The sequence below is a fragment of the Sus scrofa genome, chromosome 17 (genome assembly GCF_000003025.6).
Source record: "Sus scrofa isolate TJ Tabasco breed Duroc chromosome 17, Sscrofa11.1, whole genome shotgun sequence".
Classification (NCBI taxonomy): Eukaryota; Metazoa; Chordata; class Mammalia; order Artiodactyla; family Suidae; genus Sus; species Sus scrofa.
This window is the reverse complement of record NC_010459.5, coordinates 56,188,462-56,476,819: the sequence shown is the minus strand read 5'-3', so window position 1 is coordinate 56,476,819 and position 288,358 is coordinate 56,188,462.

Sequence of the window (288,358 nt, the reverse complement as noted above, 5' to 3'; positions counted from 1 at the left end):
GAGCTTATTCCCTTCCCCCATGCACTACTATCACATATCACACAATTCAAATTAATGAATGAACAAAATTATAAATTACCAAATATGGCGAACATATGATAGGTATTTCAGGCCACTGTGAAAGAGATGATTTAAAGTGCTGTGATTTCTGCAGTATCTGTGCAAGATGGGTCTAGGTAATATATTGCTTAACTTTTCTAAATTGTTTTAATCACCTAGAACCATCTTGTGAACAGGTATCACACTTACGTTGACACTGCATGTTTTAATGAGTATTAGGAAAAAATACCACGAGCATACGAAACCTGTGATTTTTTTTCCAGGTGCTCTTGATTAGAATAAAGCTAAAGTAGGTCTAAGGTTTTAGAAAATGAGTCAATTTAAAGAAAAAATACTATAGTCACTGATAGCATACGTAATAAGCAGCAAAACCTCTAAAGGGCTATGTGCATAAGAAGGTTGGGGAACTCTTGAGTTGATTTTCTGTCTCCCATTTCAAATAGGAAGTGGTTAGACTCGTGGTTCTTAAACTTGACTATGCATTGGAATTCTTTGGGGGAGGTTTTACCAATACCCGTGCCATCTCCATCCTGGACCCATTAAGCAAGAATCTCTGGAAGTAGGGTATGAGTGTCAGTAAATTGCTTAAACTCTCAGGTGACTCCAGTGTGGGTTGAAGCTCTGTTGGGTTCAGGTACCATCCTAATTCTGCTGTTGCTGTGAGTTCATTTCATTCTTCCATCTGCTTCTTGATCTTTCTCTGATCTGACCTGTCTACTTCTGCCCCAGGCCAGTCCACCCAGCCCCCATTGTTCAACCATCTCCTCAAGACAGAACTGAAAGGGTAGCTGCAGGAAATCCTGGATCTTCCTGTTCAAACAGCCCAAGTTCCAACACTTATGCCAGTTTCTTGCCTCAGTTCCACTGATTTTATACTTGACCTTTTACTGGTCTAGCTGTTTGTGTCCTCTGCACTCCTGTGCAAATCCCATGCAAAATTGGACTTTTAACTTTGCTCTAGTGCTAAAGAACTCTGCAACAAAATTCTCTAAAATACTTGAGGATACTTTCTATAAGATGTCTTCTCAACAAGTTTTCAACAGCTACGGTCACCAATTTATTTTGTACATCTCCTTTGTTGTAGACTATGAGGATGACTTTTCTGGACTAAGGTAGAGGGTGTTTGTTTACCCTCTTATTTAAAAATTTCAAAAATTCTGTTCCCTACTCTCCCTTTAGACTCTGCCCAGACTCCCACTCTCAAACCTCTCAGCTAGAGCAAATGAGATTGACAATGACCTACTTGTATAAAAATGAGTTGTTTTATTTTTTTGTTCTATAAATAATTACCAAGTGCCCATTGAATGCAGACAACATGTGCAAGTCACATAGGCAAAAATAGATTTTGTCTGATATATCTGGCCTTCACCCTCAAACGCTTTAGTTCATGATTCTGAGACTGAGACAGAATATCAACCCTTCAAACTATAGGAAGTCAAAAGAGAAAGTTATTTTCTGCCTCAACATTGACCTATTTATCCGCTTACACCTGCAACTAATTTGTTCTTTTTTAAATGCACGCACATGTTAAATGTGATTTGGGTCTTCTCTTTGGATTCATCCAGATTTTTAACTAGCATCATATCTGTAGTTCTTTCCCCATGAATCTTTCTTTGCCTACTTTCTACTCCTGCCTTTACTAACTTCTTACTTTTGTGAACCTCCAAGTCGGCCGATGAGTCTTAGGACCCACAAGGGATCCATTATAAGATTTTGTGAACTTCTGGGCTTGAGAACATCTCTGTAGGGGGTACTGGCAAGATGTTTTCATAAAAGGCCCGATGGAGAATATTTTCAGCTTTGTGGATCATACAGTGTTTGCTGCAACTGTGCTACCCTGCCACTGTAACAGCTACAGAAAATATGGATTGGATCTAGTAAAGGAATGGATGTGAATGGATATGACTGTGTTCCAATAAAATTGTATTGACAAGAAAATCAGAGGAGGGCCAGATTTAGTTTGTTAACCCTGCTATACAGCATACAAATTTCCCCCCACGGCAGAGTAAAGCTGAGAAATCTTAGCAACTTCTTCATACACTTACGATTCTCTAAAGACCAAAATCACTTATAAAACTGTTAAAGCTAATCCTGCCCTTAAGTCGGTTTCTGTACCCTTGCCCATTATAGTGGTGTAATTTTAATAGTGGTCATGCAGGCCCCTGAGTCTGGGCCGTTTTATCCTTTCCCTAGGCTTGTTGCATAAAGGAAGCAGAGAACGATGCAGCTGTGCTGAGTTGCAGAGGCCAGACCCAGCACTTGGTCAAAGGATTCACTTCCACACACCAGTCTTTTAAAAGGGCCATGCCTTTGACTGTCTGCCTCCATTATGAAGAGCAAAAACTGCGAAACTTAAATCTGTGCGTGCTCAGCCTCCTGTGGGGAGGGGCACTGTGTCACTAAATTATATACACATCCCTAAATCCTTCCATGTTCTGTTCTGTTCATATGAACCTGTTATGTCTACCCAACCAGATTACCAGCTCCCACTTGTCTACTCTGCCACAACATTTACTAGAGGGCAAAACACAGTCAATAAATGACTAGCTTTTTTAAAATTGAAGCATAGTTAGTTTACAATATTGTGTTTCAAGTGTACAGCAAAGTGATTCAGTTTTATATATATTTAATGTATATTAATATAGACATTATAAATATTATCTATCTATCTATATATATATACTTTTTCAGATTCCTTTCCATTGTAAGTTTTTACCAGATATTGACTATAGTTCCCTGTGTTGTATAGTAGGTCCTTGTTGTTTATCTATTTTATATATAGTGTCTCTGTTAATCTCAGCTCCTAATTTATCTTTCCCTCCCATTCCCCTACTTTCCCCCGTGGTAACCGTGCATTTGTTTTCTATGCCTGTGAGTCTATTTCTGTTTAATAAATAAGTTCATTCGTATTATTTTTTTGGATTTTGTATATAAGTGGTATCATAAGATATTTGTCTTTCTCTGTCTGACATTTCATTTGCTATGAGAATCTCTAGGTCTGTCATGTTACTGCAAATGGCATTATTTCTAAATGAATAGATTTTGATTATACAACCCGCTGGATTAAGACATTGTCCTAGTGCAGGCGTTGCCTCTGATTCTAAATACATTTGTAAATGAATGCATTTTGATTACACGAGTGAGTAATATAGGCCAGTTCTATGTGAACGAGGCTAAAGTGATGGGACCATCTTATAGAGCAGGTCCCTGTATTTGCATGACATGATGGTTATTGGAAATCTTGCCCTGATTCTCAAATTGCATCACCAATCTTGGGACTATCTGGAAGTCCAAATTATTCACATAGTATTTGTGTATATAGCAATCCTTTCCCAAGGTAGTGGCATATACTATATACAGCACTCTGTGCCAAAGGTTGGATCACCAGAAAACCAAGCATGATCTTTGCTATGGGGGAGCTCTAGCAAGTGGGAACGTCGGGGGACTCCAGCAGTCAATGGTACTCCATTCTGCTGTAAGAACAGTACAGGGCACTGCTAGAGGGAGAGAAGGGCACCTGGCCATGTGGCAGGTCTAGGATGGCTTTCTGGAGGGAGAGGCATTTGAGCTAAAACTAAACAATGGATGAGTAGGGGTGAGCCTGGGTGAAGATCAAGGCTGAAGGTGAAAGGTGAGGTTTCTAGATGAGGAAATTGCTTTACAAGGCCCAGAGCACAGTCACAGGATCCCAGCATCTGTAGAAAAGGATGCTCCATCACCCAGCCAGCCTAGGATACATGCCTTTTTTGGAGGTGTGCCTGGACCCTCCAGCAGCCTGAGAGAGGTGGGGAATCTGGGTCACTGTGTTGATTGATGGAGCAAATGCCAACAGGTACTGGAAGCATTGGAGCAAACGCGTTAGGCGTAATCGCCCCAATGAAGTTAAAACTGGGAGTCGATTGTGAGGGGAATTTGCAGCGTCTGCTGCTTTTGATGCCTGTTAGGACATGATAGATTGTAACGGGCTTTGGAGGGTTTGCAACTACATAATTCTCACTTTGTCATCAGAGTCAGCCTCGTTGTATCATAGAAACAAGGCGACTGTCAAAACGCCGTTTATCCTCAGCTTATACTTCACCTCCAGATGCACACCAAGTGTCTCCTGGTCGACCAATGTCTTCTCTCCCCCACGCATCCCTCCCCACTCTGATTCTCCCCTTCTCTGCGTGCGTTCGTGATAGCTGTTATAGTGCCGACTTGTTACAAAGGGCTTTCACTTTCTGGATTTTCTTCCAGACAGCCTGTCCTTTGTCTGTACACATACAGGGCTGCGTACACACATACACACAGGCACACGCACACACCACATGCATTCATTTTCCTATAGCTTTGAATTAAAAAGTAGGTTGTTCAGACAAGTATGAAGAAAATGGTAGCGTCGGTGGTACCTGGGTATTTTGGTAACCGTAGATGACTGACATTTGGGAAATATTGTGGTAAATGGAACATGCAGTTTTGCAGTCTTACCATCATTTGAATCTCAGATTTAATAGTGACAATATGAGAAAGTTAATTCATCTCACTGAAGCTCAGTTTTTAAAACTATGAAATGGATCGATGAAGCCGGCAGCATCAATTTGTGGTTTGGGCACCTCTAATTTAGGACTTAACAGAAAACGCTGAGCAGAGTGTCTAGGATACGGCACACAGGGTAAACATCTTTCCTACCAAGTGTGGATGGTGTTCTTTTTGAGTGAGACGTGGATCAAATCTTTCCTCTGTACCTGCCATCAGCCAGCACGTTGTTTTTGCCTGAATTTACACCAGGCCTTTTTCTTCATTCCAGCTCCCAGCTTTTCATGTTTCAGAATTATCCAGCACAAAAGACACATTACTTTGTCTTTTAGGACTGTCTCTGGGTGTGCAGTCACTGTTCCGACAAAAGGGACCACTGCCTCATGTTTCCGTTTTTCAATTGCCGTGTTTACTGCGATAGTGTTAGATATTTTTATTACAGCCTTGGTGTGAAAATAAAGCAGGCAGAATAAAACTTACTGGCAGAGTGGGATGTGACTCATGCCTCATACCCCCAGAAGTTTTGCTTTTGGTTAATAGCAAAAGCACCCTTTCCTACTGATAAACCCATTTTTAACAAAATTCTAAAATCCAAGCTTTATTTGGATTTCACCACTTTTTTTTTTCATTTCTGTCCTCTCTTTATTCTAAGATCTAATGCAGGCACTGCCTTGTGATTAGTTATGTCTTCTCTGTTCTCTGTGGTCTGTGGCAATTTTTCAGTCTTTATTTTTCATGACTGGGAGTGCCTTGAGGAGTATGGACCCCATATCTTGCAGAATGTCCCTCAGTCTGCCTACATCACAGCCACAGCAACGTAAGGATCCTTAACCCACCAAGCGAGGCCCGGGGTCAAACCCGCGAGTTGGGTTCGTTCCTGCTAAGCCACAGCAGGAACTCCTGTGTAATATTTTTCTTACGATTAGACTGAAGTCATGATTTGGAGGAAGAAACGCAAAAGATGAAGCATCCCTCTTGGCACATCATATGAGCTTTGCCCATGATGCCCACAAGACATCTCTGGTGATGTGGACCTTCGTCACTAAGTAAAGGGGGCATCTGCCACGTTTCTCTGCTGTGCTTCCTGGTTTTTGCCTTCCACGCTGCATGCTCTATGCTTTGGAAATAGTCACCAAGTCTAGCATACTCGCAACGGGGGTGGGGGGTTGTGTAAAAATTCAGTTGTCTAGAGGTGGAAATAATTATAGCTGTTAATGCAATGCTTCCAAAAATGTATAAGTTCATTTAAAAAAAAAAAATCTACCCGCTTTGGATGGTTTTGCTCTACAGATCAACCCCCATGCAATATAACAAAATCCACACCTAATGTCCCCTTGATATTCCCTCTGGTCCTTGTGATATGAAGTATTTATACAACGAAGTACCACTGAAATGTATTCCTGATTTTCATCTGTAAAGCAGAAACGCTAGCCTCAAATATTAGTCTTTCTGTTTTCTTTTGAAATAAAACCTTCCCATATTAAATGTTGGAAGACACACGATCCCACAGGGTTTGCAGCCAAAAGAACCAAAGACGGATTGCTGGCAAGTCTAGAAAGCATCTTTGACTGATTTTCTTGGGACATTTTCAGAGTGCAGACTTCGCTTATCTAGAGTAATTTCTTCAGTGCTATTTGCTCATCAGCCATGGAAGTTTGCACCTCCTGCTCCCCTGATACAAGAGGATGGACAGTTATTCTAGAGAGAATCTCTCCACTGGTAACACTTGCCTTCCGCAGAGGCAGAACTGGTTTAAATCACTGCACAGCATTAGTCAATCAGAAAAGAAAAACTTCCTGAACACTTAGAGTGGGATAAGCCTGGAGAGACACGGAAAAATGTGCTTATCGTTGGGAATAGACGCCAGTAGCTCATGGCTCCAAAAAGGATTCTTTCCAAAGAGCAGATTGAAAAGATGTATGACTTTTCAACATTGTTACTGGCTTTCTCCTCTTTGCTTAGGGAAATCGCCATGACGAAAGCTCTGTGGCCGAATGTAATCTGGTGGTTCCTTTAAGAGGCCCAGTTGTTCTCTGAGCGCTTCAGTGGGAACCACATCACAGCTGAAAAGACAGTGGGCTCCCTTTGCCAGAGCCTGGAGATGCGCCCGTCAGTGTTCTCAGGGCTAATGCAGTACCAGCTACGGGAAAGCAGAGTGACAGTTAATTGAGAATACTAACCTTTGTGTAAGAAAGGGAGAAGAACCCAGTACATTCCCATTATCCTGAAAATGTGGAAAACATATTTTAAAAAAGTACAGCACTGCAACATTTAGGCAGATAATAACTCATAAATTTTGATCACAAATTATCAGTGTAGGAGTCATAGTTGAGGTCCAGTGCCCCCTAAAGACATAATAAAATTAGTCAATACAGTTAACAAAGGACATTATCACTGAAAACTTTAGAGATGCTTTCCTTCCCAACTCCTCATCATAAAACTAATACCAATTTTTTAAAAATTCTATTCAGTTATTAATTATAAAACAATCCATTTAAGAAGTATGTTTATTTTGCAGGAGAAAAAAATACAACAGAATCACATGATAAACCATCAATACATCACATGTAACTTAATTTGGAAAAGGTTGTAAAATTTAAATATCGAAGATAATGGTTAAAAATATATATATATATATGACCAAGAATAAAATCACTGAAAGAGGCTGGCTATGTGCTCAGTGCTTTCCTGGGCCCTCGCTGCATCCTCCAGAAAATCCTAGGTGACAAAGGACCATTTCTATCCTTGTACAAACTGAGCAAGCGGAGGTCCCTTGCAGCTGGGCAGCTAAGACAAATCTGGAAAGGGTTACATGAATTAAGCTTCCCCTACCAGCTCGCAGGAAAGTCATCAGGAGAGAGAGAAATCAATTCACATTCCCTTTGTCTCAACGCAGAATTTTGCAAACTATCTGCCTCCTAGCAAGTCACTGCCCAGGCAAACAAACAGTTTCCCAAAGAAATGAACCTGAAAAGAAAAAAGAAAATGGCCAACTAGCTATTCCTTATCCTTCAATACACTTCTGCTCACACTAAAGTTCTGAGGGCTATGTTTTTGGTCTGCCAAATTAAATGTCTTTGTGAAATGTCAATCAGAACCGTTCATCTTTTCATAGCCCCACCTGCTACAAAGCTTCTCCATCAGTTAATAATGTCTCTGGGATGGGGAGTAAATGAGGATGTTTCATTTGTACAGTTTTGCTGTATTTTAAAATACCAGTGGTTTTATGCTATTTAGGTGGAGGGAAAAATAAAAGCAAATATTTGGAATAAAAAAAAAATATGGTAGAGTTGTGTGTGGGCACAGAGAGAGAGACAGAGACAGACAGAGAATAGAAGTAAGTAAAAAAGGTAAGATGAGGGGGACATATTTTTGTTGTGTGTTTATTTATTTGTTTTGTTTTTAAATATAGCCTCCAGTAGAAAGCCTTGACTTAAGGCTGGGGGAAAAAATGTTTGTGCACTTATTTAGAATATGCAAAAGATAAAACTCCACTAATGATTGCATTTAAATACATTCAGAGCATACAAAATAAGCATGATGAGCCTTGCTTTGCCTATGGTGCAGTTCAAATGAAGCAGGGCAGGAGAAATGTTTTTTCAACTGTAAAGGGCCATCCAGACGTAAGGGATTATCTTCATGATGGTTATCAATTTCTACCCCAGCGGCCAGAACAAGTCTGGTATGCATTTCAATGAAATGCTGTGTATCATCGAGAATATGTATTCTTACAGCACTGAAAATAGCTGCTGACAAGGCTTGGCGAGCTGCATCACTCAGCTTTTGTTATTTCATGTCTCTGTCTCTAAATCTTCTTGCAAGAGGTATCCTCCGCTTTAGATATTACCTCTCAGGTTCCCCAAGTGTGATTCTAGTTGTCAGAGAAGACACTGACAAACACCTGGATCAGTAGGAAATAGCCTTTGGAAGTTTTATTGCTCTTTGTCCTTGTGGTACTCATAGTTAATACAGGCAATGACAAAGTAAGAGTCCAAAGCCGAGTCATGGAATCCCCATTAGATTCTGAGCATGAGCCTTTCTTCCCTATGGAACCCAGAACATACTTTCTAGACACCCTGTAAACATCGGCACCACGAAAGAGCAAATACATATGGAGAAGCTTCCATGATCCAAACCCTTCATCAAAGGCAGCCTTTAAAAGAAGACAGCTTGGCTCTGGATTGAGGACATGGGTTAATGGATTCAAATTCTGACACAGAATTGGTGTATGTACCCTGGGAGAGGTGTGGTCTTTGCTTCGCTCCTTTCCCCTCTTAATCATACTTACAAACTTTGTATTAGTCATATTCTCTGGTGGATGGCATATCACTATCAGTGGTCCTTACCAGGCTTTTCTTTTGTTGTTCAACCACCTGTTTATTCATTTGTCATTTCACCTCCATGATTCCCTTCCACTCAGTTGTTCAACTCCTAGGCTGCCATTCAAATATGTTTAATTTTAATCTTTTGGTTTACATATGTCCTTGCAAAACTAGCATTGTTGAGCATGCATGCATTTTTATTCAATGTAGACAAATTGCGACTCATCTATCTCTCTATCTAGTATAGGTGGCCAATGCATAATAAGACAGGTGGATCAATGTGATTCTTTTTTTCTGAATTAACCTTTGTTCCTTTCAGGGTAGCGATGTACACACCATCTATGCTGCTTTCGTGTTCTCACATTTTACCTTTTATCTCTCCCAGGGATGGACCCTCAGATCGATTCTTAACCTCTTGCAATGAAAATTAATATACACGTACCCTCTGGCCCTGTGTGAGAATTTATGCGATCGTACTCCCAGGAGCTAAATTGCTAGTAAATCACTAGGCACATGGCAAGTGATCTGAAGCCAATCAGGGTATGGCACAGGCCCTCCCACCTTGGTCTCCCTCAGCCAGGTAGCAGCCTATAGATGACAGTGCTCTGTGGCTACTCTGAGATGGGCAGAGGTACAGCCTCTTGTGCCCAAACTTTCCTGAACATCGAGAACATCTAAGGGGACTTTTAAAGAGACACCCAAGGGGATTTTTCTAAGGGGGGACCCTAAGCCCAGAGTTTCTCATTCAGTGTGAGAGGGAACCTGAAAATGTGCATTTCCAGTGAGGCAGGTGCAGCAGCTGCTGCTGGTTCTGGGTCCATAGAAGTTTAAGCGCTTCTCTTGTAGGCTGGGCTCGGGGGAGAGATGTGCTTGAGGCATCAGGATGGCCCCTGTACTCACAGGTGGTGATGACCATTCAGGGCTGATCAGTGGCAAGGGCAGCACATCTCTGAGGTATCAACAAAATGAGCAGAACAAAGTGGAGAGCATTTTGAGGATTAGATATTGGAAACTTGCAGAGATCGCCTCTCACAGTGGTCTAGAGGAAGCCAATGCTTGGTTTTCCTTTGCTCACTTTTATGCAGTCTCCCTTTTTCCTTTCCTCCCTCCTTTCTTTCTTATCCTGAGGACTTTTTTCTTCAGTATTTGCCATGGCACCTGCGCTTACTCATCTGATAGTGAGTGGAAAACTTTTACAACAATGCCGTTTGGCTCAGAAACATATCAAAGCCTCAAAGGGATTGATGGTGGCCATGGACAATCACCGTTTTTCCCATAGCATTTATCAATCAGTCCATCTGTATGTATGGATCATGTTCGGATTGCTTGATCTTGTGTCTGTTAACTAGACAAGCCACATATTTCAGCATCACCCCTAACTCTCAGGCAGTTGCAAATGTGACTGTTAGGCATCTGTTGGGCATTATTTCTAAGACGGAGTTTAAGAATGGGGAACTTGCAGCTTGATCTGTTTTAAATCAGAGGTTTTCTGGTAATTTGGCAGGATGCCCCACTTGATTGAGAATTTCTTGGTTATTGTTGCTCTTTCAACTTATAAATCTGGACATTTTCTGGAATAGCCATGTCTCAACCACCCACTGCTGATCCTCCCGCTTTTCCTTCCTGCATGTATTAGCTCATAAAACAATGATGAGTTGGGGACGGCAGGTATATTTTCTTTTTCTTCTATGTACTTTATAGTATCTTCAGAGTGCTAGGCCCGGGATTCCTGGAGTCCTGGGATAATTATGTTCTTAGAGTCTCAGCATACTGTCTGACACATAGTGGGGCTCAATCAGTGCTTATTGAATGAAGAACTAGACAGGTGAATAGATGGATAAATAAGGACTAATTCTTCCTGACTGGTTAAGTCTTATATTAGAGCATTACTGTTAAAACAAAATTTTTCTTTTATAATTTGTAATTGAAATGGTCACCTATTGTTTCCTAGCTGAGGACTTGAGGAAGTAGCATATTGCAGGCAAATTTTGTGCCTGAGAGATTTTTTTCCACTTAAGCTTTTAGCTAAAATTAAGGGATGGTGCCTGGAAATAAACCCAACTCTAATGAATTCCCAATTAAATGCCTGAAATCTCTTTGATAGGTGGCAGATAAACAAATGCTTATAAAAAGAATTCTAATTATCTACAATGGTTAAAAATGAGATACTCTGTTTTGAGTTAGTTTTCTCATTGTTCCAATGTTATTATTAACTTACTTTTCTCATTAATAGAGAGTTTTATGTTCCATGTAGTATTTTGGAGTTTTCCCTTCCTAATTCTTATTTTTGGCTGTGATTATAAAAGCAATCAAAGCCCATTGTAAAAGATACTGGGAAAAAAAGAAAAGAAACATACCTACACTACCCAGGTAAAACAGCCGTTAATTTCTTAGTAAACTTTCTGTAATACGTAAGTAAATTCAAAATTCTTTCTGCATGTATATAACATTGTATTATTGAGATTACAATGCATTTTGAGCTCTGGTCTTATTTTGTTCAGCCTTGGGTTAGAATTATTTCCCCAGGCCGGTGATATTATTTGAAGACATTTTTATTTGCATGGTGGCATATCATGAGATCTCATATATTCATTAACATTTATTTAAGCATTCCCCCTTTCACGGACATATCCTTGCACATACGTGTGCCTTTGTTTTCCTCGCTCACAGTTTAATAGGAATAGATTCTCACATGTGGAGTAAGTGGTTGAAGGTTGAGACTGTCTTAGGGCGTTTGATCTACATGAACCTATTTTTCAGAAAGTCCTGCCAACTTGCACCAGCTCTGTCAGTTTATGAGAGTTCTCACTGTATTATTTTTTTGTCAGTGCTAAATATCACTATCTTATTAAAAAGATGAGTAATTTGATAGATTAATGTTATCAGCTTCAAGTGCTTTAGAACAGAATGCCTCCTAAAATAATGCCAATCATAAAGCTTGTTCCATTTTTAGAAATCTGAAAGTCATATATTTTATTGTAGAAGACAGTGGATAGAGACATTATGAGACTGTTAAAGGACAGGATTCTTGCTGCATGATAACATGTCAACTTTTTTTTTCATATTAATGATCCCTCTTTCTCAATTTTTAACCTTTCAGAAAATAGGGACTAGAATACCTCTCTGTTGATAGGGTCTCCCCCCTCCCACCCCACCGTTCATCTCATCCCGAATAATCTACCTTCCATAGAAATAAGTTGAAGATTTTTTTTTCTCTTAAAATTTGCATGATAGACCCATGTCTGCTCAAAACATAGAAACCAGGTCATCTGGGTATTATTATGGATTTGTGGCATCTAGTAAAAACTTAGCATCAGTATTTTAGAATCACTTCTACATTATTTATCAAGAAAGGAGGATTATTTTCCAAATTAATTATTAAAGTGTGATTCCCTGAGATAAGGACCCAGAATGGTTTTGTTCATTATTATGTGCCCTTGCTCATGGAAGCTCCTCAAAATACACCTGATGTACAGAGAGAAACCCACCTTCTTTCTGCCCAGATGACAGAACACCATGAGGGCTTCAATTGCACATGGAAATTCTCTCCATTTAGAGGCTGTATTGCAAATAAGGGGTAATGAATAAAGTTCATGAGAGAGATTCAACTTTCAGTTCTGCTTAAAGGAAATAATTTCTAACAACAGAATTGATATGCCCCCACATTCCCCCACTCTCCAGCCCATCTTAGTTTCCTTTTAAGCATAGAATAGGAAAAATAAATGAAATCCAGCTGTCCACTGATGACTAACCATTGGTGTTTGTGGACCTGTGTTCCATTCTTAGTCTCATGGGGCCATCATGATTGGGCACAGGCTCTTGTGAATCTCTGGCTGTTACAGACGCTGCTGTGTAACTCACATCAGTACAAATACTTTGACTTAATTTCTTTCTTGTCCTGGAGCAAGTGGGGAGCCAGATATGATCATTTCAGTATGAGGTATTCACCTCTAAAAACATAGAAAAGATGTATTGTCACCATGGTCATTTTCTCTCTCCATGCCTGTTCTATTTTTCTTAATCTGTGTGTGGACTTGAACATCACTTTATATGTAAATGACTTACCAGCAATTGATTGGATGTCACTGAGTAATTTTATTTATTCCATGCCTTTGACACTTCAGTTTGTAAGCACCTTCTTACATGTAAGGTACCAGAACAAATCCACCCCAGTTCTCTACTGGGGGTTACACATTAGTAAAATCCTCACTCAAATGTAAATGCAATTGCTACTGCTTTAAATGCTCAGATGGAGCTGGTCACAGTGCTGTGAGATTATTTAATAGGACTGTTTGCCTCAGTAGAAAAAAGAAGATAGACAGGATCTAGCAGAAGGAAGACTATGCAAAGGCCCTGAGACATTGGGGAATGGAAAGTCTTTGCAAATGAAGCACAGAGAGAAGGAAGGTGGGGTGTATCGAGGCTGGAGGCATAAGTGAGGGCTAGATTATTAAAAACCTTGTAGGTTTTATTAGGATTTGAGTCTTTTGTCCTAAGAGGAATGAAAAGTCACTGAAATATTTTAAAAACAGGATGACATGATTTGATTTTTAAAAATACTATTATGGAAAATTTCAAACATATTCAAACAAGTAGAAAAATATACGGCAGCCTTGTGCACCCATCAACGAATATTTTTCAGGTCATGGTCAATTGCGTGTTATCTATAACCCAACCCATATTCCTCTGCTTCCCATCACATTTACTTTGAAGTCAACCCCAGACCGCCTATCATTCCATCACTAATCATATCTCTAAAAGTCAAGGCCTCTTTGTCCCAAAATAACCACACATACCTAAAAAACACCAATAATTTGTATTCCATAGTATCATCCAGTATCCAGTCAGTGTTCAAAGGTTCTCAATTACATGCATAGCGTGTATGTGTGTGTGCGTGTGTGTGTGTGTGCGTGCGTGTCTGCACAGTTTCTTCAAATCAAGGTCCAAATAGGATTTATACATTGCAATTACTAGGTCTCTTGTAATCTATACATTCTTCTACCATCTCTGTTTTTATCCCTTTCGATGTCTTTTTAAGGAATTCACGTTATTTACGCTGCTGCGTTCCCACCTGTCTTAGTGTTGTTTAGTGCCTCTTCATGGCAGCTTTATCATGTTTCTCTGCCCTCGGTATGTCTTGGAAATTGGTACTTAGATCTCTAGAGGTTTGTTCCTTTTTTTTTTTTTTTTTTTTTTGTCTTTTTGCTTTTTCTAGGGCCGCTCCCGCTGCATATGGAAGTTCCCAGGCTAGGGGTCCAATCAGAGCTGTAGCCACTGGCCTATGCCACAGCCACAGCAATGTAGGGATCCGAGCCACGTCTGCAACCTACACCACAGCTCACGGCAACACCAGATCCTTAACCCACTGAGCAAGTCCAGGGATCGAACCTGCAACCTCATGATTCCTAGTTGGATTCGTTAACCACTGAGCCATGGTGGGAACTCCTCTAGAGGCTTGTTCCTTTGTAGATTCAGTTTTGACAAACTGACTTCAAAGGTGATGTTCTGACCTTCAGAAGGTGCATAATTGTCTGTTTTTCCCCTCTTTTCATGATATCAGCCGCCATTGATCATCATGTCAACTTCATCAGTTTATTGGAGTTTTGAAAAGAGTGATGTATGAAATCTATTATCCTTTCCGCTTTGAGTAGGTGGACTATTCTATAAGTAGAAATTTCCTCATCAACCTTTTGGTTGCCCTGAGGCCCAGACTATGCAAGAGAGGCAGAATAAATGCTTTCTTCTTTCCCTTTTCTTAACATTCTTAAAATAATGAATTGGTCCCTTAAATGCCTGCAAAGGAAAACAATGAAGATTTTTGTTTGATTTTTGTCTTTAGAATCAGTATAAATGCATGGATTTAAACTTATTTTGTTATTTTACTTCATCATCATTATCCTTATGGATTTTGTAGACCAAAAGAGCCCTCTGCACGAGCCTTAGAACTTGAGTAGTCTCGCTTCAGTCCTCAGTGGAGGGGGGCAGGTAGGGTATAGATTATCAGGATGTTGGAGAAGGGGGTGTGAAGGATGCCTGAAACCTTTGGTTTTCTGGTTTTCTCTGTTAATTTGTGTCCTGAAATAACCATATCATCCCAGTCTAAGAATGGTCTGGCCCGGAGAGTGGAGGGCATCTGTGTGGAAAGATCACAGAATAAGGTTACGATGTATAACTTACTGGTAACTTAGTGGCTTCAAAGAAAATCTAATTTTAAATTCAGTTTCCATGAGTCGGGAGTCTGAATACCTTCGCGGGACCATCCGATCCCATCCTTCTTAAGCTGAAATCAAAGTGTTGACTGTGGCTGCCTTCTCCTCTCCAAGCCCACTGGTTGGTGGAAGAGGGAAGTTCCTCAGGGTTGTAGGACTGAAGCCTGCAGCTCCCAGAGGCTGTCCACTGTTCCTGTCTCGTGCCTTCTCCCCGGCATGGACGTTTTCGGCTCTAAGTCTGACAAGGGAGAGCTATGGCTTTGAGTCTTTGAACCCTATACCCTCTCTGAGAAAGCTTACAAGCCCATCCAGGATAATCTTCCTTTTGATTAGCTGAAAGTCAACCGGTTAGAGTTTTTAATTATATCTACAATATCCTTTCACTTTTGCCAGAAAGCAGGGGAATGATATCATATCATATTCACAGAGGAGAGGAATGGGCCAGAACGTGACTCATTGGGAATCGTCTCAGACTTCCACTTAGATACTTGAAGATTTACTTACTGGGTCCAAGGGACATCCCATCTCTGGGCCTCAAGGAAAGAGGAAAGGAACTGGACAAGGAAAGAAGCTAGATTATTCCCAAGGCTCTCCCAGCACTGACATTCAAAGACCTCACTAATCTTTGATTTAATGAATGTTGGCTTCCTTGCTTGACATGAACCCTTTTCCACAAAGTAAAGAAGGGAAACAAGTCCCCAGATCAGCTTCTATAAATAAACAGACTTGTAAATAATTACATAAGCTCTATGGCTTTGATGGGTAGTTTTTGCAGAGATCATATGTCAATCATTGAGTTTAAAAGACTTGATTGTTTTAATCTAGATTTATAGAATCCATAAATTTGCCTTCTCAAGATAAAACCCTTGTTTTATTTATTTAATTTTAATTTTAATTTTTGTCTTTTTAGGGCCACACCTGTGGCATATGGAGGTTCCCAGGCTAGGGGTCGAATCAGAGCCTCAGCTGCCGGCCTACACCACAGCCACAGCAATGCCAGATTCAAGCCGTGTCTGCGACCTATACCACAGCTCACAGCAACACCAAATCCTTAACCCATTGAACAAAGGCAGGGATTGAACCTGCATCCTCATGGATACTAGTCAGATTTGTTTCCACGGAGCCACGACAGGAACTCTGGAAAATCCCTGTTTTAATAGCACACATTCATGTTTCCCTTCATCCCACAGTCCATTCTAAAAATAAAAACACACGAACATTCCTTTTCATTGTTTTACAGAAATCAGAACAGATGCTATAGTGAGTAATTTTTAATAAGAGCGACAGCATAATTAGTAGGAACCCCAGTTGATAAAATATCTGTTTAATTTAAGCAATGGGTATGGTATGTTTAAAATAATCAGATTAAAGTTAAATACAGTACTTGGAATTATTTTTATGTGTAATTTAGGGCTCTATAAAATAAGAAGATATAGTATTCAAACATTTACAATAGAATTCTGAGATTACCCAAATCTAGTAACTACATAATGGGATGGGATATCAACTGCTGAGTTTTTCCCCTTTCTGCTTTTAGCCATTTGAAAAAAAATGACAGTGTAAGACAGAGCAGGGTGTGGTCCAAGAGGGTAAAGGATTAATTTTCAGTAGGTTATACAGATTGACCTAAGCCAGTTTGGACAATTTTTTTTAAAGGTCTTTGTTGGAGCTCCGTTGTGGTTCAGTGGTAACGAACCTGACTAGCATCCATGAGTATGTGGGTTTGATTCCTGGCCTCGCTCAGTGGGTTAGGGATCCAGTGTGGCCATGAGCTGCAGGTATAGATCACAAGTCATGGCTAAGATCTCTCATTGCTGTGGCTGTGGTGTAGGCCAGTGGCTACAGCTCCAATTCAGTCCCTAGCCTGGGAACTTCCATATGCTGTGCATGCGGTCCTAAAAAAAAGACACACACACACACACAAAAAAAACCATGGTATTTCTCTATAGTTTTCAATAATTGGTAGAAAATCGCTTTAAGTCTTTCGCATACCTTTGCTACAAGTGGTACATTAAAAAGAAAGCTATTTTGGTCTGAATACATGTAAATATTAGCAGTAAAGCCAAAAACAAGCCTATAATCTGTCCTATATATTCTGCAAAGTCCCAGCGCTCTTTGCCTAGACCAGGGTTTCTCATCCTCGGCACGACTGGTGTCGTGGCCTGGACCAGTCTTTGCTGGGGGCCCGTGCTGTGCTCTGGTGGAGGTTCTAACCCTCCCTGAATGTTAGAACCCTAACTGGTTGCCATCCCTCTGCTCCAACTCCACCCCCGGCCCAAGTCATGACAACCAAAACTTATTCTAGATAGTAAGAAGTCAGTGGGTAATAGCAGGAGGAATAAACCACTTTGGAAGGATGGAAGGATCAGCTGGGCATGGAAAGGAAATTGGGTGTGGACAGTTCTACGATATTGTGATTTTTTAACACACACACACACACATTTGTTCATTCAAAAGACCAAACTGTATCTCTCATAGATTCAGTCTTTGTCCGCAGTTCATGGCTCACATCTCCCAAGACCATTAGAACTTCCTGAGCGAAAAGAGCAATGGAGCGTCTTTTGTTGTAGTAGTCAGACCTCTGTATCAGTAGTTCTGCATCTGCAGGTTTTGCATCTTCTGATTCAATCAAACTTTCACCAGCGGTTGGCTGCATCTGAGGTTGTGAAACTCTCAACTGACTGTATTCATGGTGCTATGACTTTCTGTATAAGAGACTTGAGCATTTGTGGATTAGGGTATTTGGGGGGCTCCTGAAATCAATACCTCCGGGTACACAGGGATGACTGTGAATGTTCTCTTTTTTTAAAAAAAATGATTTTTATTTTTTCCATTATACTTGGTTTACAGGATTCTGTCAATTTTCTACTGTACAGCAAAGTGACCCAGTCACACATACGTATATATATATTTTTTTCTTACATTATCCTCTATTATGCTCCTTCATGAGTGACTAGATATAGTTCTCTGTGCTATACAGTAGGATCTCATTGCTTATCCATTCCAAAGGCAATAGTTTGCATCTATTAACCCCAAATTCCCAGTCCATCCCACTCACTCTCCCTTGGCAACCACAAGTCTGTTCTCCAAGTCTTGTGGGAAGGTTCATTTGTGCCTTATATTAGATTCCAGATATAGGTGATATAATATGGTATTTGTCCTTTTCTTTCTGACTTAACTTCACTCGGTATGAGATTCTCTAGTTCCATCCATGTTGCTGCAAATGGTATTATTTTGTTCTTTTTTTATGGCTGAGTAGTATTCCACTGTGTATATATACCACATCTTCCTAATCTAATCGTCTGTTGATGGACATTTGGGTTGTTTCCATGTCTTGGGTATTGTGAATAGAGCTGTAATGAACATGTGGGTGCATGCGTCTTTTTCAAGGAAAGTTTTGTCCGGATATATGCCCAAGAATGGGATTGCTGGGTCATGTGGTAGTTCTATGTATAGATTTCTAAAGTATTTCCATACTATTTTCCATAGTGGTTATACCAGCTTATATTCCCACCAACAGTGCAGGAAGGTTCCCTTTTCTCCACACCCCCTCCAGCATTTGTTATTTGTGGACTTATCAATGATGGCCATTCTGACTGGTGTGTGGTGGTACCTCATAGTAGCTTTGATTTGCATTTCTCTAATAATCAGGGATGTTGAGTATTTTTTCATATGCTTATTGGCCATCTGTACCTCTTCCTTGGAAAAATGTCTATTCAGGTCTTTTGCCCATTTTTCTTTCTTTTTTTTTAGGATATTCTCAATCAATTTTATTTTATTTAAAAAATTTTTTTTCCCACCATACAGCATGGGGACTAAGTCAAACATACATGTATACATACATTTTCCTCCCATTGCTGTGTTGTGATGTAAGTATCTAGACATAGTTCTCAGTGCTACACAGCAGGATCTCATTGTAAGTCCATTCCAAGAGCAATAGTTTGCATCCGTTAACCCCAAGCTCCCCATCCCTCCCACTCCCTCCTTCTCCCCCCGGGCAGCCACAAGTCTATTCTTCAAGTCTATGATTTTCTTTTCTGTGGAAATATTCATTTGTGCTGTATATTAGATTTCAGTTATAAGTGATATAATATGCTATTTGTCTTTCTCTTTCTTACTTATTTCACTCAGTATGAGAGTCTCTAGTTTGCCCATTTTTCCATTGGGTGGTTGGCTTATTTGCTGTGGGTTGTGTAAGTTGCTTGTATTTTCTAGAGATTAAGCTCTTGTCAATCGCCTCATTTGAAACTATTTTCTCCCATTCTGTAAGCTGTCTTTTTGTTTTCTTTTTGGTTTCCTTTGCTGTGCAAAAGCTTCTCAGTTTGATTAGGTCCCATTGGTTTATTTGTGCTCTTATTTCTGTTGCTTTGGGGGACTGACCTGAGAAAATATTCATAAGGTTGATGTCAGAGAATGTTTTGCCCATGTTCTCTTCCAGGAGTTTGATGATGTCTTATATTTAAGTCTTAAAGCCATTTTGAGTTTATTTTTGTGCATGGTGTGAGAGGGTGTTTTCCAGTCCCATTGATTTATACGTGGCTATCCAGGTTTCCCAGCAATGCTTGCTGAGAGGAATGTCCTTTTCCCATTTTATATTCTTGCCTCCTTTGTCAAACATTAATTGACCACAGGTGTCTAGGTTTATTTCTGGGTTCTCTCTTCTGTTCCATTGGTCTGTTTTGGTACCACTACCACACTGTCTTGATTACTGTGGCTTTGTAATATTGCCTGAAGTCTGGGAGAGTTTTGCCTCCTGCTTGGTTTTTGTTCCTCAGGATTGCTTTTGCAATCCTGGGTCTTTTGTGGTTCCATATAAATTTTTGGATTGTTTGTTCTATTCTGGGATAAATGTCATGGGTGATTTGATAGGGATTGTATTGAATCTGTAGATTGCTTTGGGTAGTATGGCCATTTTAATGATATTAATTCTTTCAACCCAGGAGCATGGACTATCTTTCCATTTCTTGGAATCCTCTTTAATTTCCTTGATTAATGTTTTATAGTTCTCAGCATATAGGTCTTTCACCTCCTTGGTCAGGTTTATTCCCAGGTATTTGATTTTTTGCGCTGCAATTTTAAAAGTTATTGTATTTTTGTATTCTTTTTCTAATATTTCATGTTAGTATACAGAAATGCAACTGATTTCTGAATGTCAATATTGTATCCTGCTGCTTGAATTTGTTGATCAATTCGAGTAGTTTTTGTGTGATGTCCTTAGGGTTTTCTATATATAGCATCATTCACCTGCATAGTGACAATTTTACCTCTTCTCTTCCAATTTGGATACCTTTTATTTCTTTTGTTTTTCTGATTGCTGTGACCAGGACTTCCAATAATATGTGAATAAAAGTGGTGAGAGTGAGTATTCTTGTCTTATTCCAGATTTTAGTGGGAAGGCTTTCAGCTTTTCTTCATTGAGTAATTTGCTATGGGTTTCTCATAATGGCTTTTATTATGTTAAAGTATGTTCCCTCTATATCCACTTTGGTAAGAGTTTTGATCATGAATGGATGTTGGATTTTGTCAAATGCTTTTCCTGCATCTACTGAGGTGATCATGTGGTTTCTGACTTTTCTTTTGCAAGTGTAGTGTATGACGTTGATTGATTTGCGTATATTGAACCATCCTTGCGCACCTGGGATGAATCCCACTTGGTCATGGTGTATGATCTTTTTCATTGTATTTGGTCCCTTGTCTTCAGTTCCTAAAGCACTTCAGAGCCCTTAGGGTGAAGTGGTTGTCTTGTTATTCATAACAAGTCCCTTTCTACCATACTTGGGCTTATGTTAATTAAGATGACTTTTGTAAAGCACCCAAGGATAGGAGCTGCTTGCCAGGGGACCCAGCTCTGAATAGAGCGTTCGAGACTTCACTCTTCCTGATTTCTGCAGAGGGGGAGGGGCTGGAGATTGACTCAATCACCAATGGCCAATGAGTTCATCAATCATTCCTATCTAATGAGGTCTCCATAAAAGCCAAAAAGAGGGGTTAGGAGAGCTTCCCTGTTGGGGAATCAGAATGCTTCTGTCCATGCCAGGTCCATGCTCCACGATGGCTGAAGCTCCTTTGCTCAGAACCTTGCCCTGTCTTTCTTCATCTGGCTGTTGATTAGTATCTTTTAATATCTTTTGTAATAAATTGGTAATTTAGTGAGTATATGGATTTCCTGAGTTCTGTGAGCACTTCTAGCAGATGCATTGAACCCAAGGATGGAGTTATGGGAAGCTCAGATTTATAACCAGTCAGTCAGATGCACAGATAACAACTGGGGCTTGCAGTTGGACTGAGCATTTTACCTCTGGGATCTGAAGCTGTTTCTGGATAGACAGTGTCAGAATTGAGTTGAATTCTCAGACACACAAGAATTTCTTGTTGGCATGGGGAAGCCTGTATGCACACGTACACACACACACACTCACACACACACACACACACACACACACTCAGTTTGGGTCCAGGAACCTAAAAGATGGTCTAAGATAAAGGATCTACATGCATGACTGGGAGACCCAAAAGCTGCGAGATGGTGCTAGAGGATGACTTGCCAAGACACACATGAGTGTTCCTGTGTTGTGAGATTGTGTCCACGGCATTCAGGGGCTCGAGCAGAGCAGATGCCCGTTCTGAGCTCCCACGTTGGGATTCCAAAGGCTCTTTATTTCTCTAGTCTTCATACTGTGGTAGTTCATATGGAAATAAGGGTTTCCAAAGGGACTCAGATCTTAAACTCACTCTCTATGAAAAATCCTATAGAAAATGATTTCCTAGTGTGCCTAGAGTGTTCTGAGTATTTTGCCAAGTTCTTTTGCAAATTAGTGCAGGGTCTGTGTGTGTGTACTCTGGGCCGCACCTGAAGACAACCTGTTGTTCACACTTTAAAAAAAATTAATTAAAAAAAATTAGACTTGTGGTTGCCAAGGGGAAGGGGGAGGGAGTGGGATGAATGGGGAGCTTGGGGTTAATAGATGCAGATTCTTGCCTTTGGACTGGATTAACAATGCGATCCTGCTGTATAGCACTGGGAACTATGTCTAGTCACTTATGATGGAGCATGATAATGTGAGAAAAAAGAATGTATACATGTATGTGTTACTGAGTCACCATGCTGTACAGTAGGAAAAAAAAATAATGTATTGGGGACATAATAAAAATAAAATGAAAAAATATATACAATCTAGGTGTATAATATTGTCTTTACCCTCCTTCATAGGATAAATGAATTTCTAGTATTTGTCTTTCTTGAAATCCAAGGAATTAACAAGTTAAGTAGATTGATATGGTCAAGACCATACACTAAAGTGAACTGACAGGTACTTATTCCAGGTGTGAATCCTCAAGGAGCTTTAATATATTTCAATTGAAATCAGCAAATATGTACTTCATGGTACTTGCCAAAATTCTTCACCACCGTTACTTGAAATTACTGGAAAATAAACTTGAACCCAGGAGAGCACAGTTCTGGAGGCAGCAGAAGCTGCCAGGAGAATGTCTGAAACCACCATGAACACTCTTTTTAAAAACTGAAGTAGAATTGATTTACAATGTTGCATTAATGTCTGCTGTACAGCCAAGTGACGCAGTTATATTTATATATATATAGATATCCTTTAAAAGATTATTTTCCATTATGATTTATCGCAGGTTATTGGATATAGTTCCCTGTGCCATACAGTAGGACCATGTTGTTTTTCCATTCTGTATATTGTAGTTTGCATCTGCTAACCCCAAACTCCCAATTCATCCCTCCTCCCCTCCCCCCTCCCCCCTTGGCCATCACAGTTCTGTTCCCTATGCTTGTGAGTCTGTTCCTGTTTCATAGGTAGTGATCCCTCTTGTTTTATCTTCAGCATGTCCAGAGATTTTACTTTATTCTGGAAAGGTTTCATGCATTGATAGTAGTGAAGATGTTTACTCCTCCCCCAAGGTATTAAGTTATTTTGACATTTCAGGAATAGTTCACATGTTGGTACAGTTTGAAAATCCCCGTGTCTAACATTCACACCCCTGCTACTTAGATCCTGTGTTAGACGCACAGGGCACAGGGATAGGAGCTGAGAGCAACAAACGGAAGGAAGCACAGTCTTTAACTTCGAGGTGCTTACATCTGGTCTTGATACTTATAGCTAATTATGATTGAATACCTAGGTCCTCAGATCAGGGCTTTTACTTGCATCATCTCATTTATTTAATCTTCACAATAATTCTTCGAGGTGTTTATGAACAATAATTATTGATATTTTGATAGTTGATATTATTTGATATTTGATCACTGATATTATTATTGATAGTGATAATTTTTGAATGAAAGGGCATCAAACCTAGAATGCTTAGGCTACTTTGTTCAAAGTCACAAAGCTAGAAGGTGGTAAAAACCAAGATTTGGACCCAGAAATTCTGATTGCAGAGGTCACCCCTAAACAGTGGTCCCAAACCCCAGTGAAAATGACAGAGTTCACTTCGATATGAGGAAAAGAACACTGGAACTTGTACTGATTTTCTACAAATACTACACCTTATTTTAAACATCAAAGGATAACACCATCATTGTGAAATGCACGAATTTTAAGTGTACCTTTTAATGAATTTGGGGAAGTTCATGCACCCAAGTCATCTGTAATCTACTACATAAAGGCCATTGTCATCATCCCTAGAAAGTTTCTCTCCTGCAGGATTCGTCCCGTGACCTCAACACCCAGTGAGGCCACTGCTGTTCTGATTTCCTCCTTCTTTTTTTGGCGGGGGGGGGCTGCACCTGTGGCATATGGAAATTTCCATGCTAGGGGTGGATTCAGAGCTACCAGATTGAGCTGCATCTGAGAACTACACTGCAGCTTATAGCAATGCTGGATCCTTAACCCACTGAGTGAGGCCAGGGATCAAACCTGCATCTTCACGGATACTAGTCAGATTCTTAACCTGCTGAGCCACAACGGGAACTGCTGTTCTGATTTCTGTGACAACATGTTTATCTGGCTTGTTCAAGGTCTTTATAAATGGACCCAAACACTTTGCACTGTCTTGGATCTGCCTGCTTTCGCTCAGTGTAATGTTTCTGAGATTCGTTCCTCCATGTTGTTTTGTGCGTTAATAATAGTTCATTCATTTTTATTAGCATGTTCATACTCTCCTCCTCTCTTTCTTAACAAATGAGGAGTTTTTAATTTGTGGGTTTTAAAGCCCCAACAGAAAGGAGTCCTTAAGTCTTCAAGGTCTGCCGTGTTACAGGTGTCTTTTCCTGGCCTGATCTGGTCAGTTCCTGCACACATCCCTGTGGGTTCTGCTCTCCCAGCCCAGTCATTTGGCGGCAACCCCTGGTGGGTGAAGGATGGATACACAAGCTAAGGATTTGTGTTAGGACCCAAGAGAAGTTAACTGGCCCTGAGGTTCCTTGATATTATGTTGTGTCAAATAAAGTTTTATAATTTATGGTGAACAACTGAATCCATTCCATCTTCGCTTGTGGAAAATGCACCCTAAGAAGCACTCCCCTGGAGCTGTGCTTCGGTCTGATGATGCTGGTTCTCTAGGGCCCCAAGCGACCGTGCGCTTGGCTGTCTCACTCTCCCTTATATTCCAGCCATGGTTCTCTAAAATCGAGAGGAACAGAGATGCGCAGATTGGAGGGGGGTGCTGAAGGCTTTGGGGACAGTGTGGGAGGGTGTGCGCATGAGCGGTGGCTCAGGGCTGGGAAGTTGCCTGAGTTTTCAGGGCACAATAATGCCGCGGTCATCATTAAACGAAAGATCATGTCCTGGAGTAGTGGGCAATGACATTGGGCAGATAAGTTGAGCTCAAATTAGAGCATTCTTGAAAGCTAGAGGGAGGAGTTCAGACTTAATTTCATAGGCACTGGGGAGTCATTTTGAGCCCAGGAGTGTTAGCCGAACAGCCCTTGAGGACAGAGAATGGCAGAAAACTCTGTGTAGTGAGGAGGGAAGGAAGCAGGTGCTGTGTTAAAAATCAGAGCTGCAGCAGCACAGACTTTAGAAGGAAGGTGTGATTTCACTTCTCATTGGAAGAATTTCTTTGGTTCTTTTTCCTCATGGTGTGTGTGTGTGTGTGTGTGTGTGTGTGTGTGTGTGTGTGTATAATGGACCTAAAACTAGCTGCTTTGCAAGTTTTTAAGCATAATTAACCTCACTGTGTTCAGACCTTTAAGTGCATTATATTTTAGACCTTAAGCCAAGGCACCAAAAAAAAAACCCAATTAGGCTAGTAATAGCTTTGGATTAAATTATATTAACTATTAAAAGAACATAATTTATATGTAGTCAGCATGTGTAATTCTTGTTGTAGAGAAACCCCCAAACACTAATTCAATATTAAAACCTGTGAGAAAACAAAATCTGTGTAATGCGATCAAATGGCTTCTACGTGGAGTTTGGGAAAGGTTGCAGGTAGTGGAATTATTATAGAAACAAAATGTGTCAAGGACATTTCAAATCAGCACATGAGAAGCAGGGAAAAATCAGTTTCTTCATTTGGAGGCAACAGGCATGTTTTATAATAAACTGTAGTTGAAGTAAGAAACTAAGGTACATCTACTTTTGTCTCTCTGAGAGATGCAAGAAGGGTATGGGAAAACTAAAAGCAGGTAGGTCACATGCAGGATAATTATGTTACAAGAAGAGCGAGTGAAATTTTAAGGAAAAAAAAAAAGAACCGAAAATGTTTTCCACATTTACTTATTTTTTCATAGTCTTAACTTTGTCCTAAATCTGCCTCTAGAGTGATAGGAACTTGAAATAGAATGTCAGCTGTATCTGTTATCATCCTCATTATTGCTATTATCATATGTGTTTGAGTGTTTTTCTCATGTTCTTTGTTGTAGGCGTTTCAATGAAATGTCGGGTGGATGGCTCAAATATAAATATAAATATAGACATGGAAAAATCACTAATAATACAAGACTGCCTCGTATAAATATTAAAGGTCTTCTATAGATGCCACGTGCACTTCCAAAAAGATGGACGAGGTCTTGCCTCTGCAGGATCCCACAGAAATGGAGACCACAGGGCATAGGAAACAATATCCTCTCTAGAGGTCAAAACTCAGCAGGTTTTAATAAAACATCCAGCTCTGATGTATGAGGGTTATTCAAGATCTAAGTTAAGAAGCTTAATTAGTGCTTTTGATAATAGACCATTTTTCTTTTGGGTCAGGAGATGGGGCAGAGTGTTGCTTTGATGTTAAGCTCATGTTTTGCATGAGTCCTGGCATAACCCTCAGCAAGTTGCTTCATCTTTCTGGACACTGGCTTCCTCATCTGTAACCGCAGGAATAATGATGGTACCCATACAGGTCTGCCTTATGGATTTTCGTGGTACACAAATGAGATAGTGACACTACAGCCTCACTCATAGTAAGCACTCTGTAATTATGTATCATCATCGCCACAAGACTGTGTTAGTGTTAAACCTTGTCAGGTGGCAAAAGTGTAGAGAGAGCTTTCATCTACATAGAGTGATGTCCACTTAGACAGGACATATTTGGGCTCAGATATAACTTGTTCATAGGTATATAGACTTGTCATGGTTTTTTACAATGACAAATAATGACATACTGAATATCCTTGTAAATATTTTAAGGCATCCAAAGTCTATTTCTGTAGGATAGTTGTATGACATCAAAATTTGGGGGCCCTAATATTTATCAATACTTTATTAGTCATTTTTTAAGGGCCATACATGTGGCATATGGTCATTCCTGGGCTAGGGGTCAAATCAGAGCTGTAGCTGCTGGCTTATGCCACAGCCACAGCAAAGCCCAATCCGACTTACACTGCAGCTCAAGGCAATGCCAGACCTTTAGTCACTGGGTGAGGTCAGGGACGGAACTCACATCCTTACAGACACTATGTTGGGTCCTTAACCTGCTGAACCACAAACAGAACTCCAAGAAACTTTTTAAACTAGCTTAAATTAAAATATTTATATATATATATCCTGCATCAGTTATCGCACTGTTAAACTACTGGGGATTTTATATAGTATGTGTTGATTCTAGAAAGGTAAGTTCTTTTTCTTTATCGAAATAATTTTTCAGCTTCTCTTATAATTTTTCTTTCAGATGAACTTTAGAAACATATCATGGGGGGCTTCAGGGAAATTTTCTTGAATTTATATTGGTAAAATTAATTATTAATTTTGGAGGAATGGACAGATCTGCAATATTGAATTTTTTTTCTCTTAAGCTTTCCTCAGTAAAGCTTTATGGCTGCTTCTTATGTAGCCTTGGATTTTTAAAATTGTCTTTATTCCTAGGTATGTGATATGCAACTATAATCTTCTCCATAAGAAAATTTAATTAATTAAAAAGAGTATATAGGGAAGATATTGATTTTTTTAATATCATTAACTTTTAAGTCCAAACAATATAAAATAATAAAATACCAAGCAATCAAATGAAATTTGCAATATCTGAGAATACTATAATCAATATCTCATTTACTCTTCACAGATATTTGGTCACATATAATTAGTTGTAATTTCATACTTTACCAATAAAAAGATGTGAAGCTTAAAGACGTTATCAAATGCCTAGTCACATAGCCAGTGGCTGGGATGTGAACCATACTTTTAATATCTGGTCTATATAATCTCCTTTTATTTAGGACATAAAGATCATTTCCAAGAAATCCAAGTAGAGTAGCATCCATTAACTGATATTTTCTAACAAACTGATAGTTTATTCTTCCACGTGATTAATGCTATCAATTTTGTGAGTTTCCACTTTTTCACTCTTGAGAAAAGCTTGTTACCATTGTCTTGGGGAGTGGGCAGGACCCAACACATTCTTTTCAACCACAGGTTAAATGAGGATTACCAGACACTATTTTGGCAGTCATTTTGAAATTCTCTTAAATTAAAAAACATCTCTTTTCCTAAACCCATAGTCCCTACAGGAAGTGTTGGTTATAGTCAAAGTCAAAAAAAAAAAAAAAGTTTCTATGCAGAAATGTTCCCACAACTGGTTGAAGTTTATAAAGGAGAATATGTTAAGTCAGCAGAGTGCTTGTAGCTGTGTGTAGAATTTTAAAGGAAGCAAGGCAGAGTGCTCAGAAAACACTTCATCTCTAGAGAGGATGAGTTACAGCAGCTCCATGAAACAAACGAGATACACACCTGCTCAGGCTGATGCAGTTTTCAGAGATGCTCTGTATGATCCAAGGTATCACATTTCATCCAGAGTGACTGGACCTATTTGAACCATCAGGTGTTTCCCTGAATTCTGCTCAGAGTTTTCAAAGGCTCTCAAGTCCCATCTCAGATCCGGACCCAGGATCTCTGGGAAATGACTCCCAGTATCATGCTTAAAACTCACTGGCTTTAGGGAGTTCCCGTTGTAGCTCAGTGGTTAACGAATCTGACTAAGAACCATGAGGTTGCAGGTTCGATCCCTGGCCTTGCTCAGTGGGTTAAGGATCTGGCGTTGCCGTGAGCTGTGGTGTAGGTTGCAGACGCGGCTCAGATCCCGCGTTGCTGTAGCTCTGGTGTAGACCAGTGGCTAAAACTCCGATTCAACCCCTAGCCTGGGAACCTCCATATGCCATGGGTGCGGCCCTAGAAAAGACAAAAAAAAAAAAAAAAAAAAAAAAACTCACTGGCTTTTGAATTTAGCTCAACCTAGATTAGGAAGCCACGTGGCACTTAACTGGCACTTCTAGCAGAGAGTTCTCAACTTCTCTTTATGATGTTTAATTAAAGAGCTTTTTTCCCCTAAAAAATGTCCTACCTCTTAGTCAACTTTATAAAAATTTATTAGGCATGGATTAAGGTACAAGGTTCCAGAACTGGAGCGACTTCTACCACCTGAGAAACAGAATGTAGAGCTTTAGCTTGTCTTGTAACAGATAACGCCTTGGCTTTCCTGCTGTAAGTCCGAATACCCTGCCTTCCGTGCCTTTACCGTGAACACTTCTGCAGAGTTAAGCCCCGGCATCCAGGGCAAAAGGGCTTTGTTTCCATGGTCCTGAGATGAATAATCGTGGACACCAAATGTGTTTTCTGGTCTTAGTTAGTCAATGGCTTTACAACTCAGGAGAAACGGGCTGGGAAGTGGCTGCATCGTAATCACTTCCTAAAGGTGGCCAGTAAGATTCGTAGCAACAGGCCCACGGTGGCAAAACCCCACAGGGCTTGTGCATTTTCATCCCCCACGCAGTTCCCTAGCGGGGGCTCTGATCTGCTTTGATTTACACATTTAATAGGCAGGAGTTTAAATCCCCCCAGCATTTCTCAGATCCGTTCAGTTCTGTCTCAACTGCCAGCATCTCTCATCTGACCAGGCCATGAGCTTCCAACGAATGTCGCTTCCGTGCGGCACCATTTGTCCTCCACCCACTCTGGAACCAGCCCCCAAACGGCAGTCAGGATGATCTTCTCAAAAGACCGTCTTTTTCACTGGTCTACACATGAAAGAAACAACAAGGTCCCACTGTACAGCACAGGGAGCTCTATTCAATATCTTGGAATAACCTCTAATGGAAGAGAATCTGAAAAAGAATGGATTAAATATATGTACATGTATAACTGATTCACTTTGCGGTATACCTGAAACATTGTAAATCAACTATGCTTCAGTCTTTTAAAAAAGAGTCTTTATTTTTGGTGAACTATGTTTTTTAAATCAAAGTATAGTTGCTCTACCGTAATTATGTAAGTTACAGGTGTACAATATAAACTCATGATTTTAAAGGTTATACTCCATTTATAGTTATTATAAAACATTGGCTGTGTTCCCCATGTGGTGCAGTATATCCTTGTAGCTAATTTTATACCTAATAGGACAACTTAGGACAACTCATTGTGTGGTCTGTCCATTCAACAGCTTTTGCAGTATTCATACCCCATCTCCCGACATCCCCTCTGTCTCTCGCTCCCTCCCCTGGTTCACTTGTAGTCAGTCTTCTGATCTTCACCTAAAAATCACTGTCTTGGGGAGGCCTGAGACAGAAGTCAAACTCTCTTGTGCTGTGTGCTAATTTTTTTTTTTTTTTTTTACAGTGCCTTTCTTCAGCTTGTATGTAAACACTTTCTTCAGTATTTAAACAGTTACTCATGTGACCGTTCTTACTAATAGCTGTCTTTCATGCTACACTATAAATCAGTATCATTAAAAAAATGTTGTATTCTGGCACCTAGCCATGTAAGCCCCTCAATACATACAGGATATATAAATAAATAGATCTTATACCCAAAGAAAACTATCTTATTTTTCTCCTAAAAAACCACTTTCTGAAGTTCGCACTGTGGTGCAACAGGAATCGAACCCCAGCCTGGCAGGGTAGGTTAAAGGATCTGGCGTAGCCACAGCTGAGGCTCAGATCTGATCCCTGGCCCAGGAACTCCATATGCTGTGTGGGGCAGCCAAAAAAGATTTTTTTTTTTTAAAAAATCACTTTCTTAGGGGAAAAAAGTCTGCTTCAGTTGAATTTCAATTTATCTGGACTTTTTAGGTTAATTTCCACATATAAAATATCTTTCATCATATTTCCTTGCAAAGATAAAACTAGATTCAGGTAATTTTACCTTCAAAGTGCTGACCTGGCCACTCGTTTTCTGTCTTCCTTGGTGGCAAAGGTAATGGTATTTCTAACTAACAGTGTGCAGTGTACATCCTTGCAATTTAAAAATTCAAAACAGTTAATGGACCCCTAATGTTTTCCTGCTCACACTTGTTTTTCTCTTTCTTGGAGGTAAAATGCTGCCTGTCCCATTACTTAACGGGAGGACTCACTGCAAGCTAATATTGAATAAATATTTTACTCAGTCACTTGCGATCCCTGGCATGTTTCTGATGTGCTCTTAGATGCCCCACGTGGCCAGAATACAAATCCTGAGACGGGCTCCCTGGCAGAGCAGATCTGTGACTGTCAGTGACAACTCAAGATCTTTCATCCGTTGCCTGCCTCGGGACATCCAGAGCAGAGGCAAAGGAAAGCTGTTGCATGGCCCTTGGCACATCTGTTAGTGACGGCCACAGACAACCTGGCCTGGGGGATTTCTGTGGGATAAAATGCAGTCAGAGCATTGAGAACGGTTCTTACCCGATGATATTTCTGCGCCATCTGTTTGCTCTACGGAGCGCAGACTCAGGCATGGGAGAGCATGCCCAGGGTATGTTTCCTGCACAGACCCCAAGATCTGGGGCTTGGTCCCCAGCCTGCAAATGAATGACGACCCTGTAATTCACTGTTGTCATTTGAAACATGGAATAGAGATTTTTTGCTGCTGAGGTTTGTTTGTTTGTTTGTTTGTTTGTTTAGTGTTTTTAGGGCTGTTCCCACAGCGTGTGGACGTTCCCAGGCTAGGGGTTAAATCAGAGCTGCAGCCACCAGTCTACGCCACAGCCACAGCAACTTGGGATCCAAGCCATGTCTGTGGCCTACACCACAGCTCATGGCAATGCAGAATCTTTAACTCACTGAGCAAGGCCAGGGATCGAACATATGTCTTCATGGATATCAGTCAGGTTTGTTACTGCTGAGCCACAATGGGAACACTTTGTGCTGAGGATTTAAATTTTTTTTTTTTTTTCAGGAGTTCCCATTAATGGGGTGGGAACCTGACCTAGTGTCCATGAGGATGCGGGTTCCATCCCTGGCCTCATTCAGTGGGTTAAGGATCAAGTTAAGCTGGAGTGAAGGTCACAGATGTGGCTTGGACCGGGTGTTGCTGTGGCTATGGCATAGGCCTGCAGCTGCAGCTCAGATGTGACCCCTGGTCCAGGAACTTCCATATGCTGCAGGTGTGGCTTTAAAAAAAATTTTTTTTTTTCCAACTTCCTTCTTCCCTCCCTTGTCAAAGAGAGATTGTACCGGACTGAGTTAAAGAAGTAACAACGACTTACAACCGTCATGAGAGGGGAGAGAGATTGAACTCAACTCCATTGAAACTAAAGGCAGAGAGGGTTTAGGGGCTGGTCTGAACTTGATGGGCACAGGGGTGCCACCTGTGTTTGCCAGTTGGTCCTTCTCTAAGTTAGGCTTCTTTTTCCCACAGACCCTGGGAGATGGGGCGCCATCTTTTTTTTTTTTTTCCTTCCTTCTTCTTCTCTTTTAGGGAAAAAAAAAATTCTGGTAAGAACACAATGTGAGATTTCTTTACAAAATCTGAAGTGCACAATACATTGTTTTTAACCCTAGGCACAGCCGTGTTGTACAACTATGACAGCTCTCTAGAATATATTCATCTTGGGGACCGAAACTTTATACCTGTTGAAGAGCAATGCCCGCCCACCCCACCCCTGCCCTGACCATGAGCCCTGGCAACCTCTACTCTCGGTCTGTTTCCCTGCATTTGACCGCCCTAGACTCCCCCACTAAGTGGGACCATGCAGTGTTTGTCCTCCTGCCACTGGCGTATCCCACTCAGCCAAGATCACCCTTCAAAGAAATGGCTCCCTCATCATCCTTGGGAAAGTCACTCCTGAGCTGGAAACTGGCCCGAGGCCGGGAGGGCGCTGACGTCACCAAGAGGCAGAGAAAGAGTGACAGTGGCAAGTTTTCTGAAATAAATGCTCGAAGACAAGGGAGGTTTAGGGGGTAAGAGGGACACTTCAGTCACAAAGACATGCTAACGTTTGGTCAAGCGGAGGGGGCATGAAGGGGTTGTCTTGGCCCCACCGCCTTCCCTCCCTCCCTCCCTCCCTTCTTTCCATTTTTAATCCCAGTAGTATTGGTTACAAGAGAATTAGATCTAGTGAAAGGAGATGTTTACTTTATTTATGTATTTTTATTGAGACATAATTAACATGTAGGTGTTCCCATCATGGCTCCATGGAAATGAGCCCAACTAGGATCCATGAGGTTGGGGGTTCAATCCCTGGCCTCCCTGGATTAGGATCCAGTGTTGCTGTGAGCTGTGGTGTAGGTCACAGATGCAGTTCCCAACGGACGTTGCTGTGGCTGTGATGTAGGCCGGCAGCTACAGCTCAGATTCCAACCCCCAGCCTGGGAACCTCCATGTGTCCTGGGTGCAGCCCTAAAAGACAACAACAAAAAATTAGCATGTAACATGGCATAAGCGTAAGGTACGCAACACAGTGATTTGGGATCTGTATATACTGTGAAATGATCACCACAATAAGTTTAGCGAATATCCGTCACCTTCCATACATTTTATTTTTTCTTGTGACAAGAACTTTGATGATCTACTACTCTCTTATCAACTTTTACATGTACTATGTGGTCTTTTTATCTTCTTCTTCTTTGTTTCTTTTTTCTTTTTTTTGGTCACATCCACAACATGTGGAAGTTTCTAGGCCAGAGACTGAACCCACGCCCCAGCAGGAACCCGAGCCACGCAATGACACACCCAGATCCTTAACCCCATAACCTACCGTGCCACAGGAGAACTCCTTAAACACACGCTGTGACCTTGTTGGGGTTTTGTTTTGTTTTGTCTTGTCTTTTTAGGGTCACACGCACGGCACATGGAAGTTCCCAGGCTAGGGGTCTAATTGGAGCTATAGTCGCCGGCCTGCACCATAGCCACAGCAATGCCAGATTTGAGCCGTGTCTGCACTCTACACCACAGCACACGGCAACACCGGATCCTTAACCCACTGAGCGAGGCCAGGGATTGAACCTGTGTCCTCGTGGATACTAGTTGGGTTTGTTAACCGCTAAGCCACAATGGGAACTCCAATGTGGTCTTGTTAACTGTAGTCACCAGGCCATACATTATAACCCCAGATCTTCTTTTATAACTAGAAGCCTGTGCTTTTTGGCCACTTTCACCCATGTCCTTCAGCCTCCTAACCTCCACCTCTGGCAGCCTGTTCTCTATTTCTCTGAGTTCATTTTTAAAAGGATCCATCTTAAAGGATAATTTAAAAAACGTAAAAAGTACGATCTTCATACAGGTATAAAAAGACGTGTTTTTTAAAAAAAAAAATAATTGAGCTCGGTAATTAAATGAGGGAGCCAGGCAGATGTTAAGATGGATTCAAAGGAAAATAGAAATACCAGCCATTTATAGGTGCAGATGGAGGTAACAGTAGGTATTTCTGCAGTGAGAGAGGCAGGTCTGTTGGACCACTGCTGAACAGAATTTTCACGTCTATATTTAATAATTAGTTTGCTTTGCTAGTTGTTATCTCCAAGTTACAAAGTTGTAAATAATTCCCGCAGTTCAGGTAACCCAGATGGGTTTGTTCTAGACATGACATTGTTTTCTACTGCAGCACTTTTTTTTCTATAGCTCTTTACTATTGTGATATTATTTCTCTTCATTCCTCTGACACAACCTTTCGCACTCACGTATTGAGTACCCATTATGGGTCAGGTATACCGAGAAGGGGGCAGACCCACGGTACAGGTCTTCTGCCTTCAAGGTGCTTGGCCAAGTTCAGGTATATGTCAACCCCCAGGAAGGCTATAATGCCTGATATTACGTAGAACGTAATGAAAAACTCTCGGATCTTCGTAGAGTGGTTTCTTACCTGTGGGACTAATCCAGAGGGATTACCAAAGGAGGGGCAGCTTGTCCATGGCTGGCTCCTCAAGTATTACCAGTACAATATATTGAGAAAACAAAACTGAGGGAGTTCCCATCATGGCTCAGCAGAAACGAATCCGACTGGCATCCATGAGGGCGCAGGTTCGATCCCTGGCCTCAATCAGTGGGTTAAGGATCTGGCATTGCCAGGAGCTGTGGTGTAGGTTGCAGATGCAGCTTGGATCCCTGTGTTGCTGTGGCTCTGGCATAGGCTGGGAGCTGCAGATCCAATTTAACCCCTAGCCTGGGAACCTCCCCATGCTGAGGATACAGCCCTAAATAAACAAAAAACTGCAATAATTGCTTACTCTGGTCAGAAAGAACCTCATCTCCCAAACTTTGTCAGTGTCCCAGGGAGGGGAGTTTAAGGGCAGAATTCCTTATGCCCTGCTATTGCCGTCTTGAAAGTCTTCATGATTTTGAACAAGGGGCCTCCTAGTTTCGTTTTGCACCAGGTCTTATCAGCACTGTAGCCTGTCCTAACTGTGACCTCATGCTGTATTCCTGACGTGGCTGAAGTGCTATGCGATTACCAGTGAGGGAGATACTCAGTTTTTCTGGGAGGCAAAGGGTGTTAGAGATGGTTAGGCAGATGAATCAGAGCTCAGTTTGCAGAGTGAGTACAAGAGAAAAGGAGTCGCCTGGTGGAAGGCACGACCTGGTGGAGGAGACGCAAAAGTCACCCATGCAGTTTGGAAACGATAGGTCCTTTGTCTGACTTTCGTGTACCTGTTGCCGAAATTCAGCCTCTGCCAAATTGAAACGCAGAGTCAGAGTTTTGGGTAAAGGAGAGAAAAAAGCTTTATTGCTTTGCTAGGTAAAGGAGGGTCACAGCGGGGCTGATGCCCTAAAGACTGTTCCCCCCCCCCGCCCCCCCCGCCGGGCCATTGGAAAGAATTGCGAGGAGTTTTATAGTAAAAGGAGAAATAGAGGTTTTCCAATAGGAATCAGGATTGGGAGAAACATGCATCCTTCTTCCTTTGGAGGGATCTTGGTCATCAAAGCTGGAGTCAGGAGACCTCGGTATGATGCTGGTGGTGGTCCTCTGGGTCATTGCCTAGAAATAACAGGACTTGTGAAAAGGGCATATTGATCAAAGATTAGAACACACTAGGAAAGTTCCTGAAAAACGTCATGTGCCGATAATCTTTAACCCATAGGCAGTTGTGCTCAGGGTGCCTAATCTTTAGCTGACGGGTGATTGTGTTTAGGGTGCCATTAAGCCAGGGAGAAGGACAAGGAAGGACTTCCCACTGTTCAGTTGTAAAGTCTCCACTTCCAAAAGAAGCATAAGGAATATAACTTTTCTTTTGGGCATATACGATGCCTGCATTAGTATATTTACCCCTTGAGAGGGAACCAGGATCCTACCGCAAGGCTGTGCCATTGTTCCCTGACTGTTCCCCCTTGTCCCCTGACTGTTCCCCCTTGTCTCAGCATTTCTCCCCCCGCCCCCGCCCCGATCAGTGACTGTCTGAACCTGTCCCTAGAAACTCCAGGAAGGTCATGGTAGCTGAACGAGGCCCATTTCCTAAGAACAAGAAATGGGACACAGAAAGGCTTTTGTGCCAAGGAGCCCCACAGGGTCCTGCTTGGCTGCATCCTCCAGGAATGGAGTAAGCCGGATGCCAAAGGACTTTGAATGCGTCAAAATAAGTGGTTGGGAACTTCCTCTTTGGGCAGTGGGGGGGGAGCCTGGAACGGCATTTGAGAGGCGTATTGACAGGCACAGAAGCAGATTTTGGACAGCCCCTCAAAGTTGCTTGAATTGAGATTTTGAAGGGTAATATTTTAGTTCAAGCATAACAGATGAAGGTGTATGCAAATTATATTCAGTCCTGTCATTTTTATGCAAAAAGAACACAAATGGTCTTCACAGTGCCTCTCTGGGGACAACGCTAATGTGGGCCACCCAGGGAGGAAGTCACTGACTTGCTGAGAGCCCCGTGTTCAAGAGTTTGAAGCGTAAGAATTAGCCGCAAGAGCCAGCAAGGAAAATCCAGAAGTAAATAGGTAGAATTCAAATGTCAAGTTCAAAGCCATATCCTATAGATGCCACAGTCATCCCCAAACTATATGTGGGACTGGAGAGAGGAGAGAAGCAGGTGTGACAAGATAGTTTATCGAGCTATTAACTCGTGTCTTTCCTCCCTTTATTCCCCTCTTTCTGGTGATTTGTTTCAAGCAGGCAACCAGGTGTTAAAGGATAATTTTCAAAAAAAGCTAAAATCATGACTTCCATACAGATATAAAATGAACACCTGCCAAAGATTTTGCTTAACTCACTAATGAGAGAACCAGTATGGTTTTACAACTGCTTCAAAGGAGAATTCAAGGTATGATACTTTTATAGATTAGGAATGCAGAAATAAATTTACAAATAGGTGAAAACTAGATTTTTTTCTATGGTGGGGAGGGGAATTTTCCCCTGTTCTGCTTTTGCATGTGTGTGGACAAGCAATATTTGCATTACTACCAATTTTCTACAAGTTAGCTTCTATTTCTACAATTATAAGATAACCTAGTCAAAAAAAAAAAAAAAAAAAAAAAAAAAGGCTCACACTTCCATAAAATAAAATAATCCCTGGAGAGGCCCCAGCCTTCCTCTGAAAGGACATCTGGTTATTCCTTTTACACCTTTCAAGGTCATTGTTTTTTTTTCCATACAGAGGCCTTTTTGTGCCCCTTTGCTCAGTGGAAGCTTAGGTTTCACAGGATCAAAAACATCAGCCAGGAATTCCCTGGTGATGCAGTAGGTTAAGGATCTGGGTTTGTCACTACTGTGCCTTGAGTCCCTGCTATGGCTCAAGTTCAATCCCTGGCCTGGGAATTTGGCCAAACAAAAAACAAGTAAAAAACAAAACAAAACAAAAACAAAAACAGAAAGCAAACAAAACAAAAACACCTCACTAGCCATAGGCCATTTTTTTTTTTCTTTTCTTCCCTGTATTAAAATATTAACCCTTGGGGGAGGTTAGATGGGAAGACCAGGGAAAGCAGAGAAGGAATTCTGTAAAGCAGTCAGAAAAGCAAAGCCCCTTAGAACTTGGGGGCAGAGTCGTGTGTGGGTATTGAGGGCTCTGGGAAAATGGCTTTCCCTGGGGTGGGGCTCAGGAGTGGCTGAAGCTCCAGGCGGGGGCGGGGGGGGGGCATGGAGCCATAAAATCTGTATCAGTTGACAACCAGGATGACCATGAAATTTGTCATCCAAACTAGGACATGTTTGGAGACAAAAGGGAACAGTGCACCAGCACACTGGGTATAAACCCAGACAATACTTTGTCACCGGGAATGGTCCCAGGGACATCTGCATGTCTCTGAAACAGGAAGGTCATATCCAAGTTGATTTTCAGGGACAGTAGTAAACAATCCTCATTATAAAGGGAATTTCATTTTAACTTCCCACAGGTGCTGCTTTCAAACCATTAGCATGCCTGACGGTCATAAATAAAATTGTTTTGCAGAGATGTTTGGGTCGTGTACTGACAGAATGTAAATATTTAGGAATAATGCATTAAAGGAATTCTGAAAGAGCGGTTTTTTAGAGATGATGTCATAGTCACAGAAGAAGTAGCCTCCATCCCTTGAAAAGGGTGTGAAAAATTTTAAATAACTGAAGCATTAGAGTTGTCTTGGTTGAAAGACTGTACAATTGAAACTGGTTCTCTCTGACACCAGTGACATCTGCCTTTATTTTTTTTTCTTTCTTTTTGACACCTGCCTTTTTTTTTTTTTTTTTTTTTTTTTTTTTTTGTCTTTTTGCCTTTTCTAGGGCCACTCCCGCGGCACATCGAGTTTCCAGGCGGGGGGTCCAATGGGAGCCTAAGCCACAGGCACAGCAACGAGGGGATCCGAGCTGCGTCTACAACCTACACCACAGCTCATGGCAACGCTGGATCCTTAACCCACGGAGCAGGGCCAGGGATCAAACCCACAACCTCATGGTTCCTAGTCAGATTCATTAACCACTGCGCCACCACGGGAACTCCAACACCTGCCTTTCTGATGAAAGACTTTGGGTACCACAAGGAAGGGGCGGCCATCGCACTGGACATGGCCAGTTCCCTCCAGGATAAATCAGTTTGCTTTCTTTGAAGAGATGTTTCTTTGACTTCCCTAAGTTAGTTGGAGGTCAGGCCATTTCTCTAGACCTCAGAATATGAGAAACCTAAATAACTTCCCTGTCACTGTCACCCTCCACACCCACAGCATGTTTTGAAATTGAGGGTGGTTTAAAATGAGTCTTGTGTACTTGGAATGATATCAGCAGCTGTTGCACCTCCGTGTTTCCTACCTCCGTTACATGAGGGCAACTCCTCGCCAGGGGCTGGGGTGGGTGGGGTGAGAGGGGCTCATGAAACTCCCTCTGCGGATTCAGACTGCAGCCAAGCCCAACTCAGATTCAAAGAGAACGAGGAAGTGGGAGAATTCTTGTCTATGTGTATCATGGACTGGAAACTGTGCCTAAGTGACAATGTGGGGCCCTATTGCCCACTATAGGCACAGAGAGCCAGGCTCTTACCAAGATGTGTTCCCTGGACCGCTTGGTGGACTGGAGAAGTCTCAGAATAAGGGCTTTAAGCGCGTACCCTGAATACATCAGGTTCCCAATGAAAATCAGTCATACAAAACAGTTATCGAAATCTTTAACCCGCCATATGCATTCTATGGAGATATATTTATTGTATTAATTCCTGAAAAACAAGACCTGGTAGCAGGTCTAACAACTATTAGAAAAATAGTGATGAGCGTGAAAGACAGATGGAGGTATCTGCCAGAACTGCGTTGTGATGGGAACACAGCAGTGGTTTCCATGGGCGATAGAGTCAGAGGTGCCTTTATTCCACTGGGGTTTGTTGCCCACATTGCCACCCGCAAAGAATGATAAATTGAAGTCAGAGATAATGGAAAAAAAAAAGGCTGTGGGGTTGGTTTTCTGCGTCTGCGTACAGATTTCCTGAATTCTATCTCTGAACTCCTTCTGAGGTCTATAGCCCTGCAATGGAGGACCCCCCCACACCCCCCACACCCCCGCCATGGGGCCACCGTTCTCCATCTCTCTCCGTCCTCACAGGCTGTTAGCCACCGTCTGTGGATCGACTTATCCACACTAACCGCCAGCATCCGGCAGCGGTTGATAATCCCGTTTCCAAATCCACTTTAGCTTGTGAGTAAATTCTGCCTGCGGCATTTATTCCCAGCACCGGGGAAATTGCTCTCCCTGGGCCCCCTCGCCCTGTAATCTTTCTCTCCCTTTCCTTCACCCTTTGCTCTCAGGCTCCTCCTGGGAATTTGAAGCCTTTCATTCCCATTTCTCTTAAGGCACAGTGCCTTGGAATATGTAATGTTAACATTGCTGCTGCTATTGGACTCTTTTTACTGGTCTTTAAATCAGTGTAGGGTTGTGAAATCCACTGTGGTCTTGATATTCAATCCAAGAGACACCCAGGCTGGCAGAGGCTGGAGAAGCACAGGTGCCCAGGAGAACTTTGAAACAAGGCAGCAACAGCACCCAGTCCTATGCGAAATTGTTTTCTTTTTTGAGAGACCCTTGGCTGGATCTTTTGAGGGAATAGATATGGGGCTTCTCAGTATGTTCTGAGGCCTAGTATGCACGTACCTTGTGAGCTGCCTCCCATAGCGCTTAGAATAAAATCCAGTCTCTCCACCCTGGCCTGTGACTGAGTGAATTCATCTCTCAGGGTTTTTGTTTGTTTTGTTTTGTTTTGCTTTGGTGCAATTTTTAGGGCTGCACCTGCGGCATATGGAAGGTCCCAGGCTGGGGGTCAAATTGGAGCTGCAGCTGCTGGCCTACACCCCAGCCACAGCAACGCCAGATCCTTAACCCACTGAGCGGGGCCAGGGATCGAATCTGTGTCCTCATGGATATTAGTCGGGTTCATTACTGCTGAGCCACAATGGGAACTCCCCATTTCTCAGTTTATCTAGGACACCCTGGACAAATGCCTGTTTCCCCTTCGTTGTTACGAATAAGAACCCTTTCTACTTTGAAAACGATCCCAGTTTGAGGGATACATTGTGTGGGCATTGAAGTGGTGGCGGCTTTGTCCCTCAGATCCCTCTTCCACGGCTAAGATGTTCGTTTCCTCAGAGGCCAGGAGTGTCAGGGGCCCGTGGCTTTCAGCTGATCGTATCTCAGCTGGTCTTAGCTGGAAATTGCCTTCAGTTGAAGAGAAGCGCTTTGCACATGTTCATGACCCTGCCTGTGCCAGGGGTAGCTGGCCAAATGCCAAAGAAGGAGGGCGGCGCAGGCGTGACCAAAGCCGGGCCACGGAGGAGGAGGCACCTGGAGGAGCCTCTGCTGGCACCTGGAGGAGCAGTGCAGCACAGGGATCAGCTGGGGGCTTTGTTTCAGCCACATTGTAGCTCAGCTTCATGCCCTGCTCCAGGCTGCTTCCTACGCGTCTCCCCCGGGTGTGGCCCTCAGGGACGAGTCTGCTTCTCCACACTCTTGACCTGCCAGTCATTTCCCCTTTGCAGCTCTGTCAGTTCTGGTTCCTGGTCTTCACTTTGACCTTATCTGGCCTTTTGGCCTTTTCTGAAATATCCCAAGAGCCTTACCTCCCCTGGCCATTCCATTGGCTGTTCCTTCTCTGATTCTGTCCCCAGATGGTCACATGTTAAGCTCCTTCTTGCCCTTCTCCAATCTCATCCCCTCCAGGAGGTTTTTCTTCCCTGAATCTGACCACATAGTCAGGTTCCCCAAAGCCTTTCTCTGCGGCCTTCTTTGCACTAGCCTCCACAGCCCCATCACTAACAGAAATGCCCTTATTAATTTATTTACTTTTTTTTTTTTGCCTTTTTTTTAGGGCCACACTCGTGGCATCTGGAGGTTCCCAGGCTACGGGTCGAATCAGAGCTACAGCTGCTGGCCTACACCACAGCCATAGCCATGCGGAATCCAAGCTGCGTCTGTGAACTACACCACAGCTCATGGCAACACTGGATCCTTAACCCACTGAGCGAGGCCAGGGTTCGAACCTGCAACCTCATGATTCCTAGACAGACTCATTTTGGCTGCGCCAAGACAGGAATTCCTAATTTATTTCCTTTCTTATTGACCTTCTCCTTCTCTAAATGTAACTTCCTTCTGAGATGAAATCTTATTTATCTTGTTCACCCTGAATCTCCAATGCCCAGAAAAGACTCTGGCATACAGTAAGCACTCAATAAGACTTGTTGAAGTAATGAATATGGAAAAAGGGAAAGAAACCAAAAAATGTAGTACAGTTTCATTTATAAAATTCTGCCTTCTCTCTCCAAATATTGGTTTAGTGATTTGCTTCGCATGCAATTTTTGCTCCCGTCTCTAGGGAATATCCTTGCCATTTCCTGCCTAATTTCTCATCCCCCACTTTTCTACAGCTTCCATTTTGAGAGTCTTAGGAATATATTATTGGGTGTGTTCCCATCGTGGCTCAGTGGTAACAAACCCGGCTAGTAACCATGAGGTTGCGGGTTCGAACCCTGGCCTCGCTCAGTGGGTTAAGGATCTGGCATTGCCGTGAGCTGTGGTGTAGTCACATACGTGGCTCAGATCCTGAGTTGCTCTGGCTGTGGTGTGTAGGCCTGCAGCTGCAGCTCCAATTTTAACCCCCAGCCTGGGAACCTCCATATGCTGCAGGTGTGGCCCTAAAAAAAAGCAATAAATAAATAAATAAATGAGAAAGATGGTATTATCCACAAATATTATTAAAATTAACTGTAATCATAGTAATTAGCATTTATTGAATTTATCTGGCAGACACTTCAATAATCGCTGTATATATGTTAGCATACTTAAATCTTATCAACCCTGTGACATAGTTATTATTAATTATTATTATTCCTCTTTTATACATGACGAAATTGAAGTTGAGAGAAGTTCAAGGTCTTGTTCAAGGTCAGATAGATAAGAAATGGCAGCACCAAAAGAGGCACTCAACTTTTCAAATAATCTTTTTATGTGGTTTCCAGGTTGATGCAGTAAAAAGCACACATCATGTTTAGAGCCAGAGAGCCCTGAAATCTTATCTGCTACTCTTAGGCTATGTCATGTTGGACTGAGCTTCTTACTCCCCAATGTGGCTTAATAAAAAAAAAAAAAAAATGTGGCTAGAGTCCCCATTGTGGCTTATTGGTTAACACACCCAGCTACTACCCATGAGGACGAGGGTTCAAACCTTGGCCTCGCTCAGTGGGTTAAGGATCTGGCATTGCCGTGAGCTGTGCAGGTTGCAGACATGGCTCAGATCCCACGTTGCTGTGACTGTGGTGTGGGCCAGCAGCTACAGCTCCAATTCAACCCCTAGCCTGGGAACCTCCATGTGCCAAGGGTTCAGCCCTAAAAAAGAGACAAAGACAAAAAAAAAAAAATGTGACTTATGATGAACCTTGTTTGCTGCCATCATTAAATTAAGTGATAATGTTTGTAGATATGACATGTGGTAGAAAACCCAAAAGGTTCATCCCCTTCTGATACAGAACATTGTCAAAATTGCACCCCATTTCCTACTGCCGTTCATCTTAGACCAGTTAGAAGCTGGGGCCATCTTCAGGTCTGGTGGTTAAAGCTCTGCTTGCTGCCTGAGCTCCGCTACCATGTGTGTTTTAGCCCTGCGTAGTGACAGACACCTGTCTATCTGAGGAGCAACACGGAAGGTCAGACCTCAGCTACCGGGGTCAGAGGGAAACTCAGCACAGGCCCTCATCTCTGTCACCTCTTCCCCACCCCTGCTGCCTTCCACCCTCCCACTTACCTTGGGCACAAACCACATCTTTGATCTCTCTGATCCTATGTTTCCTCATCTGTAAATGGATTGATTGAAGAATTAAATGAAATATTGCTTATGTAGTATAGGATTCGACCCCTGGCAACACTTCAATGATCATTAACAATGATTCTCAATAATAATAGTTATTCTCTTTTTAATGTTATTACTTGGTTATATTTTACTATAGATTTTTTTTTTTAACTAGGCATCTCATTATACATACAGAACTATGAGATCTTAGAGTAAAAAGAATAGAAAATGTAAATACCGTGAGGGCAGGCCCAGTGGCCGTAACCCCAAGCTCCAAATTCCTTTGTGTTAACAGAAACTAAGGGTCCCGTAGAGCTGCTTCATAAATATGTGTTGGGGGTCTTAGCCCTCCCGCTGATGAGTGAGCCCTCAGACTCTGTCTGGAGCCCCCGATGCTGCATGTATTCCTTCCACAGTATTCTCTTCACAGTCATCTGCTTCTCTGGCTATTAGAGGTATCCATCTAGGACATTGCCAATTCACTAGGGTTTTAGTTTATTAATCTTTACTGTATAAAGAGTCTTCGAATTCTAGAATAATGGGGTTGAAGGTGATAGTCCTTATCTTTTTAGCTTGCTGATGAAGCCCAAGTTCAAAAGACAGGATCCATTCCCACATGACTCATGAATTTGTAAAACCAAAACCAAAACACCAACCAAACATGAACCCAGTTTTTGAGAAGTCAGAGCAGTTCCAATTCTTACTCTAGTTGCTCTTGCTGTAGAAGATACGTGAATTCCAAGAGGGTGTTCCTAGCACTGGGGTTTGGATGTAAATGATGAGGGTTATTTCTTGGGCTTTTCTCTAATCTGGAAGGAAGATAGCTGACAGGGATTGAAGAAGGAGTCCTTGTCCTATTTGTCTTCGACCCGAAAGATCCTTCTATTTCCTTTTATCTGAGAAATGGCCTCGACCAGGACTCTCCTCTGAGGCTGGAGGAATTCTTGTTGACACACTCAGAAAGGCCAGATAAGAAACTTGCTGGCAGAGTTGGCAGGGATATTGCTTCACATCACACTTCACATAATTAAATCTGATTATACATAATTACTCCCTTCCACAGGAAAATTTCCTTGAAAATTAAGAAATTGATTGCTTAGAGTGGAGACTTCAGTTCCACATGTTGACCACAGGCAGATCTCTTGAACCCCCCCTAATCCAGCATGTTTTATTCAAATGTACATTCCTTCCCCCTCAAACAAAGTCAATGTCTCACCAAAGAACTATAATCAAGATCAACCCAAATGAATGAGTCCAAAAACAGAACCACATTTTCCTATTAAAAACTCTACATTCTCTCTTTGTTATTTTTAATCTTCCTGTGCCGTTCACATGTAAACTCTCTTGATTGTAATAAAGAAATAAAAGGAAGTGATTAAATGCCTTGAAAAACTTGGGCATTGCATTTTCGTTGGGTAAAAGTAATCAAAAGGAGGAAAATAGCAAAGCAACAATTAAGCTGTCAAGACGTTTTCCTGACTTCCCTCCATCCTTTTTTGTTCCTCTTCCTTTAATCTCCCACCAGGAGCTGTGGTGGCTTTCCTGACTGTGAAGTGGGTGGAATGATATTTAAGGTTGTAAAGCAATAGCTTCCCATCACAGAGGAAAAACCAAAGTCCTTACAGTGGTTCGCAGTCCATTCCCTGGCTGCTGCTGCTTTTTTGGCTGCACCTGCAGCCTGCAGAAGTTCCCATGTCAGGGATGGAACCAGAGCCTCAATAGCAAACTGAGCCACAGCAGTGACAAAGCCAGATTCTTAACCTGTTGTGCCACCAGGGAATTCCTTTTTTTTTTTTTTTTGTAACCTACTGCATTCCTATTCTTTCATTCTTCTCCCCTCACTGGCCTTCTCACCTTGCCTATGACATACCAGTTAGAAGTCCATAAAAAAGCCATTGCTTTTATTCTTCCTGCAATGCTCTGCCCATATGGCTTGCTCTTTCCTTCTGGACTTCTCTACGTTATTTTCTTTCTCCTCCAAGGAAAAAAGGAAGCAGGTTGACCTTTGCTTATTTCTGTCCTCATTTACCAGTGACCGTGCCTAGATGGTCCTGTAATTCCTTATTATGTTCTGAGAAAGCCATGTGGAATAGAACCAAGTTAATATTTGGGTTTATTGATGATTACTTCTTTTCGCCATCACCGTGAAATTAATGTTTAACTTCACAATAAGCCAGAACATAGGCGAAATAAATAATTGAAAATAAACCTCTGGGTTACAAAACAGGAGAATTGTATGGGTTGGTCCATATCCTAACTTGTATTCTAGAATAATAGGATTATAGGTGACCTTCATGATCTTCTTTTGCTTCCAGATGAAGCCTTTTATTTTTTTTAATTTTAATTTTAATTTTTTATTAATAAATTTATTACATTTATAGTTGTACAATGATCATCACAATCCAATTTTATAGCATTTCCATCCCAAACCCTCAGTGCATCCCCCCACCCCCCCAAACTGTCTCCTTTGGAAACCATAAGTTTTTCAAAGTCTGTGAGTCAGTATCTGTTCTGCAAAGACGTTCCATCTGTCCTTTTTTCAGATTCCACATGTCAGTGAAAACATTTGATGTCGGTGTCTTATTGACTGACTTCACTTAGTATGATAATTTCTAGGTCCATCCATGTTGCTAAAAATGCTGGTATTTCGTTCCTTTTCATGGCTAACTAATATTCCATTGTGTATATGTACCACATCTTCTGGAGCCACTCCTCTGTCAATGGACATTTAGGTTGTTTCCATGTCTTGGCTATTGAAAATAGTGCTGCAATGAACATTGGAGTACATGTGTCTTTTTGAGTCATGGTTTTCTCTGGATAGATGCCCAGGAGTGGGATTGCTGGATCAAATGGTAGTTGTATTTTTAGTTTTCTGAGAAATCTCCATACTGTTTTCCACAGGGGTTGCACCAATGTACAATCCCACCAACAGTGGAATAGGGTTCCTTTTTCTCCACACCCTCTCCAGCACTTATTGTTTGTAGACTTTTGGATGATGGCCATTCTGGCTGGTGTAAGGTGGTATCTCACCGTGGTTTTGATTTGCATTTCTCTAATAATGAGTGATGTTGAACATCTTTTTGTGTGTTTTTTGGCCATCTGTATGTCTTCTTTGGAGAATTGTCTGTTTAGATCTTCTGCCCATTTTTCTGATGGGGTTGTTTGTTTTTTTGGTATTGAGTGATAGGAGGTGTTTATAAATTTTGGAGAGTAATCCCTTGTCAGTTGATTCATTTGTAAATATTTTCTCCCATTCTGTGGGTTGTCTTTTCATTTTGTTTAGGGTTTCCTAGCCGAAGCCTTTTAGACAATGCATTCTAGAAGTTAATTTCTGATGTTTACCAAAGATCTCCCTACAAGGAGGGCCACACCCAGTGCATATGGAAATTCCCAGTAGGAATTTCCAATAGTGGTCGAATCAGAGCTGTAGCTGCCAGTCTACACAACGGCCACAGCAACACAGGAACCGAGCTGAATCTGCAACATATACCACAGCTCACAGCAATGCCAGATCCTTAACCCACTGATCGAGGCCAGGGATTGAACCCGCATCCTCATGGATATTAGTCATGTTTATTACTGCCGAGCCATGATGGGAACTCTGGTAGTGACTTTAAAAGCCACATAATCCAAGCTCCCTCCATGCCTACTCATCCAGTTCCTCAATGCTTAAATGAGCTCTACACATTCACTATCAATTATTTGTCTTGCTTCTTGAATGCTTCCGGGTTTGTGGAGTCTTTCATTACTTATTTAATTAATCAAATATTCATTGAGTGTACCTGGTTTTGTGTTATGTGCTGGGTACACAAAGAAAAATAGGAGAGTCAATGAATTTCATCCTTGACAGTGGCCCAGCAGGTCTAATCACTCCTGGAATATTTAAATTTACTCTGAACTAAGTGCCAGGTAAGCATTGCCAGATCCTTGCTCTTTATCAGAGGGAAACCAGTGATTGAGGTTTTTAGATAAAGTGTGATTGGGTATCTGTCATCTTGCTAGTGTAACTCAGAGCCTTATTCCAAGCCTTACAGAGACTCAAATCTGTCTAGTTATCTTTGAACTTGATCATAAATAGAGATCAGGACTAGCTGAAGACAGAGTCATGGCTAACTCTATGAAATCTTACTTCTATGACAGGTGCCTCTAACCCAAATGTAAATGCAACTCTGCCTTCAAGTTTCACAAAGAAATCCAAATCCACATAAACGCTTGTGACACAGAAAAGTTTTACTGAAGATCTGAGGGCCTTGTGGTGGTGAGGAGTTAAGTGGGAATGATACAAACAAATTCATTCTATGCTGCAATAACAAAGAAACACCCAAAACACATGAAGTAGAAAAGACAGAAGTTGATTTCTCACCTATGACACAACACAGGCAAAGGGAGCAGAGGCAGTCCAGGGCTGATGGGATGGATGGATGGATGGATGGATGGATGGATGGATGGGTGGACGGACGGATGTACGGACAGATGTATCAATGTGTACATTCAAGTGCATATCTATGCTTGTACTTATGCATCCACATAACACCGTATTGTCTGTGACTGTTGCCAGACCAGAGTGATTGAGCTGGGTTGTACAGGCCACTCAGTACCCCTAGTGGTGCTGTCATTTTAACACGATTTCCCAAAATGATGAACAACTCACTTTTGCTAAAATTCTTAATAAAATACATACCTCCTTAACGAAATTAAGGAAAACCACTTCCCTTGATTTACATGATAATTGCATTGCTGGAAACTTTGTTGCTATTAAAATTACCCTCCAAAACATTATTTCCTGTATTGAATGCGGGTTTTTCAAGTCATGTGACTATGAAATGCTCTTTCTATTTTGGTCAGAACCATCCAGTATTTCAGAGAACTTCACCCTTGCCCCACCCACTAAATGCCAGGAGTGCCCTTAAATGTTATGACAAAAAAGTGCCCCCACCGATTTCCAGAATGTCCCCCAGGAGGTGGCATTGCTTTTTCTCTGTCAGCCGTTGTTCTATGGAACTTGGGTGGAGTGTCTTTCCTTGACTTTGGGGCCGAGGTTCATCCTGAGCAAAAGTACAATAGTTGCCACTCGTGTGCCTTTTGTCAAAGGTACAGGTTGTAAGGAAGCCGAGTTCTTGCCCTTTGTAGCTGACACAGGTTGAGGAGAAGGTGCACCTGTGTGCAGACACATTAACACCGTCACCTGTGCCTTTTCTAATGCACCCCCCCCCGACTTTATGAGTGTGATTCTAATGCACCCCCCCGACTTTATGAGTGTGATTTTCTCCATGTGGAATTGAGTGAGGAAAAAAATTGAGGGAGAAAAGGCAAAAGCAATCTTCTTTTGCTACAAATGTCTTAGACCCATTATTGTAAGGTGTGTGAAAGTACTAAATTTACAGGAAGGTCTAAGTAATAGCAAACAAGGCAAAGAAATTTACTTCAAACAGGCAAGGTATAATCTCCCTAAAAGGAAACTCGAAGTAGACTTATTCAGCTGTACATTTAGGTTACTTTGCTGTCAAGGGAAACTGGAGGAAGATTTGAGGGCAAAAGTTAACCTGAAATGCACACACAGCTGCATGCAAATATCTAGGGCACAGTTTTGCTTTAGTTAAGTAGAAGACCTTAATCATTCTTGCAAAGTTTTAGCTCTTGGTAATAAACAAGTTTCTTTCTTAATGATCAGATTCTCCTTCCTTAGTCTTTCCATTTTTTTTTTCTTTCTTTTTTTTTAGCGTTCTTAGCTACACAAATTCTTGTTTTTCAGGCAGGTAGACAATTAATGATAATCTATGACTGTAACAAGCTCTCACTTCTGGGTGCCCCAGACTCTTCATCTATAACTGGGGGAGGAAGGTTGAAGCTGACTCTTGAATAGCCCCTCCAGTTCAAACCATAGGTTTCAGGGACCTTGATTGCAGCTAAAATGACCCTGTATCGAAGAGCAAGGATATTCTAATCAATGGGTAAAGTGACCGATACTTCTGGAGGAAATTAGGAGACCCCACACAAATTACTCTTCTGCAGTGTTTTGTTGATTTCAGTTTAGTATTGCATCTCTGCAGCACACAACCTGAATTTGAATCTTCAGCACATTACTTGTTAGCTAGGTGACCTTGAGACTGTTACTTAACCTCTTAGTGCCTCAGTTTCAAGTGTAGAATGGAGACAGTATTCATCTCAATGGAGATCTCATGAGGAGTAAATAAATCTGTACCTGTTCACTGCCTGCCCTGGTCCCCAGCACGTGGTAGGCACTCAGCATTATTTGTCTTATTATGTGGATCCCTCATTCCCAGCACGTGGTGGACATTTGGTCAGTAGTTACTGAACTGAATGAGGTCATTTCATGCCTGGACGTTTCTTCAACCTCACTTTTTTTTTTTTTTTCTATTGCCAGGGCTTGATGTAAACCATTTTGTCTTCAGCATTTCAGAGATTTGGATCTGTAATGAATTTCTGAAATCATATTGAATTTGGCAGTACATGGCCTCCTAAAAATACTGAGGAGCATTTTCTGGCCTGTCGTTCATGGCTCTGCAGTGGTTCTGCTGACACATTCTGGGACTTACCCCTCGTGACAGTTTTTCAGCACAGTAATTTCACTTTGTCCATAACCTTGAGAGAGGTGCACTTGGGGTTCTTGTTGTAACAAATGAAGGTTCAAGTCTTCCCCTTATCAAATGTATGGATTTTTAACCCTGGGAGGATTTTACTCTTCCATTATAAAATGATGTGTTATAGGCTGCACCTTTCCCTAAATTGATATAATTCTGCTATATCCTTCCAATGGATATATCTTTTTCTTCCTTCCCCAGACAAGCTCATTTGTCCTTATGAGAATTTCAAACACGAACGTGAGGTAGCAGGCCAACACTAGGGCTAAAAAACTGAACGTTTTGTGTACCCACAAAATTCATATGTTGAAGCCTAATCCCCACTGGATAGTATCAGGAGTGGGGAGCCCCCCCATGAAAGAGATTAGTGCCCTTATAAAAAGGCTTTTGGAAAGCTCCCTCCCCTCTTCTGCTGTGTGAGGACACTGCAAAAAGGTGAAAAATCTAGGAACCAGGAAGCAGGTTCAAGACACCAAATCTGTCCATGCTTTGATCTTGGACTTCCCAGCCTCTGGAATGGTGAAAAACAAGTATTTATTGTTACAGCCACCCAGTCTATAGTGTTCTGTTATAGAATGGACAAAGCTAGGGTAAAGACAGTATGGCACTTGCCTTAGGCACAAACTTAGAGGGTCACCAGAAAACACAGTAATTCAGATAAAAAATACTTGAATGCAATATTTTTGGCAGTCAAAATTGATTTTAAAATCCTATGATAAATGAAAAATCAAAATATTAAAGAAGGACTCGGAGTTCCCATTGTGGCTCCGTGGTAAAAACCCAACTAATATCCATAAGGATATAGGTTCAGTCCCTGGCCCCACTCGATGGGTAAATGGGTTAAGGATTCATTGTTGCTGTGAGCTGCAGTGTAGGTTGCAGATGAGGCTCAGATCCCACATTGTTATGGCTGTGACATAGGCCAGCAGCTGTAGCTCTAATTCAACCCCTAGCCTGGGAACTTCCATGTGCCACAGACACAGCCCTTAAAAAAATAAATAAATAAATAAATAAATAATCAATGATACTTATCCTGCATTTATTTTTACTGGGATATTTTATTTACTATTGATGTTTTGGTAGTAATGTTAATTTTTTAAGATTTGCATTATAATATGATTTATCTGGATAACTGAATGGTTTGGGATTCCTTCTCCCACCTTTAGATTTTATGCCCGAGTTTTGTCCCACTCTCCTCCTATGCTAGTCTCTGCCCTGAAAGAGAGGCCCATCCATTCTTCCAGTCTTCACATCAAGTTCAGGAAACTTACAGATGTTCTAATGAGATGGGGTCCACTGTCCAAGCAGGTGTGTGAGAGCAAATGGCCCAGAGAGGGTGGAAACTCAGGAGGTGTGTTTTGTCTAAGATGCATCTCTGAGCCTCCAGGGAGCTATGATTCCTTCCAGAGCTCAGGCTTGCCAACTAGGAAACCAAGCAGTCCACAGGTGGACAGCTATGGAAGAATCTCCTTCTGGGGACCATCAAAGGAAAGCTGATGAGCAGAGAGGGACAACAGGATGAGGAATCGACAGACGGATGCTTCACTGGGCCCTGCAGTTCAGAGCATTTGGATTCCATGTGCTTTGGGTTTTTTTTTTACTACCATCTCAAAAGTCAGCGAGTTCTCCAAGCCAAGGGGTGGCAGATTTTTTTCAGTCAGGGCCAGAAAGGAAATATCTTATGCCTTCGTCTGTAAGGTCTCTGTCTCAACGACTCAACTCTGCCATCACCGTACGCAAGAGGCCATAGGCAACAGAGATGGGTGTGGTGGCGAGTCTGCAGAATTTTATGCAGGGGCACTAAAGTTTTCATTTTGAGTAATTTTCGAGTTTGGAAAAGATTCTTCTTCTTTTGGTGGTTTTTCAACCGTTAAACAACAACAACCTCAAGAACCATTCTTAACTCCTGTTCCATACAAGACAGGTGACTGCAGGATTTGGCCCGTGGGCCACAATCATTGGCTGACCTCTGCTCTAGGCCAAAGCAGAAATACCCAGCTGCTCTTAGCTCTGGGATGATCCGAGAATGTCTTTCAGGAAAGTGTTTTGAAGAATCTTCTAGAAGGTAATTTAAAAATGTGTTAAGATTTGAAGATGAGAGTCGTAATGTTTTATTCCAAGGTTGAGAGGGAAGGGATAGAAGCGAACCACAGATTTGTTGGTCTAAAGGGTTAAGCTGCATCTCAGCTCTCCCCATTACACCTGGTAACATTTGTAATTACCTGCATTGAATTTCAACCCTGAAATTGCCTGTACTTATGTCTGTCTTCTCGTCTGGGCCAACACTTCTCTGAGGGCAGAGGTTCAATCTTATACTCTTAACTCCCAGGACAGATTTGGCACAAGCAGGATTACAATAAATGCTTGATGAATACATAAACACATATTTACATCCCCAGAAAAATAGCAGAATATTTCCATATTCCAGGCTCCACCAACAAATACTATGTTTGTCAACACAAGAGGACTTTTGCAGAGATTTATGAAGACATTAATCCACTAGGAAAAATAACATTGTTTCATTCTTTGGAGGAAAAGGAGTCTAACATCAGTAGACAGTAATAAAATACTCTTTTGTTTGATGTAAGTTATTAACTACCCACCATAACATCAAAAATCACAGAAAGACTTACATGGTTATATCTTGGTTTTAAGTGGATAAAATAAAGTATTTCCTTGCTTTTAAAATAAACCAGGAATTCCAAAGTATCTAAATGGACCAACAGGCTGGTTTTTCGACAGGCATCAATCACTCTTTGTTAACATAAAGAAAATATCCTGGGTCTGGTAATTCAATTTTAAGACCGATGTTGTTCAATTATTTAGTAATAAATCCTCCTAGGGCAGCATTACACAAGCACTGTGCTTTTTTGAAAAACAGGGTTAGGGGAGATGAGATGACAAATTATGGATCAGATAGGACTATGGAGGGCTGATACATTTCTGCGAATGCCAGAATGTGCCCAACGACCCTGAATGCTGCTTAGACATGGTTCTAGCATTCTCTCCCACAACTAGAGCCAAACTGCAAAGCAGGGGCCTCTGTCCTGAGCAAAAGGCATCTCAGGGGATCCTCATTCCATCTGAGGTAAAGTTCTGAGGTCAGTGTCTAAGGCAGAAATCACCTGCAGGGGAATCTCTGTCTGAAAATCTCTCAGGGCACAAGCATATTGGAGATGGACACTGTGGCATATTGGAAACTGGTCAATGGTTTCCATCTCGGCCACTTTCACTCTTGGGTAGGAAGAGAGAGAGCTCTTTTTCTGGGTCAGCTCCACAGGAAATGGTTGGTTTCAGGCAATGCTGTAGGAAGTGAGATCTGCATCTTTAAGCCCCGGTGAGTCTGATGGTTAAACCACGAAAGGCAATCGAGAAAGGAGAGGGAAGAGGAAATTGCAAACCCACATTTCCCGTATCACGCTCAGGCTGGAATGATTTGTCCGCTGGTTGGATGGAGGGACAGTTGCTTGCACTGTCACTCTGTTCATGGACCTCCGCTCAGCCAGCTCGCTGGATGAATGAACTCCCGAGTTTCCTCTGTAAAGCACATGCTGAATAAATACACTTAGCTGGTAGGCTGATTTCTAGTTCTCTTGCCCACTTCTCTTAAGAGCTATGCTTACCAAGTGTTAGGTTTGTGGTCTTAAATCTGTTAACGGTGACTGTACTTTCTAGTATAATTAGACAATGTAATTAAGTATTACATACACTGATAAATTCCAAGTGTGAAAAGAGAATTATCTCGATGAAAACTAAACTGAATGCCTGGGAAAATATTGATAAAGGCAATTAGCTAACGAATGCTATCAAATTAGGTGTGAGGGAGACCAATGTTAAGACAGTGAAAATATCCTAAGAATCTAATAGTCTGACTTTGAAATTACATGAAAAGTTTCTTGAGGTCTTGCAGCATTTTCAAGAAATCACTGGTGAAAGAGCGATGCATTATATTTCATGTGAGAAAGAAAATGTGGAACCCCAATCAGCAGCTCTACACTCAGATTGTATTCCACATCAAAAAAATGGGGAAATTGGAGTTCCCACTGTGGCACAGTGGGTTAAGAATCCAACTGCAGTGGCTGGGGTTGCTGCAGAGGTGTGGGTTTGAGCTCCAGCCTGGCACAGTGGCTTAAAGGATCTGACATTGCCGCAGCTGCAGTGTAGGTCACAGCTGCGGCTGAGTCAATCCCTGCCCCCACCCTGCCCCAGGAACTTCCCATATGCCATAAGTGCGACCATTAAAAAAAAAAAAAAAAAAAAGCAAAGTTGTAGATTTATGTTTTAAAAGTGGAAATAGGGAGTTTCCGTCGTGGCACAGTGGTTAACAAATCCGACTAGGAACGATGAGGTTTCGGGTTCGATTCCTGGCCTTGCTCAGTAGGTTAAGGATCCGGTGTTGCTGCGAGCTGTGGTGTAGGTCGCAGACACGGCTTGGATCCCGAGTTGCTGTGGCTCTGGCGTAGGCCGGCAGCTACAGCTCTGATTCGACCCCTAGCCTGGGAACCTCTATATGCTGCGGGAGCGGCCCAAGAAATGGCAAAAAAGGCATAAATAAGTAAATAAATAAGGAAATAAGCCGGTCAGGGCAGAGACTATTGTTCATTACTACAATAAAGTATTTCTTCTTTTTCCTTTTTCTTTTTTTGCTTTTTAGGGCTGCACCTGAGGCATAGGGAGATTCCCGGGATAGGGGTCTAATTGGAGCTGTTGCCACGGGCCTATGCCAGAGCCACAGCAATGCCAGATCCGAGCCGCATCTGTGACCTGCACCACAGCCCACGGCAATGCCGGATCCTAAACCCACTGAGCGAGGCCAGGGATCGATCCCTGAAACCTCATGGTTCCTAGTCAGATTCATCTTCGTTGAGCCATGACGGAAACTCCAAAGTATTTATTCTTTACTTCTTTCTTTAATAATAAAAACCTGAATTCCAGTTGGGTCAGAACATCCAGACTAGGGGATACCTTTCTAAGGTGCCCTTGCAGCTCCACGTGGCCACGTGGCAGAGCTCCCGCCAGGAGGGTGTGAGTGGAAGTGATTCGGCCATTTCTGTCACATCTTTAAGAGGACTGTTCACGCATTTACTTCCCCTTCTTGTTGTCTGGGATGCAGACACCATGGTGGGATCTGGGGCTACTGCCTTGGTCCTAGAGGTGATGGAAGCTGTGTGCTGAGATGGCCTTAGCCCCTGACCCCTGGACCCACTCTTCGTCCTCTGCTGGTAATCTTTCATGGGCAGGAAATCAATTTCTGTCTTCATTAATCTACTGTATTGTTGGAGTTTCTTTGTTATAGCAGCATAGAATGTACCCTAAATAATACATGCTATTGGAGTTCCCTGGTGGCCTGGTGGTTAAGGACTCAGCATTGTCACTGTTGTGGTGCAGGTTCAACCCCTGGCCCAGGAACTTCCACAAGTTGGGTGTGGCCAAACATCAATCAATCAATAAAGAAAACACAGTTTATAGCTTTACATAAATACATATATATATAATTTGTATTTTATATATGGCATAGCATATATTTATATTTGTGTAGCTATAATTTTCCCATTTTCACTTTCTTCATTTTTAAAAGTTTTATTGAAGTGTAATTGATTTACAGTGTTGTGATAAATTTCTGTTGTACAACAAGGTGGTTCAGTTACACATGTACACACATCCACTCTTCTTTAGACTCTTTTCCCATATTCAATTTTCACTTTAAATGATCTTTTCAATTAACCCAGCATCTGCCGGTTCTGAGAACAAGGCTTCTACTATATTATTTTTCCTCTCTTTGTAAACTGGCCACAACTATTGAGTTTGTATCAGTTAAAAGAGGTTTTTGTGAGAGCTGATTTTGCTCTCACCAGTGTACTGCACAAACTGTACCTTTATCTAGTTAAGTTCAGTGAGTGGCATAGGATTGTCCAGCTGGCAATTGTCAGCATATGAACCAGAAGAAGAAAGGGGCAGAGGCTCAGACCCCATTCCCCAAAGCCCTGGGAGAAGCCACTTTGGAGGACCCCACGCCTGCCATTCATCCTGGAACTTATATGAATGGCACCCCCAGAGTTGAGCAGTGCACAACCTGAGCAGCTGTAGATGGCATTCCTGCTGATGCTTGCTGAAAGGATTTTCTCTCTCAAATTTAAAACCACCTGTTAATCAATCACAGATACCTGGTGCTGGCAAGAATGCAGCAAAGCAGATACTCTTGTATATTGTTGGTAGGAGTGCAAGTTGGTAAAGTTCTTGAAGGTAGTATCTATCAAAAGTTAAAACTCTGTACGCTTTGAGCAAGATTTTCTTCTTCTAGGAGATTAAAACAGTCTCATACATGTGGATGAAGATACTTGTTCAAATGCATCCGTTAGAGCAACAGAGGAAAATCTAAACGTACCCCTTCCAGTTCTTTATTCCTTTGTCATCCGAGCACATCCAAATTGTGCAGCTTATGGAAATTCAGACTGGAAAAGACACATAGTAACTGACTGCAGGGAGCCTATCTTCCTGGGAGAGGTCAGATTTATAGCAAACAGATGAACAAATACATATTTATCACAATATCAAAAAGTCAATAAGGCAAGAGAGATGTTATTTATGATCCTTATTCCGTGCTATGAAGCCATTACAAAAAAATGGCATATACCTAATTTTTACTGATATGAAAAATTATCAAAACATTTTCAGTTCTTTCCATTGAAAGAAATCACACGACAACACAATGTGAGTAGTAAGACCACAGCCATGTAAAATATGAGTCTGTGGGTATATATGTGACTCTAATTGTACAGAAAACATCTGAAAGTGTGTGCATTTGAATATATAGTAGCTATGTCTGGGGGGAAGGTCTCAGTGCCAGACAAGGGTGAGTGTGTGTACGTGGGGTAGGGTGGGGGAGGTAGGTGAGAACAAGGGGAGTTTGATACTTTGTTCTGCATCATTGCATCTGCCACTCCCAGCCTATGTTCCCATTCTACTTGTGTACTTACCAAGAAGAAACCTGTAAGAATGAATCAGTGCTTCTCTACAGCTGATAAGGCAGTAGGGCAGTGATGAAACGAGCTCCCCCATCCTGAGGCTGGGACTGCAAACTCGTCTAACTTTCCCAGAAGGCAATATCTGAGATCGCTTTCAAAAGCTCGACTTGGTCAAGCAGCCATTCCACATCTAGGAATTTAACCTCAAGAAGTAACACATGATGTGCAAAAGAAATTCAAATGGAAGAATGGTCATGTCAGGTGTGCTTATAGACGCTTTTAAAATGATGTCCGACAATAGGGAAATGGCTAATAAATGATGGCAATTTTCATGTGATAAAATATGACGCCACTCTAAAATATTCTTTGGGCGACCGTGCACATCTAAACGCTCCCAATATGGCAATTTGTGTAGAAAATAGAAACTGACCACACAGTATAACCCAAGAGTGTAATAAAAATCATCTATGGGAGTTCCCGTGGTGGCGCAGTGGTTAACGAATCCGACTAGGAACCAGGAGGTTGCGGATTCGGTCCCTGCCCTTGCTCAGTGGGTTGACGATCCGGCGTTGCCGTGAGCTGTGGTGTAGGTTGCAGACGCGGCTTGGATCCCGTGTTGCTGTGGCTCTGGCATAAGCCAGCAGCTACAGCTCCGATTGGACCCCTAGCCTGGGAACCTCCATATGCCGCGGGAGCTGCCCAAGAAATAGCAGAAAGACAAAAAAAAAAAAAAAAAAAAAACAAAAAAAAAAAAATCTATGTACCTACCTATGCGTGTGCATGTACATATTTATGTATGTATGTATATATGTATCTATTTATCTATCTTACATCAATCCAGTCACCCATTCATCTAACAAAAAACCAGAACAAGAACCACATTTTTTGAAGTGATAATATTAACGGGTAATTATGTTTGTTTTAAAATTAATTTTGTAACATTTTCCAGGTGTCTGCAATGCAGAGGTATTACTTTTATGAACACATACATACACACAAATGGCAATGCTAGTTATCTTAGTACCAATAATAAACACAGTGAGAACCCATGTGTGGAGTTCCCACGGTGGTGCAGCGGAGATGAATCTGACTAGTATCCATGAGGATGCAGGTTCGATCCCTGGCCTCACTCAGTGGGTCGGGGATCGGGTGTTACCGTGACTTGTGTAGGTCACAGATGCAGCTCAGATCCCGCATTGCTCTGACTGACTGTGGTGTAGGCAGCAGCTGCAGCTCTGATTTGACCCCCAGCCTGGGAACTTACATATGCGGCGGGTATGGCCCTGAAAAGCAAAAAAAAAAAACCCCAAAAAACAAAAAAACAAAACAAAAAAACCCACGAACCCGTGTGTGGCAACTTTTACATCATCTCTTCCCCTTTTTAGTGTGCCAACTCAAAGGTTACTAACCCTGGGGAAAATGGACTGCCAGGGCAGTTACTATGAATTAGGTTGACCCATGTCATATGAAATTACTACGGCTGGAGGTAGGAAATGATGACAGTCTTACATGGTTCAACACATTATCTACGGGGTGACCATTCATCTGAATAAAATGACTCAATCTCTCCAGACGCTCATTCTTGATTGCCAAGAGCCATTCTTTCTGGGAAATTTCAAGATGCTTTATCTTGGTGAGATGGAGGGTTTCAGCAATCACGCAGAGGCCCAGGCTGAGAAGGATCCCAGGCTGGGTGTAATACGGTACTGGCACTGTTGTGAAAGTCTCAATACTAATTTTTGAACAAGGGGCTCCATGCTTTCATTTGCACTGGGCCCCACAAATTCTATAGTGATCCTAGGTGGGAACATTCTTGAAACCAATGGCCTGTGATCTCAAGTATGCATATAAAGAAGATGGTATTTTTGGAAACCCCAAGGGAGCCGCCAAATAAAATTGCCCTCATTTTCTAAGCCATAAACCTAGGCACATTAACACCAGCCTCTGTGTCACTGGAAACAGCTCAGGGGCTGCAGTAGGTGTCTGTGTGTAGGAGGTAATGGAAGGCATTGCTGGGTTCTTCTAACTAAAAAAGACAAAAGTGATAAAGTTATATAACTCTCCAGGATCCACATGGGCCCGCGGAGTTCTCATGATTTGCATTCATAAGCCTTCCACATGCCCATCAAGAAGAAAAGGCCGTCTACCTGCTTGCTTCTGGAACGCAAATGGCAGGAAATAAAACAGCTCTCACTTGTGTGTCTTCCTCAAACACAGCAAATACAAGGCCTGTTAGGTTGGATGCCTGCCTTATTAAAGCTGTGCTCTCCACCTGAAACAATATAATGTGGTGAGTCAACTAGACTTCAATTAAAAAACCAAACAAACCAGAAAATGAAAATCTATGCCTTCAGCAGAAGGTGCTCTGCTCTCCTCCCGTTTCCTGCTAGAATGGTACCCTCACTCCTGGAAGAAAGAAGGGGAGGCAGAGGCTACAACGTCAGCGCGTCCATCACACTCTCCCAAAGACGGATCCGTCATGCCATGGCATTCAACCTATTGCATTTTTTTCTTTTCCTTTTTCGGATTCTTTTCCCACACAGGTTATCACAGAAATATTAGGTAGAGTCCCCTGTGCTATTGAGCAGATGCCTGTTGAGCATCTGTTCCTTATGTAACGTGGGGATATGTCAGTCCCAAACCCCCAGTCCATCCCTCCCCTGCCCTTCCCCTTTGGTAACCATAAGCTTGTGTTTCAAGTCTGTGAGTCTGTTTGTGTTTTGTAAATAAGTTCATTTGAATCATTTTTTTTTAAGATTCTGCATGTAAGCAACATCATAGGATGTTTGTCTTTCTCTATCTGACTTGACTTCATTTATCATCTTTTTGAGGGGCTGCAGTTCTGTCTCTCACTCTAAACAAATAAAACTGACATATGGAACATTCTCAGGATGTGCAGACCAACCTTCAGTGAGTCCTTGCTGATACATTATTATCTCCAGATTCCTTATACAGATCTTTCAAATCAAGGGATATTGTGTGTCTAGCACATCCCGGTATGGCGTTTGTCACTAAAAAATTTCATTCCACACCTAAGAATATACCCTAGCTAAATAATTAGCGATATTCACAGACATTTAAGTAGAAGAAACCCATTTCAAGATGAGTTAAAATCTTTTTTAAAAATAATGCCCAGCAGTAGGAAGATGATTTTTTTTTAAATTATGGTAATTCCATATAATGGACAGTTGTGCAGCCATGAAAAAATCTTATTTATCAAAAATCGTTAATGACATGATGTGGAGTTATATCTCAACAGTATTACTCTGCACGCTGCCTGTGTATTTAGCTATCCCAGACCACTAAGGAAAAATAGCCAAAGAATCCAACAGGCTGACAATGCGATCAAGACATGGATCCTTGCTTGGAGAGGCAGATTTCCTTCTCTGAGTGGAGGGTGAGATGCAAGATGGACAGGAGACTCAAATTCTGGAGAAGACGGATGGCTAGGGAGACCAAGTGTTGTAGAAATGGGAGGAGGAAAGAAAGAAGATTCCATTGTGTGTCGGGGAGGGAAGACTCTGAGTTATCAGTATCATAATCACCTAAAGAGCCACCGTTCGATGCTTCGTGCTGTCAGACTCCATCGTTCGATGCTTCGTGCTGTCAGACTCCACCGTTCGATGCTTCGTGCTGTCAGACTCCATCGTTCGATGCTTCGTGCTGTCAGACTCCATCGTTCGATGCTTCGTGCTGTCAGACTCCTCAGGGGTGAGGACCAAGGAGATGGGCTCAGTGAGAGGGGGTGGGAACCTGGGGGGACCTTGCCATCCTGGACAAGGCAGAACTTGGTAGCACCAGTAGGAAATATCTACAGTTATGGTGGCAGTGGGTGAGTCACATAGTAAAAACCCTTTTTATTTTCTTTCTCCCTTCCTTCCTTCCTTTTTTTTTTTTTTTTAACAAACTGTGATAGTTCTGAGATTTACTCATTCATTCACTATTTCTCAAGCAGCTATTATGTGCCAGGCACCCTGCTGGGTATCGGCTGTACATTGTAAAACATGATGGGTTTCTGCCGTCAGGAGGCTGCACGTTCCTGAAGGATGCTCAGGCCAGAGCAAACAGAACACGGCAGGGGAGTGTGGTAGTGTTACGCTCGGATCGTGTTTTTCTTGATAGAAATATCACGCCATTAATACGAATGGTTTTGCAGAGAATTTTGAGTTTTGCTGGTGCAGCACATAAGTCAGTTTTCAATAAGTGGCTTGGAGAGGGGACTGATGGATAGGTTCGGATTTGATTTCTTTCAAAAATTGGTTTTGAAACTTGGGGAAAGGGTTCTCTCTGAAGTCTCTGAGTGAGCAGGTCTCAGTGATGATATAGTGATACCTGGTATGTTGAAGTCAGTTTACCAATAATTAGTAACTGATAGAGAAACAAAGGCTTATTTATGGATTATTTATTTATTTATTTTGCTTTTTAGGGCTGCACCCTGACATATGGAATTTCCCAGGCAAGGGATCTAATCAGAGCTATAGTGGCTGGCCTATGCCACGCCACAGCAATGTGGGATCTGAGCCGTATCGTTGACCTACACAACAGCTCGTGGCAACTCTGGATCCTTAACCCACGGAGCACGGCCAAGGATCAAACCAGTAGTCAGGCTCATTTCCTCTGAGCCATGAGGGGAACTCCAACAAAGGCTTTTTTAATCATTTAAAAAATAGAGTCAAGGAGAAAACCATGACTCGCAGAGACACATGTCCTCCGATGTTCATCGCAGCACTCTTTTCAACAGCCAAGACGTGGGAACAACCTAAATGTCCATTGACAGAGGAGTGGATCAAAAATATGGGGTACATATACACAATGGAATATTACTCAGCCATTAAAAAGAACGAAATACCAGCATTCTTAGCAACATGGATGGACCTAGAAATTATCACACTAAGTGAAGTCAGCCATACAATGGGACACCAACATCCAATGCTTTCACTGACATGTAGAATCTGCAAAAAGAACACACTGAACTTCTCTGCAGAACAGATGCTGACTCACAGACATTGAAAAACTTATGGTTTCCGGAGGAGACAGTTTGGGAAGGTGGGGGGATGTGCTTGGGTTGTGGGATGGAAATCCTGTGAAATCAGATTGTTATGATCTTTATACAACTACAGATGTGATAAATTCATTTGGGTTATAAAAAAAAAAGAAAAAATACATAGTCAAGGAGTTCTCTTTCAGCTCAGTGGGTTAAGGACACTGCCACAGCTTGGGTTGCTGCTGTGGAGCGGGTTTGATCCCTGGCCCAGGAATTTTCACATGCCGTTGGAGTGGCTAAAAAAATATAGTCAGTCATATTTCAAGTAAACTAATGACTTGCTTCCTGTACCTAGGAAAGGCTGGACTTACAACCGGAGATTTAGAAACTGTCAAGAAATTTTCATCCAATTTCATTTCTGCTTCAACTCACTGTGAATTACTGAGATGGTGATTTAATTTGTCTGATTTTTCTCTTTTTCAAAATCAGCTTTATCTATGAGAATTAGTAGATTGCTTAATATTTATTTTGTGAGTGGTAAAGCTTCATCTTGAAAACACTGTTTCTGTTTCAGTTTGTAAACAATTATCAACATGAAAGGAGTTCTCATCACGGCTCAGCAGTTAGCGAACCCAACTAGGATCCATGAGGACGAGGGATTCCCTGGCCTTGCTCAGGGGGTTAAGGATCAGGCTTTGCTGTGGGCTGTGGTGCAGGCTGCTGACATGGCAGCTAGGCCAGCAGCTGCAGCTCCGATGAGAGCCCTAGCTTGGGAACCTCCATATGCCAGGGATGCAGCCCTAAAGAGCAAACAAACAAACAAACAAAAAAAACCAAAACACCCCATAAAAGATCACATCAAGAAACATTCATTTCCATTTTTTACTTAAAGGCAATGTAAATTTAAAAAACGCTGTTTTATTAAAGTCTAGTTGATTCACACCGTTGTACCCATTTCTGCTGTACAGCAAAAATGGCCCAGTCTCTCTCTCTCTCTCACACACACACATAAATACATACACATTCTTTTTCTTATATTATCTTCTATCATGGTCTCTCTCAAGAGATTGGATATAGTTTCCTACGCTATATAGTTGGACCTTGTTGCTTATCCATTCGAAATGTAACAGTTTGCATCTACTAACCCCAAACTCCCCCTCCCTCCCACCCCTTCCCCCTCCCCCTTGGCAACCACAGATCTGTTCTCCATGTGTTTGAGTCTGTTTCATAGACAGGTGCATTTGTGCCATATTTTAGATCCCACATATAAGTGATTTCATATAATATTTGTCCTTCCCTTTCTGACGTCCTTCACTTAGTATGAGCACCTCTGGTTGCACGCATGTTGCTGTGAATAGCATTAGGCAATATAAATGTTAAAATCAGGGATATCAAGCAAAGCCATACAGTGTTAGGGGGCTGGCCTGAACTGAAATGGTTCATTTGAAGATAATTAAGAGTAGAGCCTGTGGTGAATTTCAGGGTGGATGCCAGTTTTGAAACAATTCATAAAGAACATTGTAATGCAGAAAAGAAATGACAACTTCTGGTCACATTTGGCTCCCTATCTCTTTGCTTAAATATCTGTCTTGCTTTCAATGCCTCCTCTTCTGTGGATATGATTCTTATCATTGGATTTCTTTTAAAGCTTTACTCTTCCCCCAAATATTTACAAACATGAACAGGAATACATAACCTTTCATCTATAATGAGAAGAATCTTTAGCCCTGTTTCGACCTGGAGGATGTAAGGTTTTCCAGAGGGCAAGGGTGCCTAAGTTCACAGAAGTTTCAATGACTTCAACTTCCTTTAGCCTGATAGCCTCCAGGATTTAGCCTAAGGTTTCCTTGAGTGAAAACTTGCAAATGCTAGTGATACAAATTCATATTCTCGTTGACTTACACAGAAAAGAGAAAATGGGTTTTTAGTGTGTCTAATAAAAAACATCCCAAATTAGATTTGGTTTTGAGGGAGTCAAACCATGTCAGGGGGCCAGGTCTTTCCAATTTTGTCTGGATTCCCTTCCATGTTGATATCATGTGCAAGTTCTACGAATGGCAGGACGGGTGCCCAGCAGCCCCTAACCTACGTTGTTCCATTGTTAAGCCCAGTGGAGAGGAATGCATGCTTACATTTCAATATTTTTCTCAATAATTCTGTGCCTGAATTCCTGGCTCTGTTTTGTGGAATCCAGCTTCAGAGAGCAAGAGAAAAAGAAAAAAAAAAAAAAAAAAAAAAAAAAAAAAAAACCCAAAAAACAAACGAACTGTATCTGGGAGAGTAACTTCTCATTGTATGATCTTAGGTAACAGGGAATGATGGTTTCCATGTTTTGAATGCTCAGACCAATTGGTGGATAAGGATTTCAGAATAATTCCTGCTGATCCCTGTCAGAACAAAGAAAACTTATAGAGGTTACTATTATTATCATTGTTATTTTACTCTTTTTTTTTTTTAAGATGAAGACTCAAATGAAATTCACATGGCTCCTATGTAAGACATTTATAATGTTAAAATATCCAAGCCCCACCTCCCCCACTGGGTGATACTGGGGTTCAAAATTTGGGGAAGAGTGAGGGCCTGGATTTTAGCAACTCTGTAACTGATCTTTGCTTTGAATGAACCAGAATTCCTTTGGGTGAAAGCCTAAGAGTTAGTTAATGCTGTGTCGTTTGATGGAACTCTACTTTAAAAAAAAGACCAGAGTGAGAAGAAATTCTGACTCAAAAAAATTCATCTAAATTTCATGTATTTTGGAGGTGATCTCTTTAAAGCTTTCTGGATCTCTGATTTCACATTCCAAAGACCAGAAACTTAAGAGGAAGGGTCATAATTTAAGGCCACAGTATAAACACATCTGATTGCCCAGAACAATAAATTGCCATCAGAAATCAATACATTATTTTCCCAAGCTTGTCTGGGGAGAATCACCCCACCTGCACAGACACAGTGCATGTTGGCCAGATTTACAGCCGTTTGCTGGGGGTTTATACAGCATCATATTTCCAGTGGAACCCATAAGGAAGGGAAGCTTCGTTGTCTGGCTTCCCTTGAGGGAGTGCTGAGAGGTCTCCGAGAAGATGCATCTAGAGCTATCAAGGCACAATCTTTAACACACGCTATTAACTGGCCACTTAAAGAGAAGACTCCAGGAATAGTTCATTTAACTGTTCACTTAATGTTTTACTTTGCAGAGGGCCCAAATTAGAGAAGTTTATTTTATTAGTGCAGATAATATTAAAAAGTTAGACAGTTTTGGAGTTCCTGTTGTGGCTCAGTGGTAAGGAACCCCACTGGTATGTATGAGGAAACGGGTCTGATCCCTGGCCTCGCTCAGTGGGTTAAGGATCCGGCGTTGCCGTGAGCTGTGGTGTAGGTTGCAGACATGGCTCAGATCTGACATTGCTGTGGCTGTGGTGTAGGCCAGCAGCTGTAGCTCTGATTTGACCCTTTGCCTGGGAATTTCCATATTCCGCGGGTGCGGCCCTAAAAATCAAAAAGCAAAAAAAAAAATTAAAAGTAAAAAGTAATTTGGCATAGTATCCATGAGGATGCAGGTTTGATCCCTGGCCTTGCTCGGTGGGTTAAGGATCTGGCATTGCTGCAAGCTGTGGGCTAGGTCACAGATGCGGTTTGGATCTGCCATTGCTATGGCTGTGGTGTAGGCCAGCGGCTGCAGCTCTGATTCAACCCCTAGCTTGAGACCTTGCACATGCCATAGGTGTGGCCTTAAAAAGAAAAAAAAAAATTTAAGCATTATTGATATATGATGCTGAGTTTTGTATATTTAAATGGAAAGCTGACTATGTATCAGGACACTGAAAAAATATAAACATGCTGATTGTAGTCACAGAAGGTGCCAAACCCTAAATAATAATTTACACAGAACAGGACAGTATTTAAAGGTTTTGGATCCAGGCACATATAGGTTGAGGAAAGCATATACTAAACATCAAATTTATTTTTTTATTTTTATTTATTTTTTTGATTTTTAGGTCTGTACCTGCGGCATATGTAAGTTCCCAGGCTAGGGGTCAAATCGGAGCTACAGCTGCCAGCCTGCACCACAGCCACAGCCACGTGGGACCCAAGCTGTATCTGTGACCTACACCACAGCTCATGGCAACACCGGATCCCCGACCCACTGGATCCCTGACCCACTGGATCCCTAACCCACTGATCAAGGCCAGGGATCAAACATGGGTACTAGTCAGATTCGTTTCTGTTGCACCACAATGGGAACTCCAGCACTGAATATTTTTACCCTTAAATCCTTACTTAAGGGTATTGAAAACTTTAAATACACAGTAAAATCTGATTGAGTTGCAATTCACTAATTTGAAGTTCATAATGACGTGACTTAGCTAGACTAACATTGACTTGTGCCTCCATTCAAAGAAAATTAGCTATGCTCTGTAAAAGGATTTTGCCAGGAAGCATCTTATCTGCTTATTAAAGTACTTGACAGCATGGAAATTGCATTTCATTGAAATTGTGTTGTAATTTACCTGGACTCCAATTAGTACAAAACTGTGATGTCTGACTATACCTCATGTTATGCCACAAGAACGTCTGGTTCAAGTTTTAAATGTTAGCATTCTTTTCTCACAAAATATTTTTATAAAATTAAATCTTTTCCTCCATTAAAGACCCTTCCTTTAATTTTTACATCATAAATAGTAATAGGATAGCATCATTGTGTAATAAAACATTCACCTTTCTGGCTAAACCACTTATTTTGTCCTGAACTGAAGTCATTTTATTAAGTGAAATTATAAACTTTCTTAGCTCTAAGTATAAATGAAACAGAGCCAATAAAATGTTAGTTGGCCATTTTCCACCATTCTCACAGAGAAGGTTAGATGTTTCCAAAGTCTCATTTTAGATGCAAGAATCAATGTCCAAGGGTTTTGCTTCAGGAACACATAGCAAGGTGATTTCTAAGGCAGACATGAATAAAAACAAAAGCATTAAAAGGGTACCTTCTCTGATGGAGACTATTACAGCGTCTGATTGTGCAAAGCAGTGGGAACTTCTTCATCTGTAGCTGTCTCCATCCTGAACATAAAATCCCACTTTCAGGACAGGCACCAGGGACGATGGGGATTTTCTCATTATCCCGGGGACCTTGTCTGACCTGGCATGACTGTTAAGGAGTAACCATGAGGTAATCTAATTTCTAAGATCAGTCCAAGGAGATGCTCGTTCTTGGGGAGCCTCACCTCTAATAAGTCCAGTCTCTAGAATCATAGAGTGGATAGGGGAGGTTGAAAGGGAAACTGCTTTATATCCTGTTTCTATTAAAAATGGCCATGGGTGTAAGGAGCTCCGAATTTCATCAGCCTCCTACCCCAGCACATTCCAAAAGCTGCAAGTTTCCTTTAGATACAGTGTAACCTACAGCCACCATCCCAGAAGACAGACTCACAGTATTTAACAGTCCACAAATTCTATTTATCTGCCCATCCCCTCCTGCTTTACAGTTGCCCTTAAACTTGAAATTACGGACCTGTAAGCTAAAGCAGCATTTGGTCACTTATTCACCAAATACTTATTGTCCTGTATCAGGCACTGTGGGTAAGCATTAGCGATTGAGAAATTAATGCAATAGACAAAATCCTTGTCACCAGATACCTTATATTCCAGGGTGGGTATGTGGGGTGGGAGCTTTCAAATAAAAGTTGAGAGCTATAAGTACTATTACAAAGCAGGGTGAGGTGTTGCAGTGATGTGGTTGAGACAGCAGCTGTTTCAGTTGAGAAATCAGGAAGCACGTTTTGGTGTGTTTGAATATGCACCCTTTCAAAGTGTTTGGCCAAAAAGTACGTATATTTTTGTAAGGTGGGGTTATAAGTCAGGATTCTCTAGAGAAACAGAACCAATAGGATACAGATATAGATAAAGATATAGATACACAGAGATACAGATACACATGTAGATATGAGGAGATTTATTTATTTATTTGTTTATTGTCTTTTTTAGGGCTGCACTGGCAGCACATGGAGGTTCCCAGGCTAGGGGTTGAATGAGAGCTGAAGCCTTGGGCCTACACTACAGCCACAGCAACACCAGATCCAAGCCGTATCTTTGACCTACACCACAGCTCATGGTAATGCCAGATCCTTAACCCACTAAGAGAAGCCAGGGATTGAACTTGTGTCCTCATGGATGCTAGTCAGATTCATTTCCTCTCTGCCATGATGGGAACTCTTTTTTTTTTTTTTTTTTTTTTTTTTTAAGAGGAGATTTATGATAGCAATTGGTTTCTGAGGTTTTGGAGGCTGAGATGTTCCAGAATCTCTCGTCTGCAAGCTGGAGTACCAGGGACGCCAGTGGTATAATTCAGTCCAAGTCTAAAGTCCAGCGAGCCAGGGGGCCCCTGATTTACATCCTGGAGTCCGAAGGTCTGCGAACAGGAGCTTCCAAGTCCAAGGACAGGAGGAGCTGGGCATTCCAGCTCGAGAAGAGGGAGAGACCCTCCTTTCCCTCACCTTTCTGTTCACTCAGGTGCCCAGGGGGTTGGATGACTCTACTGACATTGCTGAGAGCAAGATCTACTCCATCTACCAGACCAAAGTTAATCATTTCCAGGCACTCACTCTCGGACACACCTGGAAGCCATGTTTTAACAGCCGCCTGGGCATCCCTTAGGCCAGTCAAGTGGACACATCAAATGCTCAATCACAGTGGTTATCAGAGCTCATCTTTATTTCAGCTTGGTAATCATATCCATGTCCTGCTTATACGTAGACAAATGTTGGGACACTGATGGTAATTTGGAAGACCCATGAGGTGGAAACCTGAATCTGGACAGTTGTGCCTCATCAGTTACATGTTAGACGGGGCAATATGGATGCCTGACTTTGACTTTGCAGTCAGACCTATGGTACGGTGTCCTTCTGTGAGAGGCAGCATACCTGCGGCATGCACATTACTATTGGAGGCGTGTTCCTATCTCCTTAAATCAGCAGAATTCTTGTTGATTTCAAAGGTGTCCTATGAGATGAGGTTATGTGCCCACTGATAGATTAGAGCCCTAGAGGCTCTACATCAGCAGTCTTTCTCCTTAAATATGCACTTTTAACTTGCAAGTCTTTCAAATAATATAGCTGTCAATAATTTAGTAAATAATCTTCAATGTCTTAAAACTTTTATAGCACCTTGGGTTTGCAATCTGGTAATGTCTTACATCCCGGCTGTTACTACAAATCAAAAATATTTATTTACTTATTTATTTATTTATTTATTTGTCTTTTGTGTGTGTTTTCTAGGGCCGCTCCCACGGCATATGGAGGTTCCCAGGCTAGGGGTTGAATCGGAGCTATAGCTGCAGGCCTACGCCAGAGCCACAGCAATGCAGGATCCGAGCCGCGTCTGCAACCTACACCACAGCTCATGGCAACGCCGGGTCCCCAACCCACTGAGCAAGGGCAGGGATCGAACCCGCAACCTCATGGTTCCCAGTCGGATTCACCAACCACTGCGCCACAACAGGAACGCCTCAAAAATATTTATTAAATAGCCAAGTACTTACACAGAATGCGCCTAGAAAAGTGGGGGAAAGGACAAATGTTTGTAGATGGACATTTGCACAATAAAAATGTTTCAGTGTGAAAATCTTGTGGCAGTGAGGTAGAGCGGATGCTCCACTTGGAATGCGAAATCGAGTGACCTTCATCTCATTTGCCTCGTTTATGATGAGATCTTCAAGTCTAGTTTTGACCAGAGTCAGATGAGATCTGAGAGTGAGGAAATGGGTTCTGCTTGTTACTCAGAATAGTGTCTTGGCCTTAATAGATGCTTAATGAACTTGTGTTAAGTCCATCTCTCTCTGATTTATGGGAACACACAGCATAGAACTGAAGACAAGTTTTATTCTTCCAAGCAGGAGGAATTCGCAAACATCCTGCTTTAACTACCGCTCGTGTGTAGGGTCAGGAATTATTAGAGAAATTCATGGAAATGCATGGAATATTGGTGCTCTTAGGGACATTCCTTATCATTTTTTATTACACCAGTGGTGCTTAACTTTATCCAAACCAATGGCAATTTTTATATCAAATATTTCATATTATATCTTTTACTCTCTTGAAGTAAAATTCATAGGTAATATGACCTACTTACCATAGAATTTTAACATAGAATGTCCTAATCATAATATAAATAAGAAACAAGAGAAAACCACTGTGATTTTTAGCAATAATAATATACTGTGCATTTCAATACAGGAATGTTGAGTCCTAACCATGCCGGCAGACACAAAATGCAATAGTCAAGTGTTTGCACTCAGATATAGAATTATCTATTTATACATCCTACACAACTAATACAGGTATGTACATAGTATTAGTTGCTCCATCTGGAAAATACCGAGATTTTTCCAGAATGATGAATGGCTGACTCAGTAAAATTATAAACCAATATCTGTGATGGATTTACACAGATATTGTGCTTCTGGAAAATGGAGTGGTTACAACTGTGAAAAGGATATTTTAGATTTGTATGTGAAGGGCAGTTAGATTCCAGGTTCACACGATTATAAACGAGTTTGCCATTACATGGACATCCAGGAGGTAATTTCAGAGCCATTCAGAACACAGGAGCATCCTGTGTTCTTTGGGACAGAGATGTCTAGTGTCCCTGGACCCCACTTTCCAAATCGTAGTCATGCCCCATCCCATTCCCCATTCACTGTGACAACCATAGGAAATGTCCCTTCATATTTCCAAGATGTTCCCTCCAAGGCTGCACCATGCCTGTTGAGACCCAAGGAATTTTGTCGGGAAGGCAAGACTGTGCTTGTGAAGCTCTCCTCTGGCATATCTTGTGATATCTTTTTGTCACCGTTTCCCAAGTTGCTGGTAATTTTTGAGACACTGACAGCACACGGCAGTCTCACCACCATTGGCAATTGGTTGATGACGTGGTTTTCCTGTTCCCTAGTCATTTAAAATGAAAATGAATGGAAATAAAATGAACCCTGCATGTTTAAAGGTAGTTTTGGTTTACAGAACTATTAGAACTAGAAAAAAACGTATTGCTACATGGAGAGAACAGTCAATCACAAGGAAGACAAAGACCAGTAAAAGTAGGACTTTTTTCTTATTTAAATATGAAAATGACAATGTGGCAGTAAAGGAAATATGCAAAAAGGAGAAAAAAAGACAAATGATTGTTGGGTTCAATGAGTTTTCAATGTCTCAAAGCATTGACAGATAGGAAAATGAATGCAGTTTTGAAAACTGTAATACCTCAGATCTTATGCAAAGCTCAGAAAAAAAGTGGCTGGTAGGTTAAATTATTTCTCTTCTTGGGTGGTTTGGGTTGTGATGTTAAGGATTTTAAGTAATTGGCTCATAAACTCAATTGACCATTAAAATCCAATTGACCAAAATATTAAAGCCATTTGAGGGGGAAAAAAAGCCTAATTTACAATTAACAGAGTGATTCAATTAAGTTTAACAAATACTTATTGAGGATCTAGCACATGTCAAACCCTGGGAAGAACCAGGATTTACTCACCATGTACCAGAAGCTGCACACATTGTTTTCTACAGTTTTCTCAGTAACTCTGCACCTGAGTTATTTTATCTCCACTTTATAGACGCGAGCACTGAGGTTCAGCAGAGCTCAGAGAACGAATCCTAGAACCTGGGATTTGAACATCCATCATTTCATCCTTAAGGAGGAAGGTGCATCATCTCAGGACTGGGTTCCAGGCTAGGACAGGTGCAGGCTCTATTTCCTTTCTTCTTCAAAGAACCAACTGACTCAAGGGGTGGCTAGTTCTCTAATTTTAAAGCCAAGTGAATGAAGGTTCAGAAAGTCAAGTGACTTGGTTGGTTCAGATCACAGCACTGATGAACAGTGTAAAGCAAGACAAATTTGGATTGATGGGATTTCAAAGGACTTGTTCTTTCCGGTGTGGCCACCTAGCCTTTGTAGCACCATCTCACTTTTTTTCATTTTTTCTACTCTTTATTATTCCTTATGTTAAACTCTTGTGTGATACCTCATTAATTATAACGATCAAGGAGTAATTTTTTTTCTTGTCTTTTTAGGGCCAAACCTGAGGCATATGGAGGTTCCCAGACTAGCAGTCTAATAGGAGCTGTAGCTGCTGGCTTATGCCACAGCCACAGCAACATGGGATCCAAGCTGTATCTGTGACCTACACCACAGCTCATGGCAATGCCGGATCCTTAACCCATTGATTGGGGCCAGGGATTGAACCTCAGTCCTCATGGATGCTAATCAGATTCGTTTCTGCTGAGCCATGATGGGAACTCCAGAGTAATTTTTTTTAATGTGATAAAATACTTGTGATTGCTAAATTATCTAATTCTCCAAAGCAATCTTGAAAGATGAAAAAGAAAGTACTGAGAGAAGAGAGTACTGAGAGAAGTACTCTCTCAGTGAAAAAGAGAGTACTGAGAGAAGTACTCTCTCAGTGAAAAAGAGAGTACTGAGAGAAGTACTCTCTCAGTGAAAAAGAGAGTACTGAGAGAAGCTTGAAACACTCGTTGGCATATTAAACTTGAAAGATGAAAAGAAAGATTCATCTTTCAATCTTGAAAGATAAAAAAGAAAGTACTTAGAGAAGTACTCTCTCATGAAAAAGAGTACTCAGAGAAGCTTGAAACACTCATTGTTGGCATATTAAGCTTTCTGAGAAGCATTGTAATAAACACATGGTTTAACGTGGTTAACGTGGCTAATGAACTCAGGTTTCTCCCAAACTTCTTTGACTAAGGAGTCTTATATTCCCCTACCATCTTTTGAAATCCTCAGGATCTAATGTTTTATCTAAGACCTTTGAAACCAAATAGGTGGTCCAATTAGTGTTGGAGAAACCAGAGAGTTTTTTGCAGAGTTTACCCGCCTTCTGCAAAATTGAAGGGAGTCCCAGGTTCTGCCTCTGCTCCTAGCACGTCCTTCCATTCCCTGTTCTCTAAAGCCCTGGCCTACACCTCATTCAAATCTTTTCTTAGTCCCCCACAGATCTTTAGTGCCAGTGGCTTATGGTGACATGGAGGCGCTGGCACCATGTAGGAAACCCAGGATGGGGGTGCCGGTGGTGACCAGGGAGATGTCTGGGGTCCTTTAGATCACACCAAGGGTCCTTTGACTGCCAGGTTAAAACAAGATTCTTGTTAGAAGGTGCTTTTTCTGAATGATTTAGAATCTATGGACTTGGCTCTAAGTCCAGTATTCTTGCTCCTTTGTATCCCATTGTCAACCACGTCTGGATGTTTTCTCAAGGGTGGAGAATACACAGCATCAAGAAGTCTGTCCAGATCAATAGTTCAGGAAATTAAGATGAATTTTGCAGCTTAACTTCAAATGGGTGAGTGGGGGTGGCATTTATTTTCTTGACTAATGACGGCTTGACTAAGTGTGTCATTTTGAAGATGGTTAAAATAAAGCCAAGTTCCCCTGGACAGCTGATCAAAAGTAATGCCTCTTTTCTCAAAATTTTATTTCATGACCCTCTAATGACCATTGTCACATCTACCACAGGTCATCATCGTTCAAGGACTCTGTTCTTTAACCTCCTAGATAAAAAGTCCTCCATGGCCCAGAGCTGCATTTTTTCCCCCTGAATCACTGACTGTAACATCCTGTATACAGTAGGTTCTCAGTGGCCTGCTGGCTTGGGCAACAGCCTGGTTGCCGTGACAGCCATGAACCTCAGATGCAGGTTCACTCCCAAACTGACAGTTTATCGTAGAATTTTAAATTCTAATTTCGATTCTAGAATTTTCTGATTTTAGTGTCATACAGAGGCTGGGTAGAATGGAAGACCGTAAGCCTTGGAGCCAGCCCGCCAGACTCCACCATTTAACGGTGCTACTTGGCTGATTGCCTCTTAATGCTTTTGTTTCTTCATGTGTAAAGTGTGATATAATAGGGGTACTTTCTTCATGCATTTGCTGTGAGGATTAAATGAGGTTTATTACACATGAAGTGTTTAGAACGGTGCTCAGTAAATAGTAAAGCTGCAAGTATCACGTAAAGGAGATTAATAAAAAAAAGCAGAGACCTTAAACCACGAGTCGAATTTGTCTATAAGTGACATAAAGGCAGGAAATTTAGTATGAAGGCATATGCATCACATACACACACAGATAAAACATGTAATAAACATTTACGAAAATTATTTGAATGACGTCCGAGTTCCCACTGTGGCTCAGCAGTTGTGAACCCAACTAGTATCTATGAGGACATGGGTTTGATCCCTGGCCTCGCTCAGCAGGTTAACAATCTGGCATTGCTGTGAGCTGTGTTGTAGGTTGCAGATGTGGCTTGGATCCCACATTGCTGTGGCTGTGGCGTAGGCTGGAGGCTACAGCTCCAATTTAACCACTAGCCTGGGAACTTCCGTATATTGTGTGTACAGCCTTGAAAAAAAGATATTTCATTGAAGTATGGTTGAGTTACAATGTTGTTAGTCTCTGTTGTACAGCAAGTGATTCAGTTATACACACACACACACACATGTTCTTTTTCAAGTTCTTTTCCATTATGATTCACTACAGGATACTGAATATAGCTCACCGTGCTATTTTGTTGTCCATCCATTCTATATAAAAGAGTTTGCATATACTAACCCCAAACTCCCAATCCATTTCTCCCCCCTTGGCAACCACAGGTCTGTTCTCTATGCCTATAAGTCTGTTTTTATTTCATGGATAAGTTCATTTATGTCATATTTTAGATTCTACATATAAGTGATATCGTAAGGTATTTGTTTATTTCTGACTGACTTCACTTGGTGTGATCTTCTCTAGGTCAATCCACGTTGCTGCAAATGGCATTATTTCATTCTTTTTTATGGCTGAGTGATATTCCATTGTATATTACCACATCTTCTTTATCCACATAAACTAAGAGGTGGTGGCATGTTTTGGAAAGAATAGTGGGATGGAAATCAGAAGATCTGAGGTTTCAGCTCCTCATCTGAGAAATGAGGTGCTTACAGTAGATAAATAATAATAATCAAGTAATATGTGTTGAACTTGACCATGTGAGGCACTGCTCTGAGAATTTTACCCTCATGTTACCTTCTTCTTATGATAATCCTGTGGGAACTATTTCAGTTTTACATGTGTAGATGATCCTCTTTCAGATTTAATTGAGACTGTTATTGCCATCCTTGGACATGGAGCTTAGGAGTTCAGCTTCATCCTTCAGCCCCTAAACTGGGGTCTCTCTCTCTCTCTGATATCTGATTCCACACCCTCCCAAGCCCTAGTAGACTCTCTTACCCTGGCCACATCCAGCCAAACCAGGTGATGAGACCTGTTACCCAAGGGTCTTCTGAAACAAATATAAACGTAGTTGATATAAAAGGGTACTTAGGACCATAGCATCAGTTTAAACACCTCCAATATATACCTGTAGACCCAACCTACACCTGACTGCCTCTTTCCTCATGGCAATTAGTGTAATCTGTTTTGAATTTATTCTTTAGAACTTAAGCCGAAAGATGGGGCCAATAGGTAACATCCCAAAATGCTGCATAATTTTGTGAATTGAGAGAAGCGTAATGAAAACTATTTAGTGCATATTTGAAAAGATGTGTGGAAAGCATCTAAGGTGTGTGGAGATAATTGTTTGATTGTGATGGTAATTCATGAGATTGAGCCTGTGTAAGGTGTTTGGTATTTCAAGCCTTTTAGAAAGAATTTTCACCATTTAGTCAACATTAATTTGTGAGTATTCAGAAATAGGGTACAGATAGGGAGAAAGCAATAATGTGTGTGGCAAAAAAAGACACCCAAACGAGATGAATGTTCGATTCGAGTGAGCAATGCAGTGATCTTTATTGTCAGATAAAAGCCCAGGATTATCACTCATTGTGTTAAGCAAAAATACGTGAGCAGAATATCGTCTTTACTTATTTTGTTTCGTCCCAAGGATAGATTCAAGATTGGATGCAAATTTTTTTAAAAAAATGTTCTCTCCGATGAGATTAAAATCTTTTTGTTTACACATGCTAAGAAAATCATGATTTCACTGTATAATATTGAACATTCAATTCTATATCTTCACAATATAATATTGAACCTGAAAAGCCTCTTGCATGAGAAACTTTCCTCTTTCCCTTGAGGCTGGGTCCCCTTTGTGTACAAGTTTCCCCTTGGCTACTCTCAAGGCAGAATTTCCTTCTTACATATGACAGCTCTGGTTAAGGGGCTTTATTTTGAAATTGAAGAAGTTAGCATACAAAGGAGAGTTCAGAAATTTCTAACCACCTAATGAATGACACTGAAATCCCTGAAAGGTTATTGATGAAAAGGCTGCAGCTGATTAGATCTTTGAAGACCGAGTTTTAACTGAATTTTACATACTTCTTTATTTGAAGGGGTAAGGGGTGAATATTAAGATGTCAAGGAGTTTATATCTGGCAGAAAGTAACAAATAATAAATGTGAAAACCTGAAAGTGAATTTGCATTTATAAGGGCTCTTCAAATTAATGAGCCATTATTATTATCATTCTTATTATGAAAAGCCCACATTTCCCATTTCGGAATTTGTTTTCAGCAGCTCTTATTTTTTTCTCTCAGAATCTAGCCATATATGAACTGTCATAATGAGGAGTCGTTTGAAAACTTCCTATGGAAGGAAGCTGGTTCATAGGATATTCACAAAATTTCACAAGCCTTTAACTAGAATCAAACTATTTACATACACACACACTCACACCTTTAACTTTCCACTCTTGAATATCTTACAGTTGCTCAACAGATATTTAGTGACTATGGGTCCTGTGTTCTGGAGATTCAGAGACTCGTGATGGAGCAGATACTTCTAAACAATATTACATGGATCTATTACATAAGTAACCCAGGCTCATTTAAGAAAATCTGGGCATCTGAAAAATGATGAAAGGTGACTCATCCATAATCCTACTCTTGGGAGATAGGTCCTGGAGAGATGCTGGTGGGCTTCCTCCTGACTTTGCTTCATCTGTATTGTGCCCTTCACTTTGTCTTTGATGTGAAACAGGATCAGATGACGCCTACTGTGTGAGAGCCTTCCTCTTTCTTCACTTCATATTGTTAACTTTTCCCCAAACCTGTGACTGTCTTCCTCTATTAGAATTTTGAACAAGCACTTGTTAATTCATCATCGTACAGCTGTACCATATTTTACTTAACTCCATGTAATTGTTTAAAGGGGGCCATTCACAGTTTCTTCAATACTGTAACTATAACAGTGTAACTATTGCCCTTGCAATCACATGTCTGAGCACATTTCTATTCCCATAGGATACATTTTTAGCAGGGCCACTTCTTGATTAAAATGAATGAGTATTTTGAGGGGTTTAAGAAAGATGAGCAAATACCCCAAGTAGGTGGTACTGACGATTCCTTTGTTATTTGATTTCATGCTGTCTTGTCCTTCTCCTGGACAGTATTGATCACAGTTGTAAATAAATCCTTTTTTGTTGCTTTATGTCCATATTCTCCACCAGAATGTAAGTCCTATGAGGACAAGGCACTGTCTGTCTTGGACACCTCTACCTCTTCAGTGCCTGGAACCGTGCCTGGTGTAGCCGGAAAATGTAACCCCTGTACACCTGCACCAATTAAGTCTCAGAGACAGAGTTCTGAGGAAGAGAAAGATCAACTTTATTGCTTAGCCAGGCAAAAGAGGACACAGCAGTCTGACGCCTCAAAACTATGTCCTGCCTTGAGAGGCAGTAGCAAGAAGTCATAAGTTTGGCGTGAAAGACAGGGTTATTGATTAAGAAGTCCATAATCTTCTCCCTGCATAGATAATTTCAGAGTTGTCAGGGCCAATGTTAGATGGTTGGGTGATGGTTTCTGGTTGTCTTTGGGGTTATTGTCCCTTGACCTTCTCTTTGGAATGAAAATTGCTTACAGCAAATGGGTGTTAGGGGGTGTCCCAATTAAAAAAAGAAAACACTAGTTGCAATAAAATACTAGGTTCAATGTAACTCTAACTAGAAGGTAACCATTAGTAAAAGAAGGCAATTAAGCAGTCAAGAGATCATTTGTGAAAAGCTGGATGCTAGGTGCAATATAAGGCTAACTAGAAAGTAAGGATTATATTAAGTCTGTGGGCCAAGGCAGGGCATAACACAATGGAGACTGTTCAAATTAATTTTATTATTTTTTGCTGGAACACTGGCAAAAATAAATCACCCAATAGATGTGTCTAGGATAAAAGGAAAGAAGGGGGAAAAGATAAGCCAAGTGGGAGGGAAAAAAGAAGAAACTGGAAGTTAAAGGAGCAAGAATGGAAACATAAGATCACTCTGGCTCGAGATTTGTTTTTGTTTTTGTTTTAAGTTTGTAAATTAAGGAGGTTTACAGGTAATTCTTGAGCTCTTCTCAATATTGCATGTTTCAGCACTAGAAATTATAAATAATATAAATAGTACCTGTCCAGGTCAGTGAAAATGGCTTTCAGAAATAAGAAGGGTTCAACATCAGAGAACACATAGAAATGTAGAGTTTAATGCCTGATGGCACAAGCCCAAATGTGTCACAGGTAACTCCCTGGTAGGGAAACTAAGTCTGATTTGCAGTGTTGATGCAACACTTGATGACAAAACACTGGAGATAGTGGGGCTTTCCTCCAGCGTAAGTGACGTGATTGGAAGGACGGTGGCAGTGGCCTGGGGAAATGGGGGGAAAATAACAGGTAGACAAGTATTTGCACATTTGCTGCAAATGCAGATTGGCAAAGCATGAAAGAAAATAAATGCCTCTACACCAATGATTGCTGGAGAGAATATGGAGAAGTAGAGCCTTTAAGGTGAGCAGGTGAAGAAATGTTGATACAGGTAAGAAGGACCTCCTGGTTAAAAACCTAGAACTCAGATTCTTAAACTAACGTATACACTGGTTTGAAGACCATTCAGCTTAGAAAAAGGAAATTTTTTTTTCATATAACTTATTCACAGCCTTTCTTTCATCCTCCCTCTTGTCCCCCCATCCCCCCCAACATTTTTTGTTGTTGTCATTTTTTTGCTGGGAGAAAAGGGTCGCCTCTTTTGAGTGGCACTAATACTAGGCTGTGTGCCAACTATGGTAAATAAATTGACACGGGAGAAAACCTGATCATAGCATCATTAGATGGAGAATACCCAGGAGCGTATGGTGTATATCACTGGAAGTTAATGCAGAATTGTGTATCTGGCTGGTGCATAGTAAATATTAAATATTAATAAAACAAATACCATTGTTTTCAACTTCAGGGAGGGGAGGCTGTGCTCAAGGACTTTTGTTTCAAATTCCCCTAACTTAAATTAGTGTTTTAAAAAATACAGTTCTTGTCTGAAATGATGGAAATTTAAATTCTCCGTGTTAGGTTTATGCTGGATTTAGGAAATGCAAAGGTGATACTTCAGGGGAGGAGGCTAAGATTAGTAGGGAAAAAAAAAATCAAGCAGAGGGCATTTAAAAACCATATTACAAAGGAGTAATATATTCAAGGCTTGCAAAATCTAGAGGAATGAGCAGAACTGTGGATAGAAAGGAACTTAAAGCAGGGGGAGGTGCTTTGGAGGCTTCAATGATTAAAGGGTACCATTCATAGTCATAACAACATGAGGCCAAGAGCTTATACTTGGAGTGCCGGCTCTTAAATGAATTCATTCGATATTTCCCATTTCTTTAGGAGGATGGAAGAAAGTCATTTACTGTGTATGGAGCAGGAGACAATGTGTACCACAATGAGGCTTTTAGTGCTTCAAATCCACAAACGGAGGGCTCTCCGCCAACGTGATGCTGTATCCAACTTTGTCTCCCTACCACTCCCCGTCTAAATCCTGGATCCCTTCAGGGAAACCATTCAGATTTCTGCTGGGGGCTTTTCAGGCTGTAAGACATTAACCAAACTATAGAGAATTACGGCTCCAGGAAGTTTCATGAGGCTCTTTGTCATGTAACCTGGGGAGGAGGAGTGGGGGAGCAGAGGAGCCGGGAGATAGATGCAGGGAGATGGATGCAGAGCCTGCAAAGTTGCAAAGGGGCTTCACTCTGCAGGCTTTTGAGGTAGGCAGACCTGAGCTTAAACTTCATCTCTGTCTTTTGTTGGCCATCTCTAGGCAGGTTACTAAAGCTCTTTGAGATTTATTCCTCACCAGAGAATAGTATTTGTAGATTAGATCAGAATTAAAAAGAATTCTGTAGGTAATGACCTGACACATTTTAAACATTTAGGGGATGACAGTTTAAAACAAAAATCACAGTAATAGAATAATGGCTGCTTAATTATCAATTATCATAGGATTTAGCATTCTAAGAATTGCAAATTTTTATTTTAAACTTTGTGTTTATGTTTAGCAAGGAAGTAGATAATAGCTGAAAGAATCTTATATTGAAGTTAGAAGTATTGTGGTCCATGTGAGGGTTGGAAAATAATTTCCAGACTTATAGCAAGGTGAAGAGAAATAAGAGTTTATTGAAACAAGAGAAGCTGCTAGCGTAAGGGCTGACTTCTTGTGGTCGGGGAGAGCTGACAATGAGCATAGTTTGTGTGTTCTTATAGCCCAGGGATAAAGGCAAGAAAAGAGATCTTACAGTATATCTGGTGATTGGATGTGGAAAGAGGGGTCTTACAATACACTTGCTGGTTGGTTGGGGGCGTCCACTTTCTCTATAGAGGCAGGGAGAGGAGCAGGCCAAACACCTCTACTAATACAGGACAAAGGGAGTAGTCCAGATTACTGAAGCAGGGGAGGGGCCTCAAGAATTTTGTAACAATTGCAATGAGCCTGGTGGGGCAATAAGGGTCTGGTGATTCTTACCCTGGCCAGAGGCTCTTTGAGTTTAACCTCATTAGAGAAGCCTTAAAGTCCTAGAAGAAGTCTGGGATTATCATATCACCTTAGGCAAGTCATGAAGTCTTCTGGGCCTTAGTGTCCCTGTATTAGTTTCTTACCGTTGCTGTAACAAATGGCCACAAGCTTAGTGTTGGAGAACAACATACACTGATTGTCCTAGAGATCTGTAGTTCAGAAGCCTGACACAGGTCTCGTTAGGCTAAAATCAAAACATCAGCCAGCCTGTGTTCCTTCTGAAGGCTCTGGGGGACACGCCACTTGCTTGCCTTTTCCAGTTTTGAGAGAGAGCTCATATTCCTTGGTTCTTTATCCATCTTCAAAGCCAGTAACTTTGGCTTTGAATCCTTTCCCCATCACCTTGTCTGACCTCCTCTCCCATCCCCCTCTTCCACTTTTAAGGATGCTTGTGATTATGTTAGACCCTCCTGAATAAACTGGGGTCCTTTCTCCATCTCAAGAACAACTGATTAGCAACCTTAATTCTGTCTGAAACTTTACTTGACCCTTGCTGTATCAGGTTAATATGTTCACAAGTTCTGGAAATTAGGACATGGATATTTTGGGTTGGCTATTACTCTGCCTACTACGTTTACATCTGTTAAATGGAAATAATAGCTAATATAGTAGAAGTCTTATTTTATTTTTTTATATCTTTATGGCTACATATGCAGCATGTGGAAGTTCCTGGACCAGGGATTGAATCTGAGTTACCCAAGGAACTGCAGTTGGATTCTTAACCCACTGTGCCACAGTGGGAACTCCAGTAGAAGTTATTTTAAATTAAAACATAAGGGAGTTCCCATGGTAGCTCAGCAGAAATGAATCTCACCAGCATCCATAAGGATGCAGGTTTGATCCCTGGCCTCACTCAGTGGTTCAAGGATCTGGTGTTGCAGTGAGCTGTGGTGTAGGTTGCAGATGCAGCTCCATTTCTACCCCTACCTCGGAACCGCCATAAGCCACAGGTGTGGCCCTAAAAAGACAAAAAAAACCCACAACCCTCCCCAAATATACATTTCCATTAATTTGCTAATCTTATTTAAGAGAGGGGCTTTTTCATTGAGTGAGTTCTGCATCTTTCTTATATAAACCATACCCTTAACACATATTGATAATTCCCAGTTTCTTTTCTTAATTAAGAGGGTATTAAAAATATATTGTGAAGCAATGTATGTAGACTTCTTATAAATATTTTAATAATTTTTCTCATTTTATATGATTTTCTCACTCAAGCCTCGTTTGATTACCTTTCCAGTTTCCAAATATTTCAATTTAATTTTTACCGATACATTATCTTTTGCCAATATTCACCAACTTATATAACATATATATGCTTTCAATAACAGAAACAAATGGCACAAGCAATTACAATTGATCTTGGTTTACAGAGAACTTACACACTGGGAGCACAGGTGTGCAAGTGAACAAACAATCCGGGGACTAGTACGCATCAGTAACAGTGTTTTCCTGAAGCCATAGAGATTAGTCAAGTTAGTTAAGTGGTGATCGATTAAAAGTGTCCACTATAATAGAAATTAATGTTATCAAATGCTTATTACATATCAGGCACCACATGTATATTTATCTGCATTATATCTTTTAATTTTTATTACCACCCTTTGAGGAAGGTTGAACCTGATAAGAGAAGTCATTTCCCAAAAGCCAAGTGATGAGTAGGAATAAAGTCAGGATTTGAAGTTACATAGCTGACGCCAGTAGTTCATCTCTCAGTGTTACCCCACATTTGTCATTCACTCTGTCACACAAACGTCACAGGGAGGCATGAAGGATTAAAAGAGATAACTCACCTGAACATGCCTGGAGAACCCAAGGCTTCATCATGGTTAGCATCTAATCACATTTGCCTGATTCAAATCCAGGGATTTAACTTATTAATTATCAACCAAAAATGATTGATCAATTGTGGAACATAAACTGTAGGCGTAGTGCTAGGCCTAGAAGGGTTAAGATTTTTTTAAAAAAGATACAGAACATTCACCGCATATGATAAGAGCTACCGTTTATTGACCACTCATTCTGTACCAGAGCCTGGGTCAGGCTCTTAGCATATGTTATCTCATGCAATTCTATGCCTACAACCCTATGAAGTAGATAACTCATATTATCCCATTTTACAGTCAAGAATACTAAGGAAAGGGAAGGTAAATTGTCTGCTGTAGGTCAGAGAGATGGCCAGTGGTAAAGCTCTGGAGGGATTTGATGAGGTTTATCAGTTTCTAAAACTCAGTTCTTGGACATCATTGAGAGAAGGGTAGGTGGAATAATGCAATAAAGAAAGGACTGACAAAACTTAGCCAACTTTAAAATGTCGAATTGGTTAATTTCCCACAAGACACCTTTTGGTTTCCCTTTTGTTACCATCCCTCAAAAACACTATTAACACCTGTAGACACAGAAATTATCTAAGGGTCATTAAAAGCCTATGGGGAATAAACCAACAATAGTAAGATGCATGCATGTTTAATGTAGGTTTATCATGTATGTTAAAAATTTTAGAATTAGTAACTACTTGAATGTAAGAACAAATGATAGCCATGTTGAGATGAAAGTCTATTTAGTCCAATACCGAATCCCTAATTCTTGGGCAGTTACCAATAGCCTGCCCATTTTTGAAGGAGGAGACAGCAAAAGGGATGCTCTGGGAAAAACACACAGTCCCTATCTTTATAGTGAAATCCTGACCCTGGAGTGAGAAGCTGAGCCAGGAGACCTGTTATGGCCACACTGGCCAAAGGCTTTCCCTGAAACACAGGTTGACCAGACATTTTGGCTCTGTTCCCCAGGCGAGGTCTATAACCTAGTCAAGGCTGTCAATGGTTTCCATCTTGGCTCTCCAGAGTCTTCATAGTTCCATGGACCTCAGAACCACAGCACCATCCAAGAGCTCTTGCAAAATGGAAACAGAACAAACAGATTGGCTTCTCACCTCAACTCTCTAGTCAATCTCAATAGCTCTGTCTTTATCTGGTATGTTTATTGCACCTCAGAATTCCATTTTATTTGATTAAAGTGTTCTGAGGCTTTTTTTTTTTTTTTTTTTTTTTTTTTTTTTTTTTGCCCCTCTCCTTTATTTACTGCTGTAAGTCATGATGCTCTGAAGATAGATACAAAAAAGGATGAAGCAAAGGAAGCGGGTAATAAGTGTTTATCCTCAAGGGCTTTCCTCTGTCACCCATCCTGTGACCACTTCGGCCTTTGTCCAAGGATGTGCTGGATCTTTCCTTTCTCATCCACACCACACTCCTCGTCTCCCTCTCTCTCCACAGTAGAAGAGAAGTCCCCAAGCAGGACCCTTGTCTGTCTTCAGGGCTTCAGCCCCCATTTCCAGAAAAGCATCTGGTTCTGGGTAAGCATTTATATATTTATTTGTTTGAATGAAAAAAAGACATGGATGTATAAATTAATGAATGAAGATTCACTGGGGAGGAGCAGACTTGACAAAGGAGGGCCAATTAGGGCAAGAATGGTGATATTTTATTACAGTAAGAGTGAAATGACTGACGCAGGAGGAGGGGGATGTCTCTTTTGGTCCTATCATGATTTTCAAGGTCAGATCAAGATCATGTTAATTTGAAAAAGTGGGCATTTCTCCTCCACTTTCAACACATCCCCATGGGATCTGATTTAAATGAGACTATCTATTTCCTGGTGTAGCATGGCTGAAATCTCCCGGAGTTGAAGGAGCAGAGTTCGTATCCCCTCACAGTAATTTTCTAGCTATGGGATTTGGGGCAAATCACCTAAACCCATCTGTGTAATGAGGTTCGTAATGCTTTTGCCTCCTATGGTGAAATCAGATAGTTACATCTCCTTTTTGAGAGAGGAAATGTGAAATAGAGCTCTATTTCTGTCTTCCTCCATCTCCATTGCCTATCTCTTCTGGTCCAGCCTTGATGAAAGGAATCATAAGTTAGGCAAGGGATTTTGCAAAGAGAGGAGACAATCCTAGGGACCTAAAAATACCTTTTTTTTTTTTTTTGTATTCAGGTGCTGTGAGGTGCAGCATCTTTCTCTATAAACAAGACAGAGAAGGATACAGAATATTTAAAACTCATGAATGTAATATGGGGCAATAGTTCCAGGTAAAATTAAATGTCATTAGGATCGGTTCCTTTTTTAAAATTAGATTATCTCCCTGTGTTGTCTCATAGTCAATGTAAAGAAGATAAAACTTTTCAGAACCATCAAACTCATAGGCTATACAGGCTTTCCTAATTTTAGTTGAAGATGCCAATCTTTATCCCCAAAGCTTGGGTTAACTCCAGAGTTACAATTTTAGAGAAAATGTGGCATAACACTCGCATGTAGGAAAAGTGTTCATAAAGTTTGATTAATTATCAGTAGACTTAGAGGTTCCTTCTCCTCATGACCCCCTTTTTGAAAGCCTAGAGTGAAGGAGAAAGCAGTTCAGCTTGTGTTTAAAAAGTGACTCTAATGCGTCATTAGAAACTCAATTACTGCCAGAGCCTCTTGGTCTAAGTTACTTCACAGGCTTGTGAAAAATCAAATGAGGTAATAGCCTCCAGAACTCTTTTCAATCTACAAAATGAAAAGCACCTCTAAGCCACTGGCTAACATTGTAGGTGGTCTGAGCTGGGGATAAATACTAACCTCCATCAACCAAGGTCACAGACCAACCACTTTTCTTACCTCCTCTCATTGTCTTTATAGCAACCATTAGAGATCAAGCCTTTTAGATGCCCCTTCTGTTAGAAGGATGATGACCTAAGTGCCTACTTTGTGTGAGGTTAAAAATAATCAGTACATATACAAGCACGAACGGAAGTCTTACATATTTCTGTGTTCCCTTACAATTACTCTTTAGACTTTTTAACATGGCAAAATGTCCATTTCTTATGCCCCTGAAGTTAATGTCTCTGCCTTTGCTGGTGCCCCAACCATGTATTTAACATGCCTACTGGGGACTCCAGCACTGGATTTGTTTCATCTTCCAGACGGTGTTAATTAAGTAGTAAAATCCGCCCTCAAGTCCTTTCTAATCAGTTTCATCCAACAGGTTTTTTTTTTTTTTTTTTTTTTTTTTTTTGGTCTGGTCCCAAGTTTGGCTAAGTGAACCATTAGAGACAGAAGCAAACGGAACCATGTAACAAATGGGGACATGCCTCAGGCACCAGCACGCACCTTTTTAACCCCATCTGCAGAGCCCAGGTTTCCGAGATGCAGTGCGCCAGAACGTGGGTGTGCCCTCGGCTTTTCTCCTGTCCCAGGGGACTCCCGTCCTTCCTATTTGAAGGCATCATATGATAGGAGGGGCCACTGCCCAAGGGCTGCTGGGCACTCGCACAGTTCTGACTGCGGGGTGCCCCGCCCACAGACCTTTTTGGCTGGGGCGGGGGCGGGGGCCGGGGGTTCCCTTGATGTATTTTTCTTTGCCTCTCCTACATCTGTCCTCAAGTGGGTGCGTGCATGCTGCCTGTATATGCAGCCCCTGCCTGGCAGTGAGTATTGATGGCGGGGGTTGGACCATTATTTTCAGGAAGACTTTGATCCTGTGGGGTAATAAAGAACCCGGTAAGGGTCCTGCTTCTGGAGCACAGGTGCAGTTTGTGCTTTCAAACCTCATCTTGAATTTATTCAGCAGCTGCACTTGCAAAGCAATCAGCGTTTCTCCCCCGTCAGAGCGTGATGTAGTGGAGAGGGGCTGTTTCCTTCTCTGTAACAGGAGGAGGCTGGACTTCATCCTCTGAGATCCTCCAGCTCTGACACCTGTGAGCTGAACTTTGGTGGTAAATGCCTCATGCTCTCTCCCCTCAATGTCTGGGAAAGATGTGCTCACAAGCTGTTGACCTGGATGCCCGGCTCTGAATAGCAGTCAGTGTCATCTTTTAAGATACTGGTTGAAGGATATTATGTTCCAGGCTTGTATGACTCCAAGGGCTTTCCAAATAGTTGGCAGAGAAGCCAACTTCTCACCCCTGCACATGATTGCACCTGGTCCCAGCTCATCTCCGGGGCCTCCTCTCTGCTCCTTCTTCCAGAGCTCCGTGGGCTTCCTGCCCCTTTAGTGAGCTAACGTCTTCTGCGCCTTTGTGGTTCTCCGCAGGTAGATCATGCCTAATTCTTCCCCTGGCCGCATCCTTCTCCCTGGTTCAGGTGTTACCTCCAGGGTCACCTCCAGAGGGAGGCTTCTCTGATTCCTCTGATCAACAGAGTCCAAGGAGGCTCCTCTTTATCAAACCCTTTCTTCTTCGCCTTGACCGTTACTGGAAGCTGCACTTGTCTTGCTTATTTGTTGTTTGTCTACCTTCCCTACAAGAATATATAGTGACGGGGAGAGGCCTTGTCTCATCTGCTGCTGAATCCCTCACAGCGAGAAGGAAGGACAGTGGGTGTCCAGGAAATAGGTGTGAAATGAATACATAACAACAAAACAGCACGGCGCCTTATACTTAGTGTGTGTGTCAAGTGCTGTTCTAGGTGGGTTTGTTTTAATTTTTTGCTGCCCAGGGGCATATGGAGTTCCAGGGCCAGGGATCAGATCCGAGGTGCAGTTGTGACCTAAGCTGAAGCTGCAGCAACACTGGATGCTTTAACCCACTGTGCAGGCTGAGGACTGACCCTGCGTCCTGGCGTTGCAGAGATGCCACCAATCCGGCTGTGCCACAGCAGGAGCTCCGAGGTGTTTTTATAATGACGAGGTGAACTCTCATACTGGCTTTATGAGATGGATACAATCATCACCCCTCTTAACAGCCTAAGAGGAACAGAGAGGATGAATAATTTGCCAAATGTGTCGAGGAGATGCCCAGATAAGCTCTGACTTTGTCCTTTCTGGGTAGAACTTCAAAGAGCATCTCCAGACAGCTTGAAAGAACTTGATCCTGAACCTTAGAGCTTGGATGGTGTCATGCTTGTCTCCACTGAAGTGAGAAAGCTCATCATTGCTGTGTCGGATAGTTGGCAAAGCTTACGTAGGAAGTAAGCATTTTTTTTTTTTTTTTTTTTTTTTTTTTTTTTTTTGGAACAGATCACCAGTGTGGGAAGCAGACTTGTGTTTGCCAGGGGGAAGGGTCGAGAGAAAGGGAGGGACTGTGAGTTTGGGGTTGGTAGATGCCAACTATTACTTTTAGAATAACAAGTAATGGGGTCCTATTGCACAGCACAGGGACCTGTGTCTAGTTTCTTGGGCTAGAACATGAGAGAAGGTAGCATGAAAAAAAAAAAAAAAAAACCCAGAATTTATGTATGGCTGGGTCCCTGTGCTATACCGCAGAAATTAAAGGAATGTTGTAAATTAACTATATTTTAATTAAAAAAAATTCTCCACATCTCTTTCCCCGCTGGAGAATCCAAACAGGAGTCACACAAGGACAGGGCCCTGGGTCATCTCGTGACCGCCCCAGACTCTCAGGGCCTGACAGGGCTTCCTTTTTCTTTTCATTCTTTTAAATCAAATCCTTAAACCCTGTACAATTAAGAAAATCCCCTCACTATGCTCAGGTTAATAAAGCAAATATTTTACAAGCTGATTATCTTTCTTGAGTATTAAAATGAGCGATCCAGAGCAATGGGAACCCTACTGGCTTTATTGAAATATTAAAACATATAAATAATGCATATGGAGAGACTCACAGATGGTATGAAGGCTTCAGAATGTTACATCTATAAATTATATACAGTGTTTGATTCAAGAAGTTTAATCTGTTAGAAAAGACCCATCCCGCCCTCCCTTGTCCAGCCCACCCTTAACAGAATTTGTGGAGGGAGAGGTTCAAATGAACGTGGAGAAAGGAAATTCGGATTCTAGACGACCGGGTTTTGCAAAGAACGAAACCAACTCTTGTCCTCGCATCAGCCAGAGGTGTTACTTGGGCAAATAGATGCATGTTTATAAGAGGCCATATTATAAGTGTTATTGTTGTGATCAAAATATTCCAGCGGGAGTTCCCTTCATGGCTCAACAAACCCGACTGGGATCCATGAGGATGCAGGTTTGATCCCTGGCCTCGCTCGGTGGGTTAAGGATCCTGCGTAGCTGTGGCTGTGGTGTAGGCCCGCAGCTGTAACTCTGACTGGATCTGTTGCCTGGGAACTTCCATATGCCAAGGGTGCAGCCCTAAAAAAAAAAAAAAAAAAAAAAAAAATTCAAGCAAGGTTAAGTTTTATTCCCTTCCCCCACCCCACCTCCATGCATTTCATAATTTCCTCTGTAACAGTTGTAACACGTGGAATTCCTCCTTTAAGGCTCTCTTCCCCTCTAGACTTGAAGCTCAAAGAGGACATTGCCCGGCTCACGGCTGTATCCCAGGAGCCAGAGCTGTGTGATCTGGGGCTCATTCCCACCCTCTCTGTGCTTCAGGATTCTCATCTGTAACCTGCAGTAGTAAAAGCAGTTAGCCCACAGGGTCGTTGTGAGGAATACACCTGTCAAGGCAAGTAACACACTTAGAGCAGCCTAGACGTGAGTAAAACGCGAAGTTTTACTGGTTATTGATCAAGAGAATGTCAGTCCCTTAGGAAAAGAGACTTTCTATCCTTTGTCCACCGCTGATTCCTTAGTCCCTGTAACAATGCCTTGGACAGAATTGGCACCTAGGTAATAATTTTTGATTAAATTACTAAATTAATATTTTAGATCCTTAATAATTAGATACTAATGTTGGGGTGCAGTACGGTACCAAGTACACACACACCCCCCTTTATTTTCATGTTTCTCAGTATAAACTTTTGCTTTGGTCAGCTAGTGGGAAGAAGGCCAAACAGCCCAGCATCTGGGAAGGTGGGCCGTTTGCCTTCAGCTCTCAGCCGTCTTAGAACCCCACCTCTGGCCAGTTCCCCAGATCTTTCCTCAGCTCTGGATCAAAGCCTTGGCTTGCTTTCATTTTGCAAAGGGGCAGAGCCATGTCTCCTCGCAGGCGGTGCCCCGAGGGAGTCAATAGCCCCGCCCCTTGAATGCCAATTGATTGTTGCCACTCTGTCACACTTGATTAAAATACAGAGTTTGCCTCCAAGGCTGAAATTAGCTTTTCCTTTTGACTGACTGCCATCCAGGTCTGAAAAATAGCAGCTCGTTTGTTTCAATATTTACCCCATCCATTCAGAAGAGGTTTACATTATGGCCAATTAGGACTTAATTGTTCCCCATAACTCAAACATTTGCTGGCTGTTAACGGAGTCACAGCCATCATTCTCTTTTTACTGTCCTGACTTCCACAACCCTCAGACCCTTGGATCGCAGAGTGAAGGAATTTCCATTAGACGGGCTTGCTGCAGAATGCGGCAGTTGTTTTCGCTCTTAGCTTCCGCAAGTGGCTGGAGGCTTGCGTTAATTACCCAGTTGAAAGGAAGATGGTTGAGCCTAACCGAGTATTAGGCTTTCACCTCCCTACTCTGCATTTGCCAATATTCTGCCAGCGGAAGCCTGATTTGGTTTGGGAGCCACTCTCTGTGGCTTGGATTCTTGCGCCAGCCCCCTCACGGGGCTGCCAGCTTCTACCCTTGGCCTTTAAGGCATGGTCTCAGTACAGGAAGGCAGGGAGAGCCCTGTAAAATATGTCAGATCAGGTGATTCCGCTGTTGCAAAGCCTGCAACGCCTGCCTGGCTCCCTCAGGATTGGGGCCGGTGTCTGTGCCACGGCTCACGGGGACCCTGCCCTGCCCCGCCCCCATCACTGTCCGCACTCAACCTCCTGTGACTCTTTGCTCACACACGCTCGACATACCGTGTATGTATTTATTTACTGTTTGCTCCTCCTCAAAGACGTAAACTCTAGGAAGTGAGGGGCACGTTTCTGTTCATTTCCTAGCCCAGTGTCATCCTTATTTCTCTGATTTTATCTGCCACTGTCTTCAGGGACCCTGTGCCTGATTGCTGCTCCCCAGGTGCCCAGAGCCTCTCAGCAACCTCCCCTGCCTGTGATGCTTCAGGAGGTGAAATAACCCGTCCTTTATTATGACCCCACATCCTTCTATTCCCCCCGGGGGGGGGGGCGTATACTCTAAGGTAGAAGAGAGCTTTGCTGGTAAAATGTTTTGGTTCTATCCAATCGAGTCGCAGGCATGGTGGGCAACTCGTCGAAGTTTTAGGCTTGCAGCAGATGCTTGAGAAAAGGACAAAGATGATGACCCATGAGGAAGCTTTTCAGGGGTGGCTCAGCCACCTGCATGGGGGGGCAGGGGTTGTAGGCAAGGAGGTTTTTTCTGAATGAGGGGGCCTGGGACATGTTTCTGTGAGGTTGCCCTGTCTTGAAAAGGAAAAAGAGGCACCACTGTAATAACAAGAGATTTCGTAGAGAAATCAGAGTCTCAGGTCTTCCTGAAAAACTGGACAATCAGGCAGATTTCCTCCTGGCACCGCTGTCTGGAGCTGAGGCTCATCTGGCCCCCATGCATGGAGCCCAGCTTCTGTAGGCATCAGGTCTCCACCTGGGCGTCTTCACTCACTGAGATGGACCCGTGGTCATGTGAGTGACCAAGAGTCTCCAAGCCTCGATTTAACATGTCCCAGACTTGGTTTGTGGGTGAGATGAAATCTCTCCTCAGTCTTAGCAAATGTGCCAAGTTTGGTGCTGGCAGGAGTGGACACGCGTACTCCTGCACTATGTGTGGCTGATGTGTCTTTAAGGGAGCTGAGCAAAGGCACGTATTCTTTTTCTTCTGATACTTGCTCTGTGGCATTTTAAACACGGATGCACCTAGAGATTCTCATACTGAGTGAAGTAAATCAGAAAGAGAAAGACAAATACCATATGACAGCACTTATATTCCACACTTATATGTGGAATCTACAATATGGCACAAATGAATCAATCTGCAAAACAGAAACAGACTCTCAGGCATAGAGAAGAGACTTGTGGTTGCCAAGGTGGAGGGGAGAGGGAGTGGGAGGGACGGGGAGTTTGGGGTTAGTAGGTGCAAACTATTACATTTAGAATGAATAAGCAATGAGGTCCTGCTGTCCAGCACAGGGAACTCTATCCAGTCTCTTGGGACAGAACATAATGGAATGAGAAGAAGTATGAGAAAAAGAATGTATACAGACGTGTGACTGGGTCACTATGCTGTACAGCAGAAATTGGCACAACATTATAAATCAACTATAATTATAAAAACTAAAAAATGTATGTTTTACCATTTGATAGTTTAAAAGGGAAAAAAAATCATGATGCCTGAGTCCAACCTCAGAGCAACTGAATAGAAACCATGGGATCCGGGGACTGTGCTTGGTAATTTTTTAACTTTATTTGGGTTAATTTTTTAACTTTCTAATGTCCTGGGTTGAGGCCCTTAATGGAAGCACCCTTTGCTGATTTTTCTCATGGGAGGGTGTCATTTAGTTAGGGTGGCCTGGGGTGGACTTGGCCCAAGGTCAAAGCCTAAGGTGACTCTGGTGACTGAGAGGGAGCCTCTGACCCTCACGCTGTCTCTCCAGGTGTGCTCCTGGCATCTCTACCCCATAATTGGCTGAAGTTTCCCTTGGCTTGCTTTTGCTTTTTTTTTTTTTTTTTGTCTTTTTGCTTTTTCTAGGGCCACTTCCTGCCGCACATGGAGGTTTCCAGACTAGGGGTCTAATTGGAGCTGTAGCCTCCGGCCTACGCCACAGCCACAGCAACGTGGGATCTGAGCCGCATCTGTGACCTACACCACAGCTCATGGCAACACTGGATCCTTAACCTGCTGAGCAAGGCCAGGGATCGAACCCACAACCTCATGGTTCCTAGTCGGATTCGTTAAGCACTGAAACACGTTGGAAACTCCGCTTTTGTCTTATTGGAACAATCAAAGGATGTGAAACACAGGGAGCAGAAAAGAAAATTGCCTAGCCCAGCCAGTTCCTGACCAGAAAACACTCTCCTTTGTCTGATGGGGTTCTAAGAAAATGTAACTTTGGGGCATCACCATTTTTGCATTTGATTCTGGAAAGCCTCTGGAAAGCTTTCCAGCTTTTATTTGGAACTCACTCTTGCTATCACTCACCCGACTTGACCAGGAATTAAACACTGTGATTCTCCTTTTCTTTCTCTAGAAATTTATAGCACCTTCCTAAAATGATCCTGGGCTGTCAGCTATGTGCCTGAACACGTAGTTAGAGGCAAGTCCCCACTGCCTGAGGACTAGGACAGAGATGGCTAATCCTTGCCACCTCAGAGGTGGCAGGGGCACCCACAAGCCGTGCCCACCTGGCCTTCCCTCTCAAGCAGGTAGTTTATTGCAGGGGAATTTCAGAAAGCTCTCCTTCCGAGATTGTTGGCATTGCTTTGAAGTGCTTTAGTTTGCTTTAGGGCCATGGAAGGAGAACTTTCCAATACCTTTATGTTAACAGATTTTTCCAGTGGATCACAATTCACAGAAAAACCTGCTTACAGACCAAGCCTGGAGCGCGATCAATGGGACAAGGTGGAGAAAAGTTATCTCTATTTAATTAGCTGTGGGCTTGTGACGAATGGCAAGAGTGGCTGTGAATGTGGCTCGGCTGCTTAATTTCAGACTGTTTTATGTTCGGGCATCACTCTTTCCTCCAAAACTTTGTCCAGATCGTTTTGTCGAGAGCACTCGGCTGGAAAGCCTTTTTTTTTTTTTGGAGAAAAAAGCCAGATAGCGTATTCTGTCAGGCAGGAAAGCAGCCACTTAGAGGCAGCCCTTTGATTATATTCTTTGAAAGAAAGAGAGAATTGGGTTTTAACTGCTGTCTTGACTCTCTCACCTGAGAGGTGGAATTTAAAAGAACTTCCCGTGACTCTTGTTATGACTTCATATTGGGACAGCGCTAAATTAGAAATAAAGTTGTTTGTTAAAATTGGCTCTTTGTTAAAAAGAAAGGTAATGCAAAATATTTTTTGGAGTTCTCTGGTGGCTCAGCGGGTTAAGGACCTGGTGGTGTGACTGATGTGGCATGGGTTCGATCCCTGGCCTTGACTTTGGAGAGGCAGCAATGGGGGATGGCTTGAAGGGAATCTTAATTCTCTGCTCAGGAACTGAACCTGGGCAGCCTGGATGAAAATCAGGAGTCCTAGCCACTAGAGCAGCTACAGGCCAAAGCAGAATTGCCCTGATTCTTGCTCCCTGTTGAAAGCAAGTATGTTTCAAGGAAGCCAAGACTGTAAAAGCAGGTGTAAAGTTTATTGTTAGAAACACAGTACCACATGTGGGAGAGCACAGAAATACAGAGCCTTTGTCTATAATCTAAGGCAGAAGTAAAGCAGAACTACACACCCAAAGGAGAAGGAGGGTGTGGGTGTCCCCCCAAAAGAGAAGTGCACTAGAGAGGTGATTTAAAGCACTTCCTTAGGACAGTTCTTCTGCGTCTTTGTCTCCCTTTGGCCAGTTATCTTGGCTTCTCTTTCCCACCCGACCAGACCCAGGGCCCTCCCTGTTCTGTGTGAGCGTCTTTTGGCCGAGATGGATTCCTAAGCAGAGCGGCGGGAAGGCTGTCCTGACCTCCAATGGCCTGGCACCCCCTCCCTTTCTGACCCAGAGGGGTCTCCCTGACCCTGGGGATGGCGAGCACGTGCTCTCTTGGTCCTCTGCCCAAGCAGGGCTCAGCCCCTCTTGACTCTCTCATCACCGCTGTTTAACGAGTTCACAGAAGACAGGTACCAGATATTTGCCTTGGGCCTGCTGTCATTTCTGTCTTGAAGTATAGACAGGTGGCTGGCTGTAAGTGTTTGTCCTGGAGCCCACCTGCCTCCTGCCTCAGGAAGTGTAAATACGAGGCCAGTTTCTGTTGTCTATCATGGAGTCCCTCTGTCTCAGCCTGGGAACTTCCACATGCCAAGGGTGTGACCAAAAAAAAAAGACCAGGAGTTCCCGCTGTGGCTCAGCGGTAATGAACCCAACTAACATCCATGGAGATGCAGGTTCAATCCCTGGCCTGGCTCAGAGGGTTAAAGATCTGGCATTGCCATGAGCTGTGGTGTAGGTCGAAGATGAGGCTCGTATCTGGCATGGCTGTGGCTGTGGTATAGGCTGACAGCTACAGCTCTGATTCCACCCCTAGCCTGGCAACTTCTCTATGCCCTGGGTGCAGCCCTCAAATAAGTAAATTAATTAATTAATAACAAAACAAAAACGAGATAAAAGAAAAACATTGTATTGGTTCATTATTTTTATTGGCGTATCCCCTCTGTGGCTTGTTAACACAGAGGGGCGTTTCCTGGCATGTTCTTCTGATTTGGCCTGAGGTGTTCTCATGGTTCAGGTGACAGAGCAGTGGCCTTGCCTGGACCCACACCTTCACTGGCTTTATTCAAGGAAAAAAGGGTTCAAGTGGAACCCCACCCCCTCCTTTCTCCAGTCTTTTGAAAGAGCTTTGCTGGCCAGTGGGGAGAAGCTTTGCATACCTTTCTGAATGTATTTGTGTCCCGAGAATACGTGTATAAAACCCCATAAAGAGAAAGGACAATTGCATTTTAATCCGAGTAAATCTTATTCATCCTTTACTAAAGTGTGCTGGGGAGCTTGGGCTGCAAAGTCACATGACATCATCTCAGCCTCAAGAAGATCCTAGCCCGTGGGAGAGACCCTGTAATAACATTTCTTTTCCCTTTTTTGTTTGGTGTGTCTATCCAGTGCCTTTTCTGGAGATTTACCACTGCCCCCATGAACACAGCTAAGGCGCATGGAGCAGCTCCTAGTTAATCGGCTGCCTTCACCGCAGTTAATTGTTCAGGCTCGAGTACCTTGTTCTGATTGGGCAGGGCAATCATTTTCCCAAGAATTTTGGATTTGGGACAAAAACAGGAAATTGTCTAAAGTAATGAGTCATGCGTCTGTGGATTCCCACACATGTTCCATGTTGAAGGTACCTCGGTGTGAACGGGGTGGAAGGAAAGTGGTATCTGTTTTCATGGAACCAGTGGGGTGTTGGTGAGACAACTCACTGGAGAACATTGATGAAGTTCTGATGTATAATATTTACAATCCTGGTATAAGTATTCCTGCCAAGAGTTTAACACGTGGCTCCCAAAATTCGTGATTATTTGACAGTGGCCTTGCCTGACCCACTCCTTCACTGGCTTCCTTGAATAAAGCCTGAGAGCTTTAGAAGAAGGGGTTCAAGCTCTCATGAGACCATGTGAGCTCGCCCCGGTATACCACTGCCTGGAGCTCTCATTTCAGTGCGATCAGACAGAGGTTAAATGGGTAGACTAAGAGCTAAACACAGTACTTTCCGATTTGGGTAAATGCTGTAAAGTCAATAAACAGTGGAAGAGGATATGAGCAATTAAAGGGGAGACGGATGTCAAGTATGCAGGGGTTTCAGGAGCCACGATTGCCTCCGGTATGTACTCAGCACATATCAGCCAGGGAGGTCCTCTCTTAGGAGTCAGTGTTTGAACTGGGTCATAATGATGGAGAAGGAAGCTGTCAGGTTAAATGCTTTTCAGGGTCAGGGCACAGCACAGGTGGCAGGAAGAAGCTTAATTCAGTGTGTGTATTTGGGGGTTCAGGGAGTAAGTGGAAGGAATGGGAAGTCTCTGGTTCACCTTGTGGACCCAAGATGCATAGAAATTCATTTTGGCAGAAAAAGGGGGAGAGAGAGAGAGGAGAAGAATGGAGGAAGGAGAAGGGAGGAAAGAGGCAGGTACCCACAGGAAGACGGAAAGACTTGAGTAAATAATGACAGGAGCCTTTGCATGGTCTCTGAGTCCCTCATTCTGGATGCTCTGAAGACCAATGGATTTCCTGCTTTGGGTTTAAAAGTATCCTTTATGATAAATTCCTGCTCCCATTCAAATGTTTGTGACTTGTTGCCAAAACAGTTGTGACACAGCTTTTGTGTGCTGGTACACAGACACACCCACACACTTTTTCTCCTAAGACTTGAAAAATTCAAATTAATCCTCCTGACAGATAATGCCTTTATAAACTAAACCCAGACACCATATTGTCATGCCAGAAAGCATTGTTTCCCATGCCTGCCTTTGGAGCCTCAGAAAATAGTCACCAGGAGTCCCGGGTTGTGGCGCAGTGGTTAACGAATCCAACTAGGAACCATGAGGTTACAGGTTCGATCCCTGGCCTCGCTCAGTGGGTTAAGGATCCAGCATTGCCATGCGCTCTGGTGTAGGTCGTAAATGTGGCTCGGATCCCACATTGCTGTGGCTGTGGCGCAGGCTGGCGGCTACAGCTCTGATTAGACCCCTAGCCTGGGAACCTCCATATGCTGTGGGTGTGGCCCTAGAAAAGACAAAAAAAAAAAAAAAAAAAAGACCAGGCTATCCGAAATAGCCTGGTTAAAAATGATGCTGGAAGGACGTCACCCCAGTGACTGGGGTGTAACAGTCACCCCAGTGATCTAGGATCTCCGGAAACGGAAGGCCATCCTTCAGTCAGCTTGGATTTCCCAGAACTTACTGGAAAAGCATAGATGGGAGAACTGAGAATTATTCACACATAGTTATGCAAGACGTGGCATGAACTGGCAGAAAATCATCCAGGGCTCTCATTTTACAGCTGCACTCATAGATTCCAGAAAGCCATACTCCGTTGGGTTCTGATACCCATAAAATGAGAAGGCTTGATGACCTCAGCCACTCCTACTTGCTCCAACCTTTGTGGCTTGCTTGGTGATCACAGGAAATGCACCTACCCTCCCCGGGGCTGTAATTTCTACACTGACAATACAGCAGCTTTGCTCAAGCCCCCTGCTTCCCTTAGGCGGTGGTTCTTAGGCTACTGAAGAGACAATGCCTCCTCAACAGTGGTCACTTTGTCTGGGAACTGGGGCCAGGTTCTCATTCTCTTATCTGTCGAATGCAGTTGTTGGGTAGATCTCTGTTTCTCAAAGGGTAGAGCGTGAATCTGAGATGATTTTTGATGGGAAGAGGATATACAGTATTCAAGGCATAGTATTCAAGAAGGCGGGTGCTCTTTTACATGCGCTTTCAATCTTGTAGAACAAGGAAAGGCTCACTTTGGGGTCATCGTGGCTGTCACACTTCTATCACTGACCACTATCCCCTCTCTATAACCAAAAGAGGGCTGAGGTCAAGTTTTGGGTTTTCGTCACTGGTGTTTTCAGCAATTTAAGAACTTCCAGTGGAGACCGACTATGTTTTCCCATCTATGGGAGAACCTAATATAGAGCCAATCCATCTGAGTCAGAAAGAATGTATGGTGTGTTGCTGAGACGACAAATTGTGGGCTGAGGAGCTCGGCAGGGCATCGTCCTTGGTTGGAGAAAGGACTCAAGAGGATGAAAGTAGGAAAATTACAGTTACCTTCTTATTCAGCTGATTCAGGTGTTGGTCCACTGGCAAGAAAGGTGAAGTATTTCCCGACTTGAGTTGTCCATGTAAAATTTTAGACTCTGCCAGAGGTGCATCATGTGCCTCACTCTTGTTAAGTGAGTTCTGGGCGTGGTTTACATAGAGGCAATTCCTACTGATATAAACGTTAAGTTCTAAGGGGGGAAAATTCTCACTTCCACACATACAATGGTTACTTTTTTTTTTTTAGGGCCACACCTGTGGCATACCGAAGTTCCTAGTCTAGGGGTCCAATCAGAGCTACAGCACACCCACAGCAATGCTGGATCCCCGACCCACTAAGCGAGGCCAGGGATCAAACCCAACTCCTCATGGATACTAGCAGGATTCGTTTCTGCTGCACCACAATGGGAACTCCCTATTGACTTCTTTTTAAACTCAAGTAATAATTGTTCAAGTCAGCCTTTACTTTTTCTAAGTAACTCCGTCCACCTAGCAAACAAAAGTACAGGACACCCTGTGGAATTTGAATGTCAGATAAGCAGTGAGTAATTTTTTTATGGAAGTATGTCCTATGCAGTATTTGTCCCAAGGATAAGATGCGTGGATACTAAAAAAGTATTCATGTTGATCTGAAATTCAAATTTAACCAGGCATCTTTTATTTTACCTGATTACCCCAACCACACTTATGCAGCAAAGATAAAGTCAGATATTTCCATAAAGTGGATCTTTTTCTGATCTGGTGTTGGGGGGATATTACATGGGAGAGCTAGAAATTTTTCTTTGTTTCTTTCTTTTTTTCTTTTTTTTTTTTTTTTTTTTTTTGCTTTTTAGGGCCATATTCGCGGCATATGGAGTTTCCCAGGCTAGGGGTCCAACAGGAGCTACAGTTGCCAGCCTACACCACAGCCACAGCAATGCGGGATCCAAGCTGCATCTGCAACCTACACCATAGCTCACGGCTACACTGGATCCTTAACACACTGAGTAAGGCCAGGGATTGAACCTGTGTCCTCATGGAGCCGAGTCAGATTCGTTTCTGCTGATCTACACCAGGAACTCCAAGGACAGGAATTTCTTACTGCTTCTTGTTGTTAAGAGAGTTATAGAGACTAAATCAGTGGCCCCTAAAATGAGTCCACAAATGCAGCAAAATTTACACTGTTTCATGGCAGGATGAGGGAAAAAAATTTCTTATAACACTAAACTTATTTAAATAATAATTTATTTTGAGATTTCTTATTAATAAAAAATTCTTTCATAAAATGATAATAATCTAGGGTAGGATGTTACTGTTTTAGTGAAGGTTTTCATGTTCTTAGGATGAATCAGAAAGCTGGCCGTCAATTTTTTTTAATTGGCTTAAAACATCCTAAAAAATCAGGAACTGATAGATTCAGTTTTAAAAGTCTTGCTAAAATAGGTGGCATAGTTTTGTTAAATAAAAAACTCACATCGGGAACACTGCATGTTAAGGATTCACGGGCTGCTGAGGGGAGCTGCTCTTGAGAAGACTGAGTTCTCCATCCCTAGGCTGCTGAGAGTCGGAAGAAAGAGTGAAAGGCATGTGAAAGGAGCAAAAGAGTATTTGGCTGTGTTCCTGTCTATTTATAATCTTTTTATTCCTCCCACCGGAAAGTACCACTCCCTTGAGTGCTTGTGGATTCCATTTGATCCTGACTCACATGGGCGGGATAAAGGAACAGTGTATCATGCCTCACTTCATGCAGTGTTCTTCTCTCCTGGCTTCTTTGTATCATTGGGTTTTAGTAAACAAGAGTATATGTTTCCAGGTGTTCTTTCAAAGGCCACTCTCTGGACTGGTGATCTGTGGTTGTTTACCAAATTGTCCCTGAACTTAGAGCTTAAAAGGGCACATGTTCATTATCTCACCCTTTCTGTGGGTCTGGCTGGTGGGGCTGGGTTCTCTCACAGAGCTTCAGTCAAGGTGTCAGCCGGGGCTGGGGTTCCATCCGACATCTCGCCTGGGGAAGGACCACTTCCAGGCTCCCTGGTGGGTGATTTCAGGATTCAGTTCCTTGTGGGTTGTTGGAATGAGCTCTTCACGTTCTTCCTGGGGCTTGGCCAAGGGTCACCCTCGGTTTCTTGCCCTTTGGGTGTCTCTACTATGGCAGCAGGCTTCATCAGAGTCGGCAGGAAAGAGAGTCTGTTAGCAAAATGAAAGTTGCTTTCTTTTGTAACCTCGTTACAGAAGTGGTTTCCCATCGCCTCTGCTGTATCTACTACTTAGATGCAAGTCATGGGTCCCACGCACTCAAGAGCAGTCGATTGTACGAGAATGTGAATACCAGGAGGTGGGGGCATTAGAAATTTGACTGCTGCTCTCAAACTTGCCTCCGTAATCCTCCTTTTCTTATAACATCCTCTACTACCCACTACATGATGGGTGGCTGTGTAGCTCAAGGTCATCTCAAAACTCCTCATCTGTAAAAGATTTACCATTTCTGCCAACGATAATGTTGTAACAGGTCCACAACATGAATTTAATAAGAATAGATTTTGACTATGAAATTTTTTAAAAATATGCCGAACTGACTTCCACTAAAGGTGGAATAATTTGACTATTTGTTATGCCTTCTACTATTGAGTTTTTTCTATTGTAGATTTATTAGGGACTTGCTACAAGTAATAGCTTCTTTGGGTCTTTTATATACTAAATCCTTTTTTAAAAAATGTGAAGAATGCTGCTTTGATCTTCTCTACTTCGTGATAGGAGAAGTAAGGGGCTATTTAAGAAGTGGCCATCAAGCAGGCTGCACACCAATTTGCTATAGATGATTAGGACAGCACGTAACCTCTTGACATCATAGACCTCTTAATGTCGGTGCCTTAATTGTATGCATGTTGCTTGTATTGGATGAAAGGAATATAGAATTTTAATGCAAGTGGTTAAACATGATCTTTCCAAGAGAACACTGTCACTCAGGGATAATTAATTAGCCTCTATGCAAAGGAAAGGTTAGTTAAACAAGATGTAATTTGTGAATTCTGGACTCCGATAATTACACAATTAGAACGCAATCTCCCTGTCATAAGAACATTTTCTTTCCGTTTTGCGCTGCGCTTCAACATGTCTTCTAGGGATTAATCCAGGAATGAGAACACGGCAAGTGTTGAAAATAGAGAAAGGGTTGTGAAATAGCCAGATATTTGATTTACTGTTTCTTTTGTGGCAGACTCTGGGTAGTCTGTTTTGCCCATGCATGGAGATCATTTAATTTAAAACCACAATAAACATTTAGAAAAACATTAATATTTGATTACAAAGTTTTATTGTTATTATAATGTCATTTCTTTTTAAAATATATTCGCTTTAACCTCTCATGGAATTACCACTTTGAGAACAAAAGGAACAGTAAATTCTCAGCATGTGTCCTAAACCGGAAAGCAGATATAAGTCATACTTAGAGTTTTACAGGTAAAACTAAAAGGAAAAAAAAAATCTATGATTATTTAGAACTTTCGAAAAATGAATGCACTTTTATAATGAAAGAAAATGTTCATGCATCAATTCTGTCAAACATTTATTTCAGTTACTGGACTCAAGTCACGTTCAAACCAGGTGCTCAAGTTGGAAGTGATTTTAACCGAACTGACTAATAAGGTCTATCAACTTCTATATTGTGGCTTCAATGAATTTTGAAGAAAAAAGTTTAAAATAAAATGCTCTAGATTGTTATCTGTTATTTATACTATATTTGCTTTATACTGTGGTTCATAAATTACTTATGTAAGAAGATAAACCAAAATTCATCAGAAATCTTGGGAAAGTAGTCTTTGTTAACTGAAATGTCTGCTTAGCTCAAGACACACCAGCAAAGACATTTTGGTTTCAAATTCTGTTGTGAAAAATATTACTCCAATTCATTTATTCAAAAATTTGATACCAAGCATCTGGTATATTCCAGACGGTAGTTCAGATACTTAGGATACACTGGCAAACAAAACAGGCAAGAGTCCTTGTCTTCAGGGGCCTGACACTCTGGAGAGGAAGACAGATAAGACATGTAACAAATTCATCAATTATGTTTTTTCCTAAGGAGGTGACAGGTTACTAGGACAAATAGAAAAATGTGGGGATGATAAGGGATCATCAGTGGCAAGGGTGGCCCAGCACTGGTTGCTATATGAAATATCATGATGGGGCGAGCCTCACTGAGGAGCTGCCATTGAAGAAGGTACTTCCTGTGGAGGTGATGGAGCAAGCCGGGCAGATGGACATCTTGGGAAGAACATCTCAGCAAAGGGAGAGGCAAGGCCAAGAGCATCAAGTGGAAGTGTGCAAAGATCAGTGTGACGGGCTTAGCTTTATTATACTGTCTCTAATGGTCAAGATGGAATCATGATGTCACGACCAAGGATTTTAAAGAGCTTTAGGGCAATTTAACGAGGGGTGTTTATCATTCATGCCTATTCACTGGAAAGGTCACAGAGTTGGGGTTGAATCTGTACTGACTCCATGTGCTTAGCACATGAAAAGATTTTAGGAAATCCAAAAAAGAAGTTGATGTCACCTCTGCCCTCAAGATGACTAGACTAGCTTTTGTGAAATAAAAATGGAGTAAAATGGCATTGCTAAAGCAGTGAGGTATGCACGAATGCCATCTGCACACACATCAAGGAGACATTTGGAGATGCAGCTTGTCATGGGAGTTTCTCGGAAGAGGGAGAAGTTGAACTGGATATTCAGTTAGTGATGAGGCTGTGGATTCCAGTGGGAGGTGGGGCCACTCTTCATCCTCGCTTGTCACACTCACCTGCTTTGGTATAAATTATGGGGCTGGGTACTGTGGTGGCCAGCCCCCAAGATGTCCTCCAGTGGCCCCAGCTTCCTGGCGTTCACACCTTCTGTGTAGTCACTTGCCACATGATACCAGGTCGGGCTATGTGACCAAAAGAATCCAGGGGACCTGGTGGTGTGTCACATCTGAAATTACGTCACGAAAGACTCTGTGGCTCCCCTCCTTCTCTCTGTCCCTTTTAATGTCCTTTTCTCTTGCTCTCTCTGATCGCTTGTTCAAGCCAACAGCTGTGTGAGTGAACCATCTTGCAAACTGGTCCCCCAGCCCCAGTCAAGTCTTCAGATGACTGCAGCCCCAGCTGACAACGTGGCTGCAATCTCATTGGAAATTCCGAGCCAGAACCTCCCAGCTATGCTGCTCCCGGATAGCTGACCCCCAGAAATTGTGTGACTTTAATGTATCTTCTTTTAGTTTGGAATCATTTTTTTTTTTAACACACCAAGAAATGCCTGATACTAGACCAAGTACAACATGGCCTCTGAAGTCAAACTGATAAGAAAAATGAGAATCCCGTCTTCCTACAACTCTTAAGGCACAAGAAGAATTGGAGTTGTAACTAGAAAGACGCTCTTTGGGCTGCTAAGATCTGTAGTGAAGCTAATGCAATTGCTGTCTGCCTAAGCCAGGATGCCAGCAAATATCAGTGGGAAATTATTTTAAAACAGTGCAGACAACCGAGTAAAACTGAGGATCATTCAAAACTCTTCTGGTCCTCGTATACTTTTTCCAGATTCACAATACCAGTAAAAAGATAACAACAAAAACTACCATTTATTTAGAACTTAGAATATGGTACAAATAAGACAATGTCTTATTTCATCTTCAAATAATTCTATGAAGCAAGTGCTAATACTCTCATTATTCATATGAGTGAGGCAAACAAGATTCGGTGCAGTGCCTCTCAAACCGAAATTCATCTTTGAAATCACTCTGAAAAGGCAGATGCTACCAGCTCCATTTTGCGAGTGGAAAAAACTGAGTCATAGAGAATAAGTAATTTTAAAGGCATTTAAAAATAATTTTCTCAAGGATGCACAGTTCGTTAATAAGCTGCTGAGCTGGAATTTGAATTTAAGAATCTATATAATCCAGAATCTACAAAATTGTGAATGTCACGTTTTCCCCAGTATATCACATATAGCAAAAGCAGTGGCCCATCAGTAAAGATGTTTGTGGATATAAACATACATCACATAAACAATAATGGCAATAGGAGTTCCTGCTGTGGTGCAGTGGGTTAAGAATCTGACTGCAGTGGCCTGGGTTGCTGTGGAGGTGTGGGTTCCATCCCAGGCTGGTGCAGTAGGTTAAAGGATCCAGTGTTGCTGCAGATGTGGCACAGGTCGCAGCTGTGGCTCGGATTCAATCCCTGGCCCGGGAACTTCCATATGCAGCAGGTGCGGGCCATAAAAATTTTTTAAAATAATGGCAATAATAATAAAATCACGGTGATAGTTGCCTTTGCCCAGATGTGTTTCTACCAAGGTATGTGGTCTTGGCGCCTCAAAGACTTACTTTGATAAAATACTTGGGTGGTTCCTTTTCCTGCCCTAGTTTCTAGGTATTTGGGGATGGGGGATGGGAGATCAAGAATTTTTCCCAAAATGACAGAAAACGGATCATTTGCATGGGGAACGCCAGCTGGGGAGAAGGGAACATACGCTTGCATTCAGGAAAAGTTTCGCAGGATGTAAAAAGAAACCATCTGCTTTTTCTTTTTGTTCTTGTTTAAGAACAGCTTGTGTTTGCAACTCACAATTTAAAACATGGTAATAACCTACAGGACTTGGTGAAGCATGAATCGTACTGCTTTTTTTTTTTTCTTTCCCCTCCTCATTTTTTTCTACTTATTTTCCTCATTCTGTGTTTGCAGAAAGCAGAATGCAAAGGAGATATTTGCATGTTGCAACTCGGATAATCAGATTCTTCTGATCACAGCCCGAGTCTGCCTTTTTCTGTGTGTTTTCTGGGATTCTGTGATGAAATCCAGACAATAGGAATCAAAAGTCATACTCAACTTGGCTATAAGAAACACCCTAGGCTAAGACGGTGGCTCCGTGTTCATCTTGGGCAGACAAACTTCACTTTATCTGCCACAGCACCTGGTGGGGACTTGGAAATCGTTTTTGAAAAAAAAAAAAAAAAAAAAACCCAGCAGTTTTAGATGTTTACTCTTCTCGTTAGCATTCATCTTGACGGCTTTGATGTGCACCTTCACTCCCTCCTAAAGTTTGTTGAATGACTCAGGATTCAGGATTGCTTAAGTGCACACCAGGGCGGGAGCCTACCCTTGGTAGAAAGATGGAAGGGCTAGTGGAGTTTCTAGCAGAATGTGTCTGAGAGGTCTTTTGGGGTCAGCGATCAGAAAATATTGCCACGTGGTTACAATCCATGAGACTCCCTGAATGAGAATTATGCATCCTCCCCCTTACTAGCTCTGTGAGTTAACCTCTCTAGGTCTCAGTTCTCCATCTACAACATGGGAATAATAATATTTCCCACCTGGAAGTGTTGCTGTTGCAAAGGTTCCCCGAGTTAATTAGAAAGTGCTCAGGATGGTCTCTTGAACCCAGCAGGCACGAGTGAAAGAACCAGGACCTTTGGCAGGAAATCCTCCCAATTTAATGACACCCTGTCATGTTCTCCTGCAACAGTCCCACACATATGCGCGCCGTGACGCACTATGCATAGATTTAAAAATATACACATACAGAGACACTTATACATAAAACTTACCAAACATCTCTCAAATAAGGATCGTAAAGTCTAGCCCAGACTTAACCTCTGCTCTACTGAGCCTTTGAGTCTCTCTGTTGCGGGGCCTGTCCTGCCTCCGGTAGGATGCTGACCGGCATCCCCCAGCCTCTATCCATGGACTCCAGGAGCCCATCCCTCCCCATTATGATAACACATATCTCCAAATACTTTGCCAAATGTGCCTTCGGAGTCAGAACTGCCTCGGGTACCACCCATTAATTGATCTTGCCCAACTTTAAAATCACCAGTCTGTGCCACCCTGCGTTCTGATGAGGAAAAAGTAAGGAAGACGGGGCATTATCGGGCATTGCAGCGGGAAAATGCTGGTCCTGTTACTAAGGCTTCAAGGAACAGATTCCAACCTGACTCCTTATGTATGTATGCTCAGTAAGTGCAGATGTGCTAAGTTTATTTGAAAGGAATCATTGCAAATTCATTAAGCACTCAATTTCCTGTCTCTTTGTAGGAAGCTCCTTTAAATTAAGATGTTATCTTCTTAATAGGTGGCGGATGGGGGCAGCTCAGGCACGTACACCAGCCTAGTGAGTTTTCTTTAGAACTGGAAGGTTCTGGAAAAAAACAATGTAAGGGTGAAGACTGTTTTGGGAGTGATTTTGAAATTTTTTTTAATATTGCACTTAATACTGTTTTGATATTGCATTTTTGGAAGTGGCAGAAAAGTCCCCTATCAATTTGGAGATATTAGTGCAGCATTCATTAGCCTTTTCTAGAGGTTTAAAACGATTAATTCTCAAGCTCCCATTCTCCAACTAGTTTAAATGATTCCTATTTATTTACATTTTCCAAGTATCTAGTGGGCTCTTGTCAAATTCAGGAGTTACAGATGCAAATTTTTATTCTTTTGTTTTTTAATATTTAAATGGATCATTTTATGTAATGTGAACAGTGAACACAACTGCAGTCAAGAGGATATGGTGTTTTCATACTTGACTTAGTCTCCTAGCTGCAAAAGCACAGCAGTGATGGATGAAAAAACAAATAGGAAATACTGAGAAAGACATGGCCATGCATGGGAATAGGATACACATCGTCTCAAGCTGGGCTCCTGGTCTGGGGGCAGGCAGCCCTGGCTGGGAGGATGTTGCCTGCAGTAGCTGAGTCACGGCAAGCAGGTGGGAAGCCAGAGTTCTGCTGGCTGCTTGGAGGCAAGGGTGAGGCTGGGCCAGGGAGACTCTGGAAGGAACTGATTGATGCCAGGGGCTATGACTTTCAGAAAGCTGAAGACCTAGGGAAACATGAGCCTGCAGACTCAGCCTTGAAATCAAGAACAAAATCATCCCAACTCAGTGGTTGGATATGAAATATCCTCTTTGTCTCCATAGATGTGGACTCTCAAATTGCTGTGAAAAGACTACTGCGAGACTGGAGACTCAGAGGATTAGGTAAAGGCATAAACAAGAGCTGGGTGTTTGTGCCTGGGTGTTGTGTGTGTGTGAGAAAGAGATCATAAATAAAAAGTGAAAAATATAAGAATAAAATAATCCATTCCACTCAGGTTTTATGTGCATGTCCAGGAAAGTGCACCTGTGTGGAAAGTCGAAACAGTTTGCAAACTAAGCCCCCGAAGTTACCTAGTGCCGGGGAAGCTGCAAAGTCAACAATTAAATTTTTCTGGAAAAAAACCTGGTTTAAGGCAACAACAGGTCCTTGAATGTGAGACATACACTGTTTACAGTGCCTTACATTTATGGAGCTTATGTTCTTATGGCATGTTTAGGAAACTCAAAGAAATAAGTACAAAAACTGCATCCACAAGGAACTACAAATCCATGAGAAACTATAAAATAAAAACGAGCATCCATGAAATTAAAAAAAGGGGGAAATCAAATAGAAATCTTAGCAATGGGAAAGATCATTATTCAAATAAGGCATTCATTAAATGGCTGAATTCTAGAATGGACATTTTAAAAAAGAGTTTGTGTTGCCAATATGATATTGAGATTCCATGATACAGAACAAAACTACGAAAAACCTTTAAGATGTTATGAAGACTGAGAGATGCCAATGTCTGTATGTTAAAGGATAATTTTTTTTTTGGTCTTTTTAGGGCTGTGTGCACAGCACATGGAGGTTCCCAGGCTAGGGGTCAAACTGGAGCTGCAGCTGCCAACCTATGTCACAGGCACAGCAACACGGAATCCAAGCTGCATCTGCAACCTGCACCACAGTTAACGGCAACACTGGATCCTTAACCCATTGAGCGAGGCCAGGGATCCAACCCTCATCCTCATGGATGCTAGTTGGATTTGTTAGCCACTGAGCCATGACAGGAACTCCATGTTAAAGGATAATTTTTTTTTAAAAAAAGATGAAATCATGATTTTCATACACATATAAAATGGACACATATTAAAGATTTGATTTAACTCATTATTAGTGAGGGATGTTACCAATGGTTTGAAGAAGTCAAAGAAGGACAAATTTATACCGATATTGAAATTAATTTACAAATAGACGGTGCAAAAGAGGAGTTGAGGCACGTGTGAATTGAACCTCCATGGGTCAGAATTTTCATATCTAAGGATGTTCTATTTCAGGGGGTGGAAAACTATACTCAGAGACTGAGACTATCTTTGCCAATAGCTTATTTAACATCAGTTCACTGAGAGATTTATAGGAATTTCACAAGCTAATAGCAGATAGAAACCATGTCTCTCAATAAGCCAACCAAGAAACAAAATACTCCAACAAATGAAAAATTGATTACTCTGTAGTTCCCAAGGGAGGAAGCAAGGAAAAAAATTCCAAATTTAGTGCAAGATGTACCTTTGTAGGAGTTGGTACCAGGTTGAGAGGGCTCGACCAACCAGAAGCTGACTTCCAGGTGCCAGTGTAGAAAGGAAGATGCAGAAAGGAAGGTCCCTCCTTGATAGAACTTGGTTGCTAGGGAACCCAGGCTCTGTGCTGGCCTGTAGGCGAGGATGCTCTAAGGGTTGTCTCTCCAGGGACCACTGCATGGCTTGTGCCACTGCCTGTGAGGATTCCTCCTGAGGCAGCAACAGTTGTCCCTTCTCTTTCCAGGACAGCTGCTGGGTTTGATACCATTGCCCACCAAGAGTAGCCTGGCCGCAAGCAGAGCAAGTGTCTCAGGATCTTGGGAGAGCTACTCAGCAGAAGGGTAGCTTCTGCCCAGGCCCGAACTCTCAGATATTCCTCACAACTCTGGGTGTTTACAGTCTAAATGTCTCTTGCCAGAGCTGCTTCTCCACCTGTCCTTATCAGCAAGCTCCCAGCAGCTGAGCCATGCAGGGCTTACCAACCACAGCAGATGGGACAAGAACCTCCTGACACAGCTCGCCTCATTCTTATATCCAAGCAACTTTTCTTTCAAAAACAACCTCTTCTTCAGTTTCTTTTTTTGTTGCCCTTGTCAAAAACAAATGGCTTAAAATAACTTCACTGTTGGAACTACAGATTCTCATACTAAGAGAAGTAAGGCAGAAAGAGAAAGACAAAAACCATATGATATCACTTATATCTGGAATCTAGTATATGGCACAAATGAACTTTCCACAGAAAAGAAACTCATGGACTTGGAGAACAGACTGGCAGTTACCAAGGGACACGGGGTGAGAATGTATAGACTGGGAATCTGGGGTTAATAGGTGCAAACTCTTGCCTCTGCAATGGACAAGCAATGACATACTGCTGTGGAGCACTGAGAACTAGAGCATGATCATGTGAGAAAAAGGAATGTATATGTGTGCGTATGACTGGGTCACCTTGCGGTACAGCTATATTGAAAAAAATTAAGCCAGCTATATTGAAAAAAATTAAAATCATTACATAAAAATAGAAAAAGAAATAAACAACCTCACTAAAGTCATAAACACATGGGTTTGATGTTAGAGCAGACCAAGAATGCTGCCCCATTGCTGCTACTTCGAGTCTGTAGAGCTGTGAAGCAGTTCAGAGGCAAGGCAAGACCAGAACCAGATCACCCAGAAAAGGATGCTCAAAGCCAGGGGGTGGCAAACTATGGCCTTGGGCTACACCCAGCCTCTAGACTCATTGGGATATGGCTACGTCCACCTGTTGGCCTGCTATCTGTAGCCAATTGTACACTGAGTGGAGGCTTGAGTAGTTGTGACAGTAACCACAGGACTTGCAAAGCCTAAGATACAGTTACTACCTGGACTTTTACAGGAATGCTTAGCCCCTCCCATTCTAAACAGGGCACAGTATTCAATTGAAGAACATTTTCTCCGCATGAATAATAACAGTTCTAAAAGAAAATGATGAAGCGAATGGTAAGAAAACAATGCATTTTTTAAAACTGACATTTCCCCCCCCCACTAGAATTAAAGCAGGGCAGGAGTCCTTAAACTAATATTTCACTCCGAGAATAAATGGATACATAAAATTAGCTCCACCCAGAGACATCATCAAAAAACAGCAAACATTAACAGAGGAAGGAAAACTAATTAAGAGAGGAAAGTGTGATAAAGGAAAATATGTTCAATGAGAGAGAATAAATTCTGGATGAGAATGACCATGGAAATGTATTTTACATGTATTATCTGATCTGATCTTCACAATTCTCCTACGAGGAGGTACTAATATCACCCACAGGTCTTTCGCAGTGAGGAAACGGAGATCAAAGGCACACAGCTAGTACCTGCCAGAGTCTAGGTTGGAGCTCGGGTCTTCTGGCTCCAGAATCACTGAGATTTTGCCACTCTGCTCTGCTACCTTGTCATCATAAAGGAACAGATTTTTTTTTTTAAGGTGAGGAATACATGATCCTCGGTCAGGAAACCCAGGGCAAGAAGAGGTCGGCTGGCTGATTGCATTTTGTGGAGACATTTGTAGCCAAGAAACAGCAGATGCAAAGACTTCTGGCTGGAGGGAGCCTGCCACTGATCCGAGCCCTGGAAGAAACGTTACCCGCTGGAAAATTGGGGGGTGAGAGGCAGAGGAGGCTGGAGACCAGGTGTGGCTTTGCAGTCTTTCGGGCTGTGCTAAAGTTTCCATATCATTCTAAGAGAAAAGAGGAGACACTGAAGTTTTACAAACAACGAGAGGGGTGGGTGACTCGACCTGATTTGCACTTTGAAAGGAGCCTTTGGGTTGCAGTGTGACGACTGCACTGGAGTTGGGCCAGAATGGATGTGGGGAGACCCATGAGAAAGCTGCTGATGTATAACAGCCAAAATGATTCCACGCCCAAAGGGAGCTGCTAACCAGATATCAGCAAGGACTTGCGGTATTCCGGCCGGACATGGAGACGGCCGGACATGGAGACGCATAAGACCTGGGCATGATGATTTCCATGTGGAATCTTGGTCGCTTTCCCCAGCTTGTTCTTTCACGTAGAGTCTTCAGTGTTTGGCCTTATTCACAGATGGAATAAACTTCTATTGTTCTGGGTCCCTGAATTCCTAGGGCAAGCAAACCTGATGCTGTGATGGATTCTCTTTTTGTTCTTTACGAATGTGTGCTCTTATCTCCAGGACAGCACTTTTCCCATTGAATTCCCAGGTCCACTCACCTCTGCCCTCCTGCCTAAAGAGAACCTCTCGAGAATGAAGACTGTTTTATTTATCTTTGCATTCCTGCTGCCTAAAAGAGCCGACCAAAAACAGTCATTCAATACAAATTGTTGACCAAATGGATGGGACTCAATAATGTGGAACAGACCATTTTTCTTTGCCAATTTAAACAGCTCTGTTTATTTACATCTTTCTAGACTCATGCTAATTCCTGGGCTCCTTAGGAATTAAAACCTTTCCATAATAACCCTGTTATTCATTTAAATCAGTAGCGTTTCTTACAAAGAAGATAGAGACCATTATAAATGTTTTGAATAACACTTACAAATTTGAATTTCGCTATAGATTTTACCTCCATAGCACAATGATAAACTAATAATGTCTCTTGAAACATGTCTGATTTGATTATATATTTCTGCACAAATTGTTCTTTGTGTGACCTGGTCAGTATCTCTCTGGGTCTCAATTTTCTCATCTATAAAACAAAGATACTACTTATCTACCCTGACCAGTTTTGTTAAGATGAGATAATATGAAGTATGTCCAGCATATTATAGGCACAGAGGTATTAAATTCCCTTCTATTATTTTTGTACCTCTATCTTTGTTGTTGTTGTCATCCACGCCTCTTCATGCTGTGGATTATCTCAGCGGCTGGGTATCCTTTTTAAAATTCTCTTATCTTGCATCACTGAATCTCATCCAATATTTGCAGATTCTGCTTTTTATGCCTATAGATGGAATCAAATCAGAAGGCCTAGACTCCTATACACCATGAATATTTTGATTTCCAAAACAGCACCCAAATTTTCCCTTGGGGGAGGGCAATTCAAGTTTATCAAATTTTTCAAATCTACCCATTGTTACCTCTTTTTCTGCAAGACATGAAAATCTGCAGATGGTAAAGACCTCCTTCAGGCCTCTATCCTGTCACATCAGATGCCCTGTTAGTCAGGAAAACTGGGCAGTGGCATCATGGTAAATAGCTGGGGACAATGAAGCCTTTTATTCTAGGCATGTCTGTGCAGGGTAGACTTGTCTGAATTTAGGATTAGCAGGGCGTACTCACTTAACCTCTCCTTCCTCATCTCCTCCTCCCTCTACTGGCTCCAGCCCTTATTTATTTATTCTTGGGGGCACCCCTGGCATGTGGAAGTTCCAAGGCCAGAGATTAAACCCGTGCCACAGCAGCGACCCAAGCCACAATGCCTGATCCTTAACCTGCTGTGACAAAAGGGAAGTCCTGGACTTTCTTTAATTATCAACTGAGTGTGTTGCCACTCTCCCTGTGTATTTTAATAATGATTATTTATAGTCCTAGGTGAGAATTTTTTTTTAAAAGTAATTGTCTTTTCAAAAAAATTTTCAATGAATTTTATTGTATTTATAGTTGTACAACCATCATCACAACATAATTTTACAACATTTCCATCCCAAACCCCCAGCCTAGCCCTCCCCCTACAACTTGTCTCCTTTGTTAACTATAAGTTTTTCAAAGTCTGCGAGTCAGTTTCTGTTCCACAAAGAAGTTCATTGTATTTTTTTTTAGACTCTACATACAAGTGAGAGCATATGTTGTTTGTGTCTCACTACACTTAGCATGATGATTTCTAGGTCCAACCATGTTGCTGCACATGACATTATTTCATTCCTTTTTATGGCTGAGTAATATTCCATTGTGTATATGTACCACATCTTCTTTATCCACTCCTCTGTTGATGGACATTTAGGTTGTTTCCATGTCATGATTTTCAAGTCATGATTTTCTCTTGGATACCCAGGAGTGGGATTGCTGGATTGTATGGTAATTCTATTTTCAGTTTTTGAGGAATCTCCATACTGTTTTCCACAGTGGTTGCAGGAATTTACATTGCCACCAACAGTGTAAGTGGGTTCCCTTTTCTCTATACCCTCTCCAGCATTTATTGTTTGTAGACTTTTTGATAATGGCCATTCTGGCTGGTGTAAGGTGGTAGTAGTAGTTTAAAACCCCCTAATAGTTTTAATTTTCATTTCTCTAATAATTAGTGATGTTGAGCAGCTTTTCATGTGTTTCTTAGCCATCTGTATATTTTCTTTGGAGAACTGTCTGTTTAAATCTTCTGCCCATTTTTTTTTTTTTTTTTTGATGGGGTGGTTTGGTTTTTTTTGGTATTGAGCTGCAGAAGGTGTTTGTATATTTTGGAGATTAATCCCTTGTCAGTTGCTTCATTTGCAAATATTTTCTCCCATTCTGTGTGTTGTCTTTTTGTCTTGCTGTGCAAAAACTTTTAAGTTTAATTAGGTCCCATTTATTTATTTTTGTTTTTATTGTCGTTACTCTCGGAGGTGGATCTGAGAAGATATTGCTACGGTTTATGTCAGAGAGTGTTCAGCCTATGTTTTCCTCTTAGAGTTTTATAATATCTGGTCTTATAGTTAGGTCTTTAACCCATTTTGAGTTTATTTTTGTATATGATGTTAGAAAGTGTTCTGGAGTTCCCGTCGTGGCGCAGTGGTTAACAAATCCGACTAGGAACCATGAGGCTGCGGGTTCGGTCCCTGCCCTTGCTCAGTGGGTTAACGATCCGGCATTGCCGTGAGCTGTGGTGTAGGTTGCTGACGCGGCTCGGATCCCGCGTTGCTGTGGCTCTGGCATAGGCCAGTGGCTACACCTCCGATTAGACCCCTAGCCTGGGAACTTCCATATGCCGCAGGAGTGGCCCAAGAAATAGCAAAAAGACAAAAAGACCAAAAAAAAAAAAAAAGTGTTCTAATTTCATTTTTTTACATGTGGCTGTCCAGTTCTGTCAGCACCACTTATTGAAGGGACTGTCTTTTCTCCATTGTATATCTTGCCTCCTTTATCATAGATTAGTTGAATTTAGGTACATGGGTTTAATTCTGAGATTTCTTTCCTGTTCCACTGATTTATATTTCTGTTTTGGTTCCAGTACCATATTGTTTTGATGAATGTAACTTTGTAGTATAGTCTGAAGTCTGAGAGCCTGATTCCTCCAGCTCCATTTTTGTTTCTCCGGGTGTTTTTGGCTATTCTGGGAATTTTGTGCTTCCAAACAAACTTTTATTTTGTTCTAGTTCTGTGAAAAATGTCATTGATAATTTGATAGTGATTGCATTGGCTCTGTAGATTGCCTTGGGTAGGACAGTCATTTTGACAATATTGATTCTTCCAATCCAAGAGCATAGTATATCATTCCATCTGTTTGTGTCATCTTTGATTTCTTTCATCACATCTTATAGTTTTCAGAGTACAAGTCTTTTGTATCTTTAGGTATGTTTGTTTCTAGGTATTTTATTCCTTTTGATGCAACAGTAAATGGGATTGTTTCCATAATTTCTCTTTCTGATCTTTCATTGTTAGTACATAGAAATGCAGTGGATTTCTGTGTATTAATTTTGTATCCTGCAACTTTACAAAATTCATCAATGAGCTCTAACAGTTTTCTGGTAGCATCTTTAGGATTTTCTAGGTATAGTATCATGTCATCTCTAAATAGTGATAGTTTTACTCTTCCTTTCCAATTTGGATTTCTTTTCTTTGATTGCTATGTCTAGGACTTCCAAAACTACATTAAAAAGTAGTGGTGAGGGCAGACATCCTTGTCTTGTTCCTGATCTCAGCAGGAATTCTTTCAGCTTTTCATCATTGGGAAATATGTTAGCTGTGGGTTTGTCATATCTGGCCTGTATTATGTTGAGGTAGGTTCCCTCTATGCCCACTTTCTGGAGGATTTTATTCTTTTTAATCAGAAATGGGTGTTGGATTTTGGCAAATCATTTTCTGCATCTATCAAGAGGATCATATGGTTTTTGTTCTTCAGTTTTTAATGTGGTATATCACACTGATTGATTTGCAGACATTGAAAAATCCCTGCATCCCTGGTGCATCACTTTATCATGGTGTTATGATCATTTTAATGTATTGCTAGATTTGGTTTGCCAGTATTTTGTTGAGGATTTTTGCATCTATATTCATCAGTGACACTGGGCTGTAATTTTCTTTTTTTTTGTGGTATCTTTGTATGGTTTTGGTATCAGGATGATGGTGGCCTCATAGAAAGAGTTTGGGAGTGTTCCTTCCTGTGCAATTTTTTGGAATAGTTTCAGAAGGATAGGTGTTAACTCTTCTCTAAATGTTTATTAGAATTCACCCGTGAAGCCATCTGGTCTTTGAATTTTGTTTGTTGGAAGTTTTTGAATCACATTTTCAATTGCAGTACTTGCGGGTGATCCATTCATCTTGGTTTCATCTTGGAAGATTGTACTTTTTTAAGAATTTGTCTTTTTCTTCCAGTCTGTCCATTTTATTGGCATGTAGTTGCTTGTAGTGGTCTCATGATCCCTTGTATTTCTGTGATGTCCATTGTAATTTCTCCTTTTTCATTTCTAATATTATTGAATCCTCTCTCTTTTTCCTGATGAATCTGGCTAAGGCTTATCAATTTGGTTGATCTTTTCAAAGAACCCATTTTTAGTTTCCTTGATCCTTTCTATGGTTTTCTTCATTTCTATTTCATTGATTTCTGCTGATCTTTATGATTTCTATTCTTCTGCTAAGTTTAGGTTTTGTTTGCTTTTCTCTCTCTAGTTGCTTTAGGTGTAGAGTTAGGTTGTTAATTTGAGCTTTTTCTTATTTCCTGAGGTAGGCTTGTATTGCTATAAACTTCCCTCTTAGAACTATTTTTGCTGCCTCCCATAGGTTTTGGATTGTTGTGTCTTCGTTGTCATTTGCTTCTGGGTATTTTTTAAATTTCCTGTTTGATATTTTTCAGTGAGCCATTGCTGTTTAGTAGCATGTTATTTAGTCTCCATGTGTTTGTGTTTTTTTTTTCCAGTTTTTATCTTGTTGATTTCCAGTTTATAGCATGGTTGGAAAAGATGTTTGATATGCTTTCAATTTCTTAAATTTACTGAAGCTTAATTTGTGACCCAGAATGTGATCTTAGAGAATGTTCTGTGTGCACTTGAGAAGAATATGTATTCTGCTGCTTTTGCATGTATTGTTCTATAACTATCTATTAGGTCCATCTGGTCTAATGCATCATTTAAGGCCTGTTTTTCCTTGTAGATTTTCTGACTGGATGATCTATCCATTGCTGTAAGTGGTGTGTTAAAATCCCCTGTTATTATTGAGCTATTGTCAATTTCTCCTTTTAAGGTTGTTAGCAGTTGCCTTATATATTAAGGTGATCCTATGTTGGGTGCATGTATATTTAAAATTATTATATCATCTTCTTGGATGGATCCTTTGATCATTATGTAATGTCCTTCTTTGTCTACTTATTCTTTATTTTAAGGTTTAATTTGTCTAGTAAGAGTACTGCTACTCCAGCTTTCTTTTGATTTCTGTTTGCATGGAATATTTTCTTCCATCCTCTCTCTTTCAGTTTGTATGTGTTGCTAGAACTGAAGGGCTATCTTGAAGACAGCATATGGGTTTTGTTTTTGTATCCATTCAGCCAGTCTATGTCTTTCAGTTGGGGCATAGTCCATTTACATTTAAGGTAATTATTGATATGTATGTTCTTATTGTCATTTTATTAATTGTTTTGGATTTGTTTTTGTTGGTCTTTTTTCTTCCCTTCTCTTGTTCTCTTCTATTGTAGTTTGATGACTATTTTTAGTGTTGTTTTTGTATTGCTTTTTATTATTTGTGAGGTATCTATTGTAGATTTTTGGTCTGCAGTTACCATGAATTTTTGGTATAGGAGTCTATTTACGTACAAGATTGTTTTAAGTTAAGTTGATTAAGTTAATTAAGTATCTTAATTACAAGTGCATCTCTAGTATGCTGCATTTGTAACCTCCTCTCCTCACAATTTCTGGTTTTGGTAGTATATTTGTGTGTGGATGATGTGCTACCTTTACTATATGTATGCCTTTACTAGTGAGCCTTGTCATTTGTAATATTTTTGTTTCTAGTTTCTATTTTTTCCACCTAGAGAAGTTCCTTTAGTATTTGTTGTATTGCTGGTTCAGGGGTGCTGAATTCTCCTAGCTTTTGCTTGTCTGTAAGGTTTTTGATTTCTCCTTCAAATCTGAATGAGAGCCTTGCTGGGTAGAGTAATCTTGGTTAGAGGTTTTTTCCTTTCATCACTTTAAGTACATCTTTCCACTCCTTTCTGGCCCACAGAATTTCTGCTGAAAATTCAGCTGATTACTGATTACTTCATTGGGGTTTGCTTGTATGTTATTTGTTTCCTTTCCATAGATCCTTTCAATATTTTCTCTTTGTCTTTAATTTTGGTAATTTTGATTAACATGTGTCTTGGGATGTTCCTCCTTGGGTTTATTTTATATGGTACTCATTGAGCTTCCTGGGTTTGAGTGAATGATACCTTTCCCATGTTATGGAAGTTTTTGGCTATTATCTCTTCAAATATTTTCTTTGCCCCTTTCTCTCTCTTCTCCTTCTGGCACCCCTATAATATTGATGTTGGTTCATTTAACATTGTCCCAGAGTTCTCTTAGACTGTCTTCATTTCTTTTCAATCTTTTTTCTCTTTTTTGTTTCGTATCAGTGATTTCCACCAGTTGGTCTTCCATCTTGCTTATTCATTCTTCTGCCCCCTGAGTTCTGCTGTTGTCTGCTTCTAGTGAATTTTTCATTTCAGTTATTTTATTTTTCATCTCTGCTTGCTTAATCCTTAAATATTCTATTTCTTTGCTCAGTGTTATTTGTAATTTATTAGTCTTTGCCTCCAGTTTATTTCCAACATCTTGAATCATCTTTACTATCATCAGTCTAAAGTATTTTTCATGGAGGTTGGTAATCTCCAGATCACTTAGCTGTTTTTCTGTTTTTTTCTCTTGTTCCCTTATCTGAGTCATAATTTTCTGCTTTTTCATTTTGTGGTCACCTTTTTGCAGAATATAGGGTTATATCCTCTCTTGCTTCTGATGTCTGCCCCCCTTGTGGCTGAAGTTGGTATGGGGTTTGCAGTAGCCTTCCTGATGGGAGGGACTTGTCCCTGCTCAGTGGTAGTTGGAGCTGCTTCTTACCCCTCTGGTGGGTGAGGCTTTCTCTCTGGGTGTGATTAGAGGCAGCTATGTGCTTGGGGGGACTTTAGGAAGACTGTGTGCTAATGGGTGGGTCTGTGATCCCACCCAGATTATTGTTCGGTCTAGGGCTGCTCACTCCTGATGGGTGGGGCCAGATTTTTTCCAAAATGGCCACCTATAGAGGAATACATACTAATGATTATTCCCGAGAACTTTGCCTCCAATGTCCTTCCCCAACAATGATCCACAGTCACCCCAACTTTCCCAGGAGATCCAAGAGCTCCTTGGCAAGTCTGACCCAGATTCTCTGCCTTGCACTGGGACCCAGTGCACATGAAAGCCTGTGTGTACCTTTCAAGAATGTAGTCTCCATGTCCCCCAGTCCCATGGAGCTCTTGTGCACAAGCCACATGCTCTGGGGTCTCCTCCTCCCAATGCCAGATCCCCAGGAATGGGAACTTGACATAGGGCTCAGAACTCTCACTCCTATGGGTGAGCCTCTGTGATTTTGTTACTTTCCAGTCTGTGGGCCGCCCCCATGGTGGGTATGAGGTTGCTTATATCACGTAATTGCCCTTCCTACTATCTTGTAGTGGCCTCCTCTTTGTCTTCCACAGTAGGATATCTTTTTTTATAGTTTCCAGTCTATTTTGTTGAAGGTTACTCAGTAGTTGGTTATAATTTTGTTTCTTTTATGAGAGAAGGTCTTTCTACTCTGCCATTTTAATCCTGTCCCTATTGAGAATTTCTTACATTCAGGTTTCCAATAGCAAGTTTGCATACCTTTGTTGCTTTCAGTTGTCAGATGAAACCCCTTTTAAGGTAAACATTTTAATAAACACACTCTTTTTGCCGAGTGATGATACTAAGTTGAAATAAATGTGTTAGCAACCCCTGCCTTTCTTTGCTGGCCTCAGACAGCTCATTTGGTACCTTATTTGCCTTTGTTGTCAGAGTGTTGCGTTAAGGAGCTGGCAGGGCCTTTACCCTCTAAGTTAGAACTTGGGTGTCTTTATGTTTTGAAGTATCATAGAATCTGTATTTCTGCTAACATTATTATTTATTATCTTCTAGACTCTGGCAAGACACAGAGGAAGGAACACTTTATACCTCTTGGTACCACAAGCGTGGGATCAACCTTAGCACCTGCCCAGTTTGCTGATTGAAATTGTCTAGGGCAGGGTTCATGCTTTAAACTGTATGTGAATCACACAGAGATCTTGTTAAAATAACTTTCTGATTCAGTGGGTCTGGGGCCTCAGATTCTCCATTTCTAACACATTTTAAAGACACCCCTGGGGTAGTGTCAGTGCTGCTGCTCTGAGGCTCTCATTGCAGCTGTAAAGACTCCACCCCCACCCCCACTGTTCCTCTCCACTGACTGTGATGGTCACCATTCAAGACCCCACCCAGGTAATGCTGACAGACAACCCGACCTGGGAACTGTATTTAAAAAAAAATTAATTCAAGTATAGTTGATTTACAATCATACCAATTTCTGCTGTACAGCATAGTGACCCAGTCATCTCTCTATATATTCCACTTACTATATTATCTTCCATCGCGGTCCATCCCAAGAGACTGGATAAAGTTTCCTGGGCTGTACAGTAGGACCTCATTGCTTATCCATTCTAAATGTAAGAGTTTGCACCTATTAACCCCAAACTCCCAGTCCATCCCACTCCCTCCCCCTTGGCAACAAGTCTCTACTCTATGTCTGTGAGTGTGTTTCTGTTCTGTAGATAGATTCATTTATGCCATATTTTAGATTCCACATATAAGTGGTGCCATATGGTATTTGTCCTTCTCTTTCTGACTTATTTCACTTAGTATGAGAATGTCTAGTTGTGTCCATGTTGCTGCAAATGGCATTATTTGTTCTTTTTATGGCTGAGTAGTATTCCATTGTGTATATTTACCACATCTTCTTAATCCATTTGTCTGTTTATGGACATTTAGGTTGTTTCCATGTCTTGGTTATTGTGTATAGTGCTACTATGAACATACAGGTGAACTGTATGCATTTTGAATTGTAGTTTTGTTGGGATATATGCCCAGGAGTGGGATTGCTGGATCAAATGGAAGTTCTGAATTCAGTTTTCTGAGGAAACTCCATACCGTTTTCCATAATGGTTGTACCAATTTACGAGCAACTTGGGAACCATACTCGTGTGCCAAGGCTGTCATAACAAATTACCACAAACCAGGGTGGCTTAAAACAGCAGACATTTGTTCTCTCACGGTACTGGAGGCCAGAAGTTCAAAATTAAGGGGTCAGCTGGGCTGTGCTCCCCCAAGAGGCTCTAAGGGAGGTTACATTCCTTGCCTCTTCTAGCTACTGATGGCTGTTGGTGTTCCTTGGCTTGCTGCAGCTGACTCCATCCTCTGCCTCTGTCTTCACATGGCCTCCTCCTCTCCATTCCTCTCCTCTGTGAGTCTCCTTTAAGGACAACTGTCATAGGATTTAGGGCTGTATTAGGGTTCTCTAGAGAAACAGAACTAATGAGATATCCATCCCTAGCTCTGTATCTATCTCATTCCCCACTCCACCCACCTTATCTCTCTCACACACCTAACTAGCTAGCTTTAATAGTCACACCAGCATAGATTGTTTTTCCATTTAGAGTCACATTAATAGGTTCTGGGAGTTAGGAGATGGACATATCTTTTGAGGGTCACCATTCAGCCGACTCTAGGAATCATGTGACTTCAAGACCTTTACAATGTCCTATTTAAGCCAGGCATCTTACAATTCCAAGCAGGAAAACTCTTCATTTTCACAGCACTCTTACCATAGAAATGAGGGTGTTTCTGCCTGTGAGATATCAGTGCCCTCTGAATGTCTGCAGAAGGTGTGTGAGAGCACTAGAATATCTGAATGTGAGCGTTAAATTCAAGGAGCAGAGTAAGTGAAGGAGGAAGGTGGAGGCGAGACTAAAATAAAAAACCAACAAAAGCAGGAGCCAAGGGAACCCTAAAGAAACTGAGTATACGGCTTCCATCCTAAGTCAACAGGAGTCTCCACCAGCACTTCCCTAAAAGGCACATGGATCACCTGAGGACACTGTTAAAGTGCAGTGGGTCTGGGATGGGTTCTGAGATGCTGCAAGTCTAATAAGCTCCCAGGTGACATTGCTGCTGCTCAACCATGGACCACACTGAGAAGCAAAGGCTTAGGCCAGGACAAGTAACACGATGGTGTAAAAGGCATTAATTGGACTGGGTGTACACTGATAGGGCACAAAACCTTCACGTCTATGAAGAACTGGAGAAAGTGTGTGTGTCGTCTTTTCAGCCTCCTTACAAAATTCAAGTCTAGTGTTGCCAAACTTCTGACTTTTCAAAAGAATCTGTATTGTCATATAAAATCTCTATATTGATCAGTGTTGGCAACCTATTCACAAATTTCAAGAACAAGTGAGACAAATAAGTCAAAAATATATTTTTAAAAAGGACTGCCAGTGTTTAGCCTCTGGCAGATGGGTCTTCGATGTCCCACTTGTAAATAGAGCAGATCTGTGAATTCTTTTGTATTAGAAAACTTTGACCGTGATAAAGTAAAGAAAATAAGAAGACCAGCAATTTACTCTTAATTGTTGAACTAGCTCATGTTCTGTTTTGTTTTACATAGCTCTTCAAATGGGTATCTGTTCAGAACACACCATGTCAAGACAGAAATGAGACATTCCAAGGGCTATTAACTACTCTACCAGAGATCTGGGAAGATCACTGCAGTTTTATTTAGAGTTGGTGTTTATTTAATTCTGGTGTAGAAGGGCAAATGTAACATGCTCAATGGTCCTCAAACTCACACTGGCTTAATGATCCATTGACGGTAGACTTTGGTGTTACCTTATAAAATAAATAGCAGCAGGAAAGAGGATATCCTGGAGTAACTGATTTTAATATATTACACATCTAAAGAATTTTTTTTTTTGGTGGAACTCAGAGTTACCATGGTTTCATCAGTGGATTTGTTCAGGAGTACAAATTTAAGCTGGTCATGGTAACTGATAATCTTCCATCTCTCTGTGGTCTCAATCTGCTGTGATTTAGATGAATGAATCCTACCCGGATGAATCTTTTGAACAATGCGAGGTAATCTGTAAAGGGCTAATGGTATAGTTTAGGCATCCCCAGAAGAAGATCGCTATCCCTTTGCATATATGATCTAGATCTTGAGACTCTACAAGCTACAAACTCTGATGTAAAGGCAATGTCCCAAGGGATGTATAACAAACAGTCGCTGGAGGTGCAAGAAATATAGCAACTGTTTGCAACTCTCCATGTGAAGTTAGAGAGCCATACCACAATATTTCACTGCAATGCAGTACAGAGACTGTGATTTAGCAGCCAGAAGAACCCATACCATAATATAGCCAAATATTTCAAAATATAGCTTTATGGAGTTCCTGTCGTGGCGCAGTGGTTGACGAATCTGACTGGGAGCCATGAGGTTGCGGGTTCGGTCCCTGCCCTTGCTCAGTGGGTTGATGATCCGGCGTTGCCGTGAGCTGTGGTGTAGGTTGCAGACGCAGCTCGGATCCTCAGTTGCTGTGGCTCTGGCATAGGCTGGCAGCTACAGCTCCGATTAGACCCCTAGCCTGGGAACCTCCATATGCCGCGGTGCGGCCCAAGAAATGGCAGAAAAAAAAAATCAAAATATAGCTTTATCATATAAAACTTAGAGTTATTCCAAATGTTCCTGAAAAAACCTTGCAAAGGCATCCTACCACTGCAAAGAAAATTTGAACTCTGCAGAGCTGAGAAGTGACCAGTTTCAGGAACTGTGGTTGAATTAAGGCTTTTGTGAACTTAACATGATGTTTGAATGAGGAGTTGAAATATAGAAAAGGATTTGGGGGCTTTATTTTTTACTCTGCTTGGTGGTTTCCATAAGTTTTTTTTTTTTTTTCTGGAAAAGATAGGCCAAAGTTATGGTCCTGTTTACCTGAGGTGCTCACTGAGTTACCCGTATTAAAAGCTCGTTATCCTCACTTGATTAATAATAGCTTCCAGGAACTGTCTTAGGAGAAATTCAGAATCTGATTGTTAGTTCACTGGGAAAAAGTGCCACAGTCAATTAATAATGTCTGCCTTGAGCATGGGAAAAAAGTGGAAGTAACTTATGTGCCATATATTTGTATGGATTATTTTTATTGATACTTAAAGGGGTTCTTTTACTTGAAATTTTATGAAGAGTACAAGGATCACCTGGGAATGTCTGAACCCCCTCTATTGAAAGCGCACTAATATATAACTAATCAGACAAGAGACAATAAAAATATACGCAGACCACGTGGAAAATAAAAACCAATTCTAGACATTGGCAGTGGATAAATCTCAGACCTTGGCAGATCCTATGTGAAAATCCCACAATGGCAGTTCATGGAACAGTAAGACCATACTGGACGCTTGAGCGCATGGTTGGCTAGGACCATCCACCTACCAACTGACTTCTCTTGCACGTCAGTGATCATGACGTAAATTTGGGCTTCTGAAAACTCAAAATCTGCCTCAGGTTATGAAACTTCAAGGTCACTCTCTGTGGTAGGTAGAACAACATCTAAGATGCTCACACCCTCATCCCTGTGAACCGATGAACATGTATGTTACATGACAAAAACCACCCCCAACACTGCAGACTTTAAAGTTCTGAAACCTAAAGGTGGGAGTTTATCTGGATCATCCAGGTAGGCGCAGTCTAACATGGAGAAGCAAAAGATCCAGTATATTCAACACAATATAGAAGAAGAAAAAATTTGGAGGACTGGAATAACCTGACTTCTACACTATAAAGATATAATAATCAAGACAGTGTGGTATTGGTGAAAGAACAGACAGATAGACCAGTAGAACATAAATAGACTCACGTAAACGTATTCAACTGATCTTTGCCAAAGGAGCAAAGGCAATACAATGGAGCAGAGAGAGGTTTTCAATCAGTGATGCTGGGACAACTAAACGTCCACTTGCAAAAAAAAAAAAAAAAAGATCCAACAAACAAAGCAAACAGCAACAACAAAAAATCTAGATGCAACTACTACAGCTCATTATACAACTACAGATGTGATAAATTCATTGAATTAAAAAAATCTAGATATAAACCGATATGCCCTTTACAAAAATTAACTCAAAATGCATGGTGGACCTAAATGTCAAAGGCAAAACTGTAAAACCCCGGAGGGTAACATGGGAGAAAATCTAGATGACCCTCAATATGCTGATACCTTTTTGGATCTAACACCAAAAGCAAGATTCATGAAAGAAATACTTGATAAACTGAGCTTAACTGAAATTAAAACCGTTTCTGTGAAAGATAACGTCAGGAGAAAGCGAAGACAAGCCACAGCTGGGAGAAAAACATTTGCAAAACACACATCTGATGAAGGACTGTTATCCCAGAATGTACAAAGAACGGTTAAAACTTAGGAAGAAAACAACCTGATCAAAAGATAGACTGAAGATCTCGACACCTCATCAAAGATATACAGACGGCAAAAAGAATATGAAGAGATACTCTGCCTCATAGGTCATCAGGGAAACGCAAATGACATCAACAAGGAGATACCACTGCACAGCTCTTAGAACAGCCGAAATCGGGAACCGACAACACCAAATGCCAGCGAGGATGCAGAGCAACAGGAACTCTCATTCATTGCTGGTGGGAATGCAAGATGGCACAGCCTCCTTGGACGACAACTTGGCTGTTTCCTACAAAACTAAACATGCATTCACCCACAGTTGTTTTTAAGTGTCAGCCTTCACCAGTTGTTTTTTCCATAAGATGATCCCCGAGGCAGGAGGGTCTTTTTTTGCTTTCTGTCTCTCTGACTTTGCGCCATGATGGGGAAGGGAAGGGACTGTGAATATAAAAAACTCCCTTTAACTCCGCACTGCCCTCTCCTGCTGCTGTGGCTGTGAAGAGAACAGTTTCCTGGCTGGTAAGACACGAAATGGCACCCAACACTGCAGAGAAGTCACTGCTTCTGTGACAATCCCTCTGTCACAGCTCTCCTTCTCCGTCCTCTCCTGCTCCTGATGCCCTGCTGGGCTGTTTGTATTTAATCCCATGTACTTTCAATGGCAGTCTGCCATCGTGCCAGGAAACCAGGTTGTCTGATTCTCCCTTCCCTGAGTTTAATTATTTAATAGATCGAGCAGGTTCATTGTCTGCTACAGAATTTCTCATTGTCAGCACTAATGGCACTGTTTGGGCTGAGTAATTGTTTGCTGTGTAATTTGTACATGTGGGGGTGTGTCCTGGGCATTGTGGGAGGTTTTGCAGCATCCTTGACTGTTTGCTAGATGTCAATAGCAGTCCTGAGTTGTGACAATTAAAAGTATCCCAACATTACCAAATATCCCCCCCTGGGGGACAAAATCCCCCTCCCCCAAGGTGAGAACCATTGGCCTGAGGTTAAGGTACCAGTCTGATGGGCTTGTTTCACTCACCTGTGAGCCATTCCCTCTTCAAGGGAGCCGCTTAGAGCAAAGCACATTGCAGCCTAGGTCAATTTCACGATGAAGGCAAAAATTTATGCTTTTTAAACAGGAAGTCCTCCATATAGTCAGCAGACTGAGACCCGGCAAAGTCTCCTCTCCAGCTTTGAACAGCCTAATTAAACCAGCAGATTCAGCACATTCTGTCATTGGTAGCGATCACTTCCAGCTCTTTCGCACTCCCAGCTGAAAAGAACGTGAGGAAACCCATCCTTATCCTGCCCACAGGTCTGAGTTCTGACAGGTGTGACAGGACATCTTCTGGGCCACAGTTTCCCAAAGTATGCTCCTCCCATTTCATTTTAGGTGGTGAAATGTAAACCTTTACATTTCATTAGCAATGTGTTCACCTTAATAACACGTGTTGTGTGTCAGGGTGGGGGTCGGGGCACCACAAGGGCACCAAACTCACAGTGCAAGTCTTCTTTAGAAGACATGTACGTACGTACAGAAAGTGAGCTGGTTTAATGAGCGTAACAGGACGGAGTATATGCACATGTGTACAGTTTCCTGCTGATGCTGTAAGAAACTATCACAAACTTAGTGACTAGAGACAACACAGATTTACTACCTTGCAATTCTGGAGGTTACAAGTCCGAAATGGGTCTTGTGGGCTGAAGTCAAGTTACTGGCAGAGATGTGTTCCTTCTGGAAGCTCTGGGCAGTCTCCTAGACTCTTCCAGCTTCCAGAGGCTGCTCACATTTCCCGCCACGTGGCCCCTTCCTGCATCATTCTAACCTCTCCTTCTGGCACCGCATCTCCTTTGACCTTCTTGTCTCTCTTTGTAGTGACATTGGCTCTGTCCAGAGAGTCTCAGATAATCTTCCAATCTCAAGATCCTTAATTTAATCACATCTGCAAAGTCCCTTTGGTGAGGTAACATATTCACAAGTTCCTAGGATTGAGATGAAGATAATTTTGTGAGGAGAAGCATTATTCAGCATGTTACAGCATATAAAGAAATGCATAAAGAAAAAAGTTGTCAAGGTGATACACAACTGAATAAATGATGTTTAGGAAGTCTTATTTTAGTCATTTATTACTGTGCAGCAAATTGCTCCAAAACTTAGTGGCCAAAAGAGCACGCCCTTGTTAGCTCACAGTTGCTATGGGTCAGGAGAGGGTAGCAGCCCAGCTGGGGTCTCCGTCTCAGGGTCTCTCTCTAGGCTGCACTCAAGGTGTCAGCTGAGCCACGTCCCGAGGTTCACCAGGGACCGAGCTCCTTTTCCAAGTTGACTTCTGGCCGTGGGTAGGATTCAGTTCCCACAGTTGAACTGAGCTCTTGTTCCTTATTGGCTGCTGGTGGAGGCTCCTCCCTGTCACGTGGTCCTCTCCGTGGGGCAGTGTGCAGCTGCTTCATCAGGTGATGGAGGGAAAGAGGGTGAGGGCGAGAGCAGGGTGGAGGCACCATCTTGTATAACCTAGTCCCGGGAGCAGCATCCCCTCACTTTTGCCACATTCTCTTCATTAGAAGTGAGTCCCTAGGTCCAGCCTATACTTAGGGGAAGGCAATTACAGCAGGGCATGGAGTGGTGGTGGTGTGTGTGTGGGGGGGTCATTTCGAAATCTGCCTCGGACACTCATCTTAGTCGATAAGTTTTCTGTTACCTGACATGCAGTTCAGCCCTTTAGCAGAAACGTGTCTGCTCAATAGATCTGCTTTCCTCCAGGATTCGGGGCGTCCCAACCCTCTGCTGCCAATGTCCCACTGTGAAAACTAGTCTTCTTGCTTTCTCTTGGGGTCACTACCCCCGTCCTTGTGTGCCTACTCTGTTTTCAGATGTCCTCTTTGTGTTCCTGCTAGATTCTTAAATTATTATTTTAAAATTTTTATGTAAGTTTATTTTAAAATTTGAGAATAATTTAACTTAAAAACACATATTATTTTTACATTTATATAATGTTATACATTGTTTAGGAAACTTCAGGACAAGAAAAACAAAACATAGATATATTTGCTTTAATTAAATTAAACCCAGATCTGAGCTCCTGCTCTTTAGAGTACTAGGAAATTCAATTCCAGAAATTTTGAGAGCAGGAATAGAGCTTTTCCACTTCCAGTTAATGAATCAGATTATTAATTATCTATGTATTTCTCCTTATTTTGTTTTTCTCTCCTTCAACCTCCTGAACTCCCTTTCTTAACAGTTTTCAGGTTTCATTCTGATTAATCAAGGGTTTTTTAAGAAATGCTGGTTTTACAACTGGTTAATTTATATTCCGATTTGTGTGGAATCTAAAGTAGTCAGAGGAGCCTGGCTCTTTTATGAAACCAGATGGTGAAAAGGACTGGAGGATGTTCCTTACAAAGTGTAAGGGTCAGTTAATTTCTCTCTGTGTGTATTATGATGCACTGGAGATAACCCTTATGAATTTAATTTGGTGACCTTTTGCAGCTGTCAGGCCTCAATAATTTCTACCTGTTTTGATATTCCCCCAAACTGCTGAGGACATTACAACATAAAAGGAGCTGGTGAATATGCATAAATCTATGGGGATCTTGAGCAGTAGTTTATGTGGGCGGAGGGGTACAGAAGAAAGGTCGTGTCCTGTGCCCCCTGGAGGGATTGCCTTTTTGGGAGACAGAGTTTGAAAATAAACAGTGTTTTTCCTCCCCTTTGTTTTCATTCATGTTTAATAATAACTAATTATCCTAAAAAGTCAAAAAGCTTTAAAAGAAGAGCATATAATGATTTCTATTTATCAAAGGGGAGCTTGGGTTTAAGAAATAATTGGGCACCTTTGTTCTTGCTAGTGGTCTTTGAAGCCAACACTAGGCATACATTATTAAGCTCCTTTTAAATTTCAGGGGGTAGCAGCCAAAATGGCAGAACCATTCTGCAAGGCTCTTCCTGTTTTTGCTATTGGCTCTCTACCCCCTGTGAAAGATTTCATGTTTCAAACTATTGAATATTTCTTGATTTAAAAATGGAAAAATTAGTATGAGGAAGGCAATACAAACACTGTGTTTTTATTGCACTCTAAATATTTTATAAATTTTTTTAATAATCTTTTAGAAAAGTTCTATAGATCATTTTATAAAAATGACTTTGCTGGCAAATTTCAAACAAGGATGGGAGAGTATCTTATATTCACAATGATATCTGTATCTAGACCACTCTACTGTGTTAAACAGCCCTACTAAAAAAAAATGATATTACTGTTTTATACTAATAAATGTTGTTTTTACCTGAGTAAGACATTTAAAAAAAAAAAAAGACAACTGAAAAAGATCTGCTCTGGAGTAGGAATATCATTTTCTTGAAATAGTGCTTTCTTGTTTTTATGCTTAACATTTTATGTATTACTCCCAGATCAGTGGCCAAGCTCCCTCTGATTAAATCATCTTGACTTTTCTCTACATTCAGGTTAAAAGGCAAAACAAAGCAACAACCAAATAAAAAAACATCTAAACGTAAATCATTTTAGAAAACAGGAAATCAAGGTCTGGTGTCTTCAGGGAAATTGAGATACTCAGTTCTCCAACATTTAAATTGTCTGGGAGGCATTTTGGATGTGTGAATAATCCCCCGTGGAGATGGTTCGAAGCATCTTGGGGTAGATGAGATTCTGTCGTCTAAGGAGAAATGATGATACCTGTTCCTTTAGGACATCTACTGAAGCCAGTGGAAAAGGCCTATGAAAACAAACATGCCGAGGGGAGTATTCCCGGCTTCCCTCTAGCTTCTATCTTGTTCGCGCTCTTTGTTTTTCATTGTGTTTTATTTTATTCTAATTTCTTTTTTTCCCTTCCCCACATCCTTCCTTACCTGTGACTCTGACTAACATAGCACGAAGTCTGGAAACACAGTTCTCTGGGAGTACCATTCGGATGGTGTTGGGGGTGCACCAGTGATGTCCATCCATCACGCAGGCACAAAACCACCCTGCCTCTCCCTACCAGTTCCCATTCGAGATACCAACTGCTGCTCTTCTGGTTAAGCCTCTGGGTATGCACCCAATCTTCTCTACCTTATGAGACCCTGGTCCTGCTTCAGCAGAGTATCATCTGGCCTTCAGCTGCTCCCTGAGGTACAGAATCTGAATAGAGAATTTAACTTCGATTTGCATCACTTATTTCAGTTTTTTTGAGACCATTATTTCTCCTTTCTGTTCTCTGCTCCTAGTTATAGACTGACAATCTATTATCATTATAACTTCTACAAATTTGGAAGTAAATATGAACCTGAAGCAATAATGATGTTCTTCTCACATACAATTTAGTTCAATATATTAAGTTTCTTACTCATTTAAAAAGTAATTTGTCAGTGTCACATTTCATTCTTAATTATGGTATTTCATTTCCAACTTGGGCTTAGCTGCATCTTTCCTGAGTTCTGAATTGTTTCTGCTTCCAAGTGATATTTTTTTTTTTTTTTTTTGTCTTTTTAGGGCTGCACCTGCAGCATATGGAGATTCCCAGGCCACGGGTTGAATTGGAGCTGCAGCTGCCGGCCTATACCACAGCCATAGCAATGCCAGATCTGAGCTGCATCTGCGACCTACACCACAACTCATGGCAATGCCGGATCCCCAACCCACTGAACGAGGCCAGGGATCGAACCTCTGTCCCCATGGATGTCAGTCAGATTAATTTCTACTGAGCCACAATGGGAACTCCCCCCCTTTTTTTTGACTTAAACATTTTTTTTTAAATTATAGTTTATTTAGTGTTTTCTTCAGTTTCTACTATGCAGAGAGGTGACTCAGTTTTGTATATAAATACACACACACATTCTTTTTCTCACATTATCCTCCATCATGTTCCATCACAAGTGATTGGATATAGTTTCCTGTGCTATGTACAGCAGGATCTCATTGTGTATCCACTCCAAATGCAACAGTTTGCATATACTAGCCCCAAACTCCCCATCCATCCCACGCCCTCCCCCTTGGCAACCACAGCTCTGTTCTACATGTCCATGAGTTTGTTTCTATTCTGAAGATAGGTTCATTCGTGGCATTTATTAGATTCTAGATATAAATGATATCATATGGTGTTTGCCTTTCTCTTTCTGAATTACTTCACTTAGTATGAGAGTCTCTAGTTCATCTATATTGCTGCAAATGGCATTGTTTTGTTCTTTTTTATGGCTGAGAAATAGTCCACTGTGTATATATACCACATATTCTTAATCCATTCATCTGTAGATGGACATTTAGGTTGTTTCCATGCCTTGCCTACTGTGAATAGTGCTTCAATGAACATAGGGGTGCCTGCATCTTTTTCAATAAAAGTTTTGTCTGGATATATGCTCAGGAGAGGGACTGCTGGGTCATACAGCACTTTTTTTTCTGTTAATTGGAAAGCATTTGACAAAGTACAACATCCATTCATGATAAAAACTCTTACCAAAGTGGGTATAGAGGGAACATTCCTTAGCATAATCGAAGTCATTTATGACAAAGCCACAGCAAATATAATACTCAATGGAGAAAAGCTGAAAGCCTTCCCACTAAAATCTGGAACAAGACAAGGATGCCCACTCTCACCACTGTTATTCAACATTGTATTAGAAGCCACAGCAATCAGACAAACAAAAGAAATAAAAGGCATCCAAATAGGAAGAGAAGAGGTAAAACTGTCACTGTATGCAGATGACATGATGCTATATATAGAAAACCCTAAGGACTCAACCTCAAAACTACTTGAACTGATCAACAAATTCAGCAAAGTAGCAAGATATAAGATTAACATTCAGAAATCAGTTGCATTTCTATATACTAACAATGAAATATTAGAAAAGGAATACAAAAATACAATATCTTTTAAAATTACACCCCCCAAAAATCAAATACCTGGGAGTACACCTGATCAAGGAGGTAAAGGACTTACATGCTAATAACTATAAAACATTAATCAAGGAAATTAAAGAAGATGTAAAGAAATGGAAAGATATCTCATGCTCCTAGGTTGTAAAAATTAATATTGTAAAAATTACCATACAAAAAAGCAATCTACATATTGTAAAAAAGCAATCTACAATATTGTAAAAATGGCCATACGAAGAAATCTACAGATTCAATACGATCCCTGTCAAATTACTCATGACATTTTTCACAGAACTAGAACAAACAATCCAAAAATTTATATGGAACCACAAAAGACCCGGAATTGCCAAAGCAATCCTGAGGAACAAAAACCAAGCAGGAGGCATCTCTCTCCCAGACTTCAGGCAATATTACAAAGCTACAGTCATCAAGACAGTGTGGTACTGATACCAAAACAGATACAGACCAATGGAATGGAAGAGAGAACCCAGAAATAAGCCCTGACACCTGTGGTCAATTAATCTTTGACAAAGGAGGCAAGAACATAAAATGGGAAAAAGATAGTTGTTTCAGAAAGTATTTCCGGGAAACCTGGACAGCTGCATGCATATCAATGAAACTAGAACACACCCTCATACAATACTTCTATATTTAGTTTTCTGAGGTACTTTTATACTGTTTTCCATAGTGGCTGTACCAGTTTACATTCCCACCAACAGTCTAGGAGGGCCTCCTTTTCTCCACACCCTCTCTAGCATTTGCTATTTGCTGACTTACTAACGATGGTCATTATGACAGGTGTGAGGTGGTACCTCACAGTAGTTTTGATTTGCATTTGTCTAATAATCAGTGATGTTGAACATTTTTTTTCGTGTATGTATGGCAATCTGTATGTCTTCTTTGGAGAAATGTCTAAGTCTTCTGCCCATTTTTCAACTGAGTTTTTTTTTTTCTGTTGAGTTGTATGAGTTGTTTATATATTTTGAAAATTAAGCCCTTGTTGGTTGTATCATTTTAAACTATTTTCTCCCATTTGTAGGTTGTCTTTTTTTTTTTTATGATTTTCTTCACTGTGCAAAGCTTGCCAGTTTGATTAGATCCAATTGGTTTATTTTTGCTTTCATTTCTGTTGCCTTGGGAGACTGACCCAAGACTACATCTGTAAGGTTGATGTCAAAGAATGTTTTGCCTATGTTCTCTTCTAGGAGTTTGATGCTATCTTATCTTACATTTAAGCCTTTAAGCCATTTTATTTTTGTGCATGGTGTGAGGGTGTGTTCCAGTTTCACTTATTTACATGTGGCTGTCCACTTTTCCCAGCAGCACTTGCTGAAAAGACTGTCCTTTTCCCATTTTATATCCTTGCCTCCTTTATTGAATATTAATTGACCATAGGTGTCTGGGTTTATTTCTGGGTTTTCTCTTCTGTTCCATTGGCCTGTATGTCTGTTTTGGTACCAGTACCACACTGTCTTGATGACTGTGGCTTTGTAATATTGCCTGGAGTCTGGGAGAGTTATGCTTCCTGCTTGGTTTTTGTTCCTCAGGATTGCTTTGGCAATTCTGGATCTTTTATGGTGCTATATAAATTTTTGGATTGTTTGTTCTAATACTGTGAAAAATGTCATGGATAATTTGATAGGGATTGTATTGAATCTGTGGATTGATTTGAGTAGTATGCAAAATGATATTAATTCATAATGATATTAATTCTTCCAATCCAGGAGCATGGGATATCTTTCCATTTCTTTGAATCCTCTTTAATTTCCTTATGTTTTCCTATGTTTTATAGTTCTCAGCATATTAAGTCTTTCGTCTCCTTTTTCAGGTTTATTCCAAGGTATTTAATTTTTTGGTGAGTGCAATTTTAAGAAGTACTGTATTATTGTATTCCTTTTCTAATATTTCATTGCTAGTGTGCAGAAATGCAACTGATTTCTGAATGTTAATCTTGTCTCCTGCTACTTTGCTGGGTTCATTGGTCAGTTTGAGTAGTTTTTGTGGGGAGTCCTTCAGGCTTTCTATAATATCATGTTATCTGCATACAGTGAGAATAATACCTCTTCTCTTCCAATTTGGATACCTTTTATTCCTTTGTTTTTCTGATTGCTGTGGCTAGGACTTCCAATAATGTGTTAAATGACAGTGGTGAGAGTAAGCATCCTTGTCTTGTTCCAGATTTTAGCGGGAATGCTTTCAGCTTTTCTCTGTTGAGTATTATATTGGCTGAGGGTTTGTCAAAAATGGCTTTTGTTATGTTGAGATATGTTCCTTCTATAACGACTTTGTTAGAAGTTTTTATCATGAATGAATGTAAATGCTTTTCCTAGATCTATTGAGATGATCATGTGTTTTTTCACTTTTCTTTTGGTAATGTAGTGTATGACACTGATTTGTGTATGTTCAGCCATCCTTGTGAACCTGGGATGAATCCCACTTGGTTGTGTTGTATGATCTTTTTCATATGTTGTTGGATTCGGTTGGCTAAAATTTTGTTGAGGATTTTTGCATCTACATTCATCAAATATATTGGCCTCTAATTTTCTATTTTGGTAGTATCTTTGTCTGGTTTTGGTAGTAGGGTGATGATGGCTTCGTAGAATGTCTTTGGGAGTTTTCCTTCTTCAGCCTTTTGGAAAAGTTTAAGAAGGAAAGATGTATGTTTGGTAGAATTTGCCTGTTAAGTCATCTGGTCCTGGACTTTTGTATGCAGGGATTGTTTTTATTACGTATGCAGTTTCATTTGTAGTGATTGGTCTGTTCAGTTGATCTGTTTCTTCTTGATTCAGTTTTGGCAGGCTGTAAATCTCTAGAAAGTTGTCCATTTCTTCTAGGTTGTCAAATTAGTTGGCATATAATTGTTTAGAGTATTCTCTTATGGTTTTTTGTATTTCTGCAGTATCCATTGAGATTTCTCTTTTTTTGCTGCTTATTTTGTTTCAGTTCTTTCTCTCCTCTTCTTGGTGATCCTGGCCAGAGGTTTGTCAGTTTTGTTTACCCTTTCAAAGACCCGGCTCTTGGTTTTATTGATTTTTTTTTCTACTTTTTTTAAACTCTATTTTATTGATTTCCTCTCTGATCTTTATGATTTCCTTCCTTCTGCTGACTTCAGCAGGTTTTTGTTGTTCTTTTTCTAATTCTTTGAGGTGATGTATTGTCTGTTTGCATTTTTCTTCTTATTTGAGGAAGCCCTGTATCACTAGGAACTTCCCTCTAAGCACTGCTTTTGCAGCATCCCATAGATTTTGAATGGTTGTATTTTTATTATCATTTGTCTTCAGGGATCTTTTTAAGTTCCTTTTTGATTTCCTAATTGACCCATTGTTTTTTAAGTAGCATGTTGTTTAGTCTCCATGTAGTCAGTTTTTTCTCATTTCTTTTCCTATGGTTGATTTCTAGTTTCATGCCATCATGGTCAGAGAAGATACTTGAAATAATTTCTGTACTTTTAAATTTGTTGTGGTTGGTTTTGTGCCCCGACATGTGGTCAGTCCTGGAGAATGTTCTATGTGCACTTGACAAGAATGTATATTCTGATTTTTTTGATGCAATGTTCTGAAAATGTCAGTTAAGTTTAACTTTTCTATTGTTTCATTTAGTATCTCTGTTGCCTTATTTATTTTCTGTCTAGAGGATCTGTCCATTGATGTGAGTGGGGTATTAAAGACTCCTACTATTATGGTATTCACATCAATTTCTCCTTTTATGTTGGTTAACATTTTTTGTATCTTGGTGCTTCTATATTAGGGGAATATATATTGATGATATATATATATTGTAATATCCTCTTCTTGAATGGATCTTTTTATCATTAAATGGTGTCCTTATTTGTCTTTCTCAATGGCCTTTGTTTTAAGGTCTATTACAGCACTGTATGCTGTTTACTGCAGTCCTCCTATGAGGTAAGTTACCATGTGAGTCCAGTGCCTGTGGTAGGGGAATCTCCCTGATAGTTCCAGATTGGATCATGTCTGGGGACTGCTGCTGCTCCAACCATCTGGTGGTTATCTTGCCTGTGGAGGTCGTCACCATGGGCCTGAGTGACTAACCAGACCCTTTACTTTTCCTTGGGGGAGAAGGTGGATAATAAGATGATATAGACATCTTGCCAGGTAAGGTCATAAGACTGAGTGAGATATTCTAATTCCTTCATATAGGTGGAGGGGTCAGAAGAGAAGGAGCCTAATCTTTTTTCAATTTGAGAGAGGTCGGATGTAGAAAAAGGGACATGGACCCAGAAAATCCCTTCAGTTCCTGCAATTTCCCATAAAGGAATGAAAGGAGCCGGTCGGGGGTGTCTTTGGAGGCAGGAGGTCAGGTCCAAGACTGTGTAAGATGAGGGGAGAAAGAGGGATCAGGATATGGATTAGGATTGGGAGAAGCTGAGGGCAGAAGAGAGAGTGATTGATTGTGAGTTTTGGGAGAGCTGGCAGCATGGAGAGGTTTATACGGGGGAAAAGGAAGATATGCAGAATCAAAGGAGGAGATAGCAGAATCAGAGGGAAGCAGTTGTGAATCTTTTGAATGAAGGAGAAGAATTTGAAAGGTGGAGCAAGACGAACAGAGAGAGGGTTGGGAATAAGGGGTAAAGAAGGCCTGAATGTAGGGAACTTTGGATCACTTGCCATTATGGTGACAAAAGTTATCAAGGTCATGCAAGATATTAAAAAGTGCTATTTTGGGCCATTTAGTGCTCTTATCCAATCTGTATTGTGTCCAGGTGGTATTATAAATTTAAGATGCTTAGACCTCATGTCTCTTAGTCCAAGAAGTTCATAAGAGGCAGCCATGGTACATGTTCTTGGAGGAATGGAGGAAATGTTCCCCATGATGAGAAGGAAAGCAAGGCCTAATAGGGGATGGAAGCTAAGTAAGGGACCTCCTTTGGAAGGGTCACTACTCAGGCTGGGTGTCCCCAAGTTCTGAAGAGTGAACCCAAGAGAAAGAGGTTGTGCTCTGATGTGGGTGTCCCCAGATCAGAGGAACCCAGGGCCAAATCTCTAGGATTTGTGTAAGAGGGTTGCACTCTGATGTGTTAGAGGAACCAGGGCCCAGTGGCCATGCTGACAGAAGACCTGGAAAGGTGGCAATTACTTACCAGAGAATTAAGTGGCCAATGTTGGATGCAGTCAGTAATGGAAAGGTGAAGTTCCCTCTTTGGCATTCCTCCCTGGCTGGGTTCAAGACGACTGGTGAGAGGTGCCTAGATCAGCGACCCAAACTAGGGTAGGATCTGGAGTTTAGCCCAGGACAAGCTACTACTGCCTGCTGCTCTCCAGGGTGCAAACCCAAGGGTTTGGGGCACCACTGATTGGCTTCCTTTTCTTTAACCATTCCCTCACAGGTTTTAGCACCAATATTTGGTTTTCTAAGGGAGGAACCTGCAGGGCCAATTGGTAAAGCAAGAGAGATTTATTAAGACATAAGAGGGGGACAGGCTGAGCTCTAGATGGGGCCAACCTTGACTGTGAGGAGATGCTAAGCTTATAAAGGATCTGTGGCTGGAGTTCATGGCAGGAACTTGCATCACGAACAATGAAGGAGGAGGAGGGGAAGGTCAAGGGATGGGTAGGGGGTTGAGTCCCATGACAAAGGGGAGTTAATCTTTATAGGTGGTTAATCTGTGCAGGCAGTTGTTTTCTGCAGGGCATTGTTTATTGCTGCCCAACTTGAGCCTCCACATTCTGGGAAAGGGTGTAGATCTTGTTCAATGCCATACCCATGTCCACAGCAGGTCACATTCGGGGGGCATGTGTGGGGGGGTCCTGTCTCCATCCTCCTAGGAACTGATCAGGTTTAACTTATTCACAATAGATTCATGCATCCTGACTATATATATATGTATTTTTTACATAAGGAACAAATTTAGTTAAAACAATCAAATGATGACATGTATTTTAGAAATGACTTAGAGCAGGATCAAGATGGTGGAGGAATAAGACATGGCACTCACCTTCTCTGACAAATACATAAAGAAAAACTATCTTTATGTAGAATGATCTGCACAGAACAGCTGAACACTGGGAGAATACCTTAAACCTTCAAAAAGAGCAATAAACCCTCCATATAACTAGGTGGAACAAAAGGAACAAAAGAGAGAAAAGGAATCAGGATAGGACCAGTACTCCTGAGAGGGAACTGTGAAAGAAGACAGGCACCCCCCACTCTGGGAAGCCACCTAACTGACAGGGAGATCAGCTCTGATAGGAACCTCAAAGCCTCGAGGAAAAGTGCAGCAGCTGGACTGAGGAGGTCAAAGCAGAGAGAGCTGCACAAATCATCAGTACCACCAACATGGCCTGAGATGCTCAAGTGGGGATTGAGCACAGAGACTCCAGCTCTGGAGGTCAGTTCTGGGAAAAGGACTAGGGTTGAGTGTGTAGAGACAGCCTGAGGGGCTAAGGCGTGGTGAGCCATGGGATGGGGAGCAGAGAGTCACAGTGGAGAGAACCTAGGAGGTCTGGGACCACAGGAGAAGCAAGGCATCATTGTTGGGAAGGGAAAGAGGAGGAGGGCCAGACCACCATAGGAATATCTTCCTCTGCACATGCAAGGGCTCTCAGGTGGCAGGGGTACGTCGTATATAGGCTATGGGTGGTAGGGCACCTCTTGTGTGGGCCATGGGTGTCCAGCACTTCTTGTACATCTTATAGGTAGCTTGGAGTCTCTTGCATGGTCTAAGGGCTGTGGGGTATCCCTTGTGGCTACAGGAGGTGGGTGCAAACCATGATAGCCATCTTATACTCCAGAGGTGGGCATGGTCTGCCACCACTAAGGGTCCATGAACAGGCACAACTTGCAGCCCTGGTCACCTCAGAGGTCCACAGAGAGAGGAGGGCACTGCAACTGAGCACCATCTACTGTTGCTATCACTCCCCTTGGAATGCACACACCCTGCAATGGCTACTGCCAAATTCTCTGGGCACTGCCTACACGTGCCTGAGAGTCACTGCCACTTCCTAGGACCCTGCAACCAGGCACAGCTTGTGCCACCTCCCCAAGGTCCTTGCTACTGTTAAGGGCCCAGAAACCAGGCTCTGGCTACTAGCCATGCCCATTACCTCCGTCTCCCTGGAAGCAACCACAGGCCATACACCAGCATGGGGATAAGAGCCTGAACATACTGAAGAAAGAGACAGCAAACATCCAAACCAAAGCAGCCCTCACATCAAAAATAAATAAATAAATACATAAATAAATAAATGATCCCTACAAAATACCCAGAGGTACTCTCACATATATATATATAGTCCTCTAAGACTACAGTAGTTGTTTTTCCTAAACTCACAGAACATGAAAAATATAAGCAAAATGAAGAAACTCAAGGATGATTCCCAGTTAAAAGAACAGGAGAATTCCCCTGAGGGAGCAAACAAACAATGAAACAGACCTCTGCAGTCTAACAGACACTGAGTTCAAAAAGGAGATAGCAAAAATATTTAAGGAATTAAGAGTGGATATGAACATAATGCAGATTGCTTCAGAAAGGAACTAGAAAATATAAAGAGGAGCCAATAAAAAAAAAATGGAAAATTCATTTGCAGAGTAGCAAGCTAAATGAAAGGCACTGAAGAGCAGAATGAATAATGCACAGGAATGAATAAGTGACTCAGAAGATAGAATAATGGGAATCACCCAGTAAGGACAGCACAGAGAAGACTAAGTGAAAAAACATGAAAGGAATATAAGAGAGCTATGGGATAATATAAAACAGGCCAATATATGTATAATAGATACTCCAGAAGGAGAAGGAAAAGAAAAAGGGACTGAGAATATATTTGAAGAAATTATGGCTGAAAACTTACCAAATCTAAAAGAAACAAATATCAAGATACAGGAATAACAGAGGGCCCCAAACAAGTTGAACCCAAACAGGCCCACACCAAGACATATAATAATAAAACTGGCAAATCCTAATGATAAGGAGAGAAAAGGCAGCAAGAGAAAATAAAGGAGTTAATTATAAAGGAATCCCTGTAAGACTATAAGCTAACTTCTCTATAGTAACACTACAGGCCCAAAGGGAGTGGTAAGATATATTCAGAGTTTAGAGTTCTAAAAAGGAAAAAACTGCAGCCTAGAATACTCTACCCAGCAAAAATATCATTTAAAATAGGAGAAATAAAAGTTTTCTCCAACAAACAAAACTAAAAGAATACAGCAATGCTAAACCCATTCTAAAAGAAATACTAAAATGTCTCCTCTAAATAAAAAAGATGTAAGAAATAGAATGGAGGCAACCCCATTTGGAAATTACTCCCTTAAATGAGAGAGTATGCAGATGTAAAGGGCCGGGGTGGGGGGCAACCCTGTTGTAAAATTGACAATAAACACAAGGAAGGAATAGCAAAAGGATAAACATGAAGATTTTAAAAAGGATATCAAAATCACAACATGTGAGGAAGGAGAGTAAGAAAATCTTGACTCTTTTTTTTTTTTTTAATAGAATGTATTTGAACCTATATGACTAACAGGCTAAAGCAAGCAGATATAGGAAGAGTTACCATACTTGAAAAACAGGGCAACCACAAATCAAAACTAAACAATACATTCATAAAAACTAAACAGAAGTGGAAGCAAACACAAAATAAAAAGAAATCATCCAATCAAAAAAAAATAAGGGAGAAACATAGAATCAACTGGAAAACAGGATTTAAAATGACAATAAATACATATTTATCAATAATTACCTTAAGTGTCAATGGACTGAATGCTCCAATCAAAAGACACAGAGTGGCATACAGGATTAAAAAACAAGTGCCTACAAGATTCTTAGCTTAGGGCAAAAGATACATATAAATTGAAAGTGAGGGGATGCCAAGAGTTCATGCAAATGGAAAAGACAGTAAAGCGGGGGTTGCAATCCTCATATCAGACAAAACAGACTTAAAACAAAGCCCATAAAGAAAGACAAAGTAGGACACCATTTAATGATAAAAAGCTCCGTTTAAGAAGAGGATATTGCACTTGTCAATACATATGCCCCTAATATAGGATCATCCAACAAATACTAACAGACTTAAGAAGAGAAATTGATGGGACTACAATAATAGTAGGAGTCTTTAACAACCCACTCACATTAATGGATAGATCTTCTAGATAGAAAATCAGTAAGACAACAGAGCTCCTAAATGGCACAATAGAAAAATTAGAACTAATTGAAATTTTCAGGACATTACACCAAAAAAATCAGAATATACATTCTTGTCAAGTGCACATGGAACATTCTCTAGGACTGACCACATACTGGGGCAAAAAACTAACCTCAACACATTAAACAGTATAGAAATTATTTTGAGCATCTTCTCTGACTGCAATGGCTGAAACTAGAAATCAACCACAGGAAAAGAAATGAGAAAAAACTGACTACATGGAGACTAAACAACATGCTACTAAAAAAACAATGGGTCAGTGAGAAAATCAAAAAGGAACTTAAAAAAAAATCCCTTGAGAGAAAAGATAATAAAAACACAACCATTCAAAAATCTATGGGATACTGCAGAAAGAGTTCTTAGAGGGAAGTTCACAGTGATCCATAGAGACCTTTCTCAAAAAAAGAAGAAAAATCTCAAATCAATGTCTTGACCTACCACCTAAAAGATTTAGAAAAATAAGAACAAACAAAACCTAAAGTCAGCAGAAGGAAGGAAATCTTAAAAATCAGAGAAGAAATCAATAAAATAAAGATTCAAAAAAACAATATAGAAAAAATCAATAAAACCAAGAGCTGGTTCTTTGAAAGGGTAAACAAAACTGACAAACCTCTGGCCAGACTCACCAAGAAGAAGGAAGAGAGAACTCAAAGAAAATAAGAAACAAAAAAGGAGAAATCTCAATGGATACTGCACAAATACAAATGTAAGAGAATATTATGAACAATTACATGTTAACAAATTGACAACCAGAAGAATGGACAACTTTATAGAGACATACAGCCTGCCAAAACTGAATCAAGAAGGAACAGATCAATTGAACGGTTGGATCCCTAGATATATGTAATAAAAACACTCCCTACATAGAAAAGCCCAGGGCCAGATGACTTCACAAACGAAACATACAAAGAACTTACACCTACCCTTCTAAAACTTTTCCAAATGGTTGAAGAAGAAGGAACACTCCTAAAGACATGCTATGAAGTCACCATCACCCTACTACCAAAACCAGACAAAGATACTACCAAAATAGAAAATTAGAGGCCAATATATTTGATGAATGTAGATGCAAAAATCCTCAACAAAATTTTAGCCAACCGAATCCAACAACATATGAAAAAGATCATACAACACAACCAAGTGGGATTCATCCCAGGTTCACAAGGATGGCTGAACATACACAAATCAGTGTCATACACTACATTACCAAAAGAAAAGTGAAAAAACACATGATCATCTCAATAGATCTAGGAAAAGCATTTACATTCATTCATGATAAAAACTTCTAACAAAGTCGTTATAGAAGGAACATATCTCAACATAACAAAAGCCATTTTTGACAAACCCTCAGCCAATATAATACTCAACAGAGAAAAGCTGAAAGCATTCCCGCTAAAATCTGGAACAAGACAAGGATGCTTACTCTCACCACTGTCATTTAACACATTATTGGAAGTCCTAGCCACAGCAATCAGAAAAACAAAGGAATAAAAGGTATCCAAATTGGAAGAGAAGAGGTATTATTCTCACTGTATGCAGATAACATGATATTATAGAAAGCCTGAAGGACTCCCCACAAAAACTACTCAAACTGACCAATGAACCCAGCAAAGTAGCAGGAGACAAGATTAACATTCAGAAATCAGTTGCATTTCTGCACACTAGCAATGAAATATTAGAAAAGGAATACAATAATACAGTACTTCTTAAAATTGCACTCACCAAAAAATTAAATACCTTGGAATAAACCTGAAAAAGGAGACGAAAGACTTAATATGCTGAGAACTATAAAACATAGGAAAACATAAGGAAATTAAAGAGGATTCAAAGAAATGGAAAGATATCCCATGCTCCTGGATTGGAAGAATTAATATTGTAAAAATGGTCATACTGCCCAAAGCAACCTACAGATTCAATACAATCCCTATCAAATTATCCATGACATTTTTCACAGTATTAGAACAAACAATCCAAAAATTTATATAGCACCATAAAGGACCCAGAATTGCAAAAGCAATCCTGAGGAACACAAACCAAGCAGGAGGCATAACTCTCCCAGACTTTAGGCAATATTACAAAGCCACAGTCATCAAGGCAGTGTGGTACTGGTACCAAAACAGACATACAGGCCAATGGAACAGAAGAGAAAACCCAGAAATAAACCCAGACACCTATGGTCAATTAATATTCAATAAAGAAGGCAAGGATATAAAATGGGAAAAGGACAGTCTTTTCAGCAAGTGCTGCTGGGAAAAGTGGACAGCCACATGTAAATAAGTGAAACTGGAACACACCCTCACACCATGCACAAAAATAAATTCAAAATGGCTTAAAGACTTAAACGTAAGACAAGATAGCATCAAACTCCTAGAAGAGAACATAGGCAAAACATTCTCTGACATCAACCTTACAGATGTAGTCTTGGGTCAGTCTCCCAAGGCAACAGAAATAAAAGCAAAAATAAACCAATGGGACCTAATAAAACTGACAAGCTTTTTGCACAGCAAAGGAAACCTTAAAAAAACCAAAAAGGCAACCTACAAAATGGGAGAAAACAGTTTCAATTGAATGCATTGACAAGGGCTTAATTTTCAAAATATACAAACAACTTATACAACTCACCAGAACAAAAAAACACAGTTGAAAATGAGCAAGAGAGCTGAATAGACATTTCTTCAAAGGAAAATGTACAGTCAGCAAGCACATGAAAAAATGCTCAACATTACTATTAGACAAATGCAAATCAGAACTACCATGAGGTACCACCTCACACCTGTCAGAATGGCCACTATTAACAAGTCCACAAATAACAAATGCTGCAGAGGGTGTGGAGAAAAGGGAACCCTCCTTCACTGTTGGTGGGAATGTAAATTGGTACAACCACTATGGAAACAGTATAGAGGTACCTCAGAAAACTAAACATAGAACTACCATATGACCCAGCAATCCATCTCTTGGACATATATCTGGACTAAACTTTCCTTGAAAAAGATACATGCACCTGTATATTCACTGCAGCACTATTCACAATAGCCAAAATATAGAAACAACCTAAATATCCACTGACGGAGGAATGGATTAAGAAATTGTGGTATATATGCAGAATGGAATACTACTCAGCCATAAAAAAGAACAAAATAATGCCATTTGCAGCAACTTGGAGAACAGACTTGTGGTTGCCAAGGGAGATAGAGCATGATAGACTGGGAATTTGGGGTTAATAGATGCAAACTATTGCATTTGGAGTTGATAAGCAATGAGATCCTGCTGTATAGCTCTGGGAACTATATCTAGTTACTTGTAATGGAACATGACACAGGGTAATGAAAGAAAAAGAATATATATATCTATGACTGGGTCACTCTGCTGTACAGTAGAAATTGACAGAATACTGTAAACCAACTATGATGAAAAAAATAAACATCATATAAAAAACTATGAAAAACCAGAAGAAATTAGCCAAGGCCAAACCTGCCCACTTTCGTTCTCACTTAACAGAGGCTCTTCAAAAATATACAAATTTAGACCCTTCCTCAGTAGAAGGCAGTCTTTTCTTAAACACTGACATGTGGCGCAAACTATAAAACTTGGAGGGTGGCCCTTAAACTCCGCAATGGGATCTCTTGAACCTTGCCTTCAGTGTCTTTAATAACTGGGTTTAAAGAGTCTGAAAGCCAAAAATTAAAAAAGAGATCAGGCCAAATAACAAATGCTGGCAAGTGCCATTCAGGGCTCCCAAAGATATAGGCCCCTCCAGGCCCATGTTACAGGTGTGGCAAGGAAGGCCACCGTGCCGAGGTCTGCCCTGACTCTTGTTCTCCTCCAGGCCCGGTGCACAGTGTGGCAAGAGAGGCCACTGAAAAGTTGCCTGTGACTAACCCCCTCAGGGGAGAGCCCCATTCCTCCCTGTGGGGAGACCACCACCTCAACATGCTGAGCCTCTTGGCCTGGCTGCAGAAGACTGAGGGCGCCCGGGCCCATTGCCCCCATGCCTATTGCTTCATCAGAGCCCAGGGTAACTGCTGGTGGCAGCTAAGCCGATCTCTTTTCTTATTGACACGGGGGTCATTTACTCAGCACTGCCTGAGTTTGCAGGCCCAACACACCCTCTCAAGTCTCCCTTGTGGGGCCTGACGGCCCAATATCCAAACCCTTAACGACACCCCTCGAAACTGTACTTTATCAGGAACACCCTTCAGCCATTCTTTCCTGGTAACACCCAGGCGCCCAACTTCGTTTCTCAGCAGAGACATTTTATCTAATTTCATACCCTCCCTTATGCTTTTCACCCCTGTCTCTGTCACTGACCCCTTCCTCCTCCCTCTTCTTACTCATCAGAACCTGATAAGCCACCTCTCCCAGCCTCCATTGTTTCACACAAGGTATCGGCTACCTCTACCCCTTACAGAGCTCAACATCATGCTCTTGTTCAAATTAAGTTGGAAGACCCAGCCACATACCCCTGCCAACCCCAATACCCTTTGTCCCTTGAGAGCAGAATGGGCCTTCAACCTATTATTAACCACCTTCTTTCTCGTAACTTACTCTGACCCACTCACTCCCTATTCAACCCTCCAATCCTACTGGTAAAAAAGTCACATGGCTCTTACCACCTCGTCCAAGATCTCTGCATTATAAACCAGGCGGTCCTTCCAACTCATCTGGTGGTTCCTAACCCGTATACTATCCTCTCTCTTATTCCCCCAGATTCCTTCCATTTCATGGTACTCAATCTTAAGGATGCCCTCTTTACTATCCCTTTACAACCAGACTCTCAGGACCTTTTCACCTTCACCTGGACAGATCCTAATACACACCAACAGAGTCAGCTTCCTAGGATGGTCCTTCCCCACGGTTTTTGGGTCAGCTCCCATTTTTTCGGACAGGCCTTAGCTTCAGATCTCACCACTCTCAATCTCACCCCTAGTACCCTCTTTTAATAAGTGGACAATCTCCTACTCTGTAGCACACGTTATGACACTTCTTTTAAAGGAATGGCAACACTTTTAAACTATCCGGCAGATAAAGGACATCGGGCCTCTCCCAGTAAAGCTCAACTTTCCTCTCCACTGGTCTAATACCTCGGACCCTTTATTGCCCCCTGACATTGAGCTATCACTGTACACAGAAAACAGCTCATTGCCCCTCTCTCTCCTCCCACTGCCAAACAGGAGCTCCTAGCTTTCCTTGGCATTGTGGGGGTTCCTCCATATCTAGATCCCCAAATTCAGGCTTTTGGCCCATCTCTTATACCAAGCCACCTGTAAGGAAAAGAGGTGATTACAGAAAGAAATGAGACGGTCTCAACAGAACCAGATTGCCTTTAATTAGCAAGGAGGGGCAGCAGTCAGGTTTAAGGCCAGACTGTTGCGCCAGGGTCTTGGGGCTTCCAGAATATATAGGGGAGTTTAGAAGACGTTTTTTGTCAAGGTTATTTCTATCAGTTATAGTTTAGCGAGTGTGGTCAGTTGACCAGGGAGTGATTGTGTGTCTGATGCCATCAGGAACTGTTCATGCCTGGAGTCAGCAGAAGTTATTCTCGGTAGCTCCTCCTGGGTGACCTGGGCTTCCCTTCACCACCAAAGGGACACTCATGGAACCACTGTACCCAGGTGTCAATATTAAAGCTCCCTTCCATAAATTACAGCAGGCCCTTATCTCTGCTCCTGCTCTCTCCCTTCCTGACTTGTCACAACCCTTCAAACTCAACAGAAAGCGAAGGAATAAACAACATGCTACTAAAAAACCAGTGGGTCAACGAGAAAATAAAAACAGCAAATAATGGGAGATGAGATTAAGATGGCAGAGTAGGACTGGAACTCAGCTTCTCTCATAATAGCAACAAAGTTACAACCAACTGCTGAACAACCTTCAACCAAATAGACTGCAAACTATCAAAAAAGATAACCTGCTCAAGAGACAAAGAGGAAGCCTCATGCAATAACATGATATAAGCCCAGAAATAGGAAAGTAACTATCTCAGAGGCTCACCCATAGGAGTGAGTGATCTGAGCCCCACTTCAGGTTCCCACAGATGGGGATCTGGCATTGGGAGGAGCCCCCAGAGCATTTGGCACTGAGGGCCAATGGGTCTGTGCAGAGGAACTCCATGGGAGTGAGGGAAATGGAAATTCCATTCTCGAAAGGTGCACATGTGCACTGGGTCCCAGCACTAAGCAGAGACTCCACAGGAATCTGGGTCAGATCTGCCTGTGGTTCTTGGACGATCTCTTTGGAAAACAGGGGGTGATGTGGCTCATTGTTGGAGAAGGACACTGGAGACAAAGGTCTTGGGAATAATCATTAGCATGTATTCCTCCAGAGGTGGCCATTTTGGAAAAGTCTGGCCCCACCCATCAGGAGTGAGAAGCCCCAGACCGACCAATAACCTGGGTGGGAACACAGCCCACCCATCAGGAAACAGGCTGCCTAAAGTCCCCCCAGGCATACAGCCACCTCTAATCACACCCAGAGAGAAAGCTCCACTCACCAGAGAGATAAGAAGCAGCTCCAACTACCAGGGAGCAGGAACCAGTCCCTCCCATGGAAGGCTGCAGCTAGCTCCTGTACCAACACTGGCCACAAGGGGGCAGACATCAGAAGCAAGAGAGGCTATAACCCTATATTCTGCAAAAAAGGAGACCACTCCCCAAAATCTATACAAAATGAAAAGGCAGAGAATTATGATTCAGATAAAGGAACAAGAAAAAAACCACAGAAAAAGAGCTAAGTGATCTGGAGATTACCAACCTCCAAGAAAAAGACTTTAGATGATAGTAAAGATGATTTGAGATCTTGGAAACAGGAATTCCCATTGCGGCTCAGCGGAAACAAATCCAACTAGAATCCATGAGGACACAGGTTCAATCCCTGGCCTCACTCAGTGGGTTGAGGATCTGGCAATGCTGTGAGCTGTGGTGTGGGTGGCAGACACAGCTCAGATCTGGTGTTGCTGTGGCTATGGTGTAGGCTGGCAACTGCAGCTCCAATTTGACCCCTAGCCTGGAAACCTCCATATGCTATGGGTGTGTCATTAAGAAGATAAAATAAAAAATAAAAATTGGAAATAAACTGGAGGAAAAGATTGATAAATTACAAGGAACACTGAGCAAAAAATAGAAGATTTAAGGATTAAGCAAGCAGAGATGTAAAATAAAATAACTGAAATAGAAAATTCACTGGAAACAAGCAACAGCAGATTACAGGAGGCAGAAAAATGAGTAAGTAAGGTGGAGGACAGATTAGTTGAAATCACTGACATGGAACAGAAGAGAAAAAAAATATTGAAAAGAAATGAAGATAGTCTAAGAGAACTCTGGGACAATGTTAAATGGACCAAAATCCATATTATAGGGGTGCCAGAAGGAGAACAGAGAAAGAGCAAGAGAAAATAACTAAAGAGCTAATAGCTGAAAATTTCCCTAACATGGGAAAGGAGTCATTCACTCAAACCCAGGAAGCACAATGAGTACCATATAAAATAAACCCAAGGAGGAACACCCCAAGACACATATGAATCAAACTGACCAAAATTAAAGACAAATAGAAAATACTGAAAGCAGCTAGGGAAAAGAAACAACATACAGGCAAACCCTGATAAGGTTACTGGCAGATTTTTCAGCAGAAAGTCTTCAGGCCAGAAGCAAGTGGTGATGAAAGGAAAAATCTCCAACCAAGGTTACTCTACCCAGCAAGGCTCTCATTCAAATTTGAAGGAGAAATCAAAAGCTTTACAGACAAGCATAAAGCTAGGAGAATTCAGCACTACTAAACCAGCATTATGACAAATACTAAAGGAACTTCTCTAGGTGGAAGAGAAAAGGCCACAACTAGAAACGAAAATATTACAGGTGACAAGGCTCACAGGTAAAGGTATACATATAGTAAAGGTAGCACATCATCCACACACAAATATGCTACCAAACCAAGAAACTGTGAGAAGAGAAGGGTACAAATTCAGGACACTGCAGATGCACTTGCAATTAAGAGGCCAATGACCTAAAACAATCTTGTATATAAATAGACTCCTATACCAAAAATTCATCATAACTGCAGACCAAAAATCTACAATAGATACACACTCAAATAATAAAAAGCAATCAAAAAAAAAAAAAAAACCCACTAAAGATAGTCATCAAACCACAATGGAAGAGAATAAGAGGAGGGAAGAAAAGAGACCAATAAGAGCAAATCCACAACAGTTAATAAAGTGGCAATAAGAACACACATATCAATAATTATCCTAAATGTAAGTGGAGTAAATACCCCAAACAAAAGACATAGACTGGCTGGATGGATAAAAACCAAGACCCATATGCTGTTTTCAAGAGACCACTTCAGTTCTAGCCACACCATACAAACTGAAAGTGAGAGGATGGAAGAAAATATTCCATGCAAACAGATATCCAAAGAAAGCTGGAGTAGCAATACTTACATCAGACAATATAGACTTTAACATACAAAATATTATAAGAGACAAAGAAGGGTATTACATAATGATAAAAGGATTAATCCAAGCAAAAAATATAACAATTGCAAATATATATGCACCCAACATGACTCAATATATAAGGTACAGGTAACAACCTCAAAAGGAGAAACTGGGAATAGCACAATAATAGTGGGGGACTTTAACACCCCAGTTACAGAAATGGACAGATCATCCTGAGAGAATGCCAACAAGAAAACACAGGCTTTAAATGATGCTTTAGATCAGATGGACTTAATAGATATTTACAGAACACGGCATAAAAAAGCAGCAGAATGCACATTCTTCTCAAGTGCACACAGAACATTCTCTAGGATAGATTACATTCTGGGCCACAAATCAAGCCTCAGTAAATTTAAGAAAACTGAAATCATATCAAGCATCTTTTCTGAACACAATGCTATAGGAGTGGAAATCAATGAGAAAAAACTGCAAAAAACACAAACGTGGAAACTAAACAACATGCTACTAAACAATAAATGGATTGCTAAAAAAAAAATCAAAGAGGAAATTTAAAAATACACAGAAGCAAATGACAACAAAGACACAACAATCCAAAACCTATGGGAGGCAGCAAAAGCAGTTCTGAGAAGGAAGTTTATGGCAATACAAGCCTATCTCAGGAAACAGGAAAAAAAAATATCAATTTAACAACCTCACTCTAGACCTAAAGCAACTAGAGAAAGAATAACAGACAAAACCCAAAGTTAGCAGAAGGAAAGAAATCATAAAGATCAGAGCAGAAATCAATGAAATATAAATGAAGAAAACCACAGAAGAGATCAATGAAACTAAAAGCTGGCTCTTTGAAAAATCAATAATTTGATAAACCCTAGGCCAGACTCATCAAGAGAAAAAGAGAGAGGACTCAAATCAATGAAATTAGAAATGAAAAAGGAGAAGTTACAATGAATATCACAGAAATACAAAGGATCCTAAGAGACAACCATGAGGAACTATATGCCAATAAAATGGACGACCTAGAAGATGGACAAATTCTTAGAAATGTACAGTCTTCCAAGACTAAGCCAAGATGAAACAGAAAAGATGAACAGACTAATCACAAGTACTGAAAATGAAACTGTGATTTAAAAGCTTCCAGTGGCGTTCCTGTTGTTCTTGGTGGTTAACAAATCCGACTAGTATCCATGAGGATGCTGGTTCAATCCCTGGCCTCGCTTAGTGGGTTAAGGATCCAGTATTGCCATGAGCTGTGGTGTAGGTCACAGATTCAGCTTGGATCTGGTGTTACTCTGGCTGGGGCATTTGCTGGCAGCTGTAGCTCCAATCTGACCCCTAGCCTGGGAACCTCCATGTGCTGTTGGCACAGCAGTAAAAAGACCCCCACCAAAAAAACTTCCAACAAACAAAAGTTCTTGACCAGATGGCTCCAGAAGTGAATTCTATCAAACATTTAGAGAACACTTAACACATACTTTTGAAACTATTCCAAAATACTGAAGAGGATGTAACACTTCCAAACTCATTCTACGAGGCCATCATCAGCCTGACACCAAAACCAGACAAAGATAGCACAAAAAATAGAAAATTACAGGCCCAAATCACTAATAAACATAGATGCAAAAATCCTCAACAAAATACTAGCAAACCGAATCCAGGAATACATTAAAAGGTTTGTACACCATGATCAAGTGGGATTTATCCCAGAGATGCAAGGATTTTTCAATTTCCGCAAATCAATCAGTGTGATACACGACATTAACACACTGAAGGATAAAAACTGAATGATCTTCTCAATAGATGCAGAAAAGTACTTTGACAAAATCCAACACCTATTTCTGATAAAAACCCTCCAAAAAGTGGGAATAGAGGGAAACTACCTCAACATAATAAAGGGCATACATGACAAACCCACAGCTAACATCATTATCAGTGGTGAAAGCTGAAAGAAATACTGCTAAGATCAGGAACAAGACTAGGATGTCTGCTCTTGCCACTACTATTCAACTTAATTTTGGAAACCCTAGCCATGGCAATAAGAGAAGAAAAGAAATAAAAGAAATCCAAATTAGAAAGGAAGAACTAAAACTATCACTGTCTGCAGTTGGCATGTTGGCATGATTCTCTACCTAGAAAATCCTAAAGACACTACTCATTGTTAGAGCTCATCAATGAATTTGGTAAAGTTGCAGGATAAAAAAATTAATGCATAGAATTCCTCTAAATTTCTATACACTAACAATGAAAGATCAGAAAGAGAAATTATGGAAACAATCCCATTTACCATCACATTGAAAAGAATAAAATACCTAGGAATAAGCCTACCTAAAGAGACAAAAATCTGTTCTCTGAGAACTATAAGATGCTGATGCAAGAAATCAAAGATGACACAAACAGATGGGAAGATATACCATTCTCTTGGACTCGAAGAATCAGTATTGTTGAAATGACTATATTACCCAAGGCAATCTACAGATTCAATGCAATCCCTCTCAAATTACCAATGGCATTTTTCACAGAACTGGAACAACAAAAAAATTTTTTATCTCTTTGGGGCTGCACCCATGGCACATGGAATTTCCCAGGCTAGCAGTCAAATTAGAGCTGTAGTCATTGGCTTACACCACAGCCATAGCAACACAGGTTACAAGCTGCATCTGTGACTTATGCCACAGCTCACGGCAATTCTGGATCCTTAACCCACATAGTGGGGCCAGGGATTGAATCCATGTCCTCATGGATACTGATCATGTTCATTTACCATTGAGCCATGATAGGAACTCTGTAGAAAAAAATACTTTAAAGTTTGTTTGGAAGCACAAAATACCACAAAATAGCCAAATCCATCCTGAGGAAGAAAAATAAAGCTGGAGGAATCAGGCTTCCTGACCTCAGACTATACTACAAAGCTATGGTCATCAAAACTGTACAGTACTGGCACATACACACATACACACACACACAAAGAAATATAGATTAGTGGAACAGGATAGAAAGCCCAGAATTTAACCCACACGCCTACAGTCAACTAATCTATGACAAGGGAGGCAAGAATATACAATGGAGAAAAGACAGTCCCTTCAATAAGTGGTACTGGCAAAACTGGACAGCGACATATATAGGAACGAAATTAGAACACTTCTTAACACTATACAAAAAAATAAACTCAAAATGGATTAAAGACCTAACTATAAGACTGGATACTATAAAACTCTTAGAGGAAAACATAGGCTGAACACTCTCTGACATAAACCACAGGAATATCTTCTTAGATCCACCTCCTAGAGTAATGACAGTAAAAACTAAAACAAACGGGACCTAATTAAATGTAAAATATTTTGCATAGCAAAGGAAATCCTAAACAAAACAAAAAGACAACACACAGAATGGGAGAAAATATTTGCAAATGAAGCAACTGACAAGGGATTAATCTCCAAAATATATAAACTGCAGCTCAATACCAAAAAGGAATAAATCCCATCAATAAATGGGCAGAAGGTCTAAACAGACAATTCTGCAAAGAAGACATACAGATAGCCAAGAAACACATGAAAAGCTGCTCATCGCTAATTATTAGAGAAATGCAAATTAAAACTACTAGGAAGTACCACCTTATACCAGCTAGAATGGCCATCATCAAAAAGTCTACAAACAATAAATGCTGGAGAGGGTGTAGAGAAAAGGGAACTCACTTACACGGTTGGTGGCAATGTAAACTGCTGCAACCACTATGGAAAACAGTATGGAGATTCCTCAAAAAACTAAAAATAGAATTACCAGATGATCCAGCAATGCCATTCCTGAGAAAACCATGACTCGAAAACATACATGTAACCCAGTGTTCACTGCAGCACTATATACAATAACCAAGACATGGAAGCAACCTAAATGTCCATTGACAGATGAGTGGATAAAGAAGACATGTTACATACACACAATGGTTTTTTTTTGTTTGTTTGTTTGCTTTTTTTGTCTTTTTGCTATTTCTTTGGGCCACTCCCATGGCATATGGAGGTTCCCAGGCTAGGGGTCCAATCGGAGCTGTAGCCACTGGCCTATGCCAGAGCCACAGCAACGCAGGATCCGAGCCGTGTCTGCAACCTACACCACAGCTCACGGCAACGCTGGATCGTTAACCCACTGAGCAAGGGCAGGGACCGAACCCATAACCTCATGGTTCCTAGTCGGATTCGTTAACCACTGCGCCACAATGGGAACTCCTACATACACACAATGGAATATTACTCAGCCATAAAAAAAAATGAAGTAATAGCATTTGGAACAACATGGATGGACCTTGAAATTATCATGTTAATAAGTGAAGTTAGTCATACAGTGATACACAAAGTCATATGCTATCACTTACATGTGAGATGTAAAAAAAAAAGGATACAGTGAAATTCTTTGCAGAGCAGACAATGACTCACAGACTTAGAAAAACTTATGGTTTCCAAAGGAGATAGGTTGAGGGAGAGTATGGGCTGGGGGTATGGGATGGAAATGCAATAAAACTGGGTTAGATGATCATTGTACAACTAGAAATATAATAAAATTGAGTTTGACAAAAACCCCAGAAATTAAAAAGTACCTCAAGACAAATGATAATGAAAATACAAGTATCTAAAAATCTCTGGGATGCTGCAAAAGCAGTGCTTAAAGGGAAGTTTATAGCAATACAAGCCTTCCTCAAAAATGAAGGTAAATCTCAAGTCGACAACATAACCCACCACATCAGATTTAGAAAAAGAAAAACAAATAAAACCTAAAATCAGCAGAAGTAAGGAAATCATAAAAATGAGAGAGGAAATCAATAAAATAGAGATCCAAAAAACAATAGAAAAAATCAATAAAACCAAGAACTGGTTGTTTGAAAGGGCAAACGAACTTGACAAACCTCTGGCCAGACTCACCAAGAAGAGGAGAGAAAGAATTCAAATAAAATAAGAAAAAAGTAGAAATATCAACACACACTGCAGAAATACAAAAAAACTATAAGAGAATACTATGAACAATTATTTGCCAACAAATTTGAAAACCTAGAAGAAATGGACAACATTCTAGATACATACAGCCCATCAAAACTGAATCAAGAAGAAATAGATCAATTGAACAGAACGATCACTAGAAATGAAATTGAGTATATAATAAAACACTCCCTACAGAGCAAAGCCCAGGACCAGATGACTTCTCAGGTGAATTCTACCAAACATACAAAGAAGGACTTATACCCAAACTTCCTAAACTTTTCCAAAAGGTTGAAGAAGAAGGAACATTCCCAAAGACATTTTATGAAGCCACTATCACCTTAATACCAAAACCAAAGATACTATCAAAAAAGAAAATTATACGCCAGTATTTTTGATGGATATAAATGCAAAAATTCTCAAAAAGGAGTTCCCATCATGGCTCAGAGGTTAATGACCCCAAATAGCATCCATGAGGACATAGGTTTGATCCCTGGCCTCACTCAGTGGGTTAAGAATCCAGTGTTGCTGTGAGCCATGGTGGGTGTGGGTCACAGACTCGGCTCAGATCTGGTGCTGCTGTGATTGTGGTGTAGGACAGCAGCTGCAGCTGCAATTTCACTCCTAGCCTTGGAACCTCCATATACCACAGGTGCATCCCTAAAAAAGACAAAAAAATTCTCAACAAAATTTTAGCCAACTGATTCCAACAACATATAAAAAAACACCATATGCCATGACCAAGTAGAATTTATTCCAAATTCACAGGATGGTTCAAAAAACCAAACAAATCAATATCATATGGCCACATTAAAAAAAGGAAAGTCAAAAACCACATGATCATCTCAATTAATGCATAAAAGCATTTGACAAAATCCAACATCCATTCATGATAAAAACTCGTACTGAAGTGGGTATAAAGGGAACATACCTTAGCATAATCAAAGCCATTTATGACAAACCCACAGTCAATATCATACTCAACAGAGAAAAGCTAAAAGCATTCCTGCTAAAATCTAGAACAAAACAAGGATGCCCACTCTCACAACTTTTATTCAACATATTATTGGAAGTCCTAGCCATAGCAATCACAAACAAAAGAAATAAAAGGTATTCAAATTGGAAGAGAAGAGGTAAAATTGTTGCTCTATGAAGATGACATGATAATATACATAGAAAACCCTAAGGACTCCACACATAACTACTCGAACTGATCAACAAATTCAGCAAAGTAGCAGGATACAAAATTAACATTCAGAAATTGGTTGCATTTCTGTATACTAACAATGAAATATTAGAAAAGGAATATAAAAATACAATATATTTTAAAATCACACACCCAATAATCAAATACCTAGGAATAAACCTGAACAAGGAGATGAAAGACTTATACGCTGAGAACTACAAAGCATTAATCAGGGTAATTAGAGAGGATTCAAAGAAATGGAAAATATTCCATACTCCTGGATTGAAGAATTAATATCATAAAAATTGCCATACAACCCAAAGCAATCTACAGATTCAATACAATCCCTATCAAATTACCCATGCCACTTTTCACAGAACTAGAACAAACAATCCAAAAATTTATATAGCATCATAAAAGACTCAGAATTGCAAAAACAATCCTGAAGAACAAAAACCAAGCAGGAGGCATAACTCTCCCAGACTTCAGGCAATATTACAAAGCTACAGTCATCAAGACAGTGTGGTACTGGTACCAAAACAGACATACAGACCAATGAACAGAAGAGAGAACCCAGAAATAAACCCAGACATCTATGGTCAGTTAATATCTGATAAAGGAGGCAAGATTATAAAATGGGAAAAGGACAGTTTTTTCAGCATGTGGTGCAGGGGAGAGTGGACAGCCACATATAAACCAATGAAACTGGAACACACCCTCATACCATGCACAAAAATAAAATGGCTTAGAGACTTAAACATAAGATGAGATACCGTCAAACTCCTAGAAGAGAACATAGGTAAAACATTCTTTGACATCAATCTTACAAATGTATTCTTAGGTCAGTCTCCCAAGGCAACAGAAACAAAAACAAAAACAAACCAATGGGACCTAATCAAACCATTAAAAAAAAGACAACCTACAGAATGGGAGAAAATATTTTCAAATGATCAAACTGCCAAGGGGTTAATCTCCAAAATATACAAACAACTCATAGAAATCAATAGAAAAAAAATCAATTGAAAAATGGGCAGAAGACCTGAAGAGACACTTCTCCAAAGAAGACATGCGGATGGCCAACAGGCACATGAAAGAAATGCTCAATATCACTAATTATTAGAGTACTGCAGACCAAAACTACATTGAGGTACCACCTCACACCCCTTAGAATGGCCGTCATTAGTATGTCTACAGATAGCAAATGCTGGACTGGGTGTGGAGAAAAGGGAACCCTCCTACACTGTTGGTGGAAATGTAAATTGGTACAACCACTATGGAAAACAGTATTGAGGTACCTCAGAAAACTAAATATAGAACTACCATGTGATCTAGCAATTCCACTCCTAGGCATATATCCAGACAATGCATTCAATGAAAAGTACATATGCACCCTATGTTCATAGCAGAATTCTTCACAGTAGCCAGGTCAAGGAAACAATCTACATGTCTAATGAGAGATGAATGGATTAAGAAGATGTGGCACATATACACAATGGAATACTACTCAGTCATAAAAAAGAACAAAATAATGTCATTTGCAGCAACATGGATGGAACTAGAAACTCTCTTCCTAAGAAATGAACCTATCTACAGAAAAGAAACAAACTTATGGACATGGAGAAACAGACTTGTTGCCAAGAGGGAGGGGCAAGGAAGTGGGATGGACTGGGAGTTTGGGGTCAATAGATGCAACCTATTGCATTGGGAATGGAAAAGCAAGGAGATCCTGCTGCATAGTCCAAGGAACTCTATCTGATCACTTGTGATGGAACATTATGGATATATACCTGGGTTACTTTTCTGTATAGCAAAAATTGACAGAGGACTGTAAATCAACTATATTCAAAAAAATTTCTTTAAAAATTCCAAATGAAAATTTATAAAAAAGTGAAATAACAGCACTTTGTCTGTCAGGCTTATCTGGGCATCCTCTCTTCTCTTCCTCACTTCCCTCTGACAGGATTCCCTGATGCTCCTCGGGCTCCTCCACCAAGTGTTTATTGGGAAAACAGCCCCCCCCCCAGATTAATAGCTCTCTATAAATAGACCACATTGTCCATGTCCCTTTTTCTTCCTCCTAAATCTTAACACCCATATCCCCTCCCCTCCAAATACTGTCCTTGCTAGCCACTGCCCCTCTCAATCTTCCTGTTCATATCCTCACCTTCTTGTGGGAGTCGCTCCTATAGGGAGACTTTGATTACCCATGAAGTTGGATCACACACTTTCTGGATCCTTTTCAAGAGATTGTCTGAGGCATAAGACCCCCCCCCCCAAACCTTCCTTCTCCACCCTACAAGCCCTTATACTTCTCTTTCATAACCTGCCCTCTTCTGGAGGCTCTCATCACCCCCTCACCTCTACTGTCCAGTCTATAGCACAGGTTACAAATCTAACCAATTGGTGGATTTGTCTGAAAACGTCTCAGGATTCCTCAATAGTTTTACAGGTCTTAAAGTCCAGAGATCCTTCTTACCCTAACTTTAAATTACCATAAGGCCTCCATTTCTCCAAAAGTTGGGCTGCTTAACTGATGAAGTAAATTTCCAGAAATCTCTCAACTGACAGGGAAAGTTACTCATTTAACTGACAAGGACTTTCTCTGTTTCCCACACCATATACCCAACACCACCTGGTCCTTACCCCTAGGAAACCTGAACATTTCCTACTGCCACTACACACTCTCTCTCAATGCCACTACAGGTGCATGGATGCCTACTGGTCCCCATACACCTGGTGGGTGACATAATGGAACACTTCACTGAGGAAATTTTTAAATTACATCCAAAAAATCCTACGGACACAACCTCTTCTTCCTTAGCAACTCTCACACTATACTCTTGGGGCTAACTAAGCCAACAGGAAAGACTCTCACTATACCCACGGCTGATGGAACTTTTACCTCAGCTGGCCCCAGAAAATGACCTCTTCCATTTTTAATTCCAAAATCTACTCTGTCGGCACTCTCCAACAGAAGAGATAAAAAGGCGACAAGACAAAAAAGCAGGTAGCCTCCATACAGTCCTATGTCCAGATCAGTATTTTACAGGAGATCACAGAGAGAGTGCTTCCTCTGCCACCACTACAGCCCTGTCTTTATTAGGAACGGGATACTTCTTATGTGGCAGTATGGCCTACCCAGTGCTTCCAAGATGCTGGTCAGGTGCATGTCCTATAGACACACTAGCGCCTAATGCTCAAATCCTACAACCTCGTGAAATGGCTGCTTCAGATTTAATTCCTAATCTTGGGTCATTCTTAGCACATGCTCTAAAAAGACCGAGACACAAAATAAGGACAAAGGAAACAGGCCCACCTGAAGCTGGCTGTCATGCCCATGGCAACCCTATTTTAGAAAACCCAGGGGTAGGCCGCTCCATTTGGCGAGGCCTCTTCTGGTTCGAAGGGATTCCCTTATAAGAGAGATCTGAACACCTCTCTAATCTTATAACAGCCCTGGAATGCCACCGTGAAAGCATTCGAAGACCAAGGGAGATCTCTCCAATGGCCTAGCAGATGTGGTCCTACAAAATAGAAGAGCTCTAGACGTTCTAACTGCTGAAGCAGGAGGCGCTTGTGCCATACTTAATGAAACCTCTGCTTTTATATCAATACTGCAGGACACGTAGAAGAAAATCTCCAAGTTTTAAAAGATGACATAGAAATAATACAGAGGATGAGAGAACAGGCTGCCTTAGAAACCTCCTGCTTAGGAGCTCTATTTGCCTCCCTTTCCTCCCCTCTTAAAGCTATACTTCTTCCCCTCACAGCTCCCTTTATAATTCTTCTCTTAATATTACTCCTCGGCCCCTGTCGAATATGTCTATTAATCAATTTTATGGGAAACACAGTTAACGGAGCTACTGGAAAAATGCTCCTCCTTCAGCAGTACCGGTACCATCCTATACCCCAAACCTCTAATCTTATTTTTCTTTTCTTCCCATCCCCCATAGTAGGAACCTACCATGTCCAGCTATCCAGTACTCATCGCCCCTAGGAGCAGGAAGCAGCTGCGGAAGAGAGGATTGTTGGCCCATCCCACAGAACACAAGGCTAGAATGAGAGGTTCCTAGGATGGAGAGAGAGAACCCTCCTCCCTGCCGAAATGTGGCTGTTCACCTTGGAGACCTGCCGTGGACATGGGTATAGCCTGGCACAAGATCTACACCCTTTCCCAGAATGTGGAGGCTCAGGTTGGGCAGCAGGAAACAATGCCCTGCAGAAAACAACTGCCTGCAAGGATTAACTGCCCTCTGTCCTGGGACACGACCCCCTACCCATCCCTTGGTCTTCCCCTCCTCCTTCTTCACTGTTCCCGCCACAAGTTTCCACCGTGAACTCCAGCCTCAGATCCTTTGTAAGCCCAGCGTCTCCTCACAGTCAGGCTGGCGCCATCTGGAGCTCAGCCTGTCCCCCTCTGATGCCTTAATAAATCTCTCTCGCTTTAGCAACTTGGCCTTGTATGTTCCTCCCTTGGCAAACCTAACAAAATCATGGGTTAAAACTCATTTAAACCCACTGGACTTCAAATGTTGCAGTAATTTTGCCATTTATATTTATAATTATGTGTATATTATACTCCTCTCTTCCTGAGGAAAGAGACTATAGCATTCATCTTTGCCTCTTCAATATTTAGCATGCAATAGTGTTTTAGTAAACAGTTAACTACAAGTGATACATACAATGAATATGAGAACTTTCTTACACAGGAATCATTGTTAACAGCCCTGAATCTGAAAAGATATTTATTCTGTGCTGACTATGTATCAGATATGTTTCCAAGTACTTGGCATGAATTAATTCACTTATCTACCAACAAACTTATGAGATAGAGCTGTAATGACCTGCATGTACTGAAGGGTAAGTCACAGCTAGTAAGTGGTGGAGCTAGGATTAATTGGATCTTAACTGCTGTCCCCTCTTGTTTCTAAATCAAACTGGAAATGTGTTTCCATTTTTTGGTAGCAGGCTCTGACCCAAGGGTGTCACATACTCAAAGGAAGATTCACCTGGGTATTTATGTGCACACACAAGTATTTGATATTCTAACTCTCTAAATTTCAGAAGCATCTTGAGTTTTTCTCTTTTATGAAGGAGAGGGAAAGATAGGTGCTAGGGGGGTGGAGGGAGGGAGAGAGGGTGGGGAGAGAGAGAGGGAATATTTCTCTCTCTAATACATGCATTTGGGCACCACCCATCATCCATATACAGTCCAGCATCACAAGCTTCTTCTCATTACATGATTTGAGCATAGCGGTGATTTCAATGGATTTGTATTTTTTTTTTTTTTCGTCTTTTTGCCATTTCTTGGGCCGTTTCCGCGTCACATGGAGGTTCCCAGGCTAGGGGTCCAATCGGAGCTGTAGCCACCGGCCTACAACAGAGCCACAGCAACGCGGGATCTGAGCCGCATCTGCAACCTACACCACAGCTCACGGCAACGCCAGATCCTTAACCCACTGAGTAAGGCCAGGGATCGAACCTGCAACCTCATGGTTCCTAGTCAGACTCGTTAACCACTGAGCCACGATGGGAACTCCAATGGATTTGTATTTTAAAAGGATCCCTCTGTTTCCTTTTGTGTGTGGCATTTTCATTGGATGAATAAAGATTAATTAAAATTTTGGTTTAAACTATATAGATAGTGTTTAGTGAAGAGATACTATGTAAGTATATATTGAATTTCATTGCCTGAAAAACATTAAACAAAAAGTTGAGGATGGGATTAGCCACATAAACGTGCCAATTTTCTGTACCTCAATGAGGGAAATAAACAGAAACTAGAGGACCCTTCATCAAGACCCCTTTCATCATTTGTGATGCTTTCAAGATGTGTCAAAATGTTTTCCACATGATTTTTTTTCTAAAGTGATGAATGCATTTTTTTTCTTATTAAAGAATCATGTTAAAAACTATTGAATGTTTTAAACAGCAGTGTGCAATAGAAAAAACAGCCCAGGTCCTTAGGCACAAATGATTTTCAATTCTATACAGAGAAGTCTTTTTGCAGCCTGACACTCAGAAAATGAATGATTCCAAAAGGCACACAGAATTGTGCTGTAGGGCTGCTCGAAGCTCCTTGGAACTTGTAACCAACCCAAACATTTTTATCAGCTCTATAACAATACACAAGTCAATAATAAAGGGGTGATTCAGGAGCCAATCCAAATCCAAATGACAGTGGCCTTAAAAACAAACAGCCCAGTCAAAGTGACACTGATGCTGCTTTGAAACAGTAAATATTAGCTCTGTCACTGCTTAACTGCATCAAAGTGCCATATTCTCTCATGCTGTCACCTTAGAAAACCTCCAAAGGAAGGAGAGAAAGGCAACTCAACAGATCTCATTTTAGTTGCAGCCGTAACTCCAAGTTGCCTTGAACTTCAGGTCTGTCTCTGCTTGCAATATGGTAGATGCTTGTCACGGATGGAATCTTGGTTATTCTAAATTGAAAGAGGGTTTTTATTTCTTCACCACATCACTCTGATTCTCCCCATCTGTACATATATATATATATTTTATGGCCACACCCTTGGCATATGGAAGTTCCTCGGTCAGGGACTGAATCCCAGCTGCAGCTGTGGCCACACCAGATCCTTTAACCCATTGCGCTGGGCCAGGGATCAAACCTGCACCTCCACAGCAACCCGAGCCACTGCAGTCAGGGCCTTAATCCACTGCGCCACAGCAGGAACTCCCCTCTCTGCAAATTTAAAGGGTGAGGTACATTTTGTAAAACAAAAGGAACAGCGTGTTTCCTTTTCTACTGCAGTTATATTCTTCCCTACCTTGACCTCCAAGTTAGAGGAGAAAACTTCTGAATTTTTCTTCTTTCAAGAGAGATCCGTTGCAAGTGCATGGGTAATGTTAAACTTTGGTTAGAATCACGGAAGGGACTAAGCTGATTTACTAATAAGAAAATTATATAAAAACATATAAGATTAAACATAAAAGGAAAATTGTCATATATATGCATATAGTGTTGGGGGAAGAGATAGTTGATATGTCATACATAAATTATAATCGATGGTCTTAGCATTTCCCTGGTGGCTCAGCAGGTTAAAGATCTAGCATTGTCACTGCTGTGGCTCTGGGTTCAATCCCTGGACTGGGAATTTCGGCATGCTGTGGTATGGCCAAAAAAAAAAAAAAAAAAAAAAGACGTGATGGTCTTAGACTCTCTTTTAGGATCTCCCAAGTTTAACATTTGTAAAGGAAGACACCAATCTATATATTCTCATTCTTAAATCACAATGGTGAAATATCTGCTATAATTCAGAAATGCTAATTTCAGCTTCACGGACTGTATTCCTTCCTGTTACCTCAAGATTCTTTCATTTGCTACTCAGACATGCATGTCTTTCTTTCGTCACCTATTACAGATAGTGTCTTAAGTACTAGGGATAGGAAATGTCTAAAATAGGTCCTCTGCTTTACAATCATGATTTAAGGGGCAGAAAAACAACTGGCTATACAACCAGGCAAAACAAAACAAATTCTTAAGAGAATATAAGCAGCAAAGTTCACTGCTGAAGAAAAAGAAACACATTGTGGCCCCTTCCTGAGAATGGAACCTCCTCAACAAGAATCAAGACAATCTGACATCATTTTCTTTGCCAGTATAGACACAGCCCCCATTGTTCTGGCAACTGACTCCATAGCAATATTTACCCACAGGAAGGAGACTGAGTTTCTCAGACCCTGGTTTCTTTGTTCAAAAAATTAAAATCAGCCTAACCTGAGTCAAGGAACTGCTTGACTTTTGAAGCGTGAATCTTCTAAATCCTTTTAAACCCACAGTCACAATGCAAACACACCATAGCAAGCATGTCACAAATAAACAAAACACAGTTATGAGAGGGACTCGTGTGGTGACAACATGACACAAGGAGAAACGAGAACTCCACGCTGGATGTGGGTGGTCCTGTGACTCCCTGGCTAGGAGGACAACTGGATCACACCTGACTTTCTCTGCTGTTTCTCTTTCCCTACTCCATGCACCTGCTATGCCATGGATTTTGTCAGAGAACTTGTTTTACCAGTCTACTCCATGAAGGTATTTACTTTATTTCATAGAGGAAGAAGAAATGCTAAGCCTTGACTGAAGATTCCATTTCCATAGATTTTAAGGCTGAAAAAATAGATAATAGTTACAGATGTTGACATACACCTCTTTCCCAAATTTCCTTGTTCTTTGCTCTCTTCTGTCTCCGCACTTTTATCAACAACATAGTCAGCCCTTAAGCATCTCTGAAACAAGACTTGACTTTAGATTGTCCTTAAAAAGAAGGACTCCTCATAGAAGACTCTAGACATATGCTCTATGTCTAGAATCAGACCAGCATAATAATTTAGATTTCCACCCCCAAACGGAGTAGAGACCCTCAGGCTGTGTGCACCATGTGTTCTTTTAATATTAATGTAAATCACAGAGGCAAAGCTGATGGTGTGGGGTAAATCCTCTCTTGACCTCAATTCCTCTCAAAGCACCTTCTCCCGACCTCCAAGCCATCCTTTACATGACACCCCATTGCGATAAGGAGAGGTACCCACGTTTCAAACCAACAGTGTGTATAATTATACCGAAAGCTTGTCCAATGATAAGACTCACTGTCAGTTCTAAAGAGCTTGATAGTTTTAAAATGGTGTGTTTATTTTGGAAAGTACGTAAACTAAATGGCAATTTTTGGAGCAGAATATGGTGTCAAGATAGAGAGAAAGCAAAATGGAAAATTTTTAGAAGGCCTAAATTCCTCAATCAAATAGACGAACCATATTCAGAGACTGTAAATACACAATCTCTGGCAGTACAAGGGTTGTTTGGAATAGTTGTAAATCCAGCTTAATTTCCTTGAGGCTACCCTGCCTCAAGCCACCTAACGTAAAACTAAAATCTAAGCATAACATAATTTGTAAAATACAGTTTCATGACAGTACAAGCAAATATAATTTAGAGTTAGCTTACAGAAGGAAAAAAACCCAACAACTTCAACGTAAGGAAGGGCAACGCAAATGAAGGAAGAGTCAGAATTTAGAGCATCTCCATAGTTTTAAACCCACTATGGTCAATTTTCTTTGGTGTTAATGCTAAGTTGGTAGAACGGATTGGCTTTAGAGCACTGGTGTTAGATTAGCAACAGATGATGTGCAGTTAATTAACCGCTTCCTTCCTGCACACCTCATATTACTTGCTCTCACACAAACCTATGTTGTAGTATTATTTTCCTGCTTAAATGGTGAAGCAAAAAAAGACAAAAGTCAAACCCATGTGTTTCCTTCCAACTCCATACTCTGTCTCAGCACTAAGATCTCTAAGCATCTGCTGTGTTCGTGGAAGGGCTTTGAAGAATTATGCAAATAAACCTCCTTGGGATGGATCAGGATGTCTGCCTCATTTTTAATTATTTTAATGCTATTTACTAACCTTCTTAAACTAGATTTGGGGAAGGGCAGGAAATAATTTGCCAATAGTCCATTCTTACGGAAGAATGAGTCAAAAAAACACAAGACGGAGTTCTTCCTCAAAATGGAATATACTAAGTGGAGATGTAGTAGGATCTTCATTGTAGATGCTAATGAGAGTCTAAAGCACTTCAATGATTGTTTAACAAGAGAAATAGCAGAATGCCTTTCGTGTGCCCTAAGAACATTTAGACGTATTTGTGGTTCCTGGCTTCTTGGTATCCATTCCTACTGTCTACTCACCACTTCTGGGTGGGATAACTTAGTGTGCAGCTTCCTTTGGAGAATTATTGGTGAAACTAGAAATAAAGATATCTTCATCTTCGCTAGTCAGTGGGGAGCCCAGAACCCCAGCTTGCACTCTTAGACTCTTTATCAATGGGGTCTTGGATGGAATACAGCCTAACAAGAATGGAAAAAACAAAGGATGGGACTAATTTCTCCCAGTGGCCCATGCCCAGATGTGATGACTGATTAGCATCTGCTACCCAGATACCAGCTGTTGCACCATTTTGTATCCCTTTCAAGCCAAGGTCTTTGAGCTCCTCAGTGAGTCTGATCATGTCCTACTTTAAATTTACAATCTTATGATGGAGACGGCAATGGGCACTTTAACTCCAATAGAACCACTTTTAGGGTTCCCTGGTGGCCTAGCTGTGAAGGATCTGGCATTGTCCCTGCTGTGCTGCAGGTTTAATCCCTGGCCTGGGAACTTCCGCATGCTGTGGATATGGCCAAAATTACAAATGGCACCACTTCCAAGAAGCCACCCTTGCCTGTCCCCTCTAAAGTAGGCACTCCTCCCCAGTCACTCCCTATTATAATGCCTCGTTTTAATATCCTCTCAGCAGTTCTTACTATCTGGCCTTATCTTGTTTATTGCATATCTTCATATGTTTGACTAGTTGTCCCCATGGAGTTCTCTGCCAGCCACAGCAGCAGAAAATGTTTCCCATATGTCTGCGAGCAGAAGGAAAAAAAAAAAAAACAAACCTTGGTGTAAGGACATCCAGAGGGTCTGAGGAGTCTCACAGTGAGTAAGAGGAGGATGCAGCTGGCTTCATGGACCAGTGGCTAAAAGCCAGACAGGAACAAGGATGTCTGAGGGCTCCAAGGTGACAGGAGGAACATGCAAAAATCCAGCTTGTTGCCTTACTTTCCAGCTGCTGTTTCAACACTAGGTATGTTCTCTTGCAGAATTTAAATATACCCTGAGAAAAGGTTTCTTGAACACTTATTTGTAGACTGAGACGTGTGCTAATAAACACAACTGTGAATTTCTCCAACAACATAGAGATATAAAATGTAAAATGCGTCTCTTCTAATCCTGTCCCCAGAGAGAAGCACTAGCAGGTCTTCCTATCATGAAGTCAACAGAGAAAGGTACAGATGTAAGTGTGCATTTAGATATGGAGAGTCACATTTCTAGATAGAGTGATGGTTGTCTCTGAGGAAACAAATAGGATATGCCACATGTACTCTTCAGAATTAATTTTAGACATTAGGAAACAGCTTTTTTGAATGTGGGAAAATGAAATATGCCCACCATTGATAGGTTGACAGCTGATTAGGAATAATGTCAATTAGGAATAACATGTCCTTTCTTTTCTTCATATAAAAAATGAGCTTTGGAACTTCAGATCCACAGGGCTTGCTGTCATCAAGAGGCCATGCCACTTGGTAAGGTGAATTGCTCCTGTGGGAATGGGTTCCTTGACAAGAAGCATGAACTAACACCGTCAAATTCACGAAACGTCGAAGGTTCTTAGCGCGTGACTTTGAAAACAGAAGTTATGTACAAGAAGATTATTTTCTTATGAATTAATAAATTGTAATTCATAAGAAACGCATACTCTACTAAAACCAAAGTAGAATAATTAAACCCCCAACTTTATTTTTCTCTAAGACATTTGGGTATGAAGAGGCAGAAAAAAAAGCTTTATTGTTATTTTTTCTCTCAAAAATTATCAGCTAAAATATCTGAAATCTTGGGTGTAATTTGGGAAATACATACAGTGTATTTTTTTCAGTGGCACAGTACTTGGTATTTTAAGTTGACTCCATTCTTTCAGAGAGGTTGAGATCGCCAAATGAATTTCAGAGGATACCAGGGTTAATGATGTAATTATCCCAGTGTTTATGTGGCGGAAAGTTTTAGGTTATCATTCACTTTTTTTTTTTCCCCCATGACTACATGTAACTGACTGAAACTTTCAGGGTCGAGAGAAAAAAAAAAAAGTCATTGAGTGTATATTCTTGAAGGGTTGTGTTTCAGATTTATGGTCACTAACTCTAGGTGTAATTAATTGGTAGGTGTTTACATTTATTTAACCAACATGTAGCAAGTGTGTGTGCGTTTCTTAGTTCCGAATGGCTGCTGTAACAAAACTACCACGGACTGAGTGGCTTATAAACAACAGAAAATTTTCATGGTTCTGGAGGCTGGGAAGTCCGAGAACACGGGTCTGTAAGACACGGATCATCTAGATAACCACCTCTGCTGAAGCCTCACACGGTGGAAAAGGCAAGGGAGATTAACTGGACTCCTTTTAAAAGGCACCGATCCATTCGTGAGGCTCTGCCTCTGACTTAATCACCCCTCTAAGGCCCTGCTTCGTAAGAGCACCACCTTGGGGGTAAGGTTTCAATATGTGAATTCTGAAGGGACACAAACGTTCAGATCCTGATAATGCATGCACATATATACAGATACATAAACATCCTATTTTCATGAAGCTAGATATTTATATGAATGCAAACTGGTGGATAAATACTTAAATGATATTCGAAAGTCTATTTCTCCTCTTTAGGTATGACGATAAAATTAATATTAATCTATGTTATTACAATTAGCCAAATGTCTAAGGATTTCATGGATAGAGGATGCTGCCTATAATATGTGAAGAGCAAAACAAGATTGAGGAAGTATAAAAATGGAAAATGTACTTTGATACATTTTATTCCTACATAACCTAAAGGATAGTAAGCTTCAGCACAGATCCACCAAGGGCTGCGGAGGCGGAAGTGAAGGGGAAGAGAGTGATGAACGCACAGTCCATCTCGGGTCCTGGGAGATGGGATCTGCCGACGTAATCTTAGATCCTGCCAGAAGGAAGACTTCCAAGGCAATCAACAGACAGAGCTGAACCTCCCTTCGGAGAAGAGAAGCAAGACTAATTATGGAAGGAAGCATTTTTCAGGCAACCAAGGGAGAGAACTGGCAGCAGAAACACGTTGGATGGATGCAGCCAGCATCAGGTTGGTTTTCCAAAGGCAGTGCGTTTTCGATGGAGTCACTGTGCTTAACTGCTCTCATAAAGAACTTTTTCTTTCAGAGTTCCCATCTGATATTGGGGGTGGGGGGAAGATTCCCAATCCAAACCATCCATCTGGAAGCATTTATTGAGTGAACTGCAAGGAGTCTAGCATGGTGGTAAGTAAAACGGTAGCCCCAAAGAATTATTAAAAAATGGTCAGTAATGAGGACTCTGCTTCCGTTCTTTGACGCCAGGCTGCTTGTGAAGCCTCAGCCTCTCTCTTCCCCTTGCACCCACACCTGTACAAGCTAAGAGGAAAGCTTGGTGTTCTCACTTTTGGCCCCGGGGACATTCAAAGAGTGCAGGCTGCTGTCCAGGAGGGAACTCTCACCCTGGCTGTGCCCTCGCCTGTAATAGAGGGAAGAGATGCAGTGGGAGCTTCTGAGATGCTGGTAAGCTTTTCTTTCTTGATATCAGTGCTGGTTATCTAAGATTTTATTAGGATTACTTTTTAAATGTATAGAACCACATCATTATGCATTATGTTGTTTCTTTGTGTACATCAATAAAATAGTTTGTTAAAAAAAGAATACCAGACAAAAAGGCATTTTCAGGTATATTCAAATTAAGAAAGCCTCTTAATTTACTCTGAGAGAATGATATATTTTGGCAGGAAAAAATCTGAATCCACGAAGTGTTCACCATCACCCAATTCCCTCACCTTTCATTCCAGCCTCTGACAACCACACATCTGACCTTTTTTTCGAGGAGTTTGTTTGGATTCTCTATATAAATGAGATCATACAGTGTTTGTGTTTCTCTGTCTTATTTCACTTAGCATAATGCCTTGAAGATTCACCCATGTTCTTGCAAATGGCAGGATTTCCTTCTTTCTTATGGCTGGGTAGCATTCTCTCTCTCTCTCTCTCTCTCTCTCTCTCTCTCTCTCTCACACACACACACACACACACACACGCACACACGCACATACACCCTGTGGGGTGGGGGGAGGAGAAAGGGAGAGATAGCCCAGAACAAAGCCTGGCTGTGGAAACAGGCAGACCTGGATCAGGCCTGATTCTGTTTAATACATTCAACACTTTTTTTTTTTTCTGTCTTTTTTAAGCCCGCACCCGTGGCATGTGGAGGTTCCCAGGCTAGAGGTCCAATTGGAGCTGAAGCCGCTGGCCTACGCCACAGCCACAGCAATGCGGGATCCGAGCCCTGTCTGCAGCCTGCACCACAGCTCACAGCAAGGCCGGATCCTGAACCCACTGAGCAAGGCCAGGGATCAAACCCACGTCCTCATGGATACTAGTCGGATTTGTTAACCGCTGAGCCATGATGGAACTCCTACACTTTCAACATTTATTGACCACCTATTATGTTCCAGGCACAAGATAGGGACACCTGAAAAGCCTACTTAATCTCTGCCTCGGTTTCCTCATATAGAGATAAATTGGAGGAGGACATGACTTGCTCTTTCCAAGATATCTGAACAGTGTTTAACACATTGGAGGCCTTCAAAATGTAAGCTAAATGCAAAGATTATACTCCGTAAGTTCTTGTCAAGATTAAATTAAATAATGCATATACAACAGTTACCATAGCAAGTTAACAGCAATGCCCAGAAACGTCAGATTTCTTACTTCCCAGGAAAATGTAGAAATCCAAGAGATCTGACTAGCATTCTTTAAATTTATTCCATTCTACCTAATAGTTTAAATAAATACATATCCCTTTAAGGTGTAGTCACAGAGATATGGTTAATGAGATTGGAGAAAAATGACAGCAGCTAAAAAAGATTAGAAAAAAAAAGTCATCATTACCAGGGTCACCTTTTCCAGCCCCAAACTGAAAATCTGTAACATGCCTACAAAAGAGCTCTGCAGTGCATGAGATGGTAAAAGCAGTAGATTTTTCTGCTGCCTCTGGAGGAAGATATATCTGCTGTAGGTATCAGTTCAGCCATGGAGAATAATTTAATCATACTTGTAAATGACATTCCAACAAAAGGTCATCAGATCTATCAGGGCCTCATCAACTTAGGAAAATGAGACCTGCTTTATTGATGTTGGAAAGTGATACAGTGCCTGACTCTGCTTTGTAAGGAAACTAGGGAGTTGGGAAAATGTTGGAGCTGAGCAGCGGAATCACCCGAGCCCAGGAGAGCAAAGCAGACAGCAGACTGAGAGCCTCTCTAGTTGCAAATTCCTGTGCCAGCTGTGGGGTTTCTTCTGCTCGTTTATTTTTTTCTTACTGTAACTAAGTGATCCTGTTGCAAAGTGATAACATAAGCAAAATCACTTCAAGAAACCAGAGATCTGGATCCCACTAAAAAAGGCATGGAAGGGAAAAAAAGAAAGAGAGAAAGAAAGAAAGACTTGTCAACATCTGTTGTTTAGTTAGGCAAGAGACATTTGCTAAGAGGGTGCATTTACTTTCCAGGTGGTTGGTTATGAGAGAGTAAAAGGCATAGCCTATCATTCAGAAGTGGAGCTGGAGGAGCAGGTGGGTGGTGGGTTTAGATCAGGTCTCTACCACTTACTAGCTGTGTGCCCCTGAGCAGGTTACCTAACTTTTTCTAAACTTCAGTTTTGTCATCCATAAATTAGGATAGTACCTCTCCCAGCTCACAGGGATGTTGGGACAGTTAAATAAGAAGATGCAGTGAAGAGCTAGGTGCAATGGATGCAAAAACAAGAAATATGTAACGTGAGTCATCTTTAGTATGGTTCAGGTAAGTTCTAGACACTGACTTCTGTAATATTCCTAGTCTTTAGTTGAGAGGCTCAACCCAAAGACATGATCTCAGTTTGAATATTCATCTTCAATTGCTAAAACGTATCACTGGGGATGATTTTTGCATGTATGCGATATGCAAATCAGCAGTCTTTGGACACATCATGATTCCAGCTGTGATGGTGGAAGAAGAGATAGTTCTTCTAGTGTATTATTTTCTTTTGCTGCCTAAAACAGTTTTTTTTCCTCTTAGCAGCTTAAAGCAACACATTTGTGGTCTCTCCGTTTCCTCAGGTTGGGAGTCTGATGCGTCTTAGCTAGTTCTTCTGCTCAGGGTCTCACAAGCCTGCTGATAGATGTCAGCCAGGGCTGGGGTCTCACCTGAGGCTGGGATTCTTTTCTAGGCTCTCTGGCTGCTGACAGAATTCAGTTCCTTGTGGTTGTAGGACTGAGGCCCTTAACTCCCAAGGTTCCCTACCAGGTGGTCTGCTCTACTATGTGGCTGTTTCCTGACTCAGGGTATTGTGCTGGACACACACACCCAGGCATAGAGATCTTGGGAGATATTCTAGAATTCTGCCTAATGCAGATGGTGAAGGGAAAAGTCCATAAAACTTCTGAAATTTTGCTTTATTTATTAAAACATTATTGGACAGATAGGTCTCCACTGGCAAAAAGTCAGCACTGGTCTCCAAACCTCGTTTCTCTCTCCTTCTCAGGATATGATCTCTCCGTGTGCTGCAGCTATGCGAGGACGACTAACGAGGCAACGACCATGTGTGTCAAAACATCTTTGCCCGAGATCTGTTTTTCCTGATTGTGCCTGAACCCTCCTTTGCAATCCCATTTCTAACACATTCCAAAACAGCACCATTTTCATCTCACCTAGAGGAAAAAAATATAACGGGTGTAACTGAGTAGGCAAGTCTCCAATTGTGTGATCTGATTCATTATGCCAGAGTTCAAAACCCTATTCCTCTTCTCACTTTTCCTGCAGTTTAAAAGGAATCTGTGCACAGCTGTATTTTCCCAATTGTTTGAGTGGTGGCTTCAACTCAACCCCAGTCTGAATTATCACCCAGCCTCCAGCCTGACATGTTGATCTATCCAGACTCCTTGCCGAGGCTGGCTAATAGGAGGCCCGATGATAACAGAGAATAAGTCATGTCACCTTCCCATACCCAGAAACTATAGAGTCTTAGCCAGTGTTTATCCAGAGCTTGTCAGATTTATCTTTCAGATTCTGGGGGAAAATGTGTGAATGATATGAGTGTGGTGGAAAACTCTAAATCTAGGGGGGCTGCACTGTTCAGAACTTCAGCCAATTATCCAGGATTCATTATGCAATGGTTCAATTTTTTTTTTCACTATTCCTTTCGTAGAATATGCAGTCTCTTTGGGTAGTTCTAGATATTTCCTCCTATAATTTTTCCCAGTTTTGGAATATTCATTTGAGATGTTGATGCTGGTGACAGCATACAGTACAAAAAACATATACACGGGCACTGTATATTTTGACTAGATAATAATTTGAAACTTTCATATGACTATTGGATTCCGGTCATGGACCCTCACAGCACTGTCTCTTTCTTTTGGTGCACTTATCACGGATTGTAATTTTACGAGTACTGGGTGATTCTTCGATTATTTTCCCTTTCCCCACCAAACGACATGGGGGCTGGGACCAAGTTTGTTTTGCTCAAAACTGTCTATCTGTTGCCTCCATAGTGATTATCACAAAGTAAAATGGTACTATGTATTTGTGGAATGAATTAATGGTTAAGTGATTAAGATAGATGAATGGATGTTAATCCTCCAGTGTATTATATATTCAAAATAATCTCTATAATGGATTTCCCTAACTACTTACTATTATACCAGCTCCCCTATTTCAGTCTGCCTACCTTTATAATCAGGGCATATTCATTTTAAAAACTGTACATTATACACTGTCAAAATTAGCATTCCCATTGTGGCTCAGGGGGTTAAGGACCTGACGCTGTCTCTGTGAGGATGTGGGTTCAATCCCCGGCCTGGCTCAGTGGGATAAGGATCAGGTGTTGCCATGGCTGTGATGTAGGCTGCAGCTGCAGCTCCAGTTTGACCTCTGGCCTGAAAACATCCATAGGCCCCTGGTGTGGCTGTAAAAAGAAAAAAAAAATTGCTAAAATCACAACTAAAACTTCCCCATTTAATTACGGTTAAAGTTTGATGTATAGACTTCCACTCTCCCTAGTCATCATTGTGCAAAATCGAATGCGTATGATATTTATTAACGTGCTCTTTCACTTGATATATTGGGACCATTTTCTATGAAATATTGTCCTTAACTGTGTCTTTAATGATCATCGGGTATCCTATCATATGGATGAATGATAATTCATTTAACTGATGCTCTATTTTTTTGCACATGAAATTTCTTTCTAAGAGGCTAGGGACCCTAAGATATCAGGAGGCACTGCCAGACAGAGGGCTCGTGACCTACGGTCCCAGTGACTGTGTCTTCCGCATTACCCACATGTTAACACCGAGTCTTTCTCTTTTAAGACAGCAGGTAACTTATTAGGTGAAAGCAATATATTTTTAAATTTAATGTTTCTTCTTTAATGTTAAATTTAATGTTTCTTTGATGGTGTGTTTGATGCACCAACATGGCTAGGCTACAGACTCCAATTACTTAAACACTCATCTAAGTGTCGCAGTGAAGATACTTGGTAGATGTGATTAAAGTCTACAACTAGTTTATTTTATGTAAGAGATACTATCATAGATGACCCGGTGGCTCTGATCCAGTCTGTTGAAAGGCCTTAAAAGCAGAGCTGGGCTCCCTGGTCAAGAAGAAATTCTGTCCATGGACAATGGCTTCAGCCCTCGCCTGAGAAATCCAGGCCTTCCAAATGGCCTGCCCTTGGACTTCTTGATCTGCTAGCCCACAGCTGCTTAGGCCAACTCCTTACACTAATACACTTAATATGATCCAGCAATCCCACTCCTGGGCATATGTGTGCACAAAACTTCCACTGAAAAAGACACATACACCCCTATGTTCATAGCAGCACTATTCACAATAGCCAAGACATGGAAACAACCTAAATGTCCATTGACAGATGAATGGATTAAGATGTGGTACATATACACAATGGGATACCACTCAGCCCTAAAAAAGAACAAATAATGCCAATTGCAGCAATGTGGATGGAACTAGAGATCCTCATACTAAGTGAAATAAGTCAGAGAGAAAAAGACAAATACCACATGATATCACTTATATCTGGAATCTAATATAGGCACAAATGAACTGATCTACAGAAAAGAAAGACTCGTGGACACAGAGAAGAGACTTGTGGTTGTCAAGGGGGAAGGGGAGGGAGTGGGATGGACTGGGAGTTTGGGGTTAGTAGATGCCAACTATTGCATTTGGAGTGGATAAGCAATGAGGTCCTGCTGTATAGCACAGGGAACTTTTCTCTAATCACTTGTGATGGAGCATGATGGAGGATAATGTGAGAAAAAGAGTGTGTGTGTGTGTGTGTGTGTGTGTATGCATGTATGTATGTATATATGACTGGGTCACTTTGCGGTACAGCAGAAATTGACAGAACATTGTAAATCAACTGTAATATGAAAATAAAGAAATAGAAGAAAACCTTTAATATGTGTCTCCTACTGGTTCACTGTCTATAGTTGGACCCTGACTGATACTAGGAGGGTTGGTCTTTTTTTTTTTTTCAATCAAAAAAAATTATTGGTGTATAGTTGACTCACAATATTATATTAGCAGTTTATTATGCTTTAATTTCATGACCTGCCCATCTATTTCCCTGGCCCTTATTTCTACTAACATATACTTACTTATTATTAGTGGGATGGGTTCCTTTATTAGGGAAGGCAATCGTTTCCTTGTTTTGTTATTTCATAGTACAAGTTCTCTGTGTATTTCTTTTGCAGAACTAATACATACATAGCATTTCATTAATGTCAGAAATGTCTCGGGAGTTCCGTTGTGGCTGAGTAGTAACGAACCCAAATAGTATCCTTGAGGATGCAGGTTCGATCCCTGGCCTCGCTCAGTGGGTTAAGGATTCGGCATTGCTGTGAGCGGTGGTGTAGGTTGCAGATGCGGCTTGGATCTGGCATTGCCGTGGCTATGGGGGTAGTCTGGCAGCTGCAGCTCTACTCTAATTCAGCCCCTAGCCTGGGAAATTCCATATGCTGCAGGTACAGCCATAAAAAGCAAAAAGCAAAAAGAAAAAAGAAAGACAAGAAATATCTCAATGGGAAATTGATTGGCATCAGACTCATGAATAAAATTGGAAGATGTCATATCTTTATAACATTGGTCCACATCCAATAAGAATAATGTAGAGAGAATAATGCCTCCCCCCCAAATTTGCTTTAATCTTGGAAATCTCTGGCTATTTTGTACCCTTTCATGGGAAAAAGAAGTTTGCAAGTGTGATGAAGTTCGGGAACTTGGGATGGAAAGAGTATCCTGGGTGACCCAGGGGAGCCTAAGGTAGTCACAAGGATCCTTATAAGGAAAAGCCTATTTTCAGTTGGATTTTCCAAGACTTGAAATTACATAGTCCTCGTGGGCACAGTTCTTAATGTGGATTTATATAGCATTTCAATTTTAGCTGAGTAATCAATGGAATACTATTTTTTTTAAAAAAAGTCTTATCAGATACTCCAACTTGATGGTGAACTTTACCATTTATTTCTTCCTAACCTGAAAACTACCCAATTCAAGCTACTTTATTCTGAAAGCAAAGTCTTGGGTCCTAACTCAGGGATGGTGACACACCAGGAAGACGGAAATCCAACAGCCGAAATACCTGGAGGAAAATAAATATTTTAAAATATTGTGAGAGAAAAAGAATAACTCTAAGAAAAGTCGAAGATTTTGTCACTTGGCCTGAGGACCTTTTTCCTGTAAAGAATCTATAGGCAGTGACACATACATCACGATCACTAGGCAGCCATCAAGAGAGACGAGAGAACTTTTAAAATTATGCCTTGTTTTTCTCCAGCCAGGAGAAGCAGAAATGTCAAAATAAAATCCTAGGAATTGACCCAAAAGCAGGTGGCAAGGCTGCTGCTTCAGGAAATAATTAAAGACTGGAGAGCACTGAATGAGTGAATGAGAGAGGGCCTCCTTCCTGCTTCACCGGGGAGCTGGATTCTCATGGATGTTTCTACGTGAGAGGGGGAGGCAGCGCTGTGAAGGAACCAGAGCGAAGCATGGGGGATTGCATTTACGGTGGAATGGCAATCACTTATATTTAAGAGACATTCTAGATCTTTCTTCCTTTTAGGTTTTAAGCCCAAACTCTATGGAAGGATAGGCACTGCAGAATTTTTTAAAAAAAAGAGTGTGAAAAACCAAACTAGAAAACAAAAGCTCCCCGATCACTTAGACTCTCATCACCCTAGCAAATCAACTGCTTTCATGCTATTTGGTTAGTATCTCTGGTCGTGCCACCGATGCTATCTTGATGGCCATGACGATGATGCCCCCATGATACGGGGATGACGACTCATCTTAACAACACACCACTGGTAGGGGATAGAGGTGACAGTAGCCAGCACTGTTTGAAAGCTTACAAATGTTATGGGTTGGCACTCCTGTCGTGGCTCAGTGGAAATGAATCTGACTAGCATCCATGAGGACACAGGTTGAATCCCCTGCCTCGCTCAGGGGGTTAAGGATCCAGCATCGCCATGAGCTGTGGTGTAGGTTGCAGACTTGGCTCGGATCTGGCATTGCTGTGGCTGTGGTGTGGGCCGGCAGCTACAGCTCCAGTTGGACCCCTAGACTGGGAACCTCCAAATGCCACAGGTGCAGGGGTTAGGGGTTCAATTGAGCCCTGTTCCCAAATCCATACTTTGGGGTGATAACCTCAGAATGTGGGGCTATTTGGAGAAAGGGTCTCTACAGAGGTAGTCAAGTTAATAAGGGGTCATTAGGATGGGCCTAATCCAACGTGACTGGTATCCTTAAAAAAGCAAAAATCTGGAGATGGACACACACAGGAGGAACATTTCACAAAGGAAGGCAGAGATCGGGGTGATGCTTCCAGCAGCCAAGGAGAGCCAGCAAACCACTAGCCTCGAAGGCATGGAAAAGATGCTGTCACAGTCCCCAGAGGGTCGACCCTGCCTGCGCCTTGATCACAGACTTTGGCTGCCAGAACTGTGAGACGACAGATGTCTCTGGTACTTCACCGTGGTTGTCTGAGCAAGCTAATACACCAAGCAGCATGTTAAACAACTTCCATGTAATAATTAATTAAATATGCAAAGAAGCCCTTCATGGGACAGTTACTCATCTTATCCCCATTTTGCAGGTGGGAAAGAAAGAGCCTGCAGGAGATTAAGTATCTGAGAAGATGCACACTGCTCCTAAGGGGTAGTTGGGGTCAGGCATGTAGGTGGATCTGATCAGAAGGCAGAGATCCTGTCTTTGCTTTTTTATTTTTGGCCGCACCTGCCACACATATGGAAGTTCCCAGGCCAGGGACTGAATCTGAGCTACAGCTGCAACCTATGCTACAGCTGCAGCAACACCAGATCCTTTAACTCACTGCACCAGGCCTGGGATACAACCCAGGCCTCTGCAGTGACCTGAGCCACCGCAGTTGGATTCTTAACCCACTGAGCCATAGCAGGAACTCCAGGGATCATGTCTTGTTTGGCTTTACATGCCAGCTTCCGCCTGTGGCTCTTAGCACAGGGTCTGATACATTCTCCCGAAGCACATACTAGATAGTTACAGTTCTATGATTCTTGAATAAATTAAATGCGAGCACAGATAACACTTAACATTTTAGGGTAGGAAGGTTCCACGTTCCTATAGAGCTTTCGAGATTTGTATCTTTAGCAACTGCACAAAATTCCATTAGCATCATCTTACTATCATCTCTTTGCTCACCCTCCTCTTGCTGGGTGTTTATGTTAATTTTAATATTTCACCATTATAAATAACACCATGCCCAGATATTTTTCCAATTTCTTTTAGACGGAGTGTTTCTTATTTCCTTGCAGTAAATCATCAAGTTTATGAACATTTCTATGGTTATTATAAAATGTACTATCAAATTACCTTACAAAACACTTCCGTAAACTTTACTGAGAGTATAAATGCAGAAATGTAAAGATTTCATGATATTCACATTTTTACTGGGTTAAAATTTACAATTATTTTAAAACCCAGCTAGGTTATCATTTTATGTTTTGCATTTGACCTTTTTGATGTATAATCTACTTGAACAAGTACCCTAATTATGCCCTTTCACATTCGCTTACTATAAAATGTAGATTAATTTTGGACTCTCAAAGGCAAAGCTCATTTTAAATCCTGAAGTTAGTTACATAGAAAAATGAAAACACCAATGAGATGAGGTCATCAACTAATAAAATGGATAAAACTGAAGTCATATTGAACTAGCACACCGATTCAGTTAAAATGCTTGTCATGATTAACGTAAGTGGATGCACCTAAAATGTATATATCACAATTTGATCAAATGACAGTATCTAGTGTTTGACTGGAATTTCATAAAACAAAGATAGAGTATCAAAAACACATACACATAGTCCTACGGTTAGTTTAAGACTGTAAAATTAAATACCAAAAAAAAAAAAAAGTGAAAGCAGGTTAATTGGAAAAGTGAAAGTGGCCCAGAGATGCAATTTTTCCCCACCCTGAGGTCTAAGATACAGGGAGAAGAACTCAGTTTGCAATTGGAAAGTTAAAAAGTGAGTGATTCCTGGAAGCACTGAATTTTCTGTTAGGATTTATTATGGCCAGCCCAAGAAACAGAACAACTTAGACCTGTTTGGTCTGTGCTAAGTATTATCTGAGTCACTAGCCTTTCTTATTCACGGGGCTCTTACAAAGTGGCCACTGAAGGGCATGGGGTGGGAAGGAGAGAGGAAAAGAAGTGAGGAGAGGAGAAAAGGAAAGAAAGAAAAAGCAAGAGTGAGAAAAGGAAAGGCGAGGACAGAGGGGGGAGGGAGGAAAGAAGGAAGGAAAGAAGGGGAGAGAGAGATGGAGGGAAAAGAAGCTGGCAGGAAAGAAAGAGGGAGAAAGAAAGACAGGGAGCCCCTAGCTTTTGCTCCCTGTCCAGCATCTGTGAGTCCACTTCTGTTTTGTTATATACATTCGTTTTATTTTTAAATGCCACATATCAGTGATAACAGAGTATTTCTCTTTCTCTGTTTATTTCACTAAGCATAATACTCTCTAGGTCTGACCATGTTGTTGCAAATGGCAGAATTTTGGTCTTTTCTACTGCTGAGCCATATTCCATTGTATCTATTTAGCTACCTACCTACCTACCCACTCGTCTAAATCACATCTTCTTTACCCCAGAGAGAAATAGGGAGGGGCAGGATAGGGGTAAAGTACTAAGAGATACAAACTATTATGTGTAAAATAAATAAGCAACGAGGAGTTGCCTGGTGGTCTAGTGGTTCGGATTCAGTGCTTTCACCTCTGTGGCCCACCTGGCCTGGGAACTGAGATCCCACCTCAAGCCACTGCATGTGGTGGCCAAAAAAATACACTAAAAAATAAAAAACAACCCCCCCAAACAATCATTTCTTCTAAAAAAATACATATTGCACAGCACAGGGAACTACAGCCATTATTTTGTAATAGCTTTAAGTGGAGTATAATCTATAAGAATACTGAATTGTTATTCAACATCAGTTGTACACCTGAAACTGATATAATATTGTAAGTCAACTATAATTCAATTAAAAAAAAGAAAGATAGGGAGGGAGAGAGGAAGATGAGAAAACAGTTCATGACATGGATAGGTGTGTGAAGATTGTTAGCACACGCATCAAAAGAAACTTACTTCAGTAAAAAACATTCGATTATTTTAAAAAGCCCAATATTTTAATTGAATTGATAGTGCATTACGAATGGAAATTAATTAAAACAATAATCACATTCAAAGCAGATATTAATTTTGTTAATTTTTTTTTCAATGCAACACGGAATCTTTCAGCCGTAACTTCACTTGGGAAAGTTCTAAGCCAGGGATGTCTGTGAATTAGCGGCATCTCCAATTTGCAGAGTATTCAGCACTTTGCAATTGCAGCAGAGACGATGAAAGCGGGCAACAAATGGCCTTTATGATCTAAAGGCAGAAACTAGTGCAGCCCTGAATCCATTTAAAAAAACATTTCCAATGTTCTTAGTATTATTTAGATTTAGCTAGTTATTGTACACACTTTAGGAGAGATTATCCTCAAAAATGAAAACTCATGCTTTCCTCTCCCGCTGTGATAATGGAAAAACTAAACTGATTTTGGTCAGAGTTTCCAAGATTTATTTTCCTCCCCTCAGCATTACAATAAATGATTAGGCAGAAACAAAACGGTGGGATCTTTATTCTATGTGAGTGAGCAGTGGCTCAAAGGGAAGTGGAAAACCACAGTGCCTCTGAGCTTCAATCCGCTTCAGCTAACACCAATAAAGCTTGTCTGGGCTGGTGTATTTATAGACTCCGCAGAGAGAGAGGGAGTAGATATAAATACTTGAATACCTTTTATTTAGTAGCAATGTCTATTCTAATGTTGGTTTTTGTCTTTTCCAGTAATTGGTGTGGATGCCCAGAAGAACTGAATTAATTGCATGAGCAAACTTATTATATCGTCTACGTTAGTTCCAGACCAAGTTAGGAAAGTGAAATTGAGCTCGTGTATAAAGAGGTGCTTTATGAGTTCATTCCCTCCACCTTTCAAATGTCTTCCAACTTTTTTTGTTTATCCGAACATTTTTTCTATGAATCAAGCACCAGTCTTGGTCCCTGGAATAGAGGGGTAAATCTATTGTCCACTGCCCCCCAAAAGGCTGGGAATCATCATCAGCAGTAATGAAAAGTTGCCTAAAACGACAAGCATTTCTTGTTGCTCGTGAGCTGACTGGGCATCTGGGCTGTTTGCTGCTCTCTCCTGGCTCGTTCATGCACCTGAGGTCGGCCCCAGGTTGTGTAGGCAGCTCAGCTCATCCTAGCTGAGCTCTTGCCTATGTTTGGGGTTGGCCAGGTGTTGCCTGGTCTAGGACGGCCTTGCCTGGGACAGCTGGGCTCTCTTGAACATGGTCTTTTAGCCTCAGCTTAGCTGGGTTTATTCTCCTAGTAAAGCCGGCGTTCCAAGAGTGGAGGGTCCTTGAGCCAACGTTCAGAACCAACCCATTATCACTCTTTTGCATCTGATGGCTAAAGAGAATCCAAGGGCAGCCTACATTTCAGGGTGAGGGAGTAGATTCTACCTCTTTGGGGAGGAGGTGCAAAGCCACAGGGCAAGGGACATGGACCCAGGAAAGGGAAGAACTGGGGACGTTTTTATAATAAATCTCCTATAAGCATAAGGAAACCTAACAATGGAGGTAGAGAAAATAAGTACTCAAGATAATCTGAGTGATTAAATGCTCTGAAGGAAACTGGGTGATGACAAAGATGAAAGCAGAGGAGGTGCCTAAGGTATGAGATTTAAGGACACAGTCACTCTCAGAGACAGATGGATGGATATAGGTATACAGGGCACTAGAACACACGCACATATGCATATACATTATTTATTTGTATTTATTTTTACTGTGAGTGCTTGGAAGTGACAAGCACAGCAACTACCAGTCCCATTTGGTCCCACCGCCGGGACTTAGTGCACCTGCATTGATTTATTGATTTTGTACCATCCATACAAATGTCAATCCAGTGAAAAAAGCAAATAGCATCTCCAATGTCCACATTATCAGGAGCCTAGTTTTAACTCACGGACCTACAGGGAGGCCTTCGGGAGTCTCTAGGTCACCCTCTGAGAGCCCTGCTGTGATTCATTTCTGACCTGCTTCTCTCTCCAAAACTCTGCCTGCCTCTGGCCTCATCTTCACAGAGCCCGATTCTCCAATCTTCCTTCAGAGCTGGTCCCCAGCCTGGGGAAGGTGAGCCCTGGTAGAAAGTGCTCTAACTCAGGGTGGCGGCCCCTGGCCCCCTGCTGAAGTTGCTCTTCCTGCCCCCATGGCAGGGTGGCAGCCGGTCACCGCATCTCCTCTTGCTTGGCTTCACAATTATCATCATTTTCACATTGGCACTTGGCAGCCACTACCAATCCTCTGGGATGGACAAAACTTGTCATGCCATTCTTCAACCATTAAAGGGCTCTAATTTCATGCCAGTGGGATGGGTGATTTTGAAAAGATGATATCTCACCCTCCTACATGCTTGGTGGGAATGTAAATTGGTAAAACTACTATGGAGAAAAGTATGGAGGTTCCTTAAAAAACTGAAAATAGAATTACCATATGATCCAGCAATCCCATGCCTGGTGTCTATCTGGAGAAAACCATAGTTGAAAAAGATACATACACTCCAATGTTCCCTGAAGTACTATTTACAATAGCCAAGGCATGGAAGCAACCTAAATATCCATTGACAGAGGAATGGATAAAGAAGATGCGGTACATATACACAATGGAATATTACTCAGCCGTAAAACAGTATGAAATAATGCCACATGCAGCAATGTGAATGGACCTAGAGATCATCATGCTAAGTGAAGTAAATTCCAGAAAGACAAATACCGTACGATATCGCTCCTACGTGGACTCTAATAAAAAGGGTACAAAAGAGCTTATTTTGTACCAGAAACAGACTCAAAAGATTCTGAAACCAAACATATGATTGTCAAAGGGGAAAGGCTGGGGGAAGAGATTCATGTATACACACTACTAAATATGAACTAGATCCATAACAAGCAAGTCTACTTCATGTAGACTTGCAGAGCACGGAGAAATCTACTTGATACTCTGTAATAATCTATGCAGTAAGAGAACCTGAAAAGGAACACATACACGTACATGTGTAGTGATTCACTTTGCTGTACCCCTGACATGAAGACAACATTGCTAGTCAACTCTACTCCAATAAAACTTTTTAAAAAGAACAACAACAAAACCACCACAAAAAAAAAAAAAAGGAAAGGATATCTTGTGGACCCCTCCAAAGAAACGTCTTTTCTCCCTCTGTCTTTATCTGTGAGACTAGTTCCTTCTTCTTGGTCTCAGGACAGTACTGATCCACCATGAAGGCATCTGGGGACCTTTAGCAGAGAGCGGTGCTGGGCCTCATTCCACGAAGGTGAGACCTGAATCCCTGGGGATGCCCTTGCAATACTCGGCCCAGGTGCTTTGGGGGAAGCCAATCCCACCTTTGGTTGTAGGAGGGGCTATGTGACTTGGGCCTGGCCAATCACAGTGTCATATTCTCCTGGGTTTGTGTTATGGGGCTTTTCCCCAGAACCTATGTCAGATAAAAAAGGTCTGTAAAAATCGTTGCTTTTAGCCACAATAACAGATCAGGCTGGTTTCCTGAATGTACAAGAATCTCTGTCTTGTCTGTCCTCTCAGAGGACTGGTTTGCATGAACGTTTCATGCTGCCGTCTACACAATAAGGAGGTCTTTCAACCTGGGATTGTGTCTCCATTGGAAACAATGGTACTAGCTCAATAGTGGGACAACAGTTGGCTAAAATCAATCCACCAAGAGTGAGTCTCTTTGCATGGCAGTCCATGGTGCAAGCAGAATGTCTTTGTCATACCCATTTAATATTTTTTATGTGCTTTGACAATGTAATTGACTTACAATTAAAATAAAGTTTATGGACCTTTTTCATGCTAGTTGAAGGGGAATATAATTAGGCTTAATTGAGTTTGATTCTCCAAATGACACCCTAGATACAGCGGACAGCATACACGCATCTTAGTCTCCTCCTGTAGAGAACGTATGCATAAAATCATTTAACAAAAGAAGCTACACATCGCAAGCTTTCAAAACAAAGTTGATAAAAATAGAATGTGACAGATTCTTCCCTTTATTTCTTAGAGCTCCTGAAATTATGTCTGATTCTCCAGGACATGAACTGATAAATGATGTTTTACAGGGGTTGGAGGAGGGTGAGGGAAGCAAGGGAAAAAAAAAAATCTTACAACTTTAATCTTTCTTAAATTTTCCCATAAGATAATGTGATTGGGCTCAGGAAGAAGTTTTATAACTTGAATACACATGGTTTGTCTAAAGGTTGGTCTGTGGGTGGCCTCAGCCCATACCAATTATGTTGTTTATTAGAGAAATAATGAAAGACCAACATTAGAATGATGCTTTTAAAATTACCTGCCCTTTGTAAAGTGTGTTTCCCAAATTAGCTAGAAAAAAGTGGTTTGGAACAAGCTCTAAGAACATATTAATGGAAGGAAATTAGGCAGCTAAACAAGAACAATAATGGGCTTTTTCGACAATAATCGTGTGTTTAATTGCAGCCAACTTTAACCACAGGCAACCTAAGATGCTTGAACAGACAAAAGCCTTGAGGTATTATCAGTGCAGAGAGGTTTTCAACAGCCCCCAGCGGAAATTGTGACATTGGCGATTCCACGGTTAATCTCAGCGATGTGGTCAGTTCCACTAGATCATTTAAGGTTCAAGGAGACACAAGGATTCATTTGTGTCCCCGGCCACTGAGGAACTCAAATGTACAGCTGAGTTGTTTACATTGATGAAATTAACTGGAAAGTTGTCTAACTTTCACTTCATTTTTTGTTAATTGATAAATAATAGTTTTCCCCACAGCACAGAACAGGATTCTGTTCCACCCATTGGATCTGTGGTCCTTCCTACTGACAATTATGACGGAGTTTAGCATTAGGAGGCATCCACTTCCAGCTGACTGGTTTGTGGTCATGGAAAGCAATGTCATTAATAACAGCCCAGATGTCTCGAACCGTTTCCACATTTGACCAGTGGTACGAGTTCCTATGGGACTTCTGATCAGATCAGAAATGCTCCCGGTTTTCAGCAGAAATTGGCGTAGTGCTGGAAATCATCTATACTTTAAGAAAAAAAGACTGAAATTAAAAAAAAATGATGCTTCCAGTTTTTACATTGGAAAATGGCTGGGTAACTATAAGATCATATGTGGAATGAAGTTTTCAAATTAACTACCCCACTGAAGACTTTAAAGTTTTGTTTTAAAATTTTATTTAAAAGGTACACTTCCAAGTATGATTCCAAGCATAGAAGGATATGTGTCGATGCCTACCAGGGAGAATGATGGGAAACTTTAATTCTATATTCTGTATTTTCACGCTTCCCTTTTTTCCCAAAGAAGTGGGAATTATTTTATAATGGAAAAATACTGTAACCTATTATGTTTTCTCTCTAAATGGAGGCAGTGAGGGTCTTTGAAGAAAATAACTTCTTGGCATTCCTGCTATGGCACAATGGGATTAGTGGCATCTCTGTAGTGCCAGAACGCAGGTTCGATCCCCAGCCTGGCACAGGAGGTTAAAGGATTTGGTGTTACCCCAGCTGCCTCGAAGATTGCAACTGTGGCTGAGATCTCATCCTTGGCCCAGGAACTCTATATGTATCAAGCCGAAAAAAGGAAAAAAGAAAAGAAAAGAAAAAACTTCCTATGTAAGTTCAGATCCAAATGTGAATTGAGAAAATTATTAGTACCATAGCTAAGAAATAAGGATGCTGAAGAGAGAAGCTATTGAGTACCTAATGTGTACTCACGACTCTGAATATGTCACTCAGAATTCTCAAAGTGACCTGGCAAGATGTGACTTATTGCCCTCGTGTGACTTTTAAAAAAACTCCAAGACTTGGGAAGATTATGTAATTAGTCATGGTCACCAGGCTAATACCTGGCTGAGCTGTGTTTGCACCTGTGCTTGTCAAAAGCTGAAGTCCACACCTTGCGATGCAGATTCCATCTTCCTTCCAGGACCATGCGGCATTCTCCTGTCAAAACGGAAAACTGCGGATATGGAAACAAATCATCATGATTCATTCTTTAGGAACTGATTGAGAGTTTATTTGTATCTTGTTAAAACTTTAGCAGCTATATCTGTGTCATAGTAAATGACATGATGTTTTTATATTAATAAACATAGAAGTGGCTGCGGAATTCTATCCGAGGAGTTTTGGGTGTTTATTGATATAACCATATTATTTTATCACTTTCTTTTCTGCTTATTTATATGCTGAATTAAAATGCTGTTTTGCTAACATTGAATTGTTCTTGAATATCTGAACGAAAACCCACTTAGTTCAGGGTATTATTTTTAAAATATAATGTGGATTCTGTTTGCTGAAACTTTGTGACTTTTGAATCAATATGCATGAGTTTGGTTTATAGGTTTTGTTTTCAGTGCTATCCCTGTCAAGCTTCGGCATTTATGCTATAGTGGTTTTGTGAAGAGAATTAGGAAGCATTAATTCTAACTTTATGCTTTAGACAATTTTAAAAGCTCATGAATTATCTGTTTCTGGAAGGTTTGAATGAATTCATGCATGAAATAGTCTGAAACTTTATTGAGAAGCAGATCTTTGACAACTTTCTCAATTTCTTCCTTGGTTTTGGGTCTATTCAAGTATTCTATCTATTGTTGAGTCCATTTGCAGTACAGTACTTTTATATTTATAGAAAATGGTCTATTCACATTCTCAAATTTATTAGCATATATTGGAGGAAATATTCTTTTAGAATCCTTTTAATCAGTTCCATTTTTCACATCCTTCACTTTGGATGTTAATGCATTCTTTTTTATTCATAAAGTAGTTTATCTACTTTTTCTTCAAAGAACTGTTTTTATATATTTATAAATTTTACCTTTTCTATTTCCTAATACATGAATGTATGCTTTCACATGTATTAGTTTCACTTTTCTCCTCTTCCATTATTCCACGTACTTGTCATTTCTACTTTTTCTTCTTTCCTATAAATAGATTTGTTTTTATATGTATTAATTCTGCTTTATATGTATTATTCTTCTGCTTTCCTTAGTGGGTTTTTTTTTTTTTTCAGTTCTTTTTCTTACATTTTTATGTGGAACACCCACTATCCACTTTTGTTCTTTCTGATTTGGGGTAAAAGGAAGATGTTTATGATTTCACCTTTTCTTTCTTTTCTTTCTTTTTTTTTAAGCAAATCTTTGGCATCATAATACGCTTTATTTAGAGAACGTTCAGTATCATTGTGCTCTAATGATTCAGCAATTGTACTTTAGATTGTCTCTGTGGCCTAAGAGTTATTCAACATTTAAAACATTTTTCTTTTAAATTCTCAGGAGCCAAGACATTTAGTTTCTTCATTTATAATGTGTTTGGGTGTGTACTGCATTATCAGGAATGGGGAGTGACTACGACTTATATCTATTCTTTGGTATTTTAATGAGCTTTGAGTCTAACTTATGATCAGTATTTGTAAATAACCCATGTACACTTAAGCAGCAGCTACACCCTGCATCTTGCTAGAGCAATATTTAAATTCTATATGTGCGGCCCATTATTCAGATTTGTCTATATTTAACTTTTGTTTTATAACTTTCTGACTTGTCAAGGATGGAATCTTACGATGATGCTTCCAACAACTAGTATATTCATGAGTTTTGTGCTCTCGAAGGCTTCATACATATTTCAAGGTGTGGAATTCTTATTGAGATGATGATAAGATAGTTTAAATAGTAAGCTGTTTCAAAGGGCATAGCATGAATAATGTTGGATAATGTTGCTGTGAGGACATTCTTTGGGTTTCATTGGTCTCACGTTTTCATTATGAGAGAAGAAAACCTCAACTCAGGGGTGTTAGCATCTTTTCATGACTTGGGTAACTCTGCTCTAATTCCATGGGATAATAGAGAAAAGCCACTCGGGTGAGGCTGTTGAGCAGAACATAGAGGTATTCTGGGCATCTTATCTGCCCTTGGGCATCCACCCTCCACCTCTCCTCCCCCGGATCTCTGCCCTAGGAGGCGACCAGTGTGTCCTGAGAAATGTGACTTCCTTCCACTCTAGGTTCCTGTTGGACCCTGCCAACAGGACAATGGCAGAGACTGGAGAATTGGGAGGTAAGGGCCTCAGTTTCCTGGCTCCGTCCCTGCTGGGTTACTTTGGATTGGCTGCCTTTTGTCACCAAATGCAGTAGCTTCTATCTGTGGGTCCTCCCCATACACCTGTTCATTCTGTGTCTAGGGATCACTCCATTTCTTTGCTCCTTCTTGTCAAGGGCTGCTAACTGCTCTTAGCTCTTGCTATCTTCAGGGCACTGTACTATTCCCCCACCAGCCCACAGCTTTGTAAATAGTCTATGTTCAAAACTCACTTATTATCCAGTTTGAGGTGCTAATTCATCCTGTTTCTTCAGGGACAATAGTACCTGGGGAAATGTACTAATATACTTCCTGATTTGTTTAATAGTTACCCTTTTTCACAGCAGCAGAAATTGGTTTTGCATTTTGAATAGTGGTGCAGAATTTCTATGTAAGATATTTTCATTTAATTTTAAAAAATTCAATGTAAAGACATCATATTAAGCAAATTATACATTTTATGAAGACAAGAAAAAAACCCCTCATGGAACTAGAATGTGGATTATTGAAATTTGGAAAACATTGCTTTATACACTTGAGTGCTACTTAATGTCGTATACGGAATTTGCTTCTATTTTAAATCACCATTACAGCTTGACCCTTCCCTTTGTTTAGTGCTTTCATTCTTGATTTTATTTATTTATTTGCTTTTGAGGGCCACTCCTCAGCATATGGAAGTTCCCAGGCTAGGGGTCGAATTGGAGCTGTAGCTGCCGGCCTACACCACAGCCACAACGCCAGATTTGAGCTGCACCTGCAATCCACACCACAGTTTGCGGCAATGCTGGATCCTTAACCCACTGCGTGAGGCCAGGGATCAAACCTGCGTCCTCATGGAGACTATGTCGGGTTCTTAACCTGCTGAGCCACAACGGGAACTCCCACTTTCCTTCTTTAAACTCCAGACAGTAATACCGGGCCTGATGCTATGATCGCTTTTATTTTAAAACAACTCGAGTCACTTTGTTTTAGTATATATCTTGTAGTAAAGCATATTTTGATTTATCGACTCGATCTGGAATTCGATTTATGGTGGTTGGTTGAGACATGCATTGCTCCTGTTTCTGTCATTACTATAGGTCTGGTGGATCTCCTTGCTGTCTCCTTCTGTTTTCTAGAGCACACTCTCGCATCGCTATTTTCCCACACATATCCCTTCCAGCCTTTTGAAAGCATCTTAATGTTACTTTTCTTTCTTTAATTAGCATATTTGAATTCTGCCTGTCTCAACAACTTCAGAATACAATAATATTCATTGACTCCTTTTGTAAGAAAATGAGGCAATTAGTGCATTTCCCTAATATGTCTCTTCCATCCTCCTGGATTTGTGAGAATGTTCTGAGACTCTGATCTCACTGGGGCCTTGGACAAACACTAGCCTTCTCCTGTCTTACGTTCTTCATCCGTCAACCTTGTTGCTACATCCTCAAGGCATAACGGTGACAAGTAAATGAATTCACACCTGTGAAGTGCTCAGAACAGAATACACAAGAAGCACCGTATCTGCGTTATTGTTATTATTACTGCTACCTCAATTATTACGTTATTTTTTTTAACAGATAAAGAGTTATTTAGCCCAATATTGTCCCATAAGTTAGTTCCTAGCCTGATGCAGCTGAACATTTAAAATGCGGTTGGTCTGAATTAAAAGGTACCTTGAGTATAAAATACATAACTTCTGCACATTTAGTTCGACAGCTAGAATGTGAAGCGTCTCATTAGTAAAGTTTTAGATTAGATCGACAGTCTGTGCCATCTTCCTTTTGCTGAGACTCAGTGCTATCAGGTGTGGGAGTGGGGGGCCCATTCTGCTCCAGAGGGGTTCTATTCCTCTCTGTTGGCTTGGAGATCCATTGCAGGGTGAGCTGCTGCAGTGTGAGCTCACTGCAGAGTGAGCTGGTGTGCCTTCTGGAAAACACTGCTTACCTGAAATGCATTAAAAAGCCTTCGTCGACTCTGATTCCTCATTTGAACCATTCAGATGTAACCCCATTAAACGGCCTGTCCGTCGGAGCCTAGACGATTTGTGAACGACAGCTTGTCGACATGTTAATCAGAACAAACTATTCCCTGTTCACACCCTAGCATATCGAGTTCCTGTCTCCGAGATCATGCATCACTTCGGAATTTCATCTCCGGTTTTCTCAAACCTCTTTTCTTCGGTACTTTTCTTTTCCATCAGTATCGCCAGAGATTTCATGTGTATAATGTAACTGTTGAAATCATAATACTGAATTTTCAAATGTGAGTATATTTCACTTTGTTAAAACTCATATTTACATAGGACAAGGCAATGTCATTATTTTTATTTCAGATCAAATCACAAGAGCAACCAAAGAGCACATTTTTCATCTATCTTTGGTTAAAACTACTTTGAAGTAAAAATAGTTCTGTCAAATTGAAAAGAAGAAGAAATAACACAAACACATATGCCTTTATCAGACTATCGTGTGCCTATGTACTGAATAAAATTCATGGAAAAGTATGCCATATATCAGAAATCATTTCAGATCTGTTTACAAAAATTCTGTAAGTGAACTTCTAAGATCAACCCGGTGCTCCTCGCATCAGTGGGACGTTACATACATTATTTATCAGCTAATTCCCGAGAACAATCATAAAAGGCTTGATCTTATAGCCCTCCCAGGCCAACGTGGTTCCTACTGGCTTCCAAGCAAGTCGTAGGCATTTAAGGGCTGCATGCCTAAGCTGTGATTGATGATGAAAGAAAACAAGCTCCATCCTAGGCAAGCCAAGGAGAAGCCATAAGTGCCTGGCATGGTCGGGCACCTCCGCCTTTGACTTTGTCTTCTGATGTCAAGCCATCGGTTCAGTGTTGTCAGCCTAACTGGTTTGACTCTTTCTTTTTCTCTTTTTAAACGAACAAGCGGTCTGCATGGAATCTTTAACCTGTGAGGTTCCCTGGGTATGCAAGACAGCTGGACAGGGTACCGTTCCCATGTTGATGATACCTATATTTAAAATCATTTACCCAAACATAAGGACACATAAATATAGACGATTTTTAATTGGCTCTCCTGATGAAGGATGTGCCAAGACAAAATTACTTTTTGTCGCTGCTGTTGCTAAAAGGCAAGAAAGAAGATCACGCTGAATCCTTAAGCGCAGACTTATTAGAATAAAAACAACCCTAAGCTTTTGTTCTTCATTTTTTTTTTTTTTTTGAGTGTATGTGTGATGAATCTGGTGGCCAGAGATCTTTGTATGCGAGGCAATTTCTCAAAGACACCTGTTTGAAGAGAACAAATAGGTACTAGGATTTGTAGCCTTAAACATGTGAGGTGTCTCAGAAGATCTCTGAAGACAGACTTGCGTGAAACAATGTTGAGATTAAATTGTGAGACAAACTGAAGCTTAGACCAGACTCTGTTTCTTCCTTGCTGGGAGAACTTAGGTTGGCTCTTCCTCCTTCACCACTTCGTTCTGCCTTTTTCCTGCTTCCCAGTGTCACCTTCCCAATAAACCACTCTCCTCCAAGTCCTTCTGATTTTGGGGTGAACTCAAACTCAGATTCCATCTCGAGATATAAATATCATCATCTGCTGATGGGGAGTGATAACTGGATGTGACAGAAGTGGTAGAGGAGCAGAAGGAGAAGGAGGCAGCCTTAGAACAGCAGAGTCTAAGAAGGATTCCAAGGAAGAATCATAAGAATTATACTCAATGATGATGAGGATAATTAGCTTTGTGGAAAATGTTTCTCCATGAAGAACAATATTATATTATAATTATTATTGCCAACCTTAATTAATTTTTTTTTTAAGTGCTAAACACTTTTGATGCTGGGGTAGACTGTTTACAAAATGGCACAGTCATTGCCTCACCTCTATCTAAACCTTGGGTAGTCCCCTCCCACATGAAGTCTGGGATTAGACACGTGACTCACTTTGGCACATGAGACAATAGCACGTGTGATGCAAGCAGAGGCGTGGACAGTGACTGTGCATTTGCATTTTTACTCTCCTGCATCCCCTGGACACCATGGCCACCATGAGAATGAGCTCACGGTGGCTGGTTAGCGATGCCCTGAGGAGGAGCCCAGGCGCTTGAGCCCAACTGTCAGAGGGGCAAGTGAGGTCAACGTAGACCCACTCACCCAGACTCGTGAGAAATTATAAACGGTTGTTTTTAAGGTGCCAGTTCTGGTTCATCACACTTCAAAGCTAACAGATACAGATGCATTATTTCCTGGAATCCTTGCAACATTTGTTCATGTAACATAGGGTACCTCTACGACCCCCGTTTTACAGGTGAAAAATCAAAGCTTCAGGACACGGTTTTTCCCCAAAGTCATGCACATGGTAATTGACAGAGCATTTTCAAAAATAGTTTTGCTTAATCCCAAAGCAAACTACCTCTCTGAGATTGTCATGAGAATCAAATATTTTTAGGAAGTCCCTGATTAGTTAATTAAGTTCCTCCAAAAATTTCTTTTTGAATACCTACTTTGTGTCAGGTACTCTGTAAGATACAGGTAGTGCAGAGATGAATAAACCTTCCAAACAATCTCAGATTGATTAAAGGAGCCACACGTGTGGGCAAATAAAGGCAGGGCAGTGCAATAATATAGGTATTTACAAAGGATAGTGGGACCTCCTGATAGCACTAGGAGCTAGAACATGGGGAAAAGCAGAAATTTAGGAATATCTCAGGTGTTTGCTAGAGAAGAATTTCTCTGCTGAGCTGTATTGTTGTTAAGCATTTCAGATTCCTCTCTGGGGCCCGAACATGAAAATGATCTAAACGCTTTTCATGAACTTTGATTTCAGCTATGTCTAGTGATAACACTCTTCCCTGTACCCTGCTACATGTTCTCATTTTAGCTATTAATTGCTTTTTAATATTTCAAGTCCATCATCAAGGGCATACAGTTCCTATCTATTTTTTTTTAATTTTAAAATTATTTTTGTCTTTTTAGGGCCACACCCATGGCATATGGAAGTTCCTAGGCTAAGGGTCAAATTGGAGCTGCAGCTGCCAGCCTACATCACAGCTACAGCAACTGCCAAATCCAAGCCATGTCTGCAACGTACACCACAGCTCACGGCAATGCCAGAAACCTTAACCCACTGAGTGAGGCCAGGGATTGACTCACATCCTCATGGATACTAATTGGGTTCATCACTGCTGAGCCACAACGGGAACTCCCAGTTTCTAACTTAAAGCCAGCCTGCAAACAGGCTCTCAATGAGAACTGTGTCCTTGGCTCTAATTGCCTCGTTTCCCACAGACATGGGGTCATTGCAACAGATGCTTGAAGTATTTAAAGAATACAAGGGTGTTCATCAAGTTATCGTGGAATATTATAGAGCAGTTAAAAAGACTAGAAAGTATAAACAATGAGGTCCTATGGTATAGCACAGGGAGCTATATTCAATACCCCATGATAAACCATAATGGAAAGGAGTGTGAAAAAGAACATATATATAGCAGTCATTTTGCTATAGAGCAGAAATTAACACAACATTGTAAATCAACTATACTTCAATAAAATTTTAAAGAAAGAACGAGGAAGATATCTAAGACCGCAAATTAACATATTGCTGAGTGGAAACACTGGGGCGGAATTATACACATAGCATGTAACGTTTATGCTAAAATATTAACCACATCTGTGCCACACACATAAACAACACAATCTGAATCTAATTCTATGCTTTAAACCACCTGACAGTATAGTGTTTCTTAGCCATTGCTGCACTTTCCCTGTTTCCTTTAGGGATGCTGCTAACCACAACTATATATATGTTTACTTTATTCCATTAAACTGTAAACTCCTTAGGATCCCATTTGCTAGATGAACTCACACATTCATGCGTGCCTGGAAGGGACTGATTGGGAAGAAGAAAGGCTGCCCAGAGGCAGGTGGAAGAGACTGACCGAGACGAGATAAACTTTTGATCTGCTTTTAAAAATGCCCGTGGTCTCTGCTTTCCACCTGAGAAAGGAGACAGCCGAAAGTTCTCTCTTGCCCCTAAGATCTGCCTTTCCCTGTAACTAATAAGATTATCAATATCTTCTTAATTAAACAGACTTTGAGAGTTGGTGTGGAATTGAACCACCAGGCATGACATCGAAGCTATGGAAAAACAGAGTCTGGGATTCTAATAAGCCGCCTCTGAAATAATACTTGACCCGACCCTGGTGCTTTCTGTCCTTATCAGAATTGGGCAAGAAGTGTAATCCTTTGGAACAACAGCTCAATCACATGTCTGTTCCTACACCTGTTAAAATGTATACATATATATAGTCTTTTTAGGGCCACACCCGTGGCATATGGAAATTCCCAGGCTAGGGGTCGATTCAGAGCTACAACTGCTGGCCTACGCCACAGCCACAGCAATGTGGGATTCTAGTGGTGTCTGCAACCTACACCACAGTCATGGCAACACCAGATCCTTAACCCACTGAGCAAGGCCAGGGATTGAACCCGCATCCTCATGGATACTAGTTGGGTTTGTTACCACTGAGCCACAACGGGACCACGTTTTTAATTCTATCCAGTTTTGTGTCTAGAGATAATGGTAGTTTGGAAGTGAGTATTTCTCACTTTAATCAGGAAAGAGCTTTTCTGGAGTAAGAGAGATCTCTCTACAGTTTATCTTCTGCCGAAATTCTTCTAGGATGTTCCTTCGTTACATGGGCACCTGCTCTGTGACAGGTAGTTTGCCAGACCTGGGCGTGCAGCCGGGATGAATGGACAGATACGACCCCTCCCAACAGGGAGCTCCACTCTAGGGCTGGCAACACAAGAAGCACATAAATACATGTAACAAAGAGGCCGAAGTCACTCCTCAGCTGGAGTGCTCGGCGGAGGCCCCTCAGGGAAAGGACATTTGAAACCAACGCTGAAAAATGAGCAAGAAGCCCCACAGGAAGATACAGAAAGTGACTTTAGACAAGGGAGGACACGTGCAGGAGGCGGGCAAGAGAGAAGAACCGGCCTGACTGGGCAGAGAGGAAGCCAGCACGGCTAGAGCAGGGGCTGGCAAACTCTGTAAAAGGCCAATCAACGTTTCAGTCTTTACGGGCTATGCAGTGGCCCTGTCTGTTTCCGCGGCTTTCTTCTTAGCGGTAGAGCAAAAGCAGCCACAATGTGTAAATGAATGGGTGGCTGTGTACCAATAAAACTTTATTTACAAGAACAGACACTAGGCTGGATTTGCCAATTCCTGGCCAAGACTATGGAGCGTAAAAGGCAGCGTGGTTCAACATAAGGACCTCGAGGAAGGGGATGGCCAGAGCGCCTTGCAGCATCTTGGATTTGGAGGGCTCCTGTGATAGAACGGGCAGAGTAACTCCTCATCAGGTGAACCCAGGAGGGACGGTGTCCTGCCACTTATCAGCTTTGTGATGTTGGGAAGGTAGCTTAGTCTCTCTCAATTTTCGTCTTCAAGGAGACGACCATAGCTGCCTGGGAGGGCGGTTACTAGGGGTAAATGAAAGGCCTGTGTCTGATACGTCATGGACACATTCAACACACTGCCTAAACATCCGTTCCTTCTATCCACCACGAGGCATCGAACTTGAAGGACAAGATGAGGCTCTTACGCTTGCAGGGGGCTTGGCTGAAAAGCCTCAGGTGGCACTACCCCCAGTGGAGCCCTTTGACCAGGTCCCCGGACCCAGCCTTGGGAGGAGGGCGCCACAACCCCATGGGGTAACTTTACAGACGGAAGGAGGATCCTTGCTGCATGTTTCACCTTTTCATTAACTCCAGAGAAATGATGTGAACATCTTTTACTTAATTACACAGCACAGATTTAATTTAATTTTCCTTCCTCTGCTAATTTCGTGATTTGAAAAAAAAAATGGATTTCATTTTTAATTAAGTGAGAGCAAAGGGCATTTTACATTCAGTGTCAGGATAGGGCAAACGTTATTGCTTCTAATAAGAAAGAATGAGAAAGAACATCCTACCCCATAATGTCATGAAAAGAATTACTTCTGTTGCAAACTTTGGGTGCCCCTGTGGAATAGGTGGATAGAGTACGAAGGGATTTGAAAATATAAGATGGAGGGACATTGTCTTTTTATCAGAGATATGTATGATATATAATTAATCATAATATAGAAACATTATATACTCATATAATTATGCTATATACTATGTAATGATACAGTAATTGCTAGTATCATGTATTAATGTACTATATATATTTTTAAAAGATTTTATGATCAGACATCTCAAAGTTGTGTGTACATGTCTGCCTGCACAGCCTCATGAGTCTGTCTGTGTGTTTCAATATACCTAAGAATCTTTACACTGCTAAAATGAAAAATATAAAGAGTCACCATGCTTTTGCCTAGTGACTTGCTTATTAAATAACGACAAGCAGACACAGGAAGTTTCTTTCAAATTCCATTTTTTTTTTTTTTTGGTCTTTTCTAGGGCCACACCCCCAGCATATAGAGGTTCCCAGGCTAGGGGTCTAATCAGAGCTGTAGCCACTGGCCTACGCCAGAGCCACAGCAACACCAGATCTGAGCCACGTCTTCAACCTACACCTCAGCTCACGGCAATGCCGGATCTTTAACCCACTGAGCGAGGCCAGGGATTGAACCCGCAACCTCATGGTTCCTAGTAGGGTTCGTTAACCCCTGAGCCACGATGGGAACTCCCAAATTCCACTTCTCAATGACTGAGCCCAGGGCCATGAAAATATGATAAATAAGAGGAGAAAACTGCTACCTGTGAGAGAGGAAAAGCCCTTCTGACTCCCCTGGCGTCCAGCAGGTGAGAGTGACGCATGATGGACTCAGTTCTCCACCTGCACATCCTGCAACGTCCTTAGCGTTTTCTCTGACTGAGAGCTAGGTTAGGGGGCAACTGTGATCCGACCATGCATGCAAGGAGAAGAGACGTCTTTGGAAAAGGACCTGAGCAATTCTGAATTGAAATCCAACCAAATACTGACTTTTTAAAATGTGAATAATCAGAAAAGATCTACATATGTGCACACAAGTTTATTCAACACATTCCGCTGTTAACGTCTGCTCTATTTTGTGCTTCCAAGCCAGTGAGTGTAATTTAATGTGCATAAGTCTCACTTGGGGTTCGTTTTAGAAATGAATATTTCAGGGCCCTATGCGCCCAGATTCCAATTTAGTACATCTGAGGCAAACTCCTGGAATCTGAATCTCTATTAAGTGCCTAGAGTGATTTTCAGAAAGGTGAGCAGGGTGCCATGCTTTGAGAACCCCTATAGGTAATGCGTTGGCTCTTTGTTAAAACCAACGTATTTACAGTATCTCGCTCTCTCTCTTTGCTTAATGATCAGAACGTTGCAATATGCACCCATCTATGCCAACCTGCAAATTTTCGAGAGTTAGGCCCAAGTCATTTTTCTCACAAACTCAAAGGATCTTTTTTAGAGTTAATTGGCCAAGAAGAAGGCGAGTCCAAATGGCTGCTTTGATGTAATTGCCACCCACTGTTGGTTCTTTCCACCTCTGAGCAGGTGTAGAAGCCATGAATCATCCCTCCTGATTACTTTTGGCATTTTGCAACTGATTGTTTTAGAGGCCAAACTGTTTTGTGAAAAATTTAACTTGTCATGCTGTCAGAAAGCTTTCAGGAGGATATTCGACATTTAAACTTTTTTTTTTTTTTTTTTTCAAGTCAGTAATCTAGGAGACTCTACACAGATTGCTTTGGCTCTTTCCAACACGCTTGTCCTAGAAGGAAATCATTTTCAATGGACATTAAGCAAATACCTGCAAGTATAATTGCAGAAAATCTGGGCTCAAATGCAACAGTTCTGTGAGGGCCATACATTTTGTTCCATCATCTTGTCTCTTATCATGAATTAATTGAAGAGACTATGCTTTTGGAGAAATAAAAAGAACTATTTTCGTTTTTCTATAGAAAATGCTCTTGCTAGGGACTACACACATATGTTGTTGACTATGGAGAAAGAAAATGCACTGCATGCAAAATTCTGGAATGAGAAGGAAAAGAATAACTAATACTAAAAGCCTCATTTATTACAGTGGTTTTACAATGACCATTTCTGTGAACTAAGCACTGTTATCAACGCCTAACCCATGTTAGCTCATTTAATCCTTGACAGGCATCATTATAATCATTGGTGAAGGTGGACACTGAGGCTTAGCATGTTTCATAACATTCTCGAGACCAGACAGGTGGAGTCCAGCTCCCAAACGCACTCTGTTCATGATGACAATAAACCGACGCCACGTTTGCTTTTGCCTGGCTTCTGATTTCTTAGAAGCCAACTCATATTCAACCTTGCTGAACGACTTAATTCAACCCCTCTGAGCTTCTATTTCCATCTCCAAGAAAATGAACGCAATAAACCACTTTAATGAGTTATTGGAAAGAGTGAAGGACAAGACAGATTCAAGGTGTTTCATGAAGTTCGATGTACTATGTAGAGTAGGATGCACAATACGAAAATAATTCTGATGCTGTCACATTAATAAGGAAGCACCCAGTATCAAATTCTGCTTTGAGTCTGTTTGTCTACTTGACATTCAACCATAGCCACACAAAACCTGGCTTAATTGGAGGTGCCTGGTAGTGCCAGCAACGGGGATTTTCAAAGGTCAAGGACCCGATCTCAAGTTGGTCATGGAGATGACGGACTTAGACAGCTAGAATCAACTTCCCTAGCCTCCTCTTCCCCCAAGAGCGATTGTTTAACGTTTGTATGCAAGTATTTATGACCAAATTTACAGTTGCGAGTTAAGAGTGGGGACAAGGGTTATAGTCACACGGGGTCAGGAAACTTAATTCTGACTGTATCTTAAATTTTTCTTAGGAACAAAGCAGATGAAGCTGATCTTTAGAGTCGAAGAGAGATTAAATTAAAAAGAGGCTGTGTCTCTAATTTCCCAGAGGTGCTGAATTGGCGTGCTCTGTATCTAGGCTTCTGCATTTTCTGTTGCTGTTGTTTATATATTTATTTCCACTCTGAGCCTTGTATACTGGGGAGAGCTCAGGCATTCAGAGGAGAAGAGTGATTTCTCTTTTTGCCAAGTGCAAAGTTTGTTTGCAAGAAGGTAATTATGTTCTAAAAGCATTACAGTGAGCAATTAGGACTCTGGTCAAATAGCCAAGTGTGTGGACGTCACACACACCAACTCATGAAGGACTGTGTGTGTGTGTGTGTGTGTGTGTGTGTGTGTGTGATTCTTGACCTGAATGCAATGTAAATGAGAATGTTTGAACCTATTCCTTCTTGCTTCATGGAGGAATGCTTGGTAAAGGGAGGCCCAGGTAGAGAGGAGGCAGCAAAGGAAAAGCATTCATCGATCACTTACTAAGTGTTAGGAACTGTGTCCATCGGTGTGGATATTGATAACAATAATAACTACTCAACAACAGCAATCACCACTTCAAACATTATTGATCACTAATACATGCCAAGTTTTATGCATTATCTCTAATTCTCTCAACAACCCCATGGGGTGAATATTCTTTTCTTTTGTTTAACCTCTACTTTACAAATGGAGCAAACAGACTGTACTCCAAAGAGGCTGATTAACTTGCCTGCATCTAGGAAAGTGGCAGAGCTGGGATCTGAACCTGAATCAGCCCGCGTCCTATTCTACAAGCGTGCCGGGAGAAGGATACAGTATCACAGCATAACTGAAAGGAATTTAACCCGAAATACTAAGACTTAGTAACTGATCAATTACAAATTTTCATATTGCAACGTAATTGTTGCTTAATGGATTTTAGCTTGAAAAGAAAAAAAGACCCCAGAAAGGGAGGTCAGCAGAGGTCAGGCAAGGTTGTCTTAGTCTTCTGTACCTTTGTAGAGGAGGGGGGCCTGCTGTTTTGAGGCTCTACCATCCATCGCCCTCTGTGTCCCAGCACCCTGAAACTTTGGGGGGACCCATTCCTTTTCCATTTTCAACCCCCATGGTTTAGATAGAGCCTGAGGTCTGGCTAATCAGTGTAATTTCACCTCTCTGACCAATGGGATTGGCTCAGGGGTGGACACATGATCTGAGTCATCCAATCTGTGACTCCTGGGCTTTAATGCTAATGAGTACATGGGGAAGGGTATTCTCTGACTCACCCTGGACTGACTAGGGACCTCCACTGCGAGCCTGAAACTAATGCCAACAACGTACAGAGCAGGGCTGAGACGGGGAGAAGTACATTTGTGAAGATAACACTTCTGCCTCTGACCAAATCTGGTCTTGGAGCAGAGTCTCCTCTATGGCCTCAAAAATTAGTTAGGAGGTTTATTTCCATTCTGGCTCAGCCAGGTTGGGTTGGGTTTTTCGGTCACTTGTAATTGGTGGAGTCTGGGTTATTACGCATCTACCCATCTAAAGAGGGAGGGGTGTTGGGGGCATGAAATGAGCTGTGGACTTCCAGTCTGCATACCTACGTATGACTCTCCACCATTTATCAGCTATGTGACCTTGAACCATAATCTCTCAGAGTGTTGGCTTCTGTTTCTATAAAACATGGGCATAAACATCCATTTTTCTGATATTGAAGGTCATGGAAGGACCAGGTGATTATAAGAAAGAACTCTGAGAAGAGCAAAGAACTGCACGAATGGAAGGATTCTTATCCACAGTCCAGGCCAGCTAGTATTGTTAAGATATTCATTATGTCTCTGGATCCAAGCAGTTTCTTTAACTGAGGTGCTGAAGCACTGCTGTCACTGTGGGTACTATAATTTGGCCCAACACTTTCCAAGGAAATAGAACCATGTTGATGTTTATCTCATTCTGAGATAAATGAATATTTCCTACTTCCATTATTCAATTTGCCAGAAGTGTATTATTTATTTGCACATGCAATTAGGAAGCTTAAAAAAAAATCCAGCTTCTAAATGGTACTCTATTGGAGTTCCTGGAGTGGCTCAGTGGAAATAAATCTGACTAGAATCCATGAGGATGCAGGTTCGATCCCTGGCCTCGCTCAGTGGGTTAAGGATCTGGCGTTGCCATGAGCTGTGGTATGGGTCACAGATGTGGCTCAGCTCTGGGGTGGCGGTAGCTGTGGTGTAGGCTGGCAGCTGCAGCTCTGATTCAACCCCTAGCCTGGGAACCTCCATATGCTGCAGGTGTGGCCCTAAAAAGGAAAAAAAAAAAAAGGTGCTCTATTAAAATGAATGTCAACCTTTATACAGAGGAAGGAAGACTAAGAAAAGTTTTCTTAGTCACTGATGAATAATTAATTATGTTACAACTCATCTTGAGAGATGGTACCGGGCGTGGTTTTGAAACAATATAAAAATAACACACAATCTGGATTCAAGGTGTGGTGAATCCAATGTTTCTCACATACACACACACACAAACGCCTACTGCCACTCATTAAACTGTTCTCCTTTGCAGGGAGAATAGAGTGCATTTCCCTGATAGACAACTGGCCAGCTTACTAACTGGAGGAACACTGCCGATGATGCTGGCCAGGGTTCATCTGAAATTTCTGCACCGTCTCAAACATACACAGAGATTAGGGGATATGACAGCTAAATGGCTCCTGATGGAAGATATATGTGTGTAGTTGGTAACTGGTATGTTTCAAAACAGATATACTGATTTCAGGCCCTGTCCACTTGTTCCCCGAAGTGGACGTGCTGTCTGAAGGGCACTGAGAGGGACACTGAGTGCCTAGACACAGAGACACAACCTCTCACATCACTCACTCTAGTCACAACTCTGTCTAGAGCTTAACCCCCCCACCCCCACCCCCCGCGCCTTAGCCCCTGCTATGCACGGAACGTTTGTGTCCCCTCAGAATTCACACGTCAAAATCCTAACCCCCAATCTGATGGTGTCTGGCCGCGAGGCCGCTGGGAAGTAATTAGGTCATGAGGGCAGAGCCCCGAAGAACGGGATCAGTGCCCTTATAAGCAAAGACTCCAGAGACCACTTCTGCCCTCTGCTCCCTGCCGGGGAGGATGTCATGAGAAGTCGGCCGTCTACAAGCCAGGAAATGCGCTCTCCCCTGACACCTGCCTTGAACTTAGACTCCCCAGCCACCCTGTATTAGGCAGGGCTTGCCAGAGAAACCAAACCAACAGGATATGTTTATTATTATAATTGGTTCACTCAGTTATGGAGGCTGAGACGTCTCACTGTCTGCTGCCTGTGACCTGAAAGTCGATGATGCCTTCGGTCCAAATCCAAAGGCCTGAGAATCAGGGGCAGAAGGGATAAATCCTAGTCTGGGTCCAAAACCCAGGAAGGCTGGGGTCTGAGGGCAGGAGAGAGAGGATGTCTCAGCTCAAGCAGAGGGTGGACTGGCCTCCCTTCGCTTTTTACTCTACCCAGGCTCTCGAAGGATTGGGGGGCGTCCACCTACAACCATGAGAATGATCCTTTATAGTCTATTAATCCATCTGCGGATCTCTTTCGGAAACACCCTAGTGGACGCACCCAGAACAGTGTTTCATTAGTCATCTGGGCATCCCTTATCTCAGTCAAGTATTAAATACCATGAATATTTCTCCTAGTCCTCTCCAGAGAGACCCCCCTTTTCTTTAAACCAGGTTAACAGTGCATTGGGGGAAAGGAAATAATCCGTCATTTGGGGGATTACTGGACACTGACTAACGGAGACTGATTGCCAGAAGACCCCAAATATCACTGTGGAGCTCCAAGCAGAGTTGGAGCTCATGCAAGTTGAGCGAGCAATGGGACTTTAGCTTTGGTTCATCTCCCAGAGGGTCCAGTGACTCCCCGAGCCCATTCTGTGGTTGTGTCCCCTGTTGCAGGATGCATAATTGGAATAGACATACTTAGCTGCCGGGGGATTTGCACATTGATTCCCTGCCTATGAAGTGGGGACTCTTTGGGTGGAAAAGGCCATGGGAAAGCCATCGGAACTGCCTCAACACTACGAAAATAGTAAATCTACAGCAACGCTGCAGCCCTGGAGGAATCGAGGAGATCAAAGCCACAACCAAGCGCTTAAAAGATGCAGCCCTGCCGATGCCCACCACGTCATCAGTTAACTCCCCTATCTGGCCTGTGCAGATGGAAAATGCCAGTGCATTACCATCAGCTAACCAGGCGCCGACTCCAGTTGCAGCTGCTGCGCCAGGTGTGGTTTCACTGCTTGAGCAAATTATCACATCCCCTGGTACATGGCATGCAGCTGTTGATCCAGCCAATGCCTCTTCCTCCATGCCTGTCCATAAGGCCCACCAGAAGCAGTCTGCTTTCAGCTGGCAAGGCTGGCACCTTGGGGATTCTGAGGTCCAGGAATTAAGGGGTAGAGATGCGAGGGACACCACTGTTGCTAGTGACCAACTAGCAAACCTTCTGCTTGTTACACTCTGCTGGCCTAGAGGGAAGAGTTCCAGAAGGAGGACTGCTTCTACCAGGAGACCCAACAATGACTGGTCCTTGAACTGGAGGTTGAGACTGCCGTCCAGCTACTTTGAGATCCTTAGGTAGCTGACAGGCAAAGAAGGGACTTACAGTGTTGGCTGGAGGGATGGCCCTGAACTACCAAGGGGAAACTGGGCTATTCTACAATGCAGACAAGGCTGGGGAGTCTGGAATATAGGCAATGCTTAGGGCTTCTCTTAGTGTCACCTGCCCTGTGACTCAGATCAATGGAAAACCACAACAGCCCAAACCAGGCAGATCCTAATGGCCCAGATCCTTCAGGAATAAAGGTTTGGGTCACTCTGCCAGGTGAAGAACTATGACCAGCTGGGTACTTGTTAAATATAAAGGGAGTACAAAATGGGTAATACAAGAAGGCAGTTAAAAGTACCAGCTATGACCATGTAACCAGTTAGAGACAAGAGGACTGTAGTTCTGATAGTATTTCCTTGTTATTTTGTTATGAATGTGTTTGTGGGTCGTACGCATATACTAAGCAAATGTCTTTTCTTTCCTCTTATTCCCTTATCATATAACATAAGACGTGTTGGCTTTATATCAATGTTTAAATATTGTTAATTTAAAATCACAGCATTTAAGTTATGGGAGATCAGGAGAAGAGTCAACATCACTCAAGGGCTTTAGCTCCTCTTTTGGGAAAGAGATTAGTGTCTTTTCAGTGGTATGCAATCTAACTATATCACAATAGATGGATCATGACCTTTTCATTACCCTTAGTTAAAGATTAAGTATGGTTTAAGGAGATGCAGAGTTCCTGTTGTGGTGCAGTGGAAACAAATCCAACTGGTATCCATGAGGACGTGGGTTCGATCCCTGGTCCTGCTCAGTGAGTTAAGGATCCAGCATTGCCGTGAGCTGTGGTGTAGGTTGCAGACCGGCTTGGATCCCGAGTTGCTGTGGCTGTGGTGCAGGCCATCCGGGTGCAGCTCCAATTTGACCCCTAGCCTGGGAACTTCTATATGCTGCGGATGCAGCCCCAAAAAGCAAAAAAATACAAAAAGGAGATGCATGTGGAGGCCAAGATGACAAGGACAGGACTGTGACGTTTAATTTTATGTATCAGCTTGACTGAGCTAAGAGATGCCCAGACAGCTGGTAAAACATCATTTCTGGGTGTGTCTGTGAGGCTGTTTTGGGAAGAAATTAGCATTTGAATGGTGGACTGAGTAAACCAGGCGGCCCTCCCCGAGTGTGTGAGCATCACGCACTCCACCCAGGCCCAGACGAGAACAAGAAACGGAGGAAGGCTGAATTCCTTCTCTCCCTGTTTGAGCTGGGACATCTTCTTCTCTTGCCCTTAGGCATTGGTGCTTCTGGGTCTTGGACCTTCAGACTGGGACTGAATTACATCAGGAGCTTTCCTGGTTCTCTGTGGCAGAGCTTAAGACTTCTCAGCCCTTGTAATCATGTGAGCCAATTTCCATAATACATCTCTCTCTCTCCCTAGGAGAACTGAGACTAATGCGATTCATCAGGGACTTGCTTTTGGTTTTCATAGATTAAGTTAAAATTCCGGCTCTGCCACGTATCAGCTGCATGATTTTGAGCAAGTTAATCTCAGCCTTAGTTATTGCATATGCATTATTTACTCCATGGTAGGCTTTTTTTTTTTTTTTCGGTCTTTTTAGGGCCACGCCCATGGCATGTGGAGGTTCCCAGGCCAGGGGTTGAATCAGAGCTGTAGCTGTCAGCCTACACCACAGCCACAGCAATGCGGGATCCTAGCCGTGTCTATGACCTACACCACAACTCACGGCAACAGTGGATCCTTAACCCACTGAGCAAGGCCAGGGATCGAACCTGCGTCCTCATGAATGCTAGTCAGATTCCCTTCTGCTGAGCCATGACGGGAACTCCTACTCCATGGTAGGCTTAAATGACACAAGCATGGGAAGCATTTAGGACACTCTCTAGCACAAAATAAGTATATACACATATATAGGCACACACACTCAATATGAGCTCATGATTTTGTTCTATGATTAATTCCAGAAAGTTAGAAAACTCTAAAAGAGTATAAGAAAAAAATCACTCAGCGTTCCATATCCAGAGGTTTCCAACCCATAACATTTTGCTCTTAGTAATATTGAAAACAAAAATTATTTTTAAAAATTAACAAAACTACTATCTTAGTGAAGAACATTATAGCATATCGACTGTATCATGAACATTTTCCCATTTTATGAAATATTTCTTTGAAGCATATTTCTTTATGGCTACATGCATTTTCATCATAGCAATATATGCAAATAAGTGATTTAAAGAAAAATGGGTTTCCTGTGGAATGCATGCTTACTTTTAAAATATCTGTTTAGAAGGTAATAAATACCACAGCCCCTCATTGAGAGAAAAAATCATTATTCACATTTTTACAAATAGCTTCCATTTTTTTTCCTGAGTATACACACATTTCCATTTTTTAAGCAAAACACTATTGGAATATACATTCTATTTTTCAACCTGTTTCTTTTTCAAAGATTATACCTTGTCTTTCTTTTCACCTAAATAATCATACTCCTAAATAACCATACCTCTATAATACTACTTCTTATAACTGCACAGTGTTCCCTTGTCTGGATATACTATAATTTACTTTAAAAAATGATCTGTAATTGAAGACTGAGGCAATGGAGCACACTGATTAAAAACAGAGGCTCTGGAATCAGAGAAACCAGTCTTCAAATCCCAGATCCATTACTTGCATTTTGGTACCACATACAGATTCTTACCTCTGCTGTTATAGTTTCCTCTGCTGTAAAAAATTAGACTCTGGGCTAATTATTTCTAAGTCATAGACTTGTTCTGAACATTAAAAGGGACACTGTCTGAAAAGCGCTTAGCAACCTGAATGACATATTTAATGCAGTTACATGGGTTGTGATCATAACTTCATTATTATTATCATTAGCATTATTTTTGGTTTAGAATGAGAGGGTATAAGAGAGTTAAAGAACACAACGCATACGGAAAAGAAACGCTTCTCTGCTGGGGGACGTTCATGGCTAAGATGATAAAGTTTCTACTGTGCCCCACAAAGACTTCCACATTCTCTGCCTCTTAACTCCTTCTATCTTCATGAAAAGCATACTATTATTAACCCCATTTTACTGATGTGAAAACTGAGGCACGGTGACATTAACTAACTGGTCCCACCTAATCGGTTGCAGAGTTATGATACGATCCCACTCAATCTGTCTTCTTCAGGACTAGATTCTATCGGCTTCCCCAACAAAATTTCCAGTAATAATTATTTCCCAGACCTAAACCTGGCCTGGTCGAGTAGGTTGAAGAAGCTACTGTGGCTCCTAAATTTTTGCCAGTCTTGGTATAGAACTGTATTATACCAAAAAGAAGAAGAAAAAAAGGAGACTGGAAAAGACAACAGAAAAAAATGCTGAAAATTGAATTTTGATTATGACCACATTTATGTATCTGTTCAACATACTGGTTACACACACACACACACACACACACACACACACACACACACACATTTAATTCTCAGATGATGTTTTTTGTTATTATTTTCTCTAACAGATGAAGAAACTGAAGATGAACAACTTTCTCAAACCAGCACAGCCTGTGGAAATGGAGCTGTGATTTGAACCAGGTCTTACTAAGACACCAACGCTGACCCTTAATGGCAGCCCTGCACTGTTTCCACGGAGTAGCGCTTAGCATATGGCGGCTCCAGCACTGGTACCTTGAGTGTGGAAAGGCTTGGATGCCAACTGAGGAGTTAGAACAAGTTCTCCCTAATCAGTGATTCTTTACACGGCTAAGAAGCTCTCTCAGCAGGCTGAAGTCGTTTCAGAACAGAAGTGGTGGGATGCAGCCACCATTCATTTATGTAGACAACAAATATTTTTTGAGTACCTACAATGTGCAAAATACTGGCTACAGGAATAGAGAAAATGGACAAGGTCCCCGAAGGCAGGCAGTTTGCAGTCCAGGGAGGGAAGTGGCACTAGATATTAGAGTTCAACCAGGTGTAATGTGCAGAATTTAATATGCTGTGTACTGAGCATATTAGCTTTAGTTTAGGGAGTGTGAACAAAGCTGAGAACCCAAAGATGAGGGTTGATGCCAGCGGCTGTCAGATTCCCACAAATGAATTGACTAGAGAGGAGAAAGCCATTTTGTGTGTATTTTAAATATTCCCTTTCTGTCAAATTCCTGCTGCTGTGCCTCCAATATCATGCACAACAGAAGAAAGAAATGAACACAGAAATATTAGCTTTGCAGCCTGGGCTCCATAAGGCATCAGAACACATTCTCATTTCCCCACAGTAATGCTGTTCACACAGCTGGGTCTGCAGGAAGCATTCATCAACAATTTGTCAGGGCATTATTTGATGTTTAATAACACCACCAAATAATTTGCTTTTTGGAAGAAAGGGAGGGATTTAACTCCAAAATATATTTGAGGAATGACTTCCAAACACCACCAAAACACAAAGGCACCTTGGTAAGTTACAGTGTCTGTTTTCTTTTTCAGAGACTCCTAGAAATAGAAAATCATGCCAAATGTGTGGGTTTTCATGTTAGAAACTTTCAGAGTGTCTCTCACTGGAGCATCGTTAGCAAATAGGAGAAATTTATGAGAATGCGAGACAAGTCACCGGAAGGTCACATCTATTAATTTAAATTCTACTGCAAAACCAGCATATTCTCTCCACATGTCCTGAGCCTGGGAGCAATTGGGAGAATTTATTTGTGTTGTTCTAAGGATGCACATACTCTGTATGGAAAATGAGTCGCACGTGGACTCTTCCACCCTGTCTGAGCTGACTAGTTCGGTTTTTAGACAATTCCTCCACAGGTGCCACTGCGGACTAGATGCTGATATTTAGGGCGCTCAGAGGTACCCAGAAAGCTCGGACCTCGGTGGACACACGATATCTGCTTTCCAGAAGTTCTTAAAGAGAGAAGAAGGAATGCATTTATGCCCCTGAACACCTTCTATATTCTGCTGGAGTCAGTCATTATTTTAATTTGAGAGCAATTGCAGTTTTCATAATGATAGACCAGCAAAAGAATGCCCTAAACAGCAGAGGGGAGCATGCCTATAGATGAAAGAGGAGATAGAACAACTTGAGGTTCCTTGACCTAGAATTCACGGAGCATGAGTCTCACACTCAGTTTCTGTAGTGGACACACATGGGCAGGAAATGGAAGCTACGGTGGTCGATTGGCTGAATGGCCCCTGTACTGTTCCATGCACCTGCTCCCTTGCTGTTGTTTAATCCTTCTATCTTGACTTTGAGCTCTACTTGCTTTGGCCGATAGCCCTTGGAAAGTGTCAACGTGGCAGTTCTGAATTTGCACATTTCTGCTTTTCCTCTTGGGCCTCTACTGCTGCCGTAAGAGGCACGTGTCTGGCTAGATCACTGGTTCAAGAAGGATGAGAGACGCGTGGAGAAGAGTCAGTGACCCAGACCTGAGTACACCACTCTGGGGTGGCAGCCTGCCCTCTGCTGCCCAGCCAAGCCCTGCCTAGAGTGACCACGCCTAGCGGACCTAAGTCCCACCCATGAGAATAAATTATTTTTGTTCTAAGCCAATGAATTTGTGTGTGTGTGTGTGTGTGTGTGTGTGTGTGTGTGTGTGTGTGTGTGTAGCATTATACTGGCAAGAACTGAGTTTTAATTCATAATTCCCTTCATTCGTGTTTCCACTTGGCGCAAAGGAGAAATATATTTACACTCTGTCAACCTTAAAGGAGGAATTGGGAAGGATTTTCCTTCATGAAGGCAACAAATTGGTCTATAAAACACTAAAAAGTAGTAACCACGACATAGTATTATTTGGAAGTCATGATGATTCTCTCCCCTCACCGCGAGGGTGGTTTGAGTTGTTTTCTTTGCTGGGTTGCATTAAACCCCAAATCCTCCTCTGGGAATTGTTGACTGTTGTGGGAGTGAAGGGCAGGCCAAAGTGAGCAACGGGGATTAAAAGTTCCTGGCCAGGAGTTCCTGGGCGGCACAGTGGGTTAAGGATCCCGCGTTGTCACTGCAGTGCCTTGGGTCAGTGCCATGGGGCCAGTTACATCCCCGGCCTTGGAGCTTCCGCATGCTGTGGGTGTGGCCAAAAAAAAAAAAAAAAAAAGTTTCTGGCCAGATAAAGCTTTGGTTTTCTGTTTTGCTTGTAAAATCCCTGCCCTTGGACTCTGAGGTATCCGAGATTGGGGCTGTGTGATCTTTGCCTCATGTGCAGCCAGCATGGGCCTGGGCGCACATTAGAGCTCGTATCCTCCTTGCTGTCTCCACTGGCTTTTCTCTTTTTAAAAAAGGGTTCCTTTCCCTCCAGTGAGACACCATCTCACACCTGTTAGGATGATCACTACATAAAACCATCAATAACAAATGTTGGTGAGGATGCGAGGAAGCTGTAACCCTTCGCTCCGTTGGTGGGAAGAGCGCCGCTGCCACTGCAAACAGCATAGCGGTCCCTCAAAACATTAAAACTAGGACCACCACGTGGTTCTGGGTATTTATTCAAATTATTACTTGTTAATTTAATTTTACTGGCGTATAGCTGACTTACAAGGTTGTATTCGTTTCAGGTGTCGAGCAAACTGAATCAGTCATTCACAGAAATATATCCATTCCTTTTTCCCATATAGGCTATTACAAACTATTGAGTAGACTTTCCTGTGCTATATACAGTAGGTTCCCTTAGGCATCTATTTTATATGGTAGTGTGTATATGTCATTCCTACCCTCCCAATTCTCCTCCCACCTCGCCCCCAAGACAGTTCCACTTACAGTAATTGTAACACTGGTTTTGATCTGTGAGTTTGTTTCTAAGTTCTTTTGCATCATTTTTATTAGAGTCCACATTCAAGTGATATTACATGATATTTATCTTTCTCTGTCTGACTTACCTGACCCAGTATGATAATCTCCAATTCCATCCATGGTGCTGCAAAGGGCATTATTTTATTCTTTTTAATGGCTGAATAATATTCCAGTGCATATATGCACCATATCTTCTTTAATATTCAAATTATTGAGACCATGGTCTCAAAGACATATTTATGCACCTTTGTTCATATCACCATTATTCACAATGGCTAAAACATGGAAGCAACACAAAGGATAAATGGGTAAACAAAATCTGGTGTATACCTCTGATGGAATATTATTGTGTGGCCTTAAAAAGAAAGGAAATTCTGACACCGTCTGCAGCTTAGATGAACCCTAAGGACACGATGTTGAGTGAAAAAAGCCAGTAACAAAAAGCCAAATACTGTAGAGTCCACCTACGTGAGGTTCTCTAGAGTGGTCACGTCTGCAGCAACAGGAAGTGAAACGGTGCTTTCCAGAGGCCCAGGGAAGGCGAACATGAAGGGTTTTTGTTTAGCAGCTACTGCGTTTCAGTTGTGCTAAATGACAAGGGTTCTGGAGAGTTTTCTTTTGGGACAGCAAAGTGACTGGACATAACACGACTAAACGGCACACTTAGAACCACTAGGATAGTTAGTTTTTATGTCCCGTATATTTTACTACGATTTTCAAAAATGTTTCTTTCCAGCATACGACCTCATTTGCACAATGGTGGAGGAATGAAAGCGGAGGTGGTCTGAAGGTATCGCCAGGCAGCTTCTTCCTAATCGGTTGTGAAAGTATTGACAGAAGTGCAAGGGCCCCCTTCCCGCTACACGCCAAATTAATTGTAGATGCGTTGACATGTGTCTGTATGGGCAATGGTTACATTCTGATGACTTGAAGGTTCTTCAACTGTTTCCTTTTTGGCAGCTGAATAAAGAATGACGTCGTGTGAATGAATATTTTATAGAGGAGACGTGGCAGCGACGGAACATGAATAGCTGCTTGGCTTTTGCCGTAGTGAGCAGTGTCATGTCAGACTCTGTCACCTTGTTTTAGCTGACAAGCTCAGTGTCCATGAGGTGAATTGGTCCGACTGTTTAACAGAGAAATAAGAGGTTTTCTTTTTTCTTTTCTTTTTTTTTTATTACCATCTGAAGGCATTTGATCCAATAAGGTGAGTTAGGAATTACAAGACTCGATTAAAAAGTAATTAAGAAATGGCTGTCCTAACTAATCCCTCAAAAGGGAGGTGAGTCAGGTGTCGATGTATTAGCTCCAATTATACGTTATAGACTCAGATGGAAGAAAATCTCTCTCATTCAACGGAAGGGAGATAGTTGTGAATTATTTTGTTTGGAAGACTTACATTTTTATTTATTTTTTCTTTTTTAATTTTTCTTTTTCTTTTTTTTTGGCCATACCTGTGGCACATGGAAGTTCCCAAGCCAGGGATCGAATCTGAGCCACAACTGTGATCTATGCCACAACTACGGCAATGTTAGATCCTTAACCCGTTGCACCAGGCCAGGATCGAACCTGCACCTCAGCAGGGACCCAAGTCCCTGCAGAGACGATGCTGGATCCTTAACCTGCTGTGCCAAGGCAGGAACTCTAGATGTGTGTTTTAAAAAGTACTGTAATTTTTTTCCGGATTTGGTACCTATAGGAAAATATAGAAGTCCCGGAAGTTCCTTCCAATAAATCACTAATGCATCCTTTGCATCCACAGTATTCAATGAGCTCGCATTCTATGCAATGAATGTTGCACCAGAATCCAAGTAATCAGGGGTCAACTCTACTCTCCCCTAATTGTCCTCACCTGTCGAGTAGATGTGGGTAAGTAGCTGACAGGCTCTTAGATGCTGAGTCCATAGGATCCAAGTTCCATAGCTGAGCCCACAGACCAGCACATCACCTGGGTGTTGGTTAAAAACACAGCTTCTTGGCCCACTCCAGACCTACTGGATCAGAATCTGTATTTTAACAAGCTCTTTAGCTGAATCGAACACATATTAAATTCGGGAAGTGCCATTCTAGACCCATGGTCCTCATACTTCAATCTTTTTGCCTTCAATCAGTTTCAAGACCTCTTATATAACCATGTACTACTGATGTCTTAATCAACTGATTTTTTTGAACCTAAATAAATTCATTGAAAAACTAAATAGACGTTTCATTTGCTAGATGCAGAATGCGATCCCATAATATTTGACAATGACATAAAACCATAGTCTTACATTTCTATAGGTTATTTGCCACAGGGGTTGTGAAAAGCACATGTGTTCATAAGTGTAAAACTGGGGGAACAATGCCTGGCATGTAATGAAGAGAGGTGTTCATCACTCATCCTTCCAAACGTCAGTCATACCAAGGCAGGACTTCAAGGTCAAACCCCTCATGGCCTCCCATCCCCCGCACAAGGCGCTGCAGCCTCTGCAAGGCCCTAGACACACCCAACACATCTCTGCCTCCAGACATCTGCACTTGATTCCTTTCAGCCTGGAACACTCTGGCCCCAGATATCAATTTGACTTACTCCTTGATTTATCTACAAGAGACCTCACCTCTGTCAATCTCTGGCCAACACTCTTTATATTTTCTTTTCCAGCATTTGAGGTCAATATTTATGTTTTATAATCTTTCGTGCTCTCTCTGCATTCATTTTTGTCTTTCCTGACCACAGTACAATTTCCATGAGAAAGATTTTTTGTCCTTATAGCTGAACACCCAGCAATGAGAACATCCCTGACACTAAGTAAGTGCTCAATAAATAATCACTGAATGGATGGATAAATGAATGATAAAAATTTATGGTAGGTATTTTTTTTTTTTTTTTTTTTTTGCTGCACCCATGACATGTGGAAGTTCCAGGGCCAGGGATCAAACCCATGCCACAGCAGCAACCCAAGCCATGGCAGTGACAACGTCTGATCCTTAAACTGCTGCACCACCAGGGAATGGCTAGTTTGTTTTAGTTAGTTACCTTGGTATAACAAACCACCCCTCAAACTTAGCGGCTTAAATCAAAGAGAGTTTTCTTTGCCCAGGCCCCTGCAATGGAGCAGGGCTCGGAAGGGCACACTCATCTCTGTGTCACTTGTAGCCAACTGGGTCAATTCAAAGGCTGGGACAGAAATTAATAAATTGCTTATTCATGGTCTAAATCAGGTAACTTTTGTTGGGCTTATAAAAAGTAGACAATTCCAGGAGCCAGGTTTTAGCTCAATGTGAGAATAACCAAAAGGTAAAGCAGCCTGAAGATGAAAGAGATGGCTGGGCGGGAAATGAAGTGAGTTCCACCGACTCTTTTCACATGTGTGCTGAGTGACCAGAGGACACAGACATGACATGCGGGATCCCAGGACTGAAAAATACGTCCGATACCTTCCCTTCTCTTGCCAAGGGCTCCGGCTCCTCAGAACCATCAGCACGTCCCACTGCTTCCCTGGACTGCACAGCTACCCACACTGATGCACTTTTTTCCTATTTGGAGCCCTAATATTCTCATCATACAGAAGAGTGGCTAAGGACCTAATTAGTCTGCGAGGGAGACACATACCCTGGTTCAATTAAATTACACAGCCCTGCAAAAAACAATTACTTATTTTTTAATAGGTACAGTAATATGTCTGGGAACAATATTAACTGAAGGAGAAAGTTAAGGCTAGAGACAAAGGTAGCATAGTCGTGTGTTGTTCCACGATCAATGATTAAGTTACCAAATGTGCCTGCCTGAGCTGCGGATCTCAGCAAGCATCTCTAACGCGGCATGCCGCATGAATAATGGAAAAGCACAAGTAAATGAGGGGAGAGGTTCAGTATCACGGCTCTCAGTCTTTACAAAGTTAAAGCTTTGTATGGAGTCTTATTTTTCAATACCTTGAGGAAGGTCCGCGTGACAGAAAGAGTACTCTATGTTCAGCAATGCTTTTCAAATGTGTCTGTTTAATTAATCACAGATACACTTATGTCTAGCAGATCGGTGAAGAACTCGGGACTAAAAGAGGCAGATGCAACGCTGCCTCATAGCAGCTGTGTGACCTGGAGGAAGTTATTAACCTCTCTCAGCAAGCCCCGGTTTTCTTGTCATCATGGTGGGGAAGGGAGGGGGGTGCATCGTGTCAGTCTATTGGAGATGTTATGAAATAATTTGATGCATTTAAAATTCTTTAGGATGTAATTGTTGCTCAATAGATGCTAGTTTTTTTTTTTTTTTTTTTTTTTTTTTGGCCTTTTCTAGGGCTGCTTCCCATGGCATATGGCGGTTCCCAGGCTAGGGGTCAAATAGGAGCTGTATCCACTGGCCTACGCCAAAGCCACAGCAACTTGGGATCCAAGCTGCATCTGCGACCTACACCACAGCTCATGGCAATGCCAGATCCTTAACCCACTGAGCAAGGCCAGGGATCAAACCCACAGCCTCATGGTTCCTAGTCGGATTTGTTAACCACTGCGCCACGATGGGAACTCCAATAGATGCTAGCTTTAATCAATTTGTTAAAACTATTAAATAGTTGTTTACAACGGACATATATTGAAGACTCCTTTCAATAGTCTGCAGACCTCAGGGTTTCTGAGCCAATGTGTGGAATAACACTGATTTATTCATTTATACCTCCGCTCACTTAAATTCTCCCTATTATTTAAAAAAGTTTGAAAAGTTTCATCTTTTAATACCTTCTCTAGGCAAACGATTCCCTTCTTAAAATTAGCATCCAAAGCTATATATTGATAAAATAAATGAAACACCAAATATTATATATAAATCTAAAGCATAATTATTAGATAATTGTCCTAAAGTGATATGCAGGTATTTGGCCAAATTAAATCAAACTAGGAGATTTGCAATTTTAAAACAGTAAATATATTAATAATTTCGATTCCATTTGTTATTCTAACAAAACGCTTCATGGGTCAGTTAGCCAGTCATTTGTCTACAAAGAAACCAAGGTTAAATAGATTGCTTGGCAATAAGCGCACACTAGTGTGTGACCCATAAGACTCCTCTGACGGTTAAAGCTGAGTTCCCTGATCGGTTTATAAGGTATGTCGAGGTGACTTGACTTTAACCAGTCACTGGAATGTGGATAAATCAGTATTACCAGGTTATTCACCTTCCGTAAGAGCTGGATAATATTATTGGCCATTTTGCAACTACATCGTAAGTATCTTTAATGATTTACCTGATGTTTGAAAACAATACATAAATGCACACAAAAAATTTAAACGTCTATTTGAGAGTTGGCTTAGCAATGAATAGGGGAAAAATGATTAAGCCCTGTGTTTTGAACCTGGTGTGCCCACCTCGGCACTGCTGACGTCTGGGCTGGATCATTCTCTGGGGTGGGGTCTGTCCTGTGAAGGGTAAGGTGTTTAGCAGCATCTCTGGTCTCTGCCCACTAGATGCCACTAACACCACCTCCTCAGAGTTGCCATCGTGGCTCAGCGGTTAACGAACCTGACCAGGATCCATGAGGATGTGGGTTAAGGATCTGGTGTTGCTGTGAGCAGTGGTGTAGGTTGCAGACTCCACTCAGATCTGGTGTGGCTGTGGTTGTGGCATAGGCCGGCAGCCATAGCTCGGAATGGACCCCTAGCCTTGGAACCTCCATATGCCATGGGTACAGCCCTAAAAAGCAAAAAACCCAAAAAACCAACCAACCAAACAAACAAAAAAACACCATCTCCTCACTGTGACACCAAAATGGTCTCCAGAAAACGTCCACTGGGGAAAAACCATTCCCTCTTGAAAATCACTGTCCTGGAGTTCCCATCACGGCTCAGTGGAAATGAATCTGATTAGTAGCCATGAGGATGCAGGTTCAATCCCTGGCCTCGCTCAGTGGGTTAAGGATCTGGCATTGCCATGAGCTGTGGTGTAGGTTGCAGATGTGACTCGGATCTAGCTTTGCTGTGGCTGTGGTGCAGGCCGGCAGCTACAGCTCTGATTCGGCCCCTAGCCTGGAAACCACCATATGGTGTGGGTGTGGCCCTATAAAGCTAAAAAAAAAAGAGAGAAAGAAAGAAAAAAGAAAAAGAAAACCACTGTCCTAAACCAGCCACTCCAATATTTTTTCCAATAATTTTTAAAAGAAATAAATACCCTTGCTGATTCATGTAATTTGATTCATTGCTGAAGAAAAACAAACTCTGGTTCTCATGACTCCCCTTCTAATTTATTCTGAATCCTAACTCCTCTTTCTCTATTTCCTCATCTCTGCCTTATACTAGGATTTTTTTTTTTTAATTTAAAAGTTCCCCTGGATTGAAAAGTTAACAGTAATAGCATAATTTATTCAAGTAAGGTATGTCCCCTGCTGAATAATAGGCGGATAAAATTTATTGATTTGCCATAAAAGTCATACATTTATAAAGTGCCCAGCATTTGAGAAAATGGTTATAAAAAAATCCAAATTCCCTACTGCGATACAATGAGCAAGTAATAAGGTTTGAGCTGTATGATAAAAGGAGTGGAATGTGTTGGTGGAATTTATATTAACTATGTGGTCGTGGAGCTTGTGGAAGCTGAAGGGGAAAATGCAGTAAGAATGACCCAACACTGCGCAAGCCCAGTGGTAAAAACAGCTGTAGGAAAGAAGCCCTGCCTCTCTCTAAGCCTCTTTTCTCTTGGGACCTCCAGACCTCGGTTCACAGGCTTATGTAGGTCCTGTGTCTTTGACGTGGCCATGGTTCAAGGAACGTGTGATAGAGCATGGCTACTTTCTGCTTGGCGTCAGAAGCCCAGAAAAACAATAAATGTTTATGGAAGGTGGTAAAAGGTTAGGGCTCCATTCACAACAAATGTTAAACACACAAAGTCTTGCAGAAAGTGCAGGTGCTGTGGGGGTTTTGTGCTGTCAGAACCTCCCTGCACAGAACAGACTTCCCTTTTGGCTCTTGCTTGAGGGGACAGACTTAAGGTGAAAGAAGGATTCTTCTTCCTCTTTGACGACAGACGGCCCTGCTGCCTAGTGGTGTCTGCTGCAGGAAGGAGCCTTGTGCATCTAAATGTTTAAATGCACCTCCTGCTTTTTAAGAAATTGTTTTAGGAATTCCATTCTGGGTCTCCAAAGTTTCCTAACTTCTGACAACTCTCACAGCTCTGTCTCAGGTCCTGAGCTCTCTCTGAGTTCCAGACTTTGGTGTTCAATGGTCTTTAAGGTGTACCCATGAAGACACTTACTAGGCATCTTCCTCGGGCTTTGCAGGTTCAAAATGAGACCAAACCTCTTTTCTTTTTAGGCTCTCCCCTTGTCAGTTAATACTGACTTAGCTGATCAAAGAAGAAGCCTTGAGGTCATCCTTGAGTCTGCCCTGCTGCTCCGTCCTCCTCTGCAAACTGTTAGCGTTCTCCTCTCTCCTTCCGGTAGAGAGCCGGCACCCGTGCAATTCTGCCCGTCTTTACTGCTACCTCCCTTGCTGAAGCCACCTGCGTGTCCCCAGTGATGACTGCTGGCCTGTCTGCTTCCAGCCCTGCCTCTCACAGTCCACTGTATCTTCAGCACCCAACAGAGTCATGAAAAAAAAAAAAAATCCAAATCATTCCCCTGCTTAGAAAGAAAACCCAAACCCATACAAAAGTGATTTATGGTTAACTAGAGGGTAGGTGAGGGGAGGGGGAACTGGATGAAGGTGGCCGCAGGTATAAACTTAGCTATAAGATACATAAGTACAACATAATGACAACTATAGTAAAAACACCTGTATGGTATATTTGGAAGTTGTTAAGAGGTCTCATCACAAGGGAAAAACAACTTTTCTCTCTTTTTTTTTTTGTATTTATATGAGATAATGGATATTAGCTAAATTATGATGGCCATGATTTCACAATATATGTAAGTCAAATGGTGATGCTGTACATGTTAAACTTATACAGGGCTCTATGTCAATCACATTTCAATAAAACTAGGAAAAAATCTAGAAAATTAGAAAAAATAATTTTAAGCTCTTTTAATAAAATTCTGATGAGTAAAGGGTGGGAATTGATTCTTTCCATATATTTTACAATTGCCAGGCCTTTTAAAAGTTTAGGTCTTCTATTTTGTCCTCTAAATGGTGACAAAGGGAGAAGAAAAAATGGCTAAAGGGACAGAAAGCGGTCATTTGGTAAAGAGTTTTTCAGAAACGAATGCCTAGCCTGAAAAATGTAAGAAAGGAAAAAGCCCCTGATGTGATCTAATTGGGTCCGTTTAATCACCCCTGTGTACCCTCAAACTCCTACCGCTCTCCTCTCATCCAGTCCATCCTCGTGCGGCAGCTCTTGCTGCTTCTCTAATACTGAGGATCTGCTGCCATCTCAGGGCTCTCCCTTCTGCCTGGAATCATCTTCTCCAGTGAGGGCATCACCAATCCCATCCCACTCTTCAAGTTCGGTCTTACAGTGGTCTCTTCAAAGAAGTCTGGTCCTACATGTCCCTCAGTTACTGTCTACTGCATATGACCATTTATTACTTTGACGTAGAACAATCTTCATTGAAAGGACCCAATATATCCAAGAATGTGAGCTTCCTGGACATGGGCACATTGGTGTCTTCACTCTGTAACAGTAGCACCCAACATTGTGCCTGGGGCCCCACGTGACAATGACTATTTATGACAGCTAAGTCTTCCTTGATTCTTGTCCTAACACTCGATTTGGAATTACTTATGTCTTCCTAGCATTTTCACAGACACATGGGTTAAAGGGGAAGTGATTTTAACCATATTAATATCCATCAGTTTTTTGGTTTGTTTTGGGGTTTTTTTCGTCATTTTTTTTTTTTTAATTTTTAGGGCTGTACCCACAGCATACAGAAGTTCCTGGGCTAGGGGTTGAATTGTAGCCATAGCCGCTGACCTACCCCACAGCCACATCAGTGACAGATCTGAGCCACATCTGTGACCTACACACAGCTTGTGGCAATGCTGGATCCTTCACCCACTGAGTGAGGCCTGGGATTGAACCCACATCCTCATGGATACTAGTTGGATTCTTAACCCACTGAGCCATAAAGGGAACTCCTCTCCGTCAGCCTGGTCATGCAGTTTGAATGCATGATCTTAGAAAGGAGAATGTGAAGTACCCAATTTAAAAAAAAAAGTTGTTATGAAACTGAAGGAAGACATTACCAAGTACAAAATAACAGTGAAAATAATTGCTGGAATGAATAGTCTGATAACCTGAAAATTACAGAAGACTAAAGATCAAAATTCATTGGAACTCTGTAACCGGACCAGTTCCCCCAGTAGCTGAGCAAGCACATGCACTGTAAGAGTGTCCTGCTGGAGAATATGCCCTCGTATGATGCAAAAGAATGACTTTTCTGGGAGTTTATGGTCACAGAAGACGGCAGCAGGATAGCAGATCTTAAAGGTGGACATGACGAAAGCGACGAAGCCAGCATCCTCAGAGAACCGTTAGAGTTCTCAAGACATGACTATATAACCTTTTTGTTGCTGCTGTCACCTGCAGTATGTGGAAGCTCCCGGGCCAGGGATTGAACTCACACCCCTGCAGCAATCCAGGCTGTTGCAGTGTCAACACTGGCTCCTTAACCCACTGTGCCACAAAGGAACTCCAACATAAAACTCTTTTTGCGTTCCAAGCAACCCTGGAATTCAGTATGATGGAGGAAAAAATGCTCGGCGGTAAAGCACAGGACTTGGGTTCCCATTCTGGGAATTATGACCTCACTGTATCTACAGACCAGGCTTTCACAAACTTAGTGAGAGCCTTAAATAAGGTCAATAAGGCCTTGCAGACATTCCGTTGTGTGAGGTTAGGGATCATACCTACTTTCTGAGTTCCTGAAACTTCTCATCATGCCTATGACCTAGTAGATATTCTATAACTCTTCATCGAAAGGATTAAAGCAAACAAAGATGTATGGAGTCCACTCCACTCTTACATCGTTTATATTTTCCAGAACTCAGATGCCATCTCCTCCCGGAGGCTCCTCCACTGAGCAGGTTGTATCAGCCCCTCCTCTGTGCTTTTATGACATTCCACTCACCTGACTCCAGGGTACTTTCCTGTCTATCCTCACGCTAGACAGTGACATTGCTGAGGCAGGAACCCTCTCGGTTGACTGATACGTATATTGTCTCACACAGAGTGAACCTCGAGAGACACGTCTAGTAAGTAAAGGAACGACTGGCCTGTACTTCACAGTATCATTCATTTCTATAAATTCCAGGATCTAGCACAGTGTTTAGGATATTATAGGTACTGAAAATTATTCAGTATGAAAGAATGGGTTAAAAGCCTTCAGTCTTTAGAATCAACACAACACTGAGAGTGTTGAAGCTGGGACTCTGGAGTCTGGAGACCTGGTGTCCCTCAAACCAAAACTAGGTCAAGACCTTTAGAAACCAAAACACTGAAAAGAGTGTGCAATTTAAAAGTGTCCTTTCCATTCACCTCTGGGGAATCAGCCAGCTGCTGCTAAAGGCCAGGGTTGGGCGAGTGGTTGGGGAGGGCAGCCTCAGAAGAAACAGTGAACTTGGTTCGTTGTCTTCTACGGCTGAAGAAAGCTAACTAGGCTTCATCTGCAAAGGCTACAGAGGCTCCGGGCTGGGAGAGCTTCAAAGCAAGGTGGGGAGTTATAAAACAGGGAGATGCAGAGGAATTAAAACCATCTGTGAGGGGTAACTGGGCACGGGTGAGAGGGTGGCAGAAGGGACATTCTGTCTGTCTTGTAACAATGCACTTCTTCAACCAAATTCCGTGTCAAGTTGGGCCTCAGTCTAGCTGTTCTCCTGGAAGAAAGTCAGACGCATGCTGGCTTCTACCTCTTAGGTGCCCTCAGTGCCCCCTCCCCCGCCGCCCACGCACCAATCACAAGAGCCAAAAATGTCTACAGACCCTGCCACATGTTCTCAGGGCAGGAATGTGGGGTGCAAGGTCACCCCAGTTGAGAACTACTGGTTTAAATTAACTGAGTCAATTCAAGGTAAAAGAAATACTGAGGAAACTCCAACATTTGCCTATCAGCATTCAATACCTCACGTTTGGGGCTAGAAGAAATTGCCCCTTTTCCTGTGCATAAAAAGATGTGGGAAAAAACTCGCCTCAGTGGGATTCTGAATTATACAAAGGGAAAAAATTCAATTCAGCATGAAAAAGAGGGAGGGAGGGAGGGAAGGAAGGAAGGAAGGAAGAAAGGAAGGAAGGAAGGAAAGAAAGAAAGAAAGAGGGAGGAAGGAAGGAGGGAGGGAAGGAAGGAAGGAAAGAAAGGATATTTGAATACCACCAACCTCCATTAGCTACACTGTTATAATGTAACTGACCTTCTATTAACTTCCAAGTGAGATAATAAGTAGTAGGTAAATTCAGTTTGCTGTGTGAAGGTCTCCAAGAAATAGTTAACCACTTGCTGTCAACCCAAATGACTGTATCATTCTTTGAGTGGAAACAGAAATTTTCCTAGTATTTAATGTCCATGCTGTTATCTGAACCCAGTTTTCTCCATTTGGAAAATGACCCTTGTATTTATGGAAACAGCCTAACTGAGGGAAAGACGAAGAAATAGATTGCAGTCTATTCACAGAATATTTTTCTGGAGATAAAATGAATGAACCAGATCAACTTATATCAACCAGGGTCACTCTCAAAAGCATAACATTGTGCTACAGAAGGCAAACTACAAAAAGAGGCTTGATATGGACACTATCCTGTACATTTTGCAAACACACAAAGCAAAACTGCACATAGCTGTGGAGAGTAAAAGTAAAAAATGCATGCAAATGTTAAGCCTGAAAAAAAGATTGTCTTATTTCTGAAGAGAGAGGAGAGAGGAGGGAAACTTACGGAGAAATGGATCTATTCGTATATTTATAATGATTATTGAGAGAGAGAAAGAGGGAGTGCGCCCTTAGGGCAACATGTTAACCTATGTAAAATCTGGATCATATTTACATGGGTATGTGTTTCCTATTTTTCTATGTTGGTTAAACGTCATTATGTCATTCTTTAAAAAATAGTAACACTGGGAACATTGGCATGAACATTCACATGCAAAAAAACAAAAACAAAACTTACACCCATCAAAAAATTAGCTAAAATTATGAATCACAGACCTAAACATAAAGCACAAAACTCTCAGACTCCTAGAAGACACCATAGGAGATAATCTAGGGGACTTTGAGTGTGGCAAGGAGTTTTCCGATATGTGTCCAAGAAAGAAAGAATAAGCTGGAAGTCACTAAATTTAAAAACTTCTGCTCTGAGAAGGGCATTGCCAAGAGAATAAGAAAATCACTAGACTTGAAGAAAATATTTGCAGAAGATGTGTCTGATGACAGAATTAAATCTCAACAATAAGAAAATAAGCAACCTGGTTAACGAATGGTCCAAAGACCCTGACAGGCACCTCACCAAAGAAGAAATGCAGATGGTAAATACACATGTGAAAAGATACTCTACATCATATGTCATCAGGGACATGCAAAATTGAAATACCCCTGCACAGCTCTCGGAACAGCCAAAATCCAGAACAGACAACACTGAATGCAGGTGAGGATGCGGAGCAACTGGAACGCTCATTTGCTGCTGGTGGAGATTGCACAACAGTATGGCCACTTTGGAAGACAATTTCCTAGCAGAGAACATGAGACTCCTGGGTCAGAGATAAAATAAGTTTATTATACACAGTAACAGCAGCTGCTAGTATATCAGGAGGTCTCACTTTTGTAGTTTGTTTTATTGCCTTGGCTGGAACTTCCAGGAACAGTATTATAGAACAGCGATCCCTTGGTTTGTTTCTATTTTAGTGATAATGCTCAAATGTTTCAACATTGAGTCTGATATTGTTTCCCTGTCTTATTAAGAAGTCTCTATTCTTATTTTTTAAATGATAATGATACATTTTACTTAATGTCTTTTATTCATCAGTAGATTTAATTATGTTTTTCCTTTCACCTCTCCTCCCCCACCCCCCACTCCATTCCACAAGCTTTCTTACTAAGGATGTGCTGTCATTTTAAAAAGAATACTGCCAGCTTGCCCTAGGTAGTAAGCACCTTTCCTTTAATTTTTTTTTCCCCTGTAATTTTTCTGGCAGAAATACCTCACGATTCTCTCTCATTGATAGCATCTTTGAAGTCTCCAGCTACAGAACTGGTTTCTCCTCATCTTAATGTGTCTTTTAAGGCATATCACTCAATGCATCAATTGGTTTAAGAGACATTATATCACTAGGGCTTCTTAACATTCTTGAAATCAACCTTACTTCGTGGTATAAAATTTCTCTTATACAGTATTGGGCTGAATTGGCTAATATTTTATTTTCAGGTTGATATTAACATATGAGATTGATATCTTGTAGCTTTTCATATAAAGCCTTATTCAATTTGATCTCAAAGTTATGCTTCATCAAATTAACAAGAGATATTTCATCTTTTGCTCTGCTCTAGAGCAGACTGTCGAGCAGTGGGGATTTGAGCACCTTGGTCACACAGCCCTCTAGAGGCAGTATTCACTTATCAAGTGTTTTACCAGCCATTGCTTCCCTTTTCTTTTTTCCTATATTTTTTCTTGAATAAATTTCAGAAATTTATATTTTCAGAGAATATTATCCATTTAACGAAGAGTTCCCAATTTATTAGTCTAGAGTTAAGGGCAGCAGCTTTTTTGTGTAACAGTCCCACTGTGGTCAGCTTTGCAGGCCATATGGTCTCTGTCACGACTCTTCAACTCAGTAGTTACAGCATAAAAGCAATGATGGATATGAACATACCTGTGTTCCAATAAACTTTATTTCTAAACAACAGGGAGTAGACAGGGTTTGTACCTTGGGCCACAGTTTGGTAACACCTGGCCTAGAGTAATTTATATTAGATTTTATATTAAAAATATATTCCAAATACGTTTTCTTATTTCTCACTTTTTATATTTTTAGAAATAAATTAAAATTTCCATTTTTATTTTTGTGTATATTCAGCAGTTAAATTGTTTCGGTAATCCTTTATGCTTAGATGGTTGTAATGCTAATCTTAAATGTTCCCATGCATTCATTATTCCTGGTTGGCTGCAGTATATACTTAAGCCTTTGTTTCTTTCTTTGGTAAGGAAGAAAATGATGACAACCTTCTGATTTTTGCTCAACTGAGAACTCTTTCTTGCCTTCACAAAAGCAAAATGTTTTATTTCTCTAGGCAAGGCCTATGTGGCATTATTTGTGATCTCTATCTATATGAAATTTACTCCACTGCACCCAGTTTAGAGTGACTGGCAAAAAAGTAAAACACACAATCCACAGCTTCCAAGCTGATGGGCCTCCACCTTCTTCAGGCCAGGACCATGTCTGCTGATGCTTTCAGCATTTTCTCTAGTGCTCCCACCACTGCTTGATACTTCGTAGGTGCACTAAAAATGACTTGTCGAAATAATGTCAAATAAATAAGTCCTGGAAAAAATAAATACCTTTGACATATTAGCGCACCAGGTCAGCCCTTTGCTCATACACACCAATGAGAAGGAAATCTCTGCAGAACTCCCCTTTTCATCTCTGCACCAGATTCTCTGATTTTGGTGGATTTACCTGCCAGGCTTCCCTTTTCTCAAGATCTGTAGTCACCTGCTTTGCACTATCACATAACAAGTCTAGACCACTGAGGCCTCTGCATCCTGCTGGATTACGGATAAGTCCCTGTGTATGGTTTAATTACCTATTGCTGTGTAACAAACAGCCACAAAACCTCAGCAGCATACCACAAAAAGTACTTACTTAGCTTTTGAATTCACATGCTGGTTGCTCTAGGCTGGGGTCTAGATTGCCTCTGCTTGACATGCCAGGGCCAGCAGATGGCTCTGGATGTGTCCTGCCCCTGATGAAGGCAGAAGTTGAGAAGAATCACAGAAGGCCTCTTAGGGTCTAACCCCAGAACTGCCATATTAGAACTACTGCCTTGAGTAGCTGCCTATGAGCGTGTCAAGCACAGGCATACTCCAAGCCAGGAAGCAGAGTGATTTGTTCTGCCTGTGAAGGGAGCGGGCCAGAGAGGGGAACTACAATGTTAAATGGAAAAGGTGGGGGTACTGAGAGGTGAAGAATTAGAGCCCCAAGTGGAATCTATTACACACTGACCTTCTCCTGTCCACATCCCCTGATGTCCATGCTGCCTCCTACTTCCTTCATCGTAATTTCAAAGGGAGCTCACAAGACATGACCTGACTTGAGCCCCAGACCTTCCTCCTCCAAGTTGGGCACTGTTAACAGGGTTTGCTGTGATCCTATCCTCTTTCATCCTGGAGACACTGCTTAGAGTTGGCAGATTAGTGCAGGCAGAGTTTGCCTGTTGCATTGCCCTTATCTCAACCTAGTTCTTTCTACAGATTTTCTGAGAAAAACACAAAATTCCTTACCTGCTCCTGGGCCCCTGAACTCTCAGGCTCAAAAAGTGGTTTCCCAGAGTTCCCGTCATGGCGCAGTGGTTAACGAATCCGACTAGGAACCATGAGGTTGCGGGCTCAATCACTGGCCTTGCTCAGTGGGTTAAGGATCTGGCATTGCTGTGAAATATGATAGTAGGTCACAAAGGCAGCTCAGATCCCATGTGGCTGTGGCTCTGGCGTAGGCCAACAGCTGTAGCTGCATTTAGACCACTAGCCTGGGAACCTCCATATGCCATGGGCTCAGCCCTAGAAAAGACAAAAAGACAAAATATATATATAATAAATAAATAAATAAATAAAAGTGGTTTCCCCACATTTAAATCCATCTTTTTGGCCAGCCGAATCCAAAACATATAAAAAAGATTATACATCACAACCAGGTAGGATTCATCCCAGGTGCACAAGGATGGTTCAACATATGCAAATAAATCAATGTCATACACCACATTAACAAAAGAAAAGTCAAAAACCACATGATCATCTCAATAGATGCAGAGAAAGCATTTGACAAAGTACAACATCCATTCATGATCAAAACTCTTACCAAAGTGGGTATAGAGGGAACGTTCCTTAACATAATTAAAGCCATTTATGACAATCCCACAGCAAATACAATACTCAATGGAGAAAAGCTGAAAGCCTTCCCACTAAAATCTGGAATAAGACAAGGATGCCCACTCTCACCACTGCTCTTCAACACAGTTTTATAAGTCCTAGCCACAGCAATCAGACAAACAAAAGACATACAAGGCATCCAAATAGGAAGAGAAGAGGTAAAACTGTCACTACATGCAGGTGACATGACACTATATATTGAAAACCCTAAGGACTCAACCTCAAAACTACTTGAACTGATCAACAAATTCAGCAAAGTAGCAGGATATAAGAGTAACATTCAGAAATGAGTCACATTTCTGCATACTAACAGTGAAATATTAGAAAAGGAACACAAAAATACAATACATTTTAAAATTGCACCTCCAAAAAATCAAATACCTGGGACTACACCTGATCAAGGAGGTAAAGGACTTATATGCTGAGAACTATAAAACATTAATCAAGTAAATTAAGGATGATTCAAAGAAATGGAAAGATATCCCATGCTCCTAGGTTGGAAAAATTAATATTGTAAAAATGACCATACTATCCAAAGCAATCTACAGAGTCAATGCAATCCCTATCAAATCACCCATGACATTTTTCACAGAACTAGAACAAGCAATCCAAAAATTTATATGGAGCCATGAAAGACCCAGAATTGCCAAAGCAATTCTGAAGAACAAAAACCAAGCAGGAGGCATAACTCTCCCAGACTTCAGGAAATATTACAAAGCCACAGTCATCAAGACAGTGTGGTACTGATACTAAAACAGACATACAGACCAACGGAACAGAAGAGAGAACCCAGAAATAAACCCAGATACCTTTGGTCAATTAATCTTTGACAAATGAGGCAAGAACATAAAATGGGAAAAAGAAAGTCTTTTCATCAAATGTTGCTGGGAAACCTGGACAGCTGCATGCAAATCAATGAAACTAGAACACACCCTCACACCATGCATGAAAATAACCTCAAAATGGCTGAAAGACTTAAATATAAGACAAGACACCGTTAAACTCCTGGAAGAGAACATAGGCAAAACACTCTCTGACATCAACATCATGAATATTTTCTCAGGTCAGTCTCCCAAGGCAACAGAAATAAAAGCAAAAATAAACCAATGGGACCTAATCAAACTGACAAGCTTTTGCACAGCAAAGGAAATAATAAAAAAAGACAAAAACACAACTTATAGAATGGGAAAAAATAGTTTCAAATGATGCAACTGACAAGGGCTTAATCTCTAGAAAATACAAGTAATTTATACAACTCAACAGCCAAAAAGCCAACAACCCAATGGAAAAATGGGCAAAACCTGAATAGACATTTTTTCCAAGGAAGGTGTACAGATGGCCAACAAGCACATGAAAAAATGCTCAACATTGCTGATCATAAGAGAAATGCAAATCAAAGCTACTATGAGGTACTACCTCACACCGGCCAGAATGGCCATCATTAATAACTCCACAAATAACAAATGCTGGAGGGGTGTGGTGAAAAGGGAACCCTCCTGCACTGTTGGTGGGAACATAAGCTGGTATAACCACTATGGAGAACAGTATGGAAATACCTCAGAAATCTAAACAGAGAACTACCATATGACCCAGCAATCCCACTCTTGGGCGTCTATCTGGACAAAACTTTCCTTGAAAAAGACACATGCACCTGCATGTTCACTGCAGCTCTATTCACAATAGCCAAGACATGGAAACAACCCAAATGTCCATTGACAGACGATTGGATTAGGAAGATGTGGTATATATACACAATGGAATAGTACTCAGTCATAAAAAGAACAAAATAATGCCATTTGCGGCAACATGGATGGAACTAGAGACTCTCATACTGAGTGAAGTAAGTCAAAAAGAAAGACAAATACCATATGATATCAGTTATATCCAGAATCGAATATACAGCACAAATGAACCTTTCCACAGAAAAGAAAATCATGGACTTGGAGAATAGATATGTGGTTGCCAGTTAGGAGGGGGAGGGAGTGGGATGGATGGGGAGCTTGGGGCTAACAGATGCAGACTATTGCCTTTGGAATGGATAGGCAATGAGATCCTGTTGTGTAGCACTGGGAACTATGTCTAGTCACTTATGATGGAGCGTGATAATGTGAGAAAAAAGAATGTGTACATGTATGTGTGACTGGGTCACCATGCTGTACGGTAGAAAAAAAAAACTGTATTGGGGAAATAACAATTAAAAATAAATAAATAAATGCACCTTTACACATTTCAAGGGAGAGACAGTAGCTCTCTGTACTTGTTTCCTCGTCTGTGTCTTACTCGAAAATCCCTGAATTGCCACCAATCACCTCTTTTCCTGATGTTAGTTTTTGTAGCTCAAACATGAGTCAATCTTTATTTTTTTGGTCTCATCCTCCCTGTCCCTTGTCCTCAGAGCCAGCTGTCCTCCACGTGGCTGATTAGTCTGGCTTTGATCTGTTCCTCTTGCCCTGTCCCTTTCCTATGGACCCTGGTTTGCCTTTGAAATCCTTTGATCACACACACAGAATTGTCTAACGTGGCTTTTGCAGATATTCTCTTTCTCATCTGTCTGTGGGGTGCCTGTGGACATTAAAATAGGACTTCTAAAGGCACACATCTGAAAGGAAAAAAATGTTCTTTTGCCAGAGAATAATAAATCACTAACTCTCCACCATCCATCCAGCTCAACGTCAGGGCAAATTTTAGAGGAGGAATGAAGAGAAGGGAGGGAAGAAATTGTTAAGAGGAAGAAGAGAACAAAATAAAAACAAAACAAAGACCAACAGTCCTATCCTTTCTCATTGCCTCTATTCATCACCTTGCTTCTCCCTTATAAGAGCCCAGGAAAGAAAGAGAAGATAAAAACTGTGGACACTGATCCCATGAAAAGAAAGAGAACCAGGAGGCTTCTGTGAGCAGTGACAGCCAACCCACTGCGAATTCCTCCTGCTGCAGCCGGCTCATTCCACCCTAGATGCAGCTGAGGAAGCAGCTCCCTGGTCAGGTTGCCTTAAATGCTGACCTGGAGCTGACAGCTGCAATAACAATGGCTCAAGTGCAGCCAGAAGTTCAGCTTTGAAAGGGAACTTCACCTCCCCAGAAACAGAACAGCTGCTGAGAAATACAGTCGGACCTTTGGAGGGATGGAGGGAATGGAAGATGTTCATGTGTGTGTTTGTAAAAAGCTCAGAGAAGGCTGCAGGGAGCACAAAGGGGCAGAGATAAAGTTCAGCGAGCATCCACTGCAGCGGGCACATGCCTCCTCACCATGCTTGGGGAAAACACCATCGCTCTATACTTTGGAGATGGCTTGGGCAAGGTTCCATGATTAAGGAAACATACATTTGCATGTGAAGTCACAGCATTTCCATGTTCAAGGCAGAGAGTTGTTAAAATAGCGTTCTCACCTCTACGTAACTTGACAGATAATTCATTTTAATGAAAATATTTTTATTTTTAATGCAAAGGGGTTATTTTTATGAAAATTTTATTTTAATTTTAATGAAAATAAAAATAATTTTTTAATGAAAATGAAAATGTTTATTTTATGAAATAAAATATTTTAATTTTTTTAATGAACATGACTTCTGATTATCATTAGTTCTCTATCTGGATGTCTGACCAACTTCCCAGTTTTCAACATATCCACACCCTCTGTTGACACCTTTACCCCTCTGTTTTGATGATCCCACTTAATCCTTGTACTTATCCAGAAGCACCTGCCCCTCCTAGCTCTGTCGCCTGGGAACCCTCCCATCTTTCTTCCCCAGTGTCTGAATCTGAGGTGCCACCACCTCTCCAGCTCCCCATGACTCTCAACCACTCTGGGTTTGCAGCTCTCACTGCCTCTCGGACGACCCCACACTTCGCCCTCAACTACTCTGCAGTGACACAGCTTTTTACATCACACTTGCAGCTAATATATTTTTACATACAATTATTTTATGGAAGCCTCTCCACTCCATTTTTCTCAGAGGAGGTCTTCCAAGCACCCCCTCTGAACGGAACACTAACCTCCTGACATTAAATTGCTCAAAATGGAAGCCACCTTTGCCAATGAAATGCTTTCCATATAGTGTAATCAGCACCCTTCGTGTCATCACACCGTAGGTTGGACTTTCTCTGGCAAATCTGATGGGCCCTCATTTGACTTGAGCCTTTAGGATTTTCAAGCTGCCCCCGTGACCGCTGCCTCAACACATACCCTTGTCAGGTTCTGGCTTTCTACTGAAAAGTCTGATCACAAGTTACTATTCAGGGTCCCATTTTCTAAGGTTCTTTTGGGGCTTTCATGTCTAAATCCCCTTATGGGGTGTGACAGTTCATAATGGAAAATGCTGAGGACTTGGGTTAACATCCAAGCTCCATCATATTCTGTGGGTCCTTGGGGAAATCTCTTTGCCTTTCTGCAAATGGAGATGATCAGAACCCACTGGAAGTTGTTGTACAAATAAATCAGGACTGTCGGCATACAGACGTTATCCCAAAGGATTTGTTTAAAGGGGAAGCCTGGCACTTGAAGAATTATGTGTGGAAAGTTTTGCATTGTAAAGAGTGATTTAAAATAAAAATGAGTCTCCACCCACTGGTGAAATTTCACCCATGTCGACCAAACAGTCATGCTGATGGGGGTATTTAGCATGGGAGGGTCCTATATGAACGCTTCAAATCATTATTTCAACAATACAAGCTATTTTAACACAACAGAGAGACTACCTGTGGTGGTAGGAGGTATTAAAACTCAACCAAGAAGTAGCAGATGGCAGTACTTCCCTTTGTTCTACTCAGACTATTGGGTCTGGTTTCTACCATGATTCACTGCCTTTTTCACCCAGCCACATTCACCAGACCACTCTCGTCTTCTTTCTGCTCCAGACCTAAATTCTCGTAGTCACGGGATAGTCCGAAATCTAACTGTTCTCCATCTTACCTCCTTTGACTTGCTACCCAGAGCCACAAGGAGTATAACACCATGATAAGAATTTGGATGTCAGACCCAGGCAGATCTGCATCTGGACTCTTGTTCTGCCAAGAACTCACCTGCCACAGGTTCACCTGTGATGCTGAGCAAGAAGCTTAACTGTTCCAAGGAGTTCCTCTCCTGGTCGGTATGGAGGATGCCTGATGCATCTAGGTTGGTGTGAGAGGTCAATCGCCTCATCTTACCAACCACTCAGCACCTAAGATGTGCTCAATAAAAAGAGGCCAAAACTCCATTAGCTGTTTTTAAAATAATCCAGGTTTTTTTGGTGTTGAATTTGTTTGTTTGTTGCTTTGTGGTTTTTTTTTTTTTCCTTAGTGTTGAATTTCTTTTTTGTTTTATTTATTTTTTCTTGTGTTGAATATCTTTTAAGGCAACTTTTCATTTAAAATGAGCATTTCTGAGGTAAAAATATAATTTTAATCAGCAATTCTTTGCCTTCCTCTGTGACCATGGGTCAAAGCTCCCTGTTTAGTCAGTCCTTGGTCATCATGTTTCAACAGCAGACTCATCTCGTCTTTCTCATGCTCAAGAAATTAAAGGTAATTCAGACTGACAACATATATGCCTTATGGCAGGAATGAAGATCTGCAAAAATACTGAGGTGGGAGGGCAGAGGGCAGATGGAGGCAATGGAGAGGAACAAGGTATCCTCGGAGCTTAATTCCTTCAAAAGAACATTCCTTCCACAGATTTGATGTGGTTTCCAAGTCTCAGAAACACGAGACCCCTGCGATCATGCTGATGCTCAGTTTTACTGTCTCCATTAATCATATTAAGTGGGTAATTGCTGAGTCCTGAGTCTACAGACCTAGAAGATGCGGTCATCTGATCCGTGAAATCAGCCGCACCCATAATCAGCTAATAAAATCACAGCAGTGAAGAGAAGACCAACTGTTCCATTAATTTATCTCTGTGAATTCTGAATCTTGGCTTCAATTTGCATCCTATTGAGCAGTGCTTTTCAAAGGCGAGTACACATCCTCTCGGGGTTATGTGCTGAGAAAGTGGCAAGCCAAAGGATAAACATGGCATATTAATTACTTAATTCTTTCATTCACTCAACAAACATTTACCAAGTCTTCACTCTGGGCCAGGTACTGCCTAGGCTTTAGGGATTCTGCAAGGGAAAAAATGAGTCACGATTCCAGTTCTCTTGGTGTTTATAGGACCCTGCTGTGAAGGAGACAGTAAAAGTGATAGGCATGCAATTCTGGCCACAGCGTGGATTTATACTTAAAGATTTGGTGGAAAAGTCAGTTAACTGGGACTAAACTCAGAGCAATACTGTTATAAATCATTTTACATTAAGGAATGCATCTTTTTTTCTACTTATGGAAATTACTTTTTTTCCAGCTTTATTGAGGTGCAGTTGACAAACAAAAATGTATATATTTAAGGTGCATGTATCAGCTACTTTGGGGGATAAAACACAAAGCTTACAAGGACATGTCACTTTGGGTTGACCTGCACAAGCTTGGGGATATGAGTTTGTTCTTTTTTCATCCTTAGAGGCTTGTGAGTGGAAATGTTTGAAAAGTACTGAAGTAGACGAAGCTAGATGATGTTCGGGGAGAAGATTACTTAAGACTGGATCGATTCTGCCATCAGGAACCTTTTCTCTGGGATACTGGGCTGGGACACTTCTACGTGGGATGACGGCAAAAGGGCCATGGTCCTGACCTGCCTAACTGCCTCCTGTTTAAATATCTCATCTGGCAGATTTTGCTTCTTTTAGGAAACATACATTTTAGTCTTTCCCCAAATACCCCAAGTTTTTTTTTTTTTTCTTTCCCCTAGCCTTGGTTTTTCCAAAACCTGCATAGGGATAGGATTTGGTGCTGTCCGCACACATATCTTGCCATAGTCTTGATTTAACACCTACCCGAACTATTTTTTGATGCAGAATCATAGCAAAGCACTGTTAAAAGGCTTTTTTTTTTTTTTTTCCCAGCAGCTCCAAAGCTGAATGACATTCTGTAATTTTCTTTTTTTGTCAGTGTATGAACACAAATGCTATGCATGGTGAAACTGAATATCAAGTCAACTCTTGAAGAATTATATTTGTTCTTTAGACCTCTTCTATTACCTCAAATAACAACTAAATATTGTCAACAATGTTTAGGTCAGCATGTCAATCCCTTTATCTTTCTGAGATTGTTGTAATAGCAAAACACATCAGAGTGGACACCTCTGGGGAAATATGGGGAGACATAAGGAAAAAGGGAAGGCAAGCAACAGATTGAATATTTACTCTTCTTTGATATTGTATATACAAGTGGTAACTCTACTGCAATATTACCTCTTGAGTCAGATATAAATAAAAATGAGGACAGTAAAATATCATTTGTCTCAAAACATAAAAATAATTATTTCAAGTGACAAAATTATCAATCCATTTCTAGCATTAAAGGGGCATATATTTTAAAAAAGAAAACAGATCAAGTATGAAATGTCCTTAACTGGTACTTTTCCATTTCACTTGATAAAAAACACAGTTGTTGAGTTAAAAATTATTTTATGTATTTGAACTCCAACCAATAGATATTAACTTGTACTATGTAACTGTATGACTAATCAATTAGGTTTTAATAGTAAGACATTAAACTTTGAAAATTATACAATAATTCTAATACTAACAGACTAACATTCTAATAGAGGGTGTGCTCCTAACCTTTTTTTTAAAAAAAAGATCTGGACAGTATGACTTAAATATTTTCTCAACTATTCTTCTTAAAAATCCCTATACATTACCCCAGTTCACAGAAAATGGGAGCCCCTGCAGTAATTTTCTCCACGCTCTCTTAGCTGGTATGTGGTGGAGCCAAAATTTGCAACCAGTTCTCTCTGACTTCAGAGCCAATTCATTTCCTACTACACTCTGACACTTCATTCATACATTCATTTATTTGGTATTTGCTCTAGTTTAAGATGTGGATTATAATGAGTAGATGCCATGGGGAAGGGCTGAGGGGTACAGTTGATAGTATTTTACGGTCCTCCTCTGTAAGCCTCTTTCTTCTAGGAAAACACCTTTTCCTTTCTGAAGACACTTTAGTTCATTTCTCACTCTATAGGCTTTCCAGTAAAGCCATTCAGAGTATCATGTTACTCAGCCACAATTATTGGTTCATGGATGAATCTACGACCCAAACTAAGCCTATGTGAGTCCCACTTTAGACTCAACAAGTTCATTGAAACTATTAACAGAAAGGCAGCATCTCTTTGGTTGATAAGGTGGTGGAATATGAGCCAGGGGTAGTAGGTAGCATCCTCACCATTCATGGAGAAAAACTACTTGGGAATTAAGTCAACCACAACGAAAGCTGATCTGAGATGGAGAGAAACAGGTTAACATTGTTCTGATCCGAGCTTCTGGATCTAGCCCTACCTGAAGCAAGTTTACCCCTGGCATTCCAGTTATATGCATCAGTTATTCCCTATTTGATAAAATCAGTGGCATTGGATTTCTGTCACTTGCAGCTGCAAGAGTCCCTTCAAATACATGTTCTTATGGAGATTAAATTTTGGTAGATAAGGTACAAAGTAAACAAAAATAATTCATGGTAAAAAGGATAAGTCCCCCAAATTGATACAGGCAAGTTAGGTGTGTGGTAAAGACGCATGTCAGCTGAGATGACTAGGAACACCTTCTTGAATCCATACACATGAATTAATATGCAGCTATTTTAGGAATTTAAAAGTTGACTCCAAAAGCTGTCTTAAAAGTAGGCTGTTGAAACTAAGTTAAAAGAAACACTTTAAATAAATACATAGTTAAAATAATGGCAAGTGACAGATTATATATTATGGTGTTTCCAAGTGATGGATTCCATGATGGAAGATTATTTTTCCTCTAGTTTACTGCAATCAAATTTCTCTTCTCCCATGCCCAGTTACTTAAGTTGTCCTTACAAAAAAAAAAAAAAAAAAAAAAGTGGGTTCTTACTACAAATGCAAATATTTAAGGGGAGAAGTTCTGGAAATAGTACTTTATTATTCATTTTGCTAACATTGATATGTTCCTAGTGTTTCCTGTTGTGCAGTTGCTAAAAATGACTCTAGCTGTTTCTCCCGAACAGAAAATAGTGGAGAAAATTGGCAGCCTCCTGTTGAAATTGATCAGACTGCCGCAGTAGATAATTAATACATCTTAACAGCATATTCATATTGTCTGTCTATAACTGCAAAGAGGTAGTTGCCGAAAGTTTCCCTTTTTGACCGTCTGTGGTCATGAAAACCATAAGTCCAGGCGAAATGAATGCACAAAGAAGAATTTATATGCAAAAGAGTGAAAGAAGCCAACAAACAAAAACATTAATAAAACATGTCTCCTGAGCATTTTTACCTATTGGAAATGCACCAGAAATGCTAAATCTCTTTTTTCAGGTCTCAAAAAAGTCACAGTGTTTTTCCTAACCCTTGAGGTCAGCCAAACTCATCAGGCTAATAAAGAGGAGTCACCAGCTGCGATTTACAAGATCTATCCTGGGGTGGGTAAAGGCAGCAAAGCAAGGAGCCTTGGGCCAGGCTTCACATACATTAAAGAGCCCAGGCTTAGGTTTCTTACATCAGGTACCAGTGAGAGGATGCACTCAGTTACAGAGGAATTCTGACAGGACTGAAAGAAGGCAGCATAAAATGTACACGTGGCTCCTCAAACTGGACAAAGGAGCTAGTGCTCTGGAAATTAGTGTGTGTGTGTTTAATTCAGAAACTTTATAAGTGTCTTCTGTATAGCACCCATATTTCACTGAAAAATTTTTGTTAAATGCATTAATTTGTTAAAAATGAACATCAAACTATACCACAATTGTTAAGCTTCTGATGGGAAATTATGATATTTAAAATACTGCAATATTCCATAGTGGGAAATAGCCCAGACCTTTATCGCTTCCTGAGATGCTCTGGTATTTGGGGGCATTTCTAGAAGACATGACCTTTGCTCCTCTCTCTACTTTTCTTTCCCCGGAGTTCTCAATTCCTGGCTTTGTAATTTCTGCCTTCGTCCCCTTTTCTGGCTCCCAACTGATTTGGGGATTTGATATGCATTCCTTGGTCCCAAAGCCTTGGTTTTCCCTATGCTTCCTTGTACTTTTTCTCCACTCTAGCTTTTGGTATTATCTAAGGTAGGAATTTCCCACTCTGCAGTCCTTGTTGCCCCTACAACTTGGGCAACCCTGGTTTCCCATGAAGGAGAGTCCCACAACATATGCAGCATCAGGGCACAGAGCCAGCTGCCCACTGCCTTGTGGAGAGAGAGCTATGGTGCTGATGCTAATCAGCTTTCCATTCAACTGTGCCTCCCTCACTGGTAGTCTACAGAGTAGTTTCTCTTTATCCACAGTTTGGCTTTCCGTGGTTATGAGGCAGGCACCTCAAAATCCTAAGAGAAAAGTTCTATTCTTTATGCTTCTTTTATTTTTTTTTTATTTTATTTTTTTGTCTTTTTGCTATTTCTTGGGCCGCACCCGCAGCATATGGAGGTTCCCAGGCTAGGGGTTGAATCGGAGCTGTAGCCACCAGCCTACACCAGAGCCACAGCAACGCGGGATCCGAGCCGTGTCTGCAACCTACACCACAGCTCACGGCAACGCCAGATCCTTAACCCACTGAGCAAGGGCAGGGACCGAACCCGCAACCTCATGGTTCTTAGTCGGATTCGTTAACCACTGCACCACGACGGGAACTCCTCTTTATGCTTCTTTTAGAAATGACTAGTTTAAAACTGAACAGCTTAGAGTCTTCCTTCTCCTTCTCTCTAGCTTAATTGCGCCTTAAACACAATCACCCGTAAGCTATAGATTAGGCACGACTGCCTGTGAGTCACAAATTATAAGCACATGATGTTTCTTTGGAGGACCTTCCTCAATGGCCCTAATCACTAACCGATATGCCCTTCTAGCAAGTACTTTTATTTCCAGGAAAGATCCAGACACAATAACCCAGAAGATCACCGGGGTCACAATGAGATCGCACGACACCAACCTTGATAACTAAAGAGTCCCCCCAAAGAAAGAAGAATGTCATTTTGCCTTCACTCCTGATTCTCATCCAGAAACCCACTGTTCTCCCTTTTACTATAAAACTTCCCTTGACCCTTCCCAATGGAAGGCTCAGTCTTTAAGGCATTAGCCTGCTGCAGCCTCCTCTGCCTGGCAAAGCAATAAAAGCTTTTTTTTTTTGTTTCCTTTACTCAAATCTCTGTCTCTGCATTTCAATTCAGCACGTGGACAGAAGCCAAATTTTGGCAACAGGTACCCACATCAAGCCCATTTTGAAAGCATTACACAGGACATTCTAGAAAGAAACAAATCACAGGGTTTAAATTGCTCAACGAGCCATGTTCATCCAAAGCCGGTGATCTTTCTCTTGATGTCTCCAGAAAGTCAGAAGGAGCCTGGTGCTATGTCACAAAGCTTTGTCCATCATTCATCTACTTCATTTCATCACACAGATATTTTATATCAGATCCTCATAAGAAGGGTGAGCAGATACATCAGGTATTTTGAGAGAGAGACAGTTACATTCATATAACTTGTATTAGAGTATACTGTTATAATCCTTTTATTTTATTAGTTTTATTATTACTCTCTTACTGAGCCTGGCTATGTAGGCATAGGGAAAAACAGCATCTAGAAGCTTCAGTACTATCTGTGGTTTCTGGCATCCACCAGAAAGCCAGGTCTTGGGGGGGGGGGATACTGTAAAAGTACTTTTGTATGCTATGTTTTGTTTCTAAACACTAATAATTTTGATCCTTTTGGAGGCCCAGCTGAGACATAATATAGATTAGTTGTCAAATGCTAAGCATCAACATTAGAAAAATAGTGTTTTTATTTTCTGAACATTGAAGCTGATCTAAAGAGAGAAAAGACTACTGGGCTCTCTAGAGGCATGAGAGAGTAGGTTCCCCCAGCCCCGAGACTCTTAAGATCACTTAAAAAAAATTCTTTCCAGGAATAGTTTAAAAAAAATTTTTTTTCAAAGAAGGACTTTAAGCCAGGCTCTAGGCAAATTAAAACAGAAAGCAGAATTTGCATGAAAAAAAAAAAAGTAACACAAATCCACAACTAAAACATGACTCCAGGGAAAAGCTCCCCATCCATGATGCTCTGAGATATAAAACCAGTCTTTTCAGATCAGTGACTGCAAGGCACTAAGATTCTGGTGTTGTTTGCGAGGCAGTTATCACAGAAAAAAACTGGCTGATACCTAAATGCAAAGGAAGGAGAGAAACGAGAAAGGATTCCACACAAGTGACTGAGGAGAGAGCTTGAAGGAAAAAGCCAGAGGGCAGAGCCATTAGAAACCACAGAGGAAGCAGGTTTTTAACAGGAGTTCAGAAGAATCGCTCTTAGAAAAACTAATAGAGTTTGGCCATAGGAACGTGTGACCTTGCTGAAGAGACCGCCTCTCCCAGCAGCAGTGGAAGCAGATGCCTGAGTCACTGAGTTAAGGCATCAGGGGAGGAGGGCAAGTGGAGGGAGCTCACTTTTGAGAAGTCTGTGAAAATGAGGAAGAAGTAACTGGGGGAAACCAGGGCAGGAAAAGAGGAAAGAAGGTGATTGTGTTTTGTTTGCCCTGTCAGTTCTGCAAATCCACTCTGCCTTCTCTGCCCCTCTGCCGACAGAAGGCGGGAGGCTGCCCTTTGTGGCATCACCCCAGCTACTCTGCCCTCTCGCACAGCAGTGACCAAGCAAAGGTGGCTCCAGCAAAAGGTGGCTCCTTGATCAGAGAACAAACGCCTAGGAGGCTGGGGTACTCGTTCCTCACTGCTCGCTGTCTAGTTTGGGCAGGAGCAGATTCTTTCGTGGCTGCAAATCCTGCCCATCAGGGCCTCTTCCACGGGGCCAGCACTTGCCAGCTTCCAGGAACCTTCTTTCCCTGCCCCCAGCCTACCCCCATTTGTGTCTAGTCACCCACTGTCCTCATTAGTCCCTGAGGGGCTGGAAATCCCCTGTTGGCTCTTGGAATTTACTGAATGTGCCACTGTTTCCTGCTAGACCTCTGAGTCGTGTTATACAGATACTATCATTTTAACTTCAGGAAAGAGGATGAGGTAGCAGGACTAGTTCTTGTGACTGGAGACAGAGCTGGGCAAGGGTTGGTTCTCTGTCACATCAGACCTCATACAAACTGTCAGAGAGCTCCTCTGTGGGGCACAGACCCCCAGAACCCGAAATGCCATAGAAAATCCGGGGTGGAAATGGGTTTGGGCAGAGGGCGGCTGTCCACTCTCATGGTGAACAGGGGATGGGGCACATGCCAGTTCACTGCCAGCCATGTGTGAGTGGCCTTCCCCCCCCGCCCCACCCATGGGGAGCAGGCCCCAGATGGCATCCAGCAGGTCATCCTGCTGGTTCACTGTAACTTTGTTTACCTGCCATGCTTCCTTTCCATAGGCAGGAGCATAAACCACCATCACCATGAAAGGTTTAGGCCGAATGTCAAAATGCACAGTGATTCCACAGCAAAATGATCCTGGAGAGTTCATGCGCAGCGATGGCTTTTTCAAGAAAATGACACAATCCTCTTCCTTGAGGACCATGAGAGTGCAACAGAAGTTGTAAGAAAGGAGCAGAATATTAACAACAGTAAAATGGAAAAGTTGTGCAAAACTCATCAATGAGTCCCTGTATTTAATGATGTGATGCCTGGGCACAGGGCCAAATCCATGGAATGCAAAACTTCAGGTTCTTTGCCACTACTCAGTACTTCCAGAAATACCTGTATGTATAAACATACACATACACACAAGTGCATGAATGCACGTGTATCTCAAAACTGATTTACTGAGCATTTATTTTGTGTAAATGCTCTGCTCCATCTATTAGTACAAACCCGGCTGGCATGTCTCTGGTACATGGTTGCTGTTTAATCAACACTGTTCCCTGATTCCTTCATTCACATTTTACACTGCTTTGAGCCAGGGGAAGCCCGTGGGGGGGGCGGGGGAGACACCAGTGTCTTGTGACATTAGCTTTCCTGCATGTCATGCCACCTTCCAAACTGGGAACAGAGAGTGGAAGACACATAGCATCTTTCCTGATCCTGAGGCTGCTATTGGTCAGAGCCTGATTTGCTTTTTGCTAGAGGACTAGATGCTTCTTGACCTTGATGGGTAAGCTATGGAACCCTCACTCCAAGCAAGAATATGGGGCTGCACTGAGACTCGACATGGGTTATACCATTCGCTGATTTCAGGCACGATTTGGGACGTAGGATGATGAACCAGCCATGTAATTATGATTACATGCCTCATTAATCCCAAATGTCATTTCCCCCGTGTTGTCTAATACATAAAATAAGTCCAACTGACTCCCTCCCACCCACCCTGCCAATCTCCTCCCCCTCCTCCAGTGTTCATCAACTCGTGGCTGGAAGGTTTAAGATGAATTTTTTAATTCAGTATAAATCCAAGTGACTGACAGTCCCCAAATGTCAGCTCTTGGCGGAGCGAGGCCTGAGTGGGGAATCTCTGTAGGCTAATTAATGCTTCAGTCACACTGTGCTCCGAGACTCGGCACAGGATGACAATGAGTGCCGGAGAGAGAACCCAAAATTACCGTAATGGAACAAAGAGAGCTCTTTCCCAAATCTCCTTGCTTAAAATAAAAAGAGATCTAGATTTGAAATCAGGACATTTCACAGCTTGAAAGAAAAGAGCAACAGGCTGTGCTCGGGCTCTTGATCATGAGTGATGTCACAGGGCAGGTGACGCGCACGCTGCTGCTCAGCGCACGTTGCGCAGAAAAACCCGTGTGCCCAAGTCTCAATTAATACAAGCAGCAGTACTCGAGCTCAGTCATGACTTGAAAATGATTAAATATCTGAGGAAGGCCCAGAGGAAATCCACAAAGGTGCCATGTTCAACTTCCAAGCCCGTAGAGGAAACAGGCATGAGAGCAAGACGCCAAGCTGAGCACACAACAGTCTCCATTTGGCTAGAGATGCTACCCTGCCTTGCGCTGGGAGACCAAGTGCGCCAACAGGACACTGTCATTTCACATCGCATTTGGTTAACATGTCCAGGTGGTCATGACCCAAGTGTCCGCCTGATTTACTAGGAAATCATTTATTTTAGTGAAACGTAGAAAAGAAGTATCTATTCTGTTAAATCTGTTCTGCAAGTGGGGATAGGGAGCCAGGACCAAAGGCAGGGGCCAAATAAGCCCATGTCTGGATGGGCATGGAGCATGCGCAAGCCATCCCTTGACTGAACGTCTTCGAAGGCAAAAGGTGCAGAGGGATTTGGCTGAGCTGTTATCGCCTTTCTCAGCACAGCTCTATTCTCTCTCTAAACCTTCACTGCGAGCTTTGGGGAAAAGGCTGATCAGGGGAGCTTGTACAGATTTTTGGGCCCATGGTCCAGAAGGGAGCAATTCTTGGTTCATACTCTAATGAAAACAAAATAAGACACAAATGTAAATACCCATTTTCTTGTCATTTTCATGATAGTTGTTGCTAATTTTGAGTCCACTTTTAAACATTTTTCTTCTCCTTATACCACCATAGTAACCACATATAGTTAACCTAATATATTTAATTTAACCTAATTATTCACTTTTGGTGTTCATTGCTTTCCTATATATTGGTGAACTCTTTCAGGCATCACCCTTCTTTCCTATTCAAGTTCTAAATCAATTTTGAGAGGAGACAAAACAGTCACCAGCTAGAGAACCAAAGGTGACTCTCCTTGCCGGAAACATCTAGGTTGGAGATGTTGGAGATGAGACATCATTGTGAGGGAGCCAGAATGGCTTAAATCCCCAGAGCAGACCCACCGCTCCCCTTTCCACCTCCAATTCTTGGGGTGGAGCAGGAGGCAGGATGCGGTTGCCTCCCTGGACTCAAGATCTTATTAGATTAGCTCCAGCCAGTCAAGGACCAGATTCCCAACTGCCGTCCATCAGTCGGGGAAGAGGAAGGAACGGAGAAGATGACCAGGAATGCTTTGGGAATAGTTGAATGGGGAAAAGTGATTATCCTTGAATGTAAAATCTTCTCCACCTACAGGGCTTAAATCTCTGATTATCCGAATGAATGAAACTCTTGTAAGTAAAGAGTAGACCCCCCCCCCTGCCGCCCCCATCTCCAGCAAGCTGTGACTACAGAGCTTCCTGTTAGCAATGCAGCCCTTTTGGAGATGATTCCTTTTCCAGGGCACCCCTCCCCATCCCCCCTTTTGCTTGTTTCCCGTGAGCCACCATCTATAAACAAATAGAGGAAACAGTCAGAGAACAGCCTCATCGTTTGCTTTTGTGCAGCCAAGGCCAAGTCTAGAACCTAAATGCAAGGCAAAGGTGATGGAGTTCTCTCCTGTCCCGGTCCTGTTACATGTACTGGGATACACTGTGGTTGAATTTTTTCCTCAGAGGCTGGCACTAGATGCTTTGTGCTCTTATGATCACTTTGGGTTGTTTCAACTTCTTTTTCTCTCTCTTCATAGATAAATTTGTGGAATGATGTTGACTCAGGGAAATTTGATACCAACCAAAATATAATAACTTCCATTTTGTTCCTTTCAAAAAATGTAGACCATGAGTGTTTCAAACTGTTTGCTACAAAATTTTCAAGGGATACAACTTTTACTTTTCTTTGACATGCTCATCTTCAATATACCATACCTAACTGAATCAACGATGATACCTTGATTTTCACAAGATGTTCCATTTGGGGGCAGCCACATTTTTTTTTTCACATTTTATATCTTTTTTTTTTGTTTTGTTTTTGCCCTGATTTTCAGAAATTGGATGCATTGGAATTAAGTGGTTTCCCTACACTCCGAAGGAGAGGAAAACAAATGATGGCAGGTGGGGGTGGATGGGGGAAATCATGTGTGCTCAGTGGAAGAAAGTCCTCATACCTTGTTTACAAGACTGAGCCTTGCTGAGGCAGGAAAGCTACGTGGCGGGGCCAGGGCACACAGCTGCCATGTATGGTCCAGACTCCAATGGCACACGCGTCATTTTCCATCAGCTACCTGGCGACAGCTATGTCACACCTTTTAAGGTATGTTCCCATTGATGGCATTGAAAAAATGGCAGCGTAATGAGAGAGAGTGACATGTTACATCATGTCCCAATTAGCACATCTTGCTATGATATCATCCCAATGGAAACCAGAGACAGGTTTGAACATACGCTGGTCCATTTTATTATGGGAGATGCAGGCTCTTCTCCATCCTTAAGGCTCTCATTTCATTTCCAACGTAATTGTCATAAAACTTCTCAAACTCTAAGGTGAACACAAATCACCTGGGGATCTTGCTAAATGCAGATTCTGCATTTTGGAATCAGGCCTGAGACTCTGCATTCGTAACAAGTTCCCAGGGGTGGCCAATCCTACTGGCCCACAGGCCACACTCTGAATGGTAAGGAGCTAAGATTCATCTCACACGTGTGTATTAACACACATGTAAAGAACAGGCAGCCATGGACAACCCAGGTTGTTGGTTAGATTCTTTCTCAATGCAGCAGTAACTAGAAGAAGCAGTATTTTTTTTTTTCTTGCTTCGATGTGTTGCTTCCAAGTTTTAGGTCATAATGCTAAATGAATTTATAAAAGTCACCAACCCCTCATGGTAAATATTGGCCTTCAAAAGGGCAAAGGCAGGAAATAGTTACCAACATGTAAAACTTTGCAGGAGATAAGGATGATAAATGATTAGCTTGTGAGGAGGCAGTAACTTAGAAAACCGACTGGGGCACTGAAGGAGCCACAATATTCCAACTCCCATCAATCACTCCCTAAACTCCAGTTTTAGCTCTCCCCTGAAAAAAGAGAGAAAGTTGAGGAACACACTTAAGAAAAAGAACGCTGCTGTAAGCCCAGGCATCCCCTTTGTTATAAATGAAACAAATCAGGCATATTTATGGCATGCCTCAAAAATGAGTCACATCTGGACTTGCTTTATGTCTCACACCAATAAATCCACGCGTAGCCCTCAACATTCCTTCTTCCTCGTAAATCACCCCCGTCCACAGTCTATGTCCCCAGGACCACATTAAATGGAGATGCTCACCTCTGTGAAGAAAGTGAGTCAGGGAACTTCCTGGAGAGAGTGATACTGAATGGTATTGATAAGGAGAGACGCCAGGCATTATGGAAGAAGCAATCTTCCGTGACTCTCTCCCCGGAAGGCAATGTGATTAAGAGGAGGCAGAGATGGCAAAGCTGGCAGAGAGCGTGTGTCTCCAGACCCTCCCACATCCCTTCCATAATGTCAGCTCTCATCTCTGTTTGATTTGATGGGAGCCTTCTGGGGTTTGTATACAATCACTCGGAAACGTATGCATGGGATTTAGCAAGGAGGAGGAGGTCTCTGAGATGAGATACTGAAGCCATTTAAAAAATTGCATCAAGAACGGTACAAAATTCTTTGGATGGACATTTTCATTCACCCTGAGTTTTATGCAAATGACCCCCAAAAAGTAGATGAGGGGCTGAGTGAGGTCTCCATCTCCTCCTACGACTCCCATGTTTTCCCAGGGCATGTGCATAATGGAAGTTGGCACGGTCGTCCAGACTTTTACAAGCCTGCTCCGCCCTCGAGGGCACTCCGTTTTGGTTCCACATTGCTGTGAGGTAGGTACGCTTGATCCCAGTAGTTTCTCAAATGTGCAAGAGGAAGCTGCGGCACTGAGGGATAAAGGATACATCGTGGAGTCATAGAAAAGTCAGCACCCATTCTGGAGCTCCCTGATGGGAGTCGAGCCTGCTTCCCACCTCTGAATATGCCTTGGTCCCATTACAGTGGCAATATCTCAATGATCTCAGACCAGGCTCAAGTAAATAGAAGATTCATCATTTCTGAAGTATATTATGCCCTGGGGTTCCTGTCGTGGAGCAGGGGAAACAAATCCGCTAGGAACCATGAGGTTGTGGTGGTCTCGCTCAGTGGGTTAAGGATCTGGCGTTGCTGGGAGCTGTGGTGTAGGTCGCAGACATGGCTCGGATCTGGCCTTGCTGTGGGCGGCTACAGCTCTGATTAGACTCCTAGCCTGGGAACTTCCATATGCAGCAGGTGTGGCCCTAAGAAAGACAAAAGACCAAAAAAAAAAAAAAAAAAGCAATATATTATGCCTAAGAAAACAGGCTCAGCTGAAGGACATAAGGTATGTGTTTTCAGACATAGAAGTCTGGTGGAAGTTGAAAACAAAAATAAGGGGAAAATTTTTTTTCTATAGAAAAGTAATCAGATTACATCAACCCTTAGAATTGATGGGGAAAATTATTAAGCACCATAGGTCAGAGAGGAAGTAATTATTTACTGGAAAACTCTTGGTGTGAGTGGAGGGCGGGATGGCAGGTAGGTGTTGGTCTTTCACCAGAGTTCTTCTCGCCTTGCTCTGTCTATCTGTCAATCACCCACTTGTCAAAGAAATTATACTAAATCCCACTGGGATCCTAACTGCCTAAGAAACTTCCTATGGATTCAAGACTCCAAATTCATTCTTTTTTTTTTTTTTTTTTTTTGTCTTTTTGCCATTTCTTGGGCCGCTTCCGCGGCATATGGAGGTTCCCAGGCTAGGGGTCGAATCGGAGCTGTAGCCACCGGCCTACGCCAGAGCCACAGCAACACAGGATCCGAGCCGCGTCTGCAACCTACACCACAGCTCGCGGCAATGCCGGATCGTTAACCCACTGAGCAAGGGCAGGGACCGAACCCGCAACCTCATGGTTCCTAGTCGGATTCGTTAACCACTGCGCCACGACGGGAACTCCCCAAATTCATTCTTAACTCTCTATGACTCACCTGGTCTAACTCCTCCTGAGCTGACCTATTGCCTACATCACTAATAGATTTGTATTTCATTTTATGGCCTCAGTGTCTACCCATTTGGATGCTCTTCAGCTTATTCCAAATCAAGATAAAAGCATTGTGAATTAATTGTATATGCTCAATAGATAATTAAAAAAAAATGAACCCCCCCAACCCAAAACAATAGAAATTACTTTCAGATAAGCATCCTAAGAATACTGCAAAAAAGTAAAGCTTTGAAATAGTTTTGGCCTCCAAATTAAAACTGAGTCAGCAATTAGGGTATCTGAACAAATCACAGATAAGGATACTGAAGGTCTCAAGTACTTTCTGCCATAATCAATTGTATAGATTATCAACTGTGAAATACAGGACTCAGCCTTGGGGCACACACAAGCTTTGAACATTTTCCCGTGTGTCCTACAAAAAAGTTCAGTGATGAAAGGAGCCTTCCAAATCATCTCTTCTACTGCACTTATAAACATGAGAGTATTTTTGACAGATCCATAACAGGCAGTGTGTGACAGTTACTCATCTTTCATTTACAAGCCATAAACTAAAGGGAGATTGAGTAGGTTACATAACAAAAATGATCAGAGCTATTAAGCTTCAGGCACGGCTTAATCAGGGGTTCAGGTTATATCAATAGTATATTCTCTCTCCCAAATCCACACTTTTTGTCTTCCTTTTCTCACTTATTCTCCCACATACAGCTTGCAAACTCAGGTTCTCTCAAGGTTGCATAGTGGCTGCAGCAGCTCCAACCCTTACACCCTCTCCTGTTCCCATCCAGAGGAAAGAGTGTCTGCTCTCTCTGGGAAGATTCAGCAAATTCTCATGGCATTTCAATGACTCTGAGAGGCCACATATTCATCTCTAACACAACTCCTGTGGACAGAGGGATCAGTCTCAGATTAGCCAAGATTGAAGAATGTAGCACACTGGAGACTGGGCATAGAGTTGGCTTCATAGAAACAATGTGAACCCAGTGGAGGTTGGCAGAACTTCACAAGATGTAGGACTACTGCCTCAAGGTAACTTAGATAAGACAGGATTCAGGATTGGAGCTTCTGTGCACCGTCTTGTCCCTAAGTGGAACTGCATTTGAGGCCAACATTGGGAAGGGGTTGCAGAGCTAAGAGAGACTGATTCTTGCAACAGTGTTTGCAGCCCATCTGAAATTAAATCTACTCTTGCATATTAGTTCCATGTTTTCTTTTGCTTGAGTGTATTTTTTGTCACTCACCATAAAGGAGCTCTGTGAATCATATGGAGCCATGTGATGCTGAGACATTGGACAGAATTTCAAATTTTTTAAGGTGCAGTTTTCCAAAAGCTGCCACCATCAAATATCTGCTCTATTAGAGCTCTAGATTTTTCACCTACTAGTCCTAGAGATAAACACATTCTGGCATTGTGGGAAAAATATTTTAAGTGTATGTGTGTATTCTGTCATGGACATTTCTTGAGAGTGTCCAGAGTTTTCCAGAGATTTTTTTTTTTTTTTTTTTGTCTTTTTGCCATTTCTAGGGCTGCTCCCGTGGCATATGGAGGTTCCTAGGCTAGGGGTCTAACTGCCTCAAGGTAACTTAGATAAGACAGAGCTGTAGCTGCCAGCCTACGCCAGAGACACAGCAATGCAGGATCCGAGCCGTGTCTGCAACCTACACCACAGCTCACGGCAATGCCGGATCCTTAACCCACTGAGCGAGGCCAGCGATTGAACCTGCAACCTCATGGTTCCTAGTCGGATTTGTTCACCACTGAGCCACGACGGGAACTCCTTCCAGAGATTCTTTAAAGGGGTTGAAATGACAAAACCCATAAAGGACCCATTATGGTGTCAGTGTTTTTCTCTAACCTCGGTGTTACCATTCAAACTCTCTCTCAAATCATACAGCAACAGCTCCTCTCTCTCTGGGGAAGTTTAGCCAGTACACCACTAATTCTAAACTCTGCTGTAATTCTTGAGCCTCCCTGTGTCCCAAACATTCTTCTCTCTCTCCTTACACAGCCACTCCGCACCCTCCCAAAACACACACACCAAATCTCTTAACATAAAGCCTACTTGTTCTTCAGGGCTCTGCTTGCATGTTACCAAGTCCCACTCCTTCTTCCCAGTGTTCAGAGGGCCTGGGAGCATAAAGCGATTACTTCTTAATTCTTCAAGGAACTGTGGGAATTAACTAACCCACTATTTTTCAAAGAATGGATACTTTTGGCGGGCTATGAGATATTTCGTGGAACACATGGAGGAACTGTTTTAATTACAGTAGCTACATATTAAATCTGTTAACAAAGTTCTTATCTATAGCCAGTCCTACTCATCTATGGTTTCTATAAAATTATTGCTTAGGATAAGGCTAAATTTCAAAGCTGATTTGACTTAAAGTCAAGTAAAATTAAAGGTATTTTGGAATTCCCCTGTGGTGAGGTGGGTTAACGATCTGGCATTATCACTGCAGTGGGTTGCTGCTGTGGTTCAGGTTCAACCTCTGACCCATGAAGTCTCACATGCCATGGGTGCAGCCAGAAAAAATATAAAAAGGTAGTTTAGCACCCAAATATGATAAAAAATTTTGAAGGTGATATGCCAATAACTTAATGTAACATCAAAGATCACTGATCATGAATCACCATAACAAATATAATAATAATTTAAAAATTTGAAATTATCCTTATTATCCTCAATAATTTGTGAGGATTACCAAAATGTGACACAATGGGAGCAAATGCTATTGGAAAAAATGGCGCGAATAGACTCGCTTGACACAGGGCTGCCATAAACCTTCGAAGAACAGTTGTCCAAAGGATTTTAGAGATTTGTCATCAAGCTTTTCGAGCATATGAGTGGCAGAGCCAGTTCTAGAACTGGAGTCTACTGATGTTGGTCTCATACTTATTTCTCCAGCAAGTCTCTATCTTCTGTCTTTTAACTCTTCTATAAGACTCTGGTTCTTAGGGGCATACTCCTAACAATAAACTCCAGTTTAATTAGTGCTTGCTGAGTTTGTTATCTGAATTGCTTTACAAAGATCTCAAAGCAACCTCAACAGTCCTGTGCAGGGAGCACTGCGATAATGATGGTTCTACGTCCTTGCCACTCGAAGCCCGCTCCTTGGATTAAGAGCATTTGAGTCAGCATCACTGAGAGCTGTGGGAGTGCGGAGTCTCTGGACCCATGCCAGGCCTCCTGAGTCAGAAACCACACTTTACCAAGATCCCTGGGATGTGCTTGTGCTCACTAGTTTAAGAAGTACTGGTGTAATCAAAACCACAATGAGGTATCACCTCTCACTAGTCAGAATGGCCTTCATCAAAACGTCTACCAATAATAGATGCTGGAGAGGGTGTGGAGAAAAGGGAACCCTCCTACACTGTTGGTGGGAATATAAATTGGTGCAGTCACTATGGAAAATGCTATGGGGATTCCTGAAAAAAGTAAAAATCGAGCCACCTTATGACCCTGCAATCCCGCTCCTTGGTATGTATCCAGAGGAAACCATAATTTGAAAACATACACACACTCCAGGTCATAGTGGCACTATTTACAACAGCCGAGACATGAAAGCATTGTGTGTACACACACACACACACACACACGCACACGCACACACACAGGCACATACACACAATGGAATATTACTCAGCTGCAAAAAGAATGAAATAATGCCATTTGTAGCAATGTGTATCGACCTAGAGATTATCATACTAAGTGAAGCAAGCCAGACAGAGAAAGACAAATACATGATAGCACTTACATGTGAAATCTAAATGAACTTCTATACAAAACAGAAACAGACCTACAGACACAGAAAATAAATGGTTACCAAAGAGGAAAAAATGCAGGGGAGACATAAATTAGGAGTTTAGGGTTAAAAGATGCACACTACTACACATAAAATAGATAAATAACAAGGATCTACTGTAGAGTACAGGGAACCATACACAGTATTTCCTAACGACCTATCAGAGAAAAGAATCTGAACACTGAATCACTTTGTGTATACCTGAAACTAGCACAACATTGGTAAGTCAATTATACTTCAATTAAAAAAAAAAGCACTGACGAACTGCAGACACTGAGGCTTAAAGAGTTATATAGTATGAGGTGTATTTTCTCCCCAGCTTTACTGAGATACAATTGACAAATAAATACTGCATATATTTAAGGTATACAATGTGATGACTGCATATTTGTATATTGTTATCATTAAAATAAAGTTAATTAACATATTCAGCACCTCACATAGTTATCTCTTTCTTTCCTTTTCTTTCTTTCCTTTCTTGGGAACGCTTAAGATATATCATCAGTAAAAGGCTTCTGAATGCACCCTGAAGGGTCCAGCAGAGAACCTGGCACCAAGCACAAGGTACATGTGTCAAATGAAATGAAGGATAATTTTTTTTTTAAAAAATTAACTTGAAAATAAATTAAAATATCAGTACTGACATCCCTCTGAGATAATGAGGGTTTGGGTGCAGACCATCAAAATAAATGCAAATACCTCCATAAAGGGAGTCACACAAATTTTTTGGTTTCCCATTGCATATAAAATCTATGTTACACTATAGTCTATTAAGTGTGCAATAGCATTATGTCTAAAAAAGGTACATACCTTCGTTAAAAAGCACCGTAATGCTAAAAATTGCTCACCATCCTTTGAAACTTCAGCAAGTCATAATAGCAACATCAGAGGTCACTGATCACAAATCACTACAACAAATACAATCATAATGAGAAAGTTTGAAATTATCCTCAACAATTTGCGAGGATTACCAAAATGTGACACAATAGGAGCAAACGCTATTGGAAAAAAAGGCGCTAACAGACTTGCTTGACACAGGGCTGCCATAAATCTTCAATTCGTAAAAAAATGCAATAAAGAGAAGCACGATAATACTGTATTTAAGTTTGGGTGATCTGAGGCCACTCATCCTTTTGAGTCTCACGTCCCTGAATGCCTTCCCCCCAACCCCCAGGGGGATTTGCATTTTTTCAAAGTTGTATTAAAGCAGAGTTGAGTTACAAGGCTGTGATAATTTCTGCCATACGACAAGGTGATTCAGTTACACATGGACACACATCCATTCTCTTTCCGATTCTTTTCCTACAGAATATTGGGTAGGGTTCTGTGTGCTGTACAGCAGGTCCCCGTTGGCCAATCATTCCATATACTTCAGTGTGCATATGACAATCCCAAACTCCCAGGCCACTCCCCTGAATGCCTTTAAGGAGAGACGGAAAAAAAAAAAATAAATAACAAGGCAAGAACTTAGGTTTAGCATCCTACTTCTGTTTCTGTCAGTCTCAGCATGGATTCCACCATGGACGGGTGCCATCGTGGCCGGCCCTGAGTTGGAAGGTTCGGTATTGATTTGCCAGGACAATATTCTAAGGGTTGCATTGTGCACATGAGCTCTTCCGTGAGAGGTGCATTAATTGATTTCTTCAGATAGCCTTGTGGGTTCGACTAACAGAGTAATTAAGAATTTGCTTGCTAATTACATGCACTGGGGAATAAGCATAGGCTGAAGCCTGAGGTGAGAAAGTGATCAGTTTTGTTGGCATCAACCATGAGCTGCTGGGAGAAGTGGGTCTCCCTTGCTGTGAAATTGTTTAATTTTGGCCCTTTGGAAGTCATTCTCTGGCAACTCCTGATGTTACTGGAAATTTGAATTAACTACTGTTTTTCAGATTTTTCTAAAAAATTCATTTCTTTGTCTTTATACATGTGGAATTATATATGACCGTTTCAAGTTAAGTAGAAACAGTTAACTTGACCATAATTATTAAAATCTGATAAAAAACAATGGCAAAGATGGATTCTGCTTGTACTACATACTGAGCGCTAAGTATTTCACCTACATTTACAGCTTATTTAATTTCCTCAACGACCTACTGGGATACACACCTTTTCACGTTATTGGTTAGAAGGGTAATCTATTGAGATATGGAACTATCAAACAGTTTGTTCAAGGCTACACAGATACTAAGTGTTGGAGATAAGATTTTAAATCACATTGTCTGATGCTATAACCCACACTGTCAGAATATTAAAGCTCTTGTTCTATTGGTTTCTGGCCTCCATGGTTCCAGATAAGAAGTGTGTGGATTGATAAATCTTTGGTGCTCTGTGTGTAATCTTACCTCTGGCTGCTTTCAGGATTCTCGTTTTATCTCTTTGGTTTTCATCAGTTTAGCTATGATGTGTTTTTATTTGTATTAATCATGCCATATATTTGCTGAGTTTCTGAATTAATGTCTCTCGCCAAATTTGGGAAATGTATGACAGTTCTTTGGTAGTGGTGGTTGTTCTACTGTCTCTCTCCTGAGACACCAATTATGCATACATTAGACCTCTGGATATTGATGGTTCTATGGGTCTCTCAGACTTGATTTCTTTTCCACTTTTTCCCTTTTCTCCGTTATTTAGATTGAATAATTTCTATGGATCTATCTTTATATTCACTGGCTCTTTTCTTTGTTACCCTCTTTAGGTCATTAGCCCATGTGGTAATTTTTTTTATTTCTAATGTCATATTCTTAAATTTTAGAATTATTTATTTTTGAAGTAATTTCCCTTTATTAGCTGAGAGTTCCAATTAATTTATTTTAAGCATATTTTTTTTCTTTATATTTTTAGCCTAGTTATAAGAGTTGCTTAAAGTCTTTGCTAATTCCAGCATCTGAGTCAGCTCAGGATTGGTCTTCATTGATTGTCTTTTCTCTTGAGTGTAAGTCATATTTCCCTGTTTTTTGGAATAATGAGTTTTTTGACTATATCCTTAACCTTGTGACTAGTATGCTATAGAAACTTTAGATTCTATCATATCCTTCTGAAGAATATTGTATTTTGTTTTTGTTTTTAAGCAGGTAGTTAACTTGGCTGAACTCAAATAACAAAATTCTGTTTCTCCTGCTTCAGGTGGCAGCTCCTATTTCAGTTCTGCCCTTTTAGACTTACGCAGGCTGTCTGGTCTTTGCCCCATGTGTGAATGCTTGTGGAGTGAGCCAGGGATTTGGGCAGAGCTGACAGACAGAATTTGGTGCTTTCTCATTCTGACTCTTTCTTTTCTGGTATTTCCCCCACTTCACTTTTCAACAGCTGTTATTGCTTCACATCCTATACTCTAGTTAGTCCAGCCAGCAAGGCTGCAGGTTTTATAGCATAGTTTTAACTGCCCTGCATAGTGCAGACTGAGCAAGCTCCTGAGATAAAAACCACTGAAATGAAATACATCCACTCAGTACTATTGGAGTCGCCTGTGTGTTGACTTCTTTCCAATTTCATACTGCTCTGGCTAACTCTCCAGTTCCTCCTTTTTCCTATTTTTTCCACAAGGTGTGGCTGGTGTCTGAGGAACAGGTGGATTGAAAGGAGCTTCTTGGGCATGCTAGAAGGTCCTACAGCCCACATTCTTAATCACCGTTCCTCTATAAAGTTGACATGCATAAGGATTAATACAACCAACTCTACTGAAAATGTTGCTTAAAATACTGCAGTTGATCTTGCTCTGATCTCGTGAGAAGGTAGAATGGATTCATTTTATTAATTCTATAAACCCATCATTGTTTTTTGTCTTCTCAGGGGATATAACAGGGGGAAAAAAGCAAAACCCAAACTTTATACAAAACTTTACAATTTTGCTTCATATTATCTCACTTTGTTTCTTGCAGCTGCATCAATTAGGCTTTGTGTTAGTCCATTTTATCCATGAATATCAAATGACCCTAAAGTGGTTAAGTCTCTGGCTTTTCCAGACATAAGAAAGCCAAATCTTTCAACAGCGTGATGTGCAGACTCAGCGTGATGGTCCTCAATAATCCTTTCTCCCTAGATCCCATGCCTTGGTATAATTCCCTCCCCTTGAATACTGGTGAAACTGGTAACTTGTTTCTAATTGAACATAGGGCAAAGGTGATGAAATATCACTTCCTTGATTAGATTTCATTACATGGCAAAGGTAATGGAAATTATGCCCTTGATTAGATTACATTATATAAGACTCTGTCTCATCAGACTGGAGCAAAAGGTTCTCTTTACTGGTTTGATCAAATGAGTAATCACATTAAGGAAACCTGTGTGCTGAGAAATTGCAGACGACCCTTAAGAACTGCAGATCTGAGGGTGGCTCTTGGCTGAGACTCTGCAAGAAAGTGTGGTCCTTTCTATTCAGGCACAAGGCAATGAATTCTGCCAGCAACTAAAGGGAGCTTAGAAGGGGATCATTCCTCAGTCAAGCCTCTGATGAGGCTGCAGTCCCAGCTGATACCTGGATTGCAGTGTGGTGAGATCACGGAGCAGAGGACCCAGCTAAGGTGGGAGGCAGACAAACTAGGAGATGATGAATGAGTGTTACCTTCAGACACTAATTTTGTGGTAATTTGCTACATGTGTAGAAAACTTTAAAACAGTATCACAGTCAATTTTCCTTCCACAATCAATACCACTGCTGACTCAGACATAGAAACATGTAGACTTGTTAAGGACGCAAGGCTTCTACCTAGGAAACAAAGAACCACCTCACCTTGTAGAGTTGGCAAAAATGTCTGCGGATCGTGTATGTTCAGCAAAAACAGAGACACACAGGCTAGAGCAATACAGGGGAAAGACAGGGTAAAAAGCCATTTTATCCAATACAACTTTATGAATCACTGTTGACTGTTTTCAAATCAGTGTAAAACAGTCTACATAAATAAAATTGTTTTGCCTGTCTTTGTTCATTATCTCACCAACAAACAAACAAAAAACAGTCCAGTGTAGATTTTCACCGTATTTGGTAGGTATACTTGCAATACTTTGACTTAAATATAGGGTTGTGGCACCCTTAAATATATCCTGTGGGATATGGTAGTGGGGGGGCATGTCAAGGTCATAGCAGTGGACCATCAAAGGGTGGTCCACCAAGCCCACCAGGCTGATCTGCAAACCAGCTGCATCTGCAATATTTTGAAGCTTGTTTGAAATACAAAACTATGGGCTCTGCTCGAAATGACTGAATCAGGACCTGCATGTGAGCAAGATCCCTTGCTGATCTGTGTTGCATTAAATTTCGGGAAGGCCTGCACTAAGAGCTTGTGTGGTTTTCATCAGGGGAGACTTGCTAAATCCAATTAGATGCTTTGGGCACCTTAACAGTGGTTTGAAAAATCAGCCCCAAGTTGGTTATCTGGGTAGAAGTGGCCATTTGCTATTGCCCTGCTTCTCCTACACAGTGTATTTCAGGGAGAGAGGCAGGACCAAAGGTGAATGAGTGAGATTCTTGAGCAATTAAGAGGAAGCTAATTCATATGAAATAGAGCACAGCACATAGATAAGCCTTTGGTGGGTGCTGAGTGAGTTTCTGAACTTCTCTTCTGATCCTGAGACATCAACCAGCATCCAGGTTCCCAGTCCTGGGAAGCCTGTAATAAAGAGATGCTCAGACAAGTGAGATCAGAACCTCTGGGTGTGGATCTAGGGCATGAATAATTTTCAAAGCATCTCACATGGCTACTCAAGTTTGGGTACCATATTCGGTATCAGCTGTGTCAGATGGGAGTCTCTCAATCCAAGGTAATGATCCTGCAATCGTAGTCAACAGGCTAATCTGGCCCCAAGCCTGTGTTTGTAAATAAAGTTTTATTGGCACATGGCCCTGCTCATTTTTCTATATATTGTTTATGTCTGCTTTCATGCTACAGTGGCATGGATAGCAGGCCTGAAATATTTACTATCCAGTCCTTAAAGTTTTTTTTTACAACTCTTCTCTAAGATAAGTTCATATAATGACTGTTAAGTGTTAAGGATTAGCTAAAAAAATAAAATAAAATAAAAAATTCAAGGCAAACTGAATTTTTACTTTCTTGGTCTTAACAGGTAGAGCACTGAGAATTTTAGCAAGTTTTTGTGTGAGTTCACATATTGAGATTGAGGTATAATTTTTTTTTTGCCAGGAATTCTAGTGAATACAGCCTATCCTGTGAAGAAAAAAAAACACAAGTGATGTTCTATCCAGCAACTGATCACAAGTCCTACCTACTTGTTTCAAACAAAGCATTTAAAAATGAGACTAGCTTTTTTTTTTTTTTTTTTATAGCCATGGTTTGTTTCTGCCTAGGTTTTTAGGGCAAGAAGAAAAAGAAAAACACATGTTGCATGAAATGGTGCAGAAGCAAACACTTTCTGAAACCACTTGATTTCAGGTGAACCCGGGCAAAAGCATTATTTAAAAAGCAGTATACAAGAGATGGCCCCTCAACCAGCATCATCACACCATCTGGGAATTGCTGGAAATTCATATTATCAAGCCTGACCCCAGACCTAGTGAATCAGTAGCTCTAAGGATAAGACCCAGAAATCCATGTTTTAAAGGGCTTACTCTGATATCACATCAAGTTTGAGAACCAGTGCTCTAATAATTAGGAGATTGGATTAGCTAATATTGTAATTATACCTAATTACTTGTTTTAAATGACTAACGACTCTACTTTCATATGAACTAACAGTCTCAGTTCAGCAATTAATTCATTCCATACAAAGTAATGCTAATAATAATAATAATAATAGTAATAATAATAAAAACCCTACAAACTCTTTTCAGAATTAAGGCATCTGCTTGCATCTACTCCCTCAGCCTAGATGAGCTTTGGGCAGGCTAGAGAACGAGGGTTCAGCAACAATCTCCCAGGGCAGCCACACCAGTGCATTGAGCTGGTCCTTTGCTGACAGGTGCAGTGCTTAATGTGATGAAGGTTTTAACTCATGGGTTAGTATTTTGGATATAACCCCGCATGGATTGCTTCTTCTCCGTGTCCCTGCCTTGAACTCCTTTTCCTCCGACCTCACCCAATATCCTGCAGTGAAGATTGGAGGGCACAGGAAGAAGCAGGAAAGGTCTTCCCTGAGGTCCCATTGGGAAGTCCTAGTATTCCCTTCTCCTCACTGAGCTTCTCATTAGTGTGGGGGCTGCCTCTTTCCCTAATGGGGATGTGTAAGTTCATCATACACAGGCTAGGGGTCAGCCCAGGCTCACATCCCTCAGCCCCAGGTTTCTGTGGAGGACACCTCATCTATCCAGGCAACCCATTGGGTCAGGATATAAGACAACTCGAGATCCTTCTCTTTCTCTGGGGTGGTACCCATGTTGACCATGGAATGTTCATGAATCCTCTATGGCAACAACCTGGAGGATTGAAGGTCATCACCGCCTCTCTGTCTGGCCAGTGGTCAGCTGTGCACAGACACTGGGCCTTTAGTTTCTCAAATGTAGTTATGACATCTGTCCCCTTTGTCCCATAAGCTCAGAAAATATAAAGCTTGCTCCCTTCCACCTTCTCTATGACTGGAACAAGGAAAAGTACACCGGTGCCTTCCCACTTAGAGTAGGCAGCCATGCAGCACTCCTATGAATTTCTCCAATAATCTTCCTCTCCTTCCGTAGTCACTCAAAATTCTGTTACGGCTGGAGGATGGGGCACAGTTACATGTCACAAAAGTGGTTCCCATCTACCTCCCTCGTTAAGTCTGGTTTTGACATATTGCTTTTGACTCTAAGAATAGTTTCCATAGTGTTTCATTGCTTTAGCCAAACTGGACATAGGAAGAATATGTTTTCATAGAAAGTGTTACTTATTTTTGCTTGTGTGCTGTGCAAATCAAATTCTTTCTTATTGACTCCCCTCTCCCCAAGCTTTACCTGGGGTCTACCTTTTGATACTCATCTGTTCAATCAAAGTCGTTTTCAACTTTTGCTATTTTTAGGGAGCGCATTTCCCTATTATTTCTCCTTTTTGATTGTCTCTCCCTATTGATACTTCTCCCCTATCGACACCTCAGGCTAAATAACTGTGGGGGGAGCCATCCTGGGCACTGCAGGATGATGAGCAGCATCCATACCCTCTACCCACTTGATGCCAATGACACCTCCCCCCACTCAGTTGTGACAACCAAAGGTGTTCGCGGAATGTCCAATGTCCCTGGGTGTAAAGTCATTCCTGATTAAGGACCACTGCTCTAAAAGAAGAAACCTAACACTTCTTCATGGGTGTGCTATGTATGGTCATATATGCACGCTTATGTGCATGTATGTGCGTGTTTTTACAGGTTGTCAAGAAAGGTATGATCTTTGTTGTGTTTTTATTTTACTTTATTTTATTTATTTTTTTTTGTCTTTTGTCTTTTTGTGGTTGTTGTTGCTATTTCTTGGGCCACTCCCGCGGCATATGGAGGTTGCCAGGCTAGGGGTCTAATCGGAGCTGTAGTCACCGGCCTACACCAGAGCCACAGCAACGCGGGATCCGAGCTGCGTCTGCAACCTACACCACAGCTCATGGCAACACCGGATCGTTAACCCACTGAGCAAGGGCAGGGACCGAACCCGCGACTTCATGGTTCCTAGTCGGATTCGTTAACCACTGCGCCACGACGGGAACTCCTGTTGTGTTTTTAAAGTTCACCTCAATAAATGGTATAGGACGCATGCCTTGCAGTCCCTATTTTTTTTCCCCCACATTTTCATTTTTGAGAGACTAGATGGGCCTCTTCTGGTTTCTTAACCTCAGACAGTGTGACACTGAGCATCTGTCTGCCCTTCACCAAAAAGCATCATTCTGCAAGTTGGGCTCTCTGCCCATTTCTGACTCAACTTAACTGCTCTTGAATTGTAACAGTAGGAAGCAGGAGATGTGGTCAGAATGTCTTCAGGGTGATTTTCAATAAAACTTTAAAGATTCAAGATAGTTCCCCACCCATCGATACATCCATCAAGTAAAAGTCATTTCAATCCAGAAGAAAAGCGGACGTGTCTCAAATTTTACAACCCAAGACCCTATGGTAGGAAGTCTAAAGTGCTTTCCAGACCTAAAATCCTGGGACTTTATGATTCCAGTACCTACATGCATAGCCACAATAACCCTACCTCTCTCTAACGGTACTTTCCTATATGCCACCCACCAGGACCCCAAGAAATTAAAAACATTCCAATATAGCCTCTGGATCAAAGAAACAGAAGTTATCCAGGGGCAGAGGCTCTCTTCAGCTGAATGGTGGGGTCTTTTTTTGCATGACAATATTACAACATGCTTTACTTTGTAGATACTTTTCTTTACATGCATCTCTGCACTTTAAATTTCACTTGAGCTTTTTTCTGGACAGGAAGAGTTTTCTAAGTCCCGTATTATTCCTTAACTAGAATTTGCCCTCTTGCCTTCCAGAATGGACACCTGTCTTTCCTCCCCTACTCCTCCCCCCTCTCTCTTCGTCTCCATCTTCTTCCCTTTTCTGCCCCCCTCAACCCCAACCAAACAGGTACTCATATGCTTTCTCCTATTTTTTGCCCTTGTTATCTGCAGCAGGCACAGTGGACTCCACCGCCAAATTAAACACAGTGTTGCAGATGTTATAGCTTATGAGGTTTAGGGCAACAATTTATCTTTTCTTCCCCCCTGGTGTTGTCACCACTGCCCTCCAATTCTCCACCCTTCAAAATTAGGGGCAGAGAAGATGAGCAGCTGCTTCTCCTGCTGCTCTGAATAATTCATGCCAGCTTAGCTTCAGCTTGGCAATATCATTGGCCTTGTTTAATACCAAGGGGAATGAAGGACCTCTTGAGATTTTCCAAAGCATGAATTTAAAAGGAATTACGTTTTTTAAGCCTCCAGATTCTTCTGATGTTTTTGTCCAAAATAAATAAAATACACCAAAAATTAATTAAGTTCTTTTCAAGACTCTTCTTGAAGATGAAATTAATTCAGCATATTTCCTTACGTTTAGTTTGGGAACTATGCCATGCAGTCAAGAACATGTATGGAGTAGTTGCGAAGCTACAGGCACTCTACTGGGCAGTTGGGGGTGGGGTATGCATGTATCCTACGCTCAGGGAGCTTACAGTTAGAGGAGACTGACATATATCAAAAAGAACTACTGAATAACCATTCAAAAGACTCTATGTACATCCTCTGCTACAACAGTGGGATCCACTACATTAATTCTTCCTACATATGCTTATATCTAAGGGCCGTGCCCCAGAGACTGCTAGATTATGAGAGAACATCAGTACATGAGCAGCAAAAACAACACAGTGGCTGCCTTTATGGAGCCACTTCATGTCAAGTGCAGGGTCCCAGACATCAATCAGGTATTCACATGCACAGAAAATCACAATCTGAGATGAGTACAAGGAAAGAGAGCTTCCCAGCATGAGTATTTTCTAGTTTTCATGTGTCCATTTATCCATTCATTTGTGCATTTCCTTCTCTGTGCTAGGCACTCAGATTTCAGCGCTGGCTGCACAGAGGGGCTCCCTGTTCTCATGGAACTGCAGTCATATGGAGGAGTGAATAATTAAAGAAGCAAAGACACAGATGCTTACACATTTAAAGTTATGGTAAGTCCTGGGTCAAGGTTATAAATAGGAAATACACTAGGCTTTTTATATGAGTTAACTTATTTAGTGGCTCACGACTGCCCTTTCCCTGTATGATGAATTTTTTAACCTGTACAAAACCTGAGTCTCACAGTTAGAGAGTTGTTTTAAAGACACAAGACTGCTAAGTCACGTCTAGGCGCCACCATCCATGACGTCCCATTGTTTAGATGAGACCTGGCATGTTCCAGACAGTTTGGCCGAAGACCTTCCCATTGCTTAGGATAAAACACAATCCCTAGCCCTTTATGAAGCCCAGAAGGAGCTGCTCTTATGTTGAAAGTGGACTTGCAGGATAAGGAAGAGACTATTGGTCATTGCACAGGAAGCCAAGACTGAAAGCAGAAACCTATGTTAAACTGACACCTTGACCTACATAATTCAGCGCCTATAAAAAGAACCCATTCAGCACTACAAGCTTGCAAAGCTTAAATCTAGTATAATGTGACTTACTGTATTTTTTCATTTGCATCTTTTGCTCAGATCTTCTCATTTTTATCTCTGCTTTGGAAACACGACTCTTGAACAGCTGCCAGATGTTGTTGTTCTACAGCTTTGGCCAGATTTCACCCTAAGTAGTGTCAGCTTCGCATATAAAGGAGCCCAGAATTTAGGATTTCCTTTCCTGCCTAGAATCCCTGGAAATCCTGATCCCAAAACATCTTAGGCATGTTTTTCCTTAGTTTTTACCAAGTTTAGCTTCTAAAGCATTTACTTGGGTTCATGAATGGTGAGGTTTCATGCTCTAAAAATAAAAACAGAGCACCATGCTTTTGGAATAAAAAGTGCCAAATTGTACGTAGGAGAAAAAAAAAATGGGGCATATTTTGGCTACTTACTTACTGAGCATGACCGATTAAGCTTAACTAGAGGAGTAGCATATGTCTAGAACTAGACAAAAACTTTCTCCCATGAGATCCATTTTAATTCCTTTTCCCCTAACATCCAGGCACAGTGTTGGGCAGTAATGTTTCATCAGTCTGTTTCATGTAATTGGCATGTAACATGACAGTCAGGTTTGGGATCTATGATTTTAACATGCTTGCAGTCGAAATCATTCTGCTGAGTGCGAGATTACTTAAATACTCTTTTTAGTTAGAAATAGTTTTTTAAAAAGACTGAATTTTATATTAAAATATAACTTTTTATCATTTAATTCTTTAGTCATAATTTCATTTAATATAGCAAAAGTTGAAGAAACCCTCCAGGTACAATATGGATGCTCATTATAATTCTATATCTACTTTCAGTGGACATACCATATCAAAATGTTCCTTTTGAAGCAAACCAAATTAAAAATGTAGCCTTAAATCTATTCCTTAGTAGACAAAAGTTAATTTGTAAAGACATAAACATCCCTATGTCCACAACAGCACTACTTAACAATAGCCAAGATATGGAAAAAATCCTAAATGCCCATCAACAGAGGAATGATAAAGATGTGATATATATATATAATGGAGTATTACTCAGCAATAAAAAAGAATGAAATAGTGCCATTTGCAGCTGCATAGATGGACCTAGAGATTATCATACTAAGCAAAGTAAGTCAGAAAGAGGAAGACAAATAACCATATTCTTTCCTTCCTTCCATCTTCCTTCCTTGTTTTTTTAGGGATGCACCCATGGCACATGGATATGCCCAGGCTACGGGCTGAATCAGAGCTGTAGCCGCTGGCCTACACCACAGCCACAGCAATGCCAGATATGAGCTGCACCTGCAACATACACCCCAGCTCATGACAATGCCAGATCCTTTAACGCACTGAGCGAGGCCAGGGATTGAACCCACATCCTCATGGATACTAATTGAGTTCATTACTGCTGAGCCACAATGGGAATTCCCCATATGCTATCGTTTATATGTGGAATCTAAATTATGACCCAGATGAACTTATCTATGAAAGAGAAACAGACTCACACACATAGAGAACAGACTTGTAGTTGCCAAGGAGGAGAAGGGAAAGAAAGGGAGGATTGGATTAAGAATTTGGGATTAGCAGATACAAACGATTATATAGAGAATGGATAAAGAAAGTCTTATTAAATAGCACAGGAACTATATTTAATATCCTTTAATAAACCATAATGAAAAAGAATAAAAAATATTCTTAAAGTATTTGCTGTAAAGGTGATTATGGTGTATTGGGAGAAAATTTAAGGAGGTAATTAAAGTAAAATACAATTACTTTTGTTTTGGACTATTTTCTATAAGAAAATTTAATTCTTAAAATCTCTGTAAGAAAAAAAACAATGAAGAAACTTTTTAAACATGGAATTCTAAAACCCTTTAGCCCCTACTTTGATTTTTTCCATGAAAATAATTGTTTTCTAGTACTCTTTTTGGACAACTCAGCTCTCATTTTGAGAGGAGTATTGTGTTGTAATTAGGAGCATGGACTCAGAGCCTCCTCTCTGGCCCCAATTCCATTTCTGCCACCCTCTAGCTGTGACTATGGGCAAGTTCCTTAGACATTTTGTGCCTCAGTTTTTCCACCTGTAAAGCGAAATAATCATAGTAGGTACCACGTTATCATCATGTTACTATGAGAATTGAATGAACTCCTAATTGGGACATGCTTAGAGAAAGACGCTGCATATCATATACATTCAGAAAGGATTCTTTAATCCATCTTACTGTTAATATTTTTTTATATCAACAAATGAGTAATTCCCATTTTATTAAAGACCTAAGCATCTGTACCTCAAAAGGTTGCTCTACTCCCACTGAGATTTTTCTGGCTTACTCCTAACATTTGTATTTGAACACATAGTTGTTTATATACACTCAAAGACTTCAGGAAATTTTGCAACCAAATGTTAGACATGAAACAGAATCAGTAAGGACCTTACATGAATCTTTATATTCTAGTCAGAAAGAATACTCTGTATTTTAGTAATGAAGTTATTATTCTTTTTAAAAAGTTCATTTTCTTATTCTTTTATTCCTAACTACTTTATGACCATTACAACCTGTATAAGCTATTTTCAGCTATAATTTAAAATTTTTTTTTATTACTCAAATGAATTTATCACATCTGTAGTTGTATAATGATCATAACAATCTGACTTCACAGGATTTCCATCCCACAGCCCAAGCACATCCTTCCACCCCCCAAACTGTCTCCTCCAGAGACCATACGTTTTTCAATGTCTATGAGACAGCATCTGTTCTGCAAAGAAGTTCAGTCTGTCCATTTTTCAGATTCCACATGTCAGTGAAAGCATTGGATGTTGGTGTCTCATTGTATGGCTGACTTCACTTAGCATGATAGTTTCTAGGTCCATCCATGTTGCTGAGAATGCTGCTATTTCATTCTTTTTAATGGCTGAGTAATATTCCATTGTGTATATGTACCCCATATTTTTGATCCACTCGGTTCTGTCAATGGACATTTAGGTTGTTTCCATGACTTGGCTATTGTAAATAGTGCTGCAATGAACATCGGAGTACATGTGTCTTTGCGAGTTGTGGTTTTCTCTGGATAGATGCCCAGGAGTGGGATTGCTGGATCAAATGGTAGTTCTATGTTTAGTTTTCTGAGGAATCTCCATACTGCTTTCCACAGTGGTTGCACCAATTTACAATCCCACCAACAGTGTACTAGTGTTCCTTTTTCTCCACCCCCTCTCCAGCACTTATTGTTTGTAGACTTTTTGATGATGCCCATTCTGGCTGGTGTAAGGTGGTACCTCACCGTGGTTTTGATTTGCATTTCTCTAATAATGAGTGATGTTGAACATCTTTTCATGTGTTTCTTGGCCATCTGTATGTCTTCTTTAGAGAATTGCCTGTTTAGATCTTCTGCCCATTTTTTGATGGGGTTGTTTGTTTTTTTGGTATGGAGCTGCAGAAGGTGTTTATAAATTTTGGAGATTAATCCCTTGTCAGTCCATTCACTTGCAAACATTTTCTCCCATTCTGTGGGTCGTCTTTTTGTGTTGTTTAAGGTTTTCTTTGCTGTGCAGAAACTTTGAAGTTTGATTAGGTCCCATTTGTTTATTTTTGTTTTTGTTGTCAATACTCTGATAGGTGGATCTGAGAAGATGTTGCTGTCATTTATGTCAGAGAGTGTTTGGCCTATGTTTTCCTCTAGGAGTTTTATAGTGTCTGGTCTTCTATCTAGGTCTTTAATCCATTTGGAGTTCATTTTTGTGTATGGTGTTAGGGAGTGTTCTACCTTCATTCTTTTCCATGTGGCTGTCCAGTTTTCCCAGCACCACTTATTGAACAAGCTGTCCTTTCTCCGTTGTATAGTCTTGCCTCCTTTATCATAGATTAGTTGGCTGTAGGTGCATGGATTTAATTCTGGGCTTTCTATCCTGTTCTACTGATCTATATGTCTGTCTTTGGCTAGTACCATGCAGTTTTGATGATTGTTGCCTTGTAGTATAGTCTGAAGTCCAGGAGCCTGATTCCTCTAGCTCCATTTTTCTTTTTCAGGATGTCTTTGGCTATTCTGGGTCTTTTTTGCTTCCAAACAAAGTTTAAAATATTTTGTTCGAGTTCTGTGAAAAATGTCCTTGGTAATTTGATAGGGATTGCACTGAATCTGTAGATTGCCTTAGGTAGTATAGTCATTTTGATAATATTAACTCTTCCAATCCACGAGCATGGCATGTCTTTCCATCTATTTGTGTCATCTTTGATTTCTCTCATCAGCGTCTTATAGATTTCAGAGTACAGGTCTTTTGTCTGTTTAGGTAGGTTTACTCCTAGGTATTTTATTCTTTTGGATGCGATGGTAAACAGGATTGCTTCCCTAATTTCCTTTTCTGCTCTTTCATTCTTAGTATATAGAAATGCCGTCAATTTCTGTGCATTGCTTTTGTATCCTATGACTTTGCCAAATTCATGGATGAGCTCTAACAGTTTTCTGGTAGAGTCTTTAGGATTCTCTAGGTATAATATCATGTCATCTGCAAATAGGGATAGTTTTACTTCTTCCTTTCCAATTTGGATTCCTTTTATTTCTTTTACTTCTCTGATTGCTGTGGCTAGGACTTCAAGAACTATGTTGAAGAGTAGTGGCGAGAGCATACATCCTTGTCTTGTTCCTGATCTCAGTGGGAATTCTTTCAGCTTTTCACCATTGACAATGATGTTTGTTGTGGGTTTGTCATAGATGGCCTTCATTATGTTGAGGTAGGTTCCTGTTATGCCTACTTTCTGAAGGGTTTTTATCAGAAATGGGTGTTGGATTTTGTCAAAGGTTTTTTCCGTGTCTATTGAGAGGATCATACGGTTTTTATTCTTCAGTTTGTTAATGAGGTGTATCACACTGATGGATTTGTGGATATTGAAGAACCCCTGCATCCCTGGGATAAATCCCACTTGATCATGGTGTACAGTCCTTTTAATGTATTGTTGGATGTGGTTTGCTAGTATTTTGTTGAGGGTTTTTGCATCGATGTTCATCAGTGAAATTGGTCTGTAGATTTCTTTTTTTATGGAATCTTTGTCTGGTTTTGGTATCAGGGTGATGGTGGCCTCATAGAATGAATTTGGGCATATCCCTTTGCAGTTTTTTGAAATAGTTTCAGAAGGATAGGTGTTAGCTCTTCTCTAAATGTTTGATATAATTTGCCTGTGAAGTCATCTGGTCCTGGACTTTTGTTTGTTGGAAGTTTTTTTGTTTGTTTGTTTGCTTGTTTGTTTGTTTGTTTTGTTGGAAGTTTTTTAATCACAGTTTCAATTTCAGTTCTTGTGATGGGTCCATTCATCTTTTCTATTTCATCTTGGTTTAGTCTTGGAAAACTGTGCTTTCCTAAGAATTTGTCCATTTATTCTAGGTTTTCCATTTTATTGTCATATAGTTGCATATAGTAGTCTCTTATGGTCCTTTGTATTTCTGTAATGTCCGTTGTTACTTCTCCTTTTTCATTTCTAATTTTATTGATTTGAGTCCTCTCTCTTTTTTACTTGATAAGTCTGGCTAGGGGTTTATCAATTTTGTTGATCTTTTCAAAGAACCAGCTTTTCGTTTCATTGATCTTTTCTATGGTTTTCTTGGTTTCTATTTCATTGATTTCTGCTCTGATCTTTAGGATTTCTTTCCTTCTACTAACTTTAGGTCTTGTCTGTTCTTCTCTGTCGAGCTGCTTTAGATGTAAGGTTAGCTTGTTTATTTGAGCTTTTTCTTGTTTCCTGAGGTGGGCTTGTATTGCTATAAACTTTCCTCTTAGAATGGCTTTTGCTGCATCCCATAGGTTTTGTAGTGTCCTATCTTTGTTGTCATTTGCTGCCAGGTATTTTTTGATTTCCTCTTTGATTTCTTCAGTGATCCATTGGTTGTTTAGTAGCATGTTGTTTAATCTCCACGTGTTCATGTTTTTTGCAGTTTTTTTCTTGTTGTTGATGTCCAGTCATATAGCGTTGTGGTCGGAAAAGATGCTTGATATGATTTCGATTTTCTTAAAGTTACCGAGGTTGGATTTGTAGCCTAGGATATGATCAATCTTAGAGAATGTTCCATGTGCACTTGAGAAGAATGTGTATTCTTTTGCTTTTGGATGAAATGTCCTATAAATATCTACTAAGTCCATCTGGTTTAATGCGTCATTCAGGGCCTGTGTTTCCTTATTGATTTTCTGTCTGGTTGATCCGTCCATTGCTGTTAGTGGGGTGTTAAAGTCCCCCACTATGATTGTGTTATTGTCGATTTCTCCTTTTAAGGTTGTTAGCAGTTGCCTTATATATTGTGGTGAACCTGTGTTGGGTGCGTAGATATTTAAAATTGTTATATCATCTGCTTGGATTGATCCTTTGATCATTATGTAATGTCCTTCTTTGTCCCTTAAAATATTCTTCATTTTAAAGTCTATTTTGTCTGATATGAGTATTGCTACTCCAGCTTTCTTTTGATCCCCGTTTGCATGAAATATTTTCTTCCATCCTCTCACTTTCAATTTGTATGTGTCCCTAGAAGTGAATTGGGTTTCTTGAAGACAGCATATATATGGGTCTTGTTTTTGTATCTATTCAGCCAGTCTATGTCTTTTGGCTGTGGCATTTAGTCCATTCACATTTAAGGTAATTATTGATATGTATGTTCTTATTGCCATTTTATCAATTACTTTTGATTTGTTTTTGCTGCTCTTATTTTGTTCCTTCTTCTCTTGTTCTTGTCTGCCTATAGAAGTTCCTTTAGTATTTGTTGTAAGGCTGGTTTAGTGGTGCTGAATTCTTCCAGCTTTTGCTTATCTGTGAAGGTTTTGATTTCTCCTTCAAATCTGAACGAGAGCCTTGCTGGGTAGAGTAATCTTGGTTGGAGGTTTTTTCCTTTCATCACGTTGAGTATATCATGCCACTCCCTTGTGGCCTGCAGAGTTTCTGTTGAAAAATCTGCTGATAGCCTTATCGGGGTTCCCTTTTATGTTATTTGTTTCTTTTCCCTAGCTGCATTCAAGATTTTCTCTTTGTCTTTAATTTTGGTCAGTTTGATTAGTATGTGTCTTGGGGTGTTCCTCCTTGGGTTTATTTTATATGGGACTCATTGTGCTTCCTGGATTTGAGTGAGGGATTCCTTCCCCATGTTAGGGAAGTTTTCGGCTATTATCTCTTGCAATATTTTTTCTGTCTCTTTCTCTCTCCCTTCTCCTTCTGGCACACCTATAATATGGATGTTGGTGCGTTTCACATTGTCCCAGAGTTCTCTGATACTCTCTTCATTTGTTTTCAATCTTTTTTCTCTTTTCTGTTCTGCATCCGTAATTTCCACTAATCTGTCCTCCACCTCACTTATTCTTTCTTCTGCCTCCTGTATTCTGCTGTTAGCTGCTTCTAGTGAATTTTTTTATTTCAGTTATTGTATTTTGCATCTCTTCTCGTTTAAGTTTGATATCTTGTATCTCTTTGCTCAGTGTTTCCTGTAAGTTATCCATCTTTGCCTCCAGTTTATTTCCAATGTCTTGCATCATCTTTAGCATCAACAGTCTAACGTTTTTCCTGGAGGCGGAGAATCTCCTCAAGGCTTAGCTGTTTTTCTGGGGTTTTTCCTTTCTCCCTCATCTGAGTTACAGTTCTCTGTCTTTTCATTTTTATAGGTTTTTGGTGTGGTGACCTTCTTACAGATACTAGAGTTGTAGCCTCTCTTATTTCTGATGTCTGCCCCCCTTTCTGAAGTCAGTATGGGGGCTTGCTGTAGGTTTCCTGATGGAAGGGGCTGATTCCTGCCCCCTGTTAGGAGGAGCCGATTCTAATCCCTCTGGTGGGTGGGGCTTAGTCTCTGGATGGGATTAGAGGCAGCTGTGTGCCTGAGGGGTCTTTGGGGAGCCTGTTTACTGAGGGGCGGGGCTGTGATCCCACCTGGTTTGTTGTTTGCCCTGGGGCTTCTCATCATGTGGCTGACGGGTGGGGCCAGATTTTCCCAAAATGGCCACCTCCAGAGAAAGGCAACTGCTGAATATTCCCGAGAGCCTCGCTTTCAATGTCCTTCCCTCACAACAAGCCACATTCACCCCTGTTTTCCAAGGATGTCCTCCAAGAACTGTGGTCAGGTTTGACCTAGATTCCCTTGGAGACTTTGCTTTGCCCTGGGACTCAGTGCATGTGAAAGTCCATGTGCGCCTTTTAAGAATGGGGTCTCCGTTTCCCCCAGTCCCATGGAGCTCCTGCGCACAAGCCCCACTAGCCTTCAATGCCAGATGCTCTGGGGCTCTTTCTTCCCATGCCAGATCCCCACATGTGAGAGTTTGATGTGTGGCTCAGAACTCTCATTCCTGTAGGTTAGTCTCTGTGAATCAGTTAGTTTCTAGTCTGTGGAGCTTCCCACCCAGGAGGTATGGGGTTGTTTATATCACGATATCGCCCCTAACTCTTGATGTGGCCTCCTCTTTTTCTTCTGGAGTAGGGTATCTTTTCTAAGGTTTCTGGTCCATTTGGGTGAAGAGTACACAGTCTTTAGTTGTGAATTTTGTTGTTTTTAGGAGAGAAGTTGAGCTCCAGTCCTTCTATTCCGCCATCTTAATCCCGTCCTCCGTCTTACTGTTAATATTATCATTTCACATGGCATGAACGACCATGTACTTTTGCATTCCTTATCCAAATTGACCTGAAAGCCATCTGGTAGGATGGGGAAGACAGTACTGCCCATTACATATGAGAAGCCTGCATCTGGGAAGCTGAGACCCTCTCAAGTTTACTCCATGGCCCAGACATCCTCCTTCTCTCTCCTGCCAGGCTGGAAGTCCAAATGGGCTTGACTCTATGGGTCAATGGGTCTTCATTTTACACCTCTCATCAGTTCTTTCACCGTTACTAGACAGAGCAATGATTCTGGGGGAGGTTACAAACCTACCTCATAGCAAGTAAACTGGAGAAAGCATTTCTAGCCACAAATCCAGAGCAGATAGCTCCACCTGTCTCTGAAGCAATGAGAAGATAACTGCAACATGACCAAATAAGAATAAAGTCTGATATGTCTAATCTCGGCCACCCTCAGGTAACTCTCATTAATAATAGTAATAATAATTATTATTATGATTATTTTATGAATTAGCCAGCACCCAATCCTGGAGGAACAGAGCTTACGAGAAGGCTGTAAGTCTTACCTGAAGGCCAGCAGGCTGCCCCTATGACATGAGAGGGGTATCGGAACATGCTTGCCCCCATCTCTGCCATCATCATCTCGTCTGTACTGAATGTTAATAACTATGTATTGCAATGACTTAATCATAACATTGCTTTAGGCCTTGCATTCGCTGATTTAATGGGATGTTACATGTCAGAATGCCTTGTATTTAGACACTAAACATATCAATTTTGACCTTTGTTTGCAAATAAAGAAAATCGTTCTGTACCATTTCAATCAGATGTGTATTTTTTTAATTTAATAATGAAGGATAATTGTTCACTGAATAACTAAAACTCTTTGCCATTCCAATTTATTACCTAGAGATGTGATTATATTTGGGTGCATATGGAGGCTGAGTAACCTTGTAATTATTATTGTTTTCTACCAGCTGAATCAGACAATTGAATTGGATGAGGAAGTGGTTGGTGGTAACAAAACTGAAGGCTATACCACTCCAGCCTGTTGGTTTATGCAGAGATGTGACCACTGTATGGCCAGATAATTTTCAAGAGAATCCAAATCTGTAGATTATTATGTGAAGTCTTCAGATTGGTAAGTATTGGCCATAAAATAAATTTAAGATAACACACCAGGCTTCTGCTTCTTGCCAAGACTGGATTTACTATCCCCCTTGAAACAACCAATAAAACCAGACACAATACTTAAAATAATGTTTTTCAAAGCAATGGACACAATAATGAGGGACAGCGATTGCTGAGAGATGGGAAACAGGAGAAAATCCATAAAAGAAGAAACCAATAAATATGACTTCACAATGTAAAACTTCTACTCTTCAAAGGACAATATTAAGAGAATGAAAAGACTGGAAGAAAATATTCGCAGTGAAATACCTGTGTTCTGGAAAAACATGTGTGCTCAGGCTATGTAAAGAACTCCCAAAACTCAATAATAAGTAAACAACTCAACAAGAAATAGACAAAAGAGTTGAACAAACTTCACTAAAGAAGATATACAGATGGCAAATTAACACATCAAAAGAAGCTCAACATTATTAGTCATTAGAGAAATGCAAAATAAAACCCCAGTGAGATACCATTATAACCCATTAAAATGGCTTAAATTAAAAAGACTGGCAATACCAAATGATGGTAGGTATGTGAAGGACTTAATAATGAAATGACAATTGGAAATTAAAAGATGACAACCACTGTAGAAGCACAGTTTAGTGATTTGGAAAAAACCTAAATGTACACCTGCCTCATGAGCTAGCCACTCTGCTTCTACGTATTTATCCGAGAGAGAAAAATGCACCATCCATACAAAAATTTACACCCAAATATTCACAGAAACTTTATATGCAGTAGCCCCCAAAGCAAACAACCCAAATATCCATTAATAAGTGAGTGGGTAAACAAACTGTAGTATATTCATACAATGGGAGACAAATCCACGATAAAGGGTAATGAATCATTGATACCTACTAATGTGATGAATCTCAAAATAATTATCCCTGGTGAAGGAAAGCAAACAAAAAGGTTATATTCTGCATGGATATTTTACTTATTTCCAGAAAATGTAAACTAATCTAGTTTAGTCCATCTGGGCTGCTATAATAGAGATGCCATGGACTGGGTAGCTTATAAACAATAGAAATTTATGTCTCACTGTTCTGGAGGCTGGGAAGTCCAAGCTCAAGACCTGGTGCCTGGAGAGAGCCTGCTTTCAGGTTCACAGACTCATGTCCTCATACAAGAGAAGGGCTGAGGGAGCCCTCTGAGGCTTCTCTATAAGGGCGCTAACCCTACTCATGAGGGCCCCACCCTCATGACTTAATCACCTCCCAAAGGCCCTGATAACATCACACTGGGGATGAAGTTTCAACAGATGAATTTGGGGGAACATAAACACTTAGTCCATACATAATCCATAGTGACAGGAAACAGACTGTAGGTTGCACAGGGGTGGAGGTAGGGTGGGGAGGAGGGGGGGGCGGGCAGAGGGAATACAAAGGGATATGAGGATATACTTAGGGGTAATTCACTATCTTGACGGTGGTGATCACTGGCAGGTATATATGTACACACACTTCTATCAAATTACTCTTTTTAAATACGTCTGAAATGAAACATCCATTATACCACAGCAAAGCTCTCAGAAAACAACAAAACAATAACATGGGTTTTAAAAAGTACACACCAGGACGGCAACACACATGGACTCCAGGGCTGTGAGTTTCCAAACTCGGACCCACGTATATAACTTACGTTCAGGGAAATAACACATGGCCACAAACACCTGTACTAAAACTCGAAATGAAATGCTTGCCAAACTGAAGCACTGTTAGCTACTTTCAGACAAAGCAAGTACCACCTCCAACTCTCTTCTGAATGGCCCCAACCAACTCGTTCTGAACAGTTTGATGGCCTCTGGACAAAAGTTCTGATTAAAATCCAGAATCTTTTGATAGCCCATGACGGCATGTGGGACAGAACTCATTTTCTATTTGATGTTCACACATCATCCCTATTCATAGTGGCAAGAATTAAAAGTTTAATAGCTCCCTGAATCTCTGCTGACAAAGTCCCCTCCCTCACACGACTCTCCTTGTGGAAGGAACTGTCTCAATGACACAGAGCCATTGTTCACCAAAGGACTGGGGTGGGGGGGGGGACATCTTTCTGAAAGATTCCACAATACATGAGAGGAATGAAGATTTTCCTCTGAGTGGTTTTCATAAATGTCTGAAGTAGAACAAAGTGTGAAGTCAGCATTTAGGAACTTATTTCAAGCAGTGACATATAACTATGGATCAGAAAAGCCAGACATGGCAGAGTGAACACAACTTTTCATTCTTTCTCCCTCTGCTCCTTTAAACCCCTTATCTGTAGAGCTCCCTTTTCTACCCTGGATGAAGTCTTTAATGAGACACATGCTTTTTCATGGTCCTTCATTCAGAAGAACAGTCATTTTAGGAATTAAGAGATCCTGCCATGCTATGAGCAACCACCACTCTTCCAACCGCAGTGATGCTTGCCTCTCTCTGCTGACCTGCAGACTGGCTTTGTCCCTCTGCCTGTCTCCTGTTCCTTGCTCTTCCTCTGCAGCGACACACAGCTGCTATGGGGTTCGGGATGTGGGGGGGAGAGAGGATCAGTTAGAAGAGAAAAGGTCTCACCTGGATGGACCAGATGTTACCTGGCTTTGGACTGACTCAGCAGAGTAGAGGAGCAACTTCTGGCTCTTTTTCTCGTATTCTTAGGCTCCTAAGAGTTCTTGCTGGGTCTCTCCAGCTATGTTCCCTTAACACCAGTAATGCCTTCTCTCTCAGCAACTGGGCTTCCAGATGTCCAGGTGTGTCTCCGAGGGTATCACAAGATCTGTGGGTTTTCTTGGGTGTATCTCTTTTAAGACAACCCTAGGACAGCTCCTTTCAGACACGCCAGTGCTGGTCCACAAGAAGCACACATGCTTGAGTTAAACACAACAGAGGTATAGTCAGCTGGCAATGCAGCCCCTCTCTCTCTGCTCGGCTAAGCTCTCCTTCCTCTGAAATTTCTCCCTTTCAGAATCAGATGCTGATTCTTAGGTTCACAAACTCAAGGAGAACAAACACCTAGTTCTCAAAATGGTTCTTTTAAAAATCTTCCTCTCACTTGGCTAGAGGTCAAAAAGAAACACCTTCTTTAATTCTCCATTGTGAGGTGCGATTATGAAATACACAGCACAGCTACTGCTCTGCCCCAGACAGCCCCAAATGCTGGCCCTACAGTCCCTTTTTTATGACTGGCAGGTGGGTGACAGGCTACTGCTGGGTTATAATCTCTAACCAAACCCTGCACAGCTGGTGGGACCCCAACTTAAGATGGGAGGTATTTGACTTCTCTTGTCCTTTCTGAGCTTTGGAAAACAATAGGAAAGTAACAGGAGGCAACAAAAAAAAAAAAAAGTCACATTTAATTCCACTGGTTTACGCAGAAAAAAAGCAGAAAATGAATGCTTTTAGTTGTAACCAGTCAATATCTTTTCTTTCTTTTCTCTGTGTTCCAACGATGAGATCATACTCCAGCTTTCAACTAAAAATGAATTCCATGAAAATCTACTTTATGAGAAGTTTTGAAAATTTTCCTAAATTATCATCAAATGAAAATGTGTTGAAACATGACTCTGAATACCTTCAACCTAATATCTCAGTGATGATAACCACATTTAAAATTGTCTATGACATGCAAGTTAATCACTTACATCATTAAAAATTCTCTGTCCATTAAAATATCCAAATGCTTTGATATTAGGGTGATGGTGCCTTCATAAAATGTCTTTGGGAGCATTCCTTCTTCTTTAACCTTTTGGAAAAGTTTAAGGAGGATGGGTATAAGTTCTTTGTATGTTTGGTAGAATTTGCCTGTGAAGCCATCTGGTCCTGGACTTTTGTTTGTAGGGAGTTTTCTTTTTTTTTTTTTTTGTATTACATATTCAATTTCCTTTCTAGTGATTGGTCTATTCAGTTGATCTATTCCTTCCCCCCCTTTTTTTCCTGGTTTTTAGGGCCACACCCACAAAATATGGAGGTTCCCAGGCTAGTGGTCAAATTGGGGCTACAGCTGCTGGCCTACACCACAGCCACAGCAATGCCATATCCGAGCTATGTCTGCAACCTACACCACAGCTCATGGCAATGCCAGATCCTCAACCCACTGAGCAAGGCCAGGAATCGAACAGGCAAACTCATGGTTCCTAGTTGGATTCGTTTCCACTGTACCACAATGGGAACTCTGATCTAGTTCTTGATTCAGTTTTAGTGGGTTGTATGTCTCTAGAAAGTTGTCCATTTCTTCTAGGTTGTCAAATTGTTGGCATGTAATTGTTCATAGTATTCTCTTATGGTTTTTTATATTTCTGCAATATCCACTGAGATTTCTCCTTTTTCATTTTGAGTTCTTTCTCTCTTCTTCTTGGTGAGTCTGGCCATAAGCTTGTCAATTTTGTTTACCTTTTCAAAGAAACAGCTCTTTTATTGATTTTTTTCTACTGTTTTTTTGAATCTCTATTTTATTGATTTCCTTCCTTCTGCTGACTTTGGGTTTTGTTTGTTCATTTTTTGCTAATTCTTTCAGGTGGTTGGTTGAGTTGTTGATTTGAGATTTTTCTTCTTTTCTGAGGAAGGCCTTTATCAATACGAACTTTCCTCTAAGCACTGCTTTTGCAGCATCCCATAGATTTTGAATGGTTGTGTTTGTATTATAATCTGTCTTGAAGGAATTTTTTTTTTTACTCAAAAGCCCACATTCTTTTTCTTTTCACTTTTTTTGGATTTACAATGTTGTGTTAATTTCAGGTGTACATAAAAGTGAATCAGTTATACATATACATATATCCATTATTTTTTATCACATATAGGTCATTACAGACTACTGAGTAGATTTCTTGTGCTATACAGTAGGTCCTAGTTAGTTATCTATTTTAATTAATTAATTAATTTATTTATATGATGAGTTTTATTTTTTTCTATTATAGCTGGTTTACAGTGTTCTGTCAATTTTCTGCTGTACAGCATGGTGGCCCAGTTACACATACATGTACACATTCTATTTTCTCACATTATTATGCTCCATCATAAGTGACTGGACATAGTTCCCAGTGCTATACAGCAGGATCTCATTGCTAATCCATTCCAAAGGCAATAGTCTGCCATCTATTAACCCCAAATTCCCAATCCATCCCATTCCCTCCCCCTTCCCCCTCGGTAACCACAAGTCTGTTCTCTAAGTCCATGATTTTCTTTTCTGTGGAAAGGTTCATTTGTGCCATATATTAGATTCCAGATATAAGTGATATCATATGGTATTTGTCTTTCTCTTTCTGACTTACTTCACTCAGTATGAGAATTTCTAGTTCTATCCGTGTTGCTGCGAAAGGCATTATTTTGTTCTTTTTTATAGCTGAGTAGTATTCCATTGTGTGTATATACCACATCTTCCTAATCCAATCATCTGTCATGGACACTGGATTGTTTCCATGTCTTGGCTATTGTGAATAGTGCTGTGATGAACATGAGGGTGCATGTTTGACAGGTTTTTTTAAGTTCTTTTTGATTTCCTCATTGACCCACTGGTTTTTCAGTAGCATGTTGTTTAGTCTCCATGTAGTCAGTTTTTCTTCTCATTTCTTTTCCTTTCCTGTGGTTGATTTCTCGTTTCACGCCATTGTGGTCAGAGAAGATACTTGAAATAATTTCTGTACTCTTAAATTTGTTGAGGTTAGTTTTGTGTCCCATTATGTGGACAATCCTTGAGAATGTTCCATGTGCACTTGAAAAAAATGTATATTCTGATGTTTTTGGGTGTAATATCCTGAAAATAATAAATTAGCTCTAACTTTTCTATTGTGTTATTTGGGATCTCTGTTGCCTTACTGATATTCTGTCTAGAGGACCTGTCCATTGATGTGAGTTGGATATTAAAGTCTTCTACTATTATTGTATCCCCATCAATTTCTCCTTTTATGTCTGTTAGTATTTGTTGTCTGTATCTGGGTACTCCTATATTAGGGGTATATATATTGATGATTGTAATCTTCTCTTCTTGAATGGATCCTTTTATCACTAAATAGTGTCCCTCTTTGTCTTTCTTTATGGCCTTCATTTTAAAGTCTATTTTGTCTGATATGAGTATTGAAACTCCTGCTTTACTGTCTCTTCCAATGGCACGAAGTACCATTTCCCATCCCCTCACCTTCAATTCATAGGTTTCCTCTGCCATAAGCTCATGTGAGTCTCTTATAGATAGCATATTGTAGGCTCTTAATTTTTTATCCAATCTGCCACTCTATGTCTTTTGACTGGAGCATTCAGTCCATTCACATTTAAGGTACTTATTGAAAAATAGGTATTTATTGCTATTTTAAACCTTGTTTAAAAAAATTATAGACCAATATCTTTGATGAATATAGATGCAAAAGTTCTCAACATTTTAGCCAACCAAATCCAACAACATATAAAAAAGATCATACACCACTACCAAGTGGGATTCATCCCAGGTTCACAAGGATCATTCAACATATGCAAATCAATCAACATCATACACCACATTAACAAAAGAAAAGTCAAAAACTACATGATTATCTCAATAGATGGAGAAAAAGCAATTGACAAAGTCCAACATCCATTCATGATTAAAAACTCTCACCAAAGTAGGTATAACAAACACATAATCAAAGCCATTAATGACAAACCCACAGCAAATATAATACTCCATGGAAAAAGCTGAAAGCCTTCCCCCTAAAATCTGGAACAAGACAAGGATGCCCACCCTCACCACTTTTATTGAACATATTATTGAAAGTCTTAGCTACAGAAAATCAGACAAACAAAAGAAATAAAAGGTATCCAAATTGGAAGAGAAGAGGTAGAACTGTCACTCTATGCAGGTGACATGATACTATATATAGAAAACCCAAAGGATTCCACACAAAAACTATTTGAACTGACCAACTAATTCAGCAAAGTAGAACAATATAATATTAACATTCAGATATTGGTCAGATTTCTGTATACTAACAATGAAATATTAGAAAAGGAATACAAAAATACAGTACCATCTAAAATTTCACCCCTCCCCCAAATTAAAAACCTAGGAATAAACCTGACCAAGGGGGGAAAAGACTTACATGCTGAGAACTATAAAACATTAATCAAGGAAATTAAGGAAGATTCAAAGAAATAGAAAGATAGTCCATGCTCCTGGGTTGGAAGAATTAATACTGCAAAAATGGCCATACTATCAAAAGCAATCTACAGATTCAATGCAGTCCCTATCAAATTATCCAGGACCCTTTTCACAGAATTATAACAATCAATCCAAAAATTTATTTGGAACCAGGAAAGACCCAAAATTGCCAAAGCAATTCTTTTTTTTTTTTCTTTTTTGTCTTTTGTCTTTTTAGGGCTGCACTCGCGGCATATGGAAGTTCCCAGGCTAGGGATCTAATGGGAGCTATAGTCGCCGGCCTACACCAGATTCATAGCAATGTGAGATCCAAGTTGCATCTGCAACCTACACCACAGCTCACAGCAACTCTGGATCCCTAACCCACTGAGCAAGGCCAGGGATTGAACTCACAACCCCATGGTTCCTAGTCAGATTCATTAACCACTGAGCCAGAATGGGACCTTCTGCTAAAGCAATTGAAAGAACAAAAACCAAGCAGGAGGCATAACTCTCTCAGACTTCAGGCAATATTACAAAGCCACAGTAATCAAGACAGTGTGGTACTAGTACCGAAACAGATATAAAGACCAATGGAACAGAAGAGAGAACACAGAAATAAACTTAGACACCTATGGTCAATTAACCTTCAACAAAGGAGGCAAGAATATAAAATGGGAAAAAGACAGTCTTTTCAGCATGTTGTGCTGGGAAAACTGGACAGCCGCAAGTAAATCACTGAAACTAGAACACACCCTCACACCATGCCCCAAAATAAACTCAAAATGGCTTCAAGACTTAAACATAAGACAAGACACCATCAAACTCCTAGAAAAGAACATAGGCAAAACATTCTCTGACATCAAGCACACAAATGTTTTCTTAGGTCAGTCTCCCAAGGCTACAGAAATAAAGGCAAAAATAAACCAATGGGACCTAATCAAACTGACACGCTTTTGCATAGCAAAGGAAACCATTAAAAAAAAAAAAAAAAAGCAACCTACGGAATGGGAGAAAATAGTTTCAAATTATGCAACTGACAAAGGCTTGATCTCTAAAATATACAAAGAATTTATACAACTCGGGAGTCAAAAAACCCAACAATCCAATGGAAAAATGGGCAAATGACCAGAATAAACATTTCTCCAAAGAAGATGTACAGATGGCCAACAAGCACATGAAAAAATGCTCAACATCACTGATTATTAGAGAAATACAAATCTAAACTACTATGAGATACCACCTCACACCAGTCAGAATGGCCATCATTAATAAGTCAACAAATAACAAATGCTGGAGAGGGTATAGAAAAAAGGGTACCCTCCTTCACTGTTGGTGGGAATGTAAATTGGTACAACCACTGTGGAAAACAGTATGGAGGTACCTCAGAAAACTAAACATAGAACAACCTTATGACTCAGCATTTCCACTCTCGGGCATATATCAGGACAAAACTTTCCTTGAAAAAGACACATGCACCTGTATGTTCATTATAGCACTATTCACAATGGCCAAGACATGGAAACAACCTAAATGTCCATTGACAGATGAATGGATTAAGATGATGGTATACATACACAATGGAATACTACTTAGCCATAAAATGGAACAAAATAATGCCATTTGCAGCAACATGGATGGAAGTAGAGACTCTCATACTAAGTGAGGTAAATCAGAAAGAGAAAGACAAATACCATATGTTATCACTTATATCTGGATTTTAATATATAGCACAAATAAACCTTTCCACTGAAAAGAAACTCTTGAACTTGAAGAACAGACTTGTGGTTGCCAAGGTGGAGGGGGAGGGAGTGGGATGGACTGGGAATTTGGGGCTAATAGATGCAAACTATTGCTTTTGGAGGGTATAAGCAATGAGATCCTTCTGTATGTCACAGTGAACTATATCTAGTTCCATCATGATGGAACATGATTAATGATAATGTGAGAAAAAGAAAAAAATATATATATAAACTACTGGGTCACTGTGCCATATAGTAGAAACTAATAGAACACTATAACTAAACTATTATGGAAAAATTAAAATATCACTACTTATAATATACTGTAAAAAAATAATCCAAATGTTTTAAAGGAGAGGAGGTTGGATGAAGTATTGTTTTGTCTGGTTTGGTTTAAATTAAACAAATTATTGTCTGTTTTACCTTTTATAAGATTTGGGGAGCTTGGGCTAATTCAACTTTTACTGCCTGTTTAAAATGGAACATGTTCAAAGAATACAGAACCAAAGACTGGAGATTTGCTAAGCTGCCACTTATCTCTACTACCTTGGGATTACTTCCTTGCTGTTTTTAAAACGACAATATACAAGCTTAATTTAAAACAAACAAAAGTGAGTGTAAGTGTAAAAAGGCATTCCTGTTCCCACGACTGTCAGATTTCAATACCACGTCTCAAAGGGCACTTGTGAACAGCTTAGTTCTTAACCTATGGTCCTCTTTAACTGACACACATACCGCACACACACATACAAATAAACATCCATTGGCTCAAAGGCATACACCGCGCTTGCTTGCTTCTTAAAAAAAAGGGACTCCTCTATTTACAATTCTGCAATTGGCTTCCTCAGTTTTGTTTTATTTGTTGTATTCTCTCCCTTCCATAAATGTTCTCCCTTTAGCAGAAGCATGCGTGAATCACATTCTTTTTTAATGTGGTTAATATGGTTTATGTTCATTAGGTACATTCATTTAATCACCACTCCTTGCTGGCCTTTTGGGTCATTTTTAGTTAGTTTTTTTTTTTTTTTTTAAGACTGTCATAAATGCCAATAAGAAGCCTTAAAAATGTGTATGTGACTTTTTCTTATTTCATGTTCCCATCACTCTTGCTTATATTTTGGTACTTTTTTTAAAAATATAAAATGTAGACTCAGGAAGAGTGATTACTTCAAGGGTAGAGAAAGGGGGTGGTACAGAAGGAGAGAACAACTTTGGCCGTGATCCGGAAAGTGAAGTAGAATGAAATTTAACCGAAAGTCCCTCCCAGTGGGGTAACAGTCTGCTCTTTGCTCAGACTTAGCTGTAGATGTTGCGTTGTAAGTACCAGATGGTCTATGATGCTTTGGATTTATTTTATACTTTTCAAAGGTTAGAGAGAATCAGACACTCCAGGCTGCTTCTCTGCTGGACACGAAAGATGCTACAAACTTTCCACAGTCCCAGTGAGGACCAAGTGACCTTTGGTCCCTCTGGAAGTCCTAGAGGGGTATCTTTGTCCTTGGGAGAGGGCCAGTTTACCTTTCTGTCTACGTTCACTTGGGAAAATGTGCTCTTTTTTATTAATCTAGACACAGTACTCAAGCAAATGGAATGAGCCAAAAGGGACCGCTGGGTCCATTATAATCAGAATCTTCTGCGTACGTAGATAAGATAAAATGGATTACATTATCTACATGTGTACATTAAATGTTCATTTTTCATATAAATAGTCCTATTTAATAAGTAATGGCACCTTAGTCCATTAAGCTTCATGGCTAATACATCCCTCCTCCCCCTGAATCTTGTTTAAAGAAAAACATTTGGTTGGGTAATGTGCAAGATGTACCTTGGGGTGGCAATTTATAGTACGCTCTTATCAGAAATTGCTTCCAAATGCCTCATATCCATATTTGAAATTCTGCAGGCAACGATTTTCCTAAATCCCCCTTGTGTGCTACATGGCAGGTTTACTTCAGCTGACACTATGAAAGATCAGGTGAAGAGTACCTGGCTAACACAGAGGAAAACCGAACAGAAACAAAGGGTCAATTTTGACAAGATTTCTTATTTCATGGAATTTTACATGAAATTTAACAAGAAAGCCAGATTTTATTTATTCATACTATAATTTGTAGAGTATGGCTAGAAGTACCATGCTTAAATAAATTTTATACACAGATGTTATATGAATGTCTTTGGATTTTCTGTTCCTTTTGTCTCTATTCCCAGAAACCCCTTTTATGTGGCTGCATCCGGCCCTTCATTTAGCTGTTCGTCGAGTCACCTTCACATTTAGAAAAGACAGTTCTGAAACACTGTCTTTCTTTAAATTGGCAAATCTAACATATGGGTCATATTTTCCATTCTAGTTTTGTGTCAGCCTTAAATGCCCTAAGTATGTTACTGTTCCATGGTGATTTCGAGAATGGCCTTGTCCTTAGGAGATGCACGCTCAAGTATTTATGAGTGAAGGGTCAAGACGCCCGAATCTCTTAACTGAGCCAGAACAACACAGAGATAAATATACAGCAAAGAAAGCAGAGTGTTAGCAATTGTTTAAGCAAAGGAAAGGAAATACACGGTTCAATTATTTTTTTGCAACATTTTGTAGATCTCATGTTTTCAAGACGAACAGTTAAAGGAAAACAAAACTACCTCCTTATAGAGGTTGTCCTACTGTGACAGAAGCTGCCCCTGGCCCACATCTATGCTATTTTTACTTCACAGAGCCTTAAACACAACATCACTGGTATGTTTACTTGTAACTATCTGCCATCTTTCTGGATAGAATACATGCAGGGTCTTTGTTTTAGTCACCTCTGGGTCCTGAACACCTAGAATGCTAAAAGTTGCTCAGTGAATATATTTTGAAAATCTTAATCCATGGCAACATTGTATCAGTCACCCAGCATGTTTTTTCTGAGATGTTTGTTCTGACAACAGCTGCCAAATCCTTAGGAAAGGCAAACCTTTTCATGTGAACCCAAAGTTTAATGAACCCATACTTACATGCCTGACTCAACCAGCAAACATGGCAGATGAAGATACAAGGTGCCTAATTTATTTTTAGTTCCATCCGCTGTTTTGGATGAGCTAGGCCATTCATTGGCATCTACTGGCAAAAATCAATCATAATTGACTAAATTTCCTTTACCATGGGCTCAGGAAAAGCCAACATTCAGTATGGTTGGCAAAACCATTAGGAGACTAAGGCAGTGTTACTAAATATTCACATGCTTTATTAAAAGCTTCAGAAAAATGACATGTAGTCAGTCACATACATCTGTGCCCAGAACATGCATTTATTTGTGCAAAACATATCCCTCTTTGTTCTGTCCGTGTTTAGAAAAGCCAACCAGCATGTAGCTTGTCCATTCCTTTCACAGTTATTTGAGGCCAGTGTCCAACCTCTTTCTTCCTAATCTGAACTGATTTTTCCAGCATGAATTATACAACTGAATCCAATTGGTGTGGATTTTATTATTTTGAGAATTTCTGGAGTTCTAAACCTGAACCTTTCCTTTAGAGGTGGAATATGTATTTTTCACCAAGATAATAGATGCAAATGACATGGCTGATGGTAGTTATCAAGTCAAGTTTACACAACACATGGGGTGCATGCTTTTATGTTTTGAGGTGTTTTGATTTTTGTTGGGCAAAACAGGCATCTGGCATATCAAAGAAAACAATTCCAGTAAACTAAAAGGATCCCTCAACCTAAAAATAATGAGCTTCATGTGTGTAGCTCATTTTTTAGCTAATGGCCCTTAATTTATTCAGCTGAAACAGTTTTCCATGATTAAAGGGCACCATGTTTGACTTGTCATTGAATTAGTTTGATATTGATATAAATGAGCTATAAACTATCTCCATGATTGCTTCCTAAATAATATAAATGTATCTCCTTTTGTTACTTGCTTGATAGAGGATGAAATATACCTGATCTTTGTGTTTTGAAGGAGAGATGGAATTAATCAGCAAGGAATGTATTTTCACAGAGAAATTAAAACTTCTCTTGCTGATGAAGCTTATTTACTGGGATGCATAATGAATAATGGTACAATTCCATTTTTTTCCATCTTAAACCTGAAAGAAATAAATCTCCATCATCAAAAAAAAAAAAAAAAGAAAAGAAAAAAGAAAGAAAGAAAAGAAAACCAGCTACATAAACAGATACACAACCCTAACCCCTCTCTTGAACAGCGGTCTGATTTATATTAGTATATTTGCTGAGACTACTGTGTGCTACAGACATATAAAAAGTCAATTTATTGTCAGATAATTTAAGAAAATAAAGAAAAAAAAATGCAGGTTTGCTGGGCATTTGTCAGATAAAAATAAATTATCTGTACTAGAACCTTTTCCAGGAGTCATGTAGGTACCTATCTGTCAATGATTGTAAGAAGCATATAGTTCAAGGTTATCATCTATATGTAATGCTTGCTTCCCCCTGTAGAACAGCCGAAAGGAGAACAGGTGGCAGCCTCTACATGTTGGTATGTTTTGCCCCCCAAGCACTGAAAGGGACACTCCCATTTTCTTGCATCTAGTGGCTCTTCCATGTGTCCAGAAGATGAGTCCTTTGAAAAACATATCTGGAATCTTGAACTTGACTACACAGATCAGAACCCCCTTTATTCTATGAAGATTTATCCCTTTATATCAATAATTTTTTTAATTAAAAAATTTTTTTTTTATTTTTTAGGGCCACACCCACGGCATATAGAGGTTCCCAGGCTAGGGGTCTAATTGGAGCTGTAGCCACTGGCCTACACCACAGCCACAGCAATGCAGGATCCAAGCCGCATCTGTGACCTACACCACAGCTCATGGAAACACCATGAACTCATGGCAACGCCACTGAGCAAGGCCAGGGATTGAACCCATGTCCTCATGGATATTAGTCGGGTTCCTTAACCACTGAGCCAGGGAACGTCTATCCCTTCATATCTTTATATTCGACTCTTTATATATTTATCCCTTTATATCTGCCCAGGTCCTTGCAACTTATGAATGACTATGAATCTTTTCAATCGTGTTTCCTGGTTCCTTTAACTTTACTCAGTGCAGGGAATCTGAGAGAGAGCTGTCCAACAGAACTAAAATATGAGTTGTATATGTAATTTTAGATTTTCTGGCAGCTACGTTTTAAGAAGAGGAAATTAATTTAATAGTATATTTTATTATACCCAATATATCGCTAATGTTATCATTTCAGCATGTAATCATCCTAACGGTTAATATTGTGCTGTTTTTTCATACTAAGTCTTTCAAATGGATGTATATGTTACACTTACAGCACATGCAGCGAACCGAATGCTACATCCCCTTGAAAATTCATATGCTGAGGTCCTAACCCCCAATATGGGGAGATGGGGTCTTTGGAAGGTGATTAGGTCATGAGGGTGGAGCCCTCATGAATCAGATTGGTGTCCCTAGTTTTGCCATGTGAGGAGGAATACAATGAAATCAGCAGTCTGCAGCCCAGAAGATGGCTCTCAGTGGACCCTGACATGCTGGCACCCTGTCTCAGACTCGCCAACCTCTAGAACTGCAAGAAATAAATTTCTGTTATTTATAAGCCACCTAGTGTATGGTACTTTTTATAGCAGCCCAAATGGACTAAGACAGCACATCTCAACACAAACTAGCCACATTTCAAGGCTTCAAAAACCACACGTGGCTTGGGGCTGCTGGATGGGAAAGCAGAGTTCTAAGAGAAACGGGAGGGGTAATGGTACTGAGATTAGTGAGCCTAGGGGCTTGTAATTGCCCTCCATCAACTGTCTAGAATGAGTTAACCAAGGCACTGAACCCATGGGCTATGGATTTTAAATCTTCAAAATAAACAGGTCAGGGTAGATGGTCTTAAGTGTTGATTTTAACTCCAAGACTATGATACTATTATCATAATGAAGAAACTTTTGCTTTCTGGCTTCCCTGGGGTTGCTCCGAAAAAACCATTATCTATGGTTAAGTAAATAACATTCCCGCTGAGACCCACTGTGGAGCAGCTACACAGGCTTGTCCTGCAAGGAGCAGCTAGCTTGCAAATCAGAGCCTGCAACTGAGAAGGTCTGCTACAGGGATTCTTGCAGTGGAGGGAGGCTCATATTTGAAATTGCTGCCTTTAAGAATTGTTTGCTACTTTTTAATAGCATCTTGATAAATATGAAGTGCGTGCTCCAAATGCCTTCACAAAGGTTTCTTACTGCATCTAGTTTCAAATACGTTAGTTGTTGACTCATGGAGCGTCCCTGTCAGGCTCATGAAAACACATTTTTGCATCTGCCATTGTCTGCATTTTAAGTGAGCCCATCCTCAAAGTCTCCTCTAAAATTGCAAAAGTCAGTCCTCTTCTTGTGATTATGCTGGATGCAGAAGCTGGATTGTACTGATGTAGATTTTAACTACACGGCATGTTTTTTTCCTATTTGGTTGGTAAGTGCATGACATCTGTTATTTCATTTCCTCTACAACGAGGAAAATGAAGGGTTGAAAAGATTCAGTGGTTTTCTTGAGATCACCTAATTACTTACTAGGGAAACCAAAACTTGAACAGAGACTTTCTTTCTGATGGAATGGGGGAAATTCTTAGCCGCAGGTTATTCTACCTGACTATCCTTTCTGCTCAGGTGACTCAGGCATGCGGACAGCCAAACTACAGTCCATCCTTCCAGGTAGGTGATTCTTAGCACTGGCTGGATATGGGAATCACCTGGGGTGATTTTTTTTTTTAACCCTCCCGAAGTTCTGGCCTCACCCATGGCACCCGGACCTACTAAATCAGTCTCTAAGCTTCCTTTGGTCTGGGGTGAGGTCTGGAACTGGGTATTATTTCAAGGGCTCCCTATATACTCTAATATTGCAAACCCAGATTGAGTCAAAAGTAGAAATGAAACCCTAACCCAAGGAATGGATATTTCCATTTTACTCATTAAATATACAGGCCTGCCCACCTGAAGCAGATGATTAAAATTGTGTGAATACAGGTGTGTGCCAAATATGCTATCTTCTTATTAAAATTTTATAAAGTGTAGGGATTGTGTGTGTTTGTGTTTTAAAATTTTCAGTTTGTTTTTCTTGAGTATTTGTTGGTACTGACATAACTAACCAACTTCAGATAACTGTCGGTACTTCTATGCTTCATTCTAATTCTATGCTTCATTCTAACTTCTATGCTTCATTCTAATTTCCTAAGCAAGTTCTCAGCACTCACATCTCTTAATCAGCTTGAAAACCCGACTAACGCACATTTTAAAATATTTTCTTATACATTTTTGTCATGCCACCAGGGGCCCATGGATGGGAACCCATATTCCTTTTGTCTTTACACTCATGCTTCCTGCCTCGCCGTCCCTATATGACCACTCTCCACTCCAGAAATTCGTCCCCATTCCTGAGTGAGAGAAGAGTGCCACTGTGGGTACAGGCCCTCATCAAAAGCAACATCTCATTTTATCTGATTGGCCAGATCTCTGGGACAGGGTCACTCTGGTTGAAAGGGACTCTGGGAAAAGTAGTTCCTCTAAGTACGGCATACTGTTACCATGTCCATGCTCCAAAAAACATACAGGTGCAACCACTATGGAGGACAGTATGGAGTTCTAAATATAGAACTACCACATGATCCAGCAGTCCCACTTGTGGCATCTATCCGGAGAAAACCATAATTTGAAAAGACACATGAACCCTAATGTTCACTGCAGCACTCTTCACAATTGCCAAGACATGGAAGCCACCTAAATGTCCACTGACAGATGAATGGATTAAGAAAATGTGGGACATATATACAGCGGAATATTAGCCATAAAAAGAATGAAATAATGCCATTTGCAGCAACATGGATGGACCTAGAAATTATCATACCAAATGAAGCAAGTCAAAGACAAATATCATATGATATCACTTCTATGTGGAATCTAAAAAAATGATACAAAAGAATTTATTTATATAATAGAAACAAACTCACAGATCTCAAAACCAATCTTTCAGTTATCATAGGTGAAATCATTGGGGGGAAGGGAAGAATTGGGAAGTGAGAATAAGATATACACACTGCTGTATAAAATAGATGATGAATGAGAATCTACTTTATAGCACAGGAAAAATCTGCTCAATAGCTTTTAATAATATATATGGGGAAAAAAGGGATAGGTTTATATGTCTGACTGATTCACTTTATAGTAAACCTGAAACTAATATGATATTGTAAATCAACTATTCTCCAAAAAAACAAAACCCCCAAACTACTACTAACAATAGCCAAAACTATAATTTCACTGCTAAGGATAAAAGGGGAAAATTGGACACAAAGGAGGCAGCGGTGTATGCTGTCCCCTCATTGTGGTGTCACTGTTTCCATCGCTGCATTCTAGCACTCAATACAACTTGTAACTATATTCATGCATTTATTTATAAGTCACTTTGTTTATTGGCTATAAATTGCCCTTGGTTTCTATAGGCTCAATGTCTGCTTTTCTCCCTAAAGTCTACACACCACCTATTATATTGTTTGGTATCTAGAAGAAACTTAAATATTTGATCACTGAAAGCTGAATGATGAGATTACAGGAGTGAGGAGAAGCAAGAGCAGCGGGGAGCACAATCTTTCCTTATCTCATCTAGAACTATTCTACGTGGTGCATTGCTTTTTCAAAATCAAAATGTTGTTAGGGTTTTAATGCTACTGCAGTTTTAAGAATGTTTTTATTTTGCTTGCTTTCAATATAAGTTTGGGCATAAATTACCAAACCCTGAATTATAAGGAAGACCAACGATGCTTTCTGTAATAAAGGTAAAGGTTTGTTTTCAGAGTTCATGTATGACTCAGCATTACATTAAGAATTCCATAAAACAGCACAAAATTTAATACACTATGTTAAACACATAAACTATAATATGATCACAGAAAGAAAATTTACATCAACCAAAAATGTATCCGTTATACTGAAACCACCTTTAAAACTACTGACTTGGATGCTTTTAGAAACTAGCAAATGTTGCATCAAGGTACATAACTTCATTTCACAAAAATCTGAACATCACCAAATCCTTTCTAAACACCTCTGGTGCTGATGAGGGGGGCTGGCTGAAACCTGCCACGTGGGTCACCCCTTCCCTCTAAGCTTTGCCTCGGCTCTAATCTCTCTCTCGACCCTTTTCCTCAGTCTGCAGGTTGGCAGCTAGTGTCTTAGAAGTCCTGGAAGGGGCACATGCAGACTCAGCAAAGACACAGGTAAAAGACATGGAAGAAAAGTAAGAAAAGTATTATACTTATGCTTCTTTGCAAAGTGAGCTTTAGCTTACTTCGCAAAGAGTATTGAAAAAAAAATCACCAGACCACATTGTGTCTTTTAGCAGCAATTTTGGAAAGGTCCCCTTTCCCTTCCATCAGTTATTAAACACAGAGCGTGCTAGTTGAGAGGCAGCCAATTGTCACTTGCCATGCTATAAAATCCCCAATTTTTCCTTTTACCCAAATGACCTTGGAAAAAGCAACTATCTACCCTAAGCACCTTGTATTCTTGTAAGATGAGGTGCTATAAGCCT